The sequence below is a fragment of the Ranitomeya variabilis genome, chromosome 1 (genome assembly GCF_051348905.1).
Source record: "Ranitomeya variabilis isolate aRanVar5 chromosome 1, aRanVar5.hap1, whole genome shotgun sequence".
Classification (NCBI taxonomy): Eukaryota; Metazoa; Chordata; class Amphibia; order Anura; family Dendrobatidae; genus Ranitomeya; species Ranitomeya variabilis.
Genome location: NC_135232.1, coordinates 874,237,782 through 874,482,047, shown reverse-complemented (window position 1 = coordinate 874,482,047; position 244,266 = coordinate 874,237,782). Strand labels below are relative to the sequence as shown.

The 244,266-nt window shown below is 44.8% G+C and overlaps 1 protein-coding gene across 1 annotated transcript; it reads right to left on the bottom strand.

The window, feature by feature from the left end:
- Positions 1 to 77,808: 77,808 nt before the first annotated feature.
- On the bottom strand, positions 77,809 to 230,620 carry LOC143788213 (alcohol dehydrogenase 1-like). The gene is made up of 9 exons (XM_077277692.1): positions 230,508 to 230,620; positions 204,344 to 204,445; positions 160,018 to 160,156; positions 117,038 to 117,125; positions 107,818 to 108,037; positions 100,157 to 100,417; positions 99,944 to 100,079; positions 97,487 to 97,625; positions 77,809 to 78,354 (listed from the first exon to the last, which is right to left on the bottom strand). Exons 1-9 carry the CDS (start codon positions 230,523 to 230,525, stop codon positions 78,330 to 78,332), a joined length of 1,128 nt encoding a protein of 375 aa, XP_077133807.1. The 5' UTR covers positions 230,526 to 230,620; the 3' UTR covers positions 77,809 to 78,329.
- Positions 230,621 to 244,266: the final 13,646 nt, after the last annotated feature.

Genomic DNA, 244,266 nt, shown 5'->3' with positions numbered 1-244,266 from the left:
TTTCACGCAGCTCCACTGGTACTACTCACCCTGTCCGTGGCTCCAGACGATCAGTGGCTCCATTCTCTGATAAGAACCTGCATCCTCTTGGCAGGTCTCCTGGAAATGCTCTTAGGAGGCGCGCCCTGCTTCCTGCACATATTTAAAACAGCAGAGCACCTGTTCTCTATTAAGGCTCTCTGTGCTATGATGCTCTGTGCATAAAAGGCATCCTCTCATTATGGAAGGTGCCTGGGCAATGTGTTCATTCTATTGATTGTGGCCTTCTGCTCAGGTCACACTCTGCTGTTCTCTGCTCTGCAAGTGTAGTTTATTACTTTTGGTTTTCTAATCCCTCTGTCTCCTCAGAATCCTCCACTAGTAGTTCCCTATTCTGGATCCTTCTGGACTCTCCGGTTTCCACTCCAGGCTGACTAAGCTGCTCCTCATGGAACCATCCAGATATTGCAGCCGGCTGGATCAGCCTTTCCGTAACGGCACAGAGCTACCAGGATTCTCTTCACTGACAGAGCTTGAATTCCACCGTCTTGTTAATACGTTCTGTACAGGTCTTCCCTCTGGTCCGGGTACTGCGGCATTTAGGCCATCTGGTGTTGTGACGGGGGAATCCCTGTATAGGGATACACCTTGCCCCGGTGCTCCACTACGTGGTTCAGTGTTGTGGTCCAGAGGGTTCGTCTCTCAGGCACCTCTTTCTGTTTGATAAGCTTCATTTAAATAAATACCCTTGCTTTTTGGAAGCACATTCTCCTGTCTCTTGTGTAACGGGTATACAGCTACCACTGCTCCATCAGTGGTCTAGTGAGTCCACTATATTTCCCTACGCCCTGTGGGCGTAACAATTATGTAGGATGTCCATATAATTAATAACCAGCAAAGGCTAGGTAGACAGCTGTGGGCTGATACTAATAGCCTAGGAAGGGGCCATGGATATTGGCCCCCTCCCAGATTAATAACATCAGCTCTCAACCGCCCATAAATGGTGCATCCATAAGATAATAATATAAAAACTGAAAACCAGCATGGATTCATGAAAAATAAGTCATGTCTAATTAACATGTTGAGTTTCTATGAGGAATTAAGTTCAAATCTGGATATTGGTAATGCGGCTGATGTGATTTACAGTGCCTTGCGAAAGTATTCGGCTCCCTGGAACTTTTCAACCTTTTCCCACATATCATGCTTCAAACATAAAGATACCAAATGTAAATTTTTGGTGAAGAATCAACAACAAGTGGAACACAATTGTGAAGTCGAACGAAATTTATTGGTTGTCTTAAATTTTTGTGGAAATTCAAAAACTGAAAAGTGGGGCGTGCAATATTATTTGGCCCCTTTTCTTTCAGTGCAGCAAACTCACTCCAGAAATTCATGGTGGATCTCTGAATGATCCAATGTTGTCCTAAATGCCTAATGATGATAAATTTAATCTACCTGTGTGTAATCAAGTCTCCGTATAAATGCACCTGCTCTGTGATAGTCTCAGGGTTCTGTTTGAAGCACAAGGAGCATCATGAAGACCAAGGAACACAACAGGCAGGTCCGTGATACTGTTGTGGAGAAGTTTAAAGCCAGACTTGGATACAAAATGATTTCCTAAACTTTAAACATCCCAAGGAGCACTATGCAAGCGATCATATTGAAATGGAAGGAGTATCATACCACTGCAAATCTACCAAGACCCAGCCGTCCCTCTAAACTTTCATCTCAAACAAGGATAAGACTGATCAGAGATGCAGCCAAGAGGCCCATGATCACTCTGCAGAGATCTACAGCTGAGGTGGGACAGTCTGTCCATAGAACAACAATCAGTTGTGCACTGCACAAATCTAGCCTTCATGGAAGAGTGGCCAGAAGAAAGCCATTTCTCAAAGATATCCTTAAAAAGTGTTGTTTAAAGTTTGCAGCAAGCCACCTTGGAGACACACCAAACATGTGGAAAAATGTGCTCTGGTCAGATAAAACCAAAATCGAACTTTTTGCCAACAATGCCAAATGATATATTTGGCGTAAAGGCAACACAGCTCATCACCCTGAACACACCATCCCCACTGTCAAACATGGTGGTGGCAGCATCATGGTTTGGGCCTGCTTTTCTTCAACAGGGACAGGGAAGATGGTTAAAATTGATGGGAAGATGGATGGAGACAAATACAGGACCAGTCTTGAAGAAAACCTGTTGGAGTCTGCAAAAGACCTGAGACTGGGATGGAGATTTGTCTTCCAACAAGACAATGATCCCAAACATAAAGCAAAATCTACAATGGAATGATTCACAAATAAACATATCCAGGTGTTAGAATGGCCAAGTCAAAGTACAGACCTCAATCCAGTCGAGAATCTGTGGAAAGAACTGAAAACTGCTGTTCACAAATCATCTCCATCAAACCTCACTGAGGTCGAGCTGTTGCCAAGGAAGAATGGGCAAAAATTTCAGTCTCTTGATGTACAAAACTGATAGAGACATACTCCAAGTGACTTGCAGCTGTAATTGCAGCAAAAGGTGGCGCAATAAAGTATTAAGTTAAAGGGGCCGAATAATATTGCATGCCCCACTTTTCAGTTTTTGAATTTCCATAAAAATTTAAAATAACCAATAACTTTCATTCAATTTCACAATTGTGCTCCACTTGTTGTTGATTCTTGTAATAATATAAACACTGGCACTCTACCTGTGAGAAAAACTTGAGGGTTAGATCTATAGAGAGATGCTGGTGGTTAAAGCAGGTTCTGTGTGTACCTGCTGAAAGACCAAAACTAGTAAAAATCAAAATCAATCACCGCTCTACTCTATATACAAAAAGTGACAATAATAAATCACTTTTTTCTGGTTATTATACTAAATAGTAAATACCAAAACCGGTGGTGCTTTTTAAATTAAAATATTATTTATTCAACACTATTAAAATTCAAAAAACATTGAACAACATGTGCAAAAACAAATACAAAAAAGTGCAGAATCCTATTAAAAGAGGGACATGATAGCCGTTGGAAAACCACCAGTTTCCTGTAACACTGAGGTATATCTGTGCACAAAGATTACTAATAAGAGGCTAAGTTCAACATACAATGACCTCTAACTCTCATACTGAAACACAATGGTAAGAATTAACATGGTCTGTGCTGCTGTTAATAATTAAACTGATGTCTAAATCATGGACTATCTAGAATGACAGCAATGACAGCGTGTAAGAGAGTACGAGAATGAGTAGTTGGTGATAGTAAATTATGGTTGTGCAAACGAAGCTTTTATAAAACAATGTGAACAAGAGCACATTACCAGAGTGATGTGGCGTGGTTAATCCTTGGCGTCCCTCTGCCCAGACGCCCGTTTCACTGACCGCTTCTTCAGGAGGCCTCCTGAAGAAGCGGTCAGTGAAACGCGCGTCGGGGCAGAGGGACGCCGAGGATTAACCACGCCACATCACTCTGGTAATGTGCTCTTGTTCACATTGTTTTATAAAAGCTTCGTTTGCACAACCATAATTTACTATCACCAACTACTCATTCTCGTACTCTCTTACACGCTGTCATTGCTGTCATTCTAGATAGTCCATGATTTAGACATCAGTTTAATTATTAACAGCAGCACAGACCATGTTAATTCTTACCATTGTGTTTCAGTATGAGAGTTAGAGGTCATTGTATGTTGAACTTAGCCTCTTATTAGTAATCTTTGTGCACAGATATACCTCAGTGTTACAGGAAACTGGTGGTTTTCCAACGGCTATCATGTCCCTCTTTTAATAGGATTCTGCACTTTTTTGTATTTGTTTTTGCACATGTTGTTCAATGTTTTTTGAATTTTAATAGTGTTGAATAAATAATATTTTAATTTAAAAAGCACCACTGGTTTTGGTATTTACTATTTAGTATAATAACCAGAAAAAAGTGATTTATGCATGATATATTCAGTGGTACTTGTTTTCCCTACAAGGGGTATTGCATTTAGGGCAATTTTTTGTGAGTTGAAAAAGTGACAATAGTAGTGGTCGAGTAATTCCGAGGATATGAGGTATATAAATGCAGAAAAAATTTACTATGATTGCGCCAAAAATCCAGGTTTGGTGAAAGGTGCTTGGTTTGGAGATGTGATAGTCCCAGAATTTGATGGGATGGAATATGTTCTCCACTATATAAAAAAAGAGTTTTTACTGACAAGACCTCTAGTAAGACTTTTATGATGGTACTTGTTCAGAGCAATAAGATATAATAATATGTCTACAATTGTACTTACTGGGGTGACACAAGGTAGTGTATCCAATTGAACGTCAGTATTGGTAGATATTTGGTGGTATAATCTGTGGATACTGCTCATTTATACTGCCATTAGGAAGCAGATATGGTTTCCTACTAGTTTGCCCCAGATTAAGCAGGATAGATGTTCGTTATGAATTGTCAGATTAAAAATGGAGTAAACTCTGTAATCAGTAACTCTGGCAGTGAGTAGGTAAAATAGTACTTACTGTCAGTAAACATATGGGTTAAATTGGGATTTTAGTAGTACTCACTGATATGATCGTTGGTGTAGACAGGCGAATGATGTGCCCGGGTCCAGGGAACTGGCTGCTGTGCTGTAGAAGGCGACCACTGGATTGTGTGTGGGAGGAGAACACTACACTGGGAGCCGGCAAAACCACAGGTGCCCCGGCCGGAAGCACGCTGATGTTGCGGTGGGAAAGGAGTGGGCGGAGTTTTGGGGTGATGTCACCCACTGTGGGAAAAACGGGTGCGCAGGAGGAACAATAAACCAACGCGTTTCGAGGGACAGCAGCCCTCTTTGTCAGGGTAGTTACCGTCTGCGTCTTACTCCGTCCTTATATAGGTGCAGGGTCATCTTTCTCCATTAAACGCAGCTGTGGTAAATCTGGTAGAAAGTGCTTGAAGTCCAATTAAAGATTAATGAAAAGTGGATGAGGGATAGTTCATGGTGGACTGATTGGGCTGATTAAAGTGGTCTGTGGTTAAAATTGAACCAATGAACGGGACAGTGTTAAAACAAGACTTTATTTGTTTGCAATTAAAAACGTGTAAAAAGGTATTAAAAGCGTATTATAAAAAGGAAATTTAAAATAAGAAGCTGTCATGCAAATAGTGTAAAAATGATACTAGTGCCATGCATATATGAACTCAACAAATGTAGGATGATAAAATGCATGGGCTAATTTATTTGATTAAAACCATGTGCATATAAAGGAAGAATTAAGAGGGTTTCCATTGGATCCCAGCACAGTATTGAAGCGTCAATAAAATATATAATCCCCTTCTGTTCCCTTATGAGGGGTATATGTTATTTTTCTTCATGGGTTTTATTTTTGTGTTAAAGGATGTTATAATGATGATGATAGGATGTCTGGGTTCTTTACATCCCAGTACTATGGTGTTCTGGTTAATGCTTATATTGTATTGTATATACTATCCATGCAAAAGAGAGGGATCTAATAAGAAGGTACATATTTGAATGTATGTACCTGCATGGAATGCAAGTGTATATACTTGTATTCCAATTAGGGTACATAAATCTCTGTTTATTTGCTCTTAATGTCACTCTAATTAAAATGCGTAAAGCTCTACTTCTTGGTTCAACCCTTTTGGTGCCAGGGTATCTAGAGTGAAAATCCATTTGGATTTTGCCTTAGACATGAGTTTGATGTAATCACCCCCCCTCCAATTTTTGGGGACTAATTGGATGCCATAAAAAATAATCCCTGAACATGAATTATAGTGTTTTTCCTGAAAATGTCATGACAAAGGGTGACCTTTGAACCCTTTTTTAATATTGTCCAAATGTTCCTTGATGCGGACCTTCAGTCGTCTTTTAGTGCAGCCAACGTAAATCTTGTTGCATGGGCATATTAAAATGTAGATGAATCCCGTAGATTCACAAGTAATACTTGATTTGATATATTGGTATTGATGAGTGCCATCCGCATTTTTGAAAGAAGTATGTATTTTTGTGCCACATTTGGTGCGTTGGCAACACGGGCATTTGCCACATGAGATAAAACCCGTGGTTTCGGATGTTGGTTTTTTGATATTATTGTTATTATTGATTGTTACTGGTTTTGTGGTTGGAGAGAGCAATAGACCTAAATTGTGGGCTTTAGTATATACAAATGTGGGTTGGGGTGGAAATAGGTTACCAATATATTTGTCCCCCTGCAATATTGGCCAATGTTTATGAATTATATTCCTGAATTTTTTGTGGTTAGAATGAAACTGGGTTATGATTGGTAATTGGAATATTTGTTCTTTGAGGGTAGGGAGACTAGAATGTGCTCTTGTTTTGTGCATCATAGATTCTCTAGTAACATTGGCAATCTCTAGTCTAGATTGCTTTAAGGTTAATGGGTCATACCCTTTTGCCACAAATTCTTCCATTAGTTGGTCAGTTGCCATCCGGTAGTTTTCAATATTTGTACAGTTGTGTCTTATAAGCATAAATTGTCCCTTAGGGATGGACGTGAGCCAGATGGGTAGATGACAGCTAGTATTGTGTATAAAACTATTTGAATCAATATCTTTGCGATAACATTTTATGACTAATCTGTTATTTTCCACGTAAATAGTACATTCAGGAAATTGACATTGGTTCTACTAGTGGTGGGTGTAAATTCCAACCCATAGTCTTTATTGTTCAAATTTGAGATGAAAGATTCTAAGGCTGTTGATAGACTATCCCAAATGAAGAGGATATAGTCTATAAAACGACGCCATAATACTAGTCCTGCTCGTAATTTCTCATTTATATATATATATGTGGTCATGCTCCCACTTTCCTACATAGATATTTGCGTAGATGGGCACGAATTGCGTCACCATCGCGGTCCCGTGCGTTTGAAGATAATGTTGCTTACCATATTTGAAGTAGTTGTGCTTTAATATGAATTCAATGCTTTTTACGATAAATTTGATTTGTGGATCTTTGTAGGGTTCCAATAAATGTAAGTAAAAATCTGCTGCTTGACACCCTTTACCATGGTCAATGACAGTATATAGTGATTTTATGTCAAGCGTACCTAAGATGAAATTTTTGTCCCATTTCATTTTATCCAAAATTTGTAAGGTATGATTGGTGTCTTTAAGGTATGCTGGTAGTAGAGGCATATATTTTTGTAAGTGTGAATCCACGTACCGTGACAAGTTAGCAGTTAGGCAGTTAATGCCAAAGATGATGGGTCTACCAGGGGGGTTGGTTGTGTTTTTGTGTATTTTGGGGATGTGGTAAAAAATTGACATACTTGGGGTTTTATTGTTGATAAATTGAAATTCTTTCTTGGTAAGAATGCCTGATGATTTGCCAATATTGGCTAGTATGTTTAATTTGGCTTGATAGTGTGAAGTAGGGTCTGAATTGATTTTAGTATATGTAATAGTGTCACCCAGGAGTCTTAGTGACTCGTTATGGTACATTGAACTATCCATTACCACAATGCCCCCTCCCTTGTCTGTGGGGCGGATAATAATTTAATTATTTTCTTGGAGATCAACTATAGCCTTTTTCTCCTGAGGGTTTAAACTGCAAGGGGTATATTTTGAGGTTCTGTTGTATGATTTTTTTATATCCTTTGTGACCATACATTCAATTGCTCTAAAAGAGTTGAAATATTCTTGAATGGGGTTAAAAGTAGGTGGTAATGATAGATTGGTATGGATATATTATGTTGTAATTGTGTTAAGAGTAGAATACTGGTTACCAGGGTTAGTGTTATTTTTCTTCAAAAAATACTTTTTTAGTGCCAGGTTACGTAAAAAAATTTTAACACTTATATAGAGGTTGAACGGTTTAGCGGTGGACATGGGAGAAAATTTGAGGCCTTTACATAGAAGGGATTCCTCATTGGAAGTTAATTGATATGAACTTAGGTTGAAGATTGTCTGGTTGTTTGAGCTGATTACTGTTTTCTTTTTGGTGAATTTCCCACCCCTTTTACCTCTTTTGGTATTGAGCTTCTTACCCAAAAAAATCCTGATAAATTGTGGAATAGGTTTTTATTTTCGCATTGTTTCTGTTGATGGCGTTCGTATTGCCAGTGAATTTGTGTGGGAGCTTCTTGAAATTGGAAGTTGGTAATGGTTTGTTTAATGAATGTGGAGCTCTTGATGGATTTCGGTTTGGTTGGATATATCTATTGGTTGTCACTTGGGAGGATGGTTTCTGGTTGGTACTAGTGGAGGGGGTAGATTCTTCCCATTCCTCTATGTTACCTGGTTCCTCAACCAGTGATGATAGTTGGGAAAATCTGTTTTGAGTAGAAAGTTCAATGGTTTCCAAGATTGTGGAGTCCGCAAGGAGGGAATTTTTCTCACCTTCATTGGTATGTGAAGCGTAGGGAGGTTCTGACCCTTGTGGGGAATTCATATGTGCATGGCGGTTAGTGGTACTTGTGGAAACTGGTGTGCATTGTGTGGAATTACTATATGTTGAGAAAGCTGTGGATACATTTATGGAATTATGTGCGGGGTACAATTAAGCTCATCTAGTGTGATGAACCTGGATGTTACACTGGTATTGTGTACTTCGTATTTATCAGGGAGAATAGTTGTTGGTGTATTATCCAATACAATATTATCCCGTGCAAATTTTTTCATCTTTTTAAGAATGATTTATTTTTCTTTTTGTTTTATTCTACACATGATGCTGGAAGTGAATACATGAATGTTATCATCATGGTTAAAGGAATTTAGTTTCTCGAATAGTTCGTTAATAATAGAACTTGTCTTTCTGAGATTTAATAATCGTTTTCAATTATAAACTGTAGGGCTTGGTTGGAAAAACCTAAAAAGAGTTTGTCCCACTCTGCCTGTATGGATGGTTCCCCAAAACCACTTGCAAGTGTTTTGTGGATCTTTAGTCCTTTAGGGACAGTGCCTGCTTGAGTATATTTCTCCAATGAGGCTATTTCCCACATGTCCCTCATCTCAAGTGTCAAGTATTTTTCCAGTGACCGTAGTAGATTTCAGACTTGGTCACTGTTTATCTTAATGTTTTTATTTTGGGATAATTGTTTTTGGATGTCGTTGTTGGGAGTCGAGTTTCCTCTGCTGCACATGGGGAATCTCGATCCATGTCTGCTGCGGTCTCCCATTCTCCATTGGCCACGGTGGAGCCTGCTCAGCGGAGACGTCGGTCCCAGCGTCTCACTGAGCCTGATTCTGTGCAAAGGGTTACTGCTGCCTCTCCAGGCTCTGCTATTGTACCCTGCACTGATCTGCGGCAAGCAGGCTTTTGTGGGACTAAGTCCTGCTTTGCTCACACTGAGCATGCCCAGGGTAAGATCTCTCAGTGGAGATCAAGGGTCACATGCTCAGGTACTGCAGCCAAATCTATTGGTCCTTCTAGGAAGGTCCTGTAGGTACGCAGGCTCTGTAGCAGTCTCTCATTGGTCCTTTTTAGGAAGGTCCTGTACGTGCTGCAGCTATTTAAGGCTCGCATGGTCGCAAGGCCATGCACTAGAATCTTCCAAAGTAACATGCTTTGTGCCACTGTGGTCATGTGCTTGAATGTGTTCAGGGACCCGGCTGAAATAAGCCCCTAGAATGCTGGCACCTCCGGCGAGGAGTGTTGTGTGCATGCATGGCCACTGACTGCTCTCATCTGGGTAGTTAGCCTGTGCCTCTGTGAGAGTCTAACAGGGCGCAGAGCTTTGCTTTCTCGGCCGCTCAGTGAAATTAACAGAGCTGGTTCATACCGCCATATTGTGCCGCCATTCACTTAGCAGCAGGATCTTTCCTGCACGGAGGATCCCGGGTTGCGAACGCACCAATCCCATCAATAAATATATTCTGTGCGTTCCGCAAACCCTAACAGTATACTAGCGCCAGGATCTGGCTAAGTAATGGCGGATGAACAGTGGTTGCAGGGGTACATCCAGCTGCTGGAGGGTCGGTTGACATCCCTTGAGCGTGCAACCTCGGCGGTGGATGTTACCGCAATAGCTGTTCAGGCTGCTAGCGTGGCTGCAGCAGCTTTACCCACTGCCACCTCTGTTCCGACCATATCTCACCTCCCATTGCCTGAGAGATACTCTGGGGACAGTAAGTCCTGTAGGGGTTTCGTGAGCCAGTGTGGTATACACCTCGAGCTCCTGGCTGCACGTCTTCCCACAGAGCGGGCAAAGGTGGGATTCATAATCTCTCTCTTGTCGGACAGGGCGTTGGAGTGGGCTACGCCGCAGTGGGAGCGCAACGATCATGTGGTGCGGAGTGTTCCTCGGTTTCTGGAAACTCTGAAACAGGTCTTTGTAGGACCTCAAGTCACCCATGATACAGCGCTCCAGCTGCTGGCTTTGACTCAGGGTTCAGACATGGTCAGCCATTTTGCGGTTACCTTCCGGACGCTAACGTCTGAGTTGGAAAGGCCGGATAAAACCCTCATTCCCGTATTTTGGAGGGGGCTGGCTGACCATATGAAGGACGCTCTGGCTACTAGGGAGATTCCCGCCACACTGGAGGAGCTCATAGCTGTATCAACTCGCATAGACCTTCGTTTTTACGAGCGAGGGTTGGAGCGAGCCAAGTGTAGGCAGAGGTTTCGGCTGGCTCCCACCTTCACCAGACCTCTGGAATCTCCAGTCCAGGCGACCGAGTCACATGAGGACTTAGAGGTGACACGAGCGGGACCCAAGTCCCAGTCCGCTCATGCACATAAGGTCTGTCATGTTTGCCGGCAGTCAGGACATCTTGCCTCCAAGTGTCCTCAGCGGTCGGGGAAACGTCAGTGTCTAGTGGCAGTAGGAGGAGGTACACTAGACACGGCGACGTTTGCCTCAAAGTTTTCCTTCAAGGGGACAATTACCTTTGGCCCATCCACTCTTATGGTAGAGCTATGCGTGGACTCTGAGGCGGAGGGTAATTTTATGTCATCTGCTTTCACCCAGCGCCACGCAATACCCCTGGTTATGCTCGCCAAACCAGTAACCGTTCGAGTGGTAAAAGGGTCGACATTACCCTCTCAGATTACCCACCAAACCATTCCTATCACGCTTTCTGTGTCTCCATCTCATCAGGAGATTATCTCCCTATTAGTCATTTCTGAGGGAATTGATGAGGTCCTGTTGGGGATACCATGGCTACGCTACCATTCTCCTCATATAGAGTGGTCCTCAGGGAGAATTTTGGGATGGAATAAATCCTGTGAGGGTAGACTGTTGTGAATTCCGTTCTGGAGCTCCCTCCTGTGGTTGCTAATGGTATTTTTGTGAGTTCTGCCCTTGGGCTCCCTCTGGTGGTTTCGAGTGGAACTGCTGCTCCTTTAGGTAGCTGTAGCAGCTGCCTTCACTAATCGCCTTGCCTGGGTTTGTTATTTAAACCTGCTCTGGGCTTTAGTTCATGCCTGCTGTCAATGTTCTTGGTTGGATTTGGTTCTCTCCTTGGATTTCTCATATGGCCTGTCCTTGTCAGCAAAAGATAAGTTTTTGTTAGTTTTTGTTTGTCCATTTGCTTGGACTCTATTGCTCTGCAAATATGTCTCTTTTTGTCCAGCTTGTCACTATGTCTTATTCAGGCTAGCTGGAAGCTCTGGGAAAGCAGATTTGCCCCTCCACACCGTGAGTCGGTGTGGAGTTCATTTTTGTAAACTCTGCGTGGATTTTGTAGTTTTTAATACTGACCGCACAGTATCCTTTTCTCTCTGTCTATCAAGTTTAGTATTGGCCTCCTTTGCTGAATTCTGATTTCATTTCTGTGTATGTCATTTCCCTCTCCACTCACAGTCAATATTTGTGGGGGGCTGTCTTTCCTTTTGGGGGTTTCTCTGAGGCAAGATAGCTTTCTATTTCCTTCTTTAGGGGTAGTTAGTTCTTAGGCTGTGAAGAGGTGTCTAGGGAGAGTCAGGAACATCCCACGGCTATTACTAGTGTTGTTGTTAGGATTAGGGACTGTGGTCAGTAGAGATACCACCTTCTCAGAGCTCGTCCCATGTTGCGTTTTAGCCACCAGGTCATATCAGTGTGGCCTCTTAACCACCAGGTCATAACAGTACAGCAGGACCACAATGTGTTAAATGCATCTCAAAAGAGGGAAAAGAAAGTTCTGAGTCATTTTTTTTTCCTTTGTAGCTTGTTTTGTCTTTTTTTTCCCCTTAATCTCTGGGTGGTTCAGGATTTTGGTGCTGATATGGAGGTTCAGGGTCTGTCCTTGCGCGTGGATCAACTCGCTGCTAGGGTACAGAGTATTCAAGATTATGTTGTCCAGACTCTGGTATTAGAGCCTAGAATTCCTATTCCTGATTTATTTTCTGGGGATAGATCTAAATTTTTGAACTTTAAAAATAATTGCAGATTGTTTTTTGCTCTGAGACCCCGTTCTTCTGGTGACCCCATTCAGCAGGTGAAGATTGTTATTTCTTTGCTGCGTGGCGACCCGCAGGACTGGGCATTCTCCCTTGAGCCAGGAAATCCTGCATTGCTCAATATTGACGCATTTTTTCAAGCGCTCAGATTGCTGTATGACGAGCCTAATTCTGTGGATCAGGCAGAAAAAACTTTGCTGGCTCTGTGTCAGGGTCAGGAAGCAGCAGAAGTATACTGCCAGAAATTTAGAAAGTGGTCTGTGCTCACAAAATGGAATGAGTATGCCCTGGCAGTGATTTTCAGAAAGGGTCTTTCTGAAGCCCTTAAAGATGTTATGGTTAGGTTTCCTATGCCTGCTGGTCTGAATGAGTCAATGTCTTTGGCCATTCAGATTGATCGGCGCTTGCACGAGCGCAAGGTGGGGCACCATATGGCAGTGTCCTCTCAGCAGAGTCCTGGGCCTATGCAATGTGATAGGATTTTGACTAGAGCAGAAAGGCAGAAATTCAGACGTCAGAATGGCCTATGTTTTTACTGTGGTGATTCTGCTCATACTATTTCTGATTGCCCTAAGCGTACTAAGAGGGTCCCTGGGTCTGTTACCATTAGTACTGTACAGCCTAAATTTCTCTTGTCTGTTACCCTGATTTGCTCATTGTCGTCCTTTTCTGTTATGGCATATGTGGATTCTGGCACTGCCCTGAACTTAATGGACTTAGAATTTGCCAAGCACTGTGGTTTTTCCTTGGAGCCTTTGCAGAGTCCTATTCCCTTAAGGGGGATAGATGCTACGCCATTGGCCAAGAATAAACCTCAGTACTGGACACAGTTAACCATTTACATGGCTCCAGCACATCAGGAAAATATTCGCTTTTTGGTGTTGCATAATTTGCATGATGTTGTTGTGCAGGGTTTTCCATGGTTACAGGAACATAATCCAGTGCTGGATTGGAGATCTATGTCTGTAACTGGCTGGGGTTGTCAGGGGATACATAGTGATATTCCTTTGATGTCCATTTCCTCGTCCCCTTCCTCTGAAGTTCCTGAGTTTTTGTCGGATTTCCAGGATATATTTGATGAGCCCAAGTCCAGTTCCCTGCCTCCTCATAGGGACTGAGATTGTGCCATTAATTTGATTCCTGGCTGTAAGTTCCCTAAGGGCCGACTTTTCAATCTGTCTGTGCCAGAGCATGCCGCTATGCGGAGTTATGTAAAGGAGTCCTTGGAGAAGGAGCATATTCGCCCGACTTCGTCACCGTTGGGAGCGGGATTTTTTTTTGTTGCCAAGAAGGCTCCTTGAGACCCTGTATAGATTATCGCCTTCTCAATAAGATCACTGTCAAATTCCAGTACCCTTTACCTTTACTTTCTGATTTGTTTGCTCGGATTAAGGGTGCCAGTTGGTTTACTAAAATCGACCTTCGAGGAGCGTATAATCTCGTGCGTATTAAACAAGGTGATGAATGGAAAACAGCATTTGATATGCCCGAAGGCCATTTTGAATATCTTGTGATGCCATTCGGGCTCTCTAATGCTCCATCGGTATTTCAGTCCTTTATGCATGATATCTTCCGGAATTATGTGGATAAATTCATGATTGTGTATATGGATTATATTTTGGTTTTCTCCGATGATTGGGAGTCTCATGTGAAGCAGGTTAGGATGGTATTTCAGGTCCTTCGTGCTAATGCATTGTTTGTGAAGGGGTCTAAGTGCCTCTTTGGAGTTCAGAAGGTTTCTTTTTTGGGTTTCATTTTTTCTCCCTCGGCTATTGAAACGGACCCTGTTAAAGTCCAGGCCATTCATGATTGGACTCAACCTACATCTGTAAAGAGCCTTCAGAAATTTTTGGGCTTTGCCAATTTTTATCGCCGCTTTATTGCTAATTTTTCTAGTGTGGTGAAGCCTCTGACCGATTTGACGAGGAAGGGCGCTGATGTGATGAATTGGTCCTCTGCGGCTGTTGAGGCCTTTCAGGAGCTTAAACGTAAGGTCCAGGCTGCGTCAGAGAGGTGAGTATATCAATATTTTTTATTTTAATTCTTTATTTTACACTTAAATGTGGATTCCGATACCGATTTCCAATATCGCAAACATATCGGAACTCGGTATCGGAATTCCGATACCAGATTCAGAAGATCGCCGACCTCATGGCCGACCCCACACAGGGGTTGGGTTTCATGAAACCCGACTTTGCCAAAAGTCGGCGACTTCTGAAAATGGATGACCCGTTTTGCTCAACCCTACTCCTGATAACTCCATGGCTGGTGATTTCTGGGACCCAGCGTGTTCCATGGCCGGAGCAATCTGTAACGAACGGAAATGGAGGTACAGATGTAGAAGTTCACATTCATATTTATTGCGATTAAATGTGGAACCACTAGACCATGGTCTGGGGGGGCTCTGTAGGGGGCGTTACTGCATGAAACCCAAACACCCGTAGTAAGCCCCCTCGAACAAGGACAGAATGGAATGCCTGAAGGACATGGGTGTTACCTTCTGTTAGATCCCATACTCGTGGCGGCTGTCCCAGTGGAATAGATGGACCAGCAGGGTTAGCGAATGCTGCAGAGCTGACTGGAGGATACCGGGTGATCGAGTAGAAGCTGGTACCGGGAGTACTGGCATAGTCTGGAAGAGTGGCAGGCAGACTGGCGGGACTAGACAGGTCCAGCATAGATAGTGCGGATTCAGTCCAGAATAACCGGGTAACAGGTAGCAGAGGATCTGTGGAGACAGACAGTGTAAGCAGAGTACTTGGAAGATACTTCAGAAACAAAAGCGCTTGTAAACAGAAACCGGAAGTTAGCAACAGTGGATACTTGTTGATGCAGGGCCCTCCCTATGGTGGAGGGGCTAGAAATAGTAGCCAACCACACGCTATTGGTTAGAGGCAACTTTTGGAAAATGCACACTGTTTCTTTAGGAGACCAGGAGTGAGTGCGCGTGCGACCTAAGAACCCTGCCTGGGAACCTGCTGGCTGCACGCCAGGAAGCAGGAGAGGAAGGAAGGGGCAGAGGCTGCATCCAGACAGCATGGAGCCGGCACAGAGCGGGAGTTCTGACTGAGACCCTGTTGTGAATTCTGCTTTTGGGCTCCCTCCGGTGGTTGTAGGTGGTAATGCAGTTGCCCCTGAGTTGCAGCCCTGGTTAGGTGTATCTGCTGATTGCAGATCTGACTGGGGTATTTAGGCATGCAGGATTCATTAGTCCTTGCCAGTTGTCAATTGTTGTTGGGAGGTGTAGGACCTCTGCCTGGTTCCTCCTGCCTTTCTGCCAAATCAGCAAAGATAAGTGTCTGGTTCTTTTTCCCTGTGGCACACATGTTGTGTGCTTCACAATTCAGTGCTATTCTTTGTGTTTTCTTGTCCAGCTTAGATTGTGTCAGTATTTTCTCAGTCTTGCTGGATTCTCTGGAGTGGCAGATATACATTCCATGTCTTTAGTTAGATTGTGGAACTTTTTGTATTATCTGCTGTGGATATTTTTGGAAGGTTTTTAATACTGACCGCCTAGTAATCTGTCCTATCCTTTCCTATTTAGCTAGAGTGGCCTCTTCTGCTAAATCCTGTTTTCTACCTGCGTGTGTCTATTCTTCTCCTACTCACAGTCATTATTTGTGGGGGGCTGCCTATCCTTTGGGGGTCTGCTCTGAGGCAAGATAGCATTCCCATTTCCAGCTATAGGGGTATTTAGTCCTCCGGCTGTCGAGGTGTCTAGGGAGTGTTAGGCACACCCCACGGCTACTTCTAGTTGCGGTGTTAGTTCAGGATTGCGGTCAGTACAGGTTCCACTGTCTCCAGATAAAGTTTCATGCAGCTCCAAGGTCACCAGATCATAATAGTACAACTGGCGAGTAATGAGTTAAATGCATCTCAGAAGAAGGGAAGAAAAGTGTTGAGCCATTTTTTTTTCTGCAGTCTGTTTTGTCTTTTTTTCCCTCTTTATTTATGGGTGGCTGAGGAGTCTTGTGCCAGCATGGATGTTCAGGAATTAGCTTCTCGTGTAGACCAGCTTGCTGCTAGGGTACAGGGTATTTCTGATTATATTGTTCAGACTCCTGCTTTAGAACCGAAGATTCCTACTCCTGATTTGTTTTTTGGTGATAGGTAAAAATTTTGGGGGTTTAAAAATAATTGTAAATTGTTTTTTGCTCTGAGACCGCGATCCTCCGGTGATTCCATTCAGCAGGTTAAAATTGTCATCTCCCTGCTGCGTGGTGATCCACAGGATTGGGCATTTGCCCTGGAATCTGGGAATCCGGCCTTGCTTAATGTAGATTCCTTTTTTCAGGCTTTAGGTTTATTACATGATGAACCTAATTCTGTGGATCAAGCGGAGAAAACCTTGTTGGCCCTATCTCAGGGTCAAGAGGCGGCAGAATTGTTTTGTCAGAAATTTAGAAAATGGTCTGTGTTAACTAAATGGAATGATGATGCTTTGGCGGCAATTTTCAGAAAGGGTCTTTCTGAATCCATTAAAGATGTTATGGTGGGGTTTCCCACGCCTTCTGGTCTGAGTGATTCTATGTCTCTGGCCATTCAGATTGATCGGCGCTTGCGGGAGTGTAGAACTGTGCTCGCTGTGGCGTCGTCCTCAGAGCCAATTCCTGAGCCAATGCAGTGTGATAGGATTTTGTCTAGAACGGAACGACAAGGATTCAGACATCAGAATGGGTTGTGTTATTATTGTAGCGACGCTTCTCATGTCATTTCAGACTGCCCTAAGGGGATAAAGAGGATCGCTACCATCAGTACTGTACAACCTAAATTTCTGTTATCGGTGTCCTTGATTTGCTCATTGTCATCATTCTCTGTCATGGCGTTTGTGGATTCAGGCGCCGCCTTGAACTTAATGGATTTTGAGTTTGCCAGGCATTGTGGTTTTCCCTTGCAGCCTTTGCAGAACCCTATTCCTTTAAGGGGGATTGATGCTACACGTTTGGCTAAAAATAAGCCTTAGTTTTGGACACAGGTGACCATGCACATGATGCCAGCCCATCAGGAAGATTGTCGATTTCTGGTGTTGCATAATTTGCATGATGTTATCATGCAGGGTTTCCTTGGTTGCAGGTACATAATCCTGTATTGGATTGGAAATCTATGTCTGTGACTAGTTGGGGTTGTCAGGGGGTTCATAATGATGTTCCTTTGATGTCAATCTCCTCTCCTTCCTCTTCTGAAATTCCAGAGTTTTTGTCTGATTTTCAGGATGTATTCGATGAGCCCAAGTCCAGTTCCCTTCCACCGCACAGGGACTGTGATTGTGCTATTGACTTGATTCCAGGCAGTAAGTTTCCTAAGGGTCGACTTTTCAACCTGTCTGTGCCTGAACATATCGCCATGCGGAGTTATGTTAAGGAGTCTTTGAAGAAAGGGCATATTCAGCCATCTTCTTCACCGTAAGGAGCAGGTTTTTTTTTTGTTGCTAAGAAGGATGGCTCCTTGAGACCTTGTATTGATTATCGCCTCTTGAATAAGATCACGGTCAAGTTTCAATACCCTTTACCTTTGCTTTCCAATTTGTTTGCTAGGATTAAGGGGGCTAGTTGGTTTACTAAGATTGACCTTCGGGGGGCATATAATCTTGTTCGTATTAAACAGGGTGATGAATGGAAAACTGTGTTTAATATGCCCGAAGGCCATTTTGAATATCTTGTGATGCCATTCGGGCTCACTAACGCTCCATCTGTTTTTCAATCCTTCATGCATGATATCTTCCGGACTTATATTGATAAATTCTTGATTGTATATTTGGACGATATTTTGATTTTTTCCGATGATTGGAAGTCTCATGTGGAACAGGTCAGGATGGTATTTCAGATCCTTCGTGACAATGCTTTGTTTGTGAAGGGGTCTAAGTGTCTCTTTGGGGTGCAGAAGGTTTCTTTTTTGGGCTTTATTTTTCTCCCTCATCTATGGAGATGGATCCGGTTAAGGTTCAGGCCATTCATGATTGGATTCAACCCACATCCGTGAAGAGCCTTCAGAAATGTTTGGGTTTTGCTAATTTTTATCGCCGTTTCATTGCTAACTTCTCCAGCGTGGTTAAACCCCTGACTGATTTGACGAAAAAAGGCGCTGATGTGGCGAATTGGTCCTCTGCGGCTGTCTCTGCCTTTCAGGAGCTTAAACGCCGATTTACTTCTGCTCCGGTGTTGCGCCAACCAGATGTTTCTCTTCCGTTTCAGGTTGAGATTGATGCTTCTGAGATTGGGGCAGGGGCTGTTTTGTCTCAGAGGGATTCTGTTGGTTCTTTGATGAAACCGTGTGCCTTCTTCTCCCGCAAGTTTTCGCCCGCTGAACGCAATTATGATGTCGGCAATCGGGAGTTGTTGGCTATGAAGTGGGCGTTTGAGGAGTGGCGACATTGGCTTGAGGGAGCTAAGCACCGTATTGTGGTCCTGACCGATCATAAGAATTTGATTTACCTCGAGTCTGCCAAACGGCTGAGTCCTAGACAGGCTCGATGGTCCTTGTTTTTTTCCCGTTTTGATTTTGTGGTTTCGTATCTTCCGGGTTCTAAGAATATTAAGGCTGATGCCCTTTCTAGGAGTCTTTTGCCTGATTCTCCTGAGGCCCTTGAACCGGTCGGCATTCTGAAAGAAGGGGTGGTCCTTTCTGCCATTTCCCCTGATTTACGGCGGGTTCTTCAGGAATTTCAGGCTGATAGACCTGACCGCTGTCCTGTGGGGAAATTGTTTGTTCCTGACAGATGGACTAGTAGAGTGATTTCTGAGGTTCACTGTTCTGTGTTGGCTGGTCATCCTGGTATTTTTGGTACCAGAGATTTGGTTGGTAGGTCCTTTTGGTGGCCTTCGTTGTCACGTGATGTGCGTTCTAGTGTGCAGTCCTGTGGGACTTGTGCGCGGGCCAAGCCTTGTTGTTCCCGTGCTAGTGGGTTACTTTTGCCATTGCCGGTCCCTGTGAGGCCCTGGACGCATATTTCTATGGATTTTATTTCTGATCTTCCGGTTTCCCAGAGAATGTTGGTTATCTGGGTTGTTTGTGACCGGTTTTCTAAGATGGTTCATTTGGTGCCTTTGCCTAAATTGCCTTCCTCTTCAGAGTTGGTTCCATTGTTTTTTCAGCATGTGGTTCGTTTGCATGGTATTCCGGAGAATATTGTGTCTGACAGAGGTTCCCAGTTTGTTTCTAGGTTTTGGTGGGCCTTTTGTGCTAGGCTGGGCATTGATTTGTCTTTTTCTTCTGCATTCCATCCTCAGACAAATGGCCAGACCGAGCGAACTAATCAGACTTTGGAGACTTATTTGAGATGCTTTGTGTCTGCCGATCAGGATGATTGGGTGGCCTTTTTGCCATTGGCCGAGTTTGCCCTTAATAATCGGGCTAGTTCGGCTACTTTGGTTTCGCCTTTTTTTTGTAATTTTGGTTTTCATCCTCATTTTTCTTCTGGGCAGGTTGAGCCTTCTGACTGTCCTGGTGTGGATTCTGTGGTTGACAGGTTGCAGCAGATTTGGGCTTATGTGGTGGACAATTTGGTGTTGTCTCAGGAGGAGGCTCAACGTTTTGCTAACCGTCGTCGGTGTGTTGGTTCCCGGCTTCGGGTTGGGGATTTGGTTTGGTTGTCTTCCCGTCATGTTCCTATGAAGGTCTCTTGCCCTAAGTTTAAGCCTCAGTTTATTGGTCCTTATAGGATTTCTGAGATTATTAATCCGGTGTCTTTTCGATTGGCGCTTCCGGCCTCTTTTGCTATCCATAATGTCTTCCATAGATCTTTATTGCGGAAATATGTGGTGCCCGTTGTTCCCTCTGTTGATCCTCCGGCCCCCGTGTTGGTTGATGGGGAGTTGAAGTATGTGGTTGAGAAGATTTTGGATTCTCGTTTTTCGAGGCGGAGACTTCAGTACCTTGTCAAATGGAAGGGTTATGGCCAGGAGGATAATTCTTGGGTTTTTGCTTCTGATGTCCATGCTGCTGATTTGGTACATGCTTTTCATCTGGCTCGTCCTGATCGGCCTGGGGGCTCTGGTGAGGGTTCGGTGACCCCTCCTCAAGGGGGGGGTACTGTTGTGAATTCTGATTTTGGGCTCCCTCCGGTGGTTGTAGGTGGTAATGCAGTTGCCCCTGTGTTGCAGCCCTGGTCAGGTGTATCTGCTGATTGCAGATCTGACTGGGGTATTTAGGCATGCAGGATTCATTAGTCCTTGCCAGTTGTCAATTGTTGTTGGGAGGTGTAGGACCTCTGCCTGGTTCCTCCTGCCTTTCTGCCAAATCAGCAAAGATAAGTGTCTGGTTCTTTTTCCCTGTGGCACACATGTTGTGTGCTTCACAATTCAGTGCTATTCTTTGTGTTTTCTTGTCCAGCTTAGATTGTGTCAGTATTTTCTCAGTCTTGCTGGATTCTCTGGAGTGGCAGATATACATTCCATGTCTTTAGTTAGATTGTGGAACTTTTTGTATTATCTGCTGTGGATATTTTTGGAAGGGTTTTAATACTGACTGCCTAGTAGTCTGTCCTATCCTTTCCTATTTAGCTAGAGTGGCCTCTTCTGCTAAATCCTGTTTTCTACCTGTGTGTATCTATTCTTCTCCTACTCACAGTCATTATTTGTGGGGGGCTGCCTATCCTTTGGGGGTCTGCTCTGAGGCAAGAGAGCATTCCCATTTCCATCTATATGGGTATTTAGTCCTCCGGCTGTGTCGAGGTGTCTAGGGAGTGTTAGGCACACCCCACGGCTACTTCTAGTTGCGGTGTTAGTTCAGGATTGCGGTCAGTACAGGTTCCACCGTCTCCAGAGAAAGTTTCATGCGGCTCCAAGGTCACCACATCATAACAGACCCCTTGGAGATACAGGAAATGGACCAGGTATAACATGACCATTCTGCAGTATATCCTGAACATAGTAGTCTGTATGGAGCCCGAGTCATGTCTGTGTCAGTAACCGTTCTGCAGAGGATCCAGGACCTATTAGTCTGAATGTAGCTCTAGTTCCTTCCATGTCTGTGTACCTAATCTCTAGAGTCAGCAGCTGCAGTACCAGTTAATGCCTAGGAATGGTACCTGGCGGCTATCTGCAGCCAAGCCTGACTCTACCATTAGGAGCTCCAGTAAACACCTGGTACACCCCTCCTAGATAAGCTAGGCCCTGCAGCACAGTTGGTCCACGTGTAAGGAAGAGGATCGGGCTGCGGGTACCTGTATTGAGCCGGGTCCGGAACTGTTGAGGCTGCTTCCCACGTTGCCCGGGGAAAGGAATAGGGGACTGGACAGGCCCTGTGACCTGGGAAGAGGGGGCGTGTTTAAACCAGAAACAGAGACGAAAGCGTGTCACACATTAGTCAGTTTCCTGCCTCGAAGAGAGTGCAGGAGGGTGAGCAATGTGCTCCGCACCCCAAGCATCAGCACCACGACGTACTGCAGCCAAGATCCTCTGGACACTTGAGCAGGATGGAGAGAGTGGAGAGCTCCGTGCTTCCAGCAAAAAACAAGACCACACTCGCGCAGGGAAACGTGGGTCGGCTGCGGGACATTAAGTTGCGGTCCCCTCTTTAGGCCAGAGCTCAGCAGCTCACGCTTGATGCTAGGGTTTCTGCAGTTCTTTTTGCTTCAGCTGCACAGGCTTAAGGACTAGGGGCTCCATGGGTAAAACCTGTGACTGCCCACTGCCGCCAGAAGTTGGACCATTATTTGTGGTCCCCCATCTGCGGACACTTCTCCAGCCATTGTCTGTACTACAACCCCCAACGGATAATCTGCAGCTGAGGAAGCTAAGGACAAAATAAGTTTGATAATTGGACTGTTGTTACTTTGCAATCTCTCTTTTCAATTTAACTGTTTATCTCCCTGCGAGGAGTTCCTCCATTGTATCAATTAAACTGTTATACTGTTAACCCTTGTTCTGCTTTCCTTGCATCACTGTATCCCGCAACCTGTTTACATTTGCCGTAGTTGGCAGAATGCAGTCTATGAGCGCAGAGGCAGCAGACCAAGTACTCATGGGTGCACCAAGGGCCAGCTTGCCACTGGAGGCCATGCTCAGCAATCTCCCAAAGTTTATGGGGAGCAATTCACTGTTGTGGGACTGGACTGAGCGGGTTAAAGTTATACTGAGGATGCACCCTATGACCCCAAGAATGGAAGCAGAGATTGCTGTGATGGCCCTAGATGGGGAAGCTAGATGTTCTGTGATGTTTTGGCACCCGAATGAGCGGAACACCTTCACCAAGGTGTTGAAAATTTTGGAGGAGATGCATTGGGACTCCAGTGATGTCAGAGAATCGTGGATGTGATTTTTTACCTGCGTTCAAAGGGAGAGGGAATCTGTGACCCAATGAATGCGTTACAAGAGGTACACGCAGCAATCGCTAAGCGGGATGATGTGGGCATGGGACCTCCTGATGTGATCTTGAGTGACTAACTTCTAGCAGGCCTTAGGGATGTGCCGCTTAAGCGAGCCTTGTGGGAGCACCTACGTACTAATCCGTGCTTGATGCTCTTAGAGATAGGGGCAGAAACGTGGGCTCTGTGGCTGGGTGAAGTCACCCCGAGCCTGAGCAGCTAAGGAGGAGAGAAGGCAGTCCCAAAAGTTTAATTTCCCTGAGTCCCCTCGTGTGGGCTGAAATGGATGGTCGAGCCATCTGCTGTTTAGTTGATACCAGTTCCCAGGTGACCACCATGCCATAAATGTATTTTAGACATCATTTTCCCAAGGTGGCATGGCCCGCGTGGGACCCAGTGATCAAGCTAATGGCGGCCAATCTTTTGCCTATCCCGGTATCAGTGGTGGTCTGGATGCAAATCACAGTGTGCCGCAAAGATGTGGGCCAGAAGGGAATCATGTTGACCGCCGGGGACCCTGGCAACTGCCCTGCAGTGACTGAATGTGCTGAAAGAACTCAGAACTCTTCTGATCAGTGAGTCACCATATACTTTTCTGGACCGATGGAGCCCACGAACTCCTGAGATGAAGGTATTTCAACAATTGATCCAAGTTGCCCAGGCCCAAGCCCAAGAAACATCGAGTGGAGGGAAAGTTTCAGGAAGAGTGATAGTCGATGCTAAACTCGTTCTACTGCCTGGTCAGACTGTGCTCACACTGCCTGTGCGAGCTTGTACACCACTCGAAGGGGTGGAAGTCCAGATAGAGCCAACCTTGTTGTACCAAATACCCTCGGGACTCCTTATTGCTAGGACACTAGCCACTGTTCATAACAGTAACATAGTGGCGCAGTGTGTCAACCTGGGAGAGGATAATCTTCCTCTCTCACCCAAGAGTGAAGTGGCACAGGTGCTGGGCATGCTGGAAGAACTGATGCAACCGGAGGCCATTCAGTTAGCATTTAGCATTAAAACAACAGTAGCCGTTACCATGACCCAGGAGTACCTTGGACGGCAGCAGGTATTATTACCCCGGAGCACCCATCTGGAAGCATGAAGGAGGGGTGTCAGATATTGGAACAGATGAATTCGCTGAATTGGCAGGACTCTCACTGTAACAGGTGCAAGAGGTGGAAGCTGTGCTGGAAAGTTACCAGGGTTGTCTTCGCCCATCATGAAGATGACTTCGGATGTACTACAGCTATAACCCACGAGATACCCACAGAAAGTGCCGAACCGATCCAGGAGAGATATCGGTAGATTCCGCCACAGATGTACAAAGAAGTGAAAAAAATATTGGCACACATGCTGCAGAGTGGAGTCATCCAGGAGAGTCAGAGCCCGTGGGCAGCTCTTATCGTCCTAGTTCAAAAGAAGGGCGGGACCCTATGTTTTTGTGTCCACAATAGGCAACTGAATTCCTATACGGTGTGGGATTCCTACCCCCTGCCTAGAATTGACGAGTCGTTGTCTACCTTGGGGAAAGCAAAGTATTTCTCATCTCTGGATCTGTCCAGCAGATACTGGCAGGTGCCTATGGCTTAACACGGTCGGCCAAAGACAGTGTTCATACTGCCCATGGGACTATTTGAATTCAATCAGATGCCCTTCAGCCTGACTAACACCCCTGGAAAATTTCAGCGATTGATGGAAGGATGCTTTGGAGATCTGAACTTTGAAGCTACACTCATCTATCTGGATGATATCATTGTCTATGCAGCCCCCTTTGAGGAATACCTTTGGCGGTTGGAGCAAGTGTTGAGTACTACAGAAGCATGGCCAGAAAGTGAAGCCCCAAAAATGTCACCTCTTCCATAAGCAAATTGAGTATCTGGGACATGTCATATCCACTGTAGGGGTGAGACCTGCACGTGAGAGGATAGTGGCAGTACAGGACTGGCCCACTCCAAAGACAGTGAAAGACGTTCGGGCCTTTCTGGGGCTTACCCAATACTATCAAATGTTCATGAAGAATTCCACTTGCATCGCTAATCCGCTGCTGGAACTATTGAAAGGAGTGCCGTCTGGTGAAAAGAATCAGACCATTCAGTGGGGAGATAGCCAAGAGGAAGCCTTCCAAGCCATGAAGATGGCCTTGACTGAGGCCCTAATACTCGCCTGTGCAGACTTATCCCAGCCCTTCATTCTACACACAGATGGAAGTCTGGGGCCTGTGCTATCACAAATGTATGAAGGGAAACAACGAGTGATTGCCTGCACGAGCCGGTCCCTCCACAACTCGGAACGGAACCTGGACAATTACAGTTCCTTCAAGTTCTAATTGCTGACATTAGTCTGAGCAATGACCGAAAAATTTGCTGAATACTTGTCAGGGTCCAAGGTCTTGGTGAGCTCCAATAACAGTCCCCTGGCCCACCTAGAAAATGCAAAACTGGGGGCCCTGGAGCAAAGATAGATGGCCCGCATGCAGAAGTATCGATTCAAGATCATATATTGGAAAGGAGCCGAGAAAACGCATGCTGACGCACTGTCCCGAATGACTCATGCGCGACCGGGACGCAACCGAGACGTAGAGTTGGAGGCAGAAGAGATTCCTGGCTTCCGGGACCTCGCCAGGTCGTTGGCGGTGATGGAGGGACAGATGGGAGAGGCGTCGGGAGGACAAGTGCTGGGATGACCTTGAGATGACTAGGTGCAGCTCCAACAGGAAGATAGGAAATTGCCCAATTGAGACAAAGGGTGGCTTTGAAGTGACTCCCCAGCCGGAGTGAAAGAGATGCTCTGTCCCTGGGCACTTGGCATATTATCAGACAATGGGAGAGGCTGCAATTAGAAGACAGCTTGCTGTATAGAAAAGTGCAGTTGGTACAGGAGTTGGGGATCACCTGGCAAGTGGTGCTTCCAGAGAAGTTGACCGGCATAGTAGCTATGGAGGTCCACGAGAGAGGGGCTCACTTTGGTCCAGAGAAGACATTCCAGTGGTTACAGAAGCTGGTATACCACCCCTGATTGAAGACTGCAGTGCAGGAGGCCTGTCAGCAATGTCAGAGCTGTGAACTGGCTAAGTCTCTGGAACAGAGAGCCTCCATACAGATCGTCGTGACTTATGCCCCCTTAGAGTTATGGATCAACTACTTGACCATGGGTCCAGCTCATCTCGGGTATGAACATTGTCTGGTGATGACTGACCACTAGGGTTGAGCGACCTTTACATTTATAGGACCGGGTCGGGTTTCACGAAACGCGACTTTTTCAAAAGTCGGGTCGAGTGAAATCGGCCGATCCTATAAAAAAGTCGGGGTCGGCCGAAACTCGAAACCCAATGCAGTGCATTGGGTTTCCAATGGTTCCCAGGGTCTGAAGGAGAGGAAACTCTCCTTCAGGCCCTGCGATCCATATTTAAGTGTAAAATAAAGAATTAAAATAAAAAATATCGCTATACTTACCATCTGATGCGCCCTGGTACTAAGCGGGAACCTTCCTTCCTTAGAATCAGCCTTCCAGGACCTTGCGGTGACGTCGCAGTGACGTCGCGGCTTGTGATTGGTCGCGCGGCCGCCCATGTGTCCGCTCACGCGACCAATCACAAGCCGCGACGTCACCGTGACGTCACCGAGGGTCCTGGAAGGGCTGATTCTTAGGAAGGAAGGCTGCCGGAAAGAAGCCGAGGGTGACACAGGGGTCGGGTCGGGTTTCATGAAACCCGACTTTGCCAAAAGTCGGCGACTTCTGAAAATTGCCGACCCGTTTCGCTCAACCCTACTGACCACTTTTCCAACTTTGCTGTGGTGACTCCAACCCAGGATTAGACTGCCGAGTCTGCTGCACAGGTTATCGGTCGAGACTTTATTTGAAAGTATGGTTGCCTGAAGAGGATTCATTCCAACCAAGGCACGTGTTTTTGAGGCCGAGTGATGGAGGAGTTACACAGTTTGTACCAGATTGAAAAGTCAAGGATGATGCCTTATCATCTTCAGGGAAATAAAGCATGTGAACACTTCAATTGGACACTAATCCAGATGCTGAGAAAATTGGAGGAAGATCAGAAGGTACGATGGCCTGAGTACGTGGCTGAGTATGTCTGGGTGTACAACAACAGAGTGCACAGTACTACCAGATACACTATGTATACCCTGCTGTTTGGGTGGAAAGGAAGGGAGATCACAGAGCTGAAATTGGACCCAGAAAAAGACTAACCATGGATAGGGGTGTATTCCTGGGTCCGAGAACATCGACACCGGCTGCAGACTCTTTATCGGCTGGTGCAGACCAAGTTTCGAGAACTCGAGCACCATGAATTGCCACCCCTTCGAGGGACAGCTCTTAAGGCAGGAGATCAAGTGCTGGTCTGAGACTAGCAGCCTCGGGGCAAGTTAGAACATCGCTGGGATTTTTTCCTGTATCGCGTGAAACGCCGAGTTGGGGCCGATGGTTCAGTGTATGAAGTTCAAGGAGAAGAGGGGGTGCCTACCTGAATAGTCCACCGTAGCATGATGCATCCTTGCCTGTCACAGGACACTGAAGAAGAAGAGAAAAAGTCAAGCCCCCCAAAATGCTCACTCCCGCAGTTCCTGTTTGTGATGAGGAAGAACCACTTGCATCATTCTCAGACTCGGATATTCCATCACCTGCCAGTCCAAGGGAAGGGCATAGGCCTGAAACTCCAGCGATGGCTGACTCATTGGACCCGGACGTTCTCCCGTCTTCTACCCCTCAACCTGACTCTACTCCTCAACCTGACTCCACCACTCAACCTGAACTGCGCCATACTAAGCGGAAGACAGCTGGAATACCTCCCACTTGTTATGAACAAGACCAGTTTATATGGCAGCGAATTGTCCAAGAAATGGAAGAGTGTCAACCTCTGCTGAAGGAACTCTCGCCTGTGGAATGGCGAGCTAAAGGAGAGCGGGAGTGTAAGGAAGAGGACCAGGCTGCGGGTACCTTTATTGAGTCAGGTCTGTCGAGGCTGCATCCCATGTTGCCCGGGGGAAGGAATAGGGGACTGGACATGCCCCATGACTCGGGAAGAGGGGCTCAGAGGGTAAAACCGTTGACCACCCGCTGCCGCCAGAAGTTGGACGGTTATTTGTGGGAACCTATCTAAGGAAATTTCTCTGGCCATTGTCAGTACTACAACCCCCAACGAATCATCTGTGGCTGAAAAACCTAAGGACATGATAAGTTTGACAATTGGACTGTTGTTACTTTCCAATTTCCCTTTTCAATTTAACTGTTTCTTTCCCTGCAAGGAGTTCCTCTATTGTTTCAATTAAACGGTTATACTGTTAACCCTTGCTCTGCCTTGGCAGGGCAGAGAGAAGTGCAGGTACGCAGGAGCACGATTGGGGGCCATTGTGTGGATTATGCGACATAGGATGCATCGCCCACATTAAGCAGTGAAGGAGGATGGAGATTGCAGGAAGAGAGGAGATGAAGACTTCAGGATGAAGAATAGAAACTCCATTGGATTGGACCCCGCCATCTGAGAGTATAAAATAATAAAATAATAATAATAATAACACAGGTCAACAAAAAAAAAAATTTTTTCTGGTGTCCAAAATATTTTAATGAATTTGGGGTATTTTTGGGGTGCTGATTCTGAATATGCTATCAGTTTTGCCAGATTGGCTCAAGTTTTTGACATTTTTGGTATCTTATTTATAGCACTTGTTGGTAAATGCGACGCATCATCTCATTAATTTATTTGGATTAGTACTTGAACTGAGCAGTTCTCAATATAGTTTTGTGTTAATTAGTGTTCTAAAAGTTTGTTCATAGCTTGATTTTTGCACTAACTTTATGTTGTTGTCTGTTTTCCAGTGAAAAGCATGAACTCATCAAGAAGAAGTTGTCTTAACGATCCAGACTCATTCTGTTACATTTGTGGTGAATACACACTGCCAAAACATAGAAGCAACATAACAGACTTCGTAAAAAAAAGTGTATTTTGCCTATTTTGGGGTTATGCTTGGGGACCAAGACAAGTTTTGGGCACCACACATAGTGTGCAAAGCATGTATCGAATTATTACGAAAATGGAGCAAAGGACAAAGAAAAAGCTTCAAATTTGGTGTTCCAATGGTGTGGAGAGAGCCAAAAAATCATCATGATGACTGTTATTTCTATGCAGTGCAAGTGCAAGGATTCAATAAGCATAAGAAACGAAAATGGGAGTAACATGGAATCTGCAAGAAGGCCTGTCCCTCATTGTGAAGATGTGCCTGTACCTGTGTTTACCATAAATAACAGTCATCATGATGATTTTTTGGCTCTCTCCACACCATTGGAACACAAAATTTGAAGCTTTTTCTTTGTCCTTTGCTCCATTTTCGTAATAATTCGATACATGCTTTGCACACTATGTGTGGTGCCCAAAACTTGTCTTGGTCCCCAAGCATAACCCCAAAATAGGCAAAATACACTTTTTTTTACGAAGTCTGTTATGTTTCTTCTATGTTTTGGCAGTGTGTATTCACCACAAATGTAACAGAATGAGTCTGGATCGTTAAGACAACTTCTTCTTGATGAGTTCATGCTTTTCACTGGAAAACAGACAACAACATAAAGTTAGTGCAAAAATCAAGCTATGAACAAACTTTTAGAACACTAATTAACACAAAACTATATTGAGAACTGCTCAGTTCAAGTACTAATCCAAAGAAATTAATGAGATGATGCGTCGCATTTACCAACAAGTGCTGTAAATAAGATACCAAAAATGTCAAAAACTTGAGCCAATCTGGCAAAACTGATGACATATTCAGAATCAGCACCCCAAAAATACCCTAAATTCGATGAAATATCTTTGGCACCAAAAATGCTGTTGACCAGTGTAATAATAATAATTTTTTTGTGCTTTGCCAAAGGTATTGGGTATAAACTGTACATACAGCATACTAGAATGTGGTAAAAAGGCCTTAATGGTGCTGGCCCTACTTTACAGTGACATCCAAAGTATTCACCTCGCTTGGCTTTATAACTATTTTGTTATATTACAACTTGTGTTTAAAAATGTTTGCAATCGAATTTGTATGTGATGCATCAGCACTAAATGGTCTAAATTGGTAAAACGAAGTGAGAAAATTATATGCATATATTAAACTTATGGGATCAAATAACTAAAAATTGGCATGTGCATATGTATTCACACATTTGCAATAAATCTTCTGGTGCAAGTAATTACTTTCATAAGTCACATGTTTAGTGAAAGGAAATCCTTTTTTGTGCAGTTTAAAGGGAACCTGTCACCACGTTTTTGGAAGATGGGATAAAAATAGCGTTAAATAGGGGCAGAGGTGGGCGTTACATTAGTGTGTGTGTTATGCGTTTATTACCCACCTAAGTTGCCGAAATAACTTTGCAAAGTCTCCATTTTCGCCTGTCAATCAGGCTGGTCAGGTCGCATGGGCGTTGTCTTCCCCCAGATTTGGCGTAGTTTTCCGTTGGTGGCGTAGTGGTGTGCGCATGCCCAAAGTCCGGAATCCTCTTCCAGGGGATTTAAAATAGCGCGGTGTTCGTTATTGCATTGGTGATCGGTGGGCGCGGCCATCTTCCTTTGGCCGCGCGTGCGCAGAAGCGGCGCTCTGCTGGCCGCGGCTTCAGGAAAATGGCCGCCGCGATATCCATCTGCGCACGCGCGGCATCCCGCGGCCATTTTCCTGAAGCCGCGGCCAGCAGAGCGCCGCTTCTGCGCACGCGCGGCCAAAGGAAGATGGCCGCGCCCACCGATCACCAATGCAATAACGAACACCGCGCTATTTTAAATCCCCTGGAAGAGGATTCCGGACTTTGGGCATGCGCACACCACTACGCCACCAACGGAAAACTACGCCAAATCTGGGTGAAGACACCACGCCCATGTGACCTGACCAGCCTGATTGACAGGCGAAAACGGAGACTTTGCAAAGTTATTTCGGCAACTTAGGTGGGTAATAAACGCATAACACACACACTAATGTAACGCCCACCTCTGCCCCTATTTAACGCTATTTTTATCCCATCTTCCAAAAACGTGGTGACAGGTTCCCTTTAAGTGTCACATGGTCAGTCAGTATATGCACACTTTTTCTGAAAGGCCACAGAGGCTGCAACACCATTATTAACCCCTTAGTGACTAAGCAAATTTTGACCTTAATGACCAAGCCAACTTTTACTATTCTTACCACTGTTACTTTATGAGGTTATTGCTCTGGAATGCTTCAATGGATTCCACAGATTCTGAGACTTTTTTTCGTGACATATTGTACTTCATGTTAGTGGTAAAATGTCTTCGATATGACTTGCATTTATTTATAACAGTTAAAAGTTTACCATCAATTTCTCATTTTTTCAACAAAATTGACAAAACCATTTTTTTAGGGACCACCTCACATTTGAAGTGACTTTGCAGGGTTAATAAGACAGAAAATACCACAAAATGATACCATTCCAAAAACTGCACCCCAAAACAAAGAAGTTTATTAACCGTTCAGGTGCTTCACGAGAACCAAAGCAACATGGAATAAAAAAAATTAACATTTAACTTTTAAAAAAACTTTTTTATTTTCACAAAGGTATCAGGAGAAAATGGACCACAAAATTTGTTGTGCAATTTCGCCTGAGCATGCCGATACCTGGGGGGGGGGGGGAGTCAATTTTTGGGCGTATGGAAGGGCTCAGAAGGCTTTTTGAACGCAAAATTGGCTGGAATCGATGGTGGGTACCATGTCACTTTTGGAGATCCCCTGATGTGCCTAAACAGTGGAAAAAAACAATTCTAACTCCATCTCTAACACAGCCCTAACTCCAACCCTAACTACAACACACCCCTAATCTCAACCCTAACAACAACCCTAACCAAACCACCCTAACCCCAACACAACCATAACCCCAACATAACCTTAACCTCAACACAACCCTAAACCTAGCCCCAACCCTAACCCTAGCCCTAACCCTAGCTCTAACCCAAACCTCAACCCTAACCCTAGCTCCAACCCTAACCTTAACTGCACCTTAGAAATATCAAGAATACATTTGTAGGGCACCCCCTATCAAAGCACTATGCAGACCATCATGGCGGAGTAACTTCAGGTACAGTGGTAAAAGGAATTCAAGAAAAAGTTGGAGAAAGGGTAATTTTATAAAACAGATGTATCACGGTGAGAGTCAATGGATCTTTAATCTGCACTCCCTAGCACCAAAGGGGTTCAATTGTGAAGTTGAATTGCTTGCATTCAATTGAAACTGGCAGTAAGGGTTAAGTAAGTTGTAATATATAGATTCCCTCTATGGACCATCCCTGATGAAGGAAACTGTGTTCTTCCCAAAACTAGTTGGAAGGTATTGGTCCGATACACGCCCCAGGTATACCACATGACCGCTGACATCACGGAAGGTCCTGCAGCAATTGCAGACTGAGAAAGTCTGCACTACACGACTACACGCTAGCGCAACATGGGAACCAGGAGCGGTGGAGCGTCTGCCACCGGCCAGGGCAGTGCTCAGGAAGATTTACTTACAGAAGCCTGCTATAACCGGATGGCTTTCTCTTTCTCATCACAACTGCCACTCCACTCAGAGAGCCACTTTAGAGCTACGGATACCTATTCATCAGTAAGGTAAATACTTTATCCAGTATTACTGTAAGGTGAATTTTTTGGTATGATCTTGAAGCATTACTCCTAGTGGCTATATATCTGAATCGTTGGGATTTTTTTACACTAAAGGGATATTTTTTGCGCAATTAACTATACATTCATTTAAAGAATTAAAAAATACGATTTTTTTATTGTATTATTTTTACCTAAGGGGGTTACAATGAGGGGTTTGATTTAGAATTTTTTTATTTTGATCATTGCGATAGGGTATATCGCAGTGATCAAAATGAACCAATAGGAAAAATCTTCTATTGTTGCCAGGTACCGGATGGCAGATCTCGGTGGGCGCACTGCACGTGTGCTCATTATTTTCTTCCAGGAATATGACATGGAGGGCCGTGGGACAGAGCAGGAGGGGCTGGGGGTGGCAGAGGTACCGGGGGTGCTCAGGAGACCCGAGTTCTCTTTTCTCTGGTATGCTAGATCATATCAGAGGAGAGAGAAATTAATTGAAAATATGACTTTTTTCAATGAATAATGACGACCACGAGACTGGGGAGAGTAAAAACCAACCCGAATCATGTTCTCTCGGGTCTCAGCTACCCTCGGTAGTTGACACCCTGGAGATTTTCAGATGCTGGGATGGGGGCTATACACTTATTTATCAGCACCATCTAAAAGCAGTGCTGAGGAATAAGTACCCTTAACTGCCACCATTAAAAGGTGTATGAGCGGTCGTTAAGGGTTTAGAGATGCAACACTAACCAAATAACACCATGGAGACCAAGGAGATCTCCAAATAAGTCAGGAACAAAATTGATCAGAAGTACAAGTCAGAGTTGAGTTGTAAAAAAAATATCCCAATTTCTGATGATCTCCTGGAGTACCATCAAATCCAATATCATCAAATGTAAAGAACATATTATAACAACAAGCCTGTCAAGAGAGGGCCGCCCACCAAAATCTCCAGCCTGGAGAAGGAGGACATTAATCAGGGAGGCAGCACAGAGGCCAAAGGTAACCCTGAAGGAGCTGCAAAGTTCCCAAGACTGGAGTATCTGTCCATACGACCACAATAAGTCATGCATAGCACTCCATAGATGTGGCCTTTATTGAAGAGTAGGCAGAAAAAAGTCTTTACATTCACAAAAAAATTGTAAGACTTGTTTGCCAAAAGACATCTGGAAGACTCACGAAATGTATGAAGGAAGGTGCTATGGTCAGATGAGACAAAAATTTAACTCTTTGGACACCAAGGTAAACACTATGTCTGGCGCCAAACCAACACAGCTCATCATCCCAAGAAACACCATCTTCACAGTGAAAAATGGTGGTGGCAGCATCATGCTGTGGGGATGTTTTTCATCAAAGGGGACAGGGAAAATGGTACATGTTAAGGGGAAGATAGATTGTGCTAAATACAGGAATATTCTTGAGCAAAACCTGTTTCAGTTTGCCAGTGTTTGTTCACCTTCCAACAAGACAATGACCCAAAGCATGCTGCTAAAACAACACTTGAGTGGTTTAAGGGGAAACAAGTAAATATTTTGGAGTGACCTAGTCAAAGCCCAGACCTTATTCCAACTGAGAATCTGTGGTCAGGCTTGAAGATTGCTGTTCACTAGAGGGAACAATCTAACTTGAAGGAGCTGGAGCAGTTTTGCCTTGAGGAATGGGCAAAAATCACAGCAGCAAGATGTGAAAAGCTCACAGAGCCTTTTCCAAAGCAACTTGGAGCTGTAATAGCCACAAAAGGAGGCTCTAAAAAGTACTGACTTTAGGGGGTTAATATGTAAGGAGGTTGATGAATATTCTCTATTTCACTGATCTGTAAATGTAATGTGATATGTAACATATGTATAGCCATTTGTAATGTTTTACATGTGATTGCTGCTATTGTTTACAGGGAAAGTTCAGTACCCTAGTTTTGCCACAAGATGGGGTGCAGCATAGTTTTAGCTATAGCACTGTGAATAGTTAATTGTAGGAGGGGTCATTGTACTTAGGGGAAAATAGCTTCCTAGATAGAGTCAGTAGGGCCTGTGTGCCCATAGAGCTCGGCTGGGCTTTTAGCCAGAGCAGCATAGATACCCTTCAACGTTGAGCTTAAGAAAAGTGCCCAGCTATCCAAAACTAGGGAACTAGCATAGCCCCAGCTACACTAGCATCAGCAGCTTCAAGAACGAAAGCTACAGTGAAAGGACATGTCAGGAAAGATGGGCAGGTCGTTCACCATGTGGCAGATGATAGCATGTGCTGATGCCCTCAGAACTTGGGCAAAACAGCTGAGGGAACCCCCAAATGCAGAATGTCTGGACAGGGAGGATGCTGAGATACCGTGTGATACGGTAGGACCCGTTATTGAGCTGTGTGACAAGGAGATGAGTGAAGGGAAAGCTGAAGTGATGTATAATGTGAAATCTGATGTTAACACTGTAACTGATCTGGATGTGCTGCAAAGAAGTGAAAGTAAAGTTTTGCATTTTGAGTTGTATCAAGACTGTGTCTCTGTTTATTCACAAACAATCGGAGGAGATCCTAAAAAACAGAAGAGGGGCCCTACGGGTGCAGAAAATGGAGAGACAAGTAAGCTGCCAGAGAGATGTGATTTTTATGTAGATGGGGGCCAGGGCACGTAAAGCCCGAAAAGCTCAGCCACGACTACGGCCCTGGCTGACCTTTACAAATAGTTAAACACACTGAAGTTTTAAATAATTTTGTCCGATTTGTTGGTTGCTTCACAATAAAAAGAAAACCAAATGTTCACAGTTGTAGGCATGTTCTTCACGCGAATTGACGCAAACCCTCAAAAAACACTGAAATTTCAGGTTGTAAGGTAGTAAAACAAAAATGAAAAATGCCAAGAGGGGATAGGGAGTGAATACTTTTGCAAGCCACAGTATATGGGGAAAACATGATTTGTTACCTCTAACACCTGCTTGGGCATGTAGAGATTTCCAGCAGAAGGTATACATTGTCTCTTTATTCGAGGGAAATACACACACATTGTTGTAAATGGTAATTGAGTGTGAGAAACTGAACAACAAAAAAAAGAAGTGTGTATATTGTAGTTAGGATCAACAACTGTTAAAAATATATGTTATTAATGATAGACAAACAACATAATGGATAAAAACAATTAAAAAGCCAAAAGGATAAATTTTTACACAAAAAGTACATGTAAGAACTAGCAATCCTCCACTGTGCTCGGTAGTAAAAAACACCAGTAATGTTATGACCCCAATGGCAGAGGGTCTCAGAAATAAATACCAAGTCTGCAAACACAAAAAACCAGCTCATAGGGCAGTGGTAACTGGGCTGACCGTATATCTAATCCTAGCACCACAAATAGCAGCAGCCGGGGAACGTGCCTACGTTGGTTCTAGACGTCTCGCGCCAGCCGGAGAACTAACTAACCCTAGAAGGGAAAAGATAGACCTTTCTTGCCTCCAGAGAAAAGACCCCAAAAGTTGGATACAAGCCCCCAACAAATAATAACAGTGAGGTAAGAAGAAAAGACAAACGTAAGAATGAGCTAGGTATTTAGCAAAGAGAGGCCCGCTAACTAATAGCAGAATATAGTAAGATGACTTATACGGTCAGCAAAAACCCTATCAAAAATGTCCACGCTGGATATTCAAGAACCCCCGAACCGTCTAACGGCCCGGGGGGAGAATACCAGCCCCCTAGAGCTTCCAGCAAAATCAGGAATCACATTTAGTACAAGCTGAACAGAAAATAAGAGCAATGCAAATAACCAAAAAACAAGGAAGCAGGACTTAGCTTAATTTTGCAAAAACCAGGACCAGCAGACAGGAGCAAACAGAAAGGACTGATTACAACGATGCCAGGCACAGGACTGAGAATCCAGGAAGTTTATATAGCAACACCCCTGGACTAACGACCCAGGTGGGTGCCAAACTGAGGAAAGACAATCCCAGAGTCATATCACTAGTGACCACAAGAGGGAGCCAAAAAAGTGGCCTTTAAGGAGGGGTCACCGAACCCTCACCAAGACCACCAGGGCGATCAGGATGAGCAGCGTGAAAGGCACGAACTAAATCGGCCGCATGCACATCAGAGGCAACCACCCAGGAATTATCCTCCTGACCATAGCCCTTCCACTTGACCAGATACTGAAGCCTCCGCCTGGAGAGACGAGAATCCAAGATCTTTTCCACCACATACTCCAACTCGCCCTCAACCAACACCGGAGCAGGAGGCTCAACAGAAAGAACCACAGGTACAACGTACCGCCGCAACAAAGACCTATGGAACACGTTGTGAATGGCAAACGACACCGGAAGATCCAAGCGAAAGGACACAGGATTAAGGATTTCCAATATCTTGTAAGGACCGATGAAGCGAGGCTTAAATTTAAGAGAGGAGACCTTCATAGGAACAAATCGAGAAGACAGCCATACCAAATCCCCAACACGAAGTCGGGGACCCACACCGCGGCGGCGGTTGGCAAAACGCTGAGCCTTCTCCTGTGACAACTTTAAGTTGTCCACCACATGATTCCAGATCTGCTGCAACCTATCCACCACGGAATCTACCCCAGGACAGTCAGAAGACTCCACATGTCCCGAGGAAAAACGAGGATGGAAACCAGAGTTGCAAAAAAATGGCGAAATAAGGTAGCGGAACTAGCCCGATTATTAAGGGCAAACTCAGCCAACGGCAAGAAGGTCACCCAATCATCCTGATCTGCAGAAACAAAACACCTCAAATAAGCCTCCAGAGTCTGATTAGTTCGCTCCGTTTGTCCATTAGTTTGAGGATGAAAGGCAGACGAAAATGACAAATCAATGCCCATCTTAGCACAAAAGGATCGCCAGAACCTGGAAACAAACTGGGATCCTCTGTCAGACACGATATTCTCAGGAATGCCGTGTAAACGAACCACATTCTGAAAGAACAAGGGAACCAGATCGGAAGAGGAAGGCAGTTTAGGCAAAGATACCAAATGGACCATCTTGGAAAAGTGATCACATACCACCCAGATGACAGACATTCCTTGAGACACCGGAAGATCTGAAATGAAATCCATGGAAATGTGTGTCCAAGGCCTCTTCGGGACAGGCAAGGGCAAGAGCAAGCCGCTGGCATGAGAACAGCAAGGCTTAGCCCGAGCACAAGTCCCACAGGACTGCACAAATGACCGCACATCCGGTGACAAGGAAGGCCACCAAAAGGACCTAGCCACCAAATCTCTGGTGCCAAAAATTCCCGGATGCCCTGCCAACACCGAGGAATGAACCTCGGAAATGACTCTGCTGGTCCACTTATCAGGAACAAACAGTCTGTCAGGTGGACAAGAGTCAGGTCTACCAGCCTGAAATCTCTGCAACACACATCGCAAATCCGGAGAAATGGCTGACAAGATTACTCCCTCTTTAAGAATACCAACTGGTTCTGCGACTCCAGGAGAGTCAGGCACAAAGCTCCTTGAAAGAGCATCAGCCTTCACATTCTTTGAACCTGGTAAATACGAGACCACAAAGTCAAAACGGGAGAAAAACAATGACCAATGGGCCTGTCTAGGATTCAGGCGTTTAGCAGACTCGAGATACATCAGATTCTTGTGATCAGTCAAGACCACCACACGATGCTTAGCACCCTCGAGCCAATGACGCCACTCCTCAAATGCCCACTTCATGGCCAGCAACTCCCGATTGCCAACATCATAATTCCGCTCAGCAGGCGAAAACTTCCTAGAGAAGAAAGCACATGGTCTCATTACAGAGCAATCAGGGCCTCTCTGCGACAAAACGGCCCCTGCCCCAATCTCAGAAGCATCCACTTCAACCTGAAAGGGAAGTGAGACATCAGGCTGGCACAAAACAGGCGCCGAAGTAAACCGGCGCTTCAACTCTTGGAAAGCTTCCACGGCTGCAGGAGCCCAGTTAACAACATCAGAACCTTTCTTGGTCATATCCATCAAAGGTTTAACAACGCTAGAAAAATTAGCGATAAAACGACGGTAGAAGTTAGCAAAACCCAAGAACTTCTGAAGACTCTTAACTGACGTGGGTTGAGTCCAATCATGAATAGCTCGGACCTTGACTGGGTCCATCTCCACCGCAGAAGGGGAAAAAATAAAACCCGAAAAGGGAACCTTCTGTACTCCAAAGAGACACTTTGAGCCCTTAACAAACAAAGCATTCTCACGCAAAACCTGAAACACCATCCTGACCTGCTCTACATGTGAGTCCCAATCATCAGAGAAAACCAGAATATCATCAAGATAAACAATCATAAATCTATCCAGATACTTCCGGAAAATATCATGCATAAAGGACTGAAACACTGAGGGAGCATTAGAGAGCCCAAAAGGCATCACCAAGTACTCAAAATGACCTTCGGGCGTATTAAATGCAGTTTTCTATTCATCTCCTTGCTTAATGTGCACAAGGTTGTATGCACCACGAAGATCTATCTTGGTGAACCACTTGGCACCTTTAATCCGGGCAAACAAGTCCGACAACAGAGGCAAAGGATACTGAAATTTAACAGTGATTTTATTCAGAAGCCGATAGTCAATACAAGGTCTCAAAGATCCGTCCTTCTTGGCCACAAAAAAGAATCCCGCACCAAGAGGGGAAGAGGATGGACGGATATTCCCCTTCTCCAGAGACTCCTTGATATACGAACGCATTGCGGTATGCTCAGGTACAGACAGATTAAATAGTCTTCCCTTAGGAAATTTACTACCTGGAATCAAATCTATGGCGCAGTCACAGTCCCTATGAGGAGGCAGAGCACTGGACCTGGACTCGCTGAATACATCCTGATAATCAGACAAATACTCAGGAACTTCCGAAGGAGTAGAGGAAGCAATAGACACCGGCGGGGAATCACCATGAATTCCCTGACAGCCCCAACTTGACACAGACATAGCCTTCCAATCCAAGACTGGATTATGGGTCTGTAACCATGGCAGACCCAAAACGACCAAATCATGCATTTTATGCAGAACAAGAAAACGAATCACCTCCCGATGTTCAGGAGTCATGCACATGGTTACCTGCGTCCAAAACTGCGGTTTATTTTCCGCCAATGGCGTAGCATCAATACCTCTAAGAGGGATAGGATTTACCAACGGCTCAAGAACAAAACCACAGCACTTGGCAAATGACAGATCCATAAGACTCAGGGCAGCACCTGAATCCACAAACGCCATAACAGGGTAGGAAGACAATGAACAAATTAAAGTCACAGACAAAATAAATTTAGGTTGCAAATTACCTATGGCGACAGGACTAACAACCCTTGTTAGGCGTTTAGAGCATGCTGATATAACATGTGTAGAATCACCACAGTAAAAACACAACCCATTCTGACGTCTATGATTTTTCCGTTCATTTCTAGTCTGAATTCTACCACATTGCATTAAATCAGATGTTTGTTCAGACAACACCACCAGAGGATTAGCGGCTTTGCGCTCCCGCAAACGCCGGTCAATTTGAATAGCCAGCGCCATGGAATCATTCAGACTTGTAGGAATGGAGAAACCCACCATCACATTCTTAATGGCTTCAGAAAGGCCATTTCTGAAATTTGCGGCCAGAGCACACTCATTCCACTGAGTAAGCACGGACCATTTCCGAAATTTTTGGCAATACACTTCAGCTTCATCCTGGCCCTGAGAAATAGCCAGCAAGGCTTTTTCTGCCTGAACTTCAAGATTGGGTTCCTCGTAAAGCAATCCGAGCGCCAGAAAAAACGCATCAATATTTGCCAATGCCGGATCTCCTGGCGCTAGCGAGAAAGCCCAATCCTGAGGGTCGCCCCGTAAAAAAGAGATAACAATTTTTACTTGCTGAACGGAGTCTCCAGATGAACGGGGTCTCAGAGATAGAAACAATTTACAATTATTCCTGAAATTCCTAAACTTAAATTGATCTCCAGAGAACAGTTCAGGAATAGGTATTTTAGGTTCAGACATAGGACTACTGGTAACAAAATCTTGTATGCCCTGCACACGAGCAGCAAGCTGGTCCACACTTGTAATCAAGGTCTGGACATTCATGTCTGCAGCAAGCACAAGCCACTCAGAGGTAAAGGGGAGGAACAAAGAGAGGAAAAAAAAAACTCAGAATTTCCTTTCTTATTATCCCACTTCTGCAATGCATTAAACATTCAATGTCGGCCTGGCATACTGTTATGACCCCAATGGCAGAGGGTCTCAGAAATAAATACCAAGTCTGCAAACACAAAAAAACAGCTCATAGGGCAGTGGTAACTGGGCTGACCGTATATCTAATCCTAGCACCACAAATAGCAGCAGCTGGGGAACGTGCCTACGTTGGTTCTAGACGTCTCGCGCCAGCCGGAGAACTAACTAACCCTAGAAGGGAAAAGATAGACCTTTCTTGCCTCCAGAGAAAAGACCCCAAAAGTTGGATACAAGCCCCCAACAAATAATAACGGTGAGGTAAGAAGAAAAGACAAACGTAAGAATGAGCTAGGTATTTAGCAAAGAGAGGCCCACTAACTAATAGCAGAATATAGTAAGATGACTTATACGGTCAGCAAAAACCCTATCAAAAATTTCCACGCTGGATATTCAAGAACCCCCGAACCGTCTAACGGCCCGGGGGGAGAATACCAGCCCCCTAGAGCTTCCAGCAAAATCAGGAATCACATTTAGTACAAGCTGGACAGAAAATAAGAGCAATGCAAATAACCAAAAAACAAGGAAGCAGGACTTAGCTTAATTTTGCAAGATCCAGGACCAGCAGACAGGAGCAAACAGAAAGGACTGATTACAACGATGCCAGGCACAGGACTGAGAATCCAGGAAGTTTATATAGCAACACCCCTGGACTAACGACCCAGGTGGGTGCCAAACTGAGGAAAGACAATCCCAGAGTCATATCACTAGTGACCACAAGAGGGAGCCAAAAAAGTCTAATTCACAACACAGTTATTAATGTGTTGGCAAAACAGTATAAAGTTAATATATATAATACATGTGCCGAAGGGCAGTCAAAGCAGGGTACAATAAAGCAAAATAACACATAAATCTACATGCGTCTACATCTACATGGACATGGGTCCTCTCTCCATGTACACTGTCGCAGTTAGGTGCCACATCATTATGACCATCAGGTTATCAGACTTTTGATCTTCATCTTATTTTCTTTTTTATATGTGTGCTTTAGGACTAACACTGTCATAGAAGCATTTTGGTATACTTGATCATCTTTGATATCCTTCCTTCTGGCATTTAGTGTCACACTGCACTCAACAGTTCATCTGAGATATACACTGTGTTCCAAATTATTATGCAAATTGGATTTAAGTGTCATAAAGATTTAATTGTTTCGTTTTTCAAATAAACTCGTGGATGGTATTGTGTCTCAGGGCTCAATGGATCACTGAAATCAATCTTAAATGCATGTGATAATTGGTTTTCAAGGTGATTCTAATTAAAGGAAAACTACTTAAAAATGATGTTCCACATTATTAAGCAGGTCACAGTTTTCAAGTAACATGGGAAAGAAAAAGGATCTCTCTGCTGCTGAAAAACATCAAATAGTGCAATGCCTTGGTGAAGGGATAAAAACATTAGAAATTTCCCGAAAACGTAAGAGTGATCATCGTACTGTTAAGAGATTTGTGGCTGTATCTGAGCACAAATGTGTTTGTGCTGATAAAGGCATAATGAGGAAGATTTCTGCCAGGCAAGTTCATCAGATTAAAAGAGCAGCTGCTAAAAAGCCATTACAAAGCAGCAAACAGATATTTGAAGCTGCTGGTGCCTCTGGAGTCCCTCAAACCTCAAGGTGTAAGCTCCTTCAAAGGCTTGCTGTGGTGCATAAACCTACTATTTGGCCACCCCTAAACAGTGTTCACAAGCAGAAATGGTTGTATTGGGCCCACACATACATGAAGACTAATTTCCAAACAGTCTTGTTTACTGATAAGTAGTGTTGAGCATTCCGATACCGCAAGTATCGGGTATCGGCCGATACTTGCGGTATCGGAATTCCGATACCGGGATTCCGATACTTGCCGCGTATCGGATACCGGAATCGGAAGTTCCCAGATTCAAAATTCCGAAATTCAGCCAATGAGAATGATTCCAAGTGTGGGCACATCCTGTTTAGCATGGAGGGCATGAAACTACTGGCAAGGCTGTGATTGGCTGCTGAAATGATGTCATGATGCAGTTTAAAAGTCGCTGGCGCCATTTTGCGATCACTCTGCTGTGAATTCAGTTAGTGACAGGACGCTGTTTGCTGACTGAGGGACAGTTTAGAGATAGCGATTTGCTTCTTTGTGCTTTCCAAAGGCTAATTTAGCAACCGCTGTGTTCACCTACTACTCACCTTGCTTTTGCCTTGTAGCGCTGTTTTCACAGCGATCTGCAAGGTCTGTGTGTGTGTGTGTGTGTGTGTGAGTGCAGCCCACTCTCTAGTCTGAGTGCAGCCACATAGGCCATCCATAGCTGGTTGTATTCAGTTCAGGGAGGGTGGTTCATTGCCTCATACTGTTCTTTTTTTTTTTTTTTTTTTTTTTCAAGTAGTGTAGTCTGCTGCTAATTTATTCAAAAAAATCCTATTAGTGTCTTTCCACCCGTCTCCAGCTAATTTGTGGAAAAACACTACATAGGATAAAGTAGAGGAGGGTTTTTGGGCCTTGCAGCGCCGTTTACGGCTGTCTGCACGGTCTCCGTGTGACTGCAGCTCGCCCTGTAGTCTGTGAGCAGCCGTAGCCTGGTTGTCTCCAGCTCAGGGTTGTTCACTGCGTCATACCGCCAAATCAATTTTATTTTTTTTTCAAGTAGTGTAGTCTGCTGCTAATTAATTTAAAAAAATCCTATTAGTGTCTTTCCACCCGTCTCCAGCTAATTTGTGGAAAAACACTACATAGGATAAAGTAGAGGAGGGTTTTTGGGCCTTGCAGCGCCGTTTACGGCTGTCTGCACGGTCTCCGTGTGACTGCAGCTCGCCCTGTAGTCTGTGAGCAGCCGTAGCCTGGTTGTCTCCAGCTCAGGGTTGTTCACTGCGTCATACCGCCAAATCAATTTTAATTTTTTTTCAAGTAGTGTAGTCTGCTGCTAATTAATTTAAAAAAATCCTATTAGTGTCTTTCCACCCGTCTCCAGCTAATTTGTGGAAAAACACTACATAGGATAAAGTAGAGGAGGGTTTTTGGGCCTTGCAGCGCCGTTTACGTCTGTCTGCACGGTCTCTGTGTGACTGCAGCTCTATCTGTTGTCAGTTCAGCCCCCAAAAAAGAAATAAATAATAAAGTTCACCAAACACACCAGTTACACCACTTTACATTTCTGTAGGCCACATTAGCTCATATTAAAGTCTAGTCCACACTTTAGAAAATTAGTGTTTCTTATACCTGTTAGGAGGAGTTGCTCAGGAATAAGCACACAAATCTGTTAGTACTTTTCTGTTTATCTTTATCAGTCAACCAAGATGAAGAAGGCAGTGAGTAAGGCACGTGGGCGTGGGCGTGGGCGCGGAGCAGGGAGGGGACGTGGGGATTCTGTGCCTGCTGCGGGCACCGGTGACTCATCAGCACCCACTTTCACCAGGCAACAGTCGTTCATGCGCAGCTTTGTGTCAGAGCGCCGTACACCGCTGCTGCGTCAAGACCAAATTGAAGCTGTTGTCGGATGGATGGCAGCTAATGCATCAACTTCCATTAGTGCCACATCCTCTCAGACACAGAGCACTGGAGAGCAGCCATCTGTCTCTTCACCACCTGCCAAATTGCCCAGGCAGACAGAGAGCCCAGGACAGGAGCCGTCTCTACTTCTGTTCTCTGAATCTCTTGGCTTGGAAACAGGGGGCCAGCCAAGCAGCATTGGAGAAATGGAAGAAGAGGCAGGGTGCAGTGATGCCCAACAGCTTTTTCTGTCTTCCTCTGAAGAGGCGGGTGGGCCAGTGGCTCCGGTCACCACATCGCAGGCCGCATCAGCTGATGATGACACTCAGGTGCCACTTACTGGTGCGTGCTCTGCTGCTGAGACTACCCAGGAGGAGCAGTTGGGGGCAGAGGGTAGTGTAGATGATGAGGTCCTCGACCCATCTTGGCGTGAGGGACAGGAAGGTGGTGGGAGCAGCTCTGAGGAAGAGATTCCCCGTACGGCCCAAAGAGGGAGAGGGAGGGGGAAGACTGCGGATCCTGCAGCCTCCGCTTTGGCACCCGTTAGGAGCATGTCTCTTCCAAAAGCCAAAAAGGGCGCTCCCAAGACTTGCAGTGCCTGGTCCTTTTTTGACACAGTTGCAGATGACATTTGCTATGTCAGATGCAACGTGTGTCATCAAAAAGTCAAAAGAGGGAAAAACGTCAGCAACCTCAATACCTCCAACATGTGGAAACATGTGCGCAACAGGCACCCGGCGGAGTTAGAAAAACACACTGAAGAGGTAGGCCAACCAACAGCGGCAGCTACCACCTCTTCAGCTCGTGTTGCCTCTTCCTCTAGCTCACACGCAGCTGGTTCGGCTTCCTCCCAGGATCGCCGTGGAAGAACCTCTGGCCCTGTTGTCCAGAGACCCGCTGTAATTCCACCCACAGCACCACTTTCCCAGTCATCCACACACTCCCAGCCCAGTCTACAGCCATCGGTAGTACAGGCATGGGAGAAAAGGCGGCCTTTCTCGTCAAACCACCCACGAGCACAGGCTCTGACTGCAGGCATTGCCAAACTGCTGTCACTGGAAATGCTGTCATTCAGGCTGGTGGAGACTGACAGCTTCCGTGACTTGATGTCATTGGCAGTCCCACAGTACAATGTGCCCAGCCGCTTTTACTTCAGCAGGCAAGCCGTCCCTGCCCTGCACAAGCATGTGGAGGGACACATAAAACACGCGCTTCTGAACGCCGTCAGTAGCAAGGTCCACCTCACCACCGATGCGTGGACCAGTCAACATGGACAGGGGCGATACCTTTCCCTCACTGCCCATTGGGTTAATGTCGTTGAGCCAGGTACAGACCGTGCGAGTGGCGCAGGACGTGTCCTGCCCACTCCAAAGATTGCAGGAATCCATTCTGTACGCATTGACTCCCCCTCTTACACCAGTTCCTCAGAATCATCGCTGCAGGAGCCGTCACAGTCCACCTCCACATGGACCCGTGATGAACGTGTACCTGTTACGACCGACATGAGCACAGCCGTGGCCAAACGTCAACAGGCCGTGTTGAAATTAATTTTTTTGGGGAATCGTAGCCACACAGCGCAGGAGCTCTGGAATGCCATCAAGCAGGAGAGCGATGTGTGGTTTGTGCCAGCGAATCTCCAGCCAGGCATGGTAGTGTGTGATAATGGCCGAAATCTGGTGGCAGCTCTGGGCCTCGGCAACCTCACTCACATCCCATGTCTGGCACATGTGCTCAATTTGGTCGTGCAGAGCTTTTTGAGGGACTATCCGGATCTTGATGCACTGCTGCACAAGGTCCGCCTAGAGTGTGCTCACTTGCGGCGTTCCAGCACGGCAAAAGCGCGCATTGTGGCTCTGCAGCGCCGACACCGCCTGCCGGAACATCGCATCATATGTGACCTACCTACCAGGTGGAATTCCACGTTACATATGTTGGAGCGGTTGTGTGAGCAGCAGCAAGCTGTAATGGAGTACCAGCTGCTTCAGGCGCAAAAAAGTCGCAGTCAGCGCCGTACAGACTTCACAACCACAGAGTGGGCCACTATGAATGACGTCTGCCAGGTTTTGCGTCCCTTTGATTATTCCACGCGGATGGCGAGTGCAGATGATGCACTAGTCAGCATGACTGTCCCCCTTATCTGCCTGCTTGAAAAATCACTGCAAGCGCTAAGGGATGATGTTGTGGAAGAGGTGGAGGATGAGGATTCACCATTTCCATCATCTTCTGGACAGTCAGCGCCACGTGGTTCCTCACAAACGCGTAGGCAGGGGACAGTTTGTGAGGAGGATGAGGAGGAGTCAATGGAGGAGGAAGACGTCCGTCCAGAGGAGGGAGTTACCGAATTGTCCAGTACTCAGTGTGTACAGCGAGGGTGGGGTGATGACGAGCAGGCAGAGATCACGCCTCCAGCAGGGGACAGCATTTCTTGGGCAGTTGGCAGTCTGCAGCACATGGTGGATTACATGCTGCAGTGCCTGAGAAACGACCGCCGCATCGCCCACATTCTCAACATGTCTGATTATTGGGTGTTCACCCTCCTCGATCCTCGCTACCGGGACAACGTAGAAAGCCTCATCACACCGTTGAACCGGGAGCGAAAAATGCGGGAGTACCAAGACACACTGGTCAATTCCATCATCTTCTCCATTCCAACTGAGAGAAGTGCTGCTAGTGCATTACAAAGCAGCTCAGTGCGTCCAGGCAGTGGAGGAGGCTCTGCACAAAGAGGGAGCAGAAGCAGTGCCTCTGCCCAAGGCAAGACCAGTATGGCCCAACTGTGGCACAGTTTTCTGTGCCCCCCACAAAAGTCTACACCATCACAGACGGCTCCAGTCAGCAGGAGGCAACGGTTCCGTCAGATGGTGACAGACTACATGTCTTGCCCTCTTGCTGTACTCCCAGACGGCTCTTCCCCTTTCAAGTTTTGGGTCTCAAAGCTGGATACATGGCCAGAGCTAAGCCAGTATGCATTGGAGGTGCTGTCTTGCCCTGCGGCCAGTGTATTATCGGAACGTGTCTTTAGTGCTGCAGGTGGTGTACTAACTGACCGTCGCATGCGACTATCCTCCGATAACGTTGACCGGCTTACTTTCCTGAAAATGAACAAGGCCTGGATCTCTCAGGAATTTGCCACTCCTCCTCCTGATTAAATAATTAGGTCACTGTAGACGTTATCCAGGTCTCCTGTTGTGTTCATCTTTCTACCACCTGAACTTAAATTCCTGTGCTCCAACACCGCCAGTTGAGGCTCAGAAGTGCCGTCTGCACAGTCAAAACATACGACCCAGTGTTATTGGGTTTCAGTAACGTCAGCTGATCCCCAGCTGTGTAGCCGGCAATGTGTCATGCGACCGCCACGCTGACACAACAACTGAAATGTAAGGGAATTTGTCCCCCCCCCCCCCAAGGCGTTTGTTACTGAAAGAGCCACCTTGTGCAGCAGTAATGCTGCACAAGGAAAAGGTAGCTATTTTTGTTTAGCTCCTTGCACACGCAGAACTTAACACTTATAAAATGTGTCCACTGATACCGTAAAACCGTCCCGGAGGTGGGACTTTCCTTCGTAATGTGACGCAGCACAGCCGTCATTCCTACCCCCACGGCGCCGCGCACCGGCTCCTCAGCGTTGTTTTATTCCGTCCCGGAGCCTGCGCTGTTATGTTATCCCATGGCCAGGCACACTTAGCGCTGCCCGTCTTCTGGCATCATTTGGTGTCAGGATGGCTGCGCCTGTGCGGCCGCGCTGGCAGAGAGCCCGCCTCGCAGTGTCTTCTGATTTAATCCCACTGGGGGCCTGGGATCCATGGACATGCGCAGTGCATATCTGAACCTCCACCTCTCACTCATTTCCCTATGGCTTCTTCAGACTGTTCGGTGTCAGCTGGTCCCTAATAGCATGCCACGGCCGTGACACCGCACAGTCTTAAGAAGCCGTAGGGAGGGGAGTGAGAGGCGAGGATATGCACTGCGCATGTCCATGGATCCCAGGTCCCCAGTGGGATTAAATCAGAAGACACTGCGAGGCGGGCTCTCTGCCAGCGCGGCCGCACAGGCGCAGCCATCCTGACACCAAATGATGCCAGAAGACGGGCAGCGCTAAGTGTGCCTGGCCACGGGATAACATAACAGCGCAGGCTCCGGGACGGAATAAAACAACGCTGAGGAGCCGGTGCGTGGCGCCGGGGGGGTAGGAATGACGGCTGTGCTGCGTCACATTACGAAGGAAAGTCCCACCTCCGGGACGGTTTTACGGTTGCAGGGGACACATTTTATAAGTGTTTAGTTCTGTGTTTGCAAGGAGCATGATGAAAAGAGCCACCTTTTCCTTTTGCATCTATTGTGCTGCACAAGCTGGCTCTTTCAGCTACAAACGCCTTGGGGGGGGGTTAAAGGTTCCCTTTCGACTTTCTCAGGCTTCGGCCTACATTGTGTTCCTCTGCTTTTCCACCTGTCCCTGGGCTCCAACACCGCCAGTTGCCGTCCAGAAGTGCTGTACGCACAGTCAACAGTCGCTCCTCTGTTATTGGGGTTCAGTAACGTCAGCTGTTCCCCTGCTGTGTGTGTGGCAATCCCTCCTACCTCCTCCAACCTCCTCCTCCTCCACCTGTCCCTGGGCTCCAACACCGCCAGTTGCCGTCCAGAAGTGCTGTACGCACAGTCAACAGTCCCTCCTCTGTTATTGGGGTTCAGTAACGTCAGCTGTTCCCCTGCTGTGTGTGTGGCAATCCCTCCTACCTCCTCCAACCTCCTCCTCCTCCTCCACCTGTCCCTGGGCTCCAACACCGCCAGTTGCCGTCCAGAAGTGCTGTACGCACAGTCAACAGTCCCTCCTCTGTTATTGGGGTTCAGTAACGTCAGCTGTTCCCCTGCTGTGTGTGTGGCAATCCCTCCTACCTCCTCCAACCTCCTCCTCCTCCACCTGTCCCTGGGCTCCAACACCGCCAGTTGCCGTCCAGAAGTGCTGTACGCACAGTCAACAGTCGCTCCTCTGTTATTGGGGTTCAGTAACGTCAGCTGTTCCCCTGCTGTGTGTGTGGCAATCCCTCCTACCTCCTCCAACCTCCTCCTCCTCCACCTGTCCCTGGGCTCCAACACCGCCAGTTGCCGTCCAGAAGTGCTGTACGCACAGTCAACAGTCCCTCCTCTGTTATTGGGGTTCAGTAACGTCAGCTGTTCCCCTGCTGTGTGTGTGGCAATCCCTCCTACCTCCTCCAACCTCCTCCTCCTCCACCTGTCCCTGGGCTCCAACACCGCCAGTTGCCGTCCAGAAGTGCTGTACGCACAGTCAACAGTCCCTCCTCTGTTATTGGGGTTCAGTAACGTCAGCTGTTCCCCTGCTGTGTGTGTGGCAATCCCTCCTACCTCCTCCAACCTCCTCCTCCTCCACCTGTCCCTGGGCTCCAACACCGCCAGTTGCCGTCCAGAAGTGCTGTACGCACAGTCAACAGTCGCTCCTCTGTTATTGGGGTTCAGTAACGTCAGCTGTTCCCCTGCTGTGTGTGTGGCAATCCCTCCTACCTCCTCCAACCTCCTCCTCCTCCACCTGCCCCTGGGCTCCAACACCGCCAGTTGCCGTCCAGAAGTGCTGTACGCACAGTCAACAGTCGCTCCTCTGTTATTGAGGTTCAGTAACGTCAGCTGTTCCCCTGCTGTGTGTGTGGCAATCCCTCCTACCTCCTCCAACCTCCTCCTCCTCCACCTGTCCCTGGGCTCCAACACCGCCAGTTGCCGTCCAGAAGTGCTGTACGCACAGTCAACAGTCCCTCCTCTGTTATTGGGGTTCAGTAACGTCAGCTGTTCCCCTGCTGTGTGTGTGGCAATCCCTCCTACCTCCTCCAACCTCCTCCTCCTCCACCTGTCCCTGGGCTCCAACACCGCCAGTTGCCGTCCAGAAGTGCTGTACGCACAGTCAACAGTCGCTCCTCTGTTATTGGGGTTCAGTAACGTCAGCTGTTCCCCTGCTGTGTGTGTGGCAATCCCTCCTACCTCCTCCAACCTCCTCCTCCTCCACCTGTCCCTGGGCTCCAACACCGCCAGTTGCCGTCCAGAAGTGCTGTACGCACAGTCAACAGTCCCTCCTCTGTTATTGGGGTTCAGTAACGTCAGCTGTTCCCCTGCTGTGTGTGTGGCAATCCCTCCTACCTCCTCCAACCTCCTCCTCCTCCACCTGTCCCTGGGCTCCAACACCGCCAGTTGCCGTCCAGAAGTGCTGTACGCACAGTCAACAGTCGCTCCTCTGTTATTGGGGTTCAGTAACGTCAGCTGTTCCCCTGCTGTGTGTGTGGCAATCCCTCCTACCTCCTCCAACCTCCTCCTCCTCCACCTGTCCCTGGGCTCCAACACCGCCAGTTGCCGTCCAGAAGTGCTGTACGCACAGTCAACAGTCCCTCCTCTGTTATTGGGGTTCAGTAACGTCAGCTGTTCCCCTGCTGTGTGTGTGGCAATCCCTCCTACCTCCTCCAACCTCCTCCTCCTCCACCTGTCCCTGGGCTCCAACACCGCCAGTTGCCGTCCAGAAGTGCTGTACGCACAGTCAACAGTCCCTCCTCTGTTATTGGGGTTCAGTAACGTCAGCTGTTCCCCTGCTGTGTGTGTGGCAATCCCTCCTACCTCCTCCAACCTCCTCCTCCTCCACCTGCCCCTGGGCTCCAACACCGCCAGTTGCCGTCCAGAAGTGCTGTACGCACAGAGCCAAACACCTCGCCAATGTGTTAGTGGGGTTCAGCACCGCCAGCTGTTCCCCTGCTGTGTATACGGCAACGTGTACTGCGACCGCCACGCAGGCACAACAAGTTAAATTTAAGGGAACCTGTCCCCCCCCCCCCCCCCAGGCGTTTGTTACTGAAGGAGCCACCTTGTGCAGCAGTAATGATGCAAAGGGAAAAAGTGCCTCTTTTCGTGGTGCTCCTTGCAGATGCTGAACCTAACACTTATGAAATGTGTCCCCTCACAGCGTTCAACCGTCCGGTAGGTGGAACTTTCCTTTGTCATGTGACGCAGCACAGCCGTCATTTTTACCCCCTTGTCGCCGTGCGCCGCTTCCTCAGCGTTGTTTGAATCTGTCCCGGAGCCTGCGCTGTTAGGTTACCCCTTGGCCATGCACACATTTTGCGCTGCCCGTCTTCTGACATCATTTGCTGTCAGGCTGGCTGCGCCTGTGCGGGTGCGCTGTCCGAGATTCAGCCTCGCGTTGTCGTCTAATGTAATCCCACCGCGGGCCTGGGATCCGTGTCCATGCGCAGTGCATATCCTCGCCTCTCACTCCCCTCCCTACGGCTTCTAAAGACTGTTCGGTGTCAGCTGATCCCTAATAGCATGCCACGGCCGTGACACCGCACAGTCTTAAGAAGCCGTAGGGAGGGGAGTGAGAGGCGAGGATATGCACTGCGCATGGACACGGATCCCAGGCCCGCGGTGGGATTACATTAGACGACACCGCGAGGCTGAATCTCGGACAGCGCACCCGCACAGGCGCAGCCAGCCTGACAGCAAATGATGTCAGAAGACGGGCAGCGCAAAATGTGTGCATGGCCAAGGGGTAACCTAACAGCGCAGGCTCCGGGACAGATTCAAACAACGCTGAGGAGGCGGCGCACGGCGACAAGGGGGTAAAAATGACGGCTGTGCTGCGTCACATGACAAAGGAAAGTTCCACCTACCGGACGGTTGAACGCTGTGAGGGGACACATTTCATAAGTGTTAGGTTCAGCATCTGCAAGGACCATAATTAAAAGAGCTAAGTTTACCTTTTCCAGCATTAGTGCTGTACACGATGGCTCTTCCAGCTACAAACGCCTGGGGGGGGGTTAAAGGTTTCCTTTCAACTTGCTCCAGTGCAGGCTTCGGCCTACACTCCGCTCCCCCTGCTCCTCCTGCTGACCCTGGGCTCTAACACCGCCAGTTGGGGCCCGGTACTGCTAGCTGCACAGAGAAAAACACCTCGCCAATGTGTCAATGGGGTTCAGCACCGCCAGCTGTTCCCCTGCTGTGCAGCCGGCATCGTGTCCTGCAAAAGCCACGCAGACACCAGAACTGAAATTGAAGGGAACCTGTCCCCCCTCCCCCAGGCGTTTGTACGTTTTTAAGGCCACCTTGTACAGCGGTAATGCTGCATGTGTGCAAGGTGGCTCATAAACGTATTCTCCTCGCACATGTGGAACGGAAAACACGTCTAAAATGTGTCCTCTGTGTGACCATTTAACCGTCCCGGTGGTGTGACTTTCCTTTGTAATGACACGCTGCAACCCCCTTGGTAGCGCTGCCCGTCTTCTGGCATCATTGTTTGGCTGCCTGCGCCTCTGCGGCCGCCCTGACCCACACAACGCCCCTCGGTGTCTTATTTCTTGGGACTGCGAGGGTGTGTTTGATGGGCATGAGCAGTGCATCAGTTCGCCTGTCCCTCATCTCCTTCCGCCTTCTTCAGACTGTGCGGCTTCATGGCCGTGGCATGCGATAAGGGATCAGATGACGCCGCACAGTCTGAAGCGGGTGTAAGAACCCAAGCGAGAGGCGAACATATGTACTGCGCCAGGCCATGAATCCCAGCCCCGCAGTGTTTTAACTATGTCAATACACTGCGGGGCTGTGATTCATGGGCATCGCGAACCGCACCAGCCAACATTAAATGAGGTCAGAAGATGGGCAGCGCTAACAGCGCTAGGCCAGGGGATAACACGACAGCGCAGACTCCTGTACAGCAAATAACAACGCTCAGGAGGCTGCACCCAGCACCAAGGTGGGATTCTTGACATCTGTGCTGCGTCTCATTACAAAGGGAACTCGCGCCTCCAACACAGTTTGACTGTATAAAGGGCTAAATGTTATACGTGTTCCATTCAGCGTGTGCAAGGAGCCAAATTAAAAGAGCAACCTTTGACTTGTGCACCACTACTGCTGCATAAGCTGTGGCTCTTCTACTTTGTAACCCCTGAGGGGGGGTTAAAGGTTACCTTTGAAATTGGTTCGATTAGGCTTCGGCCTACACTCTGCTCCCCCTGCAGAGCCCGGGCTCCAACACCGCCAGTTGGGGCCCGGTACTGCTAGCTGCACAGAGAAAAACACCTCGCCAATGTGTCAGTGGGGTTCAGCACCGCCAGCTGTTCCCCTGCTGTGCAGCCGGCAACGTGTCCTGCAACAGCCACGCAGGCACAACAGACCCAAAGCTGCCGCCAGTGCAGGCTTCGGCCTACACTCTGCTCCCTCTCCTCCTCCTGCTGACCCCGGGCTCCAACACCGCCAGTTGGGGCCCGGTACTGCTAGCTGCACAGAGAAAAACACCTCGCCAATGTGTCAGTGGGGTTCAGCACCGCCAGCTGTTCCCCTGCTGTGCAGCCGGCATCGTGTCCTGCAAAAGCCACGCAGACACCAGAACTGAAATTGAAGGGAACCTGTCCCCCCTCCCCCAGGCGTTTGTACGTTTTTAAGGCCACCTTGTACAGCGGTAATGCTGCATGTGTGCAAGGTGGCTCATAAACGTATTCTCCTCGCACATGTGGAACGGAAAACACGTCTAAAATGTGTCCTCTGTGTGACCATTTAACCGTCCCGGTGGTGTGACTTTCCTTTGTAATGACACGCTGCAACCCCCTTGGTAACGCTGCCCGTCTTCTGGCATCATTGTTTGGCTGCCTGCGCCTCTGCGGCCGCCCTGACCCACACAACGCCCCTCGGTGTCTTATTTCTTGGGACTGCGAGGGTGTGTTTGATGGGCATGAGCAGTGCATCAGTTCGCCTGTCCCTCATCTCCTTCCGCCTTCTTCAGACTGTGCGGCTTCATGGCCGTGGCATGCGATAAGGGATCAGATGACGCCGCACAGTCTGAAGCGGGTGTAAGAACCCAAGCGAGAGGCGAACATATGTACTGCGCCAGGCCATGAATCCCAGCCCCGCAGTGTTTTAACTATGTCAATACACTGCGGGGCTGTGATTCATGGGCATCGCGAACCGCACCAGCCAACATTAAATGAGGTCAGAAGATGGGCAGCGCTAACAGCGCTAGGCCAGGGGATAACACGACAGCGCAGACTCCTGTACAGCAAATAACAACGCTCAGGAGGCTGCACCCAGCACCAAGGTGGGATTCTTGACATCTGTGCTGCGTCTCATTACAAAGGGAACTCGCGCCTCCAACACAGTTTGACTGTATAAAGGGCTAAATGTTATACGTGTTCCATTCAGCGTGTGCAAGGAGCCAAATTAAAAGAGCAACCTTTGACTTGTGCACCACTACTGCTGCATAAGCTGTGGCTCTTCTACTTTGTAACCCCTGAGGGGGGGTTAAAGGTTACCTTTGAAATTGGTTCGATTAGGCTTCGGCCTACACTCTGCTCCCCCTGCAGAGCCCGGGCTCCAACACCGCCAGTTGGGGCCCGGTACTGCTAGCTGCACAGAGAAAAACACCTCGCCAATGTGTCAGTGGGGTTCAGCACCGCCAGCTGTTCCCCTGCTGTGCAGCCGGCAACGTGTCCTGCAACAGCCACGCAGGCACAACAGACCCAAAGCTGCCGCCAGTGCAGGCTTCGGCCTACACTCTGCTCCCTCTCCTCCTCCTGCTGACCCCGGGCTCCAACACCGCCAGTTGGGGCCCGGTACTGCTAGCTGCACAGAGAAAAACACCTCGCCAATGTGTCAGTGGGGTTCAGCACCGCCAGCTGTTCCCCTGCTGTGCAGCCGGCATCGTGTCCTGCAAAAGCCACGCAGACACCAGAACTGAAATTGAAGGGAACCTGTCCTGTTGTGAATTTGGATTCTGGGCTCCCCCGGTGGCTACTGGTGGAATTGAACTGGTGTCTTCATTTTCTCTGTTCACCTGTTCCCATCAAGATGTGGGAGTCGCTATATAACCTTGCTTCTCTGTTAGTTGCTTGCCGGTCAACAATGTTATCAGAAGCCTCTCTGTGCTTGTTCCTGCTCCTAGACAACTACTAGATAAGTTGGACTCTTGTCCATGTTTGTTTTTGCATTTTTGTTCCAGTTCACAGCTGTAGTTTCGTTACTGTGTCTGGAAAGCTCTTGTGAACAGGAATTGCCACTCTGGTGTTATGAGTTAATGCCAGAGTCTTAAAGTAATTTCTGGATGGTGTTTTGATAGGGTTTTCAGCTGACCATGAAAGTGTCCTTTCTGTCTTCTGCTATGTAGTAAGTGGACCTCAAATTTGCTAAACCTATTTTCATACTACGTTTGTTATTTCATCTTAATTCACCGCCAATACATGTGGGGGGCTTCTGTCTCCTTTCGGGGTATTTCTCTAGAGGTGAGCTAGGACTAATATTTTCCTCTGCTAGCATTATTTAGTCCTCCGGCTGGTGCTGGGCATCTAGAATCAACGTAGGCATGCTACCCGGCCACTGCTAGTTGTGTGTTAGGTTTAGTTCATGGTCGGCTCAGTTCCCATCTTCCAAGAGCTAGTTCTTATATATGCTTATGCTATGATCTCTTGCCATTGAGATCATGACAGTTTGACCGGCCCACTAAAGGGTTAAAATCCTTGGCTGAGAAAGGAGAGAAATAAGAAGTCTGCTGAGATTTTTTTTTTTTTTTTTTTTCTCTCCTGCTAATCTTTGAATGGCTCTATGTCCACCTGTTTGTAATGGATCTTCAGAGTGTAACTGCAGGTTTGAATAATCTGGCCACGAAGGTACAAAATTTGCAAGATTTTGTTTGTCATGCACCTGTATCTGAGCCGAGAATTCCCTTGCCGGAATTTTTCTCGGGGAATAGATCTGGGTTTCAGAATTTTCGAAATAATTGCAAATTATTTTTGTCCCTGAAATCTCGCTCTGCCGGAGACCCTGCACAGCAGGTCAGGATTGTGATTTCCTTGCTCCGGGGCGACCCTCAAGACTGGGCTTTTTCATTGACACCAGGGGATCCTGCGTTGCTCAATGTGGATGCGTTTTTTCTGGCCTTGGGGTTACTTTATGACGAACCTCATTTGGAGCTTCAGGCAGAAAAAACTTTGATGTCCCTATCTCAGGGGCAAGATGAAGCGGAAATTTACTGCCAAAGATTCCGTAAATGGTCTGTGCTTACTCAGTGGAATGAGTGCGCCCTGGCGGCGACTTTCAGAGAGGGTCTCTCTGATGCCATTAAGGATGTTATGGTGGGGTTCCCTGTGCCTGCGGGTCTGAATGAGTCCATGACAATGGCTATTCAGATCGATAGGCGTTTGCGGGAGCGCAAACCAGTGCACCATCTGGCGGTGTCCACTGAGAAGTCGCCAGAGAGTATGCAGTGTGATAGAATTCTGTCCCGAAGCGAGCGGCAGAATTTTAGACGGAAAAATGGGTTGTGTTTCTATTGTGGTGATTCTACTCATGTTATATCAGCATGCTCTAAGCGCACTAAAAAGCTTGATAAATCTGTTTCCATTTGCACCTTACCGTCTAAGTTTATTCTATCTGTGACCCTGATTTGCTCTTTGTCATCTATTACCACGGACGCCTATGTCGACTCTGGCGCCGCTTTGAGTCTTATGGATTGGTCCTTTGCCAAACGCTGTGGGTATGATTTAGAGCCTTTGGAGACTCCTATTCCTCTGAAGGGGATTGACTCCACCCCATTGGCTAATAATAAACCACAATACTGGACACAAGTAACTATGCGTATTAATCCGGATCACCAGGAGATTATTCGCTTTCTGGTGCTGTATAATCTACATGATGATTTGGTGCTAGGATTGCCTTGGCTGCAATCTCACAACCCAGTCCTCGACTGGAGAGCTATGTCTGTGTTGAGCTGGGGATGTAAGGGGGTTCATGGGGATGTACCTTTGGTTTCCATTTCATCATCTATTCCCTCTGAAATTCCTGAGTTCCTGTCTGATTATCGTGACGTCTTTGAAGAATCCAAGCTTGGTTCATTACCTCCGCACCGAGAGTGCGATTGTGCCATAGATTTAATCCCGGGTAGTAAATACCCAAAGGGTCGTTTATTTAATCTGTCTGTGCCTGAACATGCTGCTATGCGAGAATATATAAAGGAGTCCTTGGAAAAGGGACATATTCGTCCATCGTCATCTCCCTTAGGAGCCGGTTTTTTCTTTGTGTCAAAAAAAGACGGCTCTTTGAGACCATGTATTGATTATCGGCTTTTGAATAAAATCACTGTTAAATATCAATACCCATTGCCGTTGTTGACTGATTTGTTTGCTCGCATAAAGGGGGCCAAGTGGTTCTCTAAGATTGACCTTCGTGGGGCGTATAATTTGGTGCGAATCAGGCAGGGGGATGAGTGGAAAACCGCATTTAATACGCCCGAGGGCCACTTTGAGTATTTAGTGATGCCTTTTGGTCTTTCAAATGCTCCGTCAGTTTTCCAGTCCTTTATGCATGATATTTTTCGCGATTATTTGGATAAATTTATGATTGTGTATCTGGATGATATTCTGATTTTTTCGGATGACTGGGACTCTCATGTCCAGCAAGTCAGGAGGGTTTTTCAGGTTTTGCGGTCTAATTCTTTGTGTGTGAAGGGTTCTAAGTGTGTTTTTGGGGTACAGAGGATTTCCTTTTTGGGATATATTTTTTCTCCCTCTTCCATTGAAATGGATCCTGTCAAGGTTCAAGCTATTTGTGATTGGACGCAGCCCTCTTCTCTTAAGAGTCTTCAGAAATTTTTGGGCTTTGCTAACTTTTATCGTCGATTTATTGCTGGTTTTTCGGATATTGCTAAGCCATTGACCGATTTGACTAAGAAGGGTGCTGATGTTGCTGATTGGTCCCCTGATGCTGTGGAGGCCTTTCGGGAGCTTAAGCGCCGTTTTTCCTCTGCCCCTGTGTTGCGTCAGCCTGATGTTGCTCTACCTTTTCAGGTTGAGGTCGACGCTTCTGAGATCGGAGCTGGGGCAGTGTTGTCGCAGAAAAGTTCTGACTGCTCCGTGATGAGGCCTTGTGCCTTCTTTTCCCGTAAATTTTCGCCCGCTGAGCGGAATTATGATGTTGGGAATCGGGAGCTTTTGGCCATGAAGTGGGCTTTTGAGGAGTGGCGCCATTGGCTTGAGGGGGCCAGACATCAGGTGGTGGTATTGACTGACCACAAAAATTTGATTTATCTTGAGACCGCCAGGCGCCTGAATCCTAGACAGGCGCGCTGGTCATTATTTTTCTCTCGGTTTAATTTTGTGGTGTCATACCTACCGGGTTCTAAGAATGTTAAGGCGGATGCCCTTTCTAGGAGTTTTGAGCCTGACTCGCCTGGTAACTCTGAGCCCACAGGTATCCTTGAGGATGGATTGGTATTGTCAGCCGTTTCTCCAGACCTGCGGCGGGCCTTGCAGGAGTTTCAGGCGGATAGACCGGATCGTTGCCCACCTGATAAACTGTTTGTTCCTGATGATTGGACCAGTAGAGTCATCTCTGAGGTTCATTCTTCCGCGTTGGCAGGTCATCCTGGCATTTTTGGTACCAGGGACTTGGTGGCAAGGTCCTTCTGGTGGCCTTCCCTGTCACGAGATGTGCGAGGCTTTGTGCAGTCTTGTGACATTTGTGCTCGGGCCAAGCCTTGTTGTTCTCGGGCTAGTGGATTGTTGTTGCCCTTGCCTATTCCTAAGAGGCCTTGGACGCACATCTCGATGGATTTTATTTCAGATCTGCCTGTTTCTCAGAAGATGTCTGTCATCTGGGTGGTGTGTGACCGTTTCTCTAAGATGGTCCATTTGGTTCCTCTGCCCAAGTTGCCTTCTTCTTCCGAGTTGGTTCCTCTGTTTTTTCAAAATGTTGTTCGTTTGCATGGTATTCCTGAGAATATCGTTTCTGACAGAGGGACCCAATTCGTGTCTAGATTTTGGCGGGCATTCTGTGCTAGGATGGGCATAGATTTATCTTTTTCGTCCGCTTTCCATCCTCAGACGAATGGCCAGACCGAGCGGACTAATCAGTCCCTGGAGACATATCTGAGGTGTTTTGTGTCTGCTGACCAGGATGATTGGGTTGCTTTTTTGCCATTGGCGGAGTTCGCTCTCAATAATCGGGCCAGCTCTGCCACTTTGGTGTCCCCGTTTTTCTGTAATTCGGGGTTTCATCCTCGATTTTCCTCTGGTCAGTTGGAATCTTCGGATTGTCCTGGAGTGGATGCTGTGGTGGAGAGATTGCATCAGATCTGGGGGCAGGTGGTGGACAATTTGAGGTTGTCCCAGGAGAGGACTCAGCTTTTTGCCAACCGCCACCGTCGTGTTGGTCCTCGGCTTTGTGTTGGGGATTTGGTGTGGTTGTCTTCTCGTTTTGTCCCTATGAGGGTCTCTTCTCCTAAATTTAAGCCTCGGTTCATTGGCCCGTATAAGATATTGGAGATTCTTAACCCTGTTTCCTTCCGTTTGGACCTCCCTGCATCCTTTTCTATTCATAACGTTTTTCATCGGTCATTATTGCGCAGGTATGAGGTACCGGTTGTGCCTTCCGTTGAGCCTCCTGCTCCGGTGTTGGTTGAGGGTGAGTTGGAGTACGTTGTGGAGAAAATCTTAGACTCCCGTGTTTCCAGACGGAGACTCCAGTATCTGGTCAAGTGGAAGGGATACGGCCAGGAGGATAATTCTTGGGTGAATGCATCTGATGTTCATGCCTCTGATCTGGTTCGTGCCTTTCATAGGGCTCATCCTGATCGCCCTGGTGGTTCTGGTGAGGGTTCGGTGCCCCCTCCTTGAGGGGGGGGTACTGTTGTGAATTTGGATTCTGGGCTCCCCCGGTGGCTACTGGTGGAATTGAACTGGTGTCTTCATTTTCTCTGTTCACCTGTTCCCATCAAGATGTGGGAGTCGCTATATAACCTTGCTTCTCTGTTAGTTGCTTGCCGGTCAACAATGTTATCAGAAGCCTCTCTGTGCTTGTTCCTGCTCCTAGACAACTACTAGATAAGTTGGACTCTTGTCCATGTTTGTTTTTGCATTTTTGTTCCAGTTCACAGCTGTAGTTTCGTTACTGTGTCTGGAAAGCTCTTGTGAACAGGAATTGCCACTCTGGTGTTATGAGTTAATGCCAGAGTCTTAAAGTAATTTCTGGATGGTGTTTTGATAGGGTTTTCAGCTGACCATGAAAGTGTCCTTTCTGTCTTCTGCTATGTAGTAAGTGGACCTCAAATTTGCTAAACCTATTTTCATACTACGTTTGTTATTTCATCTTAATTCACCGCCAATACATGTGGGGGGCTTCTGTCTCCTTTCGGGGTATTTCTCTAGAGGTGAGCTAGGACTAATATTTTCCTCTGCTAGCATTATTTAGTCCTCCGGCTGGTGCTGGGCATCTAGAATCAACGTAGGCATGCTACCCGGCCACTGCTAGTTGTGTGTTAGGTTTAGTTCATGGTCGGCTCAGTTCCCATCTTCCAAGAGCTAGTTCTTATATATGCTTATGCTATGATCTCTTGCCATTGAGATCATGACACTGTCCCCCCTCCCCCAGGCGTTTGTACGTTTTTAAGGCCACCTTGTACAGCGGTAATGCTGCATGTGTGCAAGGTGGCTCATAAACGTATTCTCCTCGCACATGTGGAACGGAAAACACGTCTAAAATGTGTCCTCTGTGTGACCATTTAACCGTCCCGGTGGTGTGACTTTCCTTTGTAATGACACGCTGCAACCCCCTTGGTAGCGCTGCCCGTCTTCTAGCATCATTGTTTGGCTGCCTGCGCCTCTGCGGCCGCCCTGACCCACACAACGCCCCTCGGTGTCTTATTTCTTGGGACTGCGAGGGTGTGTTTGATGGGCATGAGCAGTGCATCAGTTCGCCTGTCCCTCATCTCCTTCCGCCTTCTTCAGACTGTGCGGCTTCATGGCCGTGGCATGCGATAAGGGATCAGATGACGCCGCACAGTCTGAAGCGGGTGTAAGAACCCAAGCGAGAGGCGAACATATGTACTGCGCCAGGCCATGAATCCCAGCCCCGCAGTGTTTTAACTATGTCAATACACTGCGGGGCTGTGATTCATGGGCATCGCGAACCGCACCAGCCAACATTAAATGAGGTCAGAAGATGGGCAGCGCTAACAGCGCTAGGCCAGGGGATAACACGACAGCGCAGACTCCTGTACAGCAAATAACAACGCTCAGGAGGCTGCACCCAGCACCAAGGTGGGATTCTTGACATCTGTGCTGCGTCTCATTACAAAGGGAACTCGCGCCTCCAACACAGTTTGACTGTATAAAGGGCTAAATGTTATACGTGTTCCATTCAGCGTGTGCAAGGAGCCAAATTAAAAGAGCAACCTTTGACTTGTGCACCACTACTGCTGCATAAGCTGTGGCTCTTCTACTTTGTAACCCCTGAGGGGGGGTTAAAGGTTACCTTTGAAATTGGTTCGATTAGGCTTCGGCCTACACTCTGCTCCCCCTGCAGAGCCCGGGCTCCAACACCGCCAGTTGGGGCCCGGTACTGCTAGCTGCACAGAGAAAAACACCTCGCCAATGTGTCAGTGGGGTTCAGCACCGCCAGCTGTTCCCCTGCTGTGCAGCCGGCAACGTGTCCTGCAACAGCCACGCAGGCACAACAGACCCAAAGCTGCCGCCAGTGCAGGCTTCGGCCTACACTCTGCTCCCTCTCCTCCTCCTGCTGACCCCGGGCTCCAACACCGCCAGTTGGGGCCCGGTACTGCTAGCTGCACAGAGAAAAACACCTCGCCAATGTGTCAGTGGGGTTCAGCACCGCCAGCTGTTCCCCTGCTGTGCAGCCGGCATCGTGTCCTGCAAAAGCCACGCAGACACTTGCTCTTGTACCTTCTGCTCCCCATCCTGGTTCCAGTACCGTCAGCTGGTTCCGGGCAGAGCCTTTGGCTTAGGTGCCTCCCTCTGGGTATCCGAGTTCCACCAACGTCAGGTGGTCCTTGGTAGTGCTTTCAGGCACGGGTACCTCCTGCTTAGTAACCGGGTTCCAGTAACGTCAGCTGGTCCTCGGTAGTTCCATTGGCTCTTGGACCTTCGGCTACCCATCCGGGTTCCAGCACCGTCATCTGGTTCTCGGCACTGTCTTTTGCTCGTGTACCTTCTGCTCCCCATCCTGGTTCCAGTACCGTCAGCTGGTTCCGGGCAGAGCCTTTGGCTTAGGTGCCTCCCTCTGGGTATCCGAGTTCCACCAACGTCAGGTGGTCCTTGGTAGTGCTTTCAGGCACGGGTACCTCCTGCTTAGTAACCGGGTTCCAGTAACGTCAGCTGGTCCTCGGTAGTTCCATTGGCTCTTGGACCTTTGGGTAGCCATCCGAGTTCCAGTTCCATCAGCTGGTTCTCGGCATTTTCTCAGCCTTCTTGTACCTTCTGCTACATTTCCAAGTTCAAGAGACTAAACACGATGACCCGGAAGAACACCCCTAAGATGACGACGACACCAGAGACGACAACCACCGTGATGACGACGACCCTGGAGACGATGACCCTGAAGACCACCGTGATGACGACGACCCCGGAGACGACGACCCTGAAGACCACCCCGATGACGACGACCCGGGAGACGACGACCCTGGAGACGACGACCCTGGAGACGACGACGACCTGGAAGACCGAGAAGCAGAAGAACAAGAGGCTGCAGAACAAAGAGCAGAAGAACATTAAGCATAACACTAAATATCAGAGCAAAAAATATTATCTAAATTATAAGCAGAAGAAGACTAAGCAGTGTATGGGGGTGAGTCCGTTCCTCCTCGTGGTGCCCCTGGATAAAGCCTGATGCTGCAGGCCAAACTGAACGCGGACAAATGTAACTGTTTTGTGACAGGCAGAACGGAAGGTGTAATCTTCAAACTTTTATAGATAACAACTACAGGAATGCCTGTCACAAATAAGAATATGATGAAGAAGTAGAATATGATGAAGATAATAGTAAAATAAAAAGAATATGAACAATGTAACCCAAAAAATAATAGGTAGAAGATGAAGAAGAAGATGAATAAGGTGAAGAAGTTGATGTCAAAGAAGCTGATGATGAGGATAATGAAGAAGAAAGCGTGGGAGAAGAAAAAAAGAAGGTGAAGGGCGTTGAAGTAGTGAAACATCAATATGTGGCATAAAAAAAAAAAAAAAAATTAACATAGTCAAATTCTTTCTAACGCCGAACGTCATCCAAAAAAAAAAAAATCCTGCTATTCTATTACATTGGGCTAAACCTCTGTGCCTTTAATGTCTCCGCCACGTCCCCCAATACATCCTACATTATTCTTAGTTGTTTTCCTTCATGTAGAATGAACCTACAAGTGTATAAAGGGTTTATTTTAATTCCGATATTTTCGTCCCATTGACTTGCATTGGGATCGGGTATCGGTATCGGATTGGATCCGATATTTTGACGGTATCGGCCGATACTTTCCGATACCGATACTTTCCGATATCGGAAAGTATCGCTCAACACTACTGATAAGTGTTGAGCAACCCTGGATGGTCCAGATGGATGGAGTAGTGGATGGTTGGTGGATGGCCACCATTTCCCAACAAGGCTGCAACGTCAGAAAGGAGGTGGAGGAGTCATGTTTGGGCCGGAATCATGGATAAACAGCTTGTAGGGCCCTTTAAGATTCTTGAAGGTGTGAAAATGACCTCTGCAAAGTATATAGACTTTCCTCCATGGTATAAAAAGCAGAAATGTGCCTTCAGGAGCAAAATCATCTTCATGCATGACAATGCACCATCTCATGCTGCAAAGAATACCTCTGAGTCATTGGCTGCTATGGGCATAAAAGGAGATAAACTCATGGTGTGGCCACCATCTTCCCCTGGCCTCAACCCTATAGAGAACCTGTGGAGTATCATCAAGCAGAAGATCTATGAGGGTGGGAGGCAGTTCACATCAAAACAGCAGCTCTGGGAGGCTATTCTGACTTCATGCAAAGAAATACGAGCAGAAACACTCCAAAAACTCACAAGTTCAATGGATGCAAGAATTGTGAAGGTGATATCAAAGAAGGGGTCCTATGTTAACATGTAACTTGGCCTGTTAGGATGTTTTGGAGTTAAGTACCTTTTTTGTTCAGTGAATGTGACCTCCTAATGCTACAAATTCCACAAATGAGCATTTTCAGTTCTTTAAAACATATAAAATGTTTAGAAATTCTACTGTGCATAATAATTTGGATCAGTGCATTTTGAGTTTTTATTCATTTTGGAAATTATACTGTTATCATTGGGAGATTTCTTCAATAAAATTCGATGTTTACTCTAACGGGTGATGACTTTTATTAGACTGACTGTCATTTGCACCAACCATTTAGGAAAATCCGATTAATATGTAATTTGCATAATAATTTAGAACATAGTGTACAGCTCTGGGAAAAATTAAGAGCCCACTTCAAAATTTTCAGTTTGTCTGATTTTTCTCGTTATATGTATATTTTTGAGTAAAATGTAAATTATTTTTAATTCTATAAACTACTGACAATATGTCTCCGAAGTTCCAAGCAATGCATTTTGTATTTATTTTCTGAAAATGAGAAATAGTCAAAATAACAAAAAATGAAACAACAATTTTACTCAGGAAGAGTTCAGAAATCAATATTCTGTGGAATAACCGTGATTTTTAATCACAGCTTTCATGCATCTTGGCATGCTTTCCTCCTGTCTTTCACAATGCTTTTGGGTGACCTTATGCTACTCCTGGTACAAAAATTTAAGCAGCTCGTCTTTGTTTGATGGCATGTGACTATCCATCTTCCTCTTCCAGAGGTTTTCAATGGGGTTCAGGTCTGGAGATTGGGCTGGCCATGACAGTGATTTGATGTAGCGGTCCTTCATCCACACCTTGATTGACCTAGCTGTGTGACATGGCGCATTGTCCTGCTGGAAAAAACAGTCCTCGGAGTTGGAGAACATCGCCTGAGCAGAAGGAGTCAACTGTTTTTCCAGGATAACCTTGAATGCGGCTTGAGTCATACGTCCTTCGCAAAGAACAACCTCCCCAATTCCAGCCTTGCCGAAGCATCCCCAGATCATCACCGATCCTCCACCAAATTTCACTGTGGGTGCAAGACATTGTGGCTTGTTCGCCTCTCCAGGTTTCCGTCTAACCATTAGACAACCATGTGTTGATCTGGGGATGCTTCAGCAAGGCTGGAATAGGGCAGGTAATCTTTGTGAAGGATGAATTCCTCAAGAGGTGTAGTTTACAAAATGCGGTAATGTGTCGGATTTTCTGCTGTTTTGGCATGTCAGGGGCTCTTCAAGTGGAACATGGCATCCGCAATCTATTCCAGCCAAAATTGCATTCCAGAATTCAATTGGAGCTCCATTCCTTCCGAGCCCTGTCGTATACCCAAAGAGTCATTTTTCACCACATGTAGAGTATCAGCATACTCAAGATAAATCACCCATTTTTTGGAGTCCAGTTTTTCTGTTACTCTTGTGAAAAGGAAAAATCTGGGGCTAAAGCAACATTTTTTAGGGAAAAATTTATTTTTTCATTTTCATGGCTCAGCTTGGGATATATTCTCAGCCATTTAAATTTCATCATGTTGTCAATTTTTTTGCTTTAATATGGCAAACAAAGTACCTTTATTTTCTTGGAGTACTCAAACAGTTAGGTCCATATATATTTGGACAGAGACAACATTTTTCTAATTTTGGTTATAGACATTACCAAAATGTATTTTAAACAAAACAATTCAGATGCAGCTGAAGTTCAGACTTTCAGCTTTCATTTGAGGGTATTATCCACATTAAAATTGGATGAAGGGTTTAGGAGTTTCTGCTCCTTAACATGTGCGACCCTGTTTTTAAAGGGACCAAAAGTAATTGGACAGATTCAATAATTTTAAATAAAATGTTCATTTTTAGTACTTGGTTGAAAACCCTTTGTTGGCAATGACTGCCTGAAGTCTTCAACTCATGGACATCACCAGACGCTGTGTTTCCTCCTTTTTGATGCTCTGCCAGGCCTTCACTGCTGTGGTTTTCAGTTGCTGTATGTTTGTGGGCCTTTCTGTCTGAAGTTTAGTCTTTAACAAGTGAAATGCATGCTCAATTGGGTTGAGATCAGGTGACTGACTTGGCCATTCAAGAATATTCAATTTCTTTGCTGTAATAAACTCTTGGGTTGCTTTGGCTTTATGTTTTGGGTCATTGTCCATCTGTAGTATGAAACGATGACCAATCAGTTTGGCTGCATTTGGCTGGATCTGAGCACACAGTATGGCTCTGAATACCTCAGAATTCATTCATCTGCTTCTGTCCTGTGTCACATCATCAATAAACACTCGTGACCCAGTGCCACTGGCAGCCATGCATGCCCAAGCCATCACACTGCCTCCGCCGTGTTTTACAGATGATATGGTATGCTTTGGATCATGAGCTGTACCACGCCTTTGCCATACTTTTCTCTTTCCATCATTCTGGTAGAGGTTGATCTTGGTTTAATCTGTCCAAAGAATGTTCTTCCAGAACTGTGCTGGCTTTTTTAGATTTTTTTTAGCAAAGTCCAGTCTAGCCTTTTTATTCTTGATGCTTATGAGTGGCTTGCACCGTGCAGTGAACCCTCTGTATTTACTTTCATGCAGTCTTCTCTTTATGGTAGATTTGGATATTGATACACCTACCTCCTTGAGAGTGTTGTTCACTTGGTTGGCTGTTGTGAAGGCGTTTCTTTTCACCATGGAGATTATTTTGTGATCATCCACCACTGTTGTCTTCCGTGGACACCCAGGTCTTTTTGCATTGAAGAGTTCACCAGTGCTTTCTTTCTTTCTCAGGATGTGCCAAACTGTAAATTTTGCCACTCCTAATATTGTAGCAATTTCTCGGATGTTTTTTTTTGTGTTTTCGCAGCTTAAGGATGGCTTGTTTCACCTGCATGGAGAGCTCCTTTGACCGCATGTTTACTTCACAGCAAAACCTTCCAAATGCAAGTACCACACCTCAAATCAACTCCAGGTCTTTTATCTGCTTAATTTAGAATGATATAACGAAGGGATTGCCCACTCCTGTCCATGAAATAGCCTTGGAGTCAATTGTCCAATTACTTTTGGTCCCTTTAAAAACAGGGTGGCACATGTTAAGGAGCTGAAACTCCTAAACCCTTCATCCAATTTTAACGTGGATACCCTCAAATGAAAGCTGAAAGTCTGAAATTCAACTGCATCTGAATTATTTTGTTTAAAATTCATTGTGGTAATGTCTATAACCAAAATTAGAAAAATGTTGTCTCTGTCCAAATATATATGGACCCAACTGTATATATACAGTACAGACCAAAAGCTTGGACACACCTGCACTTGGGGACACTTTCAAAGTTTTCCCAATTTTTTGGACTGACTGACCTTCATTTCTTAAGGGAATGATGGCCACTTGTTTTTCTTTTCTTAGCTGCGTTTTTCTTGCCATAATACAAATTCTAACAGTCTATTCAGTAGGACTATCAGCTGTGCATCCACCAGACTTCTGCACAACACAACTGATGGTCCCAACCCCATTTATAAGGCAAGAAATCCCACTTATTAAACCTGACAGGGCACACCTGTGAAGTGAAAACTATTTCCGGTGACTACCTCTTGGAGTTCATCAAGAGAATGCCAAGAGTGTGCAAAGCAGTCATCAAAGCAAAAGGTGGCTACTTTATAGAACCTAGAATCTAAGACATATTTTCAGCTGTTTCACACTTTTTTGTTAAGTATATAACTCCACATGTGTAATTCATAGTTTTGATGCCTTCAGTGTGAATGTACAATTTTCATAGTCATGAAAATACAGAAAAATCGTTAAATGAGAAGGTGTGTCCAAACTTTTTGTCTTTACAGTATATATATATATATATATATATATATATATATATATATATATATATATATAACAGTTAGATAGCAGGGTAGCTGATAATACAATTGTCAGGTTCTGTAAAATCATTGCAGAACCCGACAGGATATGAGACATGGTTTACTCACAGTAAACCATTGCATATCCGTTAGATTTTTATATGTCTCTCACTAGCTTTCCCTCTCTGGTGGAGAAAATTGCGGTGGAGCCCACGCCAGTTTTTTCTGTGAATTAATCTTTTAATTTAACACCCTACAGCTCCAAAATTTTACACACACACACACACACACACATACACACACACTACTAACATTATTAGGGAGGGATATTTAAAAATATAACAGATATGCAATGGTTTACTGTATGTAAACCATGTCTCATATCTTGTCTGGTTCGGTAATGATTTAGCAAAAACCGACAATAGAATTACTGGCTTTTCTGCTATCTAGCTCTGTAAGAAAAAAAAAAAATATATATATATATATATATATATATATATATATATATATATACAATGGTGTTCAAAAGTCCTGCATAGGCGTGAAGAAAACTATATGTTTGATACTTCTGCATCTCTACAGTGAAACTGGTGGAACATATATGTTTTTGTAATCCCTCTTTGTATGCCATACTCATTTTTGAATGTCCCAAGTGTATAAATTGTTATGGTATGTGCATTTTTTATATTTTTTTTACAGCATAACCATACCTACACCAGTACAGTGTGTAGAATGGTGAACAGGTTTCTAAGTTCATTAACTTCCAATGCAAGTTCACACAGACTTAAATTTTACTTTTTAAGATTTATTATTTTTTATTTAATTCAGAGTCCTGAAAAGGGCCTTTTGAGTGCATCTTTAGCTTCTAATACTTGATTGGCCAGCCATTGCTCTTGAGCACCAGCTTGCATCTCTGTGGCATTGTGTGAACAAGCTTCTGCAGATGTTCACGAGTAGTGTTGAGCGATACCGTCCGATACTTGAAAGTATCGGTATCGGAAAGTATCGGCCGATACCGGCAAAGTATCGGATCTAATCCGATACCGATACCTGATACCAATACAAGTCAATGGGACTCAAGTATCGGACGGTATCCCTGATGGTTCCCAGGGTCTGAAGGAGAGGAAACTCTCCTTCAGGCCCTGGGAACCATATTAATGTGTAAAATAAAGAATTAAAATAAAAAATATTGCTATACTCACCTCTCCGACGCAGCCTGGACCTCACCGAGGGAACCGGCAGCGTTCTTTGCTTAAAATGCGAGCTTTTCCTTCCTTCCGTGACGTCACGGCTTCTGATTGGTCGCGTGCCGCCCATGTGGCCGCGACGCGACCAATCACAGCAAGCCGTGACGTAATTTTCAGGTCCTTCTAGGCATTCAGTATTTTAAAATTACGTTCCGGCTTTGTGATTGGTCGCGTCGCAGTCACATGGGCGACGTGACCAATCACAAGCCGTGACGTCACGGGAGGCAGGAAACGCGCGCATTTTTAAAATTACGTCGCGGCTTGTGATTGGTTGCGTGCCGCCCATGTGACCGCGACGCGACCAATCACATCAAGCCGTGACGTAATTTCAGGTCCTGAATGCAGAAATAGGCATTCAGGACCTGAAATTACATCACGGCTTGCTGTGATTGGTCGCGTCGCGGTCACATGGGCGGCACGCAACCAATCACAAGCCGCGACGTAATTTTAAAAATGCGCGCGTTTCCTGCCTCCCGTGATGTCACGGCTTGTGATTGGTCGCGTCGCGGCCACATGGGCGACACGCGACCAATCAGAAGCCGTGATGTCATGGAAGGAAGGAAAAGCGCGCATTTTAAGCAAAGAACGCTGCCAGTTCCCTCGGTGAGGTCCAGGCTGCGTCGGAGAGGTGAGTATAGCAATATTTTTTATTTTAATTCTTTATTTTACACACTAATGTTGTTTCGATACCGATACCCGATACCACAAAAGTATCGGATCTCGGTATCGGAATTCCGATACCCGCAAGTATCGGCCGATACCCGATACTTGCGGTATCGGAATGCTCAACACTATTCACGAGTGATGATGTGGTTCCAGGCCTGTATCAGAGCCTCAATCAACTCACTCTTGGTCCTTGGCTGTTTTCTAGATATCTCTAATGATACCTTGTGCCACAAATTTTCAATTGGATTGAGGTCCGGGGACTGAGCTGGCCAGTCAATAGTAGGCACCTTGTTCTTCCAACACCATTGGCTGCCATACAGCCCCAGACCATTACTTTCATCGGATGTTTCACAGAGAAGCTCAAACACTCTGGCTTGTACTCTTCATGTGGGAACCTTCTCACATAAGACTTGCCATCATTTCCTAAAATGCAAAAAGTGCTTTCATCACTAAATAGCACTTTTCCCACTCCTCCTTCCTCCATTTTAAATATTTCAATGCCCACAGTTTTCACCTTTGTCTTTGTATGGCTGTCATCAATGGCTTCTTTCGGGCCTTGCACCCTCTCAATCCTGCTTCCAAAGATCTCTTCCTAACAGTTGATGTTGCTACCTCACTATTGCACTTTTCTTGCCATTCTCGCAGAAGCTGAGGAGAGGTGAGCTTTCAATTGGCAAGGAATGTTCTTATCAGTACTCAATCCTCCCTTTTAGTTGACTTTCTAGGCCAACAAGATCTGGGCTTGTCCTGGGTAATTCCAAGCTGCTTATGTTTCTGCAAAATTCTTACGACTGTACTCTGATTACAGCCGACCTTCCTTGCGATCTGGGGGCCAGTATAATCCTCTTCATGTAGCACCACAACTCGCACACGATCCTCCGCTGACAAAAATCTGAAGGCTCCCATCATAAAACTCTACAGTATGATTCACTAGACCAATAGATAAAACAAACAAACAAAGCAGCAGATGTGATGCAATGTAATGCAATGTGATTGGCTGCCATATCCAGGTTATGATTGGTCACAAGAACCTCATCTGTGATTGGCTAATTTTGGATCTGAAGCTGTACAATATTTAGTTGTGCTTTCAATTCCCATATTGTTGCAATAATTTCAGGCAAAACTGCTTCAAAAGCTAAAAATATTACAGGGAGAGAATGCAAAATTGTATTCTGAACAAAACCATATATATAATATGTCATATTAGCATCGAAGATATATGACAGAAAACGTTTAAAACTTGAAAAAATCAATTTATCCTATGCCTATGCAGGACTTTTGAACACCACTGTATATATACACTCACCGGCCACTTTATTAGGTACACCTGTCCAACTTCTTGTTAACACTTAATTTCTAATCAGCCAATCACATGGCGGCAACTCAGTGCATTTAGGCATGTAGACATGGTCAAGACAATCTCCTGCAGTTCAAACCGAGCATCAGTATGGGAAAGAAAGGTGATTTAAGTGCCTTTGAACGTGGCATGGTTGTTGGTGCCAGAAGGGCTGGTCTGAGTATTTCAGAAACTGCTGATCTACTGGGATTTTCACGCACAACCATCTCTAGGGTTTACAGAGAATGGTCCGAAAAAGAAAAAAAATCCAGTGAGCGGCAGTTCTGTGGGCGGAAATGCCTTGCTGATGCCCGAGGTCAGAGGAGAATGGGCAGACTGGTTCGAGCTGATAGAAAGGCAACAGTGACTCAAATCGCCACCCGTTACAACCAAGGTAGGCCTAAGAGCATCTCTGAACGCACAGTGCGTCGAACTTTGAGGCAGATGGGCTACAGCAGCAGAAGACCACACCGGGTACCACTCCTTTCAGCTAAGAACAGGAAACTGAGGCTACAATTTGTACAAGCTCATCGAAATTGGACAGCAGAAGATTGGAAAAACGTTGCTTGGTCTGATGAGTCTCGATTTCTGCTGCGACATTCGGATGGTAGGGTCAGAATTTGGCGTAAACAACATGAAAGCATGGATCCATCCTGCCTTGTATGGAGCATCTTTGGGATGTGCAGCCGACAAATCTGCGGCAACTGTGTGATGCCATCATGTCAATATGGACCAAAATCTCTGAGGAATGCTTCCAGCACCTTGTTGAATCTATGCCACGAAGAATTGAGGCAGTTCTGAAGGCAAAAGGGGGTCCAACCCGTTACTAGCATGGTGTACCTAATAAAGTGGCCGGTGAGTGTATATATATATATATATATATATATATATATATATATATACAGTATATGTCACTGACATATATATAGACTATATACTGTATATGTTTTCACAAATATTTGAGCCCATGAATCCATTATATGTCCATTTTGCAAGCCAGCGAGAAATTCTCGCCATACGGATGACACAGGGATACTTTTTTGAGAAAAAATCGCATCCTCGCATTGCAAACGGATGACATACGGATCACTGTTTGGGAACATTTCTGCGTAACTTGGCAGTAAAAAACAGACCATATTTTTATGCGTTGTGTGACGCCGGCCTCATCTTGAGTTTCTTATTGGGAAATCTGCCATCTCAGCCATTGTATGTTCCCCCCTTCATAATTCATTTATTCCCAAGCCCAAAACAAGAAGACTGGCTGCAGATAGCCCTTGGCTATGAGCAAACATGCCAGTTTTCCAATTCTATAGAATCCTTGGATGGTGAGCCCATCCACGTTCGTAAGCAACCAAACTCAGGGTGCCAATACTACAATTATAAGCAATTTTTTTCTGAGGTGCTGTTGGCCCTGGTTGACAGCACATACAAGTTTAGAATTGCCAATTTCAGGGCCTATGGATGAATTGGCGACTCCAGAGTCTTTAATTCTTCGATAATGGGTTGGCAGCTGCAAAATAATGATTTGTCTATTCCACCCTCATGTGTTCTACCAGGTTCACGTTTGGAAGCAATTTCTTATGTAATGGTTGCTGATGAGGCCTGGACCACCGGCGGCAAATTTAAAATTATCAGCTATCACGTACAGGGCGGTAGGTGGAGTGCGGCTTTGGATTCCTATGTGTAAATTGAAGAGTCCTGATGTCAGCCATCCAATGAAGCTAATGTGAGTGGTGTGATTAAGGCCTGTGTCATCCTTTAAAATTTCACAAGGAGCCACGAATGACTAACAAATGATGCTGGTGTTGGAGAAAGCAGTGAATGCAGTGCTTGTCATGGTTGTGTAACAAGCTGGCACGGGGCGGTAGTCGCGGGCGAGTCCACTACAGCAGAATCAGTCCACACCCTGGCCCGTTTCACATAAAATGTCAGTTCCAATTCCAGCCCTGGGTCAAAGAGGGTTACCTCAGTCCTGCAGCTGTTCTCCACAATGGAATGACGTACTCCGGATGAACCACGCTTCACCCTGTATAGGGCACAACAGTGGCAACTTGTATTTTAATAAAAAAGATGTATAAATAAACAAGAGACGGTTTATTCCTATTCTGTCCCTACACACAGCAATGGCTGCAGCAGCAAAGTCCATGACTCTCAGTAAGCTCTCCGGAGCCAAAGTCTCTGGTAAGGGACATATCTAGTCACTTTGCCGAACAGTCCTGGCAGCCTGTGTTCTCCCCAGCTGGGGGAAAGCTCCGTCCCAGATGGGGACACACACATCCCCCAGACGAGGGTCCCTTCTGTCCCAGACTGGGATCCACTTATGCCCCAGAAGGGGGCTCATTCTGTCCCAGATGGGGATCCACTTTTGCCCCAGATGGGGGCTCCTTTTGTCCCAAGCAGGGACACACCTGTGCCCCAAATGGAAACACACACCCTGCTTCAGGCCGTCCTGCCTGGGCTCTGAGCAGGAAGCATGAGCTTCCTGCTGCCAAGAGGCTGCAAGTCAAAGCCCACAAAGTTAACTTGTCTTGGCCTTGCCTCTAACACATATAGGAACATTGCAGACACAGCACACTAATATATAGAATACAGTAACATACAGGTACATAACATTAATACAGTGACGTGCACGGGAATAGGACATAGGAAAAAGGGGAAACAATGGGGTTCTCCGCCACCTCCTTACAGTTGGATTGTGTCAGATTGGGAACTGCAACCTAATCTTCCTCCTCCTAAACCTACTCTGCTGAGCTACATAGCTATGTACCTCTGGGTTCACACCAAGAGGGATCTACAACCTCATCATCATCACCTCTGTTCTTAAATTCCTCATCCTGAAAGTCACCCTTCTCCTCTTCCTGCCCTGACACCACAGTACAGTCCACTTACACCTCTGATATCTGAGTCTCATCAGGATCACCTCCACCACCGCTGGTTAACATCTGGTGATGAGGGTCTGGATTATGCTCGGACCCTACTTTGTCCGTCCCCGGATTAACCCTGAAAAAATTTTGGACATCGATGCAGATGCTTTCCTCCTCTGGATTCTGTGAATTTTCAGAGCAGACCTCTGATGCCCATGAAATAGAATGTATGAACAGCTCTGCAGAATGGCCCATCTGTGGTTTCTTACAGTTTGTTGGGCATTTGCAAATTTGTGATGTGGGGAGAAACAAGGGTGATTGGGGTGCCACCTCTGTACTGTGTGTGATGTTAACATGGAGGAAGAAGAGGAGAGGCCACTTGATGCAGCAATAACCATTCACTGCAGCACATGCTCTTTCTGGCTCTCTTCTACAAGGCGGACCGCTGTGCGGCTGCCAAGGAAAAGGAGTGGAGTAGTATTGTCAGTGGTCTTTGGATAGAATGAGATGGTGTTTGTTCAACTGAGCTTTCATTAACAGTAACACCTAAACCACGAACACATCTATTCCACCTTCCACCATGACCTTTCTTTTTCCCTCTCATGTTCTATGCAGCCTTCCCGTCTTGTAACCTGCTGTTTCACAACCTTAGGCCCACACCTGTCAGTCACCTCTCACTAAATGAACAATTGCTTATAGTGCTTATAGATAGTGTGCCTGAACAACAATGTTAAAATTGCTTATTTTCTTAGATAGTGTGCCTGAACAACAATGTTAAAACTTAATTGGAAATCTTGCCTTCTGACTTGTCACTTTTAGATTAGCTAATTGGGCCTCCTGGCTGCACCCCAATATTAGGCCTAACAATTTTTAAGTGAAAATCTGGCCTTCTGATTTGTCTCTGAAACACACATGGGAAGAAGAAGGGAGACATTTTTTCCAGGGTGGCTACATCTATCAAGGGCATTATAGAAAAACAGGCTCACACTTGGGTACTGCCCTTGTCAGGGCGGGAGTTTTTTTACACTGGGCACGACAGGGAAAGTAGAACCTAGTGTACCTCCCCCCTCCTGCATCCGGATCCTGAGGTTACAGAAATCTCCAGTAGATCGTGAGGCGACAATTGGGTGAGATTGTGCCATTTTTTTCTAGTGCACTGCTAACCATGAGCACTTTCAGCAAATGTTTTATTTAAACTGTTTTTAGGTATACATATTAAAGGCTAAGTTTTATATTTATTTAGTGGCTGGCTATGCTGTTGTGCCTGAATTTTTGATAGTCAGATTGGTTTGGAGCCTGACGTTCCAGTCTTGTTGGCTGATATAGTCTCTGAAACACAGTTTTATCACAAACCATTTGGAATAATAAATGGTGCCTCTGGAGACTGCCACACAGTTTTTAACACATAGTTAGCTTCTGGAAGATCTATTTCATACAGGACAGGAAACTAGCTGAGAAGTTCATTTGCAGCACTATCAGGAGGAGCTTCTCTGAACTGTGACACTGAGCAAATGGCGCCAGCAAAACAAGATGTCTGCTTTTTATATGGCCAGTGACTTTTGACTTCGGCAGCCAATCAGAGAAGAAATTGTGTCATGACATTGTGAATGGTTTTTGCGCCCTGATTATCTTGCCGAAATCAACACATAAAGTTAAGAAAAAAAGAGCACACCGCTCCTTTAACCTCTCCAGACCCCCCTCCCCTCATCAAACAAGGGATTTGGATGTTTCACCCCCAGAAGTTCGCCCCCCACACATTTCATCCTCAGCATTTGGCCCCCAGGATGTTTCGAACCCGCATATTTCACCGTCAGCAGTTAACCCATTTCGCCCCCAGCAGTTCGCCCCCGGATGTTTCACCTTCAGCATTTTGTCCCATACCAGACCCCAATTGCTGGGGATTCCTGTGGCTGCCTTTTCAGCAGCTCACTCAGTGTCTCTTCTGGCTGGCTTTAAACGAGTATTATCACTAGTGTTGAGCGATACCTTCCGATATTCAAAAGTATCGGTATCGGATTGGATTGGCCGATATCCAAAAAATATCGGATATCGCCGATACCGATACCCGATACCAATACAAGTCAATGGGACACAAATATCGGAAGGTATCCTGGATGGTTCCCAGGGTCTGAAGGAGAGGAAACTCTCCTTCAGGCCCTGGGATCCATATTCATGTAAAAAATAAAGAATAAAAATAAAAAATATGGATATACTCACCCCTCCGACGGACCTGGCTCTCACCGGTAAAAGCGTCTGCCTCCGTTCCTAAGAATGCAGAGTGAAGGACCTTCGATGATGTCGCGGCTTGTGATTGGTCACGTGACCGCTCATGTGACCGCTCACGCGACCATTCTTAGGAACGGAGGCTGCCGGTTACACCGCTAAGGTCCAGGGTCCGCCGGAGGGGTGAGTATATCCATATTTTTTATTTGTATTCTTTATTTTTTACATGAATATGGATCCCAGGGCCTGAAGGAGAATCTCCTCACCTCCAGACCCTGGGAAACACACACTGGGAACTTCCGATTCTGATTTCCTATATCACAAAAATATCGGAACTCGGTATCGGAATGCCGATACAGCGAATATCGGCCGATACCCGATATTTGCAGTATCGGAATGCTCAACACTAATTATCACCCTAGAACACAAAAAAACTGACATACTTACCTGTTGCAGCTGCAGTTCCTTGGGTCACGGAGTGCAGTCTAGCGGTTCCCCATGATGTCTTCTCATCTTGCCTGGATCACTGATCCATGAAGCATGATGAATGCTGCGGCAGTGAGGTAGAATGTCTCCTGGCCGCTCACTGACATGACGTTACTCCTGCCCCATTCATCAGTCAATCCAGGGGGCAGGATGCCTCTCCTGTCACCAAGACAATGCTGCACATGCACAGTGCTGCAATGATATCAAGCAGAAGAAGAGGAAGCTGGGAAGAAGGAGAGGACTCATGGTGGCCTCCGGATCCAGCATGGCGTCTGATCGCCAGCCCACACAGCCAGGAGAAGATCAGGCAAAGATGAGCAGAAGAAGACCTCTGGGGGCAAACTGCTGGGGCTAAGTGTGCGGGGGCGAAACATCCAGGGGGGCCAAATACTGGGGACGAAGTGTGCGGGGGCAAAATGTACCCGGGGCAAACTGCTGGGGACGAAACATCCTATAACCATCAAACACGTCCTCCCTGTTCCACCCCTCATCATACAGCACCACTATCTTAGCCAAAGTAATAACAAAATAATTAGTGGAAATGCGATGATTTACCGAACTGTGACCGAATTTGAGATTGGCGAACGTTTTCCAAACAAGTTCTCTCATCTTTACTGATTACATATATTTTTATTGCCTTTCCTCTATAGAAACACAATAAAAATACATAATTTTTTATCTGTGGATTTTCCCTTATCTTATTCAAGTCTATTGGGAAAATGCACAATTAAAATCCATATTTACTACAACAAAAATTAGAGAAATTGCCATTTTGCACATTTCAAAATCCACATGCAGGTCAGTTTCTGCAGTGTAAAAAAACACAACAGGCAAGAAATAGATGTAAATTCCATACTATTTGCTGGAACCATGTGGTATGCTGCATTTTTTGGACACAAAAATACACAGCAGAAAAAAAATGCACCAAAATCTTATCATGGTAACTTAGCCTAACGGTTCGTTTACGCTAGCATATTTTAGGTCCGATTGCGTTCATGAAAAAACAGACAACACAAATTAATTTTAGTTGGTGGGGCAGGGCAGATTTTTTACTGACCAAATCAGTATGTGAAATAAATTGCATTATGTACTAGTTTCTTCTGTCAAATGAGAGTAACCCATAGGGGTGCGCAAAAAAGAATCGTATGTCATATGGAGCCACAGTACAGCATTTGTTATTTGTTTTTAAGCATACATTGCAAACCATTTTCATAGGAAACTGTAATCTAAATTATTAACTGTTGCTGTATAAAATTGGACTCCACACGGATGATCAGTGTGAAAATTATTGTCCCAGTTTTCTGGATTAAACTCTAACGATTTTTTACATATTCATTTGAAACTCAACCTGAGGTAGAAAATACTAGTAGAACTATTATTTTGATAGCTGTGGGGGATCAGAATGCAGGATCTTCATTGTTCCAGAAACACTACTTATAAATATGTTGTGAACAATAAAAAAAATTGCATTGACATATATCTTTTATTTCAGTTTAAAGCAAAAAAGTACACAGTCTAATATCATGGTGTAGTTTAAAATATTTGTATTCTGTGATTAATTGATCTTATAAGTTTTTAAGCAAAGAATCTCATAAATTGTTTATTTATTAATGTAGTCTAGATTAAAAGTCAAAAGGTAAAAAAGGTAAAAAGAAAAAAAAAGTAAATTCAACCTATCAGTAATGTATTACAGAAGATAAAGGAACAGAACAAAATTAAAATTTCCACTTGACAGTAAATTTGTACAAACTTGTTCCATAAGAGATAAGAATGTAGATTTGATTAGTACAAGCTTTTCTTCATTTTAAACAGCTGACAAATATTTCAACTCCAGTTCCCATTATGGAGTCAGATGGTCATTTTTTAATACTCATAGTAAGTGTCAAAGAGCTGTTGTATTTCCATGATATATAAGATATACAAGCAAAAAGACTGTGTATATTTTTATTACGAGGACGCAATCATAGCTCGTCTGGGCCTGCCATGGTCCTTAGAAAGTCAGCACTGTGCGGATACTGCAGATAAAACACATTTGTCAGGATAGGAATCAGAGAATGAATACACAGTTCTACAATGCATATAGTCAATTGTTGCTTTAGCTGTTCTCCAGCAGTCCCAAGCTTTACTTGAAATCAATTTAGGATATATATTAATTAAATAATTGAAAAAGCCTCCTTATATTAAAGGGCTCTTTCCTTCTCAAAATAAACCGCTTAAAAATTATTTTTGTTAGTTATGATTAAAGTGCATAACAAAAGATAATGTTTCTATCACAAAAGCTATAGTACATTAAAGGGTCACATATAACAAGAAGTATGGCTGCCCAAATAGTAAAAAAAATTCCTAGAGGAGGGCGAAGGGAGTGTATTAACCCTTACTGAGCCTACCTGACCATGGAGGTTGGCACCATAATAAATTGATGTGGCGCCCCTGCTCAATGTAAGCTGTCCCTACATGACCTCAATGTGAACTCCCATGGAAAACCACCACCATCAACCCATAAAACATGCTGAAGTGCTTGTAAAAGGTATCGTAAACATACAATGCTCATTGTCTGGCCATATGACCCTACTTGTATAACATTCAGTGCATAAATATGCAACCAGATAGTCGTGTAGACTTGCCCGAGTAGCCAAAAGATAGTGTGATGTCTAGTCTATTGATGAGTGAACGTGCTCAGATTACATGTTATCTGAACATGCTCGTTTGTAATATGAGTATCTTGGGCATGCTCTGATAATTTGTTCGAGTTATTGCACCTGTAAGTTTTGCATCTGATAGATGGCCTTGCCTAAGGCTTCTTTCACATGTCAGTGTCTCCAGTACGTGTGGTGACAGTTTTCACACATACCGGAAGCACTGACACATGTAGACCCATTGAAATGAATGGGTCTGTGCATATATCTTTTTTTTTTTCACGACCCACACGTTGACATGTCCGATTCTTACCATCAGTACGGACGGCAAAACATCCCACACACGTGCACATGGAGAACACAAATTGATGTCCTCCGTGTGACATGCATCGGCACTGGGGAAGAAGCGATAAAGTAAGCGCTTTTCCCCAATGGCAGGTGCTGAAGACGGCGCGAGCAAAGGAGAATTATGAGACTTATATTAAAGTCAGAACAATGACAGCAGGTGGGGTCTCTTGGGACTCTTACTCCCATCATCCGACACCTGCTGCCGCTAATAACAATGACAACAGGACCGGATGATTGGGTTATTCCTCAGCCTCCGCCTGTGATCTAACAAAATAAATGAATGAAAAACCCAATGTGGGTTCCCCCTATTTTTGTTAACCAAGCAAGCAAAACTCACAGTCGGGGGCTGCAACCCTCAGCTGTCCCCACTCTGTTTTTTTAATTATTTAAATAAATAATTTAAAAAAACAGTGTGGTGTCCCACCCATTTTTGACAACCAGACTTGCTAAAGCTCACAGCTGGGGGCTGGTATTCTCAGGCTGGTAAGGGGCTATTGATATAGGCCCCCCAGCCTAAAAAACAGCAGCCCGCAGCTGCTCAGATGAGGTGCATCTATTAGATGCACCAATTCTGGCACTTTGCCCAGCTCTTTCCACTTGCCCTGTAGTGTTGGCAAATGGAGTTAATATTTGTGGGGTTGATGTCACCTTTGTATTGTCAGGTGACATCAAGCCCACGGCTTAGTAATGGAGAGGTATCTATAAGACCCTTATGCATTACTAATCCTATAGTTATATGTTAAATAAAGACACAGCCAGAATAAAATCCGTTAGTTGAAAAAATGATACAGACTCCTTTTATATTTTCAATTAAACCATACTTATAACCTCGCCTAATTCCACCAAAGCCCTCAATCTCCTGTAGTAAAAATAAAATGAAAAAACAACAATATGCCATACCTGTCCATCACCATAATCCATGTCTGGGGGATAATTAGTTTTCAACCTGGACGGTGCCAAGATGCGATCGTTCAGGCTGGGAACCATTATGGAAAAATTTTCACGTTGATCTGCTGTGAAGACACTTAGCTTGAATTTCGTTGACCTCATCACTGACTATTTCCCACGGTCCTGAGGTCATCGCAGTTCAGGACGGCTGGGAACGCAGCCTCAATGACGTCACTGAGGCTGCGCTTGCAGCATCTCATTCCCCAGTGGTTCTCAACCTGGATGGCTTTTTTTTATTAATTAGCAGCCAAACTTGTTATTTGCGACTTTGTATTGTACTATAGTGTTTGCAATAGACACATTATCTTTATTACACATTTTAATGAAAATTAATAAAAGTAATTTTTTATAGGGTTTCTTTCAGTAAGGTCAATCAACAATATTCCCCTTTTCATACTTTCAAAATGTTTTCTCTGCTCTTCCTATCTCATCCTTTAATGGCCGACACCAGAATAGCTGTGTGAATAGGAAAATAGCCATGTGCGTCTATGCTACACCACATTTATAGCTTCCATAGAAATTAATGTGAGAAGTAAACCATTTATGTAACTTTATAAATATGCCACCTATGTAGATTGAGAAGGAATACACTTTTGATGCCACATATAATCAAGCTCTCTATTCGGCTTTCTCCAGTAATGCCGTTAACAATGAATGGAGCAGAAACAAGATCAAGCATATTCACTAGAGTTGGCGAGAATCAATGCATACCACCTGGCCCATCGGTATTGAGAGTAATCTTTGGTCATAGGACGAGAGCCGTGAAAACTGACTCTTACCTGTTGACATTCGCGGCTCTTCTACTCATAACCCGGCCTGGCACAATGTTATCATTGCAGAGTGACACTCATGTAATGTTGCCAGGATGGCTAAAGAAATAAGAGATGTGGATTTCACTTACTAAGAAGTGGTACTCACTGCTCACATCCAGGGGCCAGAGATTAGTGTGGCTGACGGACCAGGTCATGTGAATTGATTCCCACTAACTCTAAGGTTTACCTCTACTGCATTCAGACTGGGATCTGCAGGGCCTTGTACTCAGAATCCAGGGCACTGTTCTTATTACTGATAAAGTACTTTAAACTAAAGCTCTACTTTGAATCCAATTTAGAGAATTTTTAATTAACTTTATCATTGTCTATTTTACATTAATCTTTACATTAAAGGGTTATTTCTATCTCATTAATCTTTACATTAAAGGGTTATTTCTATCTCAATCTTTCATGGCCAAGACAGGAATAACTACAAATCACAGGAGGAACAGCAACAAAAACATCCAAGCGTTGCTGTGTTACATAGCTCTCATAGAAATGAATGTGAGTAAAATGGGGTTTTCCCACTAACAAAGTACATTTTAATTATAGGGGTTATCTTATCCAAATTAATAAGTCTGCCTTCACTCTGGGTGACTGCAGACTTATGAATCACCCCCAGCGCACACACTGTGTACTGAGGGAATTCACTGACCATTTCCACTGGACGGCGCATCATTAGTCGGGGCTAGACCTCGCTCTATACAACTGTATGGAGCTTGCTGTGCCCACTGCACGGACTCTGGTTGAAAGTATGTAAAATGCATACATTCCCTCCGGTCCAGGATCAGAAACCAGCGAACCTTCGCAGCGCACAGTGTATGCACTCTGGGATTCAGAGTGACTGCAGACTTATCGATTTCGACCAGACAACCCTTTAACAGATCTTAGAATAAAAGTAAATTCTACAATTGGATGCTTTAAAAAATGTTCCTGTGCTGAGACAATCTTATAAATGAGCCCCTGTTATGTACGATGTAATGGCTGTGTCTGACCCTACAGGGATATGGTCTGATCATACCACGTCTTCTGGGCAAGAGAGGAAGCAAAAGAGAATACAGACACTACAGTAGGAGATCACAGCTGATTCTTTTTTGAGGCAAAACATTTCACTGTCGCTTTTTAACCCCTTAAGGACCAAGCCGCTTTGTAGGTTAATTGACCAGACCTTAATTTTGAAATCTGACCACCGTAAATTTATGTTGTTATAATTCTGGAACACTTCAACAGATCCCACTGTTTCTGAGATTGTTTTTTCATGGCATATTGTACTTTTATGATAGTGGTAACATTTCTTCAAAATTTCTTGTGGTTCTTTGTGAAAAAAATGTAAATTTGGTAAAAATTTAGAAAATTTCACAATTTTCAAACTTTTAATTTTTATGCCCCTAAATAAGTGCGTTATGTCACACAAAATAGTTAAAAAATAACATTTCCCACATGTCTACTTTACATCAGCCCAATTTTGGAAACATATATTTTTTTTGCAATGAAGTTATAAGGGTTAAAAATTGACCAGTGATTTCTCATTTTTCCAAAAAAAATTTACAAAACCATTTTTTTTTAGGGACCACTTCGCATTTTAAGTGACTTTGGGGGCCTATGTGACAGAAAATACCCAAAATAAACACTATTCTAAAAATTGCACCCCTGAAGGTGTTCAAAACCACATTCAAGAAGTTTATTAACCCTTCAGGTGCTTCACAAGAATTGAAGCAAAGTGGAAGGAAAAAATGAACATTTAACTTTTTTCACAAAAATTTTACTTCAGACACAATTTTTTTATTTTGTTAAAGGTATCAAAAGAAAATTAACCACAAAATTCTTGTGCAATTTCTCCTGAGTACACCGATACATGTGTGGAGGAAGACCACTGTTTGGGTGCACGGCAGGGTTCAGAAGGGAAGGAGCCCATTTCATGTTTTGAACGCAAAGTTGTCTGCATTCGAGAACGGACTCCATGTCGCATTTAGACAGCCCCTGATGTGCTTAAACAGTGGAACACCCCCACAAGTGACACTATTTTGGAAACTAGACCCCTCAAGGGACTCATCTAGATGTTTGCTGAGCACCCTGAACCCCCAGATGCTTCACATAGGTTTATAACGTAGAGTCGAGAAAATTAAAAATCTAATTTTTTCCTCAAAAATCATATTTTAGCACCAAATTTTTTATTTTAACAAAGATAGCAAGAGAAAATGGACCCCAAAAATTGTTGGGCAATTTCTCCTGAGTACACCTATACCCCATGTGTGGAGGAAGACCAATGTTTGGGCGCACGGCAGAGCTTGGAAGGGAAGGAGCAGCGTTTCATGTTTTGAACACAAAATTAGCTGGAATCGAGAGCGGACGCCATGTCGCGTTTGGAGAGCCCCTGATGTGTCTGAACAGTGGAAACCCCCTACAAGTGACCCTCCTTTAGAAACTAGACCCCTTGAGGGACTTAACTAGATGTTTGGTGAGCGCTTTGAAGCCACAGGTGCTTCACATAAGTTTATCACATAGAGCCATGAAAATAAAAAAACAAATTGTTTTCCACAAAAATCATATTTTAGCACCAAATGTTTTATTTTAACAAAGGTAGCAGGAGAAAATGGATCCCAAAAATTGTTGTGCAATTTCTCCTTAGTCCGCTGATACCCCATTTGTGGAGGAAGACCACTGTTTTGGCACACGGCAGGACATGGAAGGGAAGGAGAAAGGTTTTACTTTTTCATCACAAAATTTGTTGGAATCGAGAGCGGATGCCATGCAACTTTTGGAGGGTCCCTGATGTGCCTAAACAGTGAGAACCCCACAAGTTATACCATTTTGGAAACTATAACCCTCAAGGAACTTATCTAGATGTGTGGTGAGCATCTTGATCCACCATGTGCTTAACAGAAGTTTATAACAGAGCTAGCAAAATAAATTTTTATTTTTTTTTCATATTTATTTTTTTAATTTCTCAAGGGTAACAGGAGAAAATGAACCCCAGAATTTGTTGTGCAATTTCTCCTGAGTGTGCCAATACCTCATAAGTGGGTGAAAACTACTTTTGAAGCACAGTGCAAAGCTCAAAAGGGAAGGAGCGCCATATTATATTCCAGATTTTACTATTATGGTTTGAGGGTGCCTTGACCCACTGGGAGAGCCCCTGAGGTGCCAGGACAATAGAACGCCCCATAAGTGACCCGATATTACAAACTACACCTCTCAATGAATTAATCTAGGAGTGTAATGATCATATTGATACCAAGAAAGTGTATTACAGAATATTATTCCATTGGGCAGTGAAGAAAAAATAATTTCATTTTTACCAAAAAAATTTAGTTTTAGCTCCAGATTTAACATTTTCACACAAGAAGTGGGTAAAATTGGCACCAGAATTTGTCCCACAATTTCTGCTGAATATAGAAATACACCATACAGTGGGGAAAAAAGTATTTAGTCATCCACCAATTGTGCAAGTTCTCCCACTTAAAAAGATGAAGGCCCGTAATTGACATCATAGGTAGACCACAACTATGAGAGTCAAAATAAGAAAACAAATCCAGAAAATCACCTTGTCTGATTTGGCAAGATTTATTTTGCAAATTATGGTGGAAAATAAGTATTTGGTCACCTAAAAACATGCAAGATTTTTGGCTCTCACAGACCTGTAACTTCTTCTTTAAGAGGTTCCTTTGTCCTCCACTCATTACCTGTAGTAATGGCACCTATTTGAACGTGTTATCAGTAAAAAAAAGACACCTGTTCACAACTCCAAACTCCAATATGGTGAAGACCAAAGAGCTGTCGAAGGACACCGGAAACAAAATTGTAGCCTTGCACCAGGCTGGGAAGGCTAAATCTGCAGTAGACAAGCAGCTTGGTGTGATGAAATCAACTGTGAGAGCAATAATAAGAAAATGGAAGACATACAAGACCACTGATAATCTCCCTCGATCTGGGGCTCCATGCAAAATCTCACCCCGTGGGGTCAAAATGACCACAAGAACAGTGAGCAAAAATCCCAGAACCACCCAGGGGGGGACCTAGTGAGTGACCTGCATAGAGCTGGGACCACCATAACAAAGGCTACCTTCAGGAACACACTATGCCCCAAGGGACTCAGATCATGCAGTGCAAAACGTGACCCCTACGTAAGCCAGTACATGTCCGGGCCCATCTGAAGATTACTAGAGAGCATTTGGATTATCCAGAAGAGTATTCGGAGAATGTCATATGGTCTGATGAAACCAAAGTAGAACTGTTTGGTAGAAACAAAACTAGTCGTCTTTGAACAGACAGAATGTGGAGTTGCATCCAAAGAACACCATACCTACTGTGAAGCATGAGGGTGTCAACAACATGGTTTGGGGCTATTTATCTGCAAAGGGACCAGGATGACTGAAAGAATGAATGGGGCCATGTATAATGAGATTGCAAGCCTCCTTCCATCAGCAAGGGCATTGAAGATGAAACGTGGATGGGTCTTTCAGCATGATAATGATCCCAAGCACACTACCAGGGCAACAAAGGAGTGACTTCATAAGAAGCATATGAAGGTCCTGGAGAGGCTTAGCCAGTCTCCAGATCTCAACCCCACAGAAAACCTTTGGAGGGAGTTGAAAGTCCGTGTAGCCCAGCAACAGGCCCAAAACATCACTGCTCTAGAAGAGATCTGCATGGAGGAATAGGCCAACATACCACCAACAGTGTGTGCCAAACTTGTGAAGACTTACAGAAAATATTTGATCTCTGTCATTGCCAACAAAATATATATAACAAAATATTGAGATGAACTTTTGTTAATGACTAAATACTTATTTTCCACCATAATTTGCAAAATAAATCTTGTCAAATCAGATAAGGTGATTTTCTGGATTTGTTTTCTCATTTTGACTCTCTTAGTTGTAGTCTACCTATGATGTCAATTACAGATTACAATTGGTGGCTGACTAAATACTTTTTTCCACACTGTATGTGGCTGTACAGTACTGCTTAGCCATACGGAGAGTCTCAGTAGGGTGGAGCACTATTTGCCTCCTGGAGTGCAGATTTTCCTAGATTAGTTTGCGGACTCCATATACAGAGCCCCTTAAGAGCCCCTTAGGTGCTAGAGAGAAGAATCCACCCACCTCCAAGTGACCCCATTTAGAAAATTATACCTCTACCAAATATGAACGCTAAGGCCATGTGCACACGTTAAGTATTTTTCACGTTTTTTTCACGTTTTTTCGCTATAAAAACGTGATAAAAACGCGAAAAAAACGCTTACATATGCCTCCCATTATTTTAAGTGTATTCCGCATTTTTTGTGCAAATGTAGCCTTTTTTTCCGCAAAAAAATCGCATCGCGGAAAAAAAAGCAACATATTCATTAAAATGCGGAATTGCAGGGGATTCCGCACACCTAGGGGTCCATTGATCTGCTTACTTCCCGCACGGGGCTGTGCACACCATGCGGGAAGTAAGCAGATTATGTGCGGTTGGTACCCAGGGTGGAGGAGAGGAGACTCTCCTCCACGCACTGGGCACCATATAAGTGGTCAAAAAATAAGAATTAAAATAAAAAATAGCGATATACTCACCCTCGATGTCTTCCCGCCTCCACTGCACGCTGTCGCTTCGGTTCCTGTAGCTGATGTGCGGCGAAGGACCTTGCCGATGACGTCACTGTCCTGTGATTGGTCGTGAGCGGTCATGTGACCGCTCACGTGACCGTGACGTCACGGAAGGTCCTGCGCGCACAGACCAGCTATAGGAAGACGAACGGACGCCGCTGATGAGATGTCTGGGTGAGTATAAGCATTTTTTTATTTTTTTTATTATTTTTAAACATTCTATCTTTTACTATAGATGCTGCATAAGCTGCATCTATAGTAAAAAGTTGGTCACACTTGTCAAACAGTATGTTTGACAAGTGTGACCAACTTGTCAGTCAGTTTTCCAAGCGATGCTACAGATCGCTTGGAAAACTTTAGCATTCTGCAAGCTAATTACGCTTGCAGAATGCTAAAAAAACGCGAAAAAAAATGAAGAAAAAACGCAAAAAAAAAATTGCGGATTTCTTGCAGAAAATTTCCGGTTTTCTTCAGGAAATTTCTGCAAGAAAACCGCAACGTGTGCACATACCCTTAAGGTGGCTTATGCACACTGGGGCTTAGAAGGAAGAGGGGCATTTGGATTTGGGAGCTCAGAATTCGCTGAATTTCTTTTTGGGTGCAATGAGCCATTTTGCTTCTCCAGATCCTTTGTGCTACTAGTAACGTGGAAGCCTCTCATATTTTTGCTAACAGATGATGGACCTAAGTGGAGACTTGCTTTTTGGGGGATTGAGTTGAAGTTTTTATTGGGAACATTTTACATAACATTTAAGATAACATTTATCCAGCGCTCTATGCTGTGCACATACTTTGGGGTTTCCATCTTAATCTCCAAGCTACATGACAGATGAAACCCCTGATGGATCCATTCACTATAATGAGGCAGCAGAGTTACTCTGGACTTTGTCTGGCCTCTGTTTAGCATTGTCCTTCCTTGTAGAGGTGAGGCAGAATGAACAAATCCACAGCAGGTGAAGAATTGGTTTTATTTTTTACGCTGTTCCTCGTGTGGTATAAGCGATTATGTGACTTTACTCTTTGGGTCAGTGCGATTACAGGGATACCAGATTTATATCTTTTTAATGTTTGGCTTCTGTCACACACTAAAAAACGCTTTTTTTTGCAAGAAGTTTTTGCATCGCCATATTTGGGAGCTATAATTTTTCCATATTTCGGCCCACAGAGTCTTGTGAGGGCTTGTTTCTTGCGGGACAAGCTGACTTTTTTATTGGTACCTTTTTCAGGCACATGACTTTTTTTATGTTTTGGGGCTTTTACACAATAAAAACTTTTACAGAAAAAATAAATATTTTTGCATTGCTTTATTCTGAAAGCTATAGCTTTTTTACTTTTCCGTTGATGGAGCTATATTGTGGCTTGTTTTTTCTGGGACAAGATGTTGTATTCAGTGATTCTCATCAAACATCTGTACTTTTAATTGTTTATTTTTTTTATATAAAAATATGTATTTATTAGTGGATTTTTATCATTTATTATTATTATTATTATTATGTTTTTTTTTTTCCTTTTTTTACCTAGCCCCTTTATGGCACTTTCACTTTTTTTTTTTAACTTTGATTGCAGGTCTAATACATTGCAATGCACTAGCATTGCAGTGAATTATACCTTTACTGAAAGCTTCTGACACCATGCTGTGAGCATGGTCTCAGAAGTTTTCTGTAGCTTGATGACCCGGGGATCATCATGACGACCAAGGGTCACCAAGGCAACGATCGGCCATCGCGTTGACGTTGCAGAGACGTTGATCTGAAGGCAGAGGGAGCTCCCGTCCCTCTGCCTCCCTCCTACATGTTGCGATCGTGCTCGATCGCAGCATTTATGGGGTTAACAGCTGCACTGATCCGGCAGGATGTGCTGACATTTCAGCATCTCCTGCATGATCATACAGTGATCGGTCAGTCAGACTGACCCATGCCATTGGTCCCCGCACCTCTTCCCAGACAGCTGTACTACACGCAGTGATAGTTTAAAATGCATGACGGACAACTGACACCCAGCCATGATGGACTGTGTCTGTCATTGGACGTTAAAGGGAACCTGTCATCCCGTTTTTTTCAATATGAGCTAAAAAATAGCTTTAAATAGGGCCTGAGCTGTGCTTTATAACTGTGTCTTTATTGTCCCCTGATTCCCCACCTTTGCTGCCAAAATACCTTAGTAAAGTCGCCATTTTCGCCTGTCAATCACGGCGGTCTGGTCAAATGGGCGTTGTGAATTCGCTGTTTCTCCCCCACCTCTTGTTTTTCCCTAAGTAATTTCTTCCCGGCATTTGCGTAGTGTTTCGCACCTGCGCAGTGAAGTCTAATGTCGCGCCTGCGCATTATGCTTTGCCCAACTGTGGGCATAGCATACAGCTCATCTCTGCGCATGCGCGGCTCTTCTCTGTAACCTGTGTGCCCCGGAAGTCTAGCTATGCAAATGGTGTTGTCCTGGATGCCGGTAAAATGTCCCCATCCAGAACTTCTTGCGTACATTTTGTAGATAAGCAATTTTCTTACAAAACTTAAGCAAGAAGATTTCTACGGTAGTTGTACTACTCTCAGCTGTTTTTGTAGAACCTCCTCTGGTGGCCGGCACCTACAATACATGCAGCTATTCCCATCTCAGCAATGAAAGCCGGAGACGGGAATAACCCCATGAAAATGTTGCTGATAATAGTTGTGCAATGCTGAAAGGGGTTGTAGTTCTGTGTGGCTGCCATTCCAACAATTTAGGTGTCACAAAATCTAAAAATATTAGATCAATTTAAAACAAACAGATGAAAGGCCGTAATAGTGTTGGACTGAGCTATCAGTGGTCCACACTACTTCTGTAGTACTGTAATTGTGGGGCCCAATCACATCAGGAGCCAAGCGGTACCATACAGACTACTACACCTTAAGCTTACAGTTACTGAAGAGGGCAGAGAGGACTGTTCCAGAGATAGCCTGGTAGGTATTCTTTGGAAAAAGTATATCAATAAGTGATTTGTTATGTATAATTTGTGTACTGGAGTAGGAGGATTTTATAGATTTTTTCCAATTATCCATATACTTTTGTGTGTGTGTATATTCCAGCTTTGTGCAGGTCTATGATCTCGTATCCGACATCCTTATAGAGCTCTTTGGTCTTGCCAATGTTGTAGAGGTTAGAGTCTGACTGAGTCTGTGGACAGGAGTTTTTTTTATAAGGTGACTATGTAAGACAGCTGTCTTTAATGCAGGTAACGAGTTGATTAGGGGCGTCTAACTGGTCTGTAGGAGCAAGAATGCTTAATGGGTGGTAGGAGATCAAATACTTAATTCTCACTGCAATATTATATTTATATAATTAAGTTATATATTATATTATATATTATATTTATATAATTTATACAATGTGATTTATACAATGTTATACAATGTGATTTATACAATGTGTTTATATGATGTGATATATATATATATATATATATATATATATATATATATATATATATATATATATATATATATATGGTGGCATAGCGACTGGCCATGTGATTAATGGACGGTATGTATTGCAGAGGTGGGTGGCCCTGTGATGGAAGCCTGGGTATGTTTTGCTCAAGCAGATCTACTGCTGAGGGATTTGTTTACGTTGGGAAGGCTTCCAAGTGATTGGAGAGATGAGTGGGTTCAGTTACCTACAAACCCTCCCAAAGAGGCGTGTCTGAACACGTAAGATGGTTTTGTGTGTGAGGACCTGTGGTGATGTCACGCTCACCTGACTAGCCATGTGACAGGTACCTGGGTGTGGTTACACCTATTTAAGGATGTGTGTGTAGCACATGGAGTGAGTGTGTGGGTGTGTGTCAGGGTGGACACACTTCCATGTGTCCTGGCTGGACACTGCAGAGTGGCCTGTGTGTTGGACGGTTCCAAGTGGGGACAGATGCCCTGGACAACACAGACCATTTAGGCTGGAGAGCCTACGTGCTGGACATAACACAGTCTGTGTGCCTACAGACCTGAGAGAGCGGAGCTCTACTATGGACATTGAGGATTAACCTGTCTGACGTAAGACTGTTTACCTGTTGTTCCTGTTGCAATGTGGTTTATGGAGCAATAAACCTGTGAACTTTTAAGGAAACGTGTCTCCTGAGTGTCACCCGTCGCACCTAAGCGAGTGTCCCCAAGTCCCGTAGCGGGTGAAACGCTACAATTGGTGTTTCAGATGCGGGCAATGATCCAAGGAACACAGGTTGCAGCGCTGGCTGGTCTGAGCCAGAGGAGTGGACGGTCTTGACATCCATGAGTAAATACTGACCGGGGTCAGTGAGAACTGCTGTTTATGGGATACCTCTGAGGAGAAGAGGGATCCGGGAACCTTTGTGGCAATGACAGGTAATGGATGGAGATCCATGGTGTACTGACCGGGGTCAGAGTGGAAGGAAAAGAGAGACATTGCGTCTGGGCACCTCTGAGGCCGAGGGGTGTCCAGGAACCCGTAAAAGTTGCCAACGGGTAATGGTCTGAAAACCGTGTATTATGCTGGTCGGGATCAGTGAGAAATTGTGTTTGGGCTGTAAAGCCGGGTGTGTAACAGACCGGAGTCTGTGTTATTCTGACCGGGGTCAGTGAGAGACTGTGTTTTTTCTATAAAGCACGTGTGCAGGTGCTTGCTGTGGACCGGCGAGTCCATGTATTTCTTTTTTCTTCTCTGATCAACTTGCTGTGGCTCGGCGGGGCCACGAAGACTGAAGGCGTCTGGCGGTAACTCAGCGGGGTTACGAAGTTTGCTGTGGATCAGCGGGTCCACGAAGGTGACAAGCAGCTTGCTGTGGATCGGCGGGTCCACGAAGTCTGCGGTTGAGCCGTGCAGCGTGGTTGCAGCAAAGAGAAAAAGAAAAAGAAAAAAAAGGGGCATTGCTGGACTAGGTCGTGCAGACTCTTAAAGGGCCAGTGCCGACCTAAAGAGATATATACTGTGGAGCTGTTTGGGCTTGTGAGTGCCATGGGGGAGTCCACAAGGGGTGTCCCTAAAAATGGTGGCTTCCAAAAAAGAAGGGGGTGGAGTCCCAAAAGGGGGGCAGTAACCCAAAAGGTAGTAGTTGCCCAAAAAGGGGTGGAGTTCCGCCGAATGGTGGTTTCCGAAAAACAGGGGCGGAGTCCCAAAAGGGGGGCGGTAACCCAAAAGGTGGTAGTTGCCCAAAAGGGGGTGGAGTCCCGCGGGATGGTGGTTTCCCAAAAGGGGGCAGAGCATCCCAAAAGCGTGATTCAGTCGGACTGTTGTCCCGGGCAAATGAATTATTGTGTGTGAAAGTTAATGCAGAGAATGCACTCCCTATAGTTGACAGTCCTAAGTTAGACGTGAGCAAGGAAGATGGTGGACGGTCCCAAATTACGGACATGACATCACCTGATGTGTGACACAATATGACTGTTAGTGGTGTGATGGATAGAATGTGTGGAGCTGACTCCCGGAAAGAGTGTGACTTTGGGGTTCGCCATACTGTGGGGTATGACACAGACTATGCTGGTGACTGTGACTCAGAGGAAGTAAGGGAGTACAGTAAAGAAGAGCCCCACCAGAAGGAAAAGTCCTCCCGTCACCGGAGACATAAGGGATGCGAAGAAGTGGTACCAGTTGCACATTGTGAAGAGCTGGAGGAGGCCACCAAAGGAGTGGGGCCTGAAGTAGGTACCACCTCGCGTGATGAAAGCTCAGCCAATCCAGAGGATAGAGGGAGCGAGCTAAGCATGGTCCAAGAGGCTGTGGATACCCGTTTGAAGCAAGAGGAGCTTCGGAAACAGGCTGCTGAGTGTCGTGTGAGTGCCTTAGAAAAAGAGGTGGCGGAGCTCAGAGGTCACCTGAAAGAAAGCCAGTCAATGTATAAAGCAGCCTGGGAGAAGGTGGAGCGGCAGGTGTCTATCCTGGCCAAACGTCTGGAAGCTGGTGATGTTCAGAGGAAGTTGGCTCTGAAAGCTGAACAAGATGGGTGTTAAATGACAGCTGAAGAGAAGGAGAGTTCCTTGTTCAAATGTATGATGGACATACCTGAAGACCAGAGAGAGGCCTGTGCCAGGGAGTCTATGCATGAAGAGTTCAAGAAGGCTGTGGGGGGCATGTAAGGTGAATTGGTCCCCAGAAACTAATCAGTTAGTGATGCTGTCCACAACTGATGTCACAGCTAAGAGGGTAGCTACCCTGACTGACATGCACCTGAGATATGTGCGTACAAAATGGATGACCCAGTAGCTGATGTGTTGACAAAGAGTTAGTCCAGACAGGTTGTATGGGTGCAAGGTGATTGCGACGCCAGATTGACCATGTTGCCCAAATCCGACTGAGATGAGATGACAAGGGGTCGTCTTTATCAAAGGGTGTGACGGAAATGATTGACGAATGCCGACGAAAGGGTTCAGTAACAGGCCCTGACTTTGACAGATGGTTTGACTGTCAGGGACGACAGAGTAGGATCTCTGGTCGGGTAATAGAAAGTGCCAAGCCCCACGGCTTTAGGTAGAGGGGGGAATATGTGGCATAGCAACTGGTCACGTGATTAATGGATGGTATGTATCGCAGAGGTGGGTGGCCCTGTAATGGAAGCCTGGGTATGTTTTGCTCAAGCAGATCTACTGCTGAGGGATTTGTTTACGTTGGGAAGGCTTCCAGGTGATTGGAGAGATGGGTGGGTTCAGTCACCTACAAACCCTCCCAAAGAGGCGTGTCTGAACACGTAAGATGGTTTTGTGTGTGAGGACCTGTGGTGATGTCACGCTCACCTGACTAGCCATGTGACAGGTACCTGGGTGTGGTTACACCTATGTAAGGAGGTGTGTGTAGCACATGGAGTAAGTGTGTGGGTGTGTGTCAGGGTGGACACACTTCCATGTGTCCTGGCTGGACACTGCAGAGTGGCCTGTGTGTTGGACGGTTCCAAGTGGTGACAGGCGTCCTGGACAACACACAGAGACCATTTAGGCTGGAGAGCCTACGTGCTGGACATAACACAGTCTGTGTGCCCACAGACCTGAGAGAGCGGAGCTCTACTATGGACATTGAGGATTAACCTGTCTGACGTAAGACTGTTTACCTGCTGTTCCTGTTGCAATGTGGTTTATGGAGCAATAAACCTGTAAACGTTTAAGGAAACGTGTCTCCTGAGTGTCACTCGTCGCACCTAAGCGAGTGTCCCCAAGACCCGTAGCGGGTGAAACGCTACTATATATATATATAAATAAATATATATATATATATATATATATATATATATATATATATATATATATGCTGTATATATATCGGACATATCTAAAGGGAACCTGAATGTGTACATCTACTATATAATTGTCTAAGGGTCACTTCCGTCCTTCTGTCTGTCCTTCTGTCTGTCTGTCACGGATATTCATTGATCGTGGCCTCTGTTTGTCATGGAATCCAAGTCGCTGATTGGTCGTGGCAAAACAGCCACGACCAATCAGCGACGGCCACAGTCCGGCGGAAAAATGGTTGCTCCTTCCTCCCCACAGTCAGTGCCCGCTCCGTACTCCCTTCCAGTCAGCCCTCACACAGGGTTAATAGCAGCGCTAACGGACCGTGTTATGCAGCGGGGTAATGCAGTCTGTTACCGCTGCTATTAACCCTGTGTGACCAACTTTTTACTATTCATGCTGCCTATGTGGCATGAATAGTAAAATGATCTAATGTTAAAAATAATTAAAAAAAAAAAATCGTTATATACTCACCGTCCGTCGGCCCCCTGATCGACAACAGGCCTTTCCCGCTCACGACGCTCCGGTGACCGCTCCATGCTGCGATCTCGCGAGATGATGACGTAGCGGTCTCGCGAGACCGCTACGTCATCATCTCGCAAGACCGCAATGCACTCTTGGGACCGGAGTGCACTAGCAGCGTCGGTAACCGCTTCGCCGGAAGGTGAGTATATAACTATTTTTTATTTTATTTCTTTTTTTAACAGGGATATGATGCCCACATTGCTATATACTGCATGGGCTGGGCAATATGCTACATGGGCTGTGCAATATACTACGTGGCTGGGCAATATACTACATGGGCTGGGCAATATACTACATGGGCTGTGCTATATACTCCGTGGGCTGGGCAATATACTACGTGGGCTGGGCAATATACTACGTGACTGTACAACGTGGTCTGTGCAATATACTACGTGGGCTGCACAATATACAACATGGGCTGCGCAATATACTACGTGGGCTGCGCAATGTACAACGTGGGCTGCGCAATATACTACGTGGGCTGCGAAATATACTACGTGGCCTGTGCAATATACTACGTGGGCTGCGCAATATACTACGTGGGCTGCGCAATATACAACGTGGGCTGCGCAATATACAACGTGGGCTGCGCAACATACAACGTGGGCTGCGCAATATACTATGTGGGCTGTGCAATGTACAACGTGGCCTGCGCAATGTACTGTGTGGTCTGCGCAATGTACTGCGTGGGCTGTGCTACACACTACGCATACATATTCTAGAATACCCGATGCGTTAGAATCGGGCCACCATCTAGTTCATATATAAATATCCTGCTTAGCTAACAAAGAAACATAATTTTGCATTTCTTTTTCAAGATGCAAATACGTTTCAGACTAGTCTTCAGGTTTCTGAAGTCGGGAAGCAGGCAGAAGCCTTTTTCATCAACTACACCAGTTATGTTTTGAGTCTGTTTCAGACATTTTTGCATTCTGTTTTAACAGATGGCATGTTATTCAGAGTTCCTTTAACAGTACTTTGTCTTTAATTTGAAAAATGTGATACTGAAAGTCATATTCACAGTATTAATTTCAAAGCATGCGATTTTATGCCTGATCATCATATACTTCTCAACAATGAAATTTCCACACGAAGAAGAAAATGTCATGGAAATATGGAACTTACAGGATGGATAAACATGTTACTGGTATGTAACTGATTAATAAAAGGAGACAGTATTTTCAAAACATCTTGGTTTATTCACAAAGACCACATCCAGTTACAAGGTCCAAGGAAAAATGGGATCAAACAAAATATATCAAGATAATAGCCATGTCTTGTGGTGCTCAACTTAAAGGGACTCTGTCACCTGAATTTGGAGGGAACAATTTTCAGCCATAGGGGCGGGGTTTTCGGGTGTTTGATTCACCCTTTCATTACCCGCTGGCTGCATGCTGGCTGCAATATTGGATTGAAGATCATTCTCTGTCCTCCATAGTACACGCCTGCGTAAGGCAAGATTGCCTTGTGCAGGCATGTACTACGGAGGACAGAGAATGAACTTCAATCCAATATTGCAGCCAGCATGCAGCCAGCGGGTAAGGAAAGGGTGGATCAAACACCCGAAAACCCCGCCCCTATGGCTGAAAATTGTTCCCTCCAAATTCAGGTGACAGAGTCCCTTTAATACTTGTAAATAATCATGAAAATTCAGAAGAAAACAAGAGGAGCGGCGCTCACCACCAGTAATTTCAGTAAAATGCACTTTATTTCAGTTACAGGGTTGCAGATAGAGACATCGGTGAAATGAGCCTCATTTCACTGATGTCTTAGTCTGCAATCCCATGACAAAAATAAAGTGCATTTTACTGAAATTGCCGGTGGTGAGCTCCGCTCCTCTTGTTTTCTTTGGAATTTTCATGATCTCGATTTATTCAGCATCAAGTATAAGCAAGATATATAGAAAAACACACACTTAGTCACCTTATCAATGAGGTGATTAATATCTATATGAGAAATGTTCTGCCACGCAGAATGCAATTGGCTTGTAAATCATCAAGATCTGCTGGCAGCTCCCTTTGCAATTGCCGATCAATTATGTCTAGATGTGATGTGCTTGATTGGAGACAAATCCAAAAGATCTGCAGGCCTTGGCCACACATTTAGGCCATGCAGGCTGCTCACAGAAGCCTGAACAATATGCAGCATGGAAATAACGTTTTTATAAAACAGATCCTCTGACACGGTCATGTTCCCTTGTTAAGGCCCCTTCATAGTGTTGGTAAAGTGTTCTACAGACCAATCTCTGGATATCATTGCATACAACACAAAACAGGGCTCATCGCTGAAGAGAATAGACATCTATTTCAGCCTCCATTACTGTCTTGCTCTGCACCATGATGACCTTTGAGAGTGATGGTGTGAGGTCATTTGAACATCTGGCTCATTGCCTAATGTGCCATTCTTTGAATATGACAATACTATGTGGGCAAAACTATAAAGAGGCCTTCATGAAGGGTATCTTACCAGTCCTTCTCCCAGGAGGATGGTGTGGGGAATAGTGTGCAGTAATATAAAACCAGGTTCTCTACCAGATCTTTATTACATAGATTGGGACGTGAGTGACACTAGTGTTATGGGCCATTGCTCCAACATTTTTGAGGAGCCGTTTTCAACATGAAAATGCCAGGCCACATATTGCTTGAACTACTGGGACTAGCCTGTATGGCTTCAATGTGCTACCATTGCCTGTATGTCCTTCTGATTTATCTCTCATTGAGTATATCTGAGACGCCATCGGTCGTCAAAGGGTGCTACAAGCAGTGTATCTCGATATTTCTCCAACCATTTCTACTACCATTAATATCCTCACTGTTAGCATGCTAAGGCGAGTAAGTGGGTGTGCTTTGGCATGTAGCGCTCATATTCATTATATACAGATGTTTTGAAAATGTTATTAGAGTTTTTTTTATAATTTGCAAATCGTTAATAAGTCTATCTATCCTCTAATTTACCTAATTCCATAACATTTCCTTCTTGTTGTTGCCAATGCTGAGGAGTGTACTATAATGTAAACCTATTAATTTGCCATTTATTGAAATAAATATCCCCACTAGTTTGGATATATACATACCTTTCTCCATTGCGCAAAAGTTGGAATCCTTCATTGATTTTCTCAAAAGGTAATTTGTGTGTTATAAGCGTATCCAAACTAAATTTCTTGTTCATGTATTCATCCACAAGTTTTGGTACATATTCTTTACTTTTCCAACCTAGAAGAAAAAAGGCCAGATGCGTCTCATGCATTATTGAAACTACTAATCCTTTTCCTGCCACTGTTATTTTGTACCATTGTTTTAAAAAAAATGTTATGCTATGTGCTATAGAAATATTATGCTACTTTGCTATTATGTGTACTATGGTAGTGGAAACATTTTCCAATATTGGTCGATGCATGCTTTTTTCTTTTCTACACCATCAGTTGGCTTTGAGACACTCTATATAAGGCTTTTGTAAAGGGTTATTCTGAAAGAAGCAAATTATCACCTATCTTTATGAAAGAAGACAACCTGCTGACCACCCCAGGAATCCCGAGATTGGGGCTCTGGTACCCCAAGAATTGGGCTCTGAAACTCAGTTCTGAATATAGCAGAGAATTTCACGTGTGGCCTCTGCTCCAATTTATTGTCTGTGAGATTGACAAGTTCAGCACTCGGCTTTTCCTGGCAGTCCAATAGTCAATGAATGAAGTGGAGGCCACACATGCAATCCTCTGCATAATTGAGAAGTGAGATGCAGAGCTATTCACGTGCCTTTTTTGAGAATAATGCGCTAAGATAGCTTGTTTAAGAAAGACTCTCTTTTGTTAGTCATTGGCAACATAAGACTGGGACCTTCAGAAGAAATTTTTCAATAGCCCTAAATTAAAGCTATATAGAAGTCAAGTTTTTAGTACACATAGGGAATATCAATAAAATGTAATTGTTTTTGCAATTTAACCCATGAAAATAGAACTAAAGATGTAAGTAATAGATTTTAAATAGGGAAGTTAAATAGGGAAGTCTTCTGATGGAAATTGGTAGTCCTATTCAATGGGGACACATTATTAAAAACTATTGCCAAGGAAAAGTTTGCATAGCAAATAGCCAACTTCCAACATTATTTATTTTAAGACTTGTAGAAGCAGTGCCCTCATTGGTTTAGATCCACTTCTCCATTTTGCCATTATGCTAGCTGTCATACCGTAGATATCCCCAAATGTGTTTGTTTGATATGTAGGTTATATCCATAATGCCATGACACTTAAACTCAAACACTGGCATTTAATGATAGCAGATGCAGGAGTAGTGTGAGAGGACCATTATTATCAAAGACTTGTGATATTTGGAGGCTGTGATATAGATTTACATCACAGGATCTATCCTACATAGTTTATTGATTTGCGTCAAAGTGCAGCAGGCAGGATTTGCATCAGAGTGAAGCAAGCAGGATTTGCACTAGAGTATAGCAAACAGGATTCGTACTGGTAAGCGACCTTACACAACTTAGACTGAAACAGGAAGGTTACTCAGGCACCTGCCCAGTGGGGAGGAAGCAATATCTACATAATGTCTCATAGCTATTGGCTGGGGAGGAAATTTCAAGTGCTCACGCTGGCCCATTAAAGGGAACCTGTCACCACGTTTTTGGAAGATGGGATAAAAATAGCGTTAAATAGGGGCAGAGGTGGGCGTTACATTAGTGTGTGTGTTATGCGTTTATTACCCACCTAAGTTGCCGAAATAACTTTGCAAAGTCTCCGTTTTCGCCTGTCAATCAGGCTGGTCAGGTCACATGGGCGTGGTGTCTTCACCCAGATTTGGCGTAGTTTTCCGTTGGTGGCGTAGTGGTGTGCGCATGCCCAAAGTCCGGAATCCTCTTCCAGGGGATTTAAAATAGCGCGGTGTTCGTTATTGCATTGGTGATCGGTGGGCGCGGCCATCTTTCTTTGGCCGCGCGTGCGCAGAAGCGGCGCTCTGCTGGCCGCGGCTTCAGGAAAATGGCCGCGGGATGCCGCGCGTGCGCAGATGGATATCGCGGCGGCCATTTTCCTGAAGCCGCGGCCAGCAGAGCGCCGCTTCTGCGCACGCGCGGCCAAAGGAAGATGGCCGCGCCCACCGATCACCAATGCAATAACGAACACCGCGCTATTTTAAATCCCCTGGAAGAGGATTCCGGACTTTGGGCATGCGCACACCACTACGCCACCAACGGAAAACTACGCCAAATCTGGGGGAAGACAACGCCCATGCGACCTGACCAGCCTGATTGACAGGCGAAAACGGAGACTTTGCAAAGTTATTTCGGCAACTTAGGTGGGTAATAAACGCATAACACACACACTAATGTAACGCCCACCTCTGCCCCTATTTAACGCTATTTTTATCCCATCTTCCAAAAACGTGGTGACAGGTTCCCTTTAAGGACACGGCTAGAAGACCAGCTGGAAGCTTGCCGAGCAAGGGAAAAACTTTCTGCAGCATGGATGAATGAAGAGACACGCCAGCATCCCTTCATGTTAGAGCAGAGATCTGACGTGGTGCTAGCATACCCCCAAATGATGATCCTTTTAGGGTTCGACCAGTGAGAAACAATGTTGGATCCAATGTCATCTTGGCATTTGTAGGAGCTGCTCCAATAATTACGGTGGTTCCACAACCAAAGTGAGAAGAAGACAGAGCAGATTCCTAAACAAATGAATGAGAATTAAAGATATACTATAGTGCAGAAAGTATGAGCTCCTCATAATAGTTCATTTACTAACCATGACTCCAGTATTTCCAACGACCTCAAAGGCATAATCAACTCCATCATCAGTCTTCTCTGCCAACACTTCATGGATAGGGCGGTCATAATCTTTGGGGTTGATACATTCAGTGGCTCCGCACAGTAAGGCTTTTGCAAATTTCTCACTGTTCAAATCAACTCCAATAATTTTGGAAGCTCTTGCCACTTTACATCCAATAATCACTGACAAGCCGACTCCTCCCAAACCAAATACGGCACAGGTAGAGCCAGGTTTAACCTGTAATAATTAAAACGTTATTGATTTAGCATTTCTATTGTATTAAATCTCAATTCCCAACTTGTAAATTAAAAGCATATCCACTGAACACTTATCTTACCTGTCAAGTTTCCAAATGATATTTATCTGCAGATACAGGGTTAATGCAAGCTGAGCGAGCTGTCAGTTAAGTTCCAGGGCATGCTTACAGAAGCCACTAGCAATGCTATAAGTGCTTTAAGTCATAGGTGTCAAAGTCAAGGCCCACTAGCCGAATCTGGCCCACCATGTGAATCTGTGCGGCCCTCGAGGTTAGAACACACTCCAAAACCACGACGATGACCAATCCACTTTCCAGGAAACTGTTCATGCAGGAATGCTTGGACCTGACACCCAAGATGGTGCACCACCACATTATGGGTGTCAGGTCCGAGCATTCCTACATGAACAGTTTCCTGGAAAGTGGATTGGTCGTTGTGGGCCAGTTGAATGGCCACCAAGGTCTCCCGATCTGACTCCCTTAGACTTTTATCTTTGGGGTCATCTGAAGGCAATTGTCTATGCTGTGAAGTTACGAGATGTACAGCATCTGAAACAACAGATACTGGAAGCCTGTGCTAGCACTTCTTCTGCAGTGTTGCTATGCATTGACAATCCAACACAATGGACAGCACTTTGAACACATTTTATAAGAGGTCATAAACTTGTAAATAACTCATGAAAGAATAAAGTTATGTTAAAACCAAGCACACCATTGTTTTTCTTAAGAAATTCTCAATAAGTTTTCCCAGTGAAAAAAATTTAGTTGGATCCAAAATGGCCGACTTCAAAATGTCCGCCATGGTCACCACCCATCTTGAAAAGTTCCCCCCCATATACTAATGTGCCACAAACAGGAAGTTGATATCACCAACCATTCCCAATTTATTTAGGTGTATCCATAAAATGGCCCACCCTGTACATTCTTTACATATTTATTCATTACCAGGGATGGGCAATTAATTTTTCCCAGGAGCCGGAGCCACATGAGTGACCATGACTGTTAGGGACGGCCGAACCAATAGGCTGAAATTAGTTCTGCTCAATATTAATATATTCATTATTTTATATTAGTATCACTTGTTACTGAAGAGTAATATGCTGACATTCCCCTATATACCGTATCAGCCCACACACAGCCCACCTACATATAGTATGAGTTCACATACAGTCTCCTATACAGTGTCCTAAAGAGCAAGAGCCACCATACATCTCTCCTATATACAGTATGAGCCCCTCTATATATTATGATCCCATGCACAGCACTTCATATATACATTTTGAGCACACACATCGCAGCTGTGTGGTCAAGGATGTCAGCATGTTCTTGCTGAAAGGAGGGGGATGAACCATGCAGGCATGCCGACGTTACAATAATATAGACTCTACAAGTAATGTATCACACTTAAAGGGAACCTGTCAGAAGGATTGTGCTCAGTAAACTACAGACAGTGTCAGGTTGGCGCTGTTATACTGATTAAAATTATACCTGGGTTGATAAAATCTGTCTTGTGGTTGTTGTTTCATCTTTATTTTCAGTTTTGAGCTAATGAGATTCTCGTACTCATTTAAAATGATCATTTAAAAGCTGTATTTCGTGATTACTCATGATGTTTTTATCTTATATTAACTCCTTTACACCACAAGCCATTTTCATTTTTTGGTTTTCTGTTTTTTGCTCCCCTTCTTCCCAGAGCCATAACTATTTTATTTTTCCATCAATATGGCCATGTGAAGACTTATTTTTTTGCAGGACGGGTTGTACGTTTGAGCAACACCATTGGTTTTACCATATAGTGTTGTTACGATGTGACACAACCCAACGGGGGTTCGGTCAGCGGACAGCACAACACACAATGAGATGGAAATGGGGAGAGAAAGGCCCTACAGATAGAGGAATGGGGGATGGTCACCACCTGAGCTCAAACCTGAGCTTGTCACTGCACTCCCCTAACACCCTAAGTGGGTCCTTCCCCACTGCCATCAGGAACGTCATCCCTTGCTGTCAGCTAATAATGCCCTGGCTAGTGCCCTGGCCGGCCAGGGGCGCTAGCCTCGCCACTTCAGATAATACCACACGGGGGACAGTGACAAACACGAAAGGAACAGGGTAAAAACACAACTTAGCTTCAACTTCCTCTGCTGCAGCACACCACACAGCAGAATAAAGGCACCAGGACCACGAGCTCACAAAACCAGCTGATACAACACAGCAACCAGCTAGCTCCTTCATCCAGGCTTGGTCACTGTAGATTGCTCTATCACCGACAGTCAGCTGATGCATCAGGTGACCATTTAAAGGAAGGTGGGAGTGGTCATCACCCACATCAGCTGACCTATCCACACTGCAGTTACAGCTCATTGCCAGTGAGGAAGGGGGGAAACTGATATTAACCTCTGCTGGTCCTGAAAAGAAAAAGCTATATATAAAACAGAGGGAAACCAGAGCTGCCACGAATCCAAACATGGATCATGACAAGTGTACAGGAAAATAGGGGGAAAAAAATCCAAGTGTGGAGAAATTGCAAAAAAAGTGCAATTCCACAACTGTTTTTTTTTTTTTTTTACCATGTTCACCAAATGCTAACACTGCCATTATGATTCTCCAGGTCTTTATAAGTTTGTAGTTTACAAATATGCATAGGTTCTTTTTTATTTAAGTGCTGAAAAAAAATACAAAATTTGTTTAAAAAAAAATTGCATCATCTTTTGAGACCCGTAGCATATCAATTTTTCATGATCTGGGGCTAGATTTGGGCTTATTTTTTGTGCGGTAACCTGACATTTTTATTGATACCATTTTGGTGTAGATACGATCTTTTGATCGTCCAGTATTACATTTTAATGCAATGTTGCTGCAACCAAAAAAACATAATTCTGGCGTTTTTACTTTTTGTATTGTTATGCTGGGCGATTCTGAATGCGGCGATAACACATATGTGTATATTTTTTATTTATTTTTAATTATTTTATTTTGAATGGGGAAGACGTGATGTAATTTAAACTTTTTTTTTTTTTTTATATTTTAAAAAACTTTTTTCTACTTTTCACTTGCTTCTATAGTCTCTATGGTATCATCCGATCACTTGAAGTTGTGATACGCAGAACAGGGCTTCAGAAATGCTCACTTGCTATTAGCGCCAACTGCTGAATTGCAGTCATAGCAATCCGACTATGACAGCCACAGAGTCCTGCTAGAGACCCCTGGTTGTCATGCCAACCCATCGGAAACCCGGGGTCATGTGACACAGGCCCCGATGGGTGGGATTAGTGATGTGCTTCCTGCACGATCGTGTTAAATGCCACTGTCACAGATTGACAATGGCATTAACAAGATAACAGACATGGGTGGATTTTGATTCCACCCACGGCTGTTAGAGGCACATGTCACATGATTTGGACAGCTGACATGTGGCAAAAAAGATGTGGGCTCGGCACCGGAGCCCACATCAAAGGGGGAGACCCGACATGCACATGCGCTGTACATGTACGGGGTATGTCGGGAAGGAGTTAAAAAATCATCTCAAATATTTAAATGTGAAAAAGGTACCACTTTGAACTGACAACTATCTTTTCTTTTACTGTTTTAATTCTGACATGCTAAATAAAGCTAAAAATGTTGCATTGGTCAGTAAAAAAAAATTTCTTTCACAAAAACAAAATTAACCAGAATTCAATTTTTTGTCCTGTATCCTTTCAGATTTTTTCCATTAGGCAAGTTTTTTTGTGACACACTTCACATTTTATGGAACTATGAAAAATAATAATACTTATGTAGTCAACATTTTATGAAATAAAGTTCACCTAGAAAATGTTTGATGATGATGATTTTCTGGGAAGAAGTCCAGGTGGCAGTTCAACAAATGAAGTTTTCAGGACATGTTGCATCCTATAGCTTGGTACGAACTCACAAGATCACTCACTATATCACTGTAGTTTTCTGCTTTATGATTTCCAAGAAAAGAAGAGGAGATATTCTGGAAGGACAGTCAGGCTACTTTTTGCAATGGATTTAACAGTTCCTGAAATTATTCATCATCCATCACTAAACTTATTTATCGCCCTATAAAAATGACTTCTTTCAGTTATGCTTCAATAATTTAGGGAAATTTAGATTTCAAATGTGGAAATATAGAAGACATTTTATCAAGCGCTCTTACAAATTGTTTCATCAATCCAAGTTGAATATGCAGTAGACGTAACTATTTTTTTTCAGGATTCACTAAAGGACCATTTGACTATTTCTTTTTTGGCCAGGAACAAGAGATTCACATTTAGGCCATTATTTTCAAATAATGTGGAGACTTCCTATCCCTACTATCCCATTCACATAAGAAACAGCAGAATTTAGTAAACCCAAGTTGTAATCCAAGCAATAAAGAAATCACCTTCAAGTCTCCACATACATTTCAGTTATATTTTTTATACTGTATTTTTTCTAAGAGCAGTTTCATACTTTCTTATGTCTCTTTCATAACAGAAGAATGTGCAACAGGTATTGATGTGAGGTCATTACCATTATGCAAAAGAACGGCCTTCAAACTAACTTGATGAATCTAGAAACAATCACCACTCATCTCCCTCTATTATGATGAGCACAGGCCTCCAGAACAAACACTATTAGAAAAAACTGCGCCTTCTTCGGAGAAATAGTTTTTCAAATCACTTTTTCAGCTACGACATCTGCATAGTCTCAAGTTTTCAAGGAGTAGATTCCATTCTTTGAACCTGGACCTAGAAGCTCTGATTGTTGTTTAGACAAGTCAAAATCATGGATAACGTCATTCAGGTTTTCTTGACATAAGAAGTTAGGTTCTGTTGAACAACCTTGCTTCGAATGTAGGATTACTTCTTACATTGCTGTATGCTTCCTCTTCATTGTTGGTAAGGTCAAAGTCAGAGTTGTCAGTTACAGTCACAAAATCAAAGAAGATGTCTTTCCTCTGATCTCATAATGATTAGAACTCTAAAGAATTTAGTTAAATCAATCGATGGCAAATCATAAAAACCTTAAAAACCGTTAAAATTAAAAATGAAAAATACATTGTAAAAAAATTGTGCCTGATGAAAAAATCTATCAACAAATTTTAATTCAGTATGTGAAATCCTATTAGAATTGCCATTACATGTTCTTGCGAAAAAAAATCATGTTGACCAGTGCTTTTAAAGGAGTGTGTCATTGCCGTTATCACTAATGAATTACAATGCCTAATAGAGGCATGCAACACATTTGCAAACATTATTTTTTATTTTTTTTTATGCTGATAAGGGCATCGGTTCAGCACCAACTGCATTGGAACAATAAAGAACTACAGTTGTGCTCAAAAGTTTACATACCCGGGCAGAATTTTAGCTTTCTTGGCCTTTTTTTCAGAGAATATGAATGATAACACCAAAACTTTTTCTCCACTCATGGTTAGTGGTTGGGTGAAGCCATTTATTGTCACACTACTGTGTTTTCTCTTTTTAAATCATAATGACAACCTAAAACATCCACATAACCCTGATCAAAAGTTTACATACCCTAGTGATTTTGGCCCAATAACATGCACAGAAGTTGACACAAATGGGTTTAAATGGCTACTAAAGGTAACATCCTCACCTGTGACCTGTTTGCTTATAATCAGTGTGTGTGCATAAAAGCAGAGTGAGTTTCTGGGATCCAGACACTTGCATCTTTCATCCAGCCACTGATGTTTCTGGATTGTGAGTCATGGGGAAAGCAAAAGAATTGTCAATGGATCTACGGGAAAAGAGAGTTGAACTGTATAAAACAGGAAAGGGATACAAAAAGATATCCAAGGAATTGATAATGCCAGTCAGCAGCATTAAAACTGTGATTAACAAATGGAAAATCAGGGGCTCTGAAAAAAACAAAACCAAGATCAGGCAGACCAACAAAAATGTCATCCACAACTGCCAGGAAAATTGTCTGGGATGCAAAGAAAAATCCACAAATAACAACAGCTGAAATACTGGACTCTCTGAAAACTAGCGGTGTAGCTGTTTCAAGATGCACAATAAGGAGGAACTTGAAGAAAAATGGACTGCATGGTCGAGTCGCCAGAAGAAAGCCATTACTGTGCAAATGCCACAAAGTATCTCGCCTACAATATGCAAAACATTACAGAGACAAGCCTCAAAACTTCTGGAGCAAGGTAATTTGGAGTGATGAGACCAAAATTTAACTTTTTGGCCACAGCCATAAACGGTACATTTGGAGAGAGGTCAACAAGGTCTATGATGAATGGAACACCATTCCTACTGTAAAGCACGGAGGTGGATCTCTGATGTTTTGGGAATGTGTGAGCTACAAAGGCACAAGAAACTTGGTCAAAGTTGAAGGAAAAATGAATGCAGCATGTTATCAGCAAATACTGGAGGCAAATTTGCAATCATCAGCCCGGAAGCTGCACAAGGGACATACTTGGACATTCCAATATGACGATCCAAAACACATGGCCAAGTCGATCTGTCATTGGCTACAGTAGAACAATGTGAAGGTTCTGGAGTGGCCATCTCCATCTCCTGACCTGAATATCATTGAGCCACTCTGGGGAGATCTCAAGCATGCAGTTCATGCTAGACAGCCCAAGAATTTACAGGAACTGGAGGCTTTTTGCCAAGAAGAGTGGGCAGCTTTATCATATGAGAAAATAAAGAATCTCATCCACAACTACCACAAAAGACTTCAAGTTGTCATTGATGATAGAGGGGGCAATACACGTTATTACAAAATGGGCTATGTAATCTTTTGATCAGGGTCATTTGGATGTTTTTGGTTGTCATTATGATTTAAGAAGAGAAAACACAGTAGTTTGACAACAAAATGGCTTAACCCAACCACTAACTATTAGTGGAGAAAAAAGTTTGGTGCTATCATTCATATTCTCTGAAAAAAAGGCAAAGAAATTCTGCAAAAGGCTTCTCATTTACCGCAGTGCTGCCCATTTAACATGATATCGTCCTCCTCTACTACATTTTCAAACAAAATTCTTTATGAGTGTGGTGTGATGTCTACCATAATTACAAAACGATGCTCTATCAGTTAGACAAATGAGGTTACAAGCTGTCAGTGAATTGTCCCGATCTCTGTAAGCCCTCACCTTACTTCTCCCTTTGTTTTTATTGATAGCTCCATGGCTAACTGTTGTCACTATCTCTTACATTCTACTTCACTGGCTGGGACCATTAATCTAGAGCCACAGCACTTTTCAGGAAAGCCTAATAATTCATTGGCCAATACTATTTTATTGGATTCATCTTAACTTGACTATTCATTCATAAATATCCTGCATGAATTGTTAATACGTTAATTAATTTGGCGGTTGATCACTTTCTAAATGATGTATAGAATTTTTAATCAGGTTCTCTGTTCTTACTTTTGCAGTATTTATAGCTGAGCCATATCCAGTAGAAAATCCACAGCCAATCAAACAGACTTTTCCCAGTGGAGCATCCTTGTGTATTTTAGCGACAGAAATATCATCCACTACAGTGTATTCCGTGAAGGTGCTAGTACCCAAGAAGTTATGAATATCTATCCCTTTGCAGGTAAATCTGATGGGGCTCTCCAATACGTTGCCATACAATTGTCCAAAGCTGATTAAAATAGAAACAAAATAAAATGCATTAAAACTACAGCTTAAGATTACATTGTACAACACATTGTTGAAAACCATAGTTTGAAGAGTATTGGTCACTTGCCATTAATATGCAATTACCAGCTGTTCCACTGAATCAGTTTCTATTGCTTTTTTATTATTTATTTTTGCTCCTGTAACTCTACTTTCTTGAGAGATGGCATCCTTTTCCTTTTGGTGCCATTTATGTAAGTTTAGTCTTGTTAGCCAAGTGGGCAAGAGAAGAGCTATGGATCACACCTTCTTGGCTAACAAGGCAAGAATTAAATAGAAGGTTCAAAATAAAAATGCAGCATATGCCATAAACAGGCACAGGAGCAAAAATGAACAACAAATTTATGGGAACAGCAGCATTTAGACTAGGTAAAAAAAAATTGTGTTGGCAAGTGGCAGCTTATTTTTAAAATTGGTATTTCCATTTTAGTAATTGAGCCCCTAACTATAGACTAAGCTATAATATGCATATCACTAGGAGACTGACTGCAGGCACCTCTGACAATCACAAATACCTTGCTTTGAATTGAGCCACTAGAATAAAGCAGTGCTCAATCAATTCATTTTTATAGGACTGCTGGAGATAGCTGATGTACTTGTCTAGTAGTCTCATAGACATAAATGGAGTGGTGGCACACATGCATAGCCAACACTGCATTCTGATTGAGCATTTCAGAGCCCCATTCTCAGAATCGGAATGGCCCCAGAGGTTGAACTCACAGCAATCATCAAGTTGTCGTCAATAATATGGGTAGCTAATAATTTCCAAAGATGTGAGTAATAGTGTTGAGCGATACCTTCCGATATTTGAAAGTATCGGTATCGGATTGTATCGGCCGATATCCGAAAAAATATCCGATATCGCCGATACCGATATCCGATACCAATACAAGTCAATGGGACACAAATATCGGAAGTGATCCTGGATGGTTCCCAGGGTCTGAAGGAGAGGAAACTTTCCTTCAGGCCCTGGGATCCATATTCATGTGTAAAATAAAGAATAAAAATAAAAAATAGGGATATACTCACCCTCGGACGCGCCCTGGTTGTAACCGCTGCAACCGGCAGCCTCCGTTCCTAAGAATGAGCAAGTGAAGGACCTTCGATGATGTCGCGGTCACGTGAGCGGTCACGTGAGTGGTTACGCGACCAATCACAAGACCGCGACGTCATCGCAGGTCCTTCACTCGTTCATTCTTAGGAACGGAGGCTGCCGGTTGCAGCGGTTACAACCAGGGCGCGTCCGAGGGCGAGTATATCCCTATTTTTTATTTTTATTCTTTATTTTACACATGAATATGCATCCCGATCCCGATTCCCGATATCGCAAAAATATCGGAACTCGGTATCGGAATTCTCATACCGCAAATATCGGCCGATACTTGATACTTGCGGTATAGGAATGCTCAACACTAGTGAGTAACCCTCTTATTTTTTTAATATTGCATATGTATAGAGGTTAGAAAAGGGTCTAAATGTTTAGACTAGGTATGAATTATCTGTGACAGCTATCAAAACATTAACTATAATAGAGTGAAACATTGTTAAAATCATATAATGTATTTATAATTTGTATCTTTACTTTTTTTCATTTTTTTGCAGACACAAAAAGATAAATTTTCATACGCTATACAGAACTAGATATAGAAATCTTCCTCTTCTCACAAAATATCCACAATGTCCTGACACAACGGCTTGCATCACTGGCTGCTGAAATCACTTGTCCCTCTCCATATAAAGAGCGGACATCTTATTTTAGCGCCATTTTGACACTTTAGGGCTAAGTCCATTTGTTGCGGATTTTGCAGATTTGTTGGGGATCCGCAGCATTTTTTCTGCGCAGAATTGCACCAAATCCACAAAGGATTGCTCAAGCAATGTTAATCAATGAGAATCCAGAATTGGTGTGCACATGCTGTGGAAAATTTGGTCCTGATTCGCAGCGTTTTATTTTCCGCAACATGTCATTTTTTGCGAATCTGCAGCATTTCTGCACCCATTGACTTACATTGAGTCAGTCAAATCCGCAGCCAAACAGAAGGTGGAAAAAGGTTTGCTGATTTGCTGTAGATTTGCATGCCAAAAATGCTGCAGAAAGGAAATTATGTCAGAAGGAGGAAGAGCATGTGGGCAGAGTATAAGTGTGTGGGCGGAGTATATGTGTGAGCGGAGAATATGTGCGTGTCTGTCTGCGTCTGTCTGTGGGTGTGCGTGTCTGTCTGCAGGTGATTGTGTGTGTCTGTCTGCGAGTGTCTGCGTCTGTCTGCGGGTGTTTGTGTGTGTCTGTCTGCAGGTGTCTGTGTGTATGTTTGTGTGAACCTAGGCATCATCTGATGGGACTACTACTCCCATCTGGCTATGTCTGCTGTCACATATAACACTGACAGCATGAGCCCATGATGGGAGAGTATTCCTATCATCCGGTGACTCTGTTCAATTGTAAAAAAAAGTAAAAATATTTACATAATTACATATAATATATATACTCACCAAGCACCTAACCCCTTATTTCGTGTCTCCTGCAAGCAATCAAAAATAATAAACCAACATATAATACTCCCTGTCCGCTGCAGTCCATTTAATAACGAGTGTCCCATCACACTCCACCATCTTCAATCTGTTGTCCACAGAAATGCTGCCGTTCTGCCTGGTAGATACAGACGGGTTCCAAAAGCTGATGGCAGTCACAGTCCCCCAGTACCAATTGCCCAGTGGCTATTACTTTTCTAAGACAGCTGTGCCTCTGCTACTCCAGCATGTAGCAGACAACATCACCCATTCCTTGAATAAATCTCTGCCTGCCAGGGGGCATTTCACCACAGACACTTGGACGAGTAAGCATGGTCACGGGCATTACCTCTCGCTGACTGAGCACTGGGTGACTCTTGTGGCTGTGGGGGCAGACACTGCTCCATAAGTCTTGGTATCCCCAAGGCTTGCAGGGCAAACCTCTACTTTTAACACTTCCTCCACTGCTTCTGCCTCCTATTCCTTTATCTCCTCTAGGGCCTCCACCTGCTCCCTCAACCTCTACCTTAATGAGGCATGTGCTCCAACAGTGCAGAGCGAATCCCCACCTCCTCCGTACTGCACAGCAAGGGCTCCACTGCAATCAGGCAGCATTAAAATTTATATACCTTGGAGATTGCAGTCATACAGCTGAAGAGTTATGGACAGCTCTCCAGGTTAAGTTTGAAAAATGGCTGCCTCCACTGAACCTGCATCCAGGGAATGCCATGTCCAATAACGTTGCGAACCAGGTGATGGCACTACTGCGAGGCAAACTCACACAAGTGCCTTGCATGACTCACATCCTCAACCTGGTGGTACAGTGTTTTATCTGCCACTATCCTGGCCCGGGTGAGCTGCTACAGAAAGCACGTAAGCTGTGTGCTCATTTCTGCCATTCGCACCCCTCAGGTCATCGACTTACATCGATACAGAGGTCTTTGTCCATGCCAGTTAACAGGTTGATATGCGATGTGCTGATATGGTGGAATTCCACTCTGCACATGTTGCAGTGACTGTTGCAGCAGCAACGAGCCCTGACACAGTATGTCATGTCATATAGCCTGTGCCAACACAGTATGGATGTCACGCTTATCACGTTTACAGAGTGGGCACAGATTAAGGAACTCTGTACCCTTCTGCACAGTTTTGGCTAGTAAGATGTTTAGGGCTTACGAAGCATCAGCATCACTATTCTGGTCATCTATATGCTAGAGCAGACCTTGAAAAGCCTGCAGAAGGAGATGGTGGTAACAGAAGAAGAGTGTCACGCCGTTCTGTCTGTATCTGGTTTTTGGTGTGACAATGCATGTCTTTGCTTTAACCCTTTGCTCCTTTCTTCCTAATTGAGCTGGTATACTGTTGGCTGTTACCTGTATGGACTTCTGCTTAATTCCCTGCTCTGCTGCATAGCATGGGTGGTTAGGTCTTTGCTCTGCTGCATGACCATCCGCATGTGCGGCCCCTGGTTGCCACTGTGGAAGCTGTCCACGAGTTGTGAGGTCATTTGCAGCTGGTGCATGACTTTCAACGTGTTTGGCGTGCAGTTGCTGCCAGGTGCCTTGAGCCTCAGTTCCTGCACTGATTGTCCTGTAATGGTTTCTGTTTGTGCTAAGGGCATGCGCGGCCACACCTCCCCTGCATTTATCAGGGTTAATGTGAGTACTTGAAATGCTGTCCCCAGCCAATTGCTGAGGGGCAGCTCCTTTATATAGTTCCCCTGCCCTATGGGCGAGGACCGAGCTACTCACAAAGCTCCTGAACTTTGCTATATGTGTTTTGTGTTCCTCACCTCTCCTGTCTATGTTTTGGTACCAAAGTCCTTGCCTTGATTCCTGTTATGTCCTGTTCTGTTGCCTGTCCTGGAGGCCGTATATCCAGGCCTGAATCCTTGATCCTGTACATGTCCTGTACCTGACCCTGTCTGAACTGTGTCTGCTGTGTTATTTTCCTGGAATCCCTCTGCGTCTGGAGCCTCGCACCCAGTGACTTTGAGTCTCTTGTAACCGGTGTTGTTGTTCGGCCCAAGTCCAGTCTGGAGGTGCTTGCACCATCACGCTTGAGCTCCTTTCTAGGTCCGATGCCCGGAGCCTGAAGGCAGTAGCTAGGGATCTGATGACCACTGCTGCCTGGTCATGTGCCATCCCTGTTCTAGCTTGTGACCCGATGTTCCCCGGGGTCCACCCCGTGATGAAGTCTATCCTGGATCTGTGTCTGATGTTCTCCTGCTGAACCTGTGCTACGCCTGAGGCCTGAGAAAGAGGCCATCTTAGAATGCCTGTGCCAGATGACCCTGGACTGCATCAACCCGTGATGACTCCTGACTCATCTGACATCTGTCCAAGGTGTCCAGCCTGTGTCCTGATGTCCTGCTTGTGTCCTGACGTCTTGCCTGTGTCCTGATGTCCACGTGTACCCTGATGTCCTGCCTGTGTCCTTATGTCCCGCCTATGTGTGCCTTGGTGATCCTTTGGTGACTTGGGGTTCACTGGGTGGTACCCTTCTGGGAGGTGTGGAATCGGGAGCCTGGCATAGTCATGTTTGGTTTATGTACTGTGTGACTTTACTTTAGAAACTTTACTTTATCTATACCTGAAGTTGTCCGGTGTAATCAGGTTCTACGTTTCTCTTTCCTTGTCCACATGCTCTGCTGCTATAGAACCCCGGTTTCTGCCCTCCCCTAGTTCAAAGTACAAAGAGGAAGAAGCAGAGGAGGAGGCGGAAGGGATAACAAAGAGGAAGAGGTGATGGGTGAGCAACTGTCAGATGAAGAGAATAATCCTCCCCTCTCTGTCATTCGTGGTTGGTGGGAGGGGATGGAGAAATCAAGCCTCATTGTTAACCAGCCACCAACACAGCATGGGCTTGGACCTCATGGTACAACCCGAAATATGAGTGACTTCTTGCTGCACTATCTGCAACATGATCCCTGTATACTAATGATTAGTAATACTGCTGACTACTGGGTTGCCAGTCTGTTAGATCCACATTATAACACCAAATTTTGGCAGATGCTTCCCGCCCTGGAAAGAAACTCGCGAATGCTGGAGTATCAAAACATGCTTTTACACATCCTTAAGAGAGCTTTTCCCCAAGACAGCAGTGAAGCACACAGTTCGCATCGCAGCTCTGGACTGCAATCCTCCAGCACGTCAATTCGTCAACGCTAAAACAGCAGCAGCGGTATAAGTGGAAGAAGCAATTTCTGTGAGTTCTTTGACAATTTTTTAGACGGGCTCTTGCACCACCACAACAAAGTTCAAGTTTTACACCTTGTGAACAAATAGAGAGGATGGTGCGGGAGTATCTAGAGCTGATTATCAATGCCATCAAGGAGAGTTTTAGATCCTTTCACATTTCAGTATTCCAAGATGGATGAGTGGCGTGAGCTCGCCTGACACGCCTTGGAGGTTTTATCATGCTCGGCAGCCAGCGTTCTCTCTGAGCGTGTCTTCATCAATGCTCGTGGTGTCCTGATGCATTAGCGCAGTCAGCTGACTCCTAAAATTGTAGACCTCCTAACTTTCATCAAGATGAACAAGTCATGGATCTCCAAGGACTTTTGCACCCCAATCGCAGACTGTGCAGATGAGGTGATATTGCATATTTTAGTGTGATGAATTAATGTCAAGTAACTGCACTCTGTGATATCTATAGTGTGGCTTCTATGCCTGCTGTGGCTGCTGCTGATGTTAACACAAATTTGTGGAATGTGAACAGCCATGGCAGGTCTACATCTGCTGTGTTAGCTGTAGTGGAAGACGTCTCAATTATACTATTTCTATTCTCGTGACAGTTACTAAACTTTGATGTTGTTATGCCCTCATTTTTTATAATTTGAAAACTCCAGGTTGGGTGTCCATCTGCTGGACTGGGTGTAGTGGAAGACCTGTCGGTCTCTATTATACTATGTCTACCGTGGTGAAATTGATGCCACTTCTCTGGTGTAAGGCCCTCATTTCATTAAATGTGAACACTCCAGGTTGGGTGTCCATCTGCTGGATTAGGTGTAGTGGAATACCTGTTGGTCCCAATTATACTATTTCTACTGTGGTGAATTTGATGCCACTTTGGTAATGTGTGCCAATAATTTTTGGACATGTGAATACTCGTGGTTAGGTGTCCATCTGCTGGATTGGGTGTAATGGAAGACATGTTGATCCTTATTATACTATTTCTACTGTGCTGAAATTGATGCCACTTTTGTGATGTAAGGCCCTCATTTATTTAAAGCTGAACACTCCAGGTTGGGTGTCCATCTGCTGGATTAGGTGTAGTTGAAGATCTGTCAGTCCCTGTTATACTATTTCTACTGTGGTGAAATTGATGTCACTTATGTGGTGTAAGGCCCTCATTTGATTAAATGTAAATACTCCAGGTTGGGTGTCCATCTGCTGGATTGGTTGTAGTGGAAGACCTGTCGGTCCATATTATACTATCTATACTGTGGTGAAATTGATGCCACTTTTGTGGTGTCTGCCAGTAATTTTTGGAAATGTGAACACTCCTGGTTGGGTGTCCATCTGCTTGATTGGGTGTAGTTGAAGACCTGTCGGTCCCTATTATACTATTTCTACTGTGGCGAAAATGATGCCACTTTAGTAGTGTCTGCAACTAATTTTTGAAAATATGTAGACTGCTGGTTGGGTCTCCTTCTTGCATGTTGCCTTTAGCAGTAAGCTTCCAAGACCGTCAGGCCTCCACTTCCTTGGACTCAATTACCCATGTTACTATCCTTAAATTTTTCTGACAATGGTAGTCTACGAAATTGATATTTGTTCCACCTGAGTGTGGCTCAGCATGAAAGCAGCTAGAGGTTATGCATGTGGTATCAAGGCTCCCAGCAAAGGAGGTCTACATTGATCCCTCACCCACCTAGTCTTACTGTGACGGTTAATTGAAAGCTGTAAATGCTGTCCCAGACCTTGATACCTAATGCCTGGCTGACTTGCTGCAGTGCCATGCTACAATTTGTACTGTGGATGAATTGAGGCCACTTTCCTGGTGTATGTCCCTCATTTGATGTGTTTTAGCAGCATTTGGGGCCGTTATAAGGTGTTGTGCATGTGTTCGTTTTTGCCTCTCATTGACATGAATGGCGTTCGGTTATGTTGGCGAATATTCAGTTAATTAATCGTTGAATATTGCAAATTTGGCTATCGTAATCCAAACCGAACATTGAAATATTCGCTCTTCTCTAATCCTTGAAACTACAGTAAGATCTTCAGTGTATTTTAGTTTACCCAAAATTTTGTGAAATCTGTGGGTGTGGGGCAAGAGTCATAGCTTAACAATTGTATCAATTGTTACTTTTTCCAGTTTATTAAAGGGAACCTGTCAGGGGGATTGTGCTGAGTAACCTACAGACAGTGTCAAGTTGGTGCCGTTATACTGATTAAAATGATACCTTGGCTGATCAAATCCATCTTGCAGTTGTTGCTTATTATTTTAATCAGTATAACGGCACCAACCTGACACTGTATGTAGGTTACTGTGCACAATCCTGCTGACAGGTTCCCTTTAAAGTGAATCTGTCAGCAGGATTTTACACCCCAAACTAGTTATATCAACACATAGCTGTTTCAAAGTCAAGTCCTTTTAATCTTTTAATGGCCAGTTCATTCCTCCATTACTGATTTAGCAACATATGAATTGATATGCAAATGAGTCTGTAAATCTGAAGCCTCTGTTACTCCAGCTCTCTTTCCTGAACAACGCCATCTCCTCCTGCTTAACTGACAGCTTCTTTGCTGTGGGACTTCAGGAAAAGGAGTCAGTAGTAAAGCAGGAGGAGAGGGACTCTAGTCAGAGAATAGAGCTGTAGTGACAAAGGCTTCAGATATACAGCCTCATTTGCATATCAATTCAAATGCTGATTTCACAGTAATGGAGGAATAAACTGATCATGTAAAGGTATTGCTAGATTTGTCTTTGAAAGAGCTACATGCACATTTAGTTTGGGGTGTGAAATCATGCCGACAGCTAAAATACAGTAAAAAGAAAAACTTTATGTTTGGTATTGCCAGAATTTTACTTACCTGAAGACTCATGTTTTAATGTCACTTTTACCGCACAATAGAATGCCAAAAAACACTTTAAAAACAATGATGAAATTGCATTTTTTTTACAATTTCATCACACTTGGATTTTTTCCCTACTTTTCAGTACATCATATAGTGAAATGGTGGTGTAATTCAAAACTACAAGTCATCCTGCAAAAATATTATCCCTTATACAGCTGAAAAAAAAATCTATGGCTCTTTGACGAAGAGGAGAAAGAAAAACAAAGTTGCTAAAGCAAAAATTGGCTATGGCGGGAAGGGGTTAAAGTTGACCTCTTTTATGGCAAGTAAAGATTCATGCAAATGACCGTAGAATATAGAATTCTGAATGATCTTTAAACTTTTGAACTTTATACATGGAAATTATTAAAAGCATGAATACAGTTAATACATACAAGCCTTTGTAGCAGGAATTACTCTCTGGATTTAGGCAACTTCTGCATTCTCCACATTGAGGAATAAATAGCGGTATGACCTTGTCTCCTGTATGGTATGAAAAGCAAGAGTTAAAAACAAAAGTTGTTTAGAATTTTCATAAAGTTGTCTGTTTTTAAGAGAAACCAATCAAATGTATGTATAACATAGATATAGAAAACAGAAAAGAGACTCTAGTTTATTTTAGCCTCATTCTTCTTCAAAAATAGATGGTTCCGATCTCTTAAAATATCTCCCTCTGGGTCATTGTAATAGTAAGAAACAAGGAAGTAATCTGGCTATACTATGTCACCTATGTAATCATTTGATGTTGCAGTCAATAGCCATCTAAGGAGTCTGACCGAGGAAGGGTGCTGGCCAATCACTGATGTAGTGTAACATTGATGGGCAGGCATAATACACAATGTTAGCGAATAATGCATTGTATTAAGTAAGTAACTAAGGGATCACATGAGCAATTTCCATTGTGGAAATAATACTTACTGTAAACATAAAATCATAGTTTTAACAATTACCTTATTATATATAAATTAATAACATTATTATTATATTAGGGAAAGTATAAACCAAACTTATTTGGTATCTCTGCATCAGCAAGTTTATAGTTTAAGGGATTTTTTTGCCAAAGTATTAAAAAACATATAAAGTTAGCTTTGCTGTAATAATATTGACCATTAGAATAAAGTAAAAGAAGTACTCCTCCCATCAAAGTTTTTATCGTCTTAATATATTGCAGTCATCATATTTTTTAGCACTGTGTACTTACAATTGCTCATTTTAACTTTCTACCCAGCTAGTTCATTTCTTTTCTCTACTCTATGTAGAAACAGTTAGGCCGGAGTCACACTAGCGAGGAATATGGACGAGTGCTATGCGAGAAAAAATTGCATAGCACTCGGACCGCTGTTAATCTATGGGGTAGCTCACATCACCATTATTTTTCTCGGCCATATTACACGTGCAAGTGAAATCGCAGCATGCTGCAATTTGCTGCATATATCGGCCGAGACTCGCCAATGCAAGTCAATGGATGCGAGAAAAAAATCGCACAGCACTCGCACCATGCGAGTGCTGTCTGATTTTTACGCACCAGTGTCCTTTAAAAAGCCGGTAATTCATGTGCCGTGTACAGTAAAATCACACTGACAGGTTAGAATAGAATAAATGTAATAGAATTATACACATAGAATACATACAGTATACAGTTTGGGCCATTTATATGGATACACCTAAATAAAATGGGAATGGTTGGTGATAACTTCCTGTTTGTGGCACATTAGTATATGGGAGGGGGAAACTTTTCAAAATGGGTGGTGACCATGGCGGCTATTTTGAAGTCGGCCATTTTGTATCCAACTTTATTTTTTCCAATGAGAAGAGGATCATGTGACACATCAAACTTATTGAGAATTTCACAAGAAAATCAATGGTGTGCTTGGTTTTAACATAACTTTATTCTTTCATGAGTTATTTACAAGTTTATGACCACATAAAATGTGTTCAAGTGCTGCCCATTGTGTTTGATTGTCAGTGCAACCCTCTTCTCCCATTCTTGACACACTGATAGCAACACAGCAGAAGAAATGCTAGCATAGGTTTCTAGTTTCCATTGTTTCAGGAGCTGCACATCTCGCATCTTCACAGCATAGACAATTGCCTTCAGATGACCTCAAAAATAAAAGTCTAAGGGGGTCAGATCGGGAGACCTTGGTGACCATTCAACTGGCCCACGATGACCAATCAACTTTCCAGGAAACTGTTCATGTAGGAATGCTTTTACCTGACAAGCTGAGAATGCTAGCTGCTGGGCACGATAAAACCTCCAAGGTGTTTGAGGCGAGCTCAGGCCACTCATCCATTAAGGAAGACCAAAATGTAAAAGGGTCCAAACCCTCCCTGATGGTATTGATATTTAGTTCTAGATACTCCTGCACCATTGTCTCCATCCATTCACAACTTGGATTCTGTTTTGCTGGTACAAGAGCTGGTCTAAAAAACTGTCAAAGGACTCACAGAAATTGCTTCTTCCACTTACACTACTGCTGCTGCTGCTAATGTTTTGGCACTGACAATTGACATGCCGGAGAGCTGTGATGTGAACTGTGTACTTCAATGCTGTGTTGAAGAAAAGCTCTCTAAAGTTTGTGAAAAAGTGGGTCTCAATACTCCAGCATTCGGGGGCCCCTTTCCAGGGTGGGAAGCATCTGCCGAAATTTGGTTTTATAACATGGATATAACAGATTGGCAACCCAGTAGTCAGCAGTATTCCTAATCATAAGTATACAGTGATCATGTGCAGCAAGAAGGCACTCATATGCCCAGCTATACCATGAGGTCCAAGCCCATGCTGTGTTGGTGGCTGGGTAACAATGAGGCTCGTTTCTTCGTCCTCTCCCACCTACCACGAACAATAGAGAGGGGAGAATTATCCTCTTTATCTGACAGTTGTTCGTCCATCACCTCTCCTTCCTCCAATTGTTCCTCGGATCTTGTACCTTCAATAACAGTTTGTCTGATGTCACCAGCCCCCCTTGATCGCAGTAATCCACTCTCCCTGTCTGGAACTTAGAGACAATGTTATCCCTTCCGCATTCTCCTCTGCTTCCTCCCCTTCTTCTGGGACCACCATCTCCTCCTGCAGGCTATTCAAAGTTTGCTCCAGCATACAGATAACTGGAATAAAGATGCTGATAATGGCGCCGTCAGCGCTAACCATCTTATTAGCCAATTCAAAACTGTGCAGAAGGGTACAGAGTTCCTTAATCTGTGCCTACTCTGTAAACGTGAAATGCGCCACATCTGTACTGTGTTGGCACAGGCTATATGACATGACATACTGTGTCAGGGCTCATTGCTGCTGCAACAATCACTGCAACATGTGCAGAGTGGAATTCGACGTGTCGGCACATCGCATATCAGTCTGTTAAATGGCATGGACAAAGACCTCTGTATTGATGCAAGTCAATGAAATGAGAGGTGCGAATGGTAGAAATGAGTACACAGCTGATGTGCTTTCTGGAGCTGCTCACCCAGGCCGGATTAGTGGAGAAAACACTGTACCACTAGGTTGAGGATGTGAGTGAGCCATGCAAGGCACGTATGTGAGCTTGCCTCACCGTAGGGCCACCATCAGGTTCACAACATTATCAGACACAGCCTTCCATGGATGCAGGTTCAACGGAGACAGCCGTTGATCAAACTCAGCCTGGTGAGCTGTCCACAACTCTTCAGCTGTATGACTGCAATCTCCAAGGCACATCAATTTTTAGTCTGCCTGATTGCGGTGAGCCCTGGCTGCGCAGATCGGAGGTGGTGGGGAAGCGCTCTGCACTATTGAAATGCGTGTCTCATTAAGGCAGAGGTTATGGGCGCAGGTGGAAGCCCTAGAGATAGAGAAGGCAGAAGCAGTAGATGAAGTGTTAAAAGTAGAGGTTTGCCCTGCAATCCTTGGGGATTTCAAGACTTGTGAACCAGCTACTGCCGCCACAGCCACCAGAGTCACTCAGTGCTCTGAAAGTGAGATGTAACGCCCTTGGCCATGCTTACTCGTCCAAGTGTCTGTGGTGGAATGCACCCTAGTAGGCAGAGATTTAAACAAGGAACAGGTGATGTTGTCTGTGACAGGCACTGCTTTCTTAGAAAAGTAATGAAGAGTAGGCAAATTGGTACTAGGGGACTGCAACGGCCATCACCTTTCGGAAAACATCTGTATCTACCAGGCGGAAAGGCAGCATTTCCATGGCCAACAGATTAGAGATGGTGGAGTTCAACCTCTTAGCTTTGTCATGCATAGGAGGAAACCATCTTTTACGTGACCACATCTGCAGAACCGTGGGCTGGCTGCAGTGCTGAGAGAGTGTGGAGTATGGTGAACCGGACAAAATACTGGACCATGAGAGAGGTACAGGTGGAGATGGTGTGTTGGATTGAGAAAGTTGTGGTGTGGTCGTTCTCTGAGATTGGTCAAAAACGGCAGGCATGTGCGCTTCCATTACAGATGACTGCAGGCTCAAAGTCAGAGTGACTGGAGCAGTAAAAGAACCCGAGGTTCTGCGGTCAAAGACCTGCATCTCAATAGCTGGCACGGTAACAGACTAGGAGGAAGAAGCAGCAAATGAGATTGAAGATTGATGGGGCTGCTGATTGTTGTTGAGGTCCGCATTTTAGCACAGTGGCATTTCCAGAGTGATGCATGTTGATTGCGCATGTGAAAGTTCATACATGTAATAGTAATATTATTGCACTTTTTACCTCTACTCAGTATTTTGTTTGCAAAGTTGGCAGATTACATGAGTTGGCTCATCCTTTGCAGTGTCAAAAATGGCCCAGGCTAGGCAACCCTTGCCATCCATCCAAGCTGCAGACCCGCAGATGCTGCGGTTCACAGCCACAGTTGTGGCTGGGGTTGCATTGCTCGAAGTGGCTGCATCACTAAGTGTCTGCGACGTATGGCGCAATGTAACCTCCTCATCTTCCTCCTCAGATGACCTACTCAGCTGTGTGCCTCTATGTTTACGCCAACACCTCATCATCATCATCCTCTGTGTTATCACATTCCTTGCCCTTAAAGTCCCCTCCTCCTCTTCCTGCCCTGACAGCACAGTACAGTCCCTGTTAGCTTCAAATATCTGAGCCTCATCAGGATCACCTCCTCCAGGGGTTAACGTCTGATGACAAGGGTCAGGATGCTGTTCGGACCATACTTCGTCCTGTCCTGAATCCAAGCTGAAAAAAATCTGAGCATCAGTGCAGAATTCCTCCACTTGACTCTGTTAAGCTTTTGAGTACACTTCTGATGACCATTTCATAACATGTGTGAACATCTCTTCAGACTCACTCATCTATGGTTCCATACGGTCAGTTGTACGGTTGGAGAGTTGGAACATGGAGGGAAGCAAGGGTAATTTGGGTGCCACCTCTGTGGATTGTACTGGCTGTGATGCTGAGGTGGAGTTAGATCAGGAGAGGCCACTTGACGCTGCGCTTGCCATCCACTCGAGCACATGCTCTTTCTGGACCTTGTCAACAAGACTTACCACTGTGTGTCTGTCAAAGAAAGGTAGTGGAGTAGCCCATCCAGTAACAGAAGTTGACAGTTGTCTTTGCATTGGACGTGACGTTGGTTCACTAGTGCTTTCACAAACAATACCACCTAACCCACATACACCTGGAACACCAAGCTTAACCCCTTTCTGACATCTGACGTACTATCCCGTCGAGGTGGGGTGGGCCCGTATGACCACCGACGGGATAGTACATCATACGCAATCGGCCGCGCTCACGGGGGGAGCGCGGCCGATCGCGGCCGGGTGTCAGCTGCATATCGCAGCTGACATCCGGCACTATGTGCCAGGAGCGGTCACGGACCACCCCCGGCACATTAACCCCCGGCACACCGCGAACAAACATGATCGCGGTGTACCGGCGGTATAGGGAAGCATCGCGCAGGGAGGGGGCTCCCTGCGGGCTTCCCTGAGACCCCCGGAGCAACGCGATGTGATCGCGTTGCTCCGAGGGTCTCCTACCTCCCTCCTCGCCGCAGGTCCCGGATCCAAGATGGCCGCGGCATCCGGGTCCTGCAGGGAGGGAGGTGGCTTACCGAGTGCCTGCTCAGAGCAGGCGCTGGTAAGCCTGCAGCCCTGCACAGCAGATCGTCGATCTGACAGAGTGCTGTGCACACTGTCAGATCAATGATCTGTAATGTCCCCCCTGGGACAAAGTAAAAAAGTTTAAAAAAAATTCCCCACATGTGTGTAAAAAAAAAATAAAAAAAATATCCTAAATAAAGAAAAAAAAAATATATTATTCCCATAAATACATTTCTTTAGCTAAATAAAATAAAAAAACAATAAAAGTACACATATTTAGTATCGCCGCGTCCGTAACGACCCAACCTATAAAACTTCCCCACTAGTTAACCCCCTCAGTAAACACCGTAAGAAAAAAAAAAAAACGAGGCAAAAAACAACGCTTTATTATCATGCAGCCGAACAAAAAGTGGAATAACACGCGATCAAAAAGACTGATATAAATAACCATGGTACCGCTGAAAATGCCATCTTGTCCCGCAAAAAACAAGCCGCCATACAGCATCATCAGCAAAAAAATTAAAAAGTTATAGTCCTGAGAATAAAGCGATACCAAAATAATTATTTTTTCTATAAAATAGTTTTTATCGTATAAAAGTGCCAAAACATAAAAAAAATTATATAAATGAGATATCGCTGTAATCGTACTGACCCGATGAATAAAACTGCTTTATCAATTTTACCAAACGCGGAACGGTATAAACGCCTCCCCCAAAAGAAATTCATGAATAGCTGGTTTTTGATCACTCTGCCTCACAAAAATCAGAATAAAAAGCGATCAAAAAATGTCACGTGTCCGAAAATGTTACTAATAAAAACGTCAACTCGTCCCGCAAAAAACATGATCTCACATGACTCTGTGGACTCAAACATGGAAAAATTACAGCTCTCAAAATGTGGTAACGCAAAAAATATTTTTTGCAATGAAAAGCGTCTTTCAGTGTGTGACGGCTGCCAATCATAAAAATCCGCTAAAAAACCCGCTATAAAAGTAAATCAAACCCCCCTTCATCACCCCCTTAGTTAGGGAAAAATAAAAAAATTAAAAAATGTATTTATTTCCATTTTCCCATTAGGGTTAGGGTTAGGGCTAGAGTTAGGACGAGAGTTAGGGCTAGGGTTAGGGTTAGGGTTAGGGCAAGGGTTAGGGCTAGGGTTAGGGTTAGGGTTAGGGTTAGGGCTAGGGTTAGGGCTAGGGTTGGGGCTAGGGTTAGGGCTAGGGTTAGGGTTAGGGTTGGGGCTAGGGTTGCGGCTAGTGTTAGGGCTAGTGATAGGGCTAGGGTTATTGCTAGGGTTAGGGCTAGGGTTAGGGCTAGGGTTGGGGCTAGGGTTGGGGCTACAGTTAGGGTTGGGGCTAAAGATAGGGTTAGGGTTTGGATTACATTTATGGTTGGGAATAGGGTTGGGTGTGTCTGGGTTAGAGGAGTGGTTAGGGTTACTGTTGGGATTAGGGTAAGGGGTGTGTTTGGATTAGGGTTTCAGTTATAATTGGGGGGTTTCCACTGTTTAGGCACATCAGGGGCTCTCCAAACGGGACATGGTATCCGATCTGAATTCCAGCCAATTCTGCGTTGAAAAAGGAAAACAGTGCTCCTTCCCTTCAGAGCTCTCCCGTGTGCCCAAACAGGGGTTTACCCCAACATATGGGGTATCAGCGTACTCAGGACAAATTGGACATCATCTTTTGGGGTCCAATTTCTCCTGCTACCCTTGGGAAAATAGAAAACTGGGGGCCAAAAAATAAGTTTTGTGGGAAAAAAAAGATTTTTTATTTTCACGGCTCTGCGTTGTAAACTGTAGTGAAACACTTGGGCGTTCAAAGTTATCACAACACATCTAGATAGGTTCCTTGGGGGGTCTAGTTTCCAATATGGGGTCACTTGTGGGGGGTTTGTACTGTTTGGGTACATCAGGGGCTCTGCAAATGCAACGTGACGCCTGCAGACCAATCCATTTAAGTCTGCATTCCAAATGGCGCTCCTTCCCTTCCGAGCTCTGTCATGCGCCCAAACAGTGGTTCCCCCCCCCACATATGGGGTATCAGCGTACTCAGGACAAATTGGACAACAACTTTTGGGGTCCAATTTATCCTGATACCCTTGTGAAAATACAAAACTGGGGGCTAAAAATCATTTTTGTGAAAAAAAAAAAGAATTTTTATTTTCACGGCTCTGCGTGAAACACTTGGGGGTTCAAAGATCTCAAAACACATCTAGATAAGTTCCTTAGGGGGTCTACTTTCCAAAATGGTGTCACTTGTGGGGTTTTTTAATGTTTAGGCACATCAGGGGCTCTCCAAATGCAACATGGCATCCCTTCTTAATTCCAGTCAATTTTGCATTGAAAAGTAAAATAGCGCTCCTTCCCTTCCGAGCTCTGCCCTGCGCCCAAACAATGGTTTACACCCACACATGGGGTATCAGCGTACTCAGAACAAATTGCACAACAATTTTTTGGGTCCAATTTCTTCTCTTACCCTTGGGAAAATAAAAAATTGGGGGCGAAAAATCATTTTTGTGAAAAAATATGATTTTTTATTTTTACGGCTCTGTATTATAAACTTCTGTGAAGCACTTGTTGGGTCAAAGTGCTCACCACACATCTAGATAAGTTCCTTAGGGGGTCTACTTTCCAAAATGGTGTCACTTGTGGGGGGTTTCAATGTTTAGGCACATCAGGGGCTCTCCAAATGCAACATGGCGTCCCATCTCAATTCCAGTCAATTTTGCATTGAAAAGTCAAATGGCACTCCTTCCCTTCCGAGCTCTGCCCTGCGCCCAAACAATGGTTTACACCCACATATGGGGTATCAGCGTACTCAGGACAAATTGCACAACAATTTTTGAGGTCCAATTTCTTCTCTTACCCTTGGGAAAATAAAAAATTGGGGGCGAAAAGATCATTTTTGTGAAAAAATATGATTTTTTATTTTTACGGCTCTGCATTATAAACTTTTGTGAAGCACTTGTTGGGTCAAAGTGCTCACCACACATCTAGATAAGATCCTTAGGGGGTCTACTTTCCAAAATGGTGTCACTTGTGGGGGGTTTCAATGTTTAGGCACATCAGGGGCTCTCCAAATGCAACATGGCGTCCCATCTCAATTCCAGTCAATTTTGCATTGAAAAGTCAAATGGCGCTCCTTTCCTTCCGAGCTGTGCCATGCGCCCAAACAGTGGTTTACCCCCACATATGGGGTATCAGCGTACTCAGGACAAATTGTGCAACAAATTTTGTGGTCTATTTTCTCCTGTTACCCTTGGTAAAATAAAACAAATTGGAGCTGAAATAAATTTTGTGTGAAAAAAAGTTAAATGTTTATTTTTATTTAAACATTCCAAAAATTCCTGTGAAACACCTGAAGGGTTAATAAATTTCTTGAAAGTGGTTTTGAGTACCTTGAGGGGTGCAGTTTTTAGAATGGTGTCACACTTGGGTATTTTCTATCATATAGACCCCTCAAAATGACTTCAAATGAGATGTGGTCCCTAAAAAAAAATGGTGTTGTAAAAATGAGAAATTGCTGGTCAACTTTTAACCCTTATAACTCCGTCACAAAAAGAAATTTTGGTTCCAAGATTGTGCTGATGTAAAGTAGACATGTGGGAAATGTTACTTTTTAAGTATTTTGCGTGACATATGTCTGTGATTTAAGGGCATAAAAATTCAAAGTTGGAAAATTGCGAAATTTTCAAAATTTTCCCCAAATATTCATTTTTTTCACAAATAAACGCAAGTTATATCGAAGAAATGTTACCACTATCATGAAGTACAATATGTCACGAGAAAACATTGTCAGAATCGCCAAGATCAGTTGAAGCGTTCCAGAGTTATAACCTCATAAAGGGACCGTGGTCAGAATTGTAAAAATTGGCCCGGTCATTAACGTGCAAACCACCCTTGGGGGTGAAGGGGTTAATTCCCCTTCCACCAGAGCCTTGCTTTTTCCCAGTCATGTTGGTCAGATAGTGTAGTAGGAGCACAGTATTATCAACAAAAAAATAGATTTTAAACTCTACACCACCTCTGCAAACAGCTAAATTTCAGTGACAGTAAATGTGAAATATAGCATGCTGCGTCGTGTTAGTCAGAGAAGAAAGAATTATTTGAGTGTCAATGAGGCCTGTATGACAAAGAAGATATGCTACAAACAATTTGAAAATCAGATGTCCCCTACTGTATAATGCTAGAAACACAAGAATATTTTGTGACTTCTGGATCAAGCCTCTAAAACACACTAGATGCTGCAAACTATTTAAAAGTCAGGTCTCCTACTGTATGACACTAGAAACAGAAGAATTTTTTGTGGCTTCTGGATCAGGCCTCAATAACAAAGTAGATGCTGCAAACTATTTGAAAGCCAGGACTCCTACTGTACGACACCAAGAACAGAGGATTTTTTTTTATGACCCCTGGATCAAGCCTCTATAACACTCTAGATGCTGCAAACTATTTGAAAGACAGGTCTCCTACTGTATGACACTAGGAACAGAAGCATTTTTGTAGCCTCTGGATAAGGCCTCTATAACACACTAGATGCTGCAAACTATTTGAAAGTCAGATCTCCTATTGTATGACACTAGGAACAGAACATTTTTTGTGGCCTCTGGATCAGGCCTTTATACCACACTAGGTGCTGCAACTATTTGAAAGTCAGGTCTACTACTATATGAAATCAAAATAATTATTGAACACAAAATAACATCTCTGGCAACCATTGATAGTGAGTTAGCGTCTATGTATAAGTCATTACAAACTAGCATGACTGGAGAATAGTGATGAGCGAACGCGCTCGCCACTACTCGTTACTCTCCCGAGGATCAATATGCTCGGTGTACTCGGCGAGCACCGAGCATTTCCGGGATTATTCGGCGGTAACTGGTGTCTCCACCCAGCATTTTTGGCAAACTCTAGAGACCCACTCATGCTGCAGGGATTGTTTGCCAGGCCATGAAACACCGCAGCCATCTTTGTTGTGGTAGTGCAGTGCTTGGCTTGGCCACACAGCATCATCCCGAGAATAATAGACCTGGGGCCACCCTGCTAGCCGCATTCTGCTCCGGATTCAGCGATAGTAGGGAGAGCTGCTGCCGAGATAGGGTCAGAATCGTGGTTTTTATAGTTAGTGTAGGTCTGCAACTCTTAAATCCACAACTCCTGAGAAACCAACAGTCCTTTTTAGGGCTAATTCGTGGGTCCAAATATTGCAGCGTTAGGTAGGCAGGGCACAGCATATCCACATCAGTGCAAGGCCTGCAGGCACTGTATGTGCATACATTTCCCCCACTACATCCCTTCCAAAGCTTCGTAACTGTCTGCTGCAGCTTCTTTACTATATACCTAGTTGCATTTTTTTCACCCCCCAAAAAATATATATATACAGTGTGTTCTGTCAGACTGAAGCCTGTTTAATAATCATAGTTTGTCAGGCATACGTAGAATAGTTGTATGTGCTAACCTTGTGCCACTGTTATTTTGGGGGTGTTTTAAATTCACCAAAAAAGGCCTCATATATCTGCATGATCCAAGTTTGGGCATTTTAGGCCATTTTGCCACTGTTTTTGCTGTCTGTTACTCTAATTATATACAGCACTATTTGGCATTTTAAAAATAACAGGCCACATATTTGCCAGTGTGGTATTTCCGTGACAGCCCTCATATATCTGCGTGCTCCAAATTTGGGCAATGAAGGCCGGTGTACCACTTTTTTTGCTGTGCGATACTTTAATTATATACAGCACTATTTTGTATTCACAAAATACAGGCCACATATTTGGCAGTGTGGTATTTCCGTGACAGGCCTCTTATATCTGCGTGCTCCAAGTCTGGGCATTGCAGGCCGTGTACCACTTTTTCTGCTGTCTAATACTCTAATTATATACAGCGCTATTTAGCATAAAAAATATAAATAGGCCATATATTTGCCAGTGTACCACTTTTTTTGCAGTCTGTTACTCTAATTATATAGAGCACTATTTAGCCTAAAAAAAATAAAAAGGCCACATATTTGCCAGTGTGGTATTTCTGTGACAACCCTAATATATCTGCATGCTCCAAGTTCAGGCATTGTAGGCCGTGTACCACTATTTTTGCTGTCTAATACTCTAATTATATACAGCGCTAATTAGCATAAAAAATATAAATAGGCCACATGTTTGCCAGTGTGGTATTTCTGTGACATCCCTCATGTATCTGCGTGCTCCAAGTTTGGGCATTGTAGGCCGGTGGGCCACTTTTTTTGCTGTCTGATACTCTAATTATATACAGCTCTATTTAGCATAAAAAAATATAAAAAGGCCACATATTTGTGAGTGTGGTATTTCCATGACAGCCCTCATATATCTGCTTGCTCCAAGTTTGGCCATTGTAGGCCGGTGGACCATTTTTTTTGCTGTCTGTTACTCTAATTATATTCAGCACTATCTAGCATAAAAAAATATAAAAAGGCCACATATTTGCCAGTGTGGTATTTCCATGACAGTTCTCATATATCTGCGTGCTTCAAGTTTGGGCATTGTAGGCGGTGGACCACTTTTTTTGCTGTCTGTTACTCTACTTATATACAGCACTATTTTCCATAAATTAACTTCCCAAAGAAGCCCCCAAAAATTGAATACATTCTGTTATGTCAGGCTGAGGCCTGCCTGGTGTTTGGGTTTGAAAAATAGTAGATTTGCAGGCATGCTGATCAGATATTATTTTGCTACTAATAAATACACTTATATACACTAGCAGAAAAGAGGATATACACACCAAAGTATCAAAAGGTATATATATATTTATTTATTCCAAAGATAAAGCACAGAAATATACACACACATGACAGAATACATCAAAAAATTCCAACATGTGAAGAGGAGGAGAGACCAACCAATACACTAAAATTAGGACACACATCCATAGTATGACCAAGGTGAGTAAACTAAATTGTCTATGGTCTTGAGGTAATGTTCTACCTATCAAATACTATAGCCCCATGTCACCATATAAGCTGATATATCCCATGTTCACACACATCAGTGGAGCCAAGTGTGTACTCACCCATAGTAGTCTGGACTACTGTGTGGCCTTTCCACAGCCCCTGACGTGCGTTTTGCATAATCGCTTTCTCAAAGGGGAGGTGATAGAGAATAAATACATTTGTGTTGAGCATTTGAAATAGTGCAGTAGTCCATTTAAAATGGGCAAGGCAGGGGCAAGGGACAGGGACGTGGACGTGATGCTAATGGTGCATGCAGAGGACAAGGACGTGGCCAAGGTGAAAGTGGGCAACAACAAAGACCCACACCTTCTTGCTTGACCTTCCTGGCTGAGTTTCTAGGGAACTGCAGCACAGCGCTATTGAAGCCAGAACAGTGTGAAACGGTTGTTGGTTGGATAGCGGATAATGATTCCAGTCACTTAGCCACCACCACCACCATGTCTTCCTCAAGTCTGAGTAGCCATGAGTGTGGCCCAGATATTCCTCACCCCTCCTTCCTCCCACCATGCCGAGTGCCCTGAGACAACTGATCCCACACTTGGACACTCTGAAGAGCTGTTCAGTTTTCCATTTCAAGATTCCGAACTCTCTGCTGGTCAATTTGAAGTGGGGACAGATGAGATTGAATGTTGAAATGCCCAAAGCTTTGACAAGCCCCGCTCACACGAAGGCGATGGTGGGAAAGTGTCAGAAGAGATGGACGTTGATGAGACACAAGGGTGCAGATGTGGATGACGAGGTGGTGGATGACTATGTGAGTGACCCAACCTGGCAGGAGGACATGCAGAGTGAGGGCAGCAGCACACATGGGGAAGGAGGCATATTACCCCAACAGGCAGGAAGAAGCAGTGTGGTGGCCACAGACAGAAGGCATGCATCCATTCCCAGTAACTCCAACATGAGGGAAATTGCCATTCCAACTGTTAGATCATCCCGAGTCTGGTTATTTTTTAAAGACTCTGCCGATAACCCCAAACACCAGCAGGGGTAGCAAAACAACCAGCCTGACCACCACTAGCATGATCAGGCACATGGCAGCAAAGCACACAACTTTGTGGGCCGAACCCCAGGCTCCAGGAAAACTGTCTGCAGGTGACACCACTGCTTCTTCCACTGTTTTGCATAGAACCCAATCCCCACCCCAGTACACCGTCCATTTGAAGATGCCTCTAGCCCTGCACCTGTTGTGGCCCACAGTAAAGCAGCACCATCATCAAGCCTGTCCACGTCCTTGTCCCAGCACATCCTTCAGTTGTCTATAACCCAGTCTTTGTAACGCAAGCGGAAATACCTTGCCAACGCCCCACAGGCCACAGTCCTAAATTCAAATATTTCTCTTTTGCCTGCGATAGAAATGCTGCCTTTCAGGCTCATTGAGACGGAAGCTTTCTGCAACCTGATGGCAGCGGCCGTCCCAAGGTATTCAGTCCTCAGTCGCCATTATTTCTCCCTTTGTGCTGCACCAACATTACTCCAACATGTGTCCCACAACATTACCCGTGCCCTCAGCAATGCTGTTACAGGGAAAGTCCACCTAACGACGGACACATGGATAAGTGCTTGTGGGCAAGGACGGTACATCTCACTGATGGCACACTGGGTTAATATAGTGAAAGCCGGGACCCAGTCAGACCTTGGGATGGAACACATCCTCCCCACGCTGAGGATTGCTGGCCCTACGACAATCAGGGTTGCCCCCACAGTCTACAGCTCCTGCACCTCCTCCTTCTCTTCATCCTCCATCTCTGAAATCAACACATCAGTCAGAAGCTGGAAGCACGGCAGCACTGCCTCAGTCAAGCGGCAACAGGCTGTGCTGAAGCTAATCTGCATAGGTGACAAACCGCAGAATACAGAAGAGTTGTGGACAGTGCTGAAAGAGCAGTCATATGTTTGGATGACACCGCTGAACCTACAGCCAGGCATGGTCGAGTGTGACAATGGCCATAACCTGTTGGCAGCTCTGAGGCAAGGTGAGCTCACACACGTACCTTGCTTGGCCCTTGTGCTTAACCTCGTGGTTCAACGTTTTCTGAAAAGCTACCCGGAGCTGCCGGATCTGCTAGTGAAAGTATGCCATCTGTCTGCCCATTGAAGAAAGTCAGCTACAGCTTCAGTCGCCCTTGCTGTGCTTCACTAGCATTTGCAGCTTCCAGCTCACTGGCTGGTGTGTGATGTCCCCACGCACTGGAACTCTACGCTGCATATGTTGGAAAGGATTTGTGAGCAGAAGAGGGCATTGTTGACTACCTACATCAACAAGGCCATCGATATTCAGTTCAGATTCCACACATAAGACCTTAGGAGTGGACATGGATGTCCGACATATGTACCATCCTCCAAAACTTTGAGGACTGCACCAAGATGGTGAGCGGCCATAATTAGCATCACCATACCAGATCTCAGCATTCTGAAAAGCTCTCTGCTCACAATTAAAGAGGATGCATTGCAGGCAGAGCACGAGGACATGAAGCAGGGAACTATACAGGGGAATTACACTCAGCCCAGCCTCATGTCTTCTCAACATGGATTGGTAGTCAATGAGGAGGAGGAAGAACAGGAGCTACTTTCTTGCGCTATAGACGGTACTACAAACACAGCTGTCATACCATCTGTTCAGCGGGGATGGCCTGAGGACAGGGAGAAGGAGGAGGAGGAGGAGGACAGCATGGTCAGTCATCCTGTTGGGGAGGACACGGAAGACTTGCCTGTTAGCAGTCTGGCACGCATGATTGATTTTATGTTGCGCTGCATTTCACATGACCGTTGCATTATAAGCATTTTGGGTGACACTCATTACTGGTTGGTGGCACTTCTAGACCCACGCTACAAAGAGAACTTTCAATCTCTTCTGCCAGAGGCAGAGAGGTGTACTAAAATGTTGCAGTATCAGAGGGCCCTTGTAGCGGAATTACTTAGAAAATTCCCATGTGAGAACGCTGGCAGCAGATGTCAGAGTTTGTTGTACAACCAAGAAGTCCAAGCGAAAGAGACAGAAGTACAATCCAACTCAGGCAGGGGAACAATGGCAAAGTTCTGGGACAGTTTTCTCAGACCCTCCCATTGTCCCTGGAGAGAGGCAAAGGGTGCTGTCACAAGAAGTGCAATGTTTGGGAAGATACTGAGGGAGTACCTTGCAGATCGTACAAACGTCCTCCGGTATTCCTCTGTGCCTTTTAATTATTGGGTATCCAAGCTGGACACGTGGCATGAACTGGCTCTCTACGCCTTGGAGGTCCTGGCCTGCCCTGCTGCTAGCGTTCTGTCAGAGCTGGTTTTTAGTGCTGATGGTGGAATTAGATAATTCCAGATAAGCGCATCCCCCTGGTAACTGAAAATGCTGACAGGCTGACTCTTAGAAAAATGAACAAGGGCTGGATTGGGAAAGACTTCTGTACACCGCCAAGTGAAAACAGCGAAACATAACCTCAAATACATTCTCTCTTTTGGGGAGGTGTATTCTCATGCACCTCTTCACAACTACACATGAGTATGTGATACCATATTTGGTCTGTTTGTTGTTATCCTCCTCCTTATCCTCATCCTCATTATTCATAACCAGTAGAGCACCAGAGTAAACGGATTCCGTGATGCCAAATCCACAATTTTTTTTTTTTTTTTGCACAGGTGTAAATATTATGTCCGTAACTTATTGGAAACCAAAACAAATGTTACTCCCACAGGGGGAAATATCATAAAAAAGAAATCTAAGTCTATTTATCCCATGTATTCTTATATTTTCCATTTTCCCAATCTCTGGACAGTCCTGTTATGAGGTAGTGCATACCTCAACAATAGAAAAATATTCAAAGACTTTAAAAAAAAAATAAACAAATAATTTATAGCATGGTCTCTGAGCTGTTGCTAGGGACAAACATATCTCGTTGGACACATTGAGGCTTCAAATCCATGAACCTGTGTTCGCCCCTCCCTTTCATCGGTGGATTCACATTTTTTATTTCTTTGTTTAATTTCATTATGATTTAGCTTCATGTCTTCTCATTGTCCACCACTAGATCAACAGTCTTATCGGCCTCTGGGTCGCTACAGGCAGTCAATTTTTTGTCAAGGGTGTCCTGGATGCCCATAGTATGTTTTTAATCAATGTATCCCCCTTGCAGAAATGTTTGTCAGCCCATAGGCACTTAGTGTATGGGCATTACAATTGCAGGAGACACAATCCTTTACATTGGGCCTAGGGTTTAATGAGGCATTCAGCAATGTATCCTCATTCTCCACCACTAGATCACCAGGGTTCAGGTGTTCTGTGCCAATTTTTTGGCAAGAGTGTCTATGATCCACATGAAATATTTTTTAAAAATGGACTCCCCCGTGAGCAAATGCTTGTCAGGCCAGGCACTCCATTGCAAGTCTCAGAGACCTACACCCCAACTTTGGGCCTACTTCTTAACTCTGTCTCCTGAAATGTCTCTTCTTTACCTACCACTAGATGACCAGGGTGAAGGTGATCTGTACAGTGAATTTTGGGCAAGGGGGCTGTGATGGCACTATTTTATTTAGTAACAAAAAGGACCCGCATTGAGGAATTGGGCATTACATTACATTGGGCCTACTTCTTAACTCTGTCTCCTGCAATGTGTCCTTTACCTGCCACTAGATGACCAGGGTGAACATGCTCTGTACAGTGAATTTTGGGCAAGGGGGCTGTGATGGCACTATTTTATTTAGTTAAATTGGGGAATTGTTTGTCAGTTCATGCCCTCCATTACAAGTCTCAGAGACCCACACCCCTAGATTGGGCCTAGTTCTTAACTCTGTCCCCTGCAATGTCTCTCCCTTATCTCCGACAACATGACCTCGGTGAACGTGTTGTGTACTTTTATAGGCCTCGGAATTTTGAGCAAGAGAGGCTGTGATGGCAATATTATATTTTTGAAAAAAGGTACCCCCATTGGTGAAACCACATCCTTGCTATCAAAGACTTCATAACATTTGTGCACGTTAAAGAGCTCACTTGAAAAGCTACTTTTGTGTTGCTTGGTTGCTCACATTGGACACAATACACTTCATATAAATTTGATAAAGCAATGCTGTTAGTTTGGCTCAGTAGTTCATTACAAATATTTCTTTGTCGACTATATTAGTTTCTCTCCTTGAGAGCGATAACTTTGGCTGCCTAAAATGTACAAATGGCGAATATCCAAATGGCGATTTGGAATCCAGATTAAAATACTGTATACCGAATGCATTCAGACAATTACATAGCTGCATTTCTTGTAAAACATTTACAGATGTGACAGACAATGCTCATAGTGACACAATCTTGAGAAATGTTTGTTTATTCACTTCACAAACAGTTCTAAGCCTCTATATGCTGTTTGTCATTGGAAAATGTTAAGGTTTACTGAAACTCTGCCTGTGGTGGTTTGATCTAAATCCTTGTGGCTTTTCTTTTTCTAGGAGTTTATGGCCCCTCGTCTGATGTCTCCATGATATCTCAGTTTCATACAACCTTGAAAGCTGGCCACTTGAAGGACTGGGTGAAACTAGAGTTACTACATACTGTAAATGTTAGGGGTCAAGTTCTCGCCTCTGCACAGCAGGATTCTCGAACCATCTCCTCTGCTGTCTCCCGTTCTTCTCCAGCCGCAGTGGAGTCTGCTCTGCGGAGACGTCGGTCCCAGCATCTGGCTCAGCCTGATACTGTGCGGATGGTTTCTGCTGCTTTCCCAGGCTCAGCCATTGTAGCCAGTACTGGTCAGCGGCAAGCAGACATCTCTGGGACTAAGTCCTGCTTTTTCCCTTCTGAGCATGCCCATGGTAAGACCACTCATTGGAGGTCAGGGGTCACATGCTCAGGTACTGCTGCAACTCCCATTGGTCCTCTTGGAAGGTCCTGAAGTTGCTCTGGTATTGTAGCAGCTTCCATTGGTCCTCTAGGAAGGTCCTGAAGCTGCTGCAGCTATACAGGGTTTGCATGGCCGCACGGCCATGTGCTAGTATCACTTCATGTTATGAGCTTGCTATGGTCGCACCTGTTTGTGGATAGGGTTTGGCTGAAAAAAGCCCCTAGAATACCGGCACCTCTGGTGAGGAGTTTGTATGTATGTATTCAGGGCCCAGCTGAAATAAGCCCCTAGAATACCGGCACCTCCGGTGAGGAGTTTGTATGTATGTATTCAGGGCTGGCTAATAGCCACTAGAATTCCGGTTCCACCGGAGAGGAGTGATTGTGTTCTTCTCTGTGTGCGTGACCACTGAGTGCCATCAGCTCAGCAGTTAGCTGTGTTCCTCTGTGACGCTAACAGGGGACAGCGTGTTCTTTTCAGTGCGACTCAGTGAAGTAACTGAGTTCACTTATACCGCCACATAGTGCCATCATTTTTCTAGCAGCAGGTTCTCTCCTGCACGGTGGACCCCGGGCTGCGAATGCACCAATTATAACATCTATATTAACTCAGTACGTTCTGCCAGTCCTTACAGTAAATCACTACACTGTGTTCCAAATTATTATGCAAATAATATTTCCTCATATTTTCTCTAAATTACCTATCTGAATTGCAGTCATTGTTATTTTCCAGTCATTTACTATTCTAGTATAATCGCAATGTTTTGGAACAAACTGCCTATGAAAACAGTATCTTTTTTAAAAAAATAAACACTCAAAATGCATGTTCCAAATTATTATGCACAGCAGAGTTTTCAACCTTTTTTTTTTAATTTTGAACAAAAAAATGGTCAATTGTGAAGTTATAAGCATTATCAGCTTATTACAAAATGAAATCAAACAGTTTTCAAGTGAAAACTTTATTCTAGGTGATGCTACATTTGCACATAGGACCCCTTGTTCGAAAGAAGCTTCTGAACTCTCTCGTCCGTTGAATTTGTCAGTTTTTGGATGGTTTCTCCTTCAATTGTTTTGCATGTGGACAGAATACCCTCCCAGAGCTGTTGCTTAGATGTGAACTGCCTCTCGCCATCATAGATACTCCTTTGATGATGCTCCAGAGGTTCTCAATGGGGTTGAGGTCAGGGGAAGATGGTGGCCACACCATAAGTTTGTCCTCTTTTATGCCCATAGCAGCCAGAGATGAGATGTGTTTTTTGCAGCATGAGACGGTGCATTATCATGCATGAAAATGATCTTGCTGCGGAAAGCACGGTTCTTCCTCTTGAACCATGGCAGGAAGTGTTGTTTTAGAAACTCCACATAGATTATGGAGTTCATCTTTACCCCTTCAGGGATCATAAAGGGGCCGACAATCTCTCTCCCTATGATTCCAGCCCAAAACATTACTCCCCCTTCTCCTTGTTGGCGCCTTAGCCGTGTTTTCATGGGGTGTCCATCAACCAGCCATCCTCCACTCCATCCATCTGGACCATCGAGCGTTGCACGGCACTCATCGGTGAACAAAACAGTTTGGAAATCAGTCTTCATGTATCGTTTGGCCCACTGGAGCCGTTTCTGCTTGTTGCAGTGGATAGAGGTGGTCGACAGGATGGCTTACACACAGCTGCAAACCTCTGAAAGACCCTGCATCTTGTTGTTCTGGGGATGTTGGAGGCACCAGCAGCTTCAAAAACTTGTCTGCTGCTATGACAAGGCATTTTTGCAGCTGCTCTTTTAACCTTACACAATTGCCTGTTGGAAAGAGTCCTCAATGTTTCCTTATCAGCACACACGTGTGTGCTGGGAATCAGCTACATACTTCTTGATTGTGCGATGATCACAATGAAGTGTCTTGGCAATGTTGATTGTAGTCATGCCTTGACCTAAATACTCCACAATTTGTTGCTTCTCAGCAGCCGACACATCCTCTTTCATTCCCATTTTGGCAAAAAATGTAGGCTGCTTAATAATGTGGAACAGCCTTCTTAAGTAGTCTTGCCTTTATTTGGACACACCTGCCAAACTAATGTGCACAGATATCTGCAATTGCTTTCAGTGATATAAAGAGCCCCGACACACATCACCATCAATGAGTTTAAATGACAAACAAAAAAATTCTAACCTTATCACTCCTAAACTCTATGTGCATAATAATTTGGAACACAGTGTATATAAGACCAGAGAAACATGACTAAAACAGATGCAAAAACTGGAGTACCTACATATACAGTGTGCTGTTACCAGCATAATTGGGGACCCCCATGCAGGGTAATCTCCCAGTGGTTCTCTGTCTTGGTGTTGCTTCTCTGATATTCCAGACGGATGATGTTTAGAAGCCTCTTGTGGATGATTTAAGTATTCTGTACATAGTTAATCTACATATATACGTAATCACTATATGTATTTAATCCTTATATGTACTTATTAACCTTTGTATGTTAACATATACAAAAGTGTGCGCACTGACACTATTCAATCATACTGTTCCTTGAATTTTGTAGTTTGCAATAAAATTGCATTGTATTGTAAGTATTAGCCTTATTTAAAGCCGTATCTGAACCTTAGTGCTAAAAACATGGCAAATAAAATTGCCAAATTCTCTTGTAAATAACTCTGCAAAGAGGGAACAATCATACCATTAAAGGGAACCTGTCACCCCCGCCAGACATTTGTAACTAAAAGAGCCACATTGTGCATCACTAATGCTGCATTCTGACAAGGTGGCTCTTTTAGTTATGCTCCCTGCACATGCTGAAATAAACGCTTATATAATGTGCCCCTCATACCGTGAAATTGTCCCGGGGGCGGGTCTTTCCCCCCTAATCAGACGCAGCACAGCCGTCACTCTGGGCCTGTGCGCGCTGGGCGCTGCCTCCTCTTGCTTCATTAGCATCCCTGACACCTGCGCTGTAAGTATTTTTTCTGGGCATGCCCAGTTGCATCGAACTTACAGCGCAGGCGCCGGGACGCTAATGAAGCAAGAAGAGGCAGCGCGCACAGGCCCGAAGTGTTGGCTGTGCTCCGTCTGATTAAGGGGGAAAGACCCACCCCCGGGATGATTTCACGTTATGAGAGGCACGTTTTATAAGCGTTCATTTCAGCGTGTGCAGGGAGCATAACTAAAAGAGCCACCTTGTCAGAATGCAGCATTAGTGCTGCACAAAGTGGCTCTTTTAGTTACAAATGCCTGAGGGGGGTGACAGGTTCCCTTTAAAAAATACAAGTGGATTTTCATGGGCCCATCCAGTATGTGGGTTCCAAGGCGTAATGGGGTGCATATGACTATGCAGCAGGCCTGGCCTTGCTGCCAATGTGAAAAACAAAGGAGTATGGGAGTACAAAATGCATATTGTGAAGTTTATTTTCATCGGCCCATCCAGTATGTGGGTTCCAAGGTGTAATGGGGTGCATATGAATAGGTAGCAGGGCAGGCCTTTAATTCAATGCAACACTTTTTCAGGTGTCCCCCCTGGACATCTTATGAAAGGGGTATTGTGTTGCGTCATAATTCTTGGCAGCCCATCCACAGCATAGGCTACAACAGCTTAGGAGACCCACTGTTTAATAATGGCCCTTTAAGAAGATTAATGCCGCCTGATGCACCAGTAAAAATAGGCTCTGTGACTTTGAGTCCCTCCTTCATAAATGAAACATAATGGGTCTGCTTATGTGTCACACACATAACAACACAACTAGCTAGGGTTGTTAAATGTTACAATGACATTTCCCAGTAAATGCATTTGTAGTGGTTGAAAGCAATGTTAAAGTTGAAAAACGCTTCAAAAACGCTGCTTGTGAACTAAGCCCAAGTGGTGGAGGAAATTTTCAGTCTGGGGTTAATTATTTGGCTTTACAGGCAAGTCATTAACCAGCAAAGGATGTACCTTGACATATTTCCCAGCAAAATCCGTTTGGTTTTGTTTTTTGATGCAGGTGGAAAAATGGCATGAATCTCGGAAAAAATAGTTTACAGCTGTAAACTAGAAGTCAAGAATGATTCCAGGGGCAATCCCCATGATGTCCCTGTGTCATTCGAGCAGTGTTTCCATCATTTTCAGACATTTTTAGACCTTAAAAGGACCCCCGGGGGGATCGCGGTAAAAATACTCGGGTCTCATATAGACTTACATTGGGCTCGTTGTTCTGGCAGAGTACCCAAGTATACCAATCTGCTCGATCCAAGCAACGAGCACCCGAGCATTTTAGTGCTCGCTCATCACTACTGGAGAACAATTGGATGCCTGGTTTAAGCACCTTGGAAAGGATGTGGATAAGTGGGAGAAAGATGCTAGTCAGGGGAAATTTAAAAAATACCTACGAGATATCAATGATTGTGAGATGCATAAAGTATACCATTGACAGCAGAAGAAATCTGGCATAACACATACTACATCAAAAGATAGGTCAGACATTCCAAGTATCTCTGGAAGTGAAAGTAGTATCTCTGTAGGGGATTTGGAATACCACAGGGATTTTCATCTGAGAAGTGGAGGACGTAAAAAATCTCCTGACATGTTTAACAAGCCACAAAGACAGTGGAAACAAAAGGATCAGCTTAGGTAATTAATTTATCCGATCATATTCTGACCCTGACCCAGGAAAACTTCCTGGGAAGGGGACTAACCTTTTCATCTTCCTCACATATAGATGCCTTTACTACGGTGAAGGACATCAATCTGTTTGCTAGGAAGATTGTTCTTAAGAAATTGCACTATAAACCGGATTTCACCACTGAGTAGGAGAGGGAGGCTATCAATAGTTTGGAATCTCTGGAAAGAGAGAATGAATCAAATGAGGTCAGTATGGTCCCCCCACACTTATTTTAATAGAGTAAAAGCTTTCCTTCATTAGGACTATGTCCAACTGTTCAGGTGTTCACCAGATGACTCAAGACATAGAAAAACTGGCCGGGAGTCAAAAAAAATCCTATAATTTATCTCGTGAGGAATGGGAGGCATTAAAAGTACTGAGATCTTGGGAGGATGCATTATTTAAATTAGCGGACCAGGGAAGAAATCTTGTAATATGGCCAACTGACATGTAAGAAAAACAGGCTTAAAAACTGTTGAATGATAGCCAATGTTATAGAAAATTGATGTATAATCCCCTCTCTTCCTTCCAACAGACCTTGATTACCATCCTAGAGAAGGCATTTAGTGATGTTTAATATCAAAATCCTTTCTGGATACAAGTTACACAAAAATCCCACTGACCCTCCAGGGTGACCAATAGTGGCAGGGAATGGGTGCCTTTGCGAAATTATTTCAGATATGGTGGATTATTTTCTCAAACCTATTCTCTCCATTCTTCCATAATTTATCAGGGATACAAATCAAGCTCTACAACAAATGGACCAATTACTGTATGACACTGGGAACAGAAGAATTTTTTTGGCCTTTGGATCAGGCCTCTATAACACACTAGATGCTGCAAACTATTTGAACGTTATATCTACTTTTGTATGACACAAGAAACAGAATATTTTTGTGTCCCCTGGATCAGGCTTCTATAACACACTAGATGCTGCAAACTATTTGTATGTCAGATGTCCCCTGCTGTATTATGTTAGTAACAGCAGAAAGAATTGTTTAAGTGTGGATGAGGGCAGAATGACAAAGAAGATATGCTCTATACAATTTTTAAATTAGATTTTACCTACTGTAATATGTTAGTAACAGAAGAATTTTTTGGTGGCCTGTCAATGAGGCCTGTATAACATTGACTAGATGCTACAAACATTTTGTATGTGATATGTCCCCTACTGTACTACGTTAGTAACAGAAAAAAAATTGGGGGCCTGTCGATGAGGCCTGTATAACATTGACTACACGCTCCAAACAATTTCAAAGTGACATGTCCCCTACTGTATGACGTTAATAACAGAAGAATTTTGGGGGGGCCTATCGATGAGGCCTGTATAACGTTGACTAGATACTACAAAGAATTTTTAAGTGAGATGTCCCCTAATGTATTATGTTAGTAACAGAAGAAAGAATTGTTTAAGTGTGGATGAGGACTGTATTTGTTTAGCAACATAAAAAAATATTTTTAGAATGGATGAGGCTCATATAATCTAGAACATTGTCCGTGGCATTGGAACGCCCTCATTCCTACAGTTGCTGCTGGTAAGGTACAGGTGAAATATGGCCTTCGTGTCATTAGATTAACTGATCAGGAAAAGGGGCATGACAATGGTGTGAATGGAAACGTACAACCAGATCAATAACAGGGCAGCTATGGGAAGTACAAGATCCAGGATCCAGCCTACAACGATTACTCATTTACCCAGCAGCAATAACCAGAGAGCGTTTGAGGCTTTTCAGAAGATAGGAGTAACAGTTGCGCGTCTCAAGTTAGGCATAAACGATGGCTGTGAGAAATTGGATGCCAAAGATGCACATAATTTAGAACATAGGCTCAAAACAATTTCCATCTCAGATCTTGGCTGCTGTATCACGTTTGTAAAAAACTAAAATGAATTAATTTTAATGTGTAACAGCTCTGCACACAGAACAATTTCAACGCCATTAAATGAAAATGTTGGATACAGAGGGTTGTATCACGTTTATCAACAGAAAAATTCTAATGTGCATGAGGTCTGCAGACAGCTTCATATCACCGCCACAAAACTACAACGTGGGATACGGCGGGCTGCATCACATTCAGCAACAGAAACAAATTAGAATTTTCTTTAAAGCATGTTAGGTCTGCAGACAGGTTCATATCACCACAGCACAAAATGACAAGGTGGGATACAGCAAGTTGTTTCACATTTAGCTAGTGTAAAAATATTATTTAGAATGCTATACTCGTGCATGGAGCACAATAGAAGCAGTGCACTTGTAGGGCATGTGCCCTGCTGGCTTTGTCTGTGGACCTCAGTAATGACAAAAAAAATGCTGGAAGGTAAATTTAACTGCCACACTGGACACTAGCTAGCTACACTATCTGATGGATAGACAGCCGCCTAGCTAACTAGATAAAATCTTGTTGCTAACAGTGCCAGCATCAGGAGCAGCCTCTATGGGTTGTTACAGTGTCAAAATGGTGCTAAAACAAGATGTCCACTATGTGTATGGAGAGGGACATGTGATTTCAGCACCCAGTGACACAAGCCATTGTGTCAGGACACTGTGGGTGTTTCTTGTGCCTTTATTGGCTAGCCGCAATGTGCACACAAAGTTATGAAAAATAAAAATTACTCTTTACAAGAACGACTTACCTCTTCAAAACCCCTCCCCTCATTAAACACATGCAAAATGCTCATGATACTCCACCAGTATTGTTGCTAAAGTGAAAATACTTTTGTGGTGACGCAAATATTTTCTTGCACTTTTTTACCGAATGTTACCAATGAAAAATCGATGAATCCAGCAGGAATATAGTAAAATCAGTAAATGTATTTCTTCATTTTTGTAAAAAAGGAAAGGGTTTTATCCTATGGTACTCCACTTGTAAATAAGTTATAATTTCTTACAGCATTATGCACACAGGGCAGCGTTCTTCTGACGCGTTTTGACTAAGGTCTTAATCATGAGTCTAAAAAAATGAGCTGAAATTCTTGACTTATACTCGAATATACACGGTACTTTTCCTCACAGCAGCTGGATGATTTGCGACTGTTACACAGTTTGATTACATGTGGGAATTCCCTAGCCGCCAGGCAACCCCCACATGTACTCAGGCTGGGTAGTAGCTGTAAATAATTCAGCTGAGGTGATGAAAACTTAATCTTCGAACACTAACAAATACTAACAAACCCGAGCAACGAGTACACTTGCTCATTACTAGTGTTGAGCGATTCCTTCCGATATCAGCAAATATCAGATCGGACCGATACCCAAAAAATATCGGGTATCGCCGATTCAGATACCGGAAACCAATGCAAGTCAATGAGACACAAATATCGGAATGAAAATAAACCCTTTCTTTCCTTGCACATCCAGTTCCAGAAGGTGGAAGAGTGTGGGTGGTGTGTGGGCGGAGACCGAGTGTGGGAGGTCTGTGCAGGCTGCCGGGGGTCTGTGCGGGCCTGCCGGGGGTCTGTGCGGGCTGCCGGGGGTCTGTGTGGGCCTGCGGGGGGTCTGTGCAGGCCTCTCGGGGGTCTGCACGGGCTGTCGGGGGTCTGTGCGGGCCTCTCAGGTGTCTGTGTGGGCTGCCAGGGGTCTGTGCGGGCCTCACGGGGGTCTTTGTGTCTGTTTGCAGGCTATGCCTGCTACAATGACAGTGATTGACATATTAGCCAATGATGTGACAGTAGTAGTCCCATCATCCGGCTAATGTGTTGAATGTAAAAAAAACAAAACACAAACATACATACTACATATGCTACATACATACTACATACATACAAACAACATGCATACAACATACTACATACATACTACATACATACAGTACAGACCAAAAGTTTGGACACACCTCATTTAAAGATTTTTCTGTATTTTCATGACTATGAAAATTGTACATTCACACTGAAGGCATCAAAACTATGAATTAACACATGTGGAATTATATACTTAACAAAAAAGTGTGAAACAACTGAAAATATGTCTTATATTCTAGGTTCTTCAAAGTAGCCACCTTTTGCTTTGATGACTGCTTTGCACACTCTTGGCATTCTCTTGATGAGCTTCAAGAGGTAGTCACCGGGAATGTCCTTCCAACAATCTTGAAGGAGTTCCCAGAGATGCTTAGCACTTGTTGGCCCTTTTGCCTTCTCTCTTGCCAGCTCACCCCAAACCATCTCGATTGGGTTCAGGTCTGGTGACTGTGGAGGCCAGGTCATCTGGCGTAGCACCCCATCACTCTCTTTCTTGGTCAAATACCCCTTACACAGCCTGGAGGTGTGTTTGGGGTTATTGTTCTGTTGAAAAATAAATGATGGTCCAACTAAACGCAAACCGGATGGAATAGCATGCCGCTGCAAGATGCTGTGGAAGCCATGCTTGTTCAGTATGCCTTCAATTTTTAAAAAATCCCCAACAGTGTCACCAGCAAAGCACCCCCACACCATCACACCTCCTCCTCCATGCTTCATGGTGGGAACCTGGCACCTAGAGTCCATCCGTTCACCTTTTCTGCATCGCACAAAGACACGGTGGTTGGAACTAAAGATCTCAAATTTGGACTCATCAGACCAAAGCACAGATTTCCACTGGTCTAATGTCCATTCCTTGTGTTCTTTAGCCAAACAATTATCTTCTGCTTGTTGAATCTCCTTAGCAGTGGTTTCCTAGCAGCTATTTTACCATGAAGGCCTGCTGCACAAAGTCTCCTCTTAACAGTTGTTGTAGAGTTCTGTCTGCTGCTAGAACTCTGTGTGGCATTGACCCGGTCTCTAATCTGAGCTGCTGTTAACCTGCGATTTCTGAGGCTGGTGACTAGGATAAACTTGTCCTCAGAAGCAGGGGTGACTTTTGGTCTTCCTTTCCTGGGGCGGTCCACATGTGAGCCAGTTTGTTTGTAGCGCTTGATGTTTTTTACCACTGCACTTGGGGACACTTTTACAATTGTTTGGACTGACTGACCTTAATTTCTTAAAGTAATGATCGCCACTTTTTTTTCAATACTTAGATGCTTTTTTCTTGCCATAATACAAATTCTAACAGTCTATTCAGTAGGACTATCAGCTGTGTATCCACCAGACTTCTGCACAACACAACTGATGGTCCCAACCCCATTTATAAGGCAAAAATCCCACTTAATAAACCTGACAGGGCACACCTGTGAAGTGAAAGCCATTCCCAGTGACTACCTCTTGAAGCTCATCAAGAGAATGCCAAGAGTGTGCAAAGCAGTCATCAGAGCAAAAGGTGGCTACTTTGAAGAACCTAGAATATAAGACATAATTTCAGTTGTTTCACACTTTTTTGTTAAGTATATAATTCCACATGTGTTAATTCATAGTTTTGATGCCTTCAGTGTGAATTTACAATTTTCATAGTCATGAAAATACAGAAAAATCTTTAAATGAGAAGGTGTGTCCAAACATTTGGTCTGTACTGTAAATAAACCGAAAATGTGCATGATTTGAAAGGAAACATGCATGAAAAAATGGATTCAGAGGCCGGATTCATCATTTTACATCTCAGTTTCACATGTTTTTTGCCGGATCCGTCGCTATTCGTTTTTTCGCCGGACAGAAAAAACGTTCCTCTGTATGTGTTTTTCTTCTGACAGACACAGCTTTTTTGACTGATCCGGCAAAAAACGGATGAAACATGTGGCCATCAGGCGTCATCCAGCGCTAATACAACTCTATGAGAAAAAACGGATCCAGCAGGAAAAAAAACGGATCTTTTTTTTCAAAACTCGCCGGATTGTGCCTGACGGCAAAAACCTGATGTGTGAAATTAGCCAGATAGATATATGCATAGAACCACATGTGTCATGGTTCCCAATGGCAAGGGAACGTCAGAGAACTTAAATAACAGACTAGCTCTTTGGTGATGGAATCTCGAGCTGACCGTGAGCTAAACCTACCACACAACTAACAGTGGCCGGGTGACGTACCTACGTATTATCCCTAGACGCCCAGCGCCAGCCGGAGAACTAACTAACCCTAATAGAGGAAAAAACAGACCTGGCTTACCTCTAGGGAAATTCCCCCAAAAAGGAGACAGAAGCCCCCCACATATATTGACGGTGAGTTCAGAGGAAAAGACATACGCAGTATGAAGGTAGGTTCAGCAAAGCGAGGTCCGCTTACTAGATAGTAAGAAGATACAATAGGGAACTTCACGGTCAGCTGAAAACCCTATTAAAATACCATCCAGAAATTACTTTAAGACTCATGTGTCAACTCATGACACCGGAGTGGTAATTTCGGCCCACAAGAGCTTCCAGCTACAGAAACATAACATAACTGTGAACTGGAACAAAAATGCAAACAAACTTAGGACTAAGAGTCCAACTTAGCTGATAGTAGTCTAGAAGCAGGAACATGCAACAGAAAGGCTCTGGTTACATTGATGGCCGGCACTAGAATAACTGAGCAGCAAGGCTAAATAGGATACTCCCACATCCTGATGGAAACAGGTGAACAGAGAAAGTGAAGCACACAAGTCCAGTACCACCAGCGACCACCGGGGGAGCCCAAAAACCAAATTCACAACAGTACCCCCCCCTCAAGGAGGGGGCACCGAACCCTCACAAGAACCACCAGGGCGATCAGGATGAGCCCTATGAAAGGCACGGACCAAATCAGAGGCATGAACATCAGAGGCTGTCACCCAAGAATTATCCTCCTGACCGTAGCCCTTCCACTTGACCAGATACTGAAGTTTCCGTCTGGAAACACGGGAGTCCAAGATCTTCTCCACAATGTACTCCAATTCACCCTCAACCAACACCGGAGCGGGAGGCTCAACGGAAGGCACAACCGGTACCTCATACCTGCGCAATAATGACCGATGGAAGACATTATGGACAGAAAAAGATGCCGGGAGGTCCAATCGAAAGGACACAGGGTTAAGAATCTCCAAAATCTTATACGGGCCGATGAACCGAGGCTTAAACTTAGGAGAAGAAACCCTCATAGGGACAAAACGAGAAGACAACCACACCAAGTCCCCAACACGAAGACGAGGACCAACACGACGACGGCGGTTAGCAAAATGCCGAGTCTTCTCCTGGGACAACTCCAAATTGTCCACCACCTGTCCCCAAATCCGATGCAACCTATCCACCACAGTATCCACTCCAGGACAATCCGAAGACTCCACCTGACCAGAAGAAAAGTGAGGATGAAACCCCGAATTGCAAAAGAAAGGAGAAACCAAAGTGGCAGAACTAGCCCGATTATTGAGGGCAAACTCCGCCAACGGCAAAAAGGCAACCCAGTCATCCTGATCCGCAGACACAAAACACCTCAAATAAGTCTCCAAGGTCTGATTAGTTCGCTTAGTCTGGCCATTAGTCTGAGGATGGAACGCAGACGAAAAAGACAAATCAATGCCCATCCTAGCACAGAACGCCCGCCAAAATCTAGACACGAACTGGGTCCCCCTGTCAGAAACGATATTCTCCGGAATACCATGCAAGCGAACCACATTTTGAAAAAACAGAGGAACCAACTCGGAAGAGGACGGCAACTTAGGCAAGGGCACCAAATGAACCATCTTTGAAAAACGGTCACACACCACCCAGATGACAGACATTTTCTGAGAAACAGGGAGATCAGAAATAAAATCCATAGAGATGTGAGTCCAAGGCCTCTTTGGAATAGGCAAAGATAACAACAATCCGCTGGCCCGAGAACAACAAGGTTTGGCCCGAGCACAAACATCACAAGACTGCACAAAAACTCGTACATCTCGAGACAGAGAAGGCCACCAGAAAGACCTAGCCACCAAATCCCTGGTACCAAAGATCCCGGGATGACCTGCCAACGCAGAAGAATGAACCTCCGAGATGACTCTACTGGTCCAATCATCAGGAACAAACAGTCTACCCGGCGGGCAACGATCAGGTCTATCCGCCTAAAACTCCTGCAAAGCCCGTCGCAGGTCTGGGGAAACAGCAGATAATATCACCCCATCCTTAAGGATACCTGTAGGTTCAGAATCACCAGGGAAATCAGGCTCAAAACTCCTAGAAAGGGCATCCGCCTTCACATTTTTAGAACCTGGTAAGTATGAGACCACAAAATTAAACCGAGAGAAAAACAACGACCAGCGCGCCTGTCTAGGATTCAGGCGCCTGGCAGACTCAAGATAAATCAAATTCTTGTGATCGGTCAATACCACCACCTGATGTCTAGCCCCCTCAAGCCAATGACGCCACTCCTCAAAAGCCCACTTCATAGCCAAAAGCTCCCGATTACCAATATCATAATTTCGCTCGGCGGGCGAAAATTTTCGAGAAAAGAACGCACAAGGTCTCATCACGGAGCAATCGGAACTTTTCTGCGACAAGACCGCCCCAGCTCCGATCTCGGAAGCATCGACCTCAACCTGAAAAGGAAGAGTAACATCAGGCTGACGCAACACAGGGGCGGAAGAAAAGCGGCGCTTAAGCTCCCGAAAGGCCTCCACAGCAGCAGGGGACCAATCAGCAACATCAGCACCCTTTTTGGTCAAATCAGTCAAAGGTTTAGCAACATCAGAAAAACCAGTTATAAATCGACGATAAAAATTAGCAAAGCCCAAAAATTTCTGAAGGCTCTTAAGCGAAGAAGGTTGCGTCCAATCACAAATAGCCCGAACCTTGACAGGATCCATCTCAATGGAAGAGGGGGAAAAAATGTACCCCAAAAAAGAAATCTTTTGAACCCCAAAAATACACTTAGAACCCTTCACACACAAGGAATTAGCCCGCAAAACCTGAAAAACCCTCCTGACCTGTTGGACATGAGAATCCCAGTCATCCGAAAAAATCAAAATATCATCCAGATACACGATCATGAATTTATCCAAATATTCCCGGAAAATGTCATGCATAAAGGACTGAAAGACTGAAGGGGCATTTGAAAGACCAAAAGGCATTACTAAATACTCAAAATGGCCCTCGGGCATATTAAATGCGGTTTTCCACTCATCCCCCTGCTTAATTCGCACCAAATTATACGCCCCACGGAGATCAATCTTAGAGAACCACTTAGCCCCTTTTATTCGAGCAAACAAATCAGTCAGCAGTGGCAGAGGATACTGATATCTGACTGTAATTTTATTCAAGAGTCGATAATCAATACACGGCCTCAAAGAGCCATCTTTTTTAGATACAAAGAAAAAACCGGCTCCTAAGGGAGATGAAGAAGGACGAATATGTCCCTTTTACAGGGACTCCTTAATATATTCTCGCATAGCAGCATGTTCAGGTACAGATAGATTAAATAAACGACCCTTTGGAAATTTACTGCCCGGAATCAGATCTATGGTACAATCGCAATCTCTGTGAGGAGGTAGTGAACCAAGCTTAGGCTCCTCAAAAACATCACGATAATCAGATAAAAATTGCGGAATCTCAGAGGGAATAGATGACGAAATGGAAACCAAAGGTACGTCCCCATGAACCCCCTGACATCCCCAGCTTAACACAGACATTGCTTTCCAGTCAAGAACTGGGTTATGAGATTGTAACCATGGCAATCCGAGCACCAAAACATCATGTAGATTGTACAACACAGGGAAGCGAATCGTCTCCTGATGGTCTGGATTCATACGCATAGTCACTTGTGTCCAGTATTGTGGTTTATTACTAGCCAATGGTGTAGAGTCAATACCCTTCAGAGGTATAGGAACTTCCAGAGGCTCTAGATCAAACCCACAGCGCCTGGCAAAGGACCAATCCATGAGACTCAAAGCGGCGCCAGAGTCGACATAGGCATCCGCGGTAATTGACGATAATGAACAAATCAAGGTCACAGACAAAATAAACTTAGACTGTAAAGTGCCAATTGAAATAGACTTATCAACCTTTTTTGTACGTTTAGAGCATGCTGATATAACATGAGTTGAATCACCACAATAGAAGCACAACCCATTTTTTCGCCTAAAATTCTGCCGTTCGCTTCTGGACAGAATTCTATCACATTGCATATTTTCTGGAGCCTTCTCAGAAGACACCGCCAAATGGTGCACAGGTTTGCGCTCCCGCAAACGCCGATCAATCTGAATAGCCATTGTCATGGACTCATTCAGACCTGTAGGTGCAGGGAACCCCACCATAACATCTTTAATGGCATCAGAGAGACCCTCTCTGAAATTCGCCGCCAGGGCGCACTCATTCCACTGAGTAAGCACAGACCATTTATGAAATTTTTGGCAGTATATTTCAGCTTCATCTTGCCCTTGAGATAGGGCCATCAAGGTTTTTTCAGCCTGAATCTCTAAATTAGGTTCCTCATAAAGCAACCCCAAAGCCAGAAAAAACGCATCCACATTGAGCAACGCAGGATCCCCGGGTGCCAATGCAAATGCCCAGTCTTGAGGGTCACCCCGCAGCAAGGAAATTACTATCCTAACCTGCTGTGCGGGATCTCCAGCAGAGTGAGATCTCAGGGAAAGAAATAATTTACAATTATATTTGAAATTCAGGAAACGAGATCTATCCCCGGAGAAAAATTCTGGTATAGGAATTCTAGGTTCAGATATAGGAGCATGAATAACAAAATCCTGTAAATTTTGAACCTTCGTAGCAAGATTATTCAAACCTGTAGCCAAACTCTGAGGATCCATTTTAATCAGGTGAGATCAGAGCCATTCAAGGATTAGAAGGAGAGAGAGAGGCAAAGGCTGCAATTAGAGCAGAAATGCAACTGAGTAAACTATAGAGCAAGCTCAGAAGAAAAAAAAAAAAAAAAATTTGCAGACTTCTTTTTCTCTCCTTTCTTCTGCCAACGGTTTTAACCCTTGGCCGGCCATACTGTCATGGTTCCCAATGGCAAGGGAACGTCAGAGAACTTAAATAACAGACTAGCTCTTGGGTGATGGAATCTCGAGCTGACCGTGAGCTAAACCTACCACACAACTAACAGTGGCCGGGTGACGTACCTACGTATTATCCCTAGACGCCCAGCACCAGCCGGAGAACTAACTAACCCTAATAGAGGAAAAAACAGACCTGGCTTACCTCTAGGGAAATTCCCCCAAAAAGGAGACAGAAGCCCCCCACATATATTGACGGTGAGTTCAGAGGAAAAGACATACGCAGTATGAAGGTAGGTTCAGCAAAGCGAGGTCCGCTTACTAGATAGTAAGAAGATACAATAGGGAACTTCACGGTCAGCTGAAAACCCTATTAAAATACCATCCAGAAATTACTTTAAGACTCATGTGTCAACTCATGACACCGGAGTGGTAATTTCGGCCCACAAGAGCTTCCAGCTACAGAAACATAACATAACTGTGAACTGGAACAAAAATGCAAACAAACTTAGGACTAAGAGTCCAACTTAGCTGATAGTAGTCTAGAAGCAGGAACATGCAACAGAAAGGCTCTGGTTACATTGATGGCCGGCACTAGAATAACTGAGCAGCAAGGCTAAATAGGATACTCCCACATCCTGATGGAAACAGGTGAACAGAGAAAGTGAAGCACACAAGTCCAGTACCACCAGCGACCACCGGGGGAGCCCAAAAACCAAATTCACAACACACATGTGTATCTATCGATAAATCTATAGATAGATATATCCATAGATAGGCCAATGTTGGTAAATGAACATAACAAAAAAACGGTAAAAAAAAACGACGTGGGCTCCCGCACAATTTTCTACGCCAGAAGGGGAAAGCAGATGGCCGGGGGCCAATATTTGTAGCCTGGGAATGGGGTAATACCCTTGGCCTCTCCCAGGCTATGAATATCAGCCCGCAGCTGTCTGCGTAGCCTTTACTGGCAATTAAAATAGGGGGACCCCCGAAAAAATGAGTTGGGGTCCCCTATATATTATAGCCAGAAAGGCTACGCAGACAGCTGCGGGCTGATATTCATAGCCTAGAGAGGGGCCATGGATATTGGGCCCCCCGACTACAAATACCAACCCTCAGCTGCCATAGAAATGGCGCATCTGTAAGATGTGCCAATTCCGGCACTTAGCCCCTCTCTTCCCACTCCCATGTAGCAGTGGGATAAGGGGTTAATAAGGGATTAATGTCACCTTGCTATTGTAAGGTGACATTAAGCCGGGTTAATAATGGAGAGGCGTCAATAAGAGGCCTATCTATTATTAATCCTACAGTAGTGAAAGAGCTAAAAAAAAATAAAGACACAGCCAGAAAAAAGTATTTTAATATTCTTAATTTAACCATACTTACCATACTTCTGCGCCTGAAAAAAACATAAAATTATAAACCGTACACTACCTGTCCTCCGTAGTCCAATTAATAACGATTGTCCCACGACAATCTCCCCTATAGAACAGTGACATCGGGTGATGTCACTGCTCTATAGGACCTTCAGTGACACACTGACAGGAGATAATGTCTCCTGCAATGCATCACTGAGAGGTTACTATAGTTCACTGGTCTCACTTTATGGCAAAAGCTGCGTGGGAACTTTCTCACACAGCAATGCCAAAAGTGAGACTAGGGACTAATTTTTTACAGCGGCGGAGGAATACAGTGCAGAAGGATACCTTCCTCCCGTCATTGTATTCCTGGCGCCCCTAGAGAGCGGTCGCATCAGCTGATGCTGCCGTTCTCCACGGGAGATCTTCGTGGGACACTCATGGATTTCTGCGGATCAGGGAGTATATTGTTTGTTTGTTTTTTTAATCTTTTTACAGATGACACTGGCTTCTGTGAACAAAGTAACAAGTGAAGGTGAGTATGTACTCTGTTATATGTACTGTATGTCTGTATGTATGTATTGTATGTATTGTATGAATGTATTGTATGCAGTATGCATGTAGTATGTATGTAGTATGTAGTATGTATGTAGCATGTATGTTGTATGTATGTAGTATGTGTGTAGTATGTATGTAGTATGTTGTATGTATGTATGTACTATGTATGTAAGTATGTATGCAGTATGTATGTAGTATGCATGTTGCATGTATGTTAGTATATATGTACGTAGTATGTATGTTGTATGTATGTAGTATGCACTGTATGTTGTATATATGTAGTATCTATGTAGTATGTTGTATGTACAGTATGTATGTAGTATGTTGTATGTATGTATGTTGTATGTATGCACTATGTATGTATGCATGTAGTATGTATGTATGTAGTATGTATGTAATATGTATGTTGTATGTATGTAGTATGTATGTACCATGTACAGTATGTAATATGTTGTATGTATGTAGTATGTATGTATGTAGTATGTATGTAGTATGTTGTATGTATGTATGTTGTATGTATGTTGTATGCATGTTCTATGTATGTATGTTGTATGTATGAATTATGTATTTAGTATGTTGTATGTATGTAGTATGTATGTAGTATGTAGTATGTATGTTGTATGTGTGTAGTACGTAGTATGTATGTTTGTGTTTTTTTACATTCAACACATTAGCCGAATGATGGGATCATTGGCTAATGTGTCAATCACTGCCATTGTAGCAGGCATAGCCCGATGGGACTTGTAGTCCCATCGGACGATGCCTGCACACAGACACAAAGACCCCCGAGAGGCCCGCACAGACCAGCCAGAGGCCCGTACAGACCCCCGAGAGGCCCATACAAACCCCCGGCAGGCCCGCACAGACCCCCAGCAGCCCGCACAGACCACCGAGAGGCCCGCACAGACCCCCGGCAGCCCGCACAGACCCCTACCAGGCCCGCACAGACCCCGAGAGGCCCGCACAGACCCGCAACAAGCCCGCACATACCCCTGGCAGCCTGCACAGACCCCCGAGAGGCCCGTACAGACCCCCGGTAGCCCACACAGACCCCCGGCAGGCCCACACAGACCCCCGGCAGGCTCGCAAAGACCCCCTGCAGGCCTGCACAGACCCCCGGAAGCTTGCACAGACCCCCGGCAGGCCCATACAAACCCCCGGCAGGCCAGCACAGACCCCTCACGGTCATCCACAGACCCCGCCTGCACACTCAGACACGCAGTCTCCACCCACGCCCCGCCCACACTCCATTATAGTGCATCACTGCACTATGGGAACTTCCGATTCCAGTATTCAATATTGTAAAAGTATCGGAGCTCCGTATTGGAACTCCGATACAGCGAATATCGTCCGATACCCGATATTTGCAGTATCGGAATGCTCAACACTACTCATCACTATTCTAGTCTCTTCATCTCTGAAGGGGCAAATTGCATATACTGTATGTAAATAGTAATTTGAAATTATTGTATAAAATAAATATATAATATTTACGGTAGTTTTCTTCTCTATTTTCTGTCATACTATCAATGTTATTTTTGTAATGTTTCCGTATTCAGTGTATTTCGTGGTACATACTGTGATAGTAGCTTGTTCAGCAATTGAATATATGCACAGCCAGTTTGGGCAGAGCTTCTTTAACAAAGTCATTCAGTTCATATATTTAAATTGACCAATAAGTGACTTACTATTATGCCATGTCTAAGAACTTTACATATTACTAGGTTCAAAACGCATAGGAATTTTTGCTGGATGTCCTGTTTATAAACTTGTGTGTTTTTCATATCTTTTTAATGACTCAATAAAGCTCTTGGAACATTTTGAGATTGAGTGCTGAACAAGATTACTGTATGCAACATTATTTAGATGTGCAGTTTATATGTTTTTCACTTTGAAAGCTAAACCTTGCATTAAATACTGAAACTACACTGATGAGCAAATGGGTAACAATGTTTTGAACTTTTGACTTTTTGGCTCAATATCTCACCATCACCTACTGCTTCAAATGTGAGACTCCATCATTTTATAGACAATCACCTTGGCTATCTCATACATAAATTTGACTTGCAACTATTTAGCATATGATTAGTTATGCAGATTCTTGCAGTTTCTCTGCACTGTTACTGTTTTGCTAATAAAGTCTAAATTTAATTTTTTATTATTTTGTTAGTATTGTGTAAATCAACCTTTGGCTTTCAATGCTGCCTAAATTTTCCTGAGCATCCTCTCATTCAGATTCAAGCATGTCGTGATCGATATCTGATTCCAGGACTCTTCTGCACATTCCCAAAGTGGGTGCATACTGGTCGACTCACTTACGTATGTATACAGCTTTTATTCAACTATCCACACAAGTGTTCAATTGGGTTGGGGTCTTGGGACTGTGAGGGCCAATCCAGCACCTTTACTTCATTGTCATAGAACCATTTTTTCGCCAATCTCGATGTTTGCTTTGGGTCATTGTCCTGCTTTAACATAATGTCATCTTTTCCATGCCCATAGTACTCAAGCATACAAAGTACCGTATTTTCCGGCGTATAAGACGACTTTTTAACCCCTAAAAATTGTCCCAAAAGTCGGGGCAGGGGCGTAGCTAGAGCTTTTGCCGCCCGGGGCTGTTCCCGAGTTTGGCGCCCCCCCCCAGAATGTATGCGATTTGCACACTTAGGCTACTTTCACACTAGCGTTAACTGCAATACGTCGCAAATGCGTCGTTTTGCCGAAAATACGCATCCAGCAAAAGTTCTTGCTGGATACGTTTTTTCGTCATAGACTAACATTAGCGACGCATTTGCGACGCATTGCCAAACGTCGCGTCCGTTTTGCGACGCTTGGGCGTGTGGTAGCGGACCGTCGTGAGAAAAAAAACGTTACATGTAACGTTTTTTGCTCACGACGGTCCGCTTTTTCTGACCGCGCATGCGCGGCCGGAACTCCGCCCCCACCTCCCCGCACTTCACAATGGGGCAGCGGATGCGTTGGAAAAATACATCCGCTGCCCCCGTTGTGCGGCAGAGACCACGCTAGCGTCGGGAACGTCGGCCCGACGCACAGCGACGGGTCTTTCCCGACGCTAGTGTGAAAGTAGCCTTAGTCATGTACCGACGAGCTCCTCTCCCTTAAGCTCCCAATGTTCAGTAAAAACTGAGAGAAGCAGAAGAGAAGCTTGTTGTTACAGGACCATGAGTATGAAAGCCGCATATGAGTGAAGTGTCCATGTGTCGACTACTGGAACCTGCAGAGCTGAATCCTGACATCGCAGCTTCTGAATTCTCACATCGAATGCACTGCATACTTTTAGGATTCTCCCTTGCCGGTGGACGGTCATGTCAACACAAGTATGTGATTTGTATACTTCTGACCACATTCCGACTAGATGTGCCGGGCCTCGCTCAGTTCGTTTTCATTGAGTGAGGCCACACATGTCTAGTCAGCACGTGACTGCATGTATGTAAATCGCCGGCACGAGAGAATCCTGACAGTGTGCAGGGCGCACTGGGAGAATTCAGAAGTCTGCAGTCACAAAGAATGACTGCAGACTCATCACAAACCTGGACATCCCCTTTAATGCTCCTAACATAAATAAAAACATGAGTTAGTCAGTATCACACATAACCTTTACATCCAGGTACCTTATAGATGATGTCGTCTCTGGAGTCGTTCTCCTTCTTTTCTTCATCTTGTCCAGACCTCATGATGAGTTTTCTCATCCACAGCCGTCTCTGCAGACTTCCATCTTCTCCGCTCTTTTGCAGAAAATCTCCACATGACGCCCTTAAAGATACAAGTGTCATTATAATGCTCCTGAATAAAAAATTGCCCCTCACTATATTGTCTGCATAAAATATGACCCCCACACTGTCCCTCTTATGGTACATGCTCTTCACACTGACCTCCCCTTTCTATACCGGACCCCTCTTCACACTGTCCTCTCACACTGAGTCCCCCCTATAGGGCCCAGTATTTAAACTGTACTCTCTCATCACACTCCCCCTCCTTGGTATACTGTCCCCTCCTGGCTGTGCCCTTACACTGTCCCCCATGCTACGCATGCACACATCCCAACACCCTCACTCCCCGTACTCTGTCCACATAAGTTTTTCACATCGCTACTCATACTGTGTCCGCATACATTCCCCCGTTTGACCCCAAACTGTCTGCACCCATCCCCCCATACTGTTTCCTCATATATGCCCCCCCATCTCCCCCTTTGCTCTTCATTTTGTGTCCTTAGATCTCCCCCACACATTAAATCCCCCCATCCCCATGACAAATCTCCTCCCACACACATTCAATCCCCCATCTCCACTCCAATTCTCCCCACACACAATAAATACCCCCATCTCCACTCACATTAAATCTCCCCCCAACAATAAATCCCCCCTCCCTACTCACATTAAATCCCCCCCCACAATAAATCCCCCCTCCCTACTCACATTAAATCTCCCCCCACAATAAATCCCATCTCTACCCATATTAAATATCCCCCATCCAATAATATATCCCACCATCCCCACTCACATTAAATCCCCCCACAATATATCCCCCATCCCCACTCACATTAAATCCCCCCACAATATATGCCCCCCATCCCCACTCACATTAAATCCCCCCCACAATATATGCCCCCCATCCCCACTCACAGTAAATCCCCCCACAATATATGCCCCCCATCCCCACTCACAGTAAATCCCCCCACAATATATGCCCCCATCCCCACTCACAGTAAATCCCCCCACAATATATGCCCCCCATCCCCACTCACAGTAAATCCCCCCACAATATATCCCCCCCATTCCCACTCACAGTAAATCCCCCCACACTATATGCCCCCCATCCCCACTCACATAAAATCCCCCCCATTCCCACTCACAGTAAATCCCCCCACAATATATGCCCCCCATCCCCACTCACATAAAATCCCCCCCACAATATATCCCCCCCATCCCCACTCACAGTAAATCCCCCCCCCCTGCACCTTCGGTGTCTTCAGCTCCACTGGAGCACTTAGCACCGCTCTGTGTCTCCTGCTCTGCTTCTGCCGCGCAGGTGAGTGACGTCAGCAGCGTGATCACATGACCTGATCACGTTGCTGGCGTCGCTCTGACCCGGCAGTCAGAGCTCAATTGTACTCGCATCTCAGATGCAGTACAATTGAACACTGGGAGCCGGCGCGCCGCAGCTTCTCTGTGCCGGCTGTCAGCTTGACAGTCGGCACAGAGAACAGCTGACTTCCAGTGCGGGGGGCGGCAGAATGCAGCCGCCGGGGGGGACACTGCGGACCGCCGCTTTAGGCGGCCCGACTGCGCCCCCCTGCCGGGTGCGCCCGGCCGGGGCACATGTTCCGGCTGCCCCCCCCCTAGATACGCCAGACTGACGACCTCACCCCCGCATTGTGCCGCCCCCCGCATTGTGCCGCCCGGGGCAGCCCGCCCCCCCCGCACCCCCCTTCCTACGCCACTGAGTCGGGGGTCGTCTTATACGCCGGGTACGGCGTGTGCAGGGAGCGATCCTGGATGTTCCCAGGCTTCTCGGAATGGTGAGTATATACATATTTTTTATTTGTATTCTTTATTTTTAACATGAATATGGATCCCAGGGCCTGAAGAAGAGTCTCCTCTCCTTCAGACCCTGGGAACCACACGCTGTATAAGATGACTGGGCGTATAAGATGACCCCAGTCTTATACAGCGGGCATATCCCAAATTCCATATTTTATATGGAAAAGTTGGGGGTCGTCTTATACGCCCAGTCGTCTTATACACCAAAAAATACGGTAACTTGTCTTGTAGGATACTCACATATAGGTGAGAATTGTGACCACCATCGACCCTGGTCAAGTATCCAACGCCTTTGGCTGTCAAAACAACCCATATCATCAGGCTTCCTCCACCAAATTTAACAGTTCCTTCAATTTCTCAACCTGTTAGTCCCTTTTTCTTTTGTTTCTTTGAGACCCATTTGCACCCATCAGAGCCTAATCTATTGACTTTCATTTCATCACTCCAAATCAACCGCTTTCAATCTCCTACTGTTCACTTTTCGTACTTTTTTCAAACCTGAACCTACACTTCTTATGATGATATTATAGTCAAGGCATGATCGCCTTTTTTCGGCCACCATTCCGGACTTCTGTAGGGTGTGCCACACAATAATTGCATGGAAGTCTGTGATCTCACTATTACAAAGCATATGAGCCACCTCCACTGCCATGTTTGTCATGCCAGAACTGATAAAGCTTGTGATGAGCTCACTTGTTGACTCTGATATTTTGCTTGTACTTCCACCTCTTGACTTTTTAACCCCTTCAAGATTTTTCCACCACTTAGAGAAAACACTAACAATGAATTGACATGACAAGAATCTGCTTAACTAATCATATGCTAAATAGTTGCAAGTCAAATTTATGTATGAGATAGCCAAGATGATTGTTTATAAAATGATAGTAGTCTCACGTTCGAGGCTACAGTGGATGGTGAGATATAGAGCCTGAAAGTCAAAAGTGAAAAACATTGTAAAGGTACCGTCTCACAAAACGATTTACCAACGATCACGACCAGCGATACGACCTGGCCGTGATCGTTGGTAAGTCGCTGTGTGGTCGCTGCGCTGGGGAGCTGTCACACAGACAGGTCTCTTCAGCGACCAACGATCAGGGGAACGACTTCGGCATCGTTGAAACTGTCTTCAACGATGCCGAAGTCCCCCTGCAGCACCCGGGTAACCAGGGTAACCATCGGGTTACTAAGCGCAGGGCCGTCACCGCTGCGCTCTGCTCTCACTGTATGGCGGCACTCAGTCAGAGCAGGAAGTAGACGGCAAGGGACCTGATGAACACCGAAAGGTGAGTTTGTACTGTTTGTTTTTTTTGGTAACCAGGGTAAACATCGGGTTACTAAGCGCGGCCCTGCACTTAGTAACCCGATGTTTACCCTGGTTACCAGCGAAGACATCGCTGAATCCGTGTCACACACACCGATTCAGCGATGTCAGCGAGATCTCAACAACCAAAAAAAGGTCCAGGCCATTCCGACACGACCAGCGATCTCACAGCAGGGGCCTGGTCGCTGGTACGTGTCAAACATAGCGAGATCGCTACTGAGGTCGCTGTTGCGTCACAAAACTTGTGACTCAGCAGCGATCTCGCTAGCGACCTCGCTATGTGAGATGGGGCCTTTACCCTTTTGCTAATCAGTGTACATAGTACAGTATAGATAAAAAGTAAAAGTTACCTGGTTTAATTCCAGTTACACTAGATCCCACACTTTCGACTATCCCAGCACCTTCATGCCCTAATATAATGGGAAATTTGATATCCAATGCCCCACTTAAGAAATGTTCATCTGACCTGCAGATTCCTGTGGCTATCATCTGAAAGAAAAGAAAAGATTTTAAGATTATTATAAATAAACTACGGTAAGTGTGCTACAAAGCAGGGGCAGACAAAAGCCACAAAGGGCCCCCATATAGAATGTGTATTAGGGCTTCCCTCTCCCTGTATACCGTTTCATCAGTTTACTTTATTCTCTTTACAGTATGTTTTATATATGTCATGTTTGTAATCCTTTTCACATGTATAGTACCCTTTAATTAATGGTGCTGTAAAAATAAATACAAATAATTTCCCTCCCGTACACACACACACACACACACGCGCGCGCGCGCGCGCACACACACATGTATTTACTTGTTAGTCAAACAAATACACATTATACTCACAAAAGCACATTACACAATTAGGAAAACAAATAGAAGATAAACATATACATTATGCAAATATTTACACATTATATGCACATATATAAATTGCATAGCACACACATGTAACCAAGCATAAAATATGCACATATTTACTAGACAATGTGCACACGTATGAACACTACATATGCATGTATACATTAGATACACATAAACACTAGTGATGAGCGAATGTGATCGCCACTACTCGGTACTCACCCGAGTATCACTATGCTCGGTGTACTCGGTGAGCACCGAGTATTTCCAGGATTATTCGGCGGGAGCTCTGGTCTCCGCCCTGCAATTCTGACGATCTTTAGAGCACCAATGACAATGCAGGGATTGTCTGCCATGCAATGTAATGCTGCAGCCATCTTTGTTGCGGTATTACAGTGATTGGCTACACAGCGTCTTCAGTAGGGTTGAGCGACTTTTACTTTTTTAGGATCGAGTTGGGTTTTGCGAAACCCGACTTTGTCAAAAGTCGGGTCGAGAGAAATCGGCCGATTATCGCGAAAAGTCGGGGATCGACCAAAACACGAAACCCAATGTAAGTCAATGGGGAATCAAAGTCGGCAGTGAGTGGAGGACAGGAAAACATCTACAGTGCCCATTTTAATGTCAAAAACATCAATTCTTGGCACTTAAGCTTGTGAATCTTAATTTACCTTATAATAATAGTTAGGCATTGAAAATTCGGGGTCATTTGGCTAAAGTTGTGGGGAGGGGGGGAGGGCTGGCTCAAGTTTTTTGTGGGCCCAGGAAACGCGGACTACATCACGGTGGTGGAACTGGGAGAGGTAAGTATTAAAACTTTGCAAGTGCTGTGATCCCGAGCAAGCAGGGGTGGCCAACTCGTTCGCATTGGCACTGGCACAGGGCCCCTCAACGTATGGCGGTGTGTTTGACTGCGGGGGCACCTCCCACCGGCAGAGACACTTTTGCGTACTATGAGGGGCCCTGCGCCAGTGATATCGCCAATGAGTATGCCCCCCACCTCATGAAGGAACCTGCACTTTCATCTGCACCTTCCTCTTTGTCCCCGTGTAAGGTGGTATAGCATGCGGGAAGGGGAACCTGACTTTCAGCAGGGTCAGATTCTGGCTGTGTAGAGTGCAAGGGGAATGTAGTGGTCTGGGTCAATGTACCAGCAGACTCATCTAGCACTGGCTGGGCAATGGGCAGGATGAGGAAGAAACACAGATAGTCCCAAAGAATAAAGTAGGCTAAATGCAGTTCAAAATTGGTAACAGGAGTAAACACGCAGCACTGCTTTGTTCAGTGAAGAACACCAAGCAGCGGCAGACACCGTTAGTAGGCCCAACCAAACAAGTAGGCCAAATGCAGGTTAATATCTGATATAGGCCGAAAGCCTGAAGATTGAAGCTCAGCTATATTCAGTGGAGGAGAACACCAAGGAGCAGCAGACCCCATTACTAGGGCCCAACCAAACTAGTAGGCCAAATGCAGTTTAATATCTGACATCGGATGAAAACTGAGGCTCATCTTTGTTGAGTGGAAGACAACTGTAATGGGAGGCAGACACAGTTAGTAGGCATAAATAAGAAAGTAGGCAAAATGCAGTTCAAAATTGCTTAGTGGAGTACACAGGCGGTATAGCTTTGTTCAGCGGAGGACAACTGTAATAAGTGGCTCAGACAGACAGAGTAGGCCTACAATTAAAAAAGGTGGCTAATTGCAGTTCAAAATTTGTAATAGGAGTACACAGTCGGCATAACGTGGTTCAGCGGAGGAGGACAAGTGTAATTAGTGGCTCTGACACACTGAGTAGGCGTAAAATAAAAAAGAAGGCTATATACAGTTCACAATTGGTAAGAGGAGTACACAGGCGGCCTTGCTGGGTTCAGCGGTGGAGGACAACTGTTGTGAGAGTCTGACACAGTTACTAGGACAAAATAAATAAGTTGGCTAAATGCTGTTCTAGATTGGTAAGAGGAGTACACAGGCGGCATAGCTTGGTTCAGGGAAGGAGGAGGACAACTGTAATAAGTGGCTCAGACAGACAGAGTAGGCCTACAATTAAAAAAGGTGGCTAATTGCAGTTCAAAATTTGTAATAGGAGTACACAGTCGGCATAGCGTGGTTCAGCGGAGGAGGACAAGTGTAATTAGTGGCTCTGAAACACTGAGTAGGCGTAAAATAAAAAAGAAGGCTATATACAGTTCACAATTGGTAAGAGGAGTACACAGGCGGCCTTGCTGGGTTCAGCGGTGGAGGACAACTGTTGTGAGAGTCTGACACAGTTACTAGGACAAAATAAATAAGTTGGCTAAATGCTGTTCTAGATTGGTAAGAGGGGTACACAGGTGGCATAGCTTGGTTCAGGGAAGGAGGAGGACAACTGTAATAAGTGGCTCAGACAGACTGAGTAGTCCTAAAATAAAACAGTTGGCTGAATGCAGTTCCAAATTGGTACACAGGCGGCATAGCTGGGTTCAGCGGAGGACTACTGTAATAAGTGGCTCAGACAGACAGAGGCCTAACCGAAAAAAGGTGGCTAAATGCAGTTCAAAACTGCTAGCAGGACTAAGCAGGTGGCCTAGCTTGTTTCAGGGGGGGGACAGTTGTAATGTGTAGAGCAGACAGACACAGACAGAGGCCTAACCTAAAAAAGGTGTCTAAATGCAGTTCAAAACTGCTAGCAGGACTAACCAGGCGCCCTAGCTTTTTTCAGGGGGGGACAGTTGTAATGTGTGGCGCCGACAGACAGACAGACAGAGGCCTAACCTAAAAAAAGGTGTCTAAATGCAGTTCAAAACTGCTAGCAGGACTAAGCAGGCAGCCTAGCTTGTTTCAGCGTGGGAGGACAACTGTTATGAGAGGCTGACACAGTTACTAGGCACAAATAAGTAAGTAGGCTACATGCAGTTCACAATCGGTAAAAGGAGTACAGAGGTGGCATAGCTTTGTTCAGCGGAGGTCAACTGTTAGAAGTGGCTGACACAGTTAGTAGGCCAAAATACTAAAGTGGGCTAAATGCCAGCCAAGGAATTGGTCATAAATAAACTGGTGGCATTGCGAGGTACAGGGGTGGGCTCCTCTGCAGAGTTGCAGACAGGGGTAGTTGGTGCAAAGTATTAAGGGATCTAAATGGAGGCCAGGGCCCCTGTATTTTGTTACTAGTATCTATCATTGCAACAAATTTGTTATGGCAGTGCCATTTAAGGATTTAACAGCACAGACTACACAGTGGTGGGGCAAGGAGAGGTAAGCTTTTCAAGTGGTAGAGCACAGTTCGAGCTGGGGGGAACACTCTCTCGTGGGCAGCGGTACTGGCCCAGGGCCCCTCATATTACGACGGTGTGTCTGACGTTGGTTGTGCACCACCACCGTCAGAGACACTTCATTGTACTATGAGGGACCCTGTGCCAGTGCCGTGGCCCAAGAGTGGGCACACTCACCTGTCCAGGCAAACGGCACTCGCACGGGTGCTTGCGCCATGTTGTGACCACGGCCCTGTGGGGGGAGTCAGCCCATTTAGGGAGGTATACAAATGGCCTATGGTGAACATTCGGCACCTGCAAATGGCGGAATTGGAGCAGTCAGTAAGAGGAGGCCAAAACCAAGAAATTTTTCTGGCAAGCTACGTGTCAGCAAGGGAAGGTGGGGCAAAATAATTCAAAATCCATGATTGGTTCATTTTAATGAAGGTTAGATCATCAACATTTCCGGGAGCCAGACATGTCCTTTTTTCGGTCAGTATTGAACCAGCAGCCCTGAAGAGAGCACACTAGCAGCTGGGCAAGCGAGCTCCTGTAATGCATATTCTGCCAATTTGGGCCAGGTGTCTAGTTTAGATGCCCAGTAATCAAAGGGGAATGACCTGTGAGGGAGAACATCGATATTGGCGGAAAAATAGTTGGTAACCATACTGGACAAATGCTGTCTCCTGTCACTTTGAATTGATGCAGCAGTACCTGTCGTGTCTGCGGTCATTGCGAAATCACTCCACAACCTGGTGAGAAATCCCCTCTGTCCAATGCCACTTCGGCTTTGTGCACCTCTAGCACCTCTGCCATGTTGCCCCCTACAGCTCGTGCGAGAACCATCAGCGCCGCTGTGTGCTGGGAATGCCTGAACCAAATGGTCTACAAGAGTTGCTTGTTTGGTAGCCAATATTTGCTCAAGGTTCTCATGTGGCATGATATTTTGTAATTTGCCTTTGTATCGTGGATCCAGGAGGCAGGCCAACCAGTAATCGTCATCGGTCATCATTTTGATAATGCGGGGGTTCTGTTTTAGGATACGCAAGGCATACTCTGCCATGTTGGCCAAAGTTCCAGGTGTCAATTCACTGCTTGTGCTGGTTTGAGGAGCACTTTCTTGAAAATCTACCTCACTTGTGGCCCGTAAAAACCCTGTACCTGACCTTGCAATGCCACCAGTTTCTATTGCCCCCTGAGAAGCATCCTCCTCCCATAAATATTCAGCCCCATCATCATCCTCCTCATCCTCCTCCTCTTCATCCGCCACCTCGTCCTGGAGAATTCCCTGGCCAGACAATGGCTGACTGTCATCAAGGCTTCCCTCCTCCTCGGCTGCTCCTTGATGTGCGTCAAACTTTGCATCAGCAGATGCATTAGTGGGATGCTCATGCTTATGATGGCGTTGTCCGCACTGACCAGCCGTGTGCATTCCTCAAAACACTGAAGGACTTGACAGAGGTCTTGGAGCTTCGACCACTGCACACCAGACAACTTCATGTCTGCCATCCAAGTGCCTGCCCATGTATGTGTATCCTCCCACAAATACATGACAGCACGCCTCTGTTCGCACAGCCTCTGAAGCATGTGCAGTGTGGAGTTTCACCTTGTTGCAACGTCTATTATTAGGTGCTGGGGAAGATTCAGCGATTGCTGATGGTTAAGTATACGGCTGGAGTGTACGGGCGATCGGTGGATGTGCAAGCAAAGTCTGCACACCTTCAGGAGCTGGGCTGGTAAATCAGGGTAATTCGTGAGGAAGCACTGCACCACAAGGTTCAAGGTGTGAGCCAGGCAAGGTATGTGTTTCATTTTGGAAAGGGCTATGGCAGCCATAAAATTCCTTCCGTTATCACTGACTATCTTGCCTGCCTCAAGATGTACACTGCCCAGCCATGACTGAGTTTCTTGCTGCAAGTACTCGGCCAGTACTTCCGAGCTGTGTCTGTTGTCACCCAAACACTTCATTTGCAGCACAGCCTGCTGATACTTACCACTAGCTGTTCCATAATGGGACACCAGGGGTGCAGCACTGGCAGCTGCAGATGGAGTGTTCGTGCAACTGAGCTCTGTGGACGAGCTTTCACTTCTGGAGGAGGAGGAGGAGGTGCAAACGCCTACAGCCAACTGTTTCCTAGACCATGGGCTAGGCAGAATTGTGCCACTATGGCTGTCCCTTGTGGACCTTGCATCCACCACATTAACCCAGTGTGCCGTGATGGACACGTAACATCCATGGCCATGCCTTCTGGTCCATGCATCAGTTGTGAGGTGCGCCTTTCTACTGACCGATTGCCTCAGTGCATGGACAATGCGTTCTTTGACATGTTGGTGGAGTGCTGGGATGGCTTTTCTCACAAAGAAGTGTCGACTTGGTACTGCGTAGGCCATCAGGGCTTTGAAAGCTTCGCTTTCAACCAACCAGTAGGGCATCATCTCTATCGAGATTAGTCGAGCAATGTAGCCGTTCAAACCTTGTGTATGCGGATGAGAGGAAGAGTACTTTCTTTTCCTATCGAGAGTCTCTTGTAGGCTGAGCTGGACTGGAGAGCTGCATATGGTGGAACTAGCGGGGGTGGTGGTTGACATGGCAGATTGAGAGAGGCTTGGTGATGGTATTCTTGATGTGGGCCTACCTACAGTGTTTCCAAACAAGAACCTTGTGATTCCCTGACTGCTTTGGCCTTGCGACAATACCTCCACATTTGTTACTGGTGGTGTCATAACTGGTGGGCTTCCAGTGAGGGAAGCAATGTTGCGTTGCTGACTAACTTCAATATGAGCAGGTGCATCAACGGAACGGGAAGTTTGGTAGTTAGTCCATGCTTCCAAGTGCCTGCTGGTTAGATGTCTACGCATGCACGTTGTATTTAAACTTTGTAGATTCTTCCCTCTGCTAAAGATCTTGGAGCATTTCTTACATATAACTTTGGACTGATCATTCGGATCTTGGTTAAAAAATTGCCACACTGCACTTGTCCTACTATGGAATACCTTTTCAGGCTTTGCACGCCATGCTACTGTCACCGGATTGCAATGCTGTCCTACACCTGTTGTGGTTTTTGACACACATTTTGGGCCTGAGGCGGGCCTGCCAGATGAAAGCTGTTGCAATGTTGATGCCTGCTGTGGCTCATCATCCTCCGCTTCAGAGCTACTGCCAGCGGCACCCTGTTCCCCCAATGGCTGCCAATCAGGGTCAACAACTGGGTCATCTATCATCTCCTCTTCAATGTCCTGTGCACCATTCTCTGTGACACCGTGCAAGGTGCTATAGCGTTTGGCATGGGGCACCATAGTCTCATCAGGGTCAGATTCTGGCTCAGTACACTGCGAGGGCAATGTTGTGATCTGAGTCAATGGAACAGCATAATAATCTAGCTGTGGCTGTGCATCTGTGCACTCCATGTCCGATTCATCTTGTAATGGGCTGTGAACTATTTCCCTTTCTAACCCTGGCAAGGAATGTGTAAAGAGCTCCATGGAGTAAACTGTAGTGTCGCCTGCCGCATCCTTCACTTTTGCTTTGGGTGACGGACACACGGAAGCGACTTGTTCCTGACCGTGAGCATCCACTGACGACTCGCTGCTTTTAAATTTGGAACTTTCGGAAGAGGAGGCAAAAGAGCTAGAGGCTGAGTCAGCAAGGAAAGCCAAAACTTTTTCCTGCTGCTCCGGCTTTAAAAGCGGTTTTCCTACTCCCAGAAAAGGGAGCCTTCAAGGTCTTGTGTAGCCAGCTGATGACCCTGGCTCAACAACTCGAGCCTTAGGTGCTATTTTGCTTTTCCCACTACCACCAGATGCTTCACCACCACCACCATCATTACCAGCTGGCAATGACCGCCCACGGCCACGACCTCGTCCACCAGACTTCCTCATTCTTGGGAAAATGTAACCAAACAAACAACCGTTATATGGTACTGTAAAACAAGTTAGAAGGTGTATGTAAGCGTTTTGTGAATTTAAATCTCCCTTTCTATATGTGTGGGAGACTGCTGCAAAATTCAGGCCCACTGTATTACACTACACAGTATAAGTGGCAGAAGGTGGCTGGCAGATATGCCACAAACAGGACTGACGCAGATGCACTTAGTGGCAGTATAAATCTCCCTTTTTATGTGTGGGAGACAGCAGAAAAAAATCAGGCCCACTGTATTACACTACACAGTTTGAGTGGCAGAAAGTGGCTGGCAGATATGCTACAAACAGGACTGATGCAGATGCAATTAGTGGCAGTATAAATCTCCCTTTTTATGTGTGGGAGAGCAGAAAAAATCAGGCCCACTGTATTACTCTACACAGTTTGAGTGGCAGAAAGTGGCTGGCAGATATGCCACAAACAGGACTGACGCAGATGCACTTAGTGGCAGTATGAATCTCCCTTTTTATGTGTGGGAGACAGCAGAAAAAATCAGGCCCACTCTCTTACACTACACAGTTTGAGTGGCAGAAAGTGGCTGGCAGATATGCCACAAACAGGACTGACGCAGATGCACTTAGTGGCAGTATAAATCTCCCTTTTTATGTGTGGGAGACAGCAGAAAAATTCAGGCCCACTGTATTACACTACACAGTTTTAGTGGCAGAAAGTGGCTGGCAGGTATGCCACAAACAGGACTGATGCAGATGCACTTAGTGGCAGTATAAATCTCCCTTTTTATGTGTGGCAGACGGCAGAAAAAAATCAGGCCCACTGTATTACACTACACAGTTTGAGTGGCAGAAAGTGGCTGGCAGATATGCCACAAACAGGACTGACGCAGATGCACTTAGTGGCAGTATAAATCTCCCTTTTTATGTGTGGGAGACAGCAGAAAAAATCAGGCCCACTGTATTACACTACACAGTTTGAGTGGCAGAAAGTGGCTGGCAGATATGCTACAAACAGGACTGATGCAGATGCACTTAGTGGCAGTATAAATCTCCCTTTTTATGTGTGGGAGAGCAGAAAAAATCAGGCCCACTGTATTACACTACACAGTTTGAGTGGCAGAAAGTGGCTGGTAGATATGCCACAAACAGGACTGACGCAGATGCACTTAGTGGCAGTATAAATCTCCCTTTGTATGTGTGGGAGACAGCAGAAAAAATCAGGCCCTCTGTATTACACTACACAGTTTGAGTGGCAGAAAGTGGCTGGCAGATATGCCACAAACAGGACTGACGCAGATGCACTTAGTGGCAGTATAAATCTCCCTTTTTATGTGTGGGAGACAGCAGAAAAAATCAGGCCCTCTCTCTTACACTACACAGTTTGAGTGGCAGAAAGTGGCTGGCAGATATGCCACAAACAGGACTGACACAGATGCACTTAGTGGCAGTATAAATCTCCCTTTTTATGTGTGGGAGACAGCGAAAAAATCAGGCCCACTGTATTACACTACACAGTTTGAATGGCAGAAAGTGGCTGGCAGATATGCCACAAACAGGACTGACGCAGATGCACTTAGTGGCAGTATAAATCTCCCTTTTTATGTGTGGGAGACAGCAGAAAAATTCAGGCCCACTGTATTACACTACACAGTTTTAGTGGCAGAAAGTGGCTGGCAGATATGTCACAAACAGGACTGACGCAGATGCACTTAGTGGCAGTATAAATCTCCCTTTTTATGTGTGGGAGACAGCAGAAAAAACTCAGGCCCACTGTATTACACTACACAGTTTGAGTGGCAGAAAGTGGCTGGCAGATATGCCACAAACAGGACTGACGCAGATGCACTTAGTGGCAGTATAAAACTCCCTTTTTATGTGTGGGAGACAGCAGAAAAAATCAGGCCCACTGTATTACACTACACAGTTTGAGTGGCAGAAAGTAGCTGGCAGATATGCCACAAACAGGACTGATGCAGATGCACTTAGTGGCAGTATAAATCTCCCTTTTTATGTGTGGGAGACAGCAGAAAAAATCAGGCCCACTGTATTACACTACACAGTTTGAATGGCAGAAAGTGGCTGGCAGATATGCCACAAACAGGACTGACGCAGATGCACTTAGTGGCAGTATAAATCTCCCTTTTTATGTGTGGGAGACAGCAGAAAAAATCAGGCCCACTGTATTACACTACACAGTTTGAGTGGCAGAAAGTGGCTGGCAGATATGCCACAAACAGGACTGACGCAGATGCACTTAGTAGCAGTATAAAACTCCCTTTTTATGTGTGGGAGACAGCAGAAAAAATCAGGCCCACTGTATTACACTACACAGTTTGAGTGGCAGAAAGTAGCTGGCAGATATGCCACAAACAGGACTGATGCAGATGCACTTAGTGGCAGTATAAATCTCCCTTTTTATGTGTGGGAGACAGCAGAAAAAATCAGGCCCACTGTATTACTCTACACAGTTTGAATGGCAGAAAGTGGCTGGCAGATATGCCACAAACAGGACTGACGCAGATGCACTTAGTGGCAGTATAAATCTCCCTTTTTATGTGTGGGAGACAGCGAAAAAATCAGGCCCACTGTATTACACTACACAGTTTGAGTGGCAGAAAGTGGCTGGCAGATATGCCACAAACAGGACTGACGCAGATGCACTTAGTGGCAGTATAAATCTCCCTTTTTATGTGTGGGAGACAGCAGAAAAAATCAGGCCCACTGTATTACACTACACAGTTTCAGTGGCAGACAGTGGCTGGCAGATATATTAAAAAAAAATGGACTGTACTACAATAACAATCTCCCTACAATGATCTCAGTCAGGACAAATATGGCAGCCAGCAATAAATAGGACTGCTGCACACAAAAGTGTGGACGAATAAACAAGATAACTGTGCAGAAAGGAAAGAGCAGCAGGATTTTTGCTTTTAAAAAAGCAGTTGGTTTGCACAGCGGCGTACACACAGCAACACAGCTATCAGGGAGCCATATAAGCTACAGAGCTGATGCACAGAAATCTAGCCTCCACTGTCCCTGCAAAGAAAAGGTGGTGTTGGACAGTGGAAATCGCTACAGCACAAGCGGTTTGGGGGTTAATCTTCCCTCCCTAACAACATCCCTGCTTCTGACGAAGCAGCAGCAACCTCTCCCTATGCTACGATCAGCAGAAGTAAGATGGCGGTCGGCGTGCACGCCCCTTTATAGCCCCTGTGACGCCACAGAAAGCAAGCCAATGACTGCCATGCCCTTCTCTAAGATGGTGGGGACCGAGACCTATGTCATCACGCTGCCCACACTCTGCGTGCACCTTCATTGGCTGAGAAATGGCGCTTAAAGCGTCATACGAAACGCGACTTTGGCGCGAAGATCGCCGACCGCATGGCCGATCCCACAGTGGGATCGGGTCGGGTTTCGTGAAACCCGACTTTGCCAAAAGTTGGCGACTTTTGAAATTGTCCGATCCGTTTCGCTCAACCCTAGTCATCAGGTCTATAAGAGACCTGACGCCGCCCTGCTCGACTTAGCGAGTGTAGGGAGAGATGCTGCTGAGAGTCGGAATCATCCTTTTAATAGTTAGTGTGGGTCAGCTAGTGTGCGGTCCACAAATCCAGAGAAACTAACAATCTTTTTAGGGCTAATTCGGGGGTCCTGAGATTGCAGCGCTTGGTAGGTAGGTAGGTTGATGTGCACATATCCACATCAGAGCAAGGCCTGCCGGCACTATATGTGAGTACATAGATCTCATTGCATATCTCCAAAAGCAACATTCCTGTCTGCTGCTGCTTATTTTTCATATACCTAGCTGCATTTATCCATGGCAATTTTTTTTTTTCCACTTATACCTGCTCATTTTAATCTAAAGGAATCCATATCCCCCTTTTTTTCTACATATATTTGCTTGGTCATGCTGCAGACTACAGCCAGGTAATTGTAATAGAAGAGCGTGCAAATCTTATAATTCTTTTTTTTTGTCCCGGGCATCAGATCTGTCCTTTTTTTGGTGCTATCTAATATTTTGTAGTGTCTTACAACATTTTTGGACACCATTTTGCTGCCCCCAAAATCTGTAGCTGGCCCAAAAATATTTAGCTACAGTTCTTAGATTTATCACTGTGATTTATATGCCACACGCATCACATATCATTGCACAAAATATATTTCAATTTTAGTACTCCTTTATTTTGTGTGTCATAGCCAACTTTATGACACAATTTTGGTGTGCCCAAAAAATCAAGTCCACATTTATATCAGTCTGTTATCTCAGGTTGATGGCTGGTGTATCCGTGGTTGAAAAATATTTTATTGGCAGGCATACGTTGCATAGTTCTGTCTGCTAGCCTTGTTCTACTCATTTTTTATTGTTTTCAAAAATAATTACCAAAAAACATAGAAAAATTAATACAGTCTGTTATGTCAGGCTGCGGCTTGGTGTATCTGTGGTGGAAAAAATCTTTTATTGACAAGCATACATTGCACAGTTCTGTCTGCTGGCCTTGATCTACTCATTTTTTAATGTTTTCAAAAAATCTCCAAAGACAAAAAAAAGTATACAGTCTGTTTTCTCAGGCTGAGGCCTGGTGTATCTGTGTTTGAAAAATCTTTTATTGGCAGGCATACGTTGCAAAGTTCTGTCTGCTAGCCTTGTTCTACTCATTTTTTATTGTTTTCCAAAATTGCCAACAAACATAAAAAAAAAATAATGCAGTCTGTTCTCTCAGGCTGAGGCCTAGGGTATCTGTGATTGTAAAATCTTTTATTTTCAGGCATACATTGCATAGTTCTGTCTGCTAGCCTTGTTCTACTCATTTTTTATTTTTTTCAAAAAATCTCCAAAAACAAAAAAAATATGCAGTCTTTTTTCTCGGCTGAGGCCTGGTGGATCTGTGGTTGAAAAATCTTTTATTGGCAGGCATACGTTGCATAGTTCTCTCTGCTAGACTTGTTCTACTCATTTTTCATTGTGTTCAAAAAATCTTCAAAACCATAAAAAAAAAATACAGTCTGTCATCTCAGGATGAAGCCTAGTGTATCTGTGATGGAAAAATCTTCGCTTAGCAAGCATACTGGCCACATATAATTTTTCTACAAATAAATTCATTTGTATTGAGGTTTTCACATATTTCAGCAGTCCATTTAAAATGGGCAAGGCAAGGGATGGGGAAGTGGACGTGATGCTGATGGTGCATGCAGAGGACAAAGATATGTCCAAGCTGAAAGTGGTCCACAGCAAAGACCCACATCTTCACGCTCGACCTTCCTATTTCTGTTTCTAGGGGACCGCAGCACACCACTATTGAAGCCAGAGCAGTGTGAAATGGTTGTTGGTTGGTTGGATAGCGGATAAAGCTTCCAGTCACCACCACCACCACCATCTCTTCCACACAATCAAATCTGAGTAGCCGTTATTGTGGACCAGATATTACTCACCCTGATCCTTCTTCCTCACACCATGCCGAGTGCCCTGAGACAACTGATCCCACACTTGGACACTCCAAAGAGCTGGCCGGTCAACTTGAAGTGGGGCCAGATAAGATTGCATGTAGCAATGCCCAAACATTTGAACAGCCATGGTCACACAAAGGCGATGGTGGGAAAGTGTCACAAGAGGTGGACGATGATGACACAATTGCCAGAAAGTCAGGAGGAGGAGCAGGGTGTGGATGTGGAAGACAAGGTGGTGGATGACATAGTGACTGATCCAACCTGGCAGGAGGACATGCAGAGCAAGGACAGCAGCACACATAGGGAAGGAGGCATATCACCCCAACAGGCAGGAAGAAGCAGTATAGTGGCCACAGACAGAAGTCGTGCATCCATTTCCCTATAACACCAACACGAGGGAAGTTGCCATTCCAACTGTTAGATCTTCCCGAATCTGGTTATTTTTTAAAGACTCTGCCGATAACCCCAAACAGGCCACTTGCAGCACTTGCCATGCCCGCATCAGCAGGGGTAGCAAAACTACCAGCCTGACCACCACCAGAATGATTAAGCACATGGCAGCAAAGCACTCGACTTTGTGGGCCGAACCCCAGGCTCCAGGAACACTTCCTGCAGGTGACAACACTGCTTCTTCCACTGTTTTGCGTAGAAACCAATCTTCAGTTCATCGTGCCTGTGAAGATGTCTCGAGCCCTGCACCTGTTGTTGCCCACAGTCAACCAGCACCATCGTCAAGTCCGTCCACATCCTTGTCCCAGCCCAGCCTTCAGTTGTCTATACCCCAGTCATTGGAATGCAAGCAGAAATACCAAGCCAATTCCCCACAGTTCACAGTACTTAATTCTAACATTTCACTTCTGCTTGCGCTTGAAATGTTTCCGTTTAGGCTCGTTGAGACGGAAGCTTTCCGCAACCTGATGACAGCAGCCATCCCAAGTTACTTGGTCCCCAGTCCCAACTCTTTCTCCCGGTGTGCCGTACCCACATTACACCAGCATGTGTCTCACAATATTACCTGTGCCCTCAACAATGCTGTTACTGGCAAAGTCCACTGTTATGACCCCAATGGCGAGGGTCTCAGAGAAATAGGTAAGTCTGCGAAGTACAAAAATCCAGCTCATAGGGCAGTGGTAACTGGGTTGACCATATATCTACTCCTAACGCCAACACTAGAAGTAGCCGGGGAACATGCCTACGTTGGTCGCTAGATGTCTCGCGCCAGCCGGAGAACTAACTACCCCTAGAAGAGGAAAACAAAGACCTCTCTTGCCTCCAGAGAAAGGACCCCAAAAGTAGGATACAAGCCCCCCACAAATAATAACGGTGAGGTAAGAGGAAATGACAAACATAGAAATGAACTAGGTTTAGCAAAGAGAGGCCCGCTTACTAATAGCAGAATGTAGTAAGATAACTTATATGGTCAACAAAAACCCTATCAAACATCCACGCTGGAAATTCAAGAACCCCCGAACCGTCTAACGGCCCGGGGGGAGAACACCAGCTCCCTAGAGCTTCCAGCAAGGACAGGATACAGATTAAGTACAAGCTGGACAAAAATGCAAACAAAAACAAATAGCAAAAAGCAAGAAAGCAGACTTAGCTTAATCTAGCAGGAACCAGGATCAGTAGACAAGAGCACAACAGATTAGCTCTGATTACAACGTTGCCAGGCATTGAACTGAAGGTCCAGGGAGCTTATATAGCAACACCCCTGAACTAACGGCCCAGGTGAGCATACAAGGGATGACTGACATACCCAGAGTCAAATCACTAGTAACCACTAGAGGGAGCCAAAAAGCAAATTCACAACAGTACCCCCCCCCCTTAGTGAGGGGTCACCGAACCCTCACCAAGACCACCAGGGCGATCAGGATGAGCGGCGTGAAAGGCCCGAACTAAATCGGCCGCATGCACATCAGAGGCGACCACCCAGGAATTATCCTCCTGACCATAGCCCTTCCACTTGACCAGGTACTGAAGCCTCCGCCTGGAGAGACGAGAATCTAAGATCTTCTCCACCACGTACTCCAACTCGCCCTCAACCAACACTGGAGCAGGAGGCTCAGCAGAAGGAACCACAGGCACAACGTACCGCCGCAACAAGGACCTATGAAATACGTTGTGAATGGCAAACGACACCGGAAGATCCAGGCGAAAGGACACAGGATTAAGGATTTCCAATATCTTGTACGGACCAATGAAGCGAGGCTTAAATTTGGGAGAGGAGACCTTCATAGGAACAAATCGAGAAGACAGCCATACCAAATCCCCAACACGAAGTCGGGGACCCACACCGCGGCGGCGGTTGGCAAAACGCTGAGCCTTCTCCTGTGACAACTTCAAGTTGTCCACCACATGATTCCAGATCTGCTGCAACCTATCTACCACAGAATCCACCCCAGGACAGTCAGAAGGCTCCACATGTCCCGAGGAAAAACGAGGATGGAAACCAGAGTTGCAGAAAAATGGCGAAACCAAGGTGGCGGAACTAGCCCGATTATTAAGGGCAAATTCAGCCAACGGCAAGAAGGTCACCCAATCATCCTGATCAGAAGAGACAAAACACCTCAAATAAGCCTCCAGAGTCTGATTAGTTCGCTCCGTTTGTCCATTAGTCTGTGGATGAAAAGAGGACGAAAACGACAAATCAATGCCCATCCTACCTCAAAAGGATCGCCAGAACCTGGAAACAAACTGGGATCCTCTGTCCGACACAATATTCTCAGGAATGCCGTGTAAACGGACCACGTTCTGGAGGAACACAGGAACCAGATCGGAAGAGGAAGGCAGCTTAGGCAAAGGAACCAAATGGACCATCTTGGAGAAACGATCACATATCACCCAGATGACAGACATGCCCCGAGACACCGGAAGATCAGAAATGAAATCCATAGAGATGTGTGTCCAAGGTCTCTTCGGGACAGGCAAGGGCAAGAGCAACCCGCTGGCATGAGAACAGCAAGGCTTAGCTCGAGCACAAGTCCCACAGGACTGCACAAAAGACCGCACATCCCTTGACAAGGACGGCCACCAAAAGGACCTGGCCACCAGATCCCTGGTGCCAAAAATTCCCGGGTGCCCTGCCAACACCGAGGAATGAACCTCGGAAATGACTCTACTGGTCCACCTAGCAGGCACAAACAATCTGTCAGGTGGACAAGAGTCAGGCCTACCAGCCTGAAATCTCTGCAACACACGTCGCAGATCCGGAGAAATAGCTGACAAGATAACTCCTTCCTTAAGAATACCCACAGGTTCAGCGACTCCAGGAGCATCAGGCACAAAGCTCCTAGACAGAGCATCGGCCTTCACATTCTTCGAACCTGGTAAATACGAGACCACAAAGTCAAAACGGGAGAAAAACAATGACCAGCGGGCCTGTCTAGGATTCAGGCGTTTAGCAGACTCGAGATACATCAGATTTTTGTGATCAGTCAAAACCACCACACGATGCTTAGCACCCTCGAGCCAATGACGCCACTCCTCAAATGCCCACTTCATGGCCAACAACTCCCGATTGCCCACATCATAATTTCGCTCTGCAGGCGAAAACTTCCTAGAGAAAAAGGCACAAGGTCTCATAGTAGAGCAACCAGGACCTCTCTGAGACAAAACGGCCCCTGCCCCAATCTCCGAAGCATCCACCTCAACCTGAAAGGGCAGTGAGACATCAGGCTGGCACAAAACAGGCGCCGAAGTAAACCGGCGTTTCAACTCCTGGAAAGCCTCCACGGCAGCAGGAGCCCAGTTAGCTACATCAGAGCCTTTCTTGGTCATATCCGTCAAAGGTTTAACAATGCTAGAAAAATTAGCGATAAAACGACGGTAAAAGTTAGCAAAACCCAAGAACTTCTGAAGACTCTTAACTGACGAGGGCTGAGTCCAATCATGAATAGCTCGGACCTTGACTGGGTCCATCTCCACAGCAGAAGGGGAAAAAATGAACCCTAAAAAGGGAACCTTCTGTACACCAAAGAGACACTTTGAGCCTTTAACAAACAAAGAATTTTCACGCAAAATCTTGAAAACCATCCTGACCTGTTCTACATGCGAGTCCCAATCATCAGAAAAAAACAGAATATCGTCCAGATAAACGATCAAAAATTTATCCAGATACTTCCGGAAAATGTCATGCATAAAGGACTGAAAAACTGAAGGCGCATTAGAGAGCCCAAAAGGCATCACCAAGTACTCAAAATGACCTTCGGGCGTATTGAATGCGGTTTTCCATTCATCTCCTTGCTTAATGCGCACAAGGTTGTACGCACCACGAAGATCTATCTTGGTGAACCACTTGGCACCTTTAATCCGAGCAAACAAGTCTGACAACAGCGGCAAAGGATACTGAAATTTGACAGTGATCTTATTTAAGAGCCGATAGTCAATACAAGGCCTCAAAGATCCGTCCTTTTTGGCCACAAAAAAGAATCCCGCACCAAGAGGGGAAGAAGAAGGACGGATATGCCCCTTCTCCAGAGACTCTCTAATATATGAACGCATAGCGGTATGTTCAGGTACCGACAGGTTAAATAATCTTCCCTTAGGAAACTTACTGCCTGGAATCAACTCTATTGCGCAGTCACACTCCCTATGAGGAGGCAGTGCACTGGACCTGGACTCGCTGAAAACATCCTGATAATCAGACAAATACTCCGGAACTTCCAAAGGCGTAGAAGAAGCAATAGACACGGGCAGGGAATCCCCATGATTTCCACGGCATCCCCAACTTGACACTGACATGGCCTTCCAATCCAAGACTGGATTATGGGTCTGCAACCATGGCAACCCCAAAACAACCAAATCATGCATTTTATGCAAAACAAGAAAACGTATAACCTCCCGATGTTCAGGAGTCATACACATGGTAACCTGTGTCCAAAACTGCGGTTTATTTTCTGCCAACGGCGTAGCATCAATACCCCTAAGAGGGATAGGATTTTCTAATGGCTCAAGAACAAAACCACAGCGCTTTGCAAATGACAGATCCATAAGACTCAGGGCAGCACCTGAATCTACAAACGCCATGGCAGGATAAGATGACAGTGAACAAATCAAAGTTACAGATAGAATAAATTTAGGTTGCAAATTACCAACGGTGACAGGACTAACAACCTTAGTTAGACGTTTAGAGCATGCTGAGATAACATGTGTAGAATCACCACAGTAGTAACACAAGCCATTCTGGCGTCTATGAATTTTCTGCTCATTTCTAGTCAGGATTCTATCACATTGCATTAAATCAGATGTTTGTTCAGACAGCACCATAGGTGAATTTGCGGTTTTTCTATCACATTGCCTTAAATCAGGTGCCTGTTCAGACAACACCATAAGGGAATTTGCGGTTTTGCGCTCCCGCAACCGCCGGTCAATTTGAATAGCCAGGGCCATGGAATCATTTAGACCTGTGGGAATAGGGAAACCCACCATCACATTCTTAATGGCTTCAGAAAGGCCATTTCTAAAATTTGCGGCCAGTGCACACTCGTTCCACTGAGTCAGCACGGACCATTTCCGAAATTTTTGGCAATACACTTCAGCCTCGTCCTGGCCCTGAGACATAGCCAGCAAGGCTTTTTCTGCCTGAATCTCAAGATTGGGTTCCTCATAAAGTAAACCGAGCGCCAGAAAAAACGCATCAATATCCGCCAATGCCGGATCTCCTGGCGCCAGCGAGAAGGCCCAATCCTGAGGGTCGCCCCGTAAAAAAGAAATAACAATTTTCACTTGCTGAGCGGAGTCTCCAGATGAACAGGGTCTCAGGGACAAAAATAATTTACAATTATTCCTGAAATTTCTAAACTTAAATCGGTCTCCGAAAAACAATTCAGGAATCGGTATCTTAGGTTCTGACATAGGATTTCTGGTAACATAATCTTGTATGCCCTGCACACGAGCAGCAAGCTGGTCCACACTTGTAATCAAGGTCTGGACATTCATGTCTACAGCAAGCTTGAGCCACTCAGAGGTAAAGGGGAAAAGAAAAAAAAAAATGAGAGAGAGGAAAAAAAAAAACTCAGAATTTTCTTTCTTATAATCCCGCTTCTGCAATGCATTTAACATTTAATACTGGCCTGGCAAACTGTTATGACCCCAATGGCGAGGGTCTCAGAGAAATAGGTAAGTCTGCGAAGTACAAAAATCCAGCTCATAGGGCAGTGGTAACTGGGTTGACCATATATCTACTCCTAACGCCAACACTAGAAGTAGCCGGGGAACATGCCTACGTTGGTCGCTAGATGTCTCGCGCCAGCCGGAGAACTAACTACCCCTAGAAGAGGAAAACAAAGACCTCTCTTGCCTCCAGAGAAAGGACCCCAAAAGTAGGATACAAGCCCCCCACAAATAATAACGGTGAGGTAAGAGGAAATGACAAACATAGAAATGAACTAGGTTTAGCAAAGAGAGGCCCGCTTACTAATAGCAGAATGTAGTAAGATAACTTATATGGTCAACAAAAACCCTATCAAACATCCACGCTGGAAATTCAAGAACCCCCGAACCGTCTAACGGCCCGGGGGGAGAACACCAGCTCCCTAGAGCTTCCAGCAAGGACAGGATACAGATTAAGTACAAGCTGGACAAAAATGCAAACAAAAACAAATAGCAAAAAGCAAGAAAGCAGACTTAGCTTAATCTAGCAGGAACCAGGATCAGTAGACAAGAGCACAACAGATTAGCTCTGATTACAACGTTGCCAGGCATTGAACTGAAGGTCCAGGGAGCTTATATAGCAACACCCCTGAACTAACGGCCCAGGTGAGCATACAAGGGATGACTGACATACCCAGAGTCAAATCACTAGTAACCACTAGAGGGAGCCAAAAAGCAAATTCACAACAGTCCACCTAACCATTGACATGTGGACAAGTGCTTGAGGGCAGGAATGGTGCATCTCACTGACGGCACACTCGGTTAACATAGTGAAAGCCCGGACCCAGTCGGACCTTGGGATGGAACACATCCTCCCAATGCTGAGGATTGTGGGCCCTACGTCAATCAGGGTTGCCCCCACATTCTACAGCTCCTGCACCTCCTCTTCCTCCTCTTCAGCCACCATCTCTGAAATGAACACAACAGTCAGAAGCTGGAAGCACTGCAGCAATGCCTCAGCCAAGAGGCAACAGGCTGTGCTGAAGCTAATCTGCTTAGGTGACAAACCACACAATGCAGAAGAGTTGTGGACAGTACTGAAATAGCAATCAGATATTTGGATGGCACTGCTGAATCAACAGCCAAGCATGGTCATGTGTGACAATGGCTGGTACCTAGTGGTGGCTCGGAGGTAAAGTGAGTTTGCACACGTACCTTGCCTGGCCCTTGTGCTTAACCTCATGGTTCAACATTTTTAGAAAAGCTACCCGGAGCTGCTAGTGAAAGTACACCATCTGTCTGCCCATTTTAGGAAGTCAGCTACAACTTCAGCCACCCTTGCCGTGCTTCAGCAGTGTTTTCAGCTTTCGGCTCACTGACTGGTGTGTGATGTCCCCACGCATAGGAACTCTACACTGCATATGTTGGAAAGGATTTGAGAGCAGAAGAGGGTAGTTGTTGACTACCAGCATCAACAAGGCCATTGATATGCAGTTCAGGCTCCACACATAAGAACTCAGGAGTGGACATGAATGTCAGATATATGCACCATACTCCAGAACTTTGAGGACTGCATCAAGATGGTGAGCGGCGATGATGCCATAATTAGCATCACCATCCCGCATCTCAGCATTCTGAAAACCTCTCTGCTCACAATTAAAGAGGATGCATTGCAGGCAGAGCACGAGGACATGAAGCAAGGAACCATACAGGGTGATTACACTCAGCCCAGCCTCATGTCGTCGCAACATGGATTGGTAGACAATGAGGAGGAGGAGGAAGAACAGGAGCTACTTTCATGCACTATAGACGGTACTACAAGCACAGCTATCATACTGTCTGTTCAGTGGGAAAGGCCTGAGGACAGGGACGAGAAGGAGGAGGATGAGGAAGAGGAGGACAGCATGGTCAGTCATCTTGTTGGTGAGGATACGGAAGTGTTGCCTACTAGCAATCTGACACGCATGGCTGACTTTATGTTGCTCTGCGTTTCCCGTGACCCTCGCATTATTAAAATGTTCGCTGACACTCATTACTGGTTGGTGACACTTCTAGACCCATGCTACAAGGAGAACTTTCAATCTCTTCTTCCAGAGGCAGACAGGTGTACAAAAATGTTGCTGTACCAGAGGGCCCTTGTAGTGGGATTGCTGAAAAAATTCCCATGTGAGAACGATAGCAGCAGACGTCAGAGTTTGTTTTAGAACCAAGGAGTCCAAGTGAGAGAGACAGAAGTACAACCCAGCTCAAGCAGGGGAACAAAGGCAAAGTTTTGGGACAGTTTTCTCAGACCCTCCCATTGTGCCGGCACAGAGACAAGGGGTGCTGGCCCAAGAAGTGCAATGTTTGGGAAGATGCTGAGGGAGTACCTTGCAGATCATTATTATTATTATTATTATTATTATTTATTGTTATAGCGCCATTTATTCCATGGCGCTTTACAAGTGAGGAGGGGTATACATAATAAAAACAAGTACAATAATCTTGAACAATACAAGTCATAACTGGTACAGGAGGAGTGAGGACCCTGCCCGCGAGGGCTCACAATCTACAAGGGATGGGTGAGAATACAGTAGGTGAGGATAGAGCTGATCGTGCAGCGGTTGGTTGATCGGTGGTTACTGCAGGTTGTAGGCTTGTCGGAAGAGGTGGGTCTTCAGATTCTTTTTGAAGGTTTCGATGGTGGGCGAGAGTCTGATGTGTTGTGGTAGAGGGTTCCAGAGTAGGGGTGATACGCGAGAGAAATCTTGTATACGATTGTGGGAAGAGGAGATAAGAGGGGAGTAGAGAAGGAGATCTTGTGAGGATCGGAGGTTGCGTGTAGGAAAGTACCGGGAGATGAGGTCACAGATGTAAGGAGGAGACAGGTTGTGGATGGCTTTGTACGTCATGGTTAGGGTTTTGTACTGGAGTCTCTGGGCAATGGGGAGCCAGTGAAGGGATTGACAGAGGGGAGAGGCCGGAGAATAGCGGGGGGACAGGTGGATTAGTCGGGCAGCAGAGTTTAGAATAGATTGGAGGGGTGTGAGAGTGTTTGAGGGGAGGCCACAGAGCAGGAGGTTGCAGTAGTCAAGACGAGAGATGATGAGGGCATGGACTAGGGTTTTTGCAGATTCTTGGTTGAGGAATGAACGGATTCGTGCAATATTTTTGAGTTGAAGTCGACAGGAAGTGGAAAGGGCATGGATATGTGGTTTGAAGGAGAAATCAGCGTCAAGGATAACCCCGAGGCAGCGAGCTTGTGGGACTGGGGAGAGTGGGCAGCCATTTACTGTAATGGATAGGTTCGTTGGGGGGGTCACGTGAGATGGGGGAAAGATGATGAATTCTGTTTTGTCCATGTTAAGTTTCAGAAATTTAGCGGAGAAGAAGGATGAAATAGTGGACAGACATTGAGGGATTCTGGTTAGTAGGGAGGTGATATCTGGTCCAGAGATGTAGATCTGTGTGTCATCAGCATAGAGGTGATACTGAAAGCCATGAGATTCTATGAGCTGTCCCAGGCCAAAGGTGTAAATGGAGAAGAGCAGGGGCCCAAGGACTGAACCTTGTGGGACTCCGACAGAGAGGGGGCGAGGTGAGGAGGTGGTGTGTGAGTGGGAGACGCTGAATGTCCGGTCTGTTAGGTATGATGAGATCCAGGATAGGGCCAAGTCTGTGATGCCAAGGGATGAGAGGGTCTGTAATAATAGGGAATGGTCCACTGTGTCAAAGGCAGCCGACAGGTCGAGGAGGAGGAGAACAGAGTAGTGTCGCTTGCTCTTGGCGGTTAAAAGGTCAGTGGTGACCTTAGTTAGGGCAGTTTCAGTGGAATGGTGTGACCGTAAACCAGATTGTAAGCGGTCAAAGAGGGAGCAAGAAGAGAGATGGGAGGACAGTTCAAGGTAGACGTGTTGTTCCAGTAGTTTTGAGGCATAGGGGAGAAGTGATATAGGGCGATAGCTAGATACAGAGGATGGGTCAAGAGAGGGCTTTTTGAGGATAGGTGTGATGGAGGCATGTTTAAAGCTTGAGGGGAAAACACCATTTGTTAGTGATAGGTTGAAGACATGGGTTAGGGTTGGGATGAAGATTGTGGTGAGGTTTGGGATGAGGTGGGTTGGGAGTGGGTCAAGTGCACAGGTGGTGAGATGCGATCTTGAGAGTAGAGTGGCGAGTTGATCTTCTGTAATGGTGGAGTAGTTGGTTTTGGAGGTGGAGGGTAGGGAAGTTGGGAGGAAGGGCTCTGGGGCTTGTTGACCAAAACTGTCTCTGATGTTATCAATCTTCTGCTTGAAGAATGAGGCAAAGTCTTCAGCAGAGATAAGTGAGGAGGGAGGAGGTGCTGGGGGACGGAGGAGAGAATTGAAGGTGTTGAATAACTGTTTAGGGTTGTGAGACAGGGAGGATATGAGAGATGAGAAGTAGGTTTGTTTAGCTGTGGCGAGTGCGGTCTTGAAAGTAGTGAGGGACTGTTTGAATGCGATTAAGTGGTCGTTGGAGTGGGATCTTTTCCATCTGCGCTCAGCAGCCCTGGAAGCTTGCCTCAGTTCTTTGGTCAGGCTGGTGTGCCAGGGCTGTCTGTTGATTTTGCGAGCTTTGGTATGTGTAAGTGGGGCAGCAGATTCCAAAGCTACAGCTATTGTGGTGTTATATAGAGCGGCAGCGTCATCCGCATTGTGTATGGAACTTATGTCTGTGAGAGGGAGGAGGGATTCAGAGAATGAATGTAGGTCAAGATGTTTAAGATTTCTGCGAGGGTGTGAAAGTTTGTGGGGTGGGGACTCTAGACATGGAGTGGAGAGAGATGAGAATGTGAGAAGGTTGTGTGTCATGATCTCAATGGCAAGAGATCATAGCATAAGCATATATAGGAACTAGCTCTTGGAAGATGGGAACTGAGCTGACCATGAACTAAACCTAACACACAACTAGCGGTGGCCGGGTAGCATGCCCACGTTGATTCTAGATGCCCAGCACCAGCCGGAGGACTAAATAATGCTAGCAGAGGAAAATATTAGTCCTAGCTCACCTCCAGAGAAATACCCCAAAAGGAGACAGAGGCCCCCCACATGTATCGGCGGCGAACTAAGATGAAATAACAAACGTAGGATGAAAACAGGTTTAGCAAATTTGAGGTCCACTTACTACATAGCAGAAGACAGAAAGGACACTTTCATGGTCAGCTGAAAACCCTAATCAAAAACACCATCCAGAAATTACTTTAAAACTCTGTCATTAACTCATAACACCAGAGTGGCAATTCCTGTTCACAAGAGCTTTCCAGACACAGTAACGAAACTACAGCTGTGAACTGGAACCAAAATGCAGAAACAAACATGGACAAAAGTCCAACTTATCTAGTAGTTGTCTAGGAGCAGGAACAAGCACAGAGAGGCTTCTGATAACATTGTTGACCGGCAAGCAACTAACAGAGCAGCAAGGTTATATAGCGACTCCCACATCTTGATGGGAACAGGTGAACAGAGAAGATGAAGACACCAGTTCAATTCCACCAGTAGCCACCGGGGGAGCCCAGAATCCAAATTCACAACAGTACCCCCCCCTCAAGGAGGGGGCACCGAACCCTCACCAGAACCACCAGGGCGATCAGGATGGGCCCTATGAAAGGCACGAACCAGATCAGAGGCATGAACATCAGATGCATTCACCCAAGAATTATCCTCCTGGCCGTATCCCTTCCACTTGACCAGATACTGGAGTCTCCGTCTGGAAACACGAGAGTCTAAGATTTTCTCCACAACGTACTCCAACTCACCCTCAACCAACACCGGAGCAGGAGGCTCAACGGAAGGCACAACCGGTACCTCATACCTGCGCAACAATGACCGATGAAAAACGTTATGAATAGAAAAGGATGCAGGGAGGTCCAAACGGAAGGAAACAGGGTTAAGAATCTCCAATATCTTATACGGGCCAATGAACCGAGGCTTAAACTTAGGAGAAGAGACCCTCATAGGGACAAAACGAGAAGACAACCACACCAAATCCCCAACACAAAGCCGAGGACCAACACGACGGTGGCGGTTGGCAAAAAGCTGAGTCTTCTCCTGGGACAACCTCAAATTGTCCACCACCTGCCCCAAGATCTGATGCAATCTCTCCACCACAGCATCCACTCCAGGACAATCCGAAGATTCCACCTGACCAGAGGAAAATCGAGGATGAAACCCCGAATTACAGAAAAACGGGGACACCAAAGTGGCAGAGCTGGCCCGATTATTGAGAGCGAACTCCGCCAATGGCAAAAAAGCAACCCAATCATCCTGGTCAGCAGACACAAAACACCTCAGATATGTCTCCAGGGTCTGATTAATCCGCTCGGTCTGGCCATTCGTCTGAGGATGGAAAGCGGATGAAAAAGATAAATCTATGCCCATCCTAGCACAGAATGCCCGCCAAAATCTAGACACGAATTGGGTCCCTCTGTCAGAAACGATATTCTCAGGAATACCATGCAAACGAACAACATTTTGAAAAAACAGAGGAACCAACTCGGAAGAAGAAGGCAACTTGGGCAGAGGAACCAAATGGACCATCTTAGAGAAACGGTCACACACCACCCAGATGACAGACATCTTCTGAGAAACAGGCAGATCTGAAATAAAATCCATCGAGATGTGCGTCCAAGGCCTCTTAGGAATAGGCAAGGGCAACAACAATCCACTAGCCCGAGAACAACAAGGCTTGGCCCGAGCACAAACGTCACAAGACTGCACAAAGCCTCGCACATCTCGTGACAGGGAAGGCCACCAGAAGGACCTTGCCACCAAATCCCTGGTACCAAAAATGCCAGGATGACCTGCCAACGCAGAAGAATGAACCTCAGAGATGACTCTACTGGTCCAATCATCAGGAACAAACAGTTTATCAGGTGGGCAACGATCAGGTCTATCCGCCTGAAACTCCTGCAAGGCCCGCCGCAGGTCTGGAGAAACGGCTGACAATACCACTCCATCCTTAAGGATACCTGTGGGCTCAGAGTTACCAGGTGAGTCAGGCTCAAAACTCCTAGAAAGGGCATCCGCCTTAACATTCTTAGAACCCGGTAGGTATGACACCACAAAATTAAACCGAGAGAAAAATAATGACCAGCGCGCCTGTCTAGGATTCAGGCGCCTGGCGGTCTCAAGATAAATCAAATTTTTGTGGTCAGTCAATACCACCACCTGATGTCTGGCCCCCTCAAGCCAATGGCGCCACTCCTCAAAAGCCCACTTCATGGCCAAAAGCTCCCGATTCCCAACATCATAATTCCGCTCAGCGGGCGAAAATTTACGGGAAAAGAAGGCACAAGGCCTCATCACGGAGCAGTCAGAACTTTTCTGCGACAACACTGCCCCAGCTCCGATCTCAGAAGCGTCGACCTCAACCTGAAAAGGTAGAGCAACATCAGGCTGACGCAACACAGGGGCAGAGGAAAAACGGCGCTTAAGCTCCCGAAAGGCCTCCACAGCATCAGGGGACCAATCAGCAACATTAGCACCCTTCTTAGTCAAATCGGTCAATGGTTTAGCAATATCCGAAAAACCAGCAATAAATCGACGATAAAAGTTAGCAAAGCCCAAAAATTTCTGAAGACTCTTAAGAGAAGAGGGCTGCGTCCAATCACAAATAGCTTGAACCTTGACAGGATCCATTTCAATGGAAGAGGGGGAAAAAATATATCCCAAAAAGGAAATCCTCTGTACCCCAAAAACACACTTAGAACCCTTCACACACAAAGAATTAGACCGCAAAACCTGAAAAACCCTCCTGACTTGCTGGACATGAGAGTCCCAGTCATCCGAAAAAATCAGAATATCATCCAGATACACAATCATAAATTTATCCAAATAATCGCGAAAAATATCATGCATAAAGGACTGGAAAACTGACGGAGCATTAGAAAGACCAAAAGGCATCACTAAATACTCAAAGTGGCCCTCGGGCGTATTAAATGCGGTTTTCCACTCATCCCCCTGCCTGATTCGCACCAAATTATACGCCCCACGAAGGTCAATCTTAGAGAACCACTTGGCCCCCTTTATGCGAGCAAACAAATCAGTCAGCAACGGCAATGGGTATTGATATTTAACAGTGATTTTATTCAAAAGCCGATAATCAATACATGGTCTCAAAGAGCCGTCTTTTTTTGACACAAAGAAAAAACCGGCTCCTAAGGGAGATGACGATGGACGAATATGTCCCTTTTCCAAGGACTCCTTTATATATTCTCGCATAGCAGCATGTTCAGGCACAGACAGATTAAATAAACGACCCTTTGGGTATTTACTACCCGGGATTAAATCTATGGCACAATCGCACTCTCGGTGCGGAGGTAACGAACCAAGCTTGGATTCTTCAAAGACGTCACGATAGTCAGACAGGAACTCAGGAATTTCAGAGGGATAGGAGTCTCCAAAGGCTCTAAATCATACCCACAGCGATTGGCAAAGGACCAATCCATAAGACTCAAAGCGGCGCCAGAGTCGACATAGGCGTCCGTGGTAATAGAAGACAAAGAGCAAATCAGGGTCACAGATAGAATAAACTTAGACGGTAAGGTGCAAATGGAAACAGATTTACCAAGTTTTTTAGTGCGCTTAGAGCATGCTGATATAACATGAGTAGAATCACCACAATAGAAACACAACCCATTTTTCCGTCTAAAATTCTGCCGCTCGCTTCGGGACAGAATTCTATCACACTGCATACTCTCTGGCGATTTCTCAGTGGACACCGCCAGATGGTGCACTGGTTTGCGCTCCCGCAAACGCCTATCGATCTGAATAGCCATTGTCATGGACTCATTCAGACCCGCAGGCACAGGGAACCCCACCATAACATCCTTAATGGCATCAGAGAGACCCTCTCTGAAAGTCGCCGCCAGGGCGCACTCATTCCACTGAGTAAGCACAGACCATTTACGGAATCTTTGGCAGTAAATTTCCGCTTCATCTTGCCCCTGAGATAGGGACATCAAAGTTTTTTCTGCCTGAAGCTCCAAATGAGGTTCGTCATAAAGCAACCCCAAGGCCAGAAAAAACGCATCCACATTGAGCAACGCAGGATCCCCTGGTGTCAATGAAAAAGCCCAGTCTTGAGGGTCGCCCCGGAGCAAGGAAATCACAATCCTGACCTGCTGTGCAGGGTCTCCGGCAGAGCGAGATTTCAGGGACAAAAATAATTTGCAATTATTTCGAAAATTCTGAAACCCAGATCTATTCCCCGAGAAAAATTCCGGCAAAGGAATTCTCGGCTCAGATACAGGTGCATGACAAACAAAATCTTGCAAATTTTGTACCTTCGTGGCGAGATTATTCAAACCTGCAGTTACACTCTGAAGATCCATTACAAACAGGTGGACACAGAGCCATTCAAAGGAGAGGAAAAAAAAAAAAAATATCAGCAGACTACTTATTTCTCTCCTTTCTCAGCCAAGGATTTTAACCCTTTAGTGGGCCGGTCAAACTGTCATGATCTCAATGGCAAGAGATCATAGCATAAGCATATATAGGAACTAGCTCTTGGAAGATGGGAACTGAGCTGACCATGAACTAAACCTAACACACAACTAGCGGTGGCCGGGTAGCATGCCCACGTTGATTCTAGATGCCCAGCACCAGCCGGAGGACTAAATAATGCTAGCAGAGGAAAATATTAGTCCTAGCTCACCTCCAGAGAAATACCCCAAAAGGAGACAGAGGCCCCCCACATGTATCGGCGGCGAACTAAGATGAAATAACAAACGTAGGATGAAAACAGGTTTAGCAAATTTGAGGTCCACTTACTACATAGCAGAAGACAGAAAGGACACTTTCATGGTCAGCTGAAAACCCTAATCAAAAACACCATCCAGAAATTACTTTAAAACTCTGTCATTAACTCATAACACCAGAGTGGCAATTCCTGTTCACAAGAGCTTTCCAGACACAGTAACGAAACTACAGCTGTGAACTGGAACCAAAATGCAGAAACAAACATGGACAAAAGTCCAACTTATCTAGTAGTTGTCTAGGAGCAGGAACAAGCACAGAGAGGCTTCTGATAACATTGTTGACCGGCAAGCAACTAACAGAGCAGCAAGGTTATATAGCGACTCCCACATCTTGATGGGAACAGGTGAACAGAGAAGATGAAGACACCAGTTCAATTCCACCAGTAGCCACCGGGGGAGCCCAGAATCCAAATTCACAACAGTTGTGGTCAGAGAGAGGAAGAGGCGAGTTAGAGAGGTTAGATAGGGAGCAGAGGCGGGTGAAGATGAGGTCCAGTGTGTGACCATCTTTGTGAGTGGCTGCAGAAGACCATTGAGTGAGGCCGAAGGAGGAAGAGAGAGATAGAAGTTTAGTGGCAGCTGAGAGGGAAGTGTCAATGGGTATGTTGAAATCGCCCATGATGATAGTGGGGATGTCCGCAGAAAGGAAATGAAGTAGCCAGGTGGTGAAGTGGTCAAAGAAGGTGGTGGCTGGCCCTGGGGGGCGGTAAATGACAGCCAGTTGGAGGTTGGAGGGGGAGTAGATGCGCACAGAGTGCACCTCAAAGGAAGGGAGGGTAACAGAGGGTGGCAGTGGGATTGGGGTGAAGGAGCAGTTATCTGACAGGAGAAAACCAACTCCTCCACCATGCTTGCTGCTGGGGCGGGGTGTGTGAGAAAGGTGGAAGCCACCGTAAGAGAGTGCAGCAGGGGAGGCCGTGTCAGAAGGGGTGAGCCAGGTTTCGGTGATGGCGAGGAAGGAAAGTTTGGTAGTAACAAAAAGATCATGGATGTAGGAAAGCTTGTTACAGACAGAGCGAGCGTTCCACAGAGCTCCTGTTAGTGGGACTGGGGAAGCGGGGGCTGGGTGAATGGGTATAAGGTTAGAGAGGTTACGGAAGTTTGTGATGGAGCGTGGATGGGAGGTAGAAATGACTGTGGTAATATGGTGAGGAGGACCAGGATTTGGAGAGATATCACCAGCAGTGAGAAGGAGCAGAGATAGTGTTAGCAGGTGGGAGCAGGAGAGAGCGTGAGGGGGCTGCCTGTGCTTTGAGACAGAGGATTGTATGTTAAGGAACAGTTCTGAGGAGGAGGTGAGATGGATGGGGAGGATTGAAGAGGAGATGAACAGTTCTTTACTTGGTGTGGGGATTGGGGGAGGTAGCAGAAAGTGAAAGATTATAGGGGTAAAAGTGACAACAAACAGAAACATTGTTTACAGTGACTGGCCAGTTACCTTCAGTTCCCTTCAGGTTCAATTCAGTATCAATATCATACAAACGTCCTCTTTGATTCCGCTGTGCCTTTTAATTATTGGGTATCCAATCTGGATATGTGGCACGAACTAGCTCTCTACTAGCTGCTAGCATTCTGGCAGAGCGGGTTTTTAGTGCTGCTGGTGGAATTACAACAGATAAGCGTATCAACCTGTCAACTGACAATACTGACAGGCTGACTCTAATAAAAATGAACAAAGGCTGGATTGGGCAAAACTTCTGTACACCACCGAATGAAAACAGTGAAACATGACCTCAAATACATTGTCTTTTTTGTGGAGGTGTATTGTCATGCATTTATTCCCATTCACACATGGGTATCCACTTCCTGATTTGGTCTGTTTGGTGTTATCCTCCTCCTTATCCTCATCCTCATCATCCACAACCAGTACAGAACCAGGGTGAATGTATTCCGTGATGCAAAAGTCACTCAATTTTTGTGCAAGGGTGTTTTTATGATGCCCGATACTAATTAGAAACCAAAACAAATGTTACTCCTCCAGGGGGAACTGTCATCAAAATGAGATGTACGTTTATATTCTTCCCATTTATTCTTATATTTTCCAGTTTTATTATCTCTGGACCGTCCAAATATGACCTAGTGTTTACCTCTACAATAGAAAAATATTGAAATACTATTATATTAAATTTTTATTTATATCCCTGTCTCTGAGCTGATGCTAGGGACCAACATATCTCGTTGGACACATTCTAGCTTCATATGTATGAACCTCTGTTCGCAACTCCCTTTTCTTATTTTCTTTCATAGGTGGATTCACATCCTTTCTTCATTTCTTGGATTTCAGTATGATTGATCATTCCATATGTCTCCTCATTCTCCACCACTAGATCACCAGGGTGAAAGGGTGAACGGGTTCTGTGCTACTTCAGCCAGTCAAATTTTTTGCAAGGGTGTCTATGATGCCCATAAAATATTTTTAACAATTTTACTCCGCCAGGGGGAAATGTTTGTCAGCCCAAGCACTTAGTGTATGGGCATTACAAGTCTAGGATAGCCGCTCCTTAACATTGGGCCTAGTTTTTAATAATGCCTTCCTCCACATCTCATCATTCTCCGCCAGTAGAACAGCATGGTGAACATGTTGTATGCTGCTACAGACTTTTTGGGCAAGGGTGTCTATGATCCCCATAAATAATTTTTTTTAAATGTACCCCCATGGGGAAATGTTTGTCAGCCCATGCACTTAGTGTATGGGCATTACGAGTCTAGGAGACCCACTCCTTTGTAATGGGAATTTTTTTTATGAGGCCCTCCTCCATGTATCTTCCAAGGGTGTATTGTGTAGCGCCCCCACCGCCGCAGGGCCGAGGGGTACCCGGTACCGGGCCAACGAGTCTCTGCTTCTGGGGGTTGTCACGGCGGCTAGGCCCCGGTCCGTGACCCTGCCGTGGAGCGCACAGTGAATAATAGGTGTGGATATTGGTGGTGCAGTTGTGGGGTGCAGGTCGCGGTAAATAACGAGGACACCAGGTTGCAGTCTCTTTACCTCTTTACTGGAGATCTCTGAGTCCTCAGTCCAGAATACGGTTCACCAGGCTGCGCAAGTCCGGCCGGTCCAATGGCACCTCCAGAGTTCACTTCACAGGTGGAAATCGGTGCCTTCCTTCTTAGCGCTATGTGTTGTAGTCCTTCCCTGCTGTGCTTACGGAAAGTACCCCACAACCATTGTGTCTGTTTCTTAAGTTCCCTCACAACTCGATTAAATGATGTTCTTCTAATCTTCCGTCCCTTCCAGATGTTACAGTTAGAACGGCACCCGTTTGTCGGATAGGCCTGGAGTTCTTCCGGGACCCTAGAGACGCCCCTCTCCCGCAATTGCCTCCCAAGACTTCATAGGTGATATGTGTTAGACAGCCCGCCTTAAACTGACTGTCCTGCCGCTGTTTAGAGTATTGCTTGAAGCTGGTTATTGTAATACTCCCTCGGCGTTCCGGCCACCGGTAGTGCGCCTCAGTAGGATGTTGCTCCGGTCTTACAGCACGACCCCTACTGGTATTCTCCTATTGCTTGATCTCGTTTCTCACTCAGCACAACCTATCTCGCTTCTAGTCCTTTCTTGGGTCCCGCCGCTTCCCGGAGCTGGCGCGGACCCGTTACGTTCTTTTCAATGCCAAGCCTCTGTCAGGATCCCACCCCTGACAGAGACCCTACTGTCTCTTCCTCCACAACACCCTCTGCCACTAGGTGTTGCTTCGTCCAATCCAGTCAGCTTTCTGATCTAACTTCCTGCCTGACCCCCAGTTTACCCACTATGGTGGGGAGTGGCCTAATGAATAGCACCCTTAGCTCCCCCCGGAGGCCCAGCTGTGAAATGTATTGGTGTCTGTGATACCTGATCAGATGAACTCCTTCAGTGCCATCGGACGCACCGTAGCTCCCCATAGTGACGGAGCCACAGTACTGCAACGACCAGGACTCTGGGGCGCTGCACTCCCCCCTGGTTAAACACAGTACTCCGGGACTGGGAAGAAAACAACAATACAAGTTAGCAAAAAGACAGACAGTTTTGTTGAGTGCAATAACAATAAGCATATTTGAACAGAGCTTCCCTCTATGGGAGGTGAGGACACTTGAACGTTACAAACATGGTAAAATATCATAGCAACATGCTATAATTAACTTTTCTTACCCAACCGGGTATTCTACTAAGTGCAAAAATTGTTGAACAATAATTTAACTTTGCCTTTAAGGACATACACTCTGAATCCACTAAAGACCTTCCTATAATCACATTATAAGGTATTTTAACTTTTTCATTCTCCTTCTTTAAATCTGCAGGACCGCCTGTCCTATCGGCACCAGACCTACTGCTTCTCCTTTCAGTTACAGGACCGCCCCGTTCAGCCAGGGCCTACTGCCTTTTCAACTACTATACACAGTATAGAACATAACATTTCTTTCAGTTTAAGAGCACTGAGTCATCTCTACATGACTCCTATCAGGACTCAGGGTTTACCTTCTATCCTAACTTTCTATCAGCATTATCTAAACATTGTCTATCGAACATTAAGCCTTCTCATTATCTTTCTTCCTTTCATGCATGCTGGACACCACATCTATTTCTACGGGCCCACTGCATCCTTCTTCTATCTTTCACCTTTTACTTCTCAGAGCACATCATCAGTATTCCTTCACATTTAACTAATTAAACACATATAACTTTTCTCATATAAACATTATCATCATTTCCTTTGGTCAAGACATTATTGCTACTCATCTTAAGCAATATTACTATCGAAGCGTGACAAATGAACATCCCCTTTAAGAGAGGACCAAGTCTCTGTGAGGTAGCGTGTCTTCCCAAGCTACCAGTCCATACTCAGCAAAGGTTCCAGTGTGGTATCTTCACAAAGAGTCCTTCTTTAAGTAAAACCAGTAGGGAGCGCCTTTAATAAGGTGCAACTATATACAAGAAGTTCGGATCATGCACTGTTCATGATTTCAGCAGTTCTAGAAACTTGTGCAAATAAAACTTTAGAAAAATCAAACAAAAGCAAAACAATAGGGATCCCAGGTCCATAGAAGGATCCCCTTTAGAGTTAACCCTTTACGGGTATAGCAACAAAGTAGTGGAACAGTAACTATTTACAGATTCAGGGTATCGAGGTTTATTCTTCTAAAGCTGGAGGCGGCTTCCGCGAGTACCGGTCTCCCCCCGCCACCACATAGAGGGCGTCCGCACCCTGGATAGGGGTCTGGGTACTCACGGTTCTCCTTGGAGTGATGGCCCGCAGGCATTTGGCGCACAGGGAAATCGGGGCAATAGCCACCGGCCTTGAGGAATCATCAGAGGATGGTACGGTCACTTCCGGCTTGTATTTGCGTACGTGCAGGGCATACCACCCCTTATCCCCCCAGTGGCGGGTGTACCGAACCCGGTCTCCTGGGTAAAGATCCCGGCCTGGGTGTCCTTCAATGAGGTGCGCCTCTACATCCCGCCGGTTTACAAACACTTCCAAGGCAAGACCGGGCTCCCTAATGAAGCCCCAAACTCCTTGCAGCCGGAAGGTATTGATCACGCCATAGCGCTGCGGCCCCCAGTTCTCCTCTGCAACTTGCCTGACTTGGGCTTTATTCTGAAGGTCCTTCTCTCGCTCAGCCTGACGCCGGAGCTCCTTCTTGCGGGCCCATTCTTCCTCTTGCTGGCGCAGCTGTTGGCGGTACTCCCGCTGGCGGATGACTTCGATACTCTCCCCCTCCTCTTGGGCATCCCCTGGGAACCCCATCAGGTTGGTAGTGGCCGCACGGGTCCATTTGAAGGTTACCCATTCTCCCTGGAGCTGCGTGGGTTGTTTGATGGGCCGTAGGGGGCGATCGGTCGTCTGCAGAGTTTCCCAGGGCCTCTCGCACTCGATGCGGCTACACACTCGCCCGGGTGGTTGTGGTGGGGGTGAGTCTACATCCACCAGCAGGGGCTCTTCAATCGCCACGCCGGGATCGGCGCGGTTACCTGCCTCCGATGCACCCCCGGTGTCGGCCTCCTCCGTTGTCGGCTGCAGGGCCGATACCTGGTGCGGGGGCGGCTCCTCGCCAGGGGTGGTTGCTCGCTGGCACAGACTCCGGAACTGCCGGCACTGCTCCTCCACTTCTGCCCCGAGGATTTCCTGGTTAGCGCAGCCTGGTATGGACTCCGCCGGCTCCCATTGGTAGAACCCGGCACGGGTCTTTTCTCCCTCCCCGGGGTGACTTCCGCGCTCCATGCTGCCAATCGGATTCTGCCTCGTGGTCCCCAGAAGTTCTTGCCCCTCCCCGTCCGGAGGGCGGCCTTTCTCTCCTCCACCATCCCACACTAGGAGGCGGGCCCTTCTCCTTGATGGGCATATTCTCTGGACATAGTAATATCGGTGAGGGGCGGGCTCCATCTTCGCGCCACTCTTCCAAGCTACGCCCACGAAGACACGCCCCATGCTCCCTGCGCGCCACATAGTGTTATAATGGCGGCGGTTTTGGCGGGGAATGTCGGGACACAGTCTTTGCAACATAATACAGTCCTAACACAGCAGACCACAGTTCCAAGGCACACATGACCTGATTCTTCAGGCTTAAGTAGATCCTGTTCGTGACGCCAAGTTGTAGCGCCCCCACCGCCGCAGGGCCGAGGGGTACCCGGTACCGGGCCAACGAGTCTCTGCTTCTGGGGGTTGTCACGGCGGCTAGGCCCCGGTCTGTGACCCTGCCGTGGAGCGCACAGTGAATAATAGGTGTGGATGTTGGTGGTGCAGTTGTGGGGTGCAGGTCGCGGTAAATAACGAGGACACCAGGTTGCAGTCTCTTTACCTCTTTACTGGAGATCTCTGAGTCCTCAGTCCAGAATACGGTTCACCAGGCTGCGCAAGTCCGGCCGGTCCAATGGCACCTCCAGAGTTCACTTCACAGGTGGAAATCGGTGCCTTCCTTCTTAGCGCTATGTGTTGTAGTCCTTCCCTGCTGTGCTTACGGAAAGTACCCCACAACCGTTGTGTCTGTTTCTTAAGTTCCCTCACAACTCGATTAAATGATGTTCTTCTAATCTTCCGTCCCTTCCTGATGTTACAGTTAGAACGGCACCCGTTTGTCGGATAGGCCTGGAGTTCTTCCGGGACCCTAGAGACGCCCCTCTCCCGCAATTGCCTCCCAAGACTTCATAGGTGATATGTGTTAGACAGCCCGCCTTAAACTGACTGTCCTGCCGCTGTTTAGAGTATTGCTTGAAGCTGGTTATTGTAATACTCCCTCGGCGTTCCGGCCACCGGTAGTGCGCCTCAGTAGGATGTTGCTCCGGTCTTACAGCACGACCCCTACTGGTATTCTCCTATTGCTTGATCTCGTTTCTCACTCAGCACAATCTATCTCGCTTCTAGTCCTTTCTTGGGTCCCGCCGCTTCCCGGAGCTGGCGTGGACCCGTTACGTTCTTTTCAATGCCAAGCCTCTGTCAGGATCCCACCCCTGACAGAGACCCTACTGTCTCTTCCTCCACAACACCCTCTGCCACTAGGTGTTGCTTCGTCCAATCCAGTCAGCTTTCTGATCTAACTTCCTGCCTGACCCCCAGTTTACCCACTATGGTGGGGAGTGGCCTAATGAATAGCACCCTTAGCTCCCCCCGGAGGCCCAGCTGTGAAATGTATTGGTGTCTGTGATACCTGATCAGATGAACTCCTTCAGTGCCATCGGACGCACCGTAGCTCCCCATAGTGGCGGAGTCACAGTACTGCAACGACCAGGACTCTGGGGCGCTGCAATTGTGTTGCATGCAAATTTGGGTCAAGGCGGCCCTTGCATTCCATGCATAAGGAAATAGTATGGCAGGACCAACTGAAGAATGTGAAATGGGTTTTCCTGTGGTCATCCAGTACCTGGGTTCAAATGCTTATTGGGGTGCATATGACTGGGTAGCAGGGCAGGCCTTGCAGTTAATACATAAGAAAAGAGTATGGGATTCCAAAATGAATAATTTGAAGTGTATTTTCCTGTGTCCATCCAGTTCCTGGGTTCAAAGGCTTACTGGGGTGCATATGACTTGATAGCTGGCCAGGTCTTGCATTCAATGCAACTTTTTTCAGGAGGCCCTCCTGTACCTCTCATGAAAGGGGTATTGGCATGCGTTGTAGTTCTTGGCAGCTCAGCTACTCACTGCATAAGCAATAACAGCAGAGGAGACCCAATGTTTAATAATGTCCCTTTAAGAATATTAATGCCACCTGATGCCCCTCTAAAAATAGGCTTTGTGACTTCAAGAGTCCCTCCTTCAGAAATGAAACAAGATGTGTCTCCTTATGTGTCACACACCCCATGGCCAGCTAGGGTTGTTAAATGTTACAATGACATTTCCCAGTGAATGCATTTGTATTGGTTGAAAGCAATGTTAAGGTTAAAAAACGCATAAAAAACGCTGAGTATGAACATAGCAAAAGTGGTGGAGGAACATTTCAGTCTGGGGTTAATTATTTTGCTTTACATACAAGTCATTACCATGGAAAGGATGTACCTTAACATATTTCCCAGCAAAATCCATTTTGGTTTAGTTTTTAGATGCTTTTTTGTGCACCTGTAAAAATGGTGTGAAACTCTGACAACATTCCTTATAGCTGTGATCTAGCAGTCAGAAATGATTCCAGGGGAGATCCCCATGATGTTCCTGTGTCATTTCTGCAGTGTATCCATCATTTTCAGAGGTTTTTAGATCTTAAAAGGACCCCCGGGGGGATCGCGGTAAAAATACTCGTTTCCCATAGACTAAAGGTACCTTCACACGAAACGACTTTGTAACGACATCGCTAGCGATCCGTGACGTTGCAGCGTCCTAGCTAGCGATATCGTTTAGTTTGACACGCAGCAGCGATCAGGATCCTGCTGTGATGTCGCTGGTCGCTGAATAAAGTTCAGAACTTTATTTGCTCGTCCGATCGCCGTGTATCGTTGTGTTTGACAGCAAAAGCAACGATACCAGCGATGTTTTACACTGGTAACCAGGGTAAACATCGGGTTACTAAGCGCAGGGCCGCGCTTAGTAACCCGATGTTTACCCTGGTTACCAGCGTAAAAGTAAAAAAAGCAAACAGTACATACTCACCTGCGTGTCCCCCAGCGTCTGCTTCCTGACACTTACTGAGCGCCGGCCCTAAAGTGAAAGTGAAAGCACAGCGGTGACGTCACCGCTGTGCTGTTAGGGCCGGCGCTCAGTCAGTGTAAGGAAGCAGACGCTGGGGGACGCGCAGGTGAGTATGTACTGTTTGTTTTTTTTACTTTTACGCTGGTAACCAGGGTAAACATCGGGTTACTAAGCGCGGCCCTGCGCTTAGCAACCCGATGTTTACCCTGGTTACCCGGGGACCTCGGCATCGTTGGTCGCTGGATAGCGGTCTGTGTGACAGCTCTCCAGCGATCAAACAGCGACGCTGCAGCGATCGGCATCGTTGTCGCTATCGCTGCAGCGTCACTTCGTGTGAAGGTACCTTTACATTGGACTCGTTGCTCAGGTCGAGTACAAGAGTATTCCAATTTGCTCGACCCGAGCAACTAGCACCTGAGCATTTTAGTGCTCGCTCGTCACTAATAAACACACATTATTTGTGCACAGATATATATCCATCACTCAAATACGTACAGATTACACATGCATATGATACACAATAAGAACATATGCTGTATACAAATTAAACAAATATATTTTCCTGCAGTTTTTAAATTCTTTTACTTATGGATCTCTTGATACCTTACTGTTTAGATCACCAGAAGAGTGTTTTGTTTTCACCGTTACATATCAATAGTCATAATTTTTTATGAAAACATTGCTGTATGATACTTTGCTTTTTGTGAGCAGAGTTGAAATTTTTTGGGCCGACAATTTGCAATACATACAATGGTGTGAAAAATTGTTTGCCTCCTTTCTGATTTCTTATTTTTTTGCATGTTTGTCACATTTTAATGTTTCAGATCACCAAACAAATTTAAATTTTAGACAAAGATAATAAAAGTAAACACAAGATACAGTTTTTCAATTAAGGTCTTTTCCATTAAGGGAAAAATAACTCCAAACCTACAGGGCCCTGTGTGAAAAAGTGATTGCCCCCTAAACCTTATTACTGGTTGGGTCACGTTAGCTGCAATCAAGCACTTGCGATAACTGGCAATGAGTCTTTTACAATTCTCTGGAGAAATTTTGGTCCACTCATTTTTGCAAAATTGTTGCAATTTCAGATTGGAGGGCTTCCGTGCATGACCCACCTTTTTATGATCATGCCACTGCAAAGTCTTAATTTTGTTTTTCTTAAGCCATTCAGAGGTGGACTTGTTGGTGTGTTTTGGATCATTGTCCTGCTGCATAACCCAATTGCTCTTCAGTTTGAGATCAAGAACAGATGGCCAGAAATTCTCCTTCAGGATTTTTTGGTAGACAGCAAAATTCTTGGATTCATTTACCACAGCAAGTTTTTGAAGTCCTGAAGCAGCAAAACAGCCCCAGACCCTCACACTATCACCACTATATTTTACTATGTTTCTTCTTTAAAATGCTGTATTACTTCTACGCCAGATGTAATGAGACATACATCTTCCAAAAAGTTCAACTTTTGTCTTGTCAGTCCACAGAGTATTCTCCCAAAAGTCTTGGGGATCATCAAGATGTTTTCTGGAAAAACAGAGATGGGCCTTTATGTTTTTATTGCTCAGCAGTGGTTTACATCTTGGAACTCTGCCATGCAGACCATTTTTGCTCAGTCTCTTTCTTATGGTGGAGTCATGAAGACTGACTTTAACTGAGGTGGCAACTGTGGCCTGCAGTCCTTTGGATCTCTTTTCTGATCTCTTGGATGAGTCGTCACTGTGCTCTTGGGGTAACTGGTGGACCAACCACTCCTAGGAAGGCTCAACACTGTTTCATGTTTTTGCCACTTGTGGATAATGGCCCTCAATGTGGTTTACAGGAGTCCCAAAGCTTTAGAAATGGCTTTATAACCTTTTCCAGACTGATAAATTTCATTTGTTTCTGATTTGTTCAAGAATGTCAGGACTCAAACCCAGCAGCTCTTGTGCACCAGGCACCAGCTCTTCCTTCTGAGCAATTTCTTGCTAACCCAGATACTAGTACCTGTGTTGTTTCTGATTGTCTCCACCCTGAGTTTCTGATTGGCTCCACCCTGTAATCTCCTGATTGAACACACTACTTAAACCTGGCATTTCACTTCCATCCTTGCGAGATTATTGAGCTCCCAACCTTTAGCCAAGCTCACCTTCCTCCTGCAACTTGACTAAACTATAGTGTGAGGATATAACTGTGGAGCTATAAGGTGGACCCACTGGACCATGACAACGAACCTCCTACGGGCGAGCTGACCAAGTGAGCCACCCCCTATACAGGGAGCGTTAGGGGAAGACCCGAGGGAGACTATTGCCACGGCAGCTGGTAAGGAAAGACGGACAAGAAGGGCAACTAATAGGGATCAGTAAGGACTGACGAGGAGACAGAAACAGGGAAAGCGTGGGAATACAGATTGGATGGAGAAGACCGGCGGGCAGGCACTAGGAGGGAACAAAGGAGAGAACCAGGATTAGATAAAGAATACAGCAACGGGAAGTGAGCAGCGAACAAGAAGGCAGGGAGGAACGCAGGAGAGACGTGGAGCCAGATTCACTTGTGGATCACAAATGAACATCAGGCATGGCGAAGAGGAAGAGGCTGCTTAATAAGGGCAGTGCAGTGCAGTACTTCCGTGTTGGAGTCCTCCAGGGAGATAGGACAGGCAAGAGAGACCAGGACCGAGCTCAGAAGTGTGCACGCGCAGCGCTGAACCCAGCACGCGTGTGCACCCGATGTGAAGCAGAAGCCGGGTGCGAGCGCTGAGGGGGAGGCGGTGCCAGGCAGGGAACAGCAGCTGCGGGAGCACACCGGGACACCGATGAAAGGTAAGTATTGCAGGGCTCAGGAAGCGGTGGTGGTGGCAACATGACATATAGTCTAAACTATACTGCTGCTCCCAAGTACCGATCTCTGACTAATTCCGGACTTCACAACTTACTTACCTCTGAAACTATACTGTTGCTCCTGTGTACCAAATTCTGGTTAATTCCTGAATACGCAGTCTGCCGGTGCTGCCTCTAGTAGTTGCAATACCACTACTCCAACTCACGTCAATTCATAACACAGAATTTCTTTGGATTTCGGCATGATTTCTAGCTTTTGGGGATCTTTTGGTCTACTTCACTTTGTCAGGCAGGCCCTATTTAAATAATTTCTTGATTGAGAACAGGTGTGGCAGTAATCAGGCCTCGGTGTGGGTAGGGAAATTGAACTCAGCTTCCCAAAGCCTTGATAGACCACAGTTAATTTGTTTTAAGGGAGGAGGTTCAATTTTTCACAAATGGCCCTGCATTTTGTGTTTATTTGTGTTTTCTATGTCTAATATTTAAATTTATTTGATAATATGCAACATTTAAATGTGACAAACATGAAAAATATTAAGAAATCAGGAAAGGGGATAACACTTTTTCACACCACTGTATATGTAAGCATTACATTTATGCTAACTTATCATTCTGTACAGAAATTTGATTGCTTGAAGTCAACAGGACGAGTCTAAAAGATAATGGCCAACATTTCATGCCAGGGGTCTCGAGGAATATTTATTGTGGCACATGAAGCACAGCACCACATTTCTTTTCCAGAGCGACAATCTCTTTTTTAGGCTATGAGTCCTTCTCACCATTTTCACACCTAATATTCCCCTCTAAAAGTATGTTTGGACATAATGGCTCCATCTGATTATTGAACATCATAGTATCAAGAACAAGAAGCCTTCCAGGAATTGTTCTCAGTTGTTTTTCCTATTATACACTTTATCTTTAACCCCTTCCCGCCGCAGCCCTTTTTCGTTTTTGTTTTTTTGTTTTTCGCTCCCCTCCTTCCCAGAGCCATAACTTTTTTATTTTTCTGTCAATATGGTCATGTGAGGGCTTATTTTTTGTGGGACAAGTTGCACTTTTGAATGACGCCATTGGTTTTACCATGTCTTGTACTAAAAAACAGGAAAAAAATTCCAAGCGTGGTGAAATTGCAAAAAAAGTGCAATCCCACACTTGTTTTTTGTTTGGCTTTTTTGCTAGCTTCACTAAATGCTAAAACTGACCTGATATTATGATTCTCCAGGTCATTACGAGTTCATACATACCTAACATGTCTAGGTTATTTTTTATCTAAGTGGTGAAAAAGAATTCAAAACTTTGCTAAAAAAAAAGCGCCATTTTCCTATATCCGTAGCGTCTCCATTTTCATGATCTGGGGTCGGGTGAGGGCGTATTTCTTGCATGCCAAGCTGACATTTTTAATTATACCACTTTTGTACAGATACGTTCTTTTGATCGCCCGTTATTGCATTTTAAAAAAAAACTAATTCTGGCGTTTCTAATTTTTTTCTCGCTATGCTGTTTAGCGATCAGGTTAATGCTTTTTTTTTAATTGATAGATCAGGCAATACTGAAGGCGGCAATATCAAATCTGTGTAGGTTTGATTTTTTTTTTTATTGTTATATTTTGTATATTTTGGATGGGACAAAAGGGGGGTGATTTAAACTTTTACATTTTTTTTTTATTTTTTTCATATTTTTAAAAACATTTTTTTAAATTTTTGCCATGCTTCAATAGCCTCCATGGGAGGCTAGAAGCTGGCACCACTGGATCGGCTCAGCTACGCTACATAGCAACGATCATCAGATCGCTGCTATGTAGCTGAATTGCAGGCTTGCTATGAGCGCCGACCACAGGGTGGCGCTCACAGCAAGCCGGCATCAGTAACCATAGAGGTCTCAAGGACCGCTATTGCTACCATCCCGATGTATCGCCGACCCCCGTTCATGTGAGGGAAGTCGGCAATTAACGCATTTCCGGCCTCGCTGCCGAAAGCAGTAGTTTAATGCCGCTGTCAGTGTTTGACAGCGGCATTTAACAGGTTAATAGCGGCGGGTGAATCGCAATTTCACCCGCCGCTATTGCGCGCACATGACATGTCGAGACTTTGATGTGGGCTCACCGCCGGAGGCCACATCAAAGGGGGAGACACGGCATGCGCAGTACTAGTACGGCGCATGTCGTGAAGGAGATAGTACTTTACATTAACTGTAAAATGTAAATTGTATTTTTTCTAACATTTATCATTCTTTTGAATGTGAATCTCTTTTGTTATGCTCCACCTGCTGCATCAGCAGACACAAAAGACTATGAGCCCCATTTGTCATAACACCTGCACTCTTTTTATGCTTAGTTTTTTATGTTTTTTTCTTGTCATTCGTGCTTTATTCTTCGCTTCATTTGTGCTTTTTAATGTCCATTTTATGTGTTCACTTGTTTATAAATGATTGTAATTTTGTTCTGAGGAAGGAAACAGTTGTTTCCAAAACGCGTCAGTTTTGGTCCTTACCAAGATCTGTACCTAGCATCCAGTCACGCGGGCTGTCACCTGATCCCCTGCGTTACGCAGGTCCTATCGATGAGCCGCTCTCACTGCTCGCACCTCGCACGACGTCTCTACACCAGGACACAGGATCCCTGCCTCTTACTGGAGCTCACAAACGGAGCAGCGGTCACCGGCCGGGGCAGCTCTCCGACATTACTTTTGCAAGATTTCATCCACTGGATTCATCGCATCCTGGAACATCCAGAAACCGTCGACCTGACTGGTTCACCGCCCGGCGGCAAGGTACTGATTTTTATTACTTGACTCTGATTTATATTATTTGACCTTGATCCCTGGAGTCACTTACTTTATGTATCCAGAAATTGGACTCTAGATACATTGGCAGGTTGTATGCCTACTAAATTACTTTTTTCAGATTTTATCAGCGGACCTTACCGGGGATACCGGTGTATTTAGTTTGGCACCCATCTTTGGTCACATCTACTGATCTGTTACCAGCACGAACAATTGTATTCTATTCCTGTATCCTTTACAATATTGTGGTGATTGTTTATTCGCTGCAGGACAATCATCTTTGTGACACCTGGCACCGCTTTTATTTATTTTATGATTGTAATTTTGTTCAGGGTTTTGGTTGATTCATCATTTGCGATTTTTAAAATAGTCACAAAATTTTAATGCAAATTTACTCTAGTCCCCCACTTGGAATGAATGCATGTACGTTTGAAATTCTCACTCAAATTTTGCAACATTATAGTTTACCATGCATCTTTTTGAGGTAAAAATTCACAAAAAAAGTTATAGACAAAAATAAAGAGCATTTTTTATTTTGTGCAAAAATGATGAACCAATGAGCCATTTTTAAAAATGTAGTGCAAAAAAGTTAATGAATACCATGAGTTAAGGAAGCAGAAAAGAGGCTTAAAAATACTTACAAATGATGAATTGGTTTCTATTATGTTGCAATGGGTAACAAAGCAAAATATTAAGCCCGTATTTTATCAATCCTATGTAGAAGTTTAAAAGCAGAACAGAGTTTACCTTGATGCGAACTTCATGTTCTCTTGGTGGTGCCACTTCAATCTCCTCAATAGAAAAAGGTTTGTTGGGTTCCCAACATACGGCCGCCTTGCATTTAATAATCTATAAAGAAAAAGATCTTTTGAAAAGCCCATTTTGCAATGATTCTGTGAAAAATACAGCAAATGAGATTAAATGGCTAAATCATCAATGCAAGTGTACTAGTGAGCAAATTCCATGCTTTTACACCTCCTCTTGTATCAGATATAATCCTTTGCACTTTTTTGTACCTAGATCTCCCCACTGAAATCAAAATATAGTCTTTGCATTTCATTGGATATCCTTGTTTAATTAACTGAAAGGCTAATTGCACTTTCAAGTATAACTTTCCAGAATAAGCTGTCTTGTGTATGTTTCTGACCATTATTAGAATTGCACCCCTCACTAGTTTACCCCTGACTCTGAGAAGAGGGATGTAGCATACTTGAAATTGCTAAGATACTGGGGGGTGATCATAGAACCATCAAAAGTTTTGCTGTAAATATTGTAATAGTGTAAAAATGTTGAGATAAAAGAGATGCATATTAACGGGCAAATAGTTGAGAAGAATTGAAAATGAAGCAACCAGGAACTCATTACCCTTCAGTGCTATCATAATCCAGAACTGCAACCTCCTTGAAGTGCCCAAAGTACAAGGTGTTCAGTGCTCAGAAACAAGGCCAAGGTGAGGAGAGCTGAAACCCAACCACCACTGAGCAAGACACATAAGTTGAAATCTCAAGACTGGTTCAAGACATATTTGAAGACAGATTTTTCAAATATTTTATTGACTGAAAATATAAGAGTATCTTTTGATGGATCAGACAGATGGGCCCGTGGATGGATCAGTAACAGGCTCAGACCCCCACTTCGACTCAGACACCAGCAAGGTGGAGGTTGGGTACTGCTACAGGCTGATATTATTAAAGATGGGACAGGTGAACCTTTTTGGCTTAAAGATTGACTCAAAATAATTTCCCAAACCTACTGCAAGTTTTTAGAAGACAAAATTTGTTCAAACTGTTGCACAGGAAAAGTCTGCATCTTTAAAAAAAATGATTATTTGCATTATAATGCTGCATCATATGCATTGAAATACTCCACTGCTTAGCTAGCCAGTAAAGGCCTTAAAGATGACAGAATAATGACATGGCCCCTTCCTAATCTCGCCGAAACCCTATTAAAAATGTATGGGTCTTTTTTAAATGAGAGATTTATTGTGGTTTAATAGATTTGTTGATGCTGCCAAGAAAGTTGATCGTCACCAGATTAAGAAACTGACAGACTCCATGGAAGGAAAGCTTATGACTGTTATTGAAAAGAAGGATGGCAATATTAGTAACTGATATATATTTTTTAAAAAAACGGAAATTTATTTTTGCGCATTTTGACTTGTCTGGGCATAATTCTCACATTAACAGATGAAAATAAACAACTTAAATAGGAAAATGTACGTTTTTCATTTAGTTGCATAATATTTCTGTACAATAATAACTTCCCAATAATTATGCACTCATACACATTCTCCTGTGAAAGACAAAACCCCTCTTTTATCTTCTTAAATATTCAGGTTTCAGGTTTATTAATAGGGATGACAAATGTGCTCTGTGACACTCTGTTATCAGTCAAGTAGCACGGTTCTCGGATGTGTTCATGACTTGGTGAGCAATGGGCAATGCTTGAGTTCAAAACTTGAATCCCCGCCCCACATCCTTGGCGCCTGTTACACAGCCTATAAACCTTTGGGGATTGCCTGTCTCTGTAATGCTGTAGCCATCTTGGCTGTGGCATTACTGTTATAGGCTGTCCGTCTGACATCATCATAAGTTATAAAAGAACAGGCGGCGCTCAGCTCGGTACACTGACTCATTGAACAGCTCTGTGACACTTCATACTGGAGGGAAAGAATGCTTGTCCAGGCCTGTGTGTGCACAGTATAATGAATCAGAGGCCTGTAGTGTTAATCCTGGTGCTGAAGCTGCACCAACATACTAACAGTCCTTCTAAGGGTTAAACTTTTGTTTTGCTGTTTGCATCACATACGGTCTGCATTTAGCCTAGGGTGGAGAGAGATGCAGGAGCATTGACAGTGGCAGAATAAAGTATGCAGACAGGGATTATGGCTGTGCAGAATGTGGGAAAGTAAATAACCGCAGCTATTTTTGTGGGGAGTCGGGACTGAAAACATTTAATATATTTTAATCCATCAAGGTCCCATGGTTTGAGGGGCCCACTAGGAGCTATACTACTGTATTTGTGTGGGTGTAGCTATGCTACTGTATCTCCCTGCATGGACACTCGGCCGCTATGAGGCCCGTGACTTGGAGGGGGGGTGGTGTCAGCATCGCCCGTCATCGCAAGTTCAACTGTATCGGCCTCCATAGAGGCTTGTGAAGAATGCAGAGTGTATTATACTATATAGAGTTGGATTATGGAGTGTGCATTATTCTATATGTAGAGGCCTATGGGGAGTGCTTTATACTATATAGCGTCTGCCTATTGGCAGTTCATTATACTGTATGGAGGCCTATGTGGAATGCAATATATTATAGAGGCCTAAGGGTTGTGCATTATACTATATAGCATCTGCCTATGGGGAGTGCATTATACTGCATGGTGGCCTATGGTGATTGCATTATATTATAGAGGCCTATAAAAAGTGTATTATAGTATGTAGAGTCTGCCTACAGGGAGTGCATTTTACTATAGAGGCCCATGGGGTGTATTATACCATAGAAGCTTATGAGGAGTGCATTATGCTTTATAAAGTCTATCTATAGGGAGTGCATTCTACTGTCGAGGCATATAGGTAGTGCAATATAATATAGTGGCCTGTGGAGTGCATTAAACTATTTAGAGTCTGCTTATGGGGAGTGCATTATACTTTATAGAGGCTGCCTATTTGGAATGCAATATACTACAGAGGCCTATGGAAGTGCATTATACTATATAGAGTTTGCCTATGATGAGTGAATTATACTGTAGAGGCCTATGGGAAGTGCATTATACTATATAGATTCTGCCTATGAATCGTAAATTATACTATATAGAGTCTGCTTATAGGGAGAGCAATGTACTATAGATACCTATGAGGGTGCATTATGCTATACAGGCCTATGGGGAGTGCATTATACTTTAGAGGCGTATGGGGATGAAATATACTATAGAGGACTATGGGAGTGCAGTATACTATAGAGTCTGTTAGGTGTCGAGTTCCCGCCTCTGCACAGGGGGAATCTTAAAACATCTCCACTGCTGTCTCCCATTCTTCTTCAGCCGCAGTGGAGCCTGCTCAGCGGAGACATCGGTCCCAGCGTCTGGCTCAAGCTGATACTGTGTGACTGGTTATTGTTGCCCTTCCAGGCTCTACCTTTGTAGCCAGCACTGATCAGCAGCAAGCAGGTCTTTCTGGGACTAAGTCCTGCTTTTCCCATACTGAGCATGCCCACGGGACGACCTCCAATTGGAGGTCGGGGATCACATGCTCAGGTCCTGTTACGGCTCCTTTGGACCATCTGCAAGGTCCCATAGCACTGCTGCTATAAAAGGTTTGCATGGCCCCTCGGCCATGCGCTAGTGTATACTTGAAAACGTGTGTGTGTAGATGTGTGGCTGTCGCTCTTTAATCATCCCCCTTCCTAGTGTTGTTGACTGCTTGCGAATGGTGGATGCTTGCTATTTAGCGCCTGACAGTGCTACCTGCACCTAGCACATGATACAGCATCTGATTGCAGTGACCGCCAGTGCAGCGCCGTGCGCTAATAGAGCGCTTTCCTGACCCAAGTCTGGGTGGTTAGTGGCGTCCTCCAGAGCGGCACTGCACGCACTCTTGTGCATTTAATTATTGTTTCTGTTTAACTCTAACACCCCAGTAGCGGTGTCGAGCGCAAGAGGAGTCTAGAGGAACTCTTTCCCTGAGCCTTGGGATAGAGTTCTGTGACTCCTTGCTTGCGCTTTTTGTGCGGTACTGCGGCCCTGTGACGCAACAGGGTTCACTTCCTTCATACCAGGTGAAGCTAACCCGTGTGTATATCCACATTATACCGCCATATAGTCCGTCATTACTCAGCAGCAGGTTCCATCTCTGCACGGTGGACCCCGGGCTGCGAGCGCACCTTATACCATCTTCCTAATTATTTGGTGCATTCCGCTAGCCCTAACAGAGTCTTCCTATGGGGTGTGCATTATACTGTAAAGACCTATGGAGGTACCTTATACTATATAGATTCTGCCTACGAGAAGTGTATTATAATATAGAGGCCTATGGGGGTGCATTGTACTATAAAGAGTCTGCCTATGGGGTGTGCATTATACTATAGAGGCCTATGAAGGTACATTATACTATATAGAGGCTGCCTATTTGGAGTGCATTATACTATAGAGGCCTAATGGGGGTACATTATACTATACAGAGTCAACCTATGGGGAGGGCATTATACTGCATGGAGGCCTATGCGGGTTCATTATACTGTAGAGGCCTATTGGGAATGGGGAGTGTATTATGCTATATAGAGTCTGCCTATAGGGAGTGCATTATACTGTAGAGGCCTATGCTGGTGCATTATACCACAGAGGATTATGGGGAGTGCGGTATACTATCCAGAGTGTGCCTATGGGGAGTGCATTACACTACATTGATTCTGCCTTTGGGAAGTGCATTATACTATAGAGTCCTATGGGGGTGCATTATACTATGGGGAGTTTATTGTGCTGTATGGAGGTCTATGTCAAGTGCATTATATTATAGAGGCCTATGGAAAGTGTATTATATTATGTAGAGTCTGCCTATAGGGAGAACATTATACTATAGAGGCCTATGAGGGCGCAATATGCTATAGAGGACTATGGGGAGTGCATTATGCAGTGCATTATACTATATAGAGTCTGCCTATGGGGAGTGCATTATACTATAGTGAACTATGGGGGTTAATTATACTATATAGAGTTTTCCTATGGGGAGTGAATTATACTGTAGAGGCCTAAGGGGGTACATTATACTATATAGAGTCTGACTATAGGGAGTGCATTATATTATAGAGGCCTATGAGGGTGCATTGTACCATAGAGAATTATGGGGAGTGCATTATACTATATAGAGTCTGCCTATGGAGAGTGCATTATACCATATTGAATATGCCTGTGAGGAGTGCATTTTACTATAGAGGCCTATGGGGGTGCATTATACTGTATAGAGTCTTCCTATGGGGAATGCATCATACTGTAGAGGCCTATGGGGTGCATTATACTGTAATGTGTCTGCATACAGGGAGTGCATTATACTTTGTAGAGTCTGCCTATTTTGAGTGCATTATACTATAGAGGCCTATGGGGGTGCATTATACTGTATACAGTCTGCCTATGGGAAGTGCATTATACTATATAGAGTCTGCCTATTTGGAGTGCATTATTCTATAGAGGCCTATGAGGGTGCATTATACTATATAGAGTCTGCCTATTTGGAGTGCATTATACCATCGAGGTCTATGTGCAGTGAAATATACTATAGAATCCTATGGGGAATAGGGAGTGTATTATACTATATATAATTAGCCTATGGGGAGTGCATTATACTATATGTAGAGGCCTGTGGGTAGTGCATTATACTGTACAGAGTCTGCCTATGGGGAGTGCATTATACTATATAGGCCTATGTGGAGTGCATTAAACTATAGAACCCTAAGTGCATTACACTACATTGATTCTGCCTTTGGGGAGTGCATTATACTATAGAGTCCTATGGGGGTGCATTATACTATGGGGAGTTTATTGTGCTGTATGGAGGTCTATGTCAAGTGCATTATATTATAGAGGCCTATGGAAAGTGTATTATATTATGTAGAGTCTGCCTATAGGGAGAACATTATACTATAGAGGCCTATGAGGGCGCAATATGCTATAGAGGACTATGGGGAGTGCATTATGCAGTGCATTATACTATATAGAGTCTGCCTATGGGGAGTGCATTATACTATAGTGAACTATGGGGGTTAATTATGCTATATAGAGTTTTCCTATGGGGAGTGAATTATACTGTAGAGGCCTATGGGGGTACATTATACTATATAGAGTCTGACTATAGGGAGTGCATTATATTATAGAGGCCTATGAGGGTGCATTGTACCATAGAGAATTATGGGGAGAGCATCTATATATATAATTGTCTAAGGGTTTTTCCGTCTGTCTGTCTGTCTGTCTGTCTGTCTGTCTGTCTGTCTGTCTTTCTGTCTGTCTGTCTGTCTGTCTGTCTGTCCTGGAAATCACTCCATATAAGGTATGGTCTACAAACAGGATACCTTATATGGAGTGGTCGGCGGTTTGTAGACCATACCTTATATGGAGTGGTCGGCGGTTTGTAGACCATACCTTATATGGAGTGGTCGGCGGTTTGTAGACCATACCTTATATGGAGTGGTTGGCGGTTTGTAGACCATACCTTATATGGAGTGGTCGACGGTTTGTCGGGCGGCCTCGACCAATCAGAGATGGGCACAGCATGGCGACGATGATGTCATAATGGTTGCCATGGCGACGATGATGTCATAAAGGTTGCCTCGACCAATCAGCGACGGGCACAGTCTGCCGCGAATCACATACTACGGGGACATGCATATTCTAGAATACCCGATGCATTAGAATCGGGCCACAGTCTAGTTATACTATATAGAGTCTGCCTATGGAGAGTGCATTATACCATATTGAATCTGCCTGTGAGGAGTGCATTTTACTATAGAGGCCTATGGGGGTGCATTATACTGTATAGAGTCTTCCTATGGGGAATGCATCATACTGTATAGAGGCCTATGGGGAATGCATTATACTGTATAGAGGCCTATGGGGTGCATTATACTGTAACGTGTCTGCATACAGGGAGTGCATTATACTTTGTAGAGTCTGCCTATTTTGAGTGCATTATACTATAGAGGCCTATGGGGGTGCATTATACTGTATACAGTCTGCCTATGGGAAGTGCATTATACTATATAGAGTCTGCCTATTTGGAGTGCATTATTCTATAGAGGCCTATGAGGGTGCATTATACTATATAGAGTCTGCCTATTTGGAGTGCATTATACTATCGAGGTCTCTGTGCAGTGAAATATACTATAGAATCCTACGGGGAATGGGGAGTGTATTATACTATATATAATTAGCCTATGGGGAGTGCATTATACTATATAGGCCTATGTGGACTGGAGTGCATTAAACTATAGAACCCTAAGGGGAATAGGGAGTGTATTATACCATATAGAATTGGCCTATGGAGAGTGCATTATACTATAAGTAAAGGCCAATGGGTAGTGCATTATACTCTCCAGAGTCGGCCTATGGGCAGTACTTTATATTGTAAGGAGGCCTATGTGAAGTGCATTATATCAAAGAGACCTATGGGGGGGTGCATTATACTATATAGAGTCTGCCTATTTGGAGTGCATTATACTGTAGAGGTCTATGTGCAGTGAAATATACTAAAGAACCCTATGGGGAATAGGGAGTGTATTATACTATATAGAATTGGCCTATGGGGAGTGCATTTTACTATATGTAGAGGCCTGTGGGTAGTGCATTATACTATAGAGAGTCTGCCTATGGGGAGTGAATTATACTATACAGAGTCTGCCTATTTGGAGCGTATTATACTATATAAGCCTATGTGGAGTGCATTATACTATAGAACCCTATGGGGAATGGGGAGTGTATTATACTATATAGAATTGGCCTATGGAGATTGCATTATACTATATGTAGAGGCCCATGGGTAGTGCATTATACTATACAGAGTCGGCCTATGGGCAGTGCATTATATTGCATGGAAGCCTATGTGAAGTGCATTATATCATAGAGACCTATGCGGGTACATTATTCTATACAGAGTCTGTTTAAGGGGAGTGCATTATACTTTATGGAGGCCTATGGGGAGTGCATTATACTATATTAAATGTGCCTATGGGGAGTGCATTATACAAAATATAGGAAAATAAGGAGTGCATTATACTATATTTGGTGCATTATACTATGTGGAGGCTGTACAGGGGGCCATCATACAGTGTAGGCATTACAGTCAAGGGGCCATCATACAGTGTGGGAGATAATATGGGGTCTTTGTACATTGTGGGGGCAATCAAATAGTGTTCAAGTTACTGTGTGTGGTACTAGATAGTGAGGGGGCATTATAATATGTATAAGAGACCATCATACTGTGTATAGGGGAGCTGTACAGGGGGCAGACTCGGAACATTATGAAATGTTAAGTGGGAACTTATCGTTATTTGGGAATTCAGGTTATTGTGACTGTCAAATGGGCACACAGAGGGCATTATTACTTTCTAGGGGGCAAAACGTGGGCATAACTTTCTAGGCCACTTGCACATGGCATTACTATATTCTACAGGTTTGTTTACCATCTAGAGGGCACTCAGTTCCATACAGCAGGTGCAGTAATAGGGACACATATGGCAGCAGAGGCTCAGTATTGGGGGTATCAGCAGGATAAGGCGTTTGTGCAGGTTGGGGATAGATGGGGACCTTGATGGAAATGTGAGATGTCAAATGTGACTTTGTTGTAATCTCTGCAGCTGAGTCCTGGTTGGAAGGTGTCATGTCGGTCTGCCAGATGGAAAAGACGGGAAAAGTGACTGATTCTATCAGAAAGAACGTCAGCTGTAAGTCACCATCAATAAATGTGCTGTAAAGACTTATACACTCTGCAGGACTAGTATCCACACCGACCATATGGTGGTAATTTCAATGTAGGTCTTTGTATACAGGAAAGATATATATCTTGGTACCGTGTTAGCCAGTAGATTGGTCTTTGTATAGGGATTAGTTTTAGTAATAGCACGATCATTTGCTTTGATTCTCCTACATCCACTATTAGGGTGCACCACCATAGTCGTAAACAAGGCTTACCTAGTTAGGGACCCAATTAGAAGTTTCACTCTCCCAGTTCCCGAAACAAAACCCTAGAAACGCCTATGAAAAGTAAAGTTGCATCCTTTTGAGAAATCAGAACATGTGATGGAGATCTATACTTACCAGACAATTTGTGCCAGGACATCCAGTGCTTATGAGAATTGTGAATAATCCCAGCAGGATTTGATGTAGGAGACTACAGCAAAGCTTGCTGGTGGGACTTGACACCACTAACACCATGGCCGGAGCCTTCAGGCTCAGGCACTGTTGAGCCTCCTCCACCAACAGTAAATCAATACCGTTCCAGGGTCAGTATAGAGTTATCGTATGATTCACACAAATTGCCAAAGGCAAATAAAGATCCCTACTAAAGACCCTAAATAAAACTTAACAGTTAGTTCTTATTTAAGAACGGAAAGAACACACTATTTAAAAGCACATAGTACTAATGAGTGGATAGTTCAATGGATAGTCTCCAAATTACTAATATAAAGTGCTAGTGCTTTAATTATTATAAGGCCAATTAGTGACTGCAACTGCATTATAGGTGCATGGACTTACTGATTATTTTTTCAGTCACATTGACTATTCGGCAACTGTTATCAAATGTGAACTTACTACTTGCAGCCACACTCCATATTTGTTATTCCCTACTGATCATAATGGTTTGTATATTAATTCATATCACTTGAGCCACTAATGTCTGGCTATATGCAAGTAAGTGAATATCTCATAAAAGTAATTTGTTACATGTCAGTGTCTATTAGACTACTGATGAATCCTATCTCTTTAGACTTCTATTAAAGTCCAATGCACCTATCTATTTTGTGGCTACACTATGCACTGTACACTCAACTAGTACATGTCATTTAGCAGCCATTAACCTTCCCAAATCTACTAGGACAATCCCATCTTAAACTAAATGTTATGCCCGGATAAAATAATAAATCCTATACTCACCTCCCATGCAGGCTCCCTTCCCAGCGATGTCAGCACTCGAGGTCCTAGGGCTGTGATGTGGTGGAATGACACGTGATGCCCAGCACCCAATCAGAGCTGGAGTCACTGTCTCTGCCTTCGGACAAACTGAACATGAAGAGGAAGTCCAGAATCAGCTGCAGCCCTGGCTTTCTCTTCATGTTCAGTTTGTCCAAAGGCAGAGACAGTGACACAAGCGTTTATTGGGCGCCAGCATCAAGTATAACAAACCGTATGAGAGCCCTAGGGAAAGCGAGTGCTGACACCACAGGAATGGAGCTGGCATGGGAGGGGAGTATAGGCATCACTATTTCACTATAGGCTGAACATTTAGTTTAAGCAGGGATTGTCCTAGTAGTGGACAACCCCTTTAAGGATATGTGCCCACAGTAAGGAATATCAGGGTTTTGGACGCAGCTCACCTGCGCTGCCTCAAAAATGCTGCATTCTGCATTACAAGCACAGGGAATCGGATTTATAGAAATCCCATGGCCACTATGCTTCTATTTAATGCTGTGTAAATTCACCCATGGTGCGAGTTTACAAGAAGCAGAAAGCTAATTTTTGCTGCAGAAACGCTAGTCTCCGCTATAGAAATTTCCACAATTTAATGTTATTAGATGCAGCAAGTCCGCAATGTTAAATGAACACCTATGGATTTACCTGCATGATTAGAATGCAGTGTTTTCGAAGCAGCAAAAATACACGGAATCCAAAACCCTGCTACCTCCTGATCGTGGGCACATAGCCTGATAAGGATCTTTTTTTGCCTTTGGCAATTTGTGTGAATCCTCCACCAACAATACTTGAGGCACAACCTTCCTTTGAGTGGACTGCAGTATAAGCAGATCTGCCCTAGGAAAATCTTTTGGCCAGATGTCCTCTTTGCTTTTTATCACCAACACTAACATACTTCTCCTCTAATGAATTCCACAAGTCTTCTCTACCATGCAATCATCATTATCATCCCTGACTCGACTTAAGGTACCGTCACATTAAGCGACGCTGCAGCGATATAGACAACGAGCCGATCGCTGCAGCATCGCTGTTTAGGTCGCTAGGAGACGTCAGACACCGGCAACAGCAGAACGATGCAGGAGCGATCCAGTGACGTACTTATCGTTCTCGCTGGTTGTTTGCTCCAGTTCGCTCCATGAAGAAACATTGCAGGCATTGTTGCTTTTGCTGTCAAACACGACGATACACGCCGATCTGACGACCAAATAAAGTTCTGGACTTCTAGCTCCGACTAGCGATATCACAGCCGGATCCAGATCGCTGCTGCGTGTCAAACACAACGAGATCGCTATCCAGGACGCTGCAACGTCACGGATCATTGCCGTTCTCGTTGGAAAGTTGTTTAGTGTGAAGGTACCTTTACAGTTGTCTCAGTGTGAGAACTGTCCTGAGCTTCATGCCTTCTCAACCAGATGTCTGATTCCTATTTCTAAATTTCCCTGACTGTTGTAAACTCTGTTTCCGGGCTCCCTCCTGTGGTCATGAGTGGTACTGTGTGAGTTCTCTCTTTGGGCTCCTCCTGGTGGCTCTTTTTGTTATTTTGCAGGTTTCTGGCAGGATCAGCTGTCTCGTCATCTGCTAGTTAGGTTTCCTATTTAATCCACCTGGTCCTTCATTCCTTGCCTGTTGCCGTTGTATTCAGTGCTATTCTGATTGCTCCTGTCTGCATCCGTTATCAGTCTCTCCAAGAGAAGCTAAGTTCTGTTTGCTTATTTTTGCTCATCTGTGTTCAAGATGTTTCCTAGTATATTATGAGTTTTTGTCCAGCTTGCTAATATGTGATTTCCCTGCTTGCTGGTGCTCTGGGGTGCTGAGTTGCTCCCCCCACATCGTTAGTTGGTGTGGGGGTTCTCGCATTCTCTGCGTGGATATTTTTGCATAGGGTTTTTTACTGACCGCACAGATCCCTTGCTATTTTCTGCTATCTAGCATTAGCGGGCCTCATTTGCTTAACCTGTTTCATCTCTGCGTTTGTCTTTTCCTCTTAACTCACCGTTATTATTTGTGGGGGGCTTCTATATCTCTGGGGGATTTCTCTGAGGCAAGTGAGGTCTTTACTTTCTCTTTAGGGGTAGTCAGTTTCTCAGGCCGTGAAGAGATGTCTAGGATTTCAGGAAACGTTCCACGGCTGCCTATAGTGTGTGCGGTTAGGATCAGGTTTGCGGTTAGTCCAGTTACCACATCCCCAGAGCTCGTCCTATTATTTTCTACTTAGCTGGTTAGATTTGTGATCCTAAGCCACTAGGATCATAACAGTGCAACAGGCCAAAAGTGTTAAATGCATCGCAAAAGTGGGATAAGAGAAATCCTGAGTTCAATTTTTTTTTTTATGCTCTGCAGTCTGTCCTGCTTCTCTCCTCCCCTTAATCTCTGGGTGGCTTTGAGTTCTGCTGCAGACATGGATATTCAGAGTCTGACTTCTAGTGTGGATCATCTTGCTGCAAGGGTGCAAAGCATTCAGGATTTTGTTGTTCACAGTCCTATGTCTGAGCCAAAAGTACCTATTCCTGAGTTTTTTTCTGGAGATAGATCTAGGTTTCTGAATTTTAAGAATAATTGTAAATTATTTCTTTCTTTGAGACCTCGTTCCTCTGGTGATTCCGCTCAGCAAGTTAGAATTGTTATCTCTCTGTTACGCGGCGACCCTCAAGATTGGGCCTTCTCCCTGGCGCCAGGAGATCCTGCATTGCTGAATGTGGATGCGTTTTTTTCTGGCGCTTGGATTGCTTTATGAGGAACCTAATCTGGAGAACCAGGCAGAAAAGGCCTTGCTGGCTCTCTCTCAGGGTCAGGATGAAGCTGAGGTGTATTGTCAAAAATTTCGGAAATGGTCGGTGCTTACTCAAGGAATGAGTGTGCCCTGGCTGCAAATTTCAGAGAAGGTCTTTCTGAAGCCATTAAGAATGTTATGGTGGGGTTCCCCACGCCTGCGAGTCTGAATGAGTCAATGGCTTTGGCCATTCAGATTGATCGGCGTTTGCGAGAGCGCAAACCTGCGCACCATCTGGCGGTGTTTTCTGAACAGAAACCTGAGTCTATGCAATGTGATAGGATTCTGACCAGAATTGAACGGCAAAATCATAGACGTCAGAATGAGTTGTGCTTTTACTGTGGTGATTCAGCTCATGTTATCTCAGCATGCTCTAAGCGCACAAAAAACTTTGCTAGATCTGTCACCATTGGTACTGTACAGCCTAAATTCATTTTGTCTGTTACTTTGATTTGCTCTCTGTCATCCTACTCAGTTATGGCTTTTGTAGATTCAGGTGCCGCCCTGAATCTGATGGATTTGTCATTTGCCAAGCGCTGTGGTTTTATCCTTGAGCCATTACAGTTCCCTATTCCATTGAAGGGAATTGTTGCTACACCATTGGCCAAGAATAAACCTCAATACTGGACTCAAGTGACCATGTGTATGACTCCTGCACATCAGGAGGTGATTCGCTTTCTTGTGTTATATAATTTGCATGACGTTGTCGTGTTGGGTCTGCCATGGTTGCAGGCTCATAATCCAGTCCTGGATTGGAAAGCTATGTCTGTGTTGAGTTGGGGTTGCCAGGGAATTCATGGCGATGCTCCCTTGGTATCAATTGCTTCCTCTACTCCTTCTGAAGTCTGAAGTTTTTGTCGGACTACCAGGATGTATTTGATGAGCCCAAATCCAGTGCCCTACCTCCTCATAGGGATTGTGATTGTGCTATAAATTTGATTCCTGGTAGTAAGTTCCCTAAGGGACGACTGTTTAATTTGTCTGTACCAGAGCATGCCGCTATGCGGAGCTATGTAAAGGAGTCTTTGGAGAAGGGACATATTCGCCCCTCCTCATCCCCTCTTGGTGCGGGATTCTTTTTTGTGGCCAAGAAGGATGGTTCGTTGAGACCCTGTATAGATTATCGCCTTCTAAATAAAATCACGGTCAAATTCCAGTATCCCTTGCCATTGTTGTCTGATCTGTTTGCTCGGATTAGGGGGTCTAGTTGGTTCACCAAGATAGATCTTCGCGGTGCGTATAATCTTGTGCGTATAAAACAGGGCGATGAATGGAAAACAGCATTTAATACGCCCGAAGGCCATTTTGAGTACTTGGTGATGCCTTTTGGACTTTCTAATGCCCCTTCTTTGTTTCAGTCCTTCATGCACGATATCTTCCGAGAATATCTGGATAAATTTATGATTGTGTATCTGGATGATATTTTGGTATTTTCAGATGATTGGGAATCCCATGTGAAGCAGGTCAGGATGGTATTTCAGGTCCTGCGTGCCAATGCCTTGTTTGTGAAGGGTTCCAAATGTCTCTTCGGAGTCCAGAAGGTTTCCTTTTTGGGCTTTATTTTTTCTCCTTCTTCTATTGAGATGGACCCAGTCAAGGTCCAGGCTATTCATGATTGGACTCAACGTACATCGGTTAAGAGTCTTCAGAAGTTCTTGGGTTTTGCTAATTTTTACCGTCGCTTCATTGCTAATTTTTCTGGTGTGGTTAAACCTTTGACGGATTTGACCAAGAAGGGTTCTGATGTGACTAACTGGTCTCCTGCGGCCGTTGAGGCCTTTCAGGAGCTGAAGAGCCGGTTTTCTTCGGCTCCAGTTTTATGTCAGCCAGATGTCTCTCTTCCCTTCCAGGTCGAGGTTGATGCTTCTGAAATTGGAGCAGGGGCTGTTTTATCACAGAGAAGCTCTGATTGCTCTGTGATGAAGCCATGTGCCTTCTTTTCAAGAAAATTTTCGCCGGCTGAACGAAATTATGATGTTGGTAATTGGGAGTTGTTGGCAATGAAGTGGGCATTTGAGGAGTGGCGACACTGGCTAGAGGGAGCTAAGCATCGTGTGGTGGTCTTGACTGATCATAAAAATTTGATTTATCTTGAGTCGGCCAAGCGGTTGAATCCTAGACAGGCTCGTTGGTCGTTGTTTTTCTCACGTTTCGATTTCATGGTCTCGTACCTTCCTGGTTCGAAGAACGTGAAGGCTGATGCTCTTTCTAGGAGTTTTGTGCCTGACTCCCCTGGAGTTTTTGAGCCGGTTGGTATCCTCAAAGAGGGGGTAATTTTGTCTGCCATTTCCCCAGATTTGCGACGGGTGTTACAGGAATTTCAGGCGGATAGACCTGACCGTTGTCCATCAGAGAGACTGTTTGTCCCAGATAGATGGACCAGCAGAGTTATTTCCGAGGTCCATTCTTCAGTGTTGGCGGGTCATCCTGAGATTTTTGGTACCAGAGATTTGGTGGCTAGATCCTTCTGGTGGCCTTCCTTGTCGCGGGATGTGCTGTCATGATTCTCAATGGCGAGAGAACATAGCCCAGCATATATGAGAACTAGCTCTTGGAAGATGGAAACTATACTGACCATGAACTAAACCTGCCGCACAACTAGAAGTGGCCGGGTAGCATGCCTACGTTGTTTTATCCCTAGATGCCCAGCGCCAGCCGGAGAACTACCTAATCCTAGCAGAGGAAAAGACAGTCCTGGCTCACCTCTAGAGAAATTTTCCCAAAAGGCAGACAGAGGCCCCCACATATATTGGCGGTGATTTAAGATGAAATGACAAACGTAGTATGAAAATAGGTTTAGCAAAATCGAGGTCCGCTTACTAGATAGCATGAAGACAGAAAGGGCACTTTCATGGTCAGCAGAAAACCCTATCAAAACACCATCCAGAAATTACTTTAAGACTCTAGCATTAACTCATAACACCAGAGTGGCAATTTCCGCTCACAAGAGCTTTCCAGACACAGTAACGAAACAGCAGCTGTGAACAGGAACAAAATGCAAAAACACACAAGGACAAAAGTCCAACTTAGCTGGGAGTTGTCTAGTAGCAGGAACATGCACAGAAAGGCTACTGATTACATTGTTGACCGGCATGAAACTGACAGAGGAGCAAGGTTATATAGCGACTCCCACATCCTGATAGGAGCAGGTGAACAGAGGGGATGATGCACACAAGTTAAATTCCACAAGTGGCCACAGGGGGAGCCCAGAATCCAATTTCACAACAGTACCCCCCCCTCAAGGAGGGGGCATCGAACCCTCACCAGAACCACCAGGGCGATCAGGATGAGCCCTATGAAAGGCACGGACAAGATCGGAGGCATGAACATCAGAGGCAGTGACCCAAGAATTATCCTCCTGACCGTATCCCTTCCATTTGACCAGATACTGGAGTTTCCGTCTGGAAACACGAGAGTCCAAGATCTTTTCCACAACGTACTCCAACTCACCCTCAACCAACACCGGAGCAGGAGGCTCAACGGAAGGCACAGCTGGTACCTCATACCTGCGCAACAATGACCGATGAAAAACATTATGAATCGAAAAGGATGCAGGGAGGTCCAAACGGAAGGACACAGGGTTAAGAATCTCCAATATCTTGTACGGGCCGATGAACCGAGGCTTAAACTTAGGAGAAGAAACCCTCATAGGGACAAAACGAGAAGACAACCACACCAAGTCCCCAACACAAAGCCGAGGACCAACACGACGACGGCGGTTGGCAAAAAGCTGAGTCTTCTCCTGGGACAACTTCAAATTGTCCACCACCTGCCCCCAAATCTGATGCAACCTCTCCACCACAGCATCCACTCCAGGACAATCCGAAGATTCCACTTGACCGGAGGAAAATCGAGGATGAAACCCCGAATTACAGAAAAACGGGGACACCAAGGTGGCAGAGCTGGCCCGATTATTGAGGGCGAACTCCGCCAAAGGCAAAAAAGCAACCCAATCATCCTGATCCGCAGACACAAAACACCTCAAATATGTCTCCAAGGTCTGATTAGTCCGCTCGGTCTGGCCATTAGTCTGAGGATGGAAAGCAGACGAAAAAGACAAATCTATGCCCATCCTAGCACAGAATGCCCGCCAAAATCTAGACACGAATTGGGTCCCTCTGTCAGAAACGATATTCTCCGGAATACCATGCAAACGAACAACATTTTGAAAAAACAGAGGAACCAACTCGGAAGAAGAAGGCAACTTAGGCAAGGGAACCAGATGGACCATCTTAGAGAAACGGTCACACACCACCCAGATGACAGACATCTTCTGAGAAACAGGCAGATCCGAAATAAAATCCATCGAGATGTGCGTCCAAGGCCTCTTCGGGATAGGCAAGGGTAACAACAATCCACTAGCCCGAGAACAACAAGGCTTGGCCCGAGCACAAACGTCACAAGACTGCACAAAGCCTCGCACATCTCGTGACAGGGAAGGCCACCAGAAGGACCTTGCCACCAAATCCCTGGTACCAAAGATTCCAGGATGACCTGCCAACGCAGAAGAATGAACCTCAGAGATGACTCTACTGGTCCAATCATCAGGAACAAACAGTCTACCAGGTGGGCAACGATCAGGTCTATCCGCCTGAAACTCCTGCAAGGCCCGCCGCAGGTCTGGAGAAACGGCAGACAATATCACTCCATCTTTAAGGATACCTGTGGGCTCAGAATTACCAGGGGAGTCAGGCTCAAAACTCCTAGAAAGGGCATCCGCCTTAACATTCTTAGAACCCGGTAGGTAAGACACCACAAAATTAAACCGAGAGAAAAACAACGACCAGCGCGCTTGTCTAGGATTCAGACGCCTGGCAGACTCAACGTAAATTAAATTTTTGTGGTCAGTCAATACCACCACCTGATGTCTGGCCCCCTCAAGCCAGTGACGCCACTCCTCAAAAGCCCACTTCATGGCCAAAAGCTCCCGATTCCCAATATCATAATTCCGCTCGGCGGGCGAAAATTTACGGGAAAAAAAAGCACAAGGTCTCATCACGGAGCAGTCGGAACTTCTCTGCGACAACACCGCCCCAGCTCCGATTTCAGAAGCGTCGACCTCAACCTGAAAAGGAAGAGCAACATCAGGCTGACGCAACACTGGGGCGGAAGAAAAGCGGCGCTTGAGCTCCCGAAAGGCCTCCACAGCATCAGGGGACCAATCAGCAACATCAGCACCCTTCTTAGTCAAATCAGTCAATGGTTTTACAACATCAGAAAAACCAGCAATAAATCGACGATAAAAGTTAGCAAAGCCCAAAAATTTCTGAAGACTCTTAAGAGAAGAGGGTTGCGTCCAATCACCAATAGCCTGAACCTTGACAGGATCCATCTCGATGGAAGAGGGGGAAAAAATGTATCCCAAGAAGGAAATCTTCTGAACCCCAAAAACACACTTAGAACCCTTCACACACAAGGAATTAGACCGCAAAACCTGAAAAACCCTCCTGACCTGCTGGACATGAGAGTCCCAGTCATCCGAAAAAATCAGAATATCATCCAGATACACAATCATAAATTTATCCAAATAATCGCGGAAAATGTCATGCATAAAGGACTGGAAGACTGAAGGGGCATTTGAAAGACCAAAAGGCATCACCAAATACTCAAAATGGCCCTCGGGCGTATTAAATGCGGTTTTCCACTCATCCCCCTGCTTGATTCGCACCAAATTATACGCCCCACGGAGATCAATCTTAGAGAACCACTTGGCCCCCTTTATACGAGCAAACAAATCAGTAAGCAGTGGTAACGGATATTGATATTTAACAGCGATTTTATTCAAAAGTCGATAATCAATACACGGCCTCAAAGAGCCGTCTTTCTTAGACACAAAGAAAAAAACGGCTCCTAAGGGAGATGACGAAGGACGAATATGTCCCTTTTCCAAGGACTCCTTTATATATTCTCGCATAGCAGCATGTTCAGGCACAGACAGATTAAATAAACGACCCTTAGGGTATTTACTACCCGGGATCAAGTCTATGGCACAATCGCACTCCCGGTGCGGAGGTAGTGAACCAACCTTGGGTTCTTCAAAAACGTCACGAAAGTCAGACAAGAATTCAGGAATCTCAGAGGGAATAGATGATGAAATGGAAACCAAAGGTACGTCCCCATGAGTTCCTTTACATCCCCAGCTTAACACAGACATAGCTCTCCAGTCGAGGACTGGGTTATGAGATTGCAGCCATGGCAATCCCAGCACCAAAACATCATGTAGATTATACAGCACCAGAAAGCGAATAACCTCCTGGTGATCCGGATTAACACGCATAGTCACTTGTGTCCAGTATTGTGGTTTATTACTAGCCAATGGGGTGGAGTCAATCCCTTTCAGAGGTATCGGAGCCTCCAATGGCTCCAAATCATACCCACAGCGTTTGGCAAAGGACCAATCCATAAGACTCAAAGCAGCGCCAGAGTCGACATAGGCGTCCGCGGTAATAGATGACAAAGAACAAATCAGGGTCACAGATAGAATAAACTTAGACTGTAAAGTGCTAATTGAAACAGACTTGTCAGGCTTCTTAGTACGCTTAAAGCATGCTGATATAACATGAGTTGAATCACCACAATAGAAGCACAACCCATTTTTTCGTCTAAAATTCTGCCGCTCGCTTCTGGACAGAATTCTATCACATTGCATATTTTCTGGCGTTTTCTCAGTAGACACCGCCAAATGGTGCACAGGTTTGCGCTCCCGCAGACGCCTATCGATCTGAATAGCCATCGTCATGGACTCATTCCGACTCGCAGGCACAGGGAACCCCACCATAACATCCTTAATGGCATCAGAGAGACCTTCTCTGAAAATCGCCGCCAGGGCGCACTCATTCCACTGAGTAAGCACAGACCATTTGCGGAATTTTTGGCAGTATATTTCAGCTTCATCTTGCCCCTGAGACAAGGACATCAAGGCCTTTTCCGCCTGAAGCTCTAAATGAGGTTCCTCATAAAGCAACCCCAAGGCCAGAAAAAACGCATCCACATTGAGCAACGCAGGATCCCCTGGTGCCAATGCAAAAGCCCAGTCTTGAGGGTCGCCCCGGAGCAAGGAAATTACAATCCTGACCTGCTGTGCAGGGTCTCCGGCAGAGCGAGACTTCAGGGACAAAAACAATTTGCAATTATTTTTAAAATTTTGAAAGTGAGATCTATTCCCCGAGAAGAATTCAGGCAAAGGAATTCTAGGCTCAGACATAGGTGCATGAACAACAAAATCTTGCAAATTTTGTACCTTTGTGGCGAGATTATTCAAACCTGTAGCTACACTCTGAAGATCCATTTGAAACAGGTGAACACAGAGCCATTCAAGGATTAGAAGGAGAGGAAGAGAGGAAGGCTGCAGTATAGGCAGACTAGCAAGTGATTCAATTAAGAGCACACTCAGAACTAGAGGGGAAAAAAAAAAAAAAAAAAAAAATTGTAGCAGACTTCTTTTTTCTCTCCTTTCTCAGCCAGTAATTTAACCCTTTTTTTTTGGGCCGGTCAAACTGTCATGATTCTCAATGGCGAGAGAACATAGCCCAGCATATATGAGAACTAGCTCTTGGAAGATGGAAACTATACTGACCATGAACTAAACCTGCCGCACAACTAGAAGTGGCCGGGTAGCATGCCTACGTTGTTTTATCCCTAGATGCCCAGCGCCAGCCGGAGAACTACCTAATCCTAGCAGAGGAAAAGACAGTCCTGGCTCACCTCTAGAGAAATTTTCCCAAAAGGCAGACAGAGGCCCCCACATATATTGGCGGTGATTTAAGATGAAATGACAAACGTAGTATGAAAATAGGTTTAGCAAAATCGAGGTCCGCTTACTAGATAGCATGAAGACAGAAAGGGCACTTTCATGGTCAGCAGAAAACCCTATCAAAACACCATCCAGAAATTACTTTAAGACTCTAGCATTAACTCATAACACCAGAGTGGCAATTTCCGCTCACAAGAGCTTTCCAGACACAGTAACGAAACAGCAGCTGTGAACAGGAACAAAATGCAAAAACACACAAGGACAAAAGTCCAACTTAGCTGGGAGTTGTCTAGTAGCAGGAACATGCACAGAAAGGCTACTGATTACATTGTTGACCGGCATGAAACTGACAGAGGAGCAAGGTTATATAGCGACTCCCACATCCTGATAGGAGCAGGTGAACAGAGGGGATGATGCACACAAGTTAAATTCCACAAGTGGCCACAGGGGGAGCCCAGAATCCAATTTCACAACAATGTGCGTTCCTTTGTGCAGTCCTGTGGGATTTGTGCTCGGGCTAAGCCTTGCTGTTCTCGTGCCAGTGGTTTGCTTTTGCCTTTGCCAGTTCCTAAGAGGCCTTGGACGCATATTTCCATGGATTTTATTTTGGATCTTCTGGTCTCTCAGAGAATGTCTGTCATCTGGGTGGTTTGTGATCATTTTTCTAAAATGGTCCATTTGGTGCCCTTGCCTAAGTTGCCTTCTTCCTCCGATTTGGTTCGGTTATTTTTTCAGAATGTGGTTCGTCTGCACGGCATCCCTGAAAACATTGTGTCTGACAGAGGATCCCAGTTTGTGTCCAGATTTTGGCGGTCCTTTTGTGCTAAGATGGGCATTGATTTGTCTTTTTCGTCGGCCTTCCATCCTCAGACGAATGGCCAAACCGAGCGAACTAACCAGACCTTGGAAACTTATTTGAGATGTTTTGTTTCTGCTGACCAGGATGATTGGGTGACTTTTTTGCCATTGGCCGAGTTTGCCCTTAATAATCGGGCTAGTTCAGCTACTTTGGTTTTGCTTTTTTTTGTAATTTTGGTTTTCATCCTCATTTTTCCACGGGTCAGGTTGAGTCTTCTGACTGTCCTGGGGTGGATTCTGTGGTGGATAGGTTGCAGCAGATTTGGAACCATGTGGTGGACAATTTGATGTTGTCACAAGAGAAGGCTCAGCGCTTTGCTAACCGTCGTCGCTGTGTGGGTCCCCGACTTCGTGTGGGGGATTTGGTGTGGTTGTCTTCTCGTTATGTTCCTATGAAGGTTTCTTTTCCTAAGTTTAAACCTCATTTTATCGGTCTTTATAAAATTTTGGAAATCCTCAACCCTGTGTCATTTCGCTTGGACCTCCTGGCATCGTTTACCATCCATAATGTGTTCCATAGGTCTTTGTTGCGGAGGTATGTGGTGCCTGTGGTTCCTTCTGTTGAGCCTCCTGCTCCGGTGCTGGTTGAGGGAGAATTGGAATACGTGGTGGAGAAGATCTTGGATTCTCGTATTTCAAGACAGAGGCTTCAGTATTTGGTTAAGTGGAAGGGCTATGGTCAGGAGGATAATTCCTGGGTTGTCGCCTCTGATGTTCATGCGGCCGATTTGGTTCGTGCCTTCCATGTGGCTCACCCTGATCGCCCTGGGGGTTCTGGTGAGGGTTCGGTGACCCCTCCTCAAGGGGGGGTACTGTTGTGAACTCTGTTTCCGGGCTCCCTCCTGTGGTCATGAGTGGTACTGTGTGAGTTCTCTCTTTGGGCTCCTCCTGGTGGCTCTTTTTGTTATTTTGCAGGTTTCTGGCAGGATCAGCTGTCTCGTCATCTGCTAGTTAGGATTTCCTATTTAATCCACCTGGTCCTTCATTCCTTGCCTGTTGCCGTTGTATTCAGTGCTATTCTGATTGCTCCTGTCTACATCCGTTATCAGTCTCTCCAAGAGAAGCTAAGTTCTGTTTGCTTATTTTTGCTCATCTGTGTTCAAGATGTTTCCTAGTATATTATGAGTTTTTGTCCAGCTTGCTTATATGTGATTTCCCTGCTTGCTGGTGCTCTGGGGTGCTGAGTTGCTCCCCCCACATCGTTAGTTGGTGTGGGGGTTCTCGCATTCTCTGCGTGGATATTTTTGCATAGGGTTTTTTACTGACCGCACAGATCCCTTGCTATTTTCTGCTATCTAGCGTTAGCGGGCCTCATTTGCTTAACCTGTTTCATCTCTGCGTTTGTCTTTTCCTCTTAACTCACCGTTATTATTTGTGGGGGGCTTCTATATCTCTGGGGGATTTCTCTGAGGCAAGTGAGGTCTTTACTTTCTCTTTAGGGGTAGTCAGTTTCTCAGGCCGTGAAGAGACGTCTAGGATTTCAGGAAACGTTCCACGGCTGCCTATAGTGTGTGCGGTTAGGATCAGGTTTGCGGTTAGTCCAGTTACCACATCCCCAGAGCTCGTCCTATTATTTTCTACTTAGCTGGTTAGATTTGTGATCCTAAGCCACTAGGATCATAACACCTGACTCAGAGTGCTCCTACCACCATGTCTGACAAAGTCACCAACACAGCTATAAATTCGAATCATGATTTTCATCTTCTCCAGCCACATATCTTTCGAGTGCAAAAGCTGACTGTTCATCTCAGCATTTGAAAGTCATCAATGTAAATGAATAACTGTTATGATGGTGTGGACGACTGTGTAGAACACTAACACAAACTGATTCTGTTGCTGTCAGAGGTGACATCATCCCGCTGAGACTGGAATGAGGGATGTGTCATATATTTACTAAGACCATCCAGCTCCTCCCCATCAATACGCTTTCCAGGGACAAATGAGGTCAATTGTGACTTACATTTGACAGAAGCAATGCCCAGACGGTAGGTGACAGTGGTGGCGCTGTTGCTCTCGGCTTTCACATACTTAGCAGTAATATGTGAATTTTTGTCCTTATTTTGTCTCTTAAACTACCTTGTTGCTGCACCTTTTTGTTTTACCATATATTTTGGATAACACTTTAATTAACTTTGAAAAATGTTTTAAAACCCAATTATTTAAACTTTGCAAGGAAGAGCATAACAAGAAATGATAGCTAGGTATGTGGTTATACAGAAAGCAAAATGCAGCAGCACATTGTAGTATAGGTGTGGCATGTACATTTTTCAAGCATGTAACAAAATATGTTAGGTATGTACATGTCCAAATAGCTGGTACCTGTCATATTGATGTGGCATGTATTGATGTAAAGTTTGATTACTTATGAAACAGGTGTGCAAAAAAAAAAAATGAATTGCATGTGTCAAGCACATTTTGTGAGGCAGTCACAGTAAAATGTCTGCATGCTGGGGAATTTACTTTTCTATTTAAAAACAAAAATAGGTAATATTGCTTTCAAGGAAACAGTTTTTTTGATTGATAGTGATTACAGATTTTTTTCTGTAAAAAATATTGAACTGCCTTGCTGCTGCTTCCTTGTGCATTAAGAAAAAAATGTGAAATTCAAATGCAGAAGGATAAATGGCAGGCACAATGAAATGAAAATCAATTTCATGAAACTGCAGGCCACGGCAAGATCAAACAACTTGAAAAAAAGCTACCACCATTTAATACATTGCTAAAAATAGCAAGAGAGGCTTCACATGAAATCAGTTGTGGCCTTGCTGTCTTCCTTATGGTGCCTCACTGCTATCATCTTTAAAAACGGAGACAGGGAATGCAGAAGCAATTTTACATGCTGTAGAGAGGACTTCGGAGCACACAGCTACTCATCAAAGAAAGGGAGAAAAACTAAAAAATAGCTATCTACTTTTAACAAAGTGTGGTGTACAACTACAGTGTGGAAGAAAAACGTGAGTAGTAGTCTGTGAATTATACTTTGAATCCATTAATATGAGGAGAGAGTGACTGGATAGGAAACAACAGCAAAAGTGGGATTATTCAGTGATATACTCATGGAGGGAATGGAGTTTGTCTTGCTGCCTTTTAATTGCACATTTTTTTCTTCATTCTATAAGGTCAAGAAAGCTGCAAGCTTGAATATTCATGAGAATATGCGTTTTTGTAAATTTTAAGTAGAATTCAATTCTGCTCAAATAAATTAACCCAACTCTACCCAGGACAATTGAGAAGCTAGAATTCCACAACATTCCTCTCCCAAAACTCCAGCAATTCATCTCTTCACTTCCCCCTAGATATTTCCAGACTGTTGTAAGAAGAATAGGGGATGCTACACAATGATAGACATGGCCCTGCTCAACTTTTAAAATGGAAAAATTACTAATTTTCAAATTTTAATATGTTCTATGTTGTATTATTAATGAAATATGACATTTCAATATTATTGCATTCCGGCTTCCTTTACATTTTATACGGCGTCTCATCTTTGTTAGAATTGTTTTTATAGATTTATATAATCTGGTTTTATTGGAAACTGTTGTTGAGTGCAATGCAGAACAGTATGTAGTAAGCTCATGACCACCATCTAGTGGTAGTTAAATTGTGTATCATGTCTTAATTCTTATATCTATATAGTTTAATCATTTTATTGATTAAATTCCCTATGTTTAGGCAGAAGATTTGGAGCTGTGCATAAAAAAAACAAAGCTAAAATGACTATGAAGATACAAATGTGGCTACCTTAACTTTTCAACAAATCTTGTCCCAACAGTGACATGCTAGAAACATTTTGACAGATTGCAAGTCACAAAGTGGTCACCCATAGATATGTATAACAGGGGCATCTGCCAAAGGCCAAAAAGAAACTGCCAAAAGGAAAGACAAACTTTTTTATTTGTTTAAAATTACTGTCTATTTTTTACAGGCTGAAAAGTTAAAATGCTCCAAATTTATCAAATTAGCTCATACGGTGTGATAAATTTGGTGCATTTTAGCTGTTGTTATTGAAGCCTCAAACGTTGTCCTTTTTGAATAAAGCCAGAATTTCTTTCCCAATTCCTGCCCCTTGATGAGCGAGTCAAAAAAGGTCCCAAAAGCATTTAATATATATATAGTGCAAGCCATGTATGGTGGTGTTCATATGTAGCTTTAATGCTATGTTTTTTTGCTGCTTCTTAACTTGATATTTTTTGCAGGTGTTCACACCAAAGCACACAATAACAGCATTCTCTGATTATTGCATTTTTTGCTTATTTTTTGTGTGTTTTTATCTTTATTTTAGGTGCAAATTTGAACCAGCGTACTTTAAAGATTTTTAAATTCACTACAGAAAAGCTGCACTTAAAATGCATCTCCATGTTTTAGATGCAGAGTCGTCATAGAATTCTGTTGAGAAAAAAAATGCACCAAAAAAAAAAAAAACAGCGCTTTTCAACCTCATCTTTACTATAAAAAAACGCAGGAGAAAAATGCTGCAATTACAATGCACAGTAACATGGCCTAAAACAGTTTTTTGCAAAAAATTGAGCCACAATTTTAATGGTTTTTTTTGTCCCTCATTACTAACTCTACCCAACTGAATAATTATTTGGCGTAGAGTTTAGAATCTAGGTTATAGCTACAGAAATCTTCTCAGATTGAGATTTTCAGAAATCTATGCACATGCTGTTAGAAACAATGATATTCTGTTGTATTAAAGGATTTTTGTTAGCACAAATCTGCTGCATGTGACCACACTCTAAAAAAAATTGGCATAAAATAGTTAAGACACCGAGAACCACTTTTTGGAGTTCAAGATGATTACACGGTTGTTTTACCAAAAGTTTGAATACAAAATGTTTTAAATGTTATGCACTTACTTTTCCAGCAGTTGCCATTTGATTTGTCCTTCTGTGCACAATCCTTACTTACAAAAGACTAGTTTGATGAATAGTGAACGTCTGATGAAAGTTATTTATTAACGGACAACATTGCTGACCTAAAAATGGCTGAATGCCTAGAACTCCTACCATGAGAAAAAAAAATGTTAAGATATGAAATAAAAAGATTGTAGAGGCTAGTAACGTCTACTGGTATCTATTAACCCCTTAGTGTCTGAGCCAATTTTAACCTTAAATAGGTTGTCCACCTTTGGGGACATTTTTTTCCTTACATAAATGCATGTATTTGAGGCTAAAATATAATTTGTGCAGATGGTTTTCAATAAAAGTTTTGCACAGTTTGCCTCCTGTTGTCTCTGTATTAGGGCTCATTACCACTTGTGATGAAATCGGACGAATGCAGTCTGATTAAAAATCGGATTTCATTAGGACCAAAGTTATTCTGTCATTGTGTGTTCATCTGTGATTTTTTTTCCAGCTGGGATCACGATCGGACTGGAAAGAAATCACAGCATGCTGCGATTGTAATCAGAAATCGGATCACATTCAGTAATACAAGTCAATGGTGCGAGAAAAAAAATTGCACCGCACTCGGATCATGCGAGTTCTGGCCAATTTCTGCACACTGGTGTCCTTTGAAAAGTCGGCAATTCATTTGGTGCGTACAGGAAAATCACAGCATGACCCGACAAAATAGGATAGAATAGATATATACACATAGAGTAAATAGATATAAAGATGTCAGTAACAAATCTATTTACATGTTTTGTTACATAAATTATTTTCCAAAAAAAAAAAAGGCATAGCATCCCCTGACATTTCACTAACCAGCAAATGGAAGATGGACAGTGGGGGGCTGAAGTTAATATCCTGGGAAGGGGATAAAACCCATGGAGTTTCCCAAGCTGTTAATATCAGCTCACTGCTGTATAATTAGCCTTTATTATTAAAATAATTTGTTATTAAAATGGCAAAAAACCCAAAAAATGTCATAGGGTACTCCTATAATTAATAACCAGCAAAGGCTAGGCAGACAGCTGCAGTCTGATACTAATAGCCTAGAAAGGGGCCATGGATATTGGCGCTCTCCCAGACTACAAACAACAGCTCTCAGCCGCCCCATAAATGGTGCATCCATAAGACGCGCCAGTTCTGGTACTTGGCCTCTCTCTTCCCACTTGCTCTGGTGCAGTGGCCAGTGGATGATAATTGGGGGGATGATGTCATCTTTGTATTGTCAGGTGACATCAAGCCCAGAGGTTAGTAATGGGAACGTGTCTATAAGATGCCTCCATTACTAACCCCATAGTCAAACAGTATAAAAAAAACTCAGAATAAAGTCCTTTAATTGAAAGAATGACACAGACTTCTTTAATGAATCTAAATTAAACCATTCTCACGTCATTGCGAAGTCCACTAAAGCGAATGTCCACTGTAACAGAATTAAAATAATAAACAACCATATTCCTCACCTGTGCGATAAGAAGATAATAATCCATTTGTCTCGCAATTGATCTAGCTCTGCTACATCTAGATGGCAGGCTGCATTGTTGCATGATGTGAATATACAGCCTGTCATCAAACAGAGACACTGAGCTGTACGTGCTTGCTCAGCTCAGTGCCTCACTGTGAACTCTTGTCAGCTCATTGACGTCTCCACTAGCGTGACAAAGTTCACACATTTCCGGTGCCATCAGAAAAGTCCTGGGAACTCAGTTTAACTCACTCACATCAGCGTCAGCACTGTGGGAAAGGTTATAACGATGCTGGCGCTAATGTGAGTGAGTTGTATTCCATAGGCAACCTGGGCTGCCACTACTTTTCCAAGCATGTCATCCCTGCCCTACACACACATATTGCAAACCAAATCAAGTGTGCACTGCGCAAGGCATTCTAGCGCATGTCCTGTCTGCTGCTGCTGCCTATCACAGATATTTATAGACATAGCTCCAGGTATCAGGGGCCAGGAATATTTTTTTTATCTTAATCCTGATTATTTGCTTTAAAAGCAATACAGAGAACACTGTTTTTCTGCTCCATTTGCTTGTTGGCACTGCAGAATACAGCCAGATCCTTTCCATATTACAGTGGTAAAAAAGCAGCTATTTTAAACTAGGGTTTGTCTGCCACACGGATCGCATATCAGTGCGATCAAAATTGTGCCATTTCAGGCATCAATTTAAATTTTGTTACAGTGTCTTAGGCAAGCTATTAAAACCAGTTTGCTGAAAAAAAGATAGTTACCTACAGGCCAAATATTTTACACTGGGGTTTGTCCACCACACGGATCGCATATCAGTGTGGTCAAAATTGTGCCATTTCAAGTCTCAATTTAAATTTTGTTGCAGTGTCTTAGGCAAGTTATTGACACCAGTTTGCTTTAAAAAAATATATATTTACCTACAGGCCAGATATTTTAAACTGGGGTTTTCCCTCAAACGGATCACATATAAGTTCGCTCCAAATTCATCCATTTACAGTATGATGAACGTTTAAAATACTGTGCTCTATTTAAAATGGGCAAAGCGCGTGGCAAGGGATGGGGAAATGGACATGATGGTGATGGTGCAAGCAGAGGCAAGCTGAAATTGTGCACAACAAACACTCACATCTCCTAGCCTGACCTGTCTGTCCCAATTATTAGGGGACCGCAGCAGCACACCATTATTGAACCCAGATCAGTGTCAAAAGGTTGTTGGTTGGATAGCAGATAATGCTTCCATTCACTTTTGCGCCACCACCAGCACCAACACGGTCAAGTCTGAGCAGCCGTGAGTCTGGACATATTCCTCACCTTGATCTTCCTTCCTTCCACCATGCCGAGTGCCTGGAGGCTACTGATCTGACACTTGGACACTCCAAAGAGCTGTTTACTTTTCCATTTATAGATTCGGGCCTCTTGCCTGGTCCACTTGAAGCAGGGCAAGAGGAGATCGCATGTAGTGATGCCCAAATATTTGAGAAGCCATGGTCACACGAAGGTGATGGTGGGAAAGTGTCACAAGAGGTGGACGATGAGGAGACATAATTGCCAGAAAGTCAGAAGGAGGACCATGGTGCAGAAGTGGAGGATGAGGTGGTAGATGATGTAGTAACTGACCCAAGCTGGCAGGAGGACATGCAGAGCGAGGACAGCAGCACACAAGGGGAGGGAGGTGTAGCACCCCAACAGGCAGCAAAAAGCAGTGTGGTGGCCGCAGACAGAAGGCGGGCAACCATTCCCCATTACACCAACACGACGGAAGTTGCCAGTCCAACTGTTAGGTCTTCCCTGGTTGTTTTTTAAAGACTCTACCGATAACCCCAAAAAGGCCAATTTCACCACCTGCCAGGCCAGCATCAGCAGGGGTAGCAAAACTACAAGCCTGACCACCACCAGCATGATCAGGCACATGGCAGCAAAGCATTGTGGGCTGAACCCCAGGGTCCAGGAACAGTGTCTACGGGTGACACCACTGCTTCTTCCGCTGTTGTGCACCTAGGCCAATCCTCTGTCCATGGTGCATGCAAAGATGCCTCCTTCCCTGCACCTGTCATTGCATACACTCAACTAGCACCATCAGCAAGCATGTCCAGGTCCTTGTCCCAGCAAAGCGTTCAGTTGTCCATATCCCAGTCCTTGAAACGCAAGTGCAAATACGCAGCCAACACCCCACAGGCCATACTACTAAATTCATACATTTCGGGACTGCTTGTGCTCAAAATGTTGCCTTTTAGGCTTGTGGAGATGGAAACTTTCTACAACCTGATGAGGCAACTGTCCCTCGGTACTCAGTCCCCAGCTGCCACTATTTCTCCCGGTGTGCCGTCACCGCATTACACAAGCACATGTCCCACAAAATTAGCAGTCCCCTTAACAATGTAGTTACTGGGAAAGTCCACCTAACGACGGACACATGGACAAGTGCTTGTGGGGAGGGACACTACATCTCGCTGACGACACACTGGGTTAACATAATGGAAGCCGTGACTCAGTCGGACCATGGAATGGAACATGTTGCCCCCACAGTCTACAGCTCCTGCACCTCCTCCTCCTCTTCAACCTCCATGTTTGAAATGACCACATCTGTGAGAAGCTGGAAGCACTGCAGCACTGCCTCAGCCAAGCAGCAACAGACTGTGCTGAAGCTAACATGCCTAGGTGACAAACCGCACAATGCTGAAGAGTGGTGGACAGCTCTGAAAGAGCAGGTAGATCTGTGGCTGACATCGCTGAACCTACTGCCAGGCATGGTCGTGTGTGACAATGGCCAGACCCTGGTGGTGGCTCTGAGGTGAGGCGAGCTCACACACTTACCATGCCTGGCCCATGTGCTTACCCTTGTAGTTCAGCGGTTTCTCAAAACATATCTGGAGCTGCAGTATTTCTGCCTGTCAAAGTACACCGCCTGTGTGCCCATTTTAGAAAGTCAGCTACAGCTTCAGCCACCCCAGCATTTGCATCTTCCTGCTCACCGACTGGTTGTGATGTCCCTATGCGTTGGAACTCTACACTGCATATGTTGGAAAGGATTTGTGAGCAGAAGAGGGCAGTTGTTATAATAATAATAATAATAATAAAATTATTATTATTATTATTATTATAGTTGTTGACTACTAGCATAAACAAGGCCATCTGTATTCAGTTGAGACTCTACCCATAAGACCTCAGGAGTAGACATGGATGTCAGACATATGTACCATCTTCCAAAACATTGATGACTCCACCAAGATGGTGAGCGGCGATGGTCACCATCCCACTTCTGCGTGTTCTGAAACATTCTGCTCACAATCAAAGAGGATGCATTGCAGACGGAGCATGATGAGATGGAGCAAGGAACCATAGAGGGTAATTACACACAGCCCAGTCTCATCTCATTCCAACGTGGATTGGGTGATAATGAGGAAGAGGAGGAGGAGGATGAAGAACAGGAGCTAGTTTCATACAGTTGTGGAGGTAGTACCATCTATAGTGTAATACCGTCTGTTCAACGTGGATGGCATGAGGACAGGGAGAAGGAGGAGAATGAGAGCATGGTAAGTCGTCCTCTAGGTGAGGACACAGAAGTCTTACCTCTTACACATGCATTCTCAAAATTTTGGGTGACAGGCATTACTGGTTGGTGACCCTTCTAGACCCAGACTACAAGGAGAACTTTCTATCTCTTATTTCAGAGGCAGACAGGTCTGCTAAAATGGGGCAGTACCAGAGGGCCCTTGTTGCGGAATTATTAAAAAATTTCCCATCTGAAAACGCTGATGGCAGAGGTCAAAGTTCATTGGATAACCAGGTGTACAGGCGAGAGAGACACAACTCCAATCCAACAGAGGCAGTGGAACACTGGCAAAGTTCTAGGAGAGTTTTCTCAGACCCTCCCATCGCACTGGCCCTGAGGAGCGGGGTACTCTCATAAGGAGTGCAAAGTTTTGGAAGATGCTGAAGCAGTACCTTGCTGACCATACCAACATCCTCCGTGATTTCTCTTTGCCTTATAACTATTGGGTATTCAAGCTGGGCATGTGGCATGAACTGGCTCTCTACACATTGGAGGTCCTGGCCTGCCCTGCCACCAGCGTTTTGTCAGAGCAGGTTTTTAGTGCCGCTGATGGAATTATAACTGATAAGCGCATCCGCCTGATGATTGAAAATGCTGACAGGCTGACGTTTGTAAAAATGAACAAGGGTTGGATTGGACCAGATTTCTCAACACCATCGAATGATAGCAGCGTAACAAACTCAAATCCAGTGTCCTTTTTTGAGAGGTCTTTTCCCATGCACCTCTTCACACCCACATATGGGTATGCGCTTCTTGATTTTGACTATTTGCTGTTGTTCTCCTCCTTCTCCTCATCCTCATCCTGCACCACCACATCCCCAGTGTGACCATGGTCCGTGATGCAACACCCGCATAATTTTTTTAAAGGGTGTTTATGTTGCTCATACCAAAAAACATGGTTATACAGCATGTTCATGTATACCCCCCAGGGTAAATGTTTGTCAGCCCATACACTTCATGCAAGTACAAGTATAAGAGATCCGCTCCTTTCTAATGGAAATATTTTTTACTGAGGCCCTCCTCTACATCTCGTCAAAGGGGTATTGGGGTGCACTCAAATTTTTGGCAGCCCTTGCATTCACTGCATAGGCAAACACTATGGGAGATCCACTTCCTAATAATGGGAACATTGTTTTCAGGAGGCCCTCTTGTACGTCTCTTCAAATGGGTATTGGGGTGCATCTAAATTTGGTGAACGGCAGGCCTTGCATTCAATGCATAAACAAACAGTATGGGAGTACCAACTTCCTAATAATGGGAACTTTGCTTTCAGGTTTCCTTCCTTTACGTATCTTCAAAGGGGTATTGGGGTGCATCTAAATTTGGTTCAAGGCAGGCCTTGCAGTCAATGCATAGACAAACAGTATGGGAGTACCAGCTTTCTAATAATGGGAACATTGCTTTCAGGTGGCCCTGATGTACGTCTGTTCAAAGTGTTATTGGGTTGCATCTAAATTTGGGGCAGGTGTTGCACTCAATGCATAGGCAAACAGAATGGGAGGACCAACTTCCTAATAATGGGAACATTGCTTCTAGGAGGTGGCCCACATGTACGTCTATTCAAAGGGTTATTGGGGTGTGTCCGTACACAGCTGCTGGAATGCAGTAAAGCAGGAATTGCAGAACAAAGCTGTATAACAATGATATTTAATTTATATCAAGAAGGATAGCAATGGTCTCCTCACAGGGAGCTAATATACAATAAACAAGGGAAGTAAAAGGGTTAGCGCAACAGTCTGGTATTGAAACGACACTTATCGTCATCTCCCCTCTGCTTCATCCACATACAGTCTGATGGCAGCTGGAACACTGGCAATGGCCGGCGTGGTGTCCTCAAATGAATTACAACAAATCACGGTCCAGCTTCTAGCAGCAATGGGCAGTCACCACTGATCTCCTAGTCCATAAATCTGTGCAGCCAAAGTGGGGAGCACTGCAGGAGTCTCTGTCTCACACGTGTGCTGCTGTGCTCCTATCAGCAATGGTGAACGCATCTCAGGGTCCTGCCACTAGCACCCACTCCTACGCGCGAGCACTGCACTCTGCTTGGCTGGGTGCACAGAGCTCTGAACAGTTACTGGCTCACTGGAGCGTTCGCCTAAGCTCTACCGGGGTACATCTCCGCGCTGCCTCTGTCGCTGCGGAGCGCACCACACACCTCTCCCTGCTCTCACTACTGGCGGTAAACTGAGACTTCTTTCCCGCTATTCCTGCTCACTGCCTGGCTTAGCCACGCCACCTATCCCCGGGTCATGGGACCTGTCCAGTACCCCATTCTGTCCCCCCAGCAACACTGGCCGCATCCTCTATAGTTCCAGACCCAGCATGACCAAGGTACACGCATCCTGGTCTTCCTCCTTACACGTCCAAATTTGGGGCAGGCCTTGCATTCACTGCATAGGCAAACAGTATGGGAGTACAAACTTTCTAATAATGGGAACATTGATTTCAGGATTCCCTCCTCTATGTCTCTTCAAAGGGGTATTGGGGTGTGTCTAAATTTGGGGCAGGCCTTCCATTCAATGCATATTCAAACAGTATGGAAGTATCAACTTCCTAATAATGGGAACATTGATTTCAGGAGGCCCTCCTGTATATCTCTTCAAAGAGTTAGTGGGGTGCGTCCCAATTTTTGGTAGGCCTGCCACTCACTGCATATACAATAACAGTATAGGGGACCCTCTGTTTAATAATGGGAACAACAAAGCATAGCTGGCTGATGAGTGAATAGTATAGGCCACCTGATGGCCCTATAAAAATAGGCTTTGTGAATTTCAGAGTCCCTCCTTCAGAAATGAAACAGGTTGTGTCTGATGATGTGTCACACACCACATTGCCAGATACTGTAAGGTTGTAAAATGTTAAAATGACATTTCCCAGTGAATGCATTTGTCTTGGTTGAAAGCAATGCTAAAGTTCAAAAACGCATCAAAAACACTACGTGTGAACATAGCCCAAGTTCTGGAGGAGCATTTTTGTTTTTGGTTATTAATTTTGAGTATATATACAAGTCATTACCCTGTAAAGGATGTTCCTTTACATATTTCCTAGGAAAATGCTTTTTTGGTCTTGTTTTTGTATGTTTTATTGTGAGTCTGTAAAAGTGGTGTAAGACTGACAACATTGCTCACAGCAGTGACCTGGGAGTCAGAAATGCTTCCAGGGGTCTTCCCCATGATGTTCCCATGTCATCTGAGCATTGTTCCCATCGATTAATGCAATTTCTAGTCCCTCTAAAGACTGCTGGTGGGGGGGAGGGGGTGCGGTAAAAATGCTTGAGTTTCCCATAGACTTACATTGGGCTTGTTGCTCAGGTCGAGCACCTGAGCATTCCAATATGCTCGACCTGAGCAACGAGCACCCGAGCATTTTAGGGCTCGCTCATCACTACTTACAGCCAATGGAAACCCAAAAGTCATTTTCTCTGTAAATTAGAACACTTTATAACACCAACTTGAAAAATGATTTTAAAAACCAAAATGTTAGCCTACAAAATTGTATGTTCAGTAAATGCACTCAATACTTGGTCGGGGCTCCTTTAGCATCAGTTACTGCATCAATGCAGTTTAGCATGGAGGCGATCAGCCTGTGGCACTGCTGAGGTGTTATGGAAGCCCAGGTTGCTTTGATAGCAGTCTTCAGCTCATCTGCATTATTTTGTCTGCTGTCTCTCATCTTCTTCTTGACATTACCCCACAGATTCTCTATGGGGTTAAGGTCAGGCGAGTTTGCTGGCCAATCAAGAGCAGTGATACTCTTGTTTTTAAACCAGGCATTGGTACTTTTGGCAGTGTGGAAATGTGCCAAGACCTGCTGGAGAATTAAATTTCCATTTCCAAAAAGCTTTTTGGCAGAGGCAAACCTGAAGCACTCTAAAATTTCCGGATAGATGGCTGCACTGACTTTGGTCTTGATAAAACACAGTGGACCTACACCAGCAGATGACATGGCTCCCCAAACCATCACTGATTGTGGAAACTTCACATTAGACCTCAAGAAGCTTGGATTGTGTGCCTCTCCACTCTTCCTTCAGACTCTGGGACCTTGATTTCCAAATGAAATGCAAAATGTACTTTCATCTGAAAGCAACACCTTGGACCACTGAGCTATAGTCCAGTTTTTTTTCTCCTTGGCCCAGGTAAGACGCTTCTGGTGTTGTCTATTGGTCATGAGTGGCTTGACACATGGAATGTTTCATTTATAGCCCTTGTCCTTGATACGTTTGTGTGTGGTGGCTCTTGAAGCAATGACTCCAGCAGTAGTCCACTCTTTGTGAATCTCCCCCAAATTTTTTAATGGCCTTTTCTTAACAATCCTTTCAAAGGCTCCGGTTATCCCATTTGCTTGTGCACCTTTTTCTACCTCACTTTTTACTTCCACTCAACTTTCCATTAATATGCCTGGTTACAGCACTCTGTGGACAACCAGCTTCTTTAGCAATGACCTTTTGTGGCTTACCCTTCTTGTGGAGTGTGTCAATGACTGCGTTCTGGACATCTGTCAAGTCAGCAATCTTCCCCATGATTGTGGAATATACTGAAACAGACTAAGGGACCTTTTGGAAGCTCCGATGAAGCCTTTGCAGGTATTTTTTGTTAATTATTCAAATTTACTGAAATAATGACTTTTGGGTTTTCATTGGCTATAAGCCATAACCATCAACATCAACAGAAATAAACACTTGAAATAGATCAATGTTTGAAATGACTCTATATAATATATGAGTTTCATTTTTTGTATTGAAGAAATGAAATAAATTAACTTTTTGGTGATATTCTAATTTTGTGAGAAGCACCAGTATATTCTGGAGATATTTGAAGGTAAATACTAAGGTGTTTTTTGGTATGTAACACCTTGGTAGTATAAGGTGTCCAAGTTCAGGGTGGTAAACCCATGCTAATACTGGTAGATTTATATATCCTTAGGAGGGTAATAACCAAACATTAGATCCTATGAATATATGGCCTGTGTGGAAGCCATAAAAACTCTTATGAATATTCAGAGAAGCACATGTAAATGAGGGTACATAACAGGGAGCTGCTGTACTGTGTGAAGAATCTGCGACGCCAAACCCCGACGTGCGTTTCGGACCAGACATTCATCATTCCACCAATGCAACATTAAAAAGGACCGCCACCCTGCTATACGGATTGACTGCAAGAGACCAGTGTGAGGGCACATTTTTCCACTCCCTCTTCACTTTGTACATGGTCCCAATGTCTGTTAGTCTGGTCTCCTACCAAAACAAAATATTAGCCTCAACTCCAGAGAAAAAATAAAAGGCCAGAAATCTAGCCTCATCTGACTTTATGCTGGCGACATTAATTGACAACGGAGTCAATGGGGTGAGTTCGCCATCATGAGTGATTAAGTTAAAAGGCCTTCTTCACCTCACCCCCCTTTTTCTTCTTTCAGGAGGAGGAAACAGGCACAACCCGCCAGGTGTTTAAAGACCACCAGGTATTGCCGCCGACACCTTATGCCCAACCTCTGTGTTGTGGATTCTGTTTGTGGGCTCCCTCTGGTGGTTACTGCTGGTACTGGGTGACTTTGGTGGGTTGCGGCCTTTGGTTTCCACCTGTCCATCAGAGGCTGGGTGTTTCCTATTTTACCTGGCCTTTCTGTCATTCCCTTGCCTGCTATCAATGTATTCAGATGTGCTCTGTTTGGTTCCTGCCTACCTGCTCCCAGATCTTTCAGGATAAGCTAAGTGCTGATTTTCAGTTGTTTGGTTTTTTGTCCAGCTTGCTTATTATGTCTCTATGCTAGCTGGTAGCTCTAGTGGACTGAGGTTCTCCCCATGTGCCATGAGTTGGCACATGGGTTCTTGTAATCTCAGGATGGTTTTTTGATTAGGGTTTTTTGCTGACCGCTCAGTCCCCTTTTGTATCGTTCTGCTTTCTAGTTTACAGCGGGCCTCAATTTGCTAAATCTATATATATCATCTCTATGTGTGTGCCTTCCTCTCATTTCACCGTCAATACATGTGAGGGGGCAACTATATCTTTTGGGGTTCATTCCTCTGGAGGCAAGTGAGGTCTTTATTTTCTCTGCAGTACTAGTTAGCTCTTAGGCTGGTGCGTGGCGTCTAGAACCAACGTAGGCACGCTCCCTGGCTATCTCTAGTTGCGTTTGTCTGGCGTAGGGCAGCGGTCAGCCCAGGTTCCATCACCCTAGAGCTCGTCCGTTATTTATTTGTACTTTGCTTGTCCTGTGCTATCCCTAGCCATTGGGGATTCATGACAGTATAGCTGGCCCACAAAGTGTTAATTGTTTGGGCTGAAGCAGGAGAAAAAGAAGTGTTTAAGGGAAATTTTTTTTTTTTTTCCCTTCAGAGTTTTGCTGCCTAGCCCTTGATTGCTGTCTAGCTGCTTCTTACCTCCTCTTAACCCTTGAATGGCTCTGATCTTAGCTGTTTAACATGGATGTCCAGAGTTTGGCTTCCAGCCTGAGTAATCTCGCGGCAAAAGTTCAAAACATACAGGATTTTGTTGTTCACACTCCCATGTCTGAACCTAGAATTCCTATTCCAGAGTTCTTCTCTGGAGATAGATCTACCTTCCTGAATTTCAGGAACAATTGTAAATTGTTTCTTTCTTTAAAATCTCGCTCCTCTGGAGACCCTGCTCAACAGGTCAGGATTGTAATATCTTTCCTGCGGGGCGACCCTCAGAATTGGGCATTTGCATTGGCACCAGGGGATCCTGCATTGCTCAGTGTGGATGCGTTTTTTCTGGCATTGGGATTGCTCTATGAGGAACCCAACCTGGAGATTCAGGCTGAAAAGGCTTTATTAGCCCTCTCTCAGGGGCATGATGAAGCGGAAATATATTGTCAAAAATTTCGGAAATGGTCAGTGCTTACTCAGTGGAATGAGTGCGCCCTGGCTGCAAACTTCAGAAATGGTCTTTCTGAGGCCATTAAGGATATTATGGTGGGGTTCCCTACGCCTACAGGTCTGAATGAGTCTATGGCTATGGCCATTCAGATTGATCGGCGTTTACGGGAGCGCAAACCCGTGCACCAGTTGGCGGTGTCTTCTGAACAGGCACCTGAGACTATGCAATGTGATAGAATTCAGTCCAGAAGTGAACGGCAAAATTATAGGCGGAAAAATGGATTGTGTTTTTATTGTGGTGATTCAGCTCATGTTATATCAGCATGCTCTAAACGCACAAAAAAGCTTGATAAATCTTTTGCCATTGGTACTCTGCAGCCTAAGTTCATTTTGTCTGTGACTCTGATTTTTTCACTGTCTTCCATTTCCGTTGATGCCTATGTGGATTCGGGCGCTGCCCTGAGTCTTATGGATTGGTCATTTGCTAAACGCTGCGGTTTTAGTCTGGAGCCTCTGGAAGTCCCTATTCCTCTGAAGGGAATTGACTCTACACCATTGGCTATGAATAAACCGCAGTATTGGACACAAGTGACCATGCGCATGACTCCCGTTCATCAGGAGGTGATTCGCTTCCTTGTACTGTATAATTTACATGATGTACTAGTGCTGGGTCTGCCATGGTTACAAACTCATAATCCTGTCCTAAACTGGAAAACAATGTCTGTGTTAAGCTGGGGATGTCAGGGGGTTCATGATTATGCACCTCCGATTTCTATCGCTTCATCTACTCCTTCTGAGATCCCTGAGTTTTTGTCTGACTATAGGGATGTTTTTGAGGAGCCTAAGCTCAATTCGCTCCCTCCTCATAGAGATTGTGACTGTGCTATAGAATTGATTCCTGGCAGTAAGTTCCCTAAGGGTCGTTTATTTAATCTGTCACTGCCAGAGCATACTGCTATGCGGAATTATATTAAGGAGTCCTTGGAAAAGGGACATATTCGTCCATCTTCGTCCCCTCTGGGAGCAGGTTTTTTTTTCGTGGCAAAAAAACATGGTTCCCTGAGGCCTTGTATAGATTATCGCCTTCTGAATAAGATTACAGTCAAATATCAGTATCCATTGCCATTATTGACTGACTTGTTTGCTCGCATTAAGGGGGCTAGGTGGTTCACTAAGATAGATCTTCGCGGTGCGTATAATCTGGTGCGGATAAAACAAGGTGATGAGTGGAAAACCGCATTTAATACGCCTGAGGGCCATTTTGAGTATTTGGTAATGCCTTTTGGACTCTCCAATGCTCCGTCAGTCTTTCAGTCCTTTATGCACAGTATTTTCCGTGAATATCTGGATAAGTTTATGATTGTGTATTTGGATGATATTTTGGTGTTTTCTGATGACTGGGAGTCTCATGTTCTACAGGTCAGGAAGGTGTTTCAGGTTCTGCGGGCCAATTCTCTGTTTTTGAAGGGCTCAAAGTGTCTCTTCGGAGTCCAGGAGATTTCTTTTTTGGGGTATTTTTTCTCCTTCTACTATTGAGATGGATCCCGTTAAGGTTCAGGCAATTTGTGACTGGACACAACCTACATCTGTTAAGAGCCTACAGAAGTTCTTGGGGTTTGCTAATTTTTATCGTCGGTTCATTGCAAATTTTTCCAGTATTGTTAAACCTTTGACTGATTTAACTAAAAAGGGTGCTGATGTTGCTAATTGGTCTCCTGCGGCTGTGGGGGCCTTTCAGGAACTTAAGCGCCGGTTTTCTTCTGCTCCTGTGTTGTGTCAACCAGATGTTTCACTTCCTTTTCAGGTTGAGGTTGATGCTTCCGAGATTGGAGCGGGGGCGGTTTTGTCACAGAGAAGTTCTGAT

Bases quoted from the DNA above. Each gene is read 5' to 3' on its own strand.
- LOC143788213 (XM_077277692.1), bottom strand. The intron at 108,038-117,037 runs GTATGTATTAAC...TATTTTAATCAG, and splicing joins AATTCCTGCTACAAAGGCTT to CTTTGGACAATTGTATGGCA. The intron at 100,418-107,817 runs GTAAGAACAGAG...TAATTATTACAG, and splicing joins CAGCTATAAATACTGCAAAA to GTTAAACCTGGCTCTACCTG.